The sequence below is a fragment of the Mus caroli genome, unplaced genomic scaffold (assembly GCF_978045245.1).
Source record: "Mus caroli unplaced genomic scaffold, Mus_caroli_1 scaffold_1, whole genome shotgun sequence".
In the NCBI taxonomy this organism is placed as follows: Eukaryota; Metazoa; Chordata; class Mammalia; order Rodentia; family Muridae; genus Mus; species Mus caroli.
Window position 1 is genome coordinate 40,417,625 of NW_028227256.1, and position 288,358 is coordinate 40,705,982.

General features: G+C 42.9%; 1 protein-coding gene across 2 annotated transcripts; it reads left to right on the forward strand.

Annotated features, from left to right (window-relative positions):
* The first annotated feature begins 21,546 nt into the window (after positions 1–21,546).
* Positions 21,547–149,370, forward strand: Nck2 (NCK adaptor protein 2). 2 transcript variants are annotated; one of them, XM_085836857.1, is made up of 5 exons: positions 21,547–21,825; positions 88,052–88,214; positions 112,489–112,727; positions 132,695–133,416; positions 147,986–149,370. In XM_085836857.1, the coding sequence occupies exons 3-5, from the start codon at positions 112,502–112,504 to the stop codon at positions 148,178–148,180; spliced, it is 1,143 nt and encodes a 380-aa protein (XP_085692983.1). In that variant the 5' UTR covers positions 21,547–21,825; positions 88,052–88,214; positions 112,489–112,501; the 3' UTR covers positions 148,181–149,370. The 2 variants fall into 2 exon arrangements, with proteins under 2 accessions (XP_085692983.1, XP_021017312.1); XM_021161653.3 differs by having other exon boundaries at positions 112,486–112,727; positions 147,986–149,369.
* Positions 149,371–288,358: the final 138,988 nt, after the last annotated feature.

A 288,358-nucleotide genomic window follows, 5' to 3' on the forward strand; every position in this document is an offset into this window, starting at 1 on the left:
GAGGGAGGGAGGGAGGGAGGGAGGGAGGGAGGGAGGAAAAAACTTCAGACAAGAACTGAACCAGAGACCATGGAGGAACATTGCTTACTGGCTTGATCCCTCTGTTTCTCTCAGGCTGTTTTCTTATTTTGCATAAGTAAAATCACCTGTCCAGGGATGGCACTGCCCTTGGTGGGTTGGATCGACATACAGCTGTTAGAAGAAAATTAAATGCCCCTCGGATACACCCATGAGCCAATCTGATAGAGGTAGTCCCTCAGTTGAGGTTCTTTCTTCCCGAGTGTGTCAAGTTGACAACTGAAGTTAACTAGGACAAAATCACTATGAAGATTCGTTTTCAACATGTGACTTGTGGGCTATGCATTCAGACCACAGTATATCGCCAAGCACAAAAGTTAATTATTTTAGGGAAATATAATAGAAGGGAAAGAATCCAGGATGGTAGTGATAGCCAAGCCAACCTGGGATCATTTCTTTTAAAAAATTTTTAGTGTAAAGTTTATAAACATTTAATTTAAAAATCAAATTGATGTAGTCAATTCCTTAGAAGGTGAGACTTGGGAAATGTTGTTTTTCCAACTAGTGGTAGTGTTTTTGGCTGAAAGGCACCATCCACATTTGGTTGAATGTCTCAAGGGATCCTAATCCATATCTTTGGTCCATTCCAGTTTTAGATTCTATTGCTTCATATGAGTCAAAAGATATCTTTGTTGACTTCCCTTGTATGCTACACAAAAAGCTGTAAATTTTGTCTTTTAAAACAGTGCTGTGTATATCCTAACATTTCTAGGAAAGGCCAAAAGTGGAATAAAGTTTTGCAGGGTTTAAAACCCTCCTGTAGCCGGGCGTGGTGGCACACGCCTTTAATCCCAGCACTCGGGAGGCAGAGGCAGGCAGATTTCTGAGTTTGAGGCCAGCCTGGTCTACAAAGTGAGTTCCAGGACAGCCAGGGTTATACAGAGAAATCCTGTCTCTCAAACCAACCAACAAACAAAAAACAAAAAAAACCCTCCTGTGTGACTAGCTGCGGTGGGACACACATTTAATGGTAGCACTCAAGAAGCAGATTTCTGTGAATTTGAGGCCAATCTGGTCTACCTAGACCAGTGGTTCTCAATCGTTCTAATGCTGTGACCCTTTAAGTTCCTCCTGTTGCAGTAATCCCAGACCATAAAAATTTTTGTTTGCTATTTCATAATTAACATTTGCTACTATTATGAATCATAATGTAAATATATGTATGTGCTTTCTCATTGTGTTAGGTGACCCCTGTGAGAGGGTTATGGGTCAATTGCCAAAAGGATTTTGACTCACAGGTTGAGAACCACTGACCTAGACAGTTCCAATCTAGCAAGGACTCTTTAGCAAGACCCTGTCTCAAATAAAAGAAAACAAACAAGAAAACCCAAAGAAATGAACAGCATAAAAAACATTCTGTGAGTGGGCTAAGTTCTTTCTGCAGGCTTGAGAGGAGAGGTTACTCCTGATTTTTCAGACACTTTCCCCAGCATCCCTGGTCATGTCTTCCACGTTCAAGCCAGTTGGCCACCCTAGCCCTACTCTTGGATTCCTTTAGTCTCCAAAGGTCTCATGCCTTCTTTTCTGCCTGGGGTCAAATCCCCCTCCTTTAAAGACACATGTGACTACACTTAGGGGTCATTTGGGCAGTCCAAGATAATGTCCATCTCTAGACCCTAAATCATATGTACTTATTTGTTCCCCATGAAGTAAGAGTCGCAGGTTCTAGGCAGGGGTCAGGTTGTCCATGTCCCCCATTTTATCATCCTGCTCTTCTCTGTTGTTTTATTGTGGGTGTGATGTGACCAGCTACTTAAACCCCTTTTCCCTTAAGTTGTTTCTGTCAGGACATTTTATAATAGCAGCAGAAAAGAAACTAAGACATTTGTCTCCTTGCTGGGAACAGGAAGCTATTCTAGAAAATTCCAGATACATTGGAATTGCCCAGAATTCCCTCCAATTTCTTCACTTTGTCCTGTGTGTTATTATTTTACCCTCCTTCCCACATGTTATGAATATGGGATGTTCTGTCTTCCAGAAGTTGGAGCAGAAGGGAAGGTAAGGAGTGGAGATTTTGGTTAGCATCTGTGGGAAGATTGTCCTCATCATACTGAGTGGAGAATTTAGTAAAGGAGGCATTAGCTACAAATACATCATATACTGCAGTTCAGGAATGAGTTTGATCATCAGAAAACAACACGAACTTAATTTTCTATTTTGTCAGTACTAACAGAACTTCTGTCTATCACACTGACTTAAGGGGAGTATAGCTCAATAAGTAAAAATAATACTTGTTATATTTTGTGGTTGAAAAACAGAGCCAGGTTTCTCCTTCATTCTGCCTCTGATCTGTCCTTGAGATTGGATCTTCCAGACTACATTCAAAGTGAAATGATTCATTCCAGGAATTGATAGTGGGAGACTAGGTGTTGCCTGTGTCCGGAAACAACTGAGAAGTCAGGAAAAATATGTGTGGAAGGAGCTGCTAGGAAAGGAAATCTCACATCTTTTGGCTTTGAGGGTTTGACTTCCGATCCACTGTTAACTGTTTGCAGGATAAACTTTTATTTACTGTCTTTCAGAAGGCATCCTGTGCTGTGTCGAGGGTGATTTCTAAAGCCTGGGAGGGACTACTCAGATGGAAAGGAAGGACCCAGTATCTTACTCTGATCTTCAGCCTTGGGTTTAGGGTAATAGAAGCTTGTGCACTTGAGCTAAGAATAGCCTTGCTTTTTTACTTAATGCACACAGCCTCAAAATAGCTTGGCAGAACTCCCCATTGGCATCCATGTGAAGAGAGACAGCAGCTCCAATCTCACTGAGAGTCGATTGCTCCTGCCACTCAGTCACCAAATTCTACTCAGGTCTCAGGAGAGCTGGCTGAAATCCCAATTTAACTTTTTTTTTGGGGGGGAGGGGGAGAGAGGAGTGGGGCTTTCATTTGTAATGAGTCTGAAGCACATACATATTTCAAGTGATAATGTTCATCATCCCTGTGTGGGTGATTCTTAAAAGCCTCCCCCACCCCTTTCCCCCAGAATTATGATTGTTATTTCCTTCTGTGCATTCTGCACACTGGGACCTAGTCACACATGAGACTCACTTTTTATGGCAATGAACATTTTGACACATGTATATCCGGTGCTTGGTTTGACTCCAACAAGCAGCTGTTGTTTTAATTAGCAGTGATGGCTGACAGTTGATCAAACTTCACCCAAGTGGCTTTTCTTGAAGCTGTTGCTTATAGGTAAAGTGGAGACTTGGACCTTCCAGAGATCTGGTGGGCACTTCAGTAGCCGCTGAGGGGACAGGCCTGAAAGCCAAGGCATAGCAGTTAGTCATCATGGAAACAACCCAGGCAGTGAGGTCAGTGGGGGAAAGACCCAGTGAAAAATGACCTGCTATAGCTAACTTCAGTATGGGGAAGACGATCTCTTGCCCTTTCAAGATCATTTTATATGCAGTGTGACCTGGTAAGGAACTGATAGCCAAGAGCAGGGACTGATTATAGAGGAGTTCAGCACGTCTTGTATATTACACGAGTAAACGGGGCTCATCATTTCCAGGTATGGTGAGGCATGCTAGCATCCTCCCCCTCTGCCCCCAGAAAGCACCAGACCATCCGTCAACTGCCATTGCTACCTACGCTCGACTTGAATGGCTACAAAATGCCAGCAAGACGTTTCCTCTTCCCATTTTGATAATAGGTGAGATCTATCATCTGCTCTTGCGGTTTAATCTGTTTTCTGTCGTAGACATTTATTTATCTAGTGAGTTGGAGAATAAGAGATCTAGCAGTAGCTCAGCATCTAGTGAGGAACCACTGCTGGGTCATGGCATAGCAGAGAAGACAGAGTATGCCTTCCAGGAAGAGCTACTGTAATTATCTTCATAATCCATCTATCCATCCATCCATCAGGGCTGAATCCATGTACTAGTGCACAGCCCTCCTGGCCCAGTCTTCTCCCAAAGGCCCCGTCTGCTTCCATCTCTTAACACCATCAGCATGAATCTGGGAAGGAATTTACAAACTACAGCAGCCTACCGTTTGAGTCAATGTTTTGCTATCTGCTGGATAGGGTAGGAAGTTGTATAGATCAGGAAACTTTGGATTATAGAAGCATGAGTATTCTCTATAATAATCTCCAGTAAGTGGTTTCCCAGATGATATCAGTGACCCACATCCTCCAGGGTCAAGGCCTCTTACTTGATATCCTTCCCCTCATCAGGAGTTAGACATTATAACTTGTATCTCGCAAATATGGGAAAGGTAAGTTATAGAAAATGTGTGGTTTCGTCTGAAATCATTTAACTTACCCTTCCTTTCATTGAATGAAACTCAGCTGCCATCTTAAGCTGACCCATGTAAAGGAACACTTAAGAGGAACACAGATTAATACTTGCATGACAGGCTTTTCCAGAGAACATGCAACCTCCATCCTGCCATGACAATGTATGAATACCACTAAAGTCCAATTTGGTGAGCCAGTGTAACCAAATTGAGGCTTTGAGGCTACTTATAGGAGTATGTATGGGTGAGTGGCTACTTACAGCAGCATAAATGATTCAAAGACAGCTACATCACCAAAACCCACCCCAGCATGAGTGGCAGCTCACAAAGGCTGGAAAGCTGGAGCACATTGCACAGCCTGCAGGCAGCTTTGCAGGTTGAAGAGTGTCCTTTCCTCACGGCTCAGCTCATTTTTGCATCTTCCAGGCATCTGGGCTTGTCTGAGAATCTTATAAGCTTGTCTTGTCTGAGAGTGATCTCAGAGGTCTTTAGTGTTTATTCTTGGAGAAGGGAGGGGCCTAGTGAATTTGGTTAATTGCAGGGACTTCCTAAAACTATTGAGTTGTTTGCTTCCTGTCTCAAAGAGCTTTTCTAGAGGGTGAAATGTTTCAACATGAAACAGTTAAACAATAGTAACCTGTAACCAATTGCTAATCATCAGCCCACCTGCCCAAGTGAGCTCAAGTTCATGCTCAGCACAGAGCTGGTCTCAAAGACCTATGAGGGTCTTTGGTGAAAGCCATTCCCTTCACCATGAAGCCATGAACACAGATACATTCTCATGGAGATTTGTGTCTAGAGGCCCCCCACAAGACTGTGCTTGGCATTATGGCCCATAGAAATGGAAAGGTAATGCATATATCTTGTTTTCAGAATGAAATTCTGGTGTCATTAATTACATAGCAATTTGTGCAAATGTGAGGGTATAATATCACGATCAGGAATATAGAAAATATAAAGTGTATGAAATAAGGATTCTTCAGAATCTTTTTATTTTGCAGATACTTTCATATAGCACCAGAAGACCAAAATATTATTCTAACCAGTAATTATAAATATTACTTCACTAAAAAAAATTTTGGTGGATGTCCTAATTAGCTTTAACTTTCAACTAGACACATTAAAGGTATTGGAGAAAAGATTTTTCAATTGATGGAAATTTTTGCTATGTATTCCAGGATGGCCCTGAACTTGCTCCATGGTTCACTCTGGCCTCAAACTCCTAATCCTCCTGCCTCGGACTCTTCTGTGCTGAGTCTACAAGTATGTACCACCGTACCTAGACTAACTCAGAAACTTGATAGAAAAAGAGGAAAGCACATTTTATTTAACAATATCTTCATAATGATGTTGTGCCTTACCGGATGACTGCCAAATACCTTAGCTTTAATTACCACTGGGAGGAAGATACTTTCCAAATATGTCTTTGAACAATATGAAATATATGAGCCAACTAGTTTTTAACAGTCAGATAGGGTAATCTGCAGTGTATGGCCAGAGCATAAGACATTTTGAAAGAGTCTGACTTCCTTGGCTTTACAGGTTGACACCAGAGCTTCTGTTCCAGAGCTGACATTTCATCTGTAGCTTTAATCCAAGTAACATGGGAATTTTACATTGGCAAGCTTAGTTCTTTAAAACTGTCTCTAAGACATGAAAACTTGTGGAGCCTTGCTGCGTTTATGAGTTTTTCTAAAAATTATTCTAGCACACGGTAATCATTTCATCTCGTCTGAAATAGAGATGTGGATTGTGACCTCAGTGTAACCTCCTTCAGCATTGAAAGTACAGTCTGTAAATCACGTTTACTGTGAACAGCTGAAGCCTCACAACATGAAGATGGCTCTTATGAAGTCAGTTTGCATGACATCATCCAACACTTAAAAATCATTTGTGGTTTTTATTTTCGGTACAGTAGCTCTTGCTTGTTATGCAAATGTATTGTTTGTACACATACTGGCTATACATTTTATAGGAATGGTGGTTGTGTATTTTTTTAAAGACCACAGTCACTGTATAGACAGTGCTACATTTCAGTGCAATTGTTTGTGGTGTTGTGTCCTAAGCATTGAGTTTTTCCTGCTTCTAATAGGTTTATGGTGAGAACTTTGTACAGTGATAAATATCTTTTTCCCCCCTAGGACATTTATAAAAGCAGAAGTTGGGTGTGGTAGTAAAGTCTGTAATTCTAGCAGTTGGGATCCCAAGGCAGTAAAGGTTAACCTGGATTCACAGAAATTCTGTCAAAAGAGAGAGGGAGAGAGGGGAGGAAGAGAGGGGAGGGAGGGAGGGAGGGAGAGAGAGAGAGAGAGAGAGAGAGAGAGAGAGAGAGAGAGAGAGAGAAAGAGAGAAATAATAATTAACAAAACAAGCAGTCTCTAGGTGCTTATGATCTGGGTCATTAGATTCTACTGTAGTCATGTTCCTGTTGACTAGCAAACACTGCATTGTACACTGTCTTCTCATTTCATTTGTAATACCAATGGCACAGGATCCAGTACATCTTCCCAGCATTAAATACTAACATCTCACCTGGCTTGTTAGCTACGAAGGGAACTTCCCACAATTCCATGCATGTTGTGGGGGAAGACACAAGATGATACAGCCTTTAGAGCTCACAGTGAAAGTCATGTTGGCTTCAGTTTTTGGCCGCCTGGCCTCCTGAGTCGCATAGGTAATGTGGTCATAGAATGACCCAGGTAGATTTTGTGCACCCAGAGTCTCCATCCCCACTGAGGAATTCAGAGCTCAGGGAACTTGGATATTACTATGGGCTGAAGCAAATAAGCTTGGACAGCTATTGTAGTGGAAAGAGTTCTCCTCATCACCACATTAGACAGTAAATAAAGCCTCCTTGGTCCTTTGGGAAACACTCTCTCAAGTGTTATCCAGGACTGTGTGCTGTACAGCATTTTTAGAAGACAGCCAAAGAAGTAAGGGTGCCAGTGCCTACACTCATAAAATATGCAGGATATGAGTGTTCTGCGGAGAACCATATTACGACAGGAATGGTGTCTTCTCCATTGCCCACAGCCTCGTGATGTGAATGAGTTTATAAACATCTTCTCCTTTTCACAGCACAGATTTGTCTGGAGAATCCTTGGGGATTTGCTCTAACACAAACCCTGCTCTTACAATAGAGCAGTGCTTCTCAATCTTCTTAAGGCTGTGACCCTTTAATATAGTTCCTCACGCTGTGGTCACCCCTAACCATAAAATTATTTTCATTGCTATTACAAACTGTAAATTTGCTACTGTTATGAATCATAATGCAAATTTCTGTGTTTTTGGATGGTTTTAGATAATCCCTGTGAAAGGGTTGTTTGACACTCAAAGGGGTCACAACCTACAGGTTGGGAACCACTGAAATAGAGGCACAAAGGATTTCAGTCTTTTTAGAGCATCTTATGGGGGTTCCTCCATAAGCATGACACAAGGCTTAGAGTATGAGATCATTTGAGAAAGGGATCCCAGGAAGTGTGGGCAGTGGGGAAGAGGAGAGAAATAGTCCAAGGAATGTTATCAAGCAGGTAACTACAGGAAACACCTGGACCATAACCCATAGGAGGCATCTAGAGTTACTTGAAGGTGGTTGGAGCTGGACTATTTATCAAACACTGAATCTCATCCACCCTAGCTTAAGGCAATTCTGGGAACCGCTTGAGTCCTCCCTTGTGCCTGTATTCGGGTAGACTTCGTTGGCCAGAGGCGTTTCAGGATGGTAAACATGTGGGGAATTCTGCTATATGTAGGGTTGGGCAGCAGCTGTTTTTGCTCCAGGCTCAAGACCCAGGGTCAAGGACAGCACTTCTTTGAAACTGTAGACTCTTAGACACCTTTGCATCAAGGGGAGCCCTGAAAGATGGCCAGGGTTATACACAACAGTAGTTTAAATGGTTTTGGTTTTGTTTTATTTTGGTATACACAGGAATTTACACAGATTCAGAGGCCAGCGGAGGACTGCAGCACTCTGCTTTCTAACTCTCAGCTCTCTTCCCTTGAGTTTCTTACTGAACCTGCACCAAGGCTAGTAGCGAGCAAGCTCCAGAGATCCTCCTGTATCCTACCCCCCAACACACACACACACACACACACACACACACACACACACACCACAGTGCTCTGGTTATAGGTTACAGGCGTGCATATGACCACATCCAGGATTTTATATGGTGCTAGTATCTGAATCCAAGTTGTCATGTTTAAACACAAGTGCTTTTACCACCTAAGACATTTCTCCGGGTCCTCCGATGGTTTTTAGAAATGAAATAACATTACAAAAACAGATTAAAGAATCCAGAATGAGGTAATGAAGGAGCCAAGTCAGAGAAAACCTACCTGAATATAATGAAAATCACTGGCTGAAGAAAAGAGCAGAACAGAAAGAAAACAGGGAACTGACTGCAATAAAAGAGCGGTGGGCAGTGGGGGGTCCACCAAAGGAAGGCATCAGGTCTCACAGGAGATAGATTACACACTCTGTGATGAGGTCAAAGGAGACGAAACTGAGATAGAGTGGCTCTTGGCTAAAGCATAGAACAGTGACTTCAAAGCCTCTGCATAAACAATCGTTTTTTGAAGATCGTGTTAGTGGTTGTAAGTTTAAATTTCCTATGATTTAAAACAAACAGCTACAATACGTTCAGCAGCCTGGCAAGATGAAAATGTTAGTTTTAGACACCACTATGACATTGAACATATGCATCCTAATTTTCAAAAACAGAAGTTTGGGCACGTACAAAACAACTTGTTTTGTTCCAGCTCCAACTTGGGCAATGCATTGGTGTAGGGATCCATCAAAAGGGCAAAGATGCTCACAATGGAAAGAACCTGAAAGCATTTGTGTGAACTGCTTCAGACACAGTCCACAAAAACGTGACACAAGGCTTCCCAGAGGCTCTCTGGTGATCTGTCTCCTAAACATCCTCCTACCATTCAAGTAGTCTCAGACCCAGCTGCCTTTACGTAGAGCAGGGGCATTAGAGAAGCAGAAAGCAGGGGACACAAAGAAAGTGAGGCTCTGGCTCCCCTCTCTTCCTTAAGAAGAAAGCTCTCTTTCACATTTATATTCTTACATGGTATCGTTCAAGGCTGCCCAGATCGTGACTTGGCAGGCGCAGCAGTGTTTTGGGGTGTGCAAAATCCCTCCTCTGCAAAACCAGGTGAGTGTGAATGTGTCTGTGTGAACGTTATCCCCATATAAACTTTGGATTTTGGTGTAGCTGTCTTCATTTGAGTTCTAATGCTGAGATAAGGATTTGAGCCCAGACAACAATTCATTTGGTAGGTGTTAGAAGTGTGTCCCTGGTGGTTTCAAAGTCACAGGGACAGAAACATATTAAAAGAAGGAAGAGTTTACTCTGGTTCACGGGTTTGGCTATATAGTCTATCAATAAGCAGGAAGGCATGACAGCTGGGGGTGGTCAGTCCAGGACAGCAAGCAAGGCTAAATCCTGTAGCCTTGAGCTGTTCACACTTTGGCAGGTGAGGGAACAGCTCTGGCAGAAACCGGAAGAGTTATCACCTCCAAGGCCCAAGCCAGTACTCTACTAGCTAGGTCATAGTTCTTGACATCCTGTAACTTCCCAAACTAGCTCTGCTGGCCAAGGATCAAAGCTTGAACACGTGGTGGTTCTCTGGAAAGCACTTTATACTCAGTCACACTCTTGATCAGATGTGCTTGCTGGAGCCCCAACCTCTGGTGGGACTGTAGTTGGAGACTGAACCTTTAAAGAGGTGACAACCATGAAATGGTGGCCTTAAAGACAGAATTCTACTGCAATAGGACTGATATGCAAACTCAAAGACATTCCAGGAATGTCTGTTTGCAAGAAGAGCCATATGAGGGCACAGTGGGAAGAACAGAGGCCTTGAATGGACCAAGCCTGATGGATGATACCTTGACCTGGACTTCTAGCCTCCAGAACAACACAACAATATGTTGTCAATTCCCCTTATCTGTTCTACATTGACTATCAAGTAAATAGGGGAAGAGTAATAGGTAAAGAAAAAGAAGGAATACAACCCAGAGGGCCCAGCTAGGGGCAGCTGAGACTCAGACCTGGTGGAGAACCTTCAGAGATACAGAAAATTCTTCAGAATTGCTATACAGAGCATGAGAAGGCTGAGGCTATTGTCTATAGGTGTGCTTTTAGGTTCATGGGGGCTTAACTTTCCTAGTGCCACTGCTTTCTGGGGTCCAGATAGATACCCTTTTATAGACAAGAGAAGCTTCAACAATGGTAAGCAAGGCTTGGGATGTGAGGCCATAGCATATAAGGAAAGGAGCAGTCTAGCTAATGTCACTGGCTAAGAACCCATAGGGAGAACCTGATAGGTGCTGACAGCTCCCACAGTAATCTGAATTAAGTAGCAATACTGTCTTGTTTGAAGCTACTCTGCTGTTTATAAATTAGCACAGGTTTTAGACTAGAAATTCATCAACAGCATCACATTTGTGCCCTCTGCTCTTATTGACTGGATGGGAAAGGTGATTTACTGATGTGTTCCCTGCTTATTTGTGTTATTTTGGGAATCCCTCTATAAATAACGTACACATCTTGAAGTTTCAGGGCCTAAGGCATATCATACCCCATGCATGTGTACAGCAGGTTTTGGTGAAGCCAAGTGTTGCTTTGAAGAGGAAGTGCACAGGGGCAGCCATGGTGATATCATGAGTGGCCTGATTTGCACAGTGAAGGGCCTGAGAGCCCTGGCCTCAAGTTACCTCTGCTGGACCCTGAGCTTTGATATTAGTCTCCAGTAGCTTCTGTTTTTCAGTCTCTCTCTCTGTTGAGCATTAGCAGCTGAGGTCACTCAGACATGGTTTGAGTACCCGAGGCAGTCCCAGGGCAGCAGCTGCAGGCGTCCCCTACACCCCACCTTTCCTGTCATCACTATCTCTCTCTCTCTCTCTCTCTTTCTCTCTTTAGATTTGTTTATTATATGTAAGTATACTGTAGCTGTCTTCGGACACTCTAGAAGAGGGAGTCAGATCTCGTTACAGATGGTTGTAAGCCACCATGTGGTTGCTGGGATTTGAACTCAGGACTTTTGGATGAGCAGTCAGTGTTCTTAACCACTGAGCCATCTCTCCAGCCCATCACTATATCTCTTATCAATAATTCTTAGTACTCATATGTTTGTCTCCAGATTTGACAGTTGCAGAGACCATACTGTTTCCCTGAGTGGAAGAATTGTTTTGTTTTGTTTTTTTCTGACTCAAACATAAGATGTTTCTGAACATATGTATGGTCCAATGAGAACAATGGGGGGAAAAGAACAAGAAAAAAAGCAACAAACGAACACACACACACACACACACACACACACACACACACCAGAGCTTCTCTCTAAAGGATAAGCACCCTGGTGTGGCTCAGCTGTGGTCTGAGTTTGTCTTCTCAGGTTCCTGTATTTAAGTGTAATCCCCAACTGTGGGATTGGAGGGTTAATCTGATCATGGTGCTCAGAGGCAAGGCTGTTGGACATTGATTAACATTGGCTAATCAGGGTAGAGCCATCACTGAATGCTGATGACTTTATAATAATAGGCAGAGACCAGAAGACACAGCATTTCCTCTATCTTTTTTGACATGTGATATCCCGTGACACTTTAAGATTCTGCCAGCAAAAATGTCAATGTCCCCATGGCCCCTCAACAGTGGACCAAAGCCACAAGCCAAAAGAAATCTCACGCACTCAGCCTTCTATATAAATAGCAATAAAAATAGACTACTATACATCTCTACAGCCAAAATCATCGTCTGATGTCTCAAAAGTCATTAAAACTATATCTTTTTCCTGAACCCCCTTGGAGAGGGCACTTTGGAGAGAGTTCTTTGTTTTGGTTATGATGGATACTTTACTGTCTTCTGCATTTCCTATAATTTTGTGGTTATGACCCAAATATCTTTTTAATTGTGTCACTTCTTTGGTTAAAAAACCATGGACATCCTTGACCTCCTCCAAGAGGTGCTGGGATAGAATGTTTAACCCATGGTTGGAAGTGGGTTTCTCATAAGTTATGAAGGGAAGTGTCTTCGCTTCCCCTAGCTCATGATGCTATGGGGGAAGCAGCTGCAGCAAGTATCCCCACTAAGGTATCTTCTTTCCCTTCACATTCCTGAGCCAGCACACCTTCCTGTCCTCTCACTTAGTGTCCATGTGATATCCTCATTCTATCCCAATTCCTCCCAGGAGCTTGTCCAGTATTACTCTGCCCCATGAGGGATGCTCCAATCATGACTCCTCAAAGGTACCCCTTCCTTAATCTCAGGAACTTGTGACTGTGCTACATGTTGCAAAAGGACTTTGTAGGGGTGAGTAAGGAATAAGCCTTGAGAAGGAGAATGCTGATGAATTCTCCAGGGGCCCCAGCTATAATTATATGAGTCCTGAGGGAGGATCACTGTCCAACTTATTATTCTATTGCTGTGAAGACATCCCATGACCAAGGCAGCTTATAAAAGAAAGCAGTTAATTGGGGGCTTGCTTAAAGTTTCAGAGGGTTAGTTCATAATCGTCATGCCAAGGCAGGAAGCATGGAAGCAGGCAAGCAGGCATGGTACTGGAATGATAGCTGAGAGTTCTATTTTGATCCCAGAATTGCAGATGGGTATCAGAGGACTGGGCATAGCATGGGGCTTTTGAAACCTCAAAGCCTACCCCCAGTGACACACCTCCAAGGAGGAGGCCACACATCCTTCCTAACTGGGAACCAAACAATCAAGAACAAGAGCTTAGGGGGGCTATTCTCACTCAGAGGACTGAAGTCACCTTTCCTGGCTGGAGGAGGGGAAATGATCAGAAACGCGAACCATTTGCTGACTCTGGAGATGATGGAGTCACATTAGCCAAGGAATATAGATGTTCTTCAACTTTGGGTTTCAAGCTCAGTGGTGATCTGATTAGTTCATATGTAAACATGCTGGTGTTTACACTTAACATTTGGCTGAGTGTGTGGTATATGCCCATAACCCAGACACACAGGCAGCTGAGGCAGGAAGACGATGAGCTTGAGGTCAATCTAGGCTACAGAGGCGCGTCTTTTATCTTTCATTTGTTGTTAATTTTTAAAGGGCAACCACAGCAAATAGGGAAGAAAAAAAATATTTCTAGTTGTCCTTTCTTCCTTTCCTTCTGAGAATTATTAACGTCTGCCTTTTGGTGAGGGGTCAGTGAGACACTTCAGAGACCCAAGGGGATCATCCCTGCCTCTTTAATCAGCTCACCATGTTAGAATATCATAGAGACCAGGAATCACTAGATAACAAGGCAATCTTGGTTACATGACCCCATGGAGGTTCCCAGAGTAAGGGGAACTCCAAAGGAAGAGAGTTCTTTGCATCTTGGACAGTGCTGTCTAGCCAGAGGGCCCAGACCATCAGTTATTAAATTACACAGACTTGTTCTTCAAACATGGCTCATCTCTAGTGTGAAGACTTTCAACAGATTCGACATTGATACTGTGGGCAGAGTCCTAGAAACAGCAAAGTCAAAGGCTGGCACTCCTAAAACAAACTCCCCAAGAACTTACTTGCTCTCTAATGAAGAGTAGAGCTAAGGAAGGTGCATGGCAGCCAGTGCTTTGGCTGAGATTTTATATTTTAGAAATCTTTCTTGTTAAAATATGCATGCAAGTGAGGACTAAACAGGGTTTGGCTAATTAGAACTCTTGTTCAATGGCCATTTCTCTCAAGACTTTTGGGAAAAATGCAAAAAAAAATGTGAATATTGTTAATGTTTTATTTGTTTGTTTGATTTTGGAGAAAGGGTCTTACTATGTGACCTAGGATGGCCTTGAACTTGTGTAGTCCAGCATGGCCTGGAGAGCACAATCCTCCTGCCTCAGTCTTCTGAATGCTGAGGTCACAGACATGAGCCGACATTCATGGATAGTTTTGTTATTTCTTTTAAAAAGCTTTTTTTTAGCAGATAGCTTTGATTTCACAAACATCCCACTTACTCTGCTACACACTTAGCACTGCAGAATGTGGGTGCATGTTGGAATGGTGACTCTGAGAGGCAGAGGACCCCAGTATCAGGAAAGGACCTGTCTCCCTACCATACTGTGACTTATAAGGTGATTTATCAGCTTGCAATGCATCTGTTTTTTAGAATTCAACTTATATTCCTGCTGATAGGACTTTCTAGTTAATCTTTAACTAACATGGAAATGTAATTTTGCAGAATAGCCCTTTCTAGGATGTTCTGATTAATTGAAGACTGATTGTATCTAACAGAAATGTTGCACACATGATGATCACTTGAGGTGGAATTCTAAGTGGAGATCTTAGCTTTGCTCTTCAAATTGCTCTTGTCCAAAATGAATTCTGCCCTGGTGCTAACAATTTAAAACAATGTGAAGTCTAAGCTTTTTTTTTTTTTTTTTTTTTTTTTTTTTTTTTTTTGGTTTTTCGAGACAGGGTTTCTCTGTGTAGTTCTGGCTGTCCTGGAACTCACTCTGTAGACCAGGCTGGCCTCGAACTCAGAAATCCACCTGCCTCTGCCTCCCAAGTGCTGGGATTAAAGGCGTGCACCACCACGCCTGGCTAGTCTAAGCATTTTTATTTTTTGAAGCAAGCTAGCCTTCAAGGTTTAAATCTTCATTGTAGCATTACCACCATTCTAATTTTTTTTTCCCCAAGATACACATTAGTGTGCTGAGCTCACTCAGTCCTAAGTTATATTCAACTCTGCATGGCTTCCTTGTCTCCCCCTTTAATTTATACAGTTAGATGTTTCCAGAAGCCCAGATCACATTTCATTTAGAAGTAGGAGAGTCATATTGCTCCTATGTAGGTAATGTCTCATATGAGCATGAGCTTGTTTGCATTTAATGTTTTATAGTAGTATTATTTGTTTGTTTATAGTGTTATGGCTAAAATCTGGGCCTCCTGCATGCTAGTCAAAAGCTCATCCACTGAGAGAGAGAGCTCTACACTCCAGCCAAGAGACTGGCTTTTCAGAATGTTCATTCTGCCAGTCACTGAGGAGGTGTCAGGCCTTTAACATTGTCTGTTCCCTCTTGAATCTGACGAGGAAACAGACAGAGCATGTTGGGTAAGAAATCACCACATCATCTTAAGAGCCATCAACTGTCCTTTTATACATATCCATTAGAATTTGTTCTGAAAATCTTCTGACCCCTTATACAGCCCCTTGCCAATACTTGTAACTTTTGCTCCCTTGGTAAACTCTTAGGAATGTGGAATTTCCATCTGTCAGGACAAACTGTCTTGGTCTGGGGTTGTACACAAAAATCAGCCTCTATCATTGCCCTCAGGGTGCTTAGATTCATCCAAGATGGATGGCACAATTAAAGAGGAACAAGGCTCATTACTTCAGAACACTATTTAAGGCAGCAAGAGATAATTTTCTAGCAAAAAGTCACTTGAGGGCAGGAACAGCCACTTGATCACTTCTAAGCCTCCTAGAGAGTCCTCGCTTGCAGTAAGTTGGCAATAAATTAAATTCATTAAATTGAACAGGATATGTAGGTAGATATAGAGAAACATGGGAATAGACAGCCATAGCCATAGCCATAACCATAGACACAGACATAGATAAACATAGACATAGACATAGATATAGACATAGACATAGACAGACATAGACATATTCAGACATAGACATAGACAGCCATGGACATAGATATAGACATATACAGACACAGACATAGACAGACATAGACATATAGATGTAGACATAGTCATAGACATACATAGACAGACAGACATAGATAGTCATAGACATAATGTGAGATCATACAAAGCACAGGTTGTCCTTTCCACATAAACTCCCCCAAAGTCCCCAGAGAACACCCCTTTCTTACCTCTTCTGGCTGCTCATGGTGCCAACATTCTTTTACATGCCTCACAATGCCAACTTTCTACTTTGGACACCAGCATCATCAACCTTAGAGTTAGCTACCTACCATTGGCTACTCAGGTCAGATTTGATGCCCAATTCTTGTTCTCTTTGAGTACTCACATCCAAATAGCTGCCGGAATCCTTCCTCTCAATTCTCCTATATAATTCCCTCATCCACGCCCTATACTCTATTGGAGCTGTTACCTCTCTGAATAATGTTAAGTTATCCCCACTCTAACAAATCCCTCACTCTTGGGTACATGTGCCAACAGAGTTTGCTGATATCCACTTTGTTGACTGCATCATCTCCTGATCTCACCCTGGGATCCTCATCTAGCATCCTTTACTTCACCTGCATAAGAAGATCATTCATACTCCCCCCACTACGCCACATCCCTACATACATTCCTCTTTTCAGCTGAGTCCTAAAGTCCTCCCATGAGGAACTTCTCCCTGTTTTCACCCCTCAAATTTCTACAGTTAATGTTATTCAGGGATTTCAGTTGTAAGAAGAGAAAGTGGCTCTAGCTACCATGAGTAGGATAAGTGAATTTTTTTAAGAAGGATCCCAAGTAGTATTGAGACAAGACTTAGAACCAAGCAGGTAAGCAGCTGCTGGAGGGAACTTTCCACCTCGCCCTTCCCTATCCATCTCACTACAGCAACTATTTATTTACACAACACATATATGGTATCAAGAATTGCACCTCATCTACTGATTGTTCAAAGCAAGGAAAAGAATGTGTGGTGGCTACATGCAAGCCCTGCCCCATTTTGTGTAAGATACATGAGAATCTGTGGGTTTTGGTACCCCAGTGGGTGAAGAAGAGTTCATGGAAGTAACCATTTATAAACATGAAGGGGCAATTGTACTATCTGAGTCCCGCAGAAGCTCAGTGACCTCAAGTTGCAGGCTTGTCAGCAGACCCTGAGACTCTGAAATCTGACTGGGGGGACATCCACAACATTACCTTATCAAGGTAAAGGTTTTGAATGGAGCTCTCAAAGAGGAAGGGACAGGAAAAGACAACTCTCAACTGCCTCTATACTGTAGGAAGGTAGAAACTGGTATGACTTTGTGAGGCATCTTGGGGAGTGTAGGGTGAGTGAAACAAACAACTGCATAGTGAGCAGAGTGAAACAGAAAGTTGTCATGGCACAGCTAAATGTAAGATGCCATTGGAAAATGATTCATGGGGCTAACTACCAATGGGATTTTGAAGGTTTATATTTTTCTCCTTCAATAATGGGTTACATTTTAATAGTAAAAGAATAAATATACTATTGAAGTAGAATGCAGAACTGTATATGTTTGTTTTTGATGAAACAAGCTTAAAAAAAATATCACCCATGTTAGGCCTCGTAGTGGATTGAATGGTAGGCCCATAGATCTATTTGCCTATATATAGCCTGTGTATTTGACCCTAGTTAATAAAAGGGTCTTTGTAGATGGTGTATATTAAAGATACTGAGATGGGATCATCCTGGGTTAGAGTGTATCTTGAGTCCAAGCACATGTCTTTAGAAAGAGAGAAAAGAGATTATGGTCTTGGATTGGGGACTGGCCATGTTAGCACAAGGCAGACATTGGGATGAAGTAGAAACATGTCAAAGAATGTTGGAGCCATGAGTAGCCAAGTGAGTTAAGAAAGGGGTGTTCTCTGGGGCCTTCAGGGAAAGTGTGGACTTCAGAGTGTGGAAAGAACAAAATGCACTTTTATTGTCTCATCTAATTTGTTAAGGAAGCCCCAGGACCCGGCTAATTTCCCAGCCTTCCTAGGAACAAATGCTCTAGTCTTTTGATGCAAGGGGACAGGAAGCTCTTTGATGAGACTGTAGTGGGCCAGGAGAAAGGACAGCAGAAATCAGTTTTTTGGTTTTTGTTTTTTTGTTTTTTTTTTTTGTTTTCTGAGACAGGGTTTCTCTGTGTACCCCTGGCTGTCCTGGAACTCACTTTGTAGACCAGGCTGGACTTGATCTCAGAAATCCGCCTGCCTCTGCCTCCTGAGTGCGGGGGTTAAAGGCGTGTGCCGCCACGCGTGGCAGAAAGCAGTTTTTAACAAGGTTAAGATGACACCAACACCCAGTATGAATATGAGAAAGCACACAGCACTAACTCGAAGGTGGTAGGAATGGAAGAAGAGGAGCTGGGAGGCAGGCACACACAGCTCTCTCTGCCCCAGTTTTTTTTTTTTTTTTTTTTTTTTTTTTTTTTTTTTACTCTTTCAGCTTTTGAAGATGTGAAATGGGCATTAGAGTTGATAGATGTCCAGGTTCAGTAACAATTCATGGTAAGTATTGCTGGGGCATAACATAAATATCAAGCTCCTGTAGTGGAAAAGGAAGGGAAAGCACAGTTAAATGTTTAAGGACGATGAACCACACGAATCATGCTTTGACTGGATGGAATTATGGCGTTAGGGTGCTTTATTTCTAGGATGGTGGGAGACTGGGAGGTGGGCCAAGAAGAGGTTAAGATGTACTGCAGTTTCTTCTGGGAGTTGAGGTAGATTATAGACCAGTGGTCAGTTAAGACCATCCTGGATATCAGATATTTGCATTGTGAATCATAACAGTAGGAAAATTACAGTTGCGAAGTAGAAGTGAAAATAATTTAGTGGTTGGGGGTTACCACATCATGGTACTGGGACTGACTAGGGGCACATCCATAACACTGTATTGAAGGGGCACAGCATTAGGAAAGTTGAGAACCTTATTGGTCAAGGCTAAGCCGGAGGCTATGGGATGAAGAGCTGGATTGGGAAGGAGATCCAGTGATCTAGCAGAGTAGACTAGCCTTCATTCAAGCAGTGAAGATAAACTGACTTTAAGACTATAGTTTAGCCAGGAGTGGGCATATAAAAATGACCTTTCATCTTGCAGGGACTAGGGGGACGGTTCAATGATAAAGTTCTTGACATGTAAACAGGAGGAGCAGAGTTTGGATTCCCAGTACCCACATAAATGCCTGGTAGGTATGCGACCATCAGGACATGGAGACAGGATTCTCTCCAGCAGTCTGCTTAGCTACAGTAGCCAAATAGTGGGCTATGGGGTCCAGTGAGAGCAATCAGATAGGATACCCGATATCAACATCTAGTCTTCATAAACTGTCTTAGTTTGCATTCTATTGCTGTGAAGAGAAACCATGGTAAAGCAATTCATCTCTCTCTCTCTCTCTCTCTCTCTCTCTCTCTCTCTCTCTCTTTCTCTCATCGATAGCTGTGTCTAACTAATCTATCTTGTGGTGGTTGGAATAGATTTGGCCCCACAGACTCATGTGTTTGAATGATTGGCCTACAGGGAGTGGCACTATTAGGAGGTGTGGCCTTGTTGGAGTAGGAAGTACATCACTGTGGGGGCGGGCTTGAGGTCTCCTAGTCCTCAAGTTCTGCCCAGTGTGGAATTAGTCTCCTTCTGGCTTCCTTCGGATCAAGCTGTAGAACTCTTGGCTCCCCCAGCACCATATCTGCCTGCATGCTGCCCTGCTTTGGACCATGATGACAATGGACTGAACTTCTGAAATGGTACTCCAGCCCCAATGAAGTATTTGCCCTTATAAGAGTTGCCTTGGTTATGGAGTCTCCTCACAGCAATAACACCCAAACTAAACTAAACTAAGACACCTCTCTCTCTCTCTCTCTCTCTCTCTCTCTCTCTCTGTCTCACACACACACACATACACACACACACACACACACACATACACACACACACACACACACACACACACATTGATCTATCATCTTTGGATTTAATTGGGGGCTTGCTTACAATTCCAGAGGCTTGGTCCACTGTCATCATGGTGGGGAGCTTGGTAGCAGCCAGGCATGTTGCTAGGGAAGTAGCTGAGAGCTATACTCTGATCCACTGTGCAGCAAGCACACAGACACCCAGACACACAGGTGCTGGCTAAGTTCAAAGCTTACTCCCAGTGACTCATCTCCTCCAACAAGGACATACCCTCCTAATCTAAATAGTTTACTAACTGGCCTGCAAATATATGAGCCAAGGGGAGTCCTTCTTGTTCAAATCTCCCTGGAGATCTTACACAGAATCAGTGAGAGGAGTCTGAGGCCACTTTTCAAAGCAAAAGCTTAAAAACTGTGTCCATATTGTCTTACTTATTTAGCATAAACTAATTGTAAGTAGGGCTAAACTATTGGTTAGAGTTCTGCCTTCATTGTTGTAAAGCTAGATAGTAACAAAGATGAGGTCTGTAACAAAGAACAGATGAAGCTAGCATCTCGGACTGGAAGAGACTGTTGGGTATGCTGATTTTGTACAGGATGCCTCCCAGTGCCCTCGTGTCAGGCTACGTGCCAGGTACTTAACATAGAAGGCAGGTAAACATGTGATAAAGCCGAGGAGGTTGTGAAACACCTGTGTAAGGTGACACAGTTCAGGAAGCCTACCGTCAATGCTGTGAGGACTATAGCCAAGCTTCCTCACGTTACTTATGCCTGGGAACTTCCTATAGGGAGGGAGGCAACTTTTTTTTTTTTTTTTTTGGTTACCTAGGGTGAATTGTTTCTGCCTTAATAAGGAGGAACCAAGGGCTAGGGTAGAATCTCATTAACATAAATGTGAGTCGCCCAACCTGAAAGTGGAATTCATTTGATTATCAGGGCTTCCTTTGGGGAATAAGGAGCGAAGGAGCTTGGAGAAGAAACCTCTGGATTCAGTCCTTCTCCTCGATCTAGGGTTCTAGCTTTTCAAGTTTGCTTATAGGTTAGCTACTACACAAGACTGGGAGAGCAAGGTTTCCTTCTAAAGCTTTCTCAGCCTCCTGTACTAAAGAATTCCTGGGCTCTAATAAGCTAGCTGGCCAGGACGCTGCGGAGGCAGCTGAGGTCGGGTTTCCTCTCCTCCCCCACTAGGAAGTGGTCCCGCCTGGAGGTTGGGGGTTGGGGGTATGGAGTAAAAAAGTGTCTGGATGGGAAAGTAAATAAATGCAAGGCAAATAAATAAAGAAAATGCCCACAAGCAATTACTGGGAGGAAGTGACATTTTTATGTAAGTCACTTTTCTGACAGACACCAGGCCTGTTTGGCTGAGAGTGCCGTGGGAATGCTTGGGGGGCGGGGTAGGGAGGTCGTTGTAAGGCTCCCGACGCACAGCCGGGTGCGGAGACCACCCGGTCTCCTGGGCTGCAAGTGGCACCTCCTTCTCCCTAGCAGCCCCTCCCGGGTGCCCCCAACTCCAATCTAGAGCGGGTTACGGCTTGAAGCCCCCAGGCGGCGCTTTCCCGAGGCCTGGCTGGGACTCCCAGGTGGGTCCCCCGCCCCGCGTGCGCCGGGCTGGGCCGGCCCCTGGGCGGCGTCACGGCAGCCAGGGAGGAGCGCGGGCGGGGAGCGCGCGGAGGCGGGCGCTGCGCGGGAGGGTCGCCGCCGCGGATCGCAGGCCGGTGCGCGCGGCCGAGCGGGCGGCGGCGGCGGCGACGGTGGTAGTGAGGAGGGCTCGGCGGCAGGCAGGCTCGGGGCTCCCGGGCCGGCGGGGTCCGCCGGGTCCAATTGCGTCCGCTTGGTGGCGGGAGGAGGGAGCGGTGCAGACAAAGAGCGGCATCTGGGCGGGCGCAGCGCGGCCGCCGCCCCGGGACTCGCGCTGCTGCCCTCCGGCCTCGGCGTGTACTGTGCGGCGAGGTAAGGCAATGGCGGGGGCTGCAAACTTGGGCCGGTCGGTGGAGTTGGAAGAGAGGGGCGGGCGGGCCGCGGCCGCCCGGGGAGGGCCAGGGAGCGCGTACCCCTGTGTACCCGGCCGGTGCCCTCAGCCCCGCCGCGGCCTGGCGTCCCCGGGCACCCGCACCTCGGATACACACACCTTCCTGCGAGCCCTCGCCTCCCTTAGCCTGGGGCTGGCGTGGGGGTGGGGCGCCCTCCGCGGGCGGACTCCGGGGACCAAGGACCTAAAGCCCTCGGGAACACAAGCAGCCCTGGCCTGTGCTGCGGGCGTGGGACCGAACCGTGGCCAGGTCGCCGGGCGCGCGTGCCTGGGAAGAATAGCCTGGGATCTGAGGGCCACAGCGCTAGGAAGCGGGAGGCTGCGATGGCCGGGGAGAACTTCCAGTATTTAGAACTATTCGTGATCCGGCACAAAGCTGCTGTCACGTTCCATAAAGGAGGTCCTTGCCTCGGCGCAGGGCGCTTTTGTGCCTGGTTCCTTCCAGTCCCTGCGCCTGGTCCCGCATTTCCAAGACTTAAACCTCCTCAGCCAAAGTTTTTCCCAGTTGTTCTGCCCCCTCAGCTTATTCAGGGCGATTTAAGCAAGTGGTTCTGCAAGAATTTGATGTGTGACTTTTAATGCCCCGATGGCACCTCCCTTTTGAGCGCTGTTAGCTTGGCATTGTGTGGAGAGGTTTGATTTGCAAAACGCTGTTATTTATACACAACAGCGATTCTCCCGGAAGGTGTGCGCGGGTGGTGGTTAATGGATAGCGGACGTGACTTACAGTAGTATTGTGAACAGCTTGGGGACACAGCTGGGTGCCAAGTGGAGTGGGCCCTGCCACCCTAACCCATTCAGGTTGGCCGCTTCCACCTTATTTGGCTCTTCTTATTTTGCTAACAGGTTTAAGGCCAGTCTTGCCAAGTTTGCGTCTGTGTGTGGGATGAACAGGTCCGAGTTTGGGCTGGAGGTGCACAGGCCTGCTCCTTGGTTGACCCAAAATGAAACAGCCCGTTGGCCAGTGGGCGTGGCTTGCTGGTATCCTCCCCTGGAGACTTCTCTGCTCCTCACCCAATACAGGCTTTTCTGCAGAGATTTTGAGGAGGAATGAGAATAATTTTGGGTGTGTTTCCAGCCTGGGTTTTTTTTGGTATAGTTAGCAACTGTGGTTTTTCTAGTCTAAAGGTCACTACTTTATCAGAACATCTCAACTGTGCTGTGGGCACTCCCTCCATTCACTTTTCAAGTGTTTATAGATACTGACTTAGAAACCGGACTTTCTCGTGCATGTGCCTGGTTTATGTAGTGAAGGCAGCCAGTGAACACAATGGAGAAGGTGCACTTTAGACAGATAAGGTTTTACACCTTCGGGTCTTTCCTAAGCGACCACAAGTGACAATCCTCCCTTAAGCTTTCTCACCTCCTAGTAGGTTAGTGTAGTTTTGATTGAAGAACGTAAAGGTCCCAGTGACCTGAAGCTGAAATGAGAACTTTGTGCAGCTGTAAAGCTTTGACTTACAGCATACTGCCTGTCTTGCTCACAGTTTCTTACATGTGCTTGAACAGAGCCCCAGTTTCAGGGTTGGAAGTTGCTATGTGAGCTCTGGACACTTGATAGGCGATTTGCCCACCGATGGAGAGACCGACCCCTTTAAAATGGGTCGAACTTATACAAGGTGGTTTCCAGCTCCTTGTAGTAGTCTCTCCGGTCCATTTCCAGGCTTTCAGGTTTGCTTGCTTCAGCCTTCTTCCTCCCTTTCTCTTTGATCCGGGCATATTCCTGACATCTGTCCTGTACATTGGGGTACTGAACCTTGCTGACAAACAGCAGCACCCAGGTGTTTGAGAAATGTGCTCTCATCCTTGTTAAATCTCTCCAGCTCTTTCCTTGTTGGAGCAGACTGGGTGACCCCTTGAAAACAGCCGGAGATTCACTGATTGCATAGCGACCTGTAGTCCTTTATTTGATCATTTGCATTAGCTTAATTTGCCCTGGCAAGACCGGGCTTGGCTTCTTTGTAGGGCACACATGCTTCTAACTGACTGGCTTGCAGTGTGCACTGGGGCTGACATGGTTCGTGGAAATGATTTTCTGATGTTCATAATGAGCCTTAATGACTGAAGAATTCAAGACTGCTTGTTGCAAGTGCAGAGCAGTGTAGTGAGCAGTGGTTGGGGAAACTTGTAAGCTAACATTTCTTACAAAAGGACCGGGAAGCTTCCACTAGAGATTTAGGAAATTCGTTTTCCCATTCAGAGGGACTTCAAATGTCGCTTTGGAATTGTTTCTCTTTCCTAAAAAAATGAGTTATAGAAACATTTCTCAAGGTGTTTTCAAAGGACATATGTGAGAAAACAATGACGCCATTAGTGTGCTGTTCTGTGTAAGTTAGGCAGCCTTTTAAAACAAGCTATCAGAGGTATGCAGCCATGGTGTTTTTTGTTTTTTGTTTTTTTGTTTCTTTGTTTTGTTTTTGTTTGTTTGTTTGTTTCGAGACAGGGTTTCTCTGTATAGCACTGGCTGTCCTAGAACTCACTCTGGAGACCAGGCTGGCCTCGAACTCAGAAATCTGCCTGCCTCTGCCTCCCAAGTGCTGGGATTAAAGGCGTGCAACACCACGCCCAGCAATGCATTTCTTTAGGTAATCAGAGTAGTGCAAGTTTTAAAAAGACTTTTTTAATTTTCAGCAATTCACTTTGAACAAAACACAGAACATGATGGTAAAGCCTTTTTAGAGAATCATGTCCTTGGCACCCCAGTTCCCACCCCAGTTCCCACCCTTTCTTTCCCCTGGAGTTCACTTCCACCTGAAATTCTTAGTCCTCCAGGCCATGACAGTGAAAACTGTTCTTTAGATCGACATAGCAGTACCACGTTAGGGTCACACTGGTATTTCCATCTCTGACTAGTACTTGTGAGTAGCCAAAGGTCCCTTTCCCAGATTATATGGCTGTCTTAAATTTCATCATCTTTTTGAAGGGCCATTTTTCTCCTGTATTTCACCATCTTCCATCTCAACTAAGAGGCAATGACTGTGTCCTGGGACATCCAACAGATCTTTCTTGGTGGTTTCCTTTGGACATCTGTGACCTTCTTCCTAGTCGTCTTCATTATTTCTTACCCTGGTATATAGGCTGGAAGGTGTTGATCATAGCATTTGATCCATAGTTCATGTGTGACAACACATTTCTTAGCACCTTGTTGATTTCTGACCCGTGTTACTGAGGTTGGTGATGAAATCAGAATCTTAGGCTCTGCTCAGAGTCACAACGACCGCACCACAACATTGGTCTCTAAGACTTTTGAGACAGTGAGGGAATGTGATCTGGTGGCCTTTACTTGGTAAATTCTCTTGCACGGCAAGTCATTTGTAGTTCTGCAGTGAAACCTAGAAACAAAACCCACGGAATTCCTTTATGTCCCCCTTTCCACAGCCTGAAGGTAATCCATTTTGCGCACCTGCATGGTGACTGCCCTTTGTGGAGCTAAGCGAACCCCAGCCCAGAGATCTGTGGTGGGACTGAATGGTTTTGTTCTTCTGAGACGTTTTCTTACTGTACCGCTGTCCTCAAACCTGATCCCTCTGCTGAGGCTTCTGGAGTGCTGGGATTGCAGGTGTGTGCCTAGCTGGAGTGCTGGAGTTTTTCAATAGATGAGGCTGCCCATGTCAGCCTGGTGTGATAGCTCTGGCCAGAGCTTTGGTTGTGTTGCTAGGAAGTAGTTACTGATTAGTACTCCCTTTCTACTGTCTGTATTTGGCATTTTTTTTTTTTTAAAAGAAGGTACAGGTTTACTCAGAATTTAATTGTAGGTTGAAGATCTGTAGCCTGAAAATCTGGTCTGCCAATTTCGTGACTTCATTTTTCTTTACATCCTACCGTATATGTGCCACATTTTTATTGTCTGTTCCTCTGTCGAAGGGCATTGAGGCTGTTTCCATGTTGTGAATAGGGTGGCAGTAAACATGGCTGAGCAGGTATCTGAGGGATAGGATGTGTGAGTCCTTTGGGCATGTGCCAAGGAGTGGGTCCTCTGTTAGATTTATTTTTGGTGCTTTTTGAGGACTCTCCCTAGTGATGATAGTTTGCATTCACACCAGTAGTGAATGAGGATTCCTCTTTCTGCAGCCTCACCAGCATTTGTTTTGTTGATGTAGGCCATTCTGACCACACTGAGATGAAGTCTCAAAGTGGTTTACATTTAAATTTCACTGATAGCTAAGGGTGATTAACACTTTTTGAGAAAGCATTCCCAAAATGAAGGCTTTCTGAGCACCAACACGATATGATGCCATAAATGGCATTCTCCACCCCTGACCTTGTGACAAATTGTCCAAATTCAAGCGGACTAGAAATACTGAGATTACACTCAGGTATATACTATATATGAAACGTGGATTTTTTTTTTTTTTTGACTTGGGTGTTATTTCTTTTAAGTGTGACAAATGCAGGGTCGATCGGGGTGGTAGTAAATAACAAATATATCAGCAGGATAAGCAAATAATTTGCCGAGGAGTTCCAGTCGAGGGTGACACGTGTGTGCTGCACATGCCTCAGAGGCTGACACACTTCTGGCCCCAAACCTGTTGGATGAAGAACATGCAACCTGGACTGCAATTTCTTCATTGAAGACGGTTTTGGGAAACAGACACATTGGCCAGCCAGTTGTTAAAGAAAGACCCAAACTGCCAGATGACAAGATAGGAATAAGATGTCAGTGTAATTTTGTAGTTTACAAAGTACTTTTTGCTTGTTCATGTTTAGTGTTCTGCATAGAGTGACATTTGGGTCTGACATCTGTGTGAGAAAAATGCCAGGGGTCGTGGGCTTAGGTTGAAGGCTTGTTACTCAGTGCCCTGTCACCTCTCAGAAGGCAGCAGGTGAGGGTTACTGAGTCCCAGAGCTTTGTCATAGCCCTTGGGTGTTGTCTTAGTTATAGTTTCTGTTGCTGTGACGAAACACTATGACCAAAAACAATTGGGGAGGGAAGGGCTTATTTATTTATTTACTTACTTATTTCTGGAGGCAGGGAGCTGAGTCAGAGAGCACAGAGGCTTGCTTCTGCTGGCTTGCTCAGCCTGCTCTCTTCTAGAACTCAGGGTCACCATCCCAGGGTGGCCCCACCCACAATGGACTGGGCTCTCCCACAGATGTGTACTGGCTGTGTTCCCACAGATGTGTACTGTGCTGTGTTTCAGGTATGTGCAGATATGGTTGGGGGCAGTTAACCTGTGGAGCCCTTGGAAGAGCCATTTGTGTAGGCAGGCAGGAGATATGGCAGTGACTTTGTGTCCTTGCTAAGTTTTTAGGAGCCAGAGTTGCCTGGAAGGTCCCCTAGTGTCCAGGGTATTCATCCCTGATTGGTGTGTTTTGGTCTGCTTGGTCTTCTGTAGTGGAATACTGCACTAGGTGGCTGAAACAGCAGAGTGAACTTTCTCAGCATCCTGGAAGCAGGAAGACCAAGGTTATGTTGTCTTACGTTGTCTGTCTCTCTGTTGGCCCTCTTGTCTTTAACTGGCAGCTTTGTTTTGGTTGTTTTATTTACTGCAGGTTTATAGAGTAAGGGGCCCTCTGCTGGGCCCTCATCTTCTTAGGAAGGAAGCAGTTCTATTAGATAAGGTTCCCATTCTTATTACCACCTTTAGCTGTCACCTGCCCCCACTTAAAATTTCTTTTAAAAGAAATTATATGTTTGTGAACGTGTGCGTGTCTGTGTGTAGCTGTATGCATGTGAGTGCTGGTGCCTGCAGAGGCCAGAGAGTGTGTTAGATGCCCTGAAGCTGCAGTTATCAGTTCTGAGCTGCCTGACATAGGTTCTGAGAACCAAATTTGGCCTCTGTAAGAGCAGTCTGAGCTTTTAACCAGTAAGCATCTCTCCAGCCCCAATAGGAGAATATTGCTTATTTTGGAGACGAAGGACTCACTATGTATGAATCTCTGGCTGGCCTGAAGCTCAGTGTGTAGACCATATGGCCTCAAACTCAAATCTGCCTGCCTCTGCCTTCCAAGTGCTGGGATTAAAGATGTGCACCACCATGCCCAGCTTCAACTATCTTCTTTAATGTTGTGTCTGGATACATTTGGTATTCAACATCTGGTTTTGACCAATTGCAAAACTTTTATCTTTACTAAATATATACAGTTTTTAAAAAAAAAAATGTATTTCTTAGTATAGCTTCCATACCATTAGTGCTATTGGATGTATACATAATCTTGTATAGGATGAAGATCATAGGTGATACACAAAGATCGTGTAAGGTTACAGAAGTGAAGATTTGGGAACTTCAGAGGTTCTGGAACCATGATGGGGGATGGTCTCATTGTGTCATTATTTGGGGGTTAGAGCCTCAGTGTGTGAACCTGGGGCTACAATTCCATCTGTCACAGTGTAACTGTCTTCTCAAATGGCCAGTCTTAGGACATACAGTTGCTTTCACCACCCAGGTCTGGAATCTGTTTACTTTGCTCTGAGGACAACTGCCAGGGATGGTTTCAGAATAGCTAGAAGTAAAAAGAGACTGTCAACTCCTCATGGAGTCTTGCCCTCAAGTCCCACAGCTGGTAAGAAGCACTGGCACTTTGCTTTGAGGCTTTAAGCAGAGTGATTAGAGACAAAAGGGCTTGATTTGCCGTAGTTCACTGTGAATTCTTGCCTTCACCATGTGGTTTGGCTGTGGCCACTCACTGTGGTTTGTTCCTGGTTTTTCACTATGAGGACTCTCATAAATACAGCGGAGAACACGGTGGGTTTTGCATGAGAAGAAATGCCTTTGCTGATCCCTCGTGAGAGTAAAAGTATAGGGTAGGGTCTGCTACCTCTGACAGGACTGTGGTCCTGCAAGCCAATGAGTGCTCTTCCTGGACTGTGCACGGTGTTATTTGGTGAGACACATCTTGTGCTCTGTGTGTGTTTATGACCAAGGATAGTCTACTGTTACAGGTGACCACATTGGAGAGTGGGGCTAACCTGTAACCATTCTCCATCCGTATAGGTTGGTTTGTTCATGGTTCCTTTGTTACTTCATTATTTTGGTGTTGTTCATTTGACTATCCTTTCATTCATTCATTGATACGAACCAGTTATCTTTCCTAATTATTTCTAAAATATCCAGTGTCTCAAACTATACCGTCTTCTGGCCTTGCTCTCCGGCTACTATCCTCTTCACCCATCTTCCAATCCGTCCTTGAAATTCCCTCTTGTGTCACCAATCTGGTTATCAGCCCTATTGATTCCTCCTCCAAAAGATTGCTTTCACTGACTGCTCTATTCTTTTTTTCCTTTGACTTTGACATCAAAACAGCTTCTGACGACTCCTGCCATCTGTTTTCTCTCATTCTTTGGGCCCTAACACTCAGTTGAGGCCACTTTTTGCACTTGGTGAGTCTCCACTGCTCCAGAATCCATCTCCCAAGATGTTCCAAGTCCCTGGTGTTACAGATGTGAACGTACATTCTCAATTGTTGTCTTTGTTCTCCAAAATCCACTCTCCCCTAAGCTACTGTTGTCTGTAACCACACACCCACAGCGGTTTGCTAACTCTGGTCATGAACTTCTCTTAGACACTGCTGCCCATTGGGGCTGCTCAGGGCAAGCCCTAGACTGCTGGGCTGCTGTGTAGCTGCGGTTTTGCATAGAGTGCAGCAGGATCCTGCCTCTACTTTATGGGAAGAGAGATTGTCTGCAGAAAGCCGGGTGGGTGTGTGTCTTTTAACGAAGTGTCTCCCTGTAAATTCCACTTGAAGCCATTGTTTGTCTGGCAGCACTGTCCCATTGAAATGCCATGTGAGTCACTCACCCATGTGAATGCCAGCCCCAGATGTAACTTTAAATGTTCTCAGGGCCGCATTAAAAGTGTAAAAAGAGACAAGTGCTACTGTCATGTTTTTCTTTACCCAGTGTAATAGTGAGTCTGATTTATGTATATAGTCATTACAAACATAATTAATGTGTGACTAGACTTTATTTTTTTATTTGATGAAGTCTTCAGAATCCAGCATTCAAGGTATATTTAACAGCACATATCCTTCTTGGTGCATTACAAACCTTTTAGAAATGCGCTTTTATTGTAGAGATTTAAATTATCAACATAAATAAGTTTTTACATATTTTTGATCAGTGCTAAGTACTTAATCTATATGTAGATATAGAAGCTAAAATCATGTTTTTGAGTGGTCTCTCACACTTATATACATGCATACACACCACACACACGCATACACACCACACACACACACACACACACACGACCAGACATTGTAATTACTGTTCTAAGCACATTACAGACAGTAACTCATTGAATTCTCACAAGACCTGAACACGGCACTTTCTGCCTTTATTCTGGAAAAAAAAAGGGGGCGGGGGGATTGGATTGGTTGGCTGAGATCACAGCCACCCAGTGGCTGGTCTGGAACTTCTGTTCTGACCACCTTACCCTCTAAGCCAGGCCACTATACCTTTGTTTTTTTTTTTTTTTTTTGGTTTTTCGAGACAGGGTTTCTCTGTGTAGCCCTGGCTGTCCTGGCACTCACTTTGTAGACCAGGCTGGCCTCGAACTCAGAAATCCGCCTGCCTCTGCCTCCCGAGTGCTGGGATTAAAGGCGTGCGCCACCACGCCTGGCTCACTATACCTTTGTTAAGATATGTCCAAAATGCATAAAATGGGACATAAATGTTCATGGTAGTTAAGATTTGAGAAATGATGAAAGGCAAAAAAAAAAAAAAATCATTGGTAGGGAGCGGAGCTTGGATGTAGATTCATTCTGGAAACTGCGTATCAGCTCCTTTGTGAAGGAGGCTCTGGAGGTGGGAAGGACTGAGTGCCTAAGACGGCTTCAGTGGCCTTGGAGAGGCAGCTCTGAAGAGGTACAGTGCTCTTCTGACGACTCCCCTGCACCCATCTGACACGTGGGGAGGTCTTGAGGATTTCCAGGTTGGCTTTGGCCTCTTTTCTAGTGGTAGAAGGCAGGGTTGCCTCTTAGTCTGCATCCTTGGAAGCAGCTGCTCGGACTCCCTTTGGGAACTATGGCATGGGTGAGTGTGCTCCAGACCTTTGCAGACTTGGCCTCTGGTGTTTGGAGGTTACTGGAGTCTTGCTAAGCCTTTTTCATGAGCAGTTGAAAAGTGCCTGGAGATGATACAGTCTGCCCATGTCTATCGATTTTCCTTCAAGGATATACCTCCGCTTCAGAATGTATGAATTTTGGCTGAGGATTTAAGGATGTCTGTAAGTCAACAAATATTTTAATTATATCACTTAGGAGCCTGCGTGCAGAAGCATGCTTGCTGTCTTTCCTTTCTTCCTTCTTTCTGCTGTGTCCATTTTATGGCTAATCAGTTTATATAAGCTTGTATCAAGCCTGGGTGTGTGGGGAGGGCCCGGCAGAACTGATAATAAATTGTTCTTATTATTGTGTGTGATGGAAGCCAGCTTGATGTTGGCATAAAAACCACAAGCTACGTTAGTATTTTTTAAATTAAACAACTTTTTTTTTTTTTTTAAAGCAAGAAATAAAAGGACTCAGAGAGTTATGCTGGACAGTTTCCAGAATCTTGGTAGGTTGATCAGTGAATTTAAAGAGACAAACTTAGCAGAATATAGCAAGATAGATAATAAATTGAGTCTTTTCTGCCTATTCTTTTCCCCTTTCTGTGCTTTGGGGATTTCCCTTCATTTCTTCACTCTTGTATGGTCCTCTGTTCAACCACTGGGCTTTTCTATGTGCTATATTCACCTGGGCGCACACACTACCCTTTATGTCCTTGTTCACAGTCTCCCTAGGATCTGCCTAGCTTGGCTTTATAGATTGACTCGTCTCCCTTCTGATCAGTCCTCGGCTTTGCCTGGGCAGAACTAAGGCGCGTTTGATGAACTGCCTGTGGGTCATGAGTCTTGGTGTTCTCCTCAGACTTGACTGTGCCTTGTACCTGATATACTCAGTCATCCAAAGAAAAGCTGATTCTGTCTACAGTAGAACTGGATTCTCTCTTCACGACTGTGTCTAATGGGTCAGGGGTCCATGCCTGAGGGAGAAAATATGTTTTAACATCCCGCATATTAGTGCATGCATGGCTTCCTCTTCATTTTGGGATCTGATTTGCTATCAGATTTGGATTGGGAAATAGAGACAGTTCATTTTTGCAAATCCAAATCGCTTTTTTCAAGGTTAGTGTTTTGAAAAACTTGATGGAGGCTTGAACATCCTTTACCCATGTCTATAAAACTCATTGATTTTCCTCTGAGCAACTTTCCTGTGCTGACATTTGGTAATATCTCGAGACACTTGTCATGCTTAGAGGTGCTGCAGTGGATAGTGGATACAGGCTGGCTGTTGTAATCCTGAAATACATAAGCCTATCCCCACAGCCAAGTGTTAACTAGCTCAGAATACCCCTAGTTAATCGACCTTGGCAGGAGTGAATACAATTTTCTCCACATAAGTGTTAGTTAAGTTGCTTTTAGGAGACCAATTTCATTCCTCCATTTTCATTAACATAGTGAAAGTTATACGTGTTTAGAACCCCTGAATACCACTTGTACATCTATGTCCTTAAATATGTAAAGGAGACACTTCTATGAATTTGACTCTTTGTGTGTGTGTGTGTGTGTGTGTACTAATGCCAAAGTTTGTCAGTCTGCTTATCTGTGTCCAGTCAGCATATCTGTACCACATACCTAGGAAGAGCTGATTGTTGCATTGTGACAGGTAGCTGAGCTGTGAATAAAGTCCATTGCTCTCAGAAGGCCCACTGATGTGGAGTGATAGGGGACCCTTTATCAGTTGCGTGAGCAATGGCTGATCAAAAGACATCAGTTTTCTTAGAAACTTTACACGGATGATTATCCAGAGAGATGTATTTTGCTATTACCAAAGTTCATGGGCTTGAGGGCTCAACCTGGTTTGTTTTGAGCTGGGCACATGCGTTAGTGTTTGAATGTTTGATGTCTGCTTTGTATGGTCCTTACCCTCTTCAAAGAGAGAGCACAAATACCACAAATTAGACCTTAGGAAGGAGAAGGAAAGGGAAAATTCTAATTTGGCTGTTAGTTGCTGACTCCCAGCGTCTACACAACTATGGATTAGCCAGCCTAGGCTATGATGACTGTCTGAAATTTTTTTTTCCCTTTGTAAATAGGCTCTTTCTTGATCAAGCAGGGGAAAAAAAGGACCCTAGCAATGTGGAGGAGGCTTGCCAGTTGGAGTTGCCTTGTCTTCGCAGCTGTCTGTGTTGTGTTGATTATTTCCTGTCCTGTCTTCTTCCTCTTTTGACCCAATTTCTTATCACCATTCTTCCGGTTCTGTTACTAGGATGAATACTATAGCAACACAGTGAAATTTCAGTGTTCTGAGATCTTAAATATATAGCTTATCTTTTCTCTAGTCCTATCTCCGATGGCTGAGGATCCTCTGGAAAGTTAATGGTAACTCTTGGGGAACACGAGGAACTTCGGAAGTTAGGTGGGGCTGAGCAATGTATGTATCTTTTTGTTGCCTATAGGCTATTCAGTGCCTTTTCTTCTTGGAGGGTGGGTAGAAGGAATCTTCTGCTGTGAATCGGATGTTTTGTAGATGAAGAAATTATCCTAACTGGCCGTTTGCTCCCAGCTGTGAATGGCTTTCTGGAGAGAGATCTGTAGTATCGGGATGCTTCTGGAAGCCTGCACTCCACTGTGGTTTGTCTCCTGCCTGTAAGCATCTGCCTTAGGTGGGGGGTATTTTGGCTTTTCATTATAATTTGAACTGTATTACATTATATCATTCTAAACTTGGTTAATAGGTTTATCTCAATTTGGACGTCTGAAGTCTTGATTCCTCTGGGAAGTAGAGATTCTTTGCTACTGATTTGGCTAGTTACACAATTGCATGTATCTTCTCCTAAGGCTGTTTTGCGTTTTTGTGAAAGAGGTTGCCACAGTGTTTCTTACAGGACTGCCTTTGGGGCTTTTATAGTTAGTGTGATGTAGTCCTTGATTGGTAGAACGTTTCCTTTCGGAAGCATGAATAAATGATTTAAGTGGCAGATCCAGGGCCCTGCTAGTGTATCAGATCCTCCACGGAGGTTGAGGCTGAAAGTGGGTGGATGTAGAGGTGACAAATCCTGTTATTCTAAAGACCTGTCTTGTGTGGTGGACGACTGTTGGGATTGTATTTTGAATAAGCAGCGTTCACTTAGTGAGTATTTGATCCCAACTGTGTGCCAGGGCTGTGGGAGCCAGCCAGAGATCTACCCGCAGGGAGCCTGTAAACTAGCCTAGAGATTTCTTTTATTCCACGCTCGTTTCTGACCTTTAATCACCATCTCCACATTTGCGTGAGAGGTGACACTACACAAAGTCTCTCCCACCCTCCCTAACACCAGCAGAAATGCAGTTCCAGTATTTTGGAGAAGGATAACTCTTTCCCAAGTTCCTTGGAGGTAGAGGCTAGAATGGTCACCTGAGAGGAGTTGTTCCCTGGTGTAGCCGTGTACGTTGGTGGCTGCCTCAACACACTCATCCGCTCATGTAGATATTTCAAGGACTCAGGTGAAAGACCATTTGTTTGCACACAGAAGACTCTTGGTTTGGGGTTAGCTAAACCTGTTCTTATAATGTAAACTCTGCTTGTCTGTTGCTTATTTACTTAAAAAAAAATCAGTAAAACTACTTATTGAAGGTTTTAGCTGAATATTGCATTTAGGTAGCACACATAATTTATTTCTTGTTTTGTTTGATAATGGTGTAAATGCATTAGCTCACATTTTGTTTGTTTTTATGTATGAATTGTGAGATAGGTTCTCACTGTGAGGCCCTGGCTGGCCTGGAACTCAAAGAGATCCACCTGCCTTTGCTTCCTGAGTGCTGCAGTTAAAGACATGGGCCACCTTTTAATTTAGAGAAGGTTTATTCAGTCAAATTTCTGTTTCTTGTGGAACAGTGGGTGTTGCAGATCAACCCTGTCCAGCTATGGCAAGGACTTGTTTTGTTTTCTCCTAGGTCTGACTTGGAAAGTACTTCCTTTGAAACTTAGAACTGTTTCTTACTCTAGTTTGAATGTTTCTTTTTATATCAGGGTCCTGAATTTTTGTAGGTGCAGCCTTTCAGACTGCCAGTTTCTCAGTCCAGTGCCCAAATCACAAAGGTGGTCTGTGAAACTTTTCCAGAGGCGGATAGGTGTCAGCCTTTATTTTTAAGTTTTGTTTAGCATAGGAGAACAAACCAACATTGCTTTTCAACGTAAATAGGGTCTTGGTTATTCATGCTGAAGTAGCCTTCATTTCCTTTGGCTTCAGATGACATGGATTAATGTAAAAGGGGTTTTGTGAAATACTAGAATTAATTAGTGATAGACTGTAGTTAAGGCTCCATGTTTCTCTTGAAGTTCATTTGAGAGTAAACCAAGTTTGATTTGGAGATAGGAGGTTTGCAATGGATTAAAGGGAGAACAATGTTGGAGTCCTGGTTTGGGGCCTTGAGAAAGGGAGACTTTGTATTAAGTCCTGGTTCAGTTTCATTGAAAGTCGCAAGTTTGCTTATATAGTCTATTATCATTGTATGTATTCAAGCATACACTGTTCTTTTGGATTTCAGTAATGTATAAACCTTGTTCTGTTTTATTACGCTGAGCTGTAATGTTCTCCCTCCCTCCCTCCTCCCTCCCTCCCTCCCTCCCTCCCTCGTTTTCTTTTAAGTTGAAAAGTTAGTATTAAATTGAGGAACCTAGAGCCCAGGGCCTTGAGCTTACTCCTTGAGCAGTATCCTCAGCCCCACCCCCCCTTTTTCTTGAGTATTGTGATTCACCAGGGTACAGTTTGTTGCTGTTCAAAGGCCACCATGGTATTCTGTACATATGTCTTAATTTTATATTTACATTAGCATGCCCCTCACCCTCCAATGATCTCCCGATATAGCACAAGCTAGCTGTGACTTTGTTGTATAGCCCAGGCTTGCACAGGAAATCTTCATGCTAGCTAGCCCTGTGGGCTTGAATTGCAGGTATGTACCTCCATACCCATCTGTGCATTTTAAAATACTTTCAGAAAACTGAGACATAACCAGCACCACTTTTCCTCACTTGGTTGTCTGGCATCAGTATAGGGCCCTCGTCATATATAACGATCAGTGTTGATACACGATGTTAACAAAAGCCTGGGCTATGTTTAGATTTATATAATTAGTTCCTAACATCTGTTTCTCTGTCCCAGGACCCCACATTGCTTTTAATCCTGTCATCTTCCTTTCAACTGTGTGGCGTAGCTTCCGAGGCTTGGTTCTGGTAGTTCCAAGCACCTTGGGCAGGTTTTGAGGGTTGTTTACTTTCCTCATGATGAGTTTGGGGTTCCGAGCAGAGAGGTGAAAACTCCATTCTCTTCACATCACAGGTGCCGCTGCCCTATTTCATTTTCTGTTGCTGTGCTAAAATACCCTGACAAAAACCAACTTTGGGGGGTGGTGGGAGATGAATTCTAGCTCACAATTCTAAGTCATAATTCTTCATTTTGGGAGAGTCAAGGCAGGAACTTGGAGTAGCAAGTCATATCCCCAGGAGAGCCGAGAATCAGTTCACGAGTGCTTACTGCATAGCACATTGATTTCACTGCAGTTCAGGGCCCAGTCATGAAATGGTGCTGCACTCATTCGGGATGGGAATCTCAACCCAGTTAAGGAAGATCTGCCACAGATTTGCTTACAGACCAAACTGTCTAGGCAGTCCCTCCTGAGACTCTCTGCCCAGGTGGCTTTTAGATTGTGTCACGTTGACAGTTACATACTGTCAGCATAGTTTGCAACTGTATGCTAACATCCACCACCTGGTTGGGGTACAGTTTTCTCTAATGTTGATTTTTTTTCCCCCTTCTTTCCATCTCTGGTCTTTGGGAAAAGTCAGCTTCTCTACCTGGAATGGTTGTTTCTTTCTTCTTTTAAAGATTTGTTTATTTATTTAATGTATCACCATTGCTCTCTTCAGACACACCAGAAGAGGGCATCAGACCCCATTACAGATGGTTGTAAGCCATCATGTGGTTGTTGGAAATTGAACTCAGGACCTCTGGAAGAGCCATCAGTGTTCTTAACCACTGAGTCATCTCTCCAGCCCAGAGTGGTTGCTTCTACAGTAGCTACTCGGAACTCTTCATAGGAGATGATGTTCAGCTTGCAGGAGACAATTTCAGAGGCCATAGAAGGCATGGCAACATGGCTCCTGGGCCCTGTGGTGGAGGAGGTGATAGGGTGGTTCTTCAGTGTATTTCTAGAATGTGGTTTTGGGATATGGAGAAAAATACATTCTCGGGGCCTGCTTTGGACTTAATGACTTTTTCTCCTGAGACAAATTGGTCAGAAACCTGTTGAGACGAGTTTCCCAGGTGATTCTGATCTGTATGGGAAGTTGAGGGCCTCAGCTATGGATTAGAATCTGAGCCCTTCTCCTGACTTGGCTTGTGTGGAGGCCCTGTGCTGCTCTATGCTCTGAATCCTTAAGCTCCAGGCAGGGGCTTTTATTCTCACAGCGTGTGCTGGCTAGTCTTAGGCCAGTTTGACACACAAATTGGAGTTATCCAAAAGGAGGGAATCTTAACAGAGACAAAGCTTTCATAAGATCCAGCTGTAAGACATTATTAATTAGTGATTGATGGGGAGGGCAGAGCCTATTGTGGGGGATGCTATCCCTGGGCTAGTGGTCTTATGTTCTATAACCACACACGATGAGCAAGCCAGTAAGCAGCACCTTCCATGGCCTTTGCATAATTTCCTGCTTCCAGTGTGTTCCTGTTTGAGTGCTTACTCTGTCTTCCTTCAGTGACGAGCAGTGATACAGAAGTGTAAGCCAGATAAACCCTTTCCTTCCAACTCACTCTTTAGTCACAGTGTTTCGTTGCAGCAATAGAAACCCTGAATAAGTGCCCACCCCGCCCCCTAGTTTCTACCATCTTGGTCTGGCTCTCTTTATATGAGCCTATGCCCCTTCTTTCTAGATAGCTTCACTTCTCAGTTTGATGGTTTCAGGTTTGCGGTAGAGGAAGAAATGAATGACTGTTCTGAGACCTTCTGTAGAAAGGTCTGGGCCAAGGAAGGGAGACTTAGCTAGGTCTGTCAGAAAGTTTTGTTTCAAGGGAGGGAGGGAACCTAGACCCCATGTAGATGTTCAAATAAGTCAAACCCCTAACAAACCTTTAGTTAACAAGCTTATCCAGTGGCTATGCTTGAGATAGCTTAACACCTCTCAGGCATATCCTCTGGTTGAAGTAGGCTAACAGTGACCAAAAATGGTTCTGCAACTTTGGAGTCTAGGTGGTCCTTGTGTTGGGTATTGCTATGGAGGCTCTGGGTAGGAATAGGGTGGGCACAGTGGTCCAAATCCAGTGTGGACTCCAGGTACCTCCAGATATAGAGCTAGCTGGCCAAACAATGTGTTAGTCTACCCTGAACCTGCTCTGGCTTCCCTTTCCTATCCAGCCTGCTGTCCCAGTGCTGTGGGAGGCTTTTAAGTGTGCTTTGAGCAGTAATAGGCTTAGAAGCTGGCTTGGGAAACATCTTGAAGACAATCTTTTCCTCTATTGGCTTTCTGATATGAAGTTCTAGAGCAGCCTTTGTTGTTGTTGGGTTTTGTTTATTTATTTATTTATTTATTTTTATTTGATTGTTTGTGTATTAAAATGACTAAATATAAATTCAATGATGTTTTTGAATTTGCTGTCTTTTCAATCTGTGCCTCTGTCCATTTTGGTCTGCATACACATACACACACACACACACACACAGAACAAGAGCGGGAGCGGGGGTGGGGGAGGGAGAGAGAGAGAGAGAGAGAAGAGGGGAGGCTCTTACTTTGTTTTAAATAGGATCTCACTGATTTACTAGCACAGGATTCAAACTCCTGGTCTCAAGTGATTTTCAGAAGTACTAAAATTACAGGTACATGCCACTGTATCTAGCTACATTTCTGCTGTTACTTATTTAGTTATTATTTTATTTATTTATTATTTGAAACAAGGTCTTTCTAGGCAGCTCAGGCCAGTTATGTAGCTAAGACTTGAACTCACAGAAGTCTGCCTGCCTCTGCCTCCCAAGTACTGGGATTAAAGGCATGGGCTATCTATCATACCTAGTTCTGTCTGGTGTTTTTCTTAAAGAAAGGTCAGTATTAGTTAGAGATTACAGATATGAATTTCAGTGGCTTTGTGTGGATATCACTTGACTCCATGACATTTATGGGGCTGGGGAATATTCAGGGCTGGCTTGTGGAACTGGCTGTCTTGGGCTTTCCTGTCACAAGGCTGGTGACTGGAAAGATGCCTGTGAGAGTGGGGACTGAGCCAGGGGTTTCTGCTGATTCTTCATTCAAACTGGGGAAGGCCTGGCCTGAGGGTGTAGTCTCCAGGACTTACTGGGCAAGTGTCAGATTGCAAGCTTGGCCAATACTTATGAATCATCTCGAATCTGCCTTCCCTACTTACAGCCACGGCAAATCAGGAACTCTCTTCTCTGAAAAGGGACTTATCTCTGCTTCAGCCCCCAGTTTGAGATCTAAAGGTTTGTTAAAATGGGAGTTGGAGTTGATATTGTATAGAGTTCAGAATTATTTCTTAGAGAAGACTTAGCCTGTCCACACCCGTCTGCTGATAACTTCACAGGAGTTTGTGGACTTGTGATCAAAACTATAACCAAAACCAGGCATTTTTATTCTGACCAGCTTTTAGTTCATATATAACTAGTCAAGTATGACTTTAGTGGCACAGTCCATACCCTTTGCAATGACCAGAGAAATAACAGGAATTTCCATGTGGTTCCATGGTGGCTGTATGCTGAAGGCAAAGGCAGATCCCTTGCTGCTTTCCTTTGATTTCCTGTTAGACCTGCCACTATATCTTGCTGTTGTTCATTGTGTGCATAAAGATGGCCCCGCCTGAGGTGACCTGTGACCATATCTCAAAATTAGTTTGGAATATTGAGTTAGTAACTTATGATATTAAAATTGCCTAAAACCAAAACCATTTAAAACCCAGAAGGTTCTTGAAAAAGTCTCCAGGCCTCAGTAATGTGCCTGTAGAGAAAGGGCACATGGCATAGAAAGACAGACCTGGCTGAAACAAACATAATCCTGCCTTCTGATGATGTCCTTGCCACCAGCCAGAGGCAGTCTGCCTAGGCCTTGCAGGAAAGCAGCTCAATTTTGTTACCTAACAGAACTCTTCCCAGCCTTGCAATGTGTTACCTACCTTCAGGTAGATAACATAAAATATGTTCTCCAAGGGGGGAAAAAATCTAAAAATAATTTATTTAAGTTATAAAAAGCCCCATTATTGTTTTTATAAATAAAGAATTGATTAATTCCATAGTAGGAAATTATATACTGTTTCTTGGCTAAAAACACTAATGTACATTTGTTTGGTTTAAGAGGTTATTTTATAATGTTCTGGCAGTTGGATTGGGCCTTGACAGCCTTGTGATGACGTCTAGGAACAGAAAAATGTCAGTATCTTTAGAAGATCTCATGCCTTAAGGCTTTTTGGCTCTCTGGTGTTCTGAGGCAAAGCAGCCCTTGGAGCTTTTGACCTGTGTTTAAAGAAAAATGCTGTGAAAATTCAGTGATAAGAATTGGCACACACATTGCTTGCATTGGGCTTCTGTGGGTGCAGCACTGTAAATACCAGGGGTGAGAAACTCCCTTTAGTGATGCCTCAAAGGTGCACTCCCAAGCACCATGGCCACGGCAGTCGGAGCTGATATTTACTGAGTACTTAACAGGGCTGAGCATTTCATACCTGTTGTCTAATTTGATTCTCTCTACAACCTTACAAGGCTGCTCTTGTCCTTGTTTAACAGATGAAGTGGCTGCTTTGAAGAAGCTAAGCAATTTATCCAATTGCTAGTCTTGGCAGCTTTACTCTGGAGCATTTTCCTGTGGGTGTGCTCTATTTGCACGCCTCTGCCATGGTGCTTGGCTTGGCATTGGCCACAGTCACGATTCCTAGGTGTGTTGCATGTGCATTCTCTAGATTAATGGATGGTGTGCGGTAGACATCCATTATTATTTTAGCCATGCAGTTTGAGTGGACATGCTCCCTTAGCTGTGGCTGCCCTCCTAGGGCTGCTGCTTCAGGGTTCAAGCCCAAAGCACTGTGAAGCTGCCTCAGAATCTGATAACCAATCCTGTCTGTCTGGGAAGGAAACCAGTTCTGGTTGTCTAAAGAGAAGCTGGCGGCTTTGCCAGGCAAAAAGATCTGTAGGTGCAAACAGAGCTCCAAGTATTTTATTGAGACCCAGATTCATCCCTTTTCTTTTCCTCCTTTCCTTCTTTTCTTACTTGCTTACTTATAGATTTATTTATGAGGGTCCCAGGTATGCTAGGCAAGAGCTCTACCACTGAACCACACCCCTAGCCTGAGACCTTGATTTCTGAGACACAGTTTTTTGGCACATTTTCTTTCTGTGGTATGGGTGCCTTTGAATAGTAAGGATAACATAGTAACTTTATTCTTCTTTATTGAGTGTATCTATTGTTCTAATTTTATAAATTCATGTCTTGCTAAAATGAGCAGAACAGACTCCTTAAGACAGAAGACTCCTCCCCATCTTGTAGACTTCCTGTTCTCAGCTTCATGTTTGCAGTCTCTGTATTTGTGACCACTGTGTATAAGTGTATAATCTTCTCAACACATACATCTCTCCCATTGAAGGGACTTCCTGACAACAGATGAAACACTCTTAGCCTTGGCATGTCCTTTTCTTTTAAGAGTGACTGTTGCTCTTGTTGGTAGGTTGTTCATTGGAGCCATATTTGGGGCACAGAGTTAATGGTAGAGTTGCATTATTATGCTTTTAGTCAGTGGCCAGATGAAAGACAGGCCTGGGTGTTCCTTTGTTTAGTAACTCATTTGCTACACACAAACATCACCTAATGGTGAGGGTGTGCTTGAGAAATCTGCCATGTGATTCATGTCACAAACCTAAATGGTACAGGAATACCAGACAGCCATGTTACACACCTGGAAGGTCTGTATGTATGTATGTATATGTGTGTGTGTTCATTCTCTTCTTTGTAGTCATGATGATAGCCGTACAAGATTAAATTAAGCACAAGAGAACATGAGGCAATCAGGAGACACAGTAAGCTCCATGTATTTAAGACAGCAGAGGGGTTGTAGTTTGTGTGTGTGTGTGTGTGTGTGTGTGCTATGAGCAGTCATTTATCATCAAGTATAATGTCCTGCATACAATTGCACATGCATTTACATATGTGGCACAGTCGGTTCCATCAGCATCAGTGCCAGGGTGGCTGTGACATTACCAGTCTGTAGGATGTTTTGTGTTCCAGTGTCCCCGAAGAACCACTGTAACTTACGTGATTTGTCAGTGACTGAAATTTCATTATGTGTCACATGATTGTATTTTCCGTCAGCTTGTCATGCCTGAAACAGGCAGATAGCCTACCAGAGGTACTATTTAGATTGTACGTTTTTAGAAGAAGACATGTTTTGACTGGGTGTCTTTGTAGGCATGTGTATTGGATATGGCAGGCCCAGACTCCAGACTCACAGAGCTTAGTAGTAGGCTGTGTATTTTCAGCTGCTACACGGGTACTGTTTATTACGCAGTGTCAGGTGACTAATACAGGATACCAGCGTGGCCTATTTTTATTACTTCTTGGTCAGCATTTGCTACCAAGCATGACTCTTCAAAATTGCTATTCTCATTCTCCGTGAGGTTTTTATGGTGTTTCCCCTAATTTTTTCAAGAGTGCAGAAAATTACTTTATGGGGTACCTTTTTAGCAAAAGGGTGAAGAGGAGATGTTGGAGGTGAGGGCCAGTTTGAACCAGTGGGTGTGAAATGCCGCAGCACTAGCAGCATGAGGGGCACAGAAGGTGTGCAGGCCTTCCAGCTGGGAACTGTGTGTGCTGAGGGCATGGTCCTGGAGGCACTGGAAGGTGAGGAGAGCTTGGTACCGTCTGTTTTAACTGCCTTGGATACCTTGCTCTCTGAGGGCTCTTTTCCCTTCCCAAAGCCCATCTACAGTGTGGCCTGTGCTAGGAACCCAACGATGGGCTTCTGCAGACTGTGGTTCCATCCACACATCCTGCCTCTGCTCCCTCATAGGTTTCAGGCCCTCCATTCTGTTTCTTTCTGTGATGAGGTCTGTTAGATTTATTGCTAGTTTTAATGCCTTGAGTTAGTATAATGATATGCTAGTGCCTTTGTTTTCAGGATTTTTTTTTGTTTCTGTTTTTGGGTGCATAATGTTGGTCAGACTCAGGAGTGGAGGGAAGTGTTGGTCTCAGAACCCTGCTGTCCTTTAACTCCCTCCATGTGGGTTGCACATAGGTGCACATAGGTCGCTGTGTGAGATGGATGGTGCTCAGCAGCACATGGAACCAGGGGCTGCTGCTTCTGGTGCTGAGCATAATTCCACCCACAAACCTTGTGTCTGTGTTAGAGGGCCTGCGGGGGTTTTATTCCCTCTGCGTGCTTTGCCATTGCAGGGATTCTGTGTAGGTGAAGTCCACACTCACCTACCAATGCTGAGCGGTCGTGCTCACCTTCCTCTCTCTAGAAAGAGGAAGCCCAGAGTGTTTGATTGTGGAGTCCTGTCTGTTCCTTTCATTAGATCCCTTTTACTTTAGTGGTGTCATATTTATTGTTGTTGAGCCACTGTAGGCAACCCCATTTAAAAAGTAAAGAGAAATGTATTAATGTAATTTCCCATTCAGTTGTTACCTGTAGTGCAACTGCCAGCACGGTCTGCTCGTGATGGACAATAAAAGCTTAGAAGTTGACATTGAGTTAACTCGGTAGGACTTTATTTTTTTCATTTAGCCTTGTTTCCACAATAGCTTAACTGCTGTTTTGTGGAAGGTATTTTTGTAGATGTTCTAGCTTGGTGCGCTGATAAGACACATTTAGGAATATCTCTTTCTGAATGTGTAGAACAGTGCTTGGCAAACAGCCCATGGACTAAATCTGTCCCGCTACTTTTTGTGTGATCAGCCGTATTAGAACACACCCTGGCCAGGCATGGTGGTACATAACCCTAATACTTGGAAGATGGAGGCAGAGGATCAGGGATTCAAGGCCAGCCTGGCTATGAGTCTCTGTCTCTAAGAAAGAAATACACAAAATCAAATAAGAGAAAAAGAAGACAGCCGGGATTGGTCAGTTGCACGCTGCTTGTGGCCGCTTTCGTGGTAGCATAGTCGTGGTAGTGTAGTGGGATTGAGTAATTGTGAGCTTGTGACCCACAAGGCCAACAGACTGTGTTTATTACGGTCTTTCTGGAAGAAGCCTGTTCACCCTGTACGCCGGAAGTACAGATCTGAAGTGTGACAATGCTGCCTTGGAGCCTTGCCTGCCCCTTTCTTGGCACCATAGCTCTGCACTGTTTTCTGGGGCAGGAGGAGGAGGCAACCTTCAGCAGCGGGTTTCTGAAACACTGAGTGGTTCCTGGCTCATACCCTATGTCTTAATCTGTAGACTTGCTTGTTTCTTCATGGAAAATTTGAGGTAAATTTCAAAGTATTATCCAGTAGAAACAGAGGGCAACCTGTGTGCGAGCACTACATCTGTGACCCCTGCAACCACAACTGAAAAGTAAAAGGAAGCAGACAGATTTTAGTGGTATGTGGATTAGCCCAGTAGAACCCATGTCATGCCAACATATAGTCAGTGTGTCAATTTACTACATTCCAACCCCCCCCCCACCTTTTTTTTGAAGACTGCAGCATTCCCTCTGTTGTGTGTCTTACTCTGTAGTGCGTCACAGCTGGAATAGCTACATCCTGAGGAAGCCCCCATAGTAGGCAGCCCCATCCTCTGATACCAGCTGGCTGGCCTATATAATAGTCACCCCCGATGCAGACTGCAGGACTGGTTGGTACATTCCTCCTCAGTTATGAGCACTTGGCTCAACAAGACTGCCCCTCCCCGGCCCCCTTTCGGATGCTAGCTGCAAAAGAACCGCCGCTATTTCTGACTGATCAGTTATAAGTTCCCATGCCTTCCTCTTCCTGTTCATGAATGCCATGCGACAACTGCCAGGACTCAGGAAGGGCCCAGGGTCTACCTGCAACACCACATTTTGCAGATGTCAGTTACTGCTAGTTTACTAGGGGACATGCAATTCAGGAAAGGCAGGGGACAAGGATGCACAGGGTTTGTGTGGCTGGGGCAGTAGAATTTTTTACAACCTTTCCAGTTTCCTTCAGAAAATCACCCCAAGGGGCTCATTAACCAGGGAGTCCCCAATCCAGTGTTTAAGAGTTAAGACCCAGTTACTGTCCATCTCTCCTCTGAGCAAGCAGTGGAGGCAAGACTGAAAGACCCCTGTATCATGTCCCATCATACGCACAAGCTCAGTTGTGGCCTTTTGTGGCCCAGGATCAACTATCACTCTGGAAATTTTGAGGTTTTCTGGGAGCTTTGTCTGGAAGCCAGAACACTGCCCAGAGATACTTTTTTGTATTATTTCCATGACAGGGCAGCACTAACTCAAGGCCCACCCATCCCCACCCCTTCCCCAGCTGGCAAGACCTATTTAAAACACTGCTCTGTGAGCAGCTGAGGCTTGCTTATTTTCCATTCTTCCTTGTCCTTGTCTGAGTAATTGTGAATCTCACTGCACTGGTAACTCCCCCACATCTTGGTTCTCAGGAAGCAAATGCAGGAAAATATAGTAACATTACTAGGGAATCTTTAAATGAAGCATTGTGACTGTGCTCACAATAACTTGCTGAAGAATAACTGAGCTGTGGAAGATAAGTTTCCCTGTGGGCTTTCCGAGAAATAGGCTATGTAGCTAAAGCTCTCTCCATCCTGCCCACTGTCCTTGTGGACGTTGCGCAGATCAGACTGACATGGGAGCTTGTCTCATGACCTTAGTGCTCTGGATCTGAGAGACTGCTCAGCCTCATCTAGCCAGGTTTGGTGGATAGGGTGTGTGTGTCTAGGTGCTGCCGGTAATTAACGTAGCAGAGGGTTTTGAGTTCTCAGTGATGTCTTTAGCCTCTCTTTGCCTCGTGTGGTGCTTCTGCACGGTGTTGTTTTACCCCACATGTTGGGAATAGAAGCTGGGGCCTTGAGTATACGTGGAGGAGAAAGCTCGATCACTAAGCTACACTCACTTGGCGTTTTAATGTTTATTTTTTAGGTTTTTATCTAAAGCTGCATTCAGGACTAGGAGCCAGAGCTCTGTCTCAGATCTTGCCTTCTTCAGTCAGCCTGTATCATGTAGATTGTTTCTTGATGTTGCAGTTACTTTCTCTAGGAGAGAAGGTCTGTAGATGGATAGTTACAATATGGGTAAGGTTGGGTAGAACATTTGTTTAACTTGCGTGAGGCTCTGGGGCCCAGCTGTAGTGCCACAGGACAAACCCCAGAGCAAGACAAGCAGAGCGGTGCCTTGTGCTGAGCCTTATTTAAGCCTTTTCACAGGAATAGTGTTGCAGTAGAAGAACCTCTGTGGAACTAAGTGGGGTGTCTGAGAGGTTTAAGCATTTCCTACTCTGAGCATGACTGTGTACAGGTGCTTTAAAACTGAAGAGGATGGCTGAAATGGCCTCTGAGTGTCTTAACAGCTTCAGGAAGAAGCACTCTTGGGACCTCCTCTTCAGGCGGAGGTCCTTATGAAGGATCGCACTTGCACCTGCCTTCTACTTTGCTAGTGGGTGAAATACACAGCGTGGTTGTTTCTCGGTAATTAAGAGGCTGGAAACTTACACTGTATGTGAGTGTGTTTGTGTAAATGATGGTATTTAAAATAGTGTCAGTGGAAGCAGGGGGCTTTAGAGTGCTGTAGAAGCAGAAGGTTAGTAGATCTGCTTTAGAAAGAAAGGCCAGGGGTCTGTAAAACAGTCCTGACATAACTCAGAATTAGACTGCCTGTGGTATCAGCAGGCAGTAGTGCCTGCGATGTGGAAGCAAGAGTAAATTGAGTTGTTACTACTGGTGTGTGTGTGTGTGTGTGTGTCTGTCTGTCTGTCTGTCTGTCTGTCTGGGTGGGTGAATATGCATGCCTATGTATGCCCAGGGGAGGCCAAATTCAATGTCAGACATCTTCCCAGTTTGCTCTCCACGGGGTCTCACTGATTGGCTAGACCAGCTGACCATCAAGCCCCCAGGATCCTCCCATTCATGCGGTGCTTTCTCCAACACTGGGAATTTAGGCATGCTCCATCATGCCTGGCCTGTTTTACCTGGGTGCTAGGATCTAAGTCAGCACCATCTTTGCTCAGCAAGTACTTTACCCACTGAGCCATTTTTTCCCTGGTTTGTGAATTAGTTTCCATTACTTTAAATATGGAGATGTTTAGCAGGTTGGTAAAAATATTTTCGGTCTTTTAAAGTAGTTCAGCTATTGAAGGGAGTCATTCTGAGGAGTAGCCTGGGCTTCACGCGCTGGCCTGGCCTCTGGTATGCTTCTTGACGTTCGTTATCAGATTTGCTGTTAACACTGTGATTCTGTCCTTTCATAACTGATCGTTTCTAGTAAGAAACGTGGGGCCTGGTTTGGACAGATTCTTCAAGAGTACTTTCGCTCTTATTATGCCCCTTAGGCAGAAACCAGTATTTTGTTATGACTAAAAGAAAGTTTTTTAAAGCTAATATTTATTTCTAAAAAGGAGGCAGTTCAGGTTTTCTTAGAGTCCATAAACCTTTCTAGAAAAAGCTGAACACATAGCCATTTTCTTCTGCCCAAAGTCAAAGTCTTGGTCTCAAGGCTGTCTTTCTGCTCTTGGACCCACCTGTCATATTTTTTCCCCTACAGCTGTTCCCAGAAGCCCCCAGGGCTTTGACTTCCCCTGTTCATGGGCATTCTCAGAACTACCTATCAGTTCTCCTTCCCTCAGTTCAGGCTTGTAAGATGTCTGGGAACTCCCTCACCTCCCAGTGTTGGGGAACTTTGGCTTCTAAAACCCCCCTTTTCATTCACTCCACTGGAGGCAGAGGAGAGGCATGCAGGCAGATGCTGTTAAGGATGGTGATGTGGTGGCCTGGGGAGGCTGAGTGATTCATTCTGGTATCTTCCCAGTAGCCTCTCAGAACCTCTTGGGAGTACTTGCTCTCTTTAATCCCTAGTTTGGAAACCAAAGCCTTACTTGGACTGTTGACTTTGACTTCCTCAAGACTCAGCTCCAAAGTGAGCTTGCATACTTGGTCCCAGAGGGGAACATACCCAGCTCTTGCATGCATAACACAGGACCCTCTCATCTGCCTGTGTTTTATAAGTAGAAGGCTGAGATAAAGGAAAATGTTTGTTGTGTTTCTCCCTGGGACAGTGTTCTTTATTTCACTGTAACCCTACTTAGACTTCATCTTTAGCTACAGACCATGTCTCATACCAACTCTTCCAAGAGTGACCTAATGTCTTCTGTCTGCGTTCCCTCTCACCCAGGACTGGGACTGGCCAGTGCACTGGGCAGTACTGAATCAGGGCTTGCATGTCACTCTTGGTTTAGCACACAGTCATCAGTATAGAGGAAATGCATAGGACAGTGACAAAAATATTGCCTCAGAACCTGAGACTTCCTTGCCCTCTCTGCATGCCAGACTCCTAATCCCACCTTCTGGCTTGTCCTGACTGCCTCTGCTGTCATCTCCTTGTCCCATGTGTGGGACTTCCCCTTCCTTTCAGTTATTACAAAGGCTTTCTTCTTAACACGTTTTCATTCCATCTCATTTCTTCACCAACAAATTGTTCCCTGCTCTAAGCAGATCTGCCCTCTCACCTAACTGAGGAGTTCCTGTTTTCCTCGGGCCATTGCCTCACCCAGGAGTGTTTGCTCTGCCTCACCTCTGTGTTACCCTGCACTGTACCTGGGGAGCCGCTGGGGCAGGTAACCAGTTTGAATAGAAATGCTACAGTGGTTTGGTGGCTGACCCAGTCTGAATCACCTGAGGAGCCTCAATGAGGAAATGTCTAGATTAGTGTGACTCGTGGGCTGCTGTGAAGGATTTTCTTAATTGAGTTAATTGAGGTAGGAAGAAGACACACCCTGAATGTGGGTGGTACCATTTCACGGGCTGGGCTTTGGACCGACAAAGGAAAACAAAACTGCCTCAGGTGCTTGCCTCCTGACTTCCTTCAGTTGAAGGACGAGGAGCTCTGAGCCAAATAAAACCTTCCCCCCTTAAGAAGTCAGGGTTTTTAGTCTTTCCTTTCCTTTCCTTTCCTTTCCTTTCCTTTCCTTTCCTTTCCTTTCCTTTCCTTTCCTTTCCTTTCCTTTCCTTTCCTTTCCTTTCCTTTCCTTTCCTTTCCTTTCCTTTCCACAGGAAATTAAGCTAATCACATGGTACCTGCCATATGTGGTTCTTCAAACAAGAAGTCTTTCCTTCTCCTCTGGAAAGTAGCCTATGGTATGGACCATGTCTTTGGAATCCAGATTCAGGCAGCCTCAGATGGAAAAATCTTAGGACCTGGACAGTGTAGTTAGATCTGACACAATTGCTTCCATGTGTACCTGAGATCTTTTTCTTATCATAATTCCTTAAAGGATATATTCTCATATGCTATCTACATAGCATTAATCACACTGAGTTAGGTATTGTGTGTCGGTCGGATCAAAGAGCATGTGTAAGTTCTTTACAAATACTAAGGGACTTTGTTATAAGGGACTTCGGCATTTTAGGTTTGTGCTGTGGTGGGAGAGTGTATCCTGAATCTACAGACTCCATGAAGGCACTAAAGGATATCTGTGCCTGCTCACCTCTAAAGCCACCTTTCCCAGTTAGATATATGATGAAAGAAGTGTGGCCCAAGTTTTACATGGAGTGCTGTTGAAAAAAACAATGGTTTCTAAAATCATTACTACGTAGGCTCGTTTAGAAATAAATCCACTGTCGTCTGGGTACTCATTTGGTTTTCTGAAAAACTTGGTTTTCTAGAAAATGGTTGTGACAGATTTTGAGGTGTGGGTTTACATATTTGTCTTAACATTTATTCATATGGGTGTGGCATGTGGCTTCTTCCTCGATGAGAACTTGACTCTTTCGTATGCGCTTTTCCTTTTTTCATAATTTTTGGAAATGTTAAATTGTTCTGTGTCCTGAATCGACAGAAGCAGGTTGGGATTGTGGCCACCTTTACCCCTTATCCCCCCACCTCCTTGTCCTGCTTCTGTTCATTTTGTGTTAGGTTATCTAAGCACATTCTAGACCCATATGCAGGATAACTTTTTGAAATCATCTGTAGCCAGATGCCATTTTTATGATTTAATTGCAAGTTGGTTTTGTTTGAATAGAATAATTATTTTACCCCCTATGATTTTCTTATTTTTCCTGATGTCACGTAGTTCCTTCTTTTTTCTTGTCGTCTTTTCAATTGTTTTATAGTTTACCTTAAACAGATCCTACTATCAACAAGATATCTTTTTCATGCTGCCGTCTAAGTAAGCAAATCAGCTAATTAATCAATTTGAAGATTAGTTCCCTCACCTCCTTCTCTTCTCATCCTCTCAGCTGTTATCACAGGAGCACCACACTACAGGGTCCAGGCTGTCTCAGCTATTTTGTGTGTGTGTACACAAATGCTTGTCTTCTTAATGTATAAATGAGAGCTTGAGGCCTGCTGGTTCCAGATTTCCTTTTGGTTCCTCAGAACCAGAGAATGAACAGTGCAAGACATAAAGTTGCCTAAAGCTGCTTAGAGAGGTGCTGGCTGGCTTATATTTGCCCTGCTTGGGTGTGGCACTGTCCTTTAGATGCCCACGTGGCAGGCCTGGGTTTTCCCACTTTATTGGGTAGGGTTGACATTTATCAGCTCGTACTTCCTATGCATCTCCGCAGTTCAGGTTCTAGTTTCTGTCCCACTGTGACACCTACATCTTCCTCTTTTTGCCCATATCCACAACTATCAGATATCATGAAACTATAGCAGCTTGTGGAAGGTTTGGGGTGTAGGCAGACTGACAGAACAGGATAGCTGCTTGCCAAGTGCTGCTTCTGGTGTGGTAGGTACCACCTGCCCATGGAAGGCTGCTACAGTCTGCCTTGGGTTGTCTCCTGGTCCACCCGAGGGCATTTTGGCATGGCCAGAAAAAGAAACTTGAGAATTGTCTTCTCTATTCAGCTAGTGGTGGAGCAGGCTACCCTTCTTCTTCCAGCTGGCCTAGCTGGTTCCAGCCCAGCTGCCCCAGCAGGGCCAACTTCTTCTGCTCAGGCTCTAGGGACATTTTGAAGTCATGCCACAGCAACTTTTTGAGGAATGGCACAGCCCCGGGTTTCTTTCTGTTTTGACTAAATATGAGTCATCACTTGTAGCTTCATTTCCCAGATGACCTTTGCCTCACTCCCCTGGCCTTCATTAGGAAGTAGAAGCCTTGTAGGTTATTTTGTGCAGGCAGAGTCTAATACAGGGGCTGGTTATGAAACTGTGAAGGGCTTGGGGGAAGCAAAGATCAGAAAGTAAGAGAGCCGCCTATAGCTGGAGCTCTGAACAAGGGACAGGGGATTCCCAGAACCTGCTTTCAGGCCCGTCTCACTGCTGCTGGCTCACTGGGTGCAGTTTCTGCTTGTATTCCCCTGCACAGAAACCTGCTGTTCTTGGCCATGAGTGGAGGTGGGGAAGGGAAGCAAGCTTTGTCTCTCCTGTGTCTCTTCTAAGATCACAGCAGGGCCTCTGGCAGAGCCCCTAGCCAGAATCCAGCTGACAAGGCTCTGTGAAATACAGCTTTCAGGCCCCCAGCTTCAGCCATATGGAGAATTGCCTGTGAGGTCCTGATACCAGCCCACACCTGGCACTCAGATTCTTTTAAGTGTGGGTGGACTTAATGTTCGACATCTGGTCGGAGTGGATAGATTGCCTGTCATTGTATGGGTCAGTGTAATTGTGCTATGGAAAATATGCTAATGATACAGAGAGACAAACCTGTCAAAGCTGAAAACATGGTTCTTGACAGGCCTTGCTGGCTCAGTGTCCTAGGGTTGAAGGGGTTTTCAGAAACCTGGTGAAACCATTGTCACCTAGTAACGCCATCGCTGTCTGGCTGTCCCTCTCCCATTGTATGTGGTGGCATATGGCCTCCATCTAGAGCATAGAGGCACATATATGCAACAGAAGCCAAAGCTTTCCTCATATGTTTGATAGCCTACCCTTTGGGGAGGGGCATCCCTGCACTAGCTTAATAGTTGCCACTCTGAGGCAGTCTCCTGACTGCTTCCTGGCACACACCTCCCCTGATTATTGCCAGGAACCAAGGGAAGGACCAAAGCAGTGGCCAGAAAGAGACCTACCTACTAGGCAAAGTCCAGTGGGATTTACCAACAAAACAAACGATACCCTTGTCATAGGTGATGGAGGATGCAGTGACTGTCAGTCATGGTCACCCTTATGGTGCCTCTGTGTGCCTCCCTGGGCTGGGACTTGATGAATGTGTGCATCAGCCTATGGTTTGGGAAACAAACAAAAAAGCCCAAGAGCTTCAAGAGTTTGTTCTGAGACCATATCCTTTTAAACTTAGAATTGAATTTGCCTTCAAATACCAGCTTTGAGTAATAAGACTAATTGGTACTAAGAATTGATAATAAATGTATCTGTTAGAATATCTTCTGGAGAAAAGGGGGATCTAAAAGGGTACTCTGTTAATTTAAGGATGTCTTGATCTGTTTCCTGTTGCTAATAACAGAATAATAAAAGTTTGTCCTGGCTCAAGAGCTCTAGAGTTCCCAGGGTGGTCTTGGGTAAATCAGAACATTGAATGTTAGGGTGTGTGTGTGTGTGTGTGTGTCATGTGTTCTCTGGTCTTTCTTAATGAGTTTAGAAAGTAATCAAGATTCAGTCATAGGGGCTGCAGCTGGATGACTACTCATTGTTCCTACTGATCACCTCTCAGTGATGCTAACCTCTGAACACTATGGTCAAATTAAGGGGTATCCGATCCTATACCATCTCCTCTTCTCCTCTCATCAATACCTCACAGTGAATAGATTCAGTTTTAACACAGGAGCCCTTGGGGAACATATTTAAACCATATGCAAATCATAGCAAAAGGCTGCTTCATGTTAATTTCTTTGTGGAGGTTTCAACTGCCAGAATATTGTAACTTCACCCTTTTACTTTCACAGGCTAGACTGGGCCCTTGAAGAAGGGGTTTATGTTCTATGCACCATGCTTGACCTTTTGCTAGGCACGTGGAAAAGGGAAGTTGCTTGAGCATGGTGCAGGTTGGGGAGGGGAACAGAAGTATAATTGTGTTGCATTTATAATGCAGCCTTTACCTGGGACTAGTTAGGTTAAACTGCACACTCATGCACATAGTAATTCCCTAGTAGAGATTTTGCTTTGTGGGTGCCTCTGTTTGGATTGTGGCATTCATTTCTTTGACTGTACAAAAGGTGGCACTGACTAGGGAAGGCCAGCATGAGGGTTCTCCAGGATTTGTGAAATAGCAGGTGGTCCATCCCCACTCAACTGCCACATGGCATTTCTACACATCCATTCACCCTACCATGAACAGACCCACTGGGCCTCAATGGCTTGTGTTTCTTCAATTCTTTACTTCATTTCTACTCATACATTAAATTACCCTTCTCATTTGTTTAGTTCACCCTTTTGCCTTTTATATGGTGTTATTTTAACTAAGCATATTTTATATGTATTAGAAATAAAAGCATACTTTAAGTTTCTGGTTGCAAGATAAAAGTAGAATAGTAATTATTATAGACTGTTTGAATAACCTTTAAAGTGAAAATTTCAATATTAAGGTCTTTGCTTTTTAGATACTACATTTACTTGGGTCCTAAGAGTTATAAATATTTAGATATTTTTCATATGCTCATTTCCTTATAACTTTTGTATATATTAACGGACCCAAAGGAAATACACCTTTTCTTTCAATTAGTACGTGTTAACTATTCAGAATGGTGGGCTTTTGGTTTTGGTTTTGTTTCTTTTGTTTTTCGAGACAGGGTTTCTCTGTGTAGCCCTGGCTATCCTAGAACTCACTCTGTAGACCAGGCTGGCCTGAGCTCAGAGATCCACCTGCTTCTGCCTCCCTTGTGCTGGGATTAACTTCTTGTGCCACCACGCCTGTCTCAGAATGGTGGGTTTTATTGTGACATACATGCTGTTTTACTTTGGAGTTTGGGTTTAAGTTCTGATGTCTGTCCTCATTTTTCATGGCCTCTGTCATGTTGATATGGATGTTGAATAATGTGATTTTCATAGTTTCTGTGCCTGGAAGCCATTGACCAGGGAGAAAAACAGTTGCCAGGCAGGGTGTGATCACTGACTGTCTTGTTGAGAGTTTGTCCCTCTGCAGTCCAGATGTTGGGAGTCTAGTTACAGGGAGATGGTGTTAGGAGGAGAACCTTTGGGAGGTGTTTAAAGCGTTTGGGTATGGAGTCCCAGTGAATGGAATCAACTCACCCCTTTGGCCATTGTGTTATATAATACAGAGAGAAGGTGCTGGCTTATCAATTAGGATGTGGCCACCAGACATGGACTTGTCTTGTGCTTTTAACCTCCAAACTGAGAAACAACTCAGCTTGCCAGATATGCTGTCTGGTGGCAGCCCTGATGGACAGAGAAGGCAGTGGTGTGCCCCTGATCATCAGTGGCTCTGGTACTGCTGGTGGTGGCAGAGTTGTAGTTTTGGACATGATGATGGAAATTGCCTTTGTTGGGACTTGCCAGACAAGTTAGAGAGTTACAGAAAATGGCAACTCTGCAGCTTGGTTTCTCACCAAGCTTCCGGAGTTCCCCCTTGCTCTCTGCCTAAACTGCTGGCTAAGCAAAATGGGCTTATGTCTTGGGTGTGCTTAGAACCAGCTCCTCCAAGGTGGTAGGCGGGGTTTCTTTAAGGTGATAAGTAATGGTTTGTGGAAATGGAAGGAAATGGCAATAAAGTCACTGTGCATGCTGTGGTCTGCCTTCCAGGCTGAGATGTCCTGTCTTAGCTGCCCCCAGAGCAGGCAGTTAGTGAAGTCCATTTCCTTGGCTTTCTTCTTTCTCTCTTACGTTTGAAAGTTAAAGCTGTGCTAGTCTAGGAAGCCGGATGGCATCTCCCACAGACCTGAGTTAGCAGTTGAGTTGACTCCTGCTCCACATAATGTCTTTAGAAATGTTGACGTCAACTTTAGAGATTACCTGGTGGGGACCGTCTTAGTCTGTTTACAACAATGGGATGTCCGAGGCTAAATGCTTTATTAAGAAAACAGGTCTTACTTAACCTTAACTCAGGAGGCTAAAAATGTGAGGTTGGTTGACTAGTCCTTTGTGGAGAAAACACCATGCTAGTGATAGCATGTCAGGTGATGCCCTGTGACAACTGGGAGGTTACAACAGAAAGCCAGGATTGGGAGGAGCCAGGCTTACTGAAAACAACTCAGTGTCACAGAGCTGATCTCAGACTTGATGAGAATAATGCAGTTCCTTCTGAGGGAAGCACCTTCAATCTCTTTGACCTATCACTAAAACTATCTTTTAGGCATCCCACTACCTCCCAACATCTGTTTGAGGACTAGGCTTTTCACATACCAAACCCTTAAATTTATTCAGGCATGCTGAATCCAGATGATAGTAAAGACTCTTAGCTGCTTTGAAACCAGGATCAAACGGTGATTTAATATAACGACCATATGCTAGGCGCTTGTCTGCTGACTGAGGAAGAGGGTGAGGATTGATGGTAAGATACAGTATGGATCATCCTTGCCAGAGCATGGAGTAGCAAGTGGTGGTCTATGCAGGGGTCATTGCCAGTTAAGAGCTGTTAGTGCTCCCTGTCACAGTTAGCTTGTGATGAGTGTGCCTACTCCTACTCGTTTCTGAATAATGCTTGGATCCTCTCAGCTGTTCTGCATGCTGTACTCCTGTGTGTCTGTTGTATATATAAAATAATATATATTAGTCATTCTTACTGGAGCTGATGTTATTCTGACACCATCGGTACTGATATCTGGACTTCTTAAAATTTTTATATATTTATATATTGTGTATGCATATGTGTATGTGTGCAGAGGCCAGAAGAAGGCATAAAGATTCCTCTTCTTTTGTTCTTCACCTTATTCCTTTGAGACAGAATATCTCCCTGAACCTTGAATTTAAATTTTCAGCTAGACTGATAGCCAGTGGGTCTTAGTGATTTTCCTGTCAGTGCCCCCAACCATGCTGAAGGTACAGGTGCATTTGTGACCACTGGCTGCTTCTTACACAGGTGATGAGATCCAGAAAGCACTCTTAACTAACTGTACTGAAAAGCTGCCATCCTAGGGTTCTCCATTGCTGGATTAAAACACCATGACCAAAAAAGTAGTTTGGGAAGAAAGGTTTTATTTCATCTATAACTCTCAGGTCACAGTCTATCGTTGAGGGAAGTCAAGACAGGAACTCAAGATGGAAACCTGGAAGCCGCTACTGAAGAAGAGGCTGTGGAGGAACTGTGCCTGCTAGATTGCTCCCGCAACCTTTTCAGCCTGCTTTCCTATACAACACAAGACCATCTGCCCAGGAGTGGTACTTATTTTAGCAGCAGCTTTAATTCTAAAACCTCATGGAAATCAGGGTGGGTGATTGAGTCTTAGAAGCTAGTTCATTTTGGAGTAGAATTCATCTATCTGTCAACAGCACAGAGATTAGGGGACCTTTGGGGTTTGTACCCCTCTGCATCCTGTAGGCAGTCTTTGCTTCACTTCCCCCCTGTGCTTTGCTGGTCACCTGGCCTTTGGCTTATAGGTGGGGCATTTCATGTCTGTGCTAAATGTAACCATCCTTTGAAGGACACATCATACTAGACTGGTGGCCCAACTAGTGTGCTCTGGCTGTGATGGAATGCCCATGATGGCATGTCAGTGCCCATGATGGTTTTCCTGTTGGTTGCTAGTCTGTCTGTAGTGTATCTGCTCTGAGGCAGGTAAACCTGAAGGAGATCCGCGCTGTGCAGATTGACTTGCAGGCTGAGTGTGGGGGTCAGTCTCCACCTATTAGAAGGAAAGCATTAGACACCTTTATGAATCTCTTGCTGTACCAGTACAGATAAATTCCTTTACTGAAAATAAAAATACCTCAGCTAAATGGTTAGTCTTGTCTGGATTACGTGGAATGAGAGTTGGCTGAGTCTCTTTCACTCACAGCCTTGGCTGTGGCATCCTTGGGACCTGTGGGTTCTAGACACTTCTGCAGACCTGTTACTTAAATGCCCAACATTATAAGCTGTGTTTGGACTTTAGCAAGCAATAGGAGTACATGTTCTTGTCCATGCCTGCACTCCTTACTTAGAGTTTTTGAGAAGAGCAATTATGAACCTGGTGCTTTGGAAATTGATGGGTTGAAATGGGCCATGGTTCTTAGGGAAAACACACCTTTTCTCAGACTTCTTGGGTGATGTCAGAACTGACATGCCTAGGGCCTGGATCAGGTATGCTTAAGGCATATTTAGGAGCTAAAGGATACCTTGGGAATCATTTAGGGGTTGGCTCCCCCCCCCCCCCATTTTCTGTTATAAAAGTCACATAGGTACAGACCATTAGACAGATGATCTTGTGGTAGACTGACTGATTGCTGGCCAGGCTGGGGCCAGTTTTCACACTGGTCCCAGCTTCTTCTGCTTGTGTCCCCTTCTTTGTTTACTACCTTCTTTCTCCTGATCTGACTTGGCTGGGCTTGTCTCCTCTCTCTGAAGGCATTTCTTGGTCTTTAGCTGATCCGTATATAGCATTGGGTGTGCCATGTATCCTCAACTTCTCCATCTTTGTGTGACCCCCATTTGCTATGCTTGGGCATGAAGAGTAGGTACACTGGCATATTTATCTACACAGGGTCCTTCTTATAGAATATTAGCTTCTCTTTGCATTGCCTTCCCCCTCTTTCCAGGCCTTCAGTATTCTTTGGTGGCCAGGCACACTGGTCTGGCATGAGACACATGCAGTTTGTCTGGGATCGTCCACAGCTTAACCTCAACTATTATTATTATTATTATTATCATTATTATTATACACAAAGGGTGTCAGTGCGTCTGTCCTTAATCCCTTGGCCACCACCCCCTCTTCCTCATCTTGTTTTTTTTCTTCCCATATTGGGGATTGAACCTCCGTCTTTACATATGCTAGGCAAGCACTCTGCCACTGAGCTGCTACATCCCTGACCTTGTCTTTACTTTAGGTTTTTTTGAGACAGGGTTTCTCTGTAAAGCCCTGGCTGTCCTGGAACTCACTTTGTAGACCAGGCTGGCCTCGAACTCAGAAATCCGCCTGCCTCTGCCTCCCAAGTGCTGGGATTAAAGGTGTGCGCCACCACACCCGGCTTGTCTTTACTTTTTATGTTGAGACAGTGCCTCACTTTGACTAGGATACCCTTGAATCTAGGTTCTTGTACCTGAGATCTTGAGTAGCTGGGCTTATAGGTGTGTCCCACCAGCCTTGTCAATCCCTCAGTTTCTTGGGGTTGAGCAGGCAAGGACACTGGGGTCAATCTGCTTCTCTCTAGGGGGCTCTAAGGTCGCTGTGTTAGTAATAAAGGTCGCAGTGGGATGCTTACCTCACTGCTTTTTTGTGCCTGATTCCTTGTAGCAGTGACACACTGTGACCCTCAGTGCCATTCTCTTTTCACAGGCAAGACATGAAGTTTTTGAGATTCTTACTAAGGAACAGTTTGAATAATAAAGTGTCTGGCAAGGGGAACTTGTCACCTCTTAGGCCTAGTTACAGGAGGTCTCACCTTTGACTGAGGCTTGCCTCCTAGGTCCTGCTGGGCTTGAGACTTTTAGGACAGGTGGAATCGAGGTGGGAGCCACTGGGAGTCATTGTGAGAAGTGCCCTGAGGGCCTGTGTGGGGCTCTCAGGAAGGGAGGGAGCAGGTTTGTCAGCCCCTTGCTAAGGGCAGGGAAACCTGGAACTACATAGTCTATAGATACAGAATCTTTACACATTACAGCTGTGATTAGCTTGGACAGGTGGTCTATTTATTGTTGTCACCCTTTAAATGTTGCAGTTACATTGTTCACTTTGAAATCATTGTGTGTGTGTGTGTTTTTTTTTTTTTTTTTTTTTTGTGGGAGGACATGGGTGGGTTTTAAGTAAGGGACTGGAGTATGTGGGTCTTGGAACCTTTGGGGTAGAAGTCAATTCCTTAAGTCAGTGGCTCATGGATGAAGGGTGAAATTATTTACCTTTCATGGACTATAGTGGCCTGCTGTTCACAGCATGTGGACACTGTTGGTCCCTTCTCATGTTGTGTTTAGCTTAGGACACTGGCTGGGCTGGTCCTATATGTGATATAGGACTTGTGTGGTTATACTGAGATAGTAGACGTTCTCAGGAGAGCAGATTTGTGTCCAGCCAGGGAGTTGAATATGGTCTGAGAGTGTCATTTAGAGTTTTAGGGAACTAGATGGATATTTATCTTTCTGGGGACTGAACTCATGGCCCAGATTGCCCTCCTGGGCAGTTCTCAACTCTTTGAGAAATCCTTACACTCTGCCAAGCCCAGTTTCCTTGTTAAGAAAATTGGATGAGCATCTCTGAGAAGGAAACAAGTTAAGTGCTGTGCTGTACATGCCGAGACCAGCTGCTTTCTCATTCTCAGGGCTTGGGCATAGCTGCTAGGGGTTTTGTAAGTGAAATTGACACCTGAAACTGGGAACAAGGTGAAGAAACTAAAGCTATTTTAAAAGTAGCGCGAGATGCTATTGTCATATGTTAGCCTAGAAGGGAAGCCGAGATGTGCAGGATAGGCAGCAGAGCTGGCGGAACCTCTGTGCCAGTGTGTCCCTTTGAGATGTCACAGTGTCACAGCCGCTGCCGCTGGAGGTAGGTATGCTTTACTGTTGGCTGAGTGAGAGGAAAAAGCAGAGCTAGGCAGGAAGTGATGCCTATGTTCTGGCCATTGCCATTGAGTTCATACAGAGCATGCTTGGTGTGGAGGGGAAAGAGGGGTACAGGGGCAGCTATTTCCGTCGTGGGATTGAATTCAAGTTTTAAACTTAGGCCGCAGTTGCTTTTGCTCACTGAATCATCTTTTCAGTTCCTAATGCATATTTACTTAGAGCAAGAGTAGCTGGAGCTGCAGTTGGCTAAGTAACCCCTCTGCCACCCGCATCCCCTCGTGGGGCAGACTGTACACTGTAGTCTGTACTGATGTGTAGTAGTTCCCACAGTGGGCGCAGTAGCTGGTGGGACAGCCATTATGGGTAAACAATGGTGACTTTTATTCACTTTGTTCCTTTGAGGATTATAAAATATGCAGGCATGAGGAAACTCAATAAATGCTCTGTGTAATAGCCCTGCATACATGTGCCCAGATTATCTCATGCTCCCTCCATCCCTAGGAAAAGGCTATAAATCAAATCTTCACGGTTTATTTTTTTTATTATTATTTTTTATTTTTGAAGAGGGCAACAGCAGGGTAGGCAGCTCCAGCTCATCCATGATGTCCTGTGACTCCAAGGGAATTCACCAGTGGAACTTTCCAGAAAGTGAAGCCCTTTTAACCCCCTGCCTGAGTATTACTGCCTTGTAACAGAAATGTAGATAGATTGGAGATTTGCAGGGTAACACAAAACTCCTTTTCCTGCTGCTCACGGAGAACAGTAGTTTGGGTCTGAATTAGTCAGCGTTCTCTAGAGTCACAGAACGTATGGAATGTCTCTCTATATTGAGGGAATTTATTGTGATGACTTACACTCTGTAGTCCAACTAACCCAACAATGGTCAACTGTGAATGGACACTCCAAGAATTTAGTCGTGGCTCAGTTCCAGGAGGCTGGTTGTTTTAGCTGGTCTGTAGAAGTAGGTTCCAACAGATGTGCTGGCAAGTAAATGCAAGGAGGTGAAGAAGATGTGCTGGCAAGTAAATGCAAGGAGGTGAAGAAGAGCAAATCTCCCTTCTTCCTATGGCCTTATGTAGGTCTCTAGCAGAAGGTGTGGCCCAGATTAAAGGTGTGTACCACCACACCTTGATCTGGGCCTTGCTTTGTTCCAGGCTGACCTTGAACTCAGAGATCTCCTTGCCTCAGTCCCCTGGGATTAAAGGTGTGTACTACCTTGCCTGGGCCTAAACTTTTAATGACCACTATGCTTCAAAATCTCCATGCCATGATCCAGGTCAGAAACTTGTGTCTTCCAGTCTCAAGATCAGGATCACACAGGTGAGCCCTCCAATTCCAGATTGCAGCTCATTCCAGATACAATCAGGTTGACAACCAGGAATAGCCATTACAGGATCATTTTGTTACTGTCATCTGAGCTTTATGTTAGCTTGGGGGCAGTTTCCTTCTGTGACCTGTGCCATGCTACTGATACTTGGTGTACGGTGTTTGATAGTGCTGTAAGTCCTGTTGAGTCACGAAAGCCTTGACTGCATTAGTTCTAATAGAAATTTGCCATCCTGTGTCCTGCGACAGCGAATTCTTGAGAGGAGAGTTTCAACCTGTTGAGTGGATATGTCTGGGTGATCCAGGAAGGAGGAGCGACTTGTGTATCTCTCACAGTTTGAAGCAGCCTCCGTAGGCTAATTCTGTTAGTGCCAGGAACCTTTGTGTTTCTACTGGGTGCTCAAAGCACATTGAGAAATGCCAGCCTTATCTTGCTTGCCTTTTCTTGTACTGTGGGGAAGGGTTAAGGAGCATGCAGATTGGTTTTTGGGTCTTTAGAGTGTAGATGAGTGTCTTTGCTCTTCCCACCTTTCTCCATTTACTCTGATCATCACTGTCATTTAAATCAGGTATGCTTATAGATCCCACAGTTCTGATTGCTTCCCTCAGTAGAGTCTGGAATTTCAAAAGAATGGGAAAAAGTTTGTCCTTGGAGGAACCACATATCTCCTTGCTCCGGCCTGCTGTTCAGCTGCCATTTCAGGTCCTGAGTGTTTATAAGGTGATTTTGGTGTTTGCAGAAATCATGCAACTTAAACTGCAGCCCCCGGATACATGGGTGGGGCCAGGAGCATGCGGGTGCCACCAGGATACCTTTTGAAGCAGGAAGTCATTTGTATGCAGTGTTATGGGGCTCCTGAGTTGGCCATAGTCTTTGAGTCCACTTGGAAAAAGGCAGAGTTGGATAATGATCCACATTGGGGGGAGATATTATTCCTTGAGATCTGGTGTTGGTCATGTGGGAAGACATGAAAGAAATCGCTGCCATTCAAAAGGATAGAGTTGAAACTGTCTCATTCAGAAGACAGCCAAGGGGGGTAAAAATCCCATTTACATGCTTCTTTGTGAGTTCCCAGAACCCAGATGTGCCCACAGGCTGAGCTAGACCCCAGATGTGCCCACAGGCTGGTGTTCCTCACACACGCAGGAGAGCAGCTCCTCCCAGTGAGTGGAAACCATGTTTGTTACCTGTGTCAGGTGCCTGTGAGTCAGTCCTGTGCTGCTCTACACGGGGTCATGTTTGCTTTTGTTCTTTGTAAGGATAGTCAGGGAGAACTCGACTGTACACAAATGTCACTCTAGAGCGTAGCTGGAGGCAGGGTGCCAGAACCATAATTCTTAGTAAGTGCTATGTCTTTTTATTTATCTGTTTTTATCTGGTATGCTGAAGCAAATTAATATTACAGCTGGTGTGGTGCAGTATTTTTGGTTCAGATGATTCTCTGGGGAGACATGAATTCTTAAACTGGGCTATCCTTATCCTTCCGACATTTGCCTGTAGGCATAAATATATATACACTGGAGACCTGCAAATGTGTATGTATGTGTGTCTGCTCATGCCTGTTTACCTAGTCCTCATTTGCCTTTTGCCTGATTTGCCTCTTTGAATGTCTACCCCCTCTAGTGCATTTCTCTCTGTTGGTTAGTTAATCCATTCATCCAGCCAGGCCTTTATTGATTTCTTCTTGTTTGGGGCACTGTGATTGGTGTTGGAGACAGAACAGTCAGTTATTAGCACCCAGGGCAGGAATTATGGCAATTGTAACGCTGTCTGTAAGACAGATACCACTTGTTTGAGTTTTGCAGGACCTGAGCACTAGCTGTATGTGAGTGGTCGTCTAAATACAGGCCCATTCATTCTGGGCACAGCCAGTGCCAGACCAGGATAGGTCTCTGTTGGAGCCTTTGCCTCAGCCTTAGAGCTAGCCTTGCTTGGTCTTCTCTTGGGTCCTTGTCTGTTCCTTCCTATGCATGATGCATCAAGCCAGCCCCCAGCTTAGAGCCTTGTCCATATATTCAGACACAAGAAGGAAGACAAACCACAGGGCATGGGAATTTGATCTGAAATCCTTTGGTAAAATGTTCAGAAGGTATCGGGCCAGGGAAGCTTGGCAATATGCCATGTCTGTCTCTGGTGGCTGTGGCTTGATTTCCCCTCTTGTGTGGGTCTGGAGTTCTGTTTCCTATCTCTATCACTGCCATGTTCCTCCTCTCTCTGATGGCTTGGCCTTCCCTCACACCATGTTCCTAAATTCCTTCCTCCTTCCTGCTGTTGCCCAGGTGCCTCTGACCATTTTCACCCCCCATCCTTGAGGTGTTGCCTGGTCTTGAGCACATCTTGCATCTCTGTCATCTGTGGTTCAGTCCCGTGTTTCTCTGGGAATGCCAATACCATCTTTTTAAGATGGTGAAGTGTGAGCCTCAGCAGCTCAGAGACTCCTGGTGAAAGGTGTCTCATCTGAACTCTGCCATGGTCCTGCTCTGGACACAAGGCAGCTCCACTGCTGTTCTCTGCCCTTATGCTCAGCCCTGAGTCCACTTGGTTCTTTCTTGTTATGGATGATTTTTCCTTGTCAAATTGAAAACAAAACAAAACACCAACTAGCTTACTACAGCAAAAAGCATAGACCCAGTTCTATTGAGCTTGCATTTAGAGCCTCTGCTGAATCCTTTTCCAGTGAATGCAGTGGACCAAAATGTTAGAGTCCTCAAAACTCACATGGAGGAGGTGAGTGGCTGTAGTTTTAGATGGGGCCTAATGGGCAAAAGTTAAATAAGTGAAGCTCAGATATTGAGATTAGAGCCTTTCAGAAGACATGCTAACCAGACATGGTGGTGCAAGCCTGTAATTCTGGCACTTGTGGGGCTAAGGCAAGTGGATTTTTGAGTTCTAGGCTAGTTAGAGCTATATAGCAAGAGCCTGCCTTAAACAGACAAAACATAGTGGAGAAGAGTGTTGCTCTTTGCCTCTATACCACGTGAAGACACTGGAAAAGGCCATCGTGAACCAGGATGAGATAAACTACCCGGAGCTGCCTGCAGCCTGACCTTGGACTTTCAGACTCTGTATAAACCTGAGCTATGAGTGCCATTTGTTTAAGGTCCCAGTCTGTCACTTTTTATAGAACCTTAGCGAAGGAAGTCATTGAGCCCCTCTTGATTTTTGCTGTGGTGGAGATGTCATTTTAGGGGTTGCTGTGGTACCAGTAACTTTACCCACAATGGTGTTCTGTGGACTAGAGTTCTTCACGCCAGAGAACAAAGCTCTGCTCCCTTCCCCTGATGTCACTGAGGGGGTTGGGTTGGAAGGCTAATAAGACCATCACTTTTTGTTTTAATTCTGATCTGTGTTTTATGTTGTAAGCAGACCCCTGACATATACTATTCCAGGGTCTATTGGACCAAATGGACCTGGAGTTTTCTGCTGGTTATATATTCTCCCCCTTTTCCTGTCCTCCATCTGCCACTAGGCATGACACAGCTGGGATGTACTCTTTTCTGAGGCTAGTCTTGCTTCTAGGATGCAAAAATGATGACTTTGAAAGTTTCTAAAGTTTTGCTTGCTTTCACTTGTTTATCTGAGTTACTGGAAAGGGTAGGAGTGGGAGGTTGGGAAGAGGGAGGCAATTCTTCATAATGTGTGTCTTCTAATCAGTTATGTAAATTGGAAACAAAAGCTAGGAAATCTAGACACTGTAGCTGTCATTGGTTGATTTAAAGGACACCCACCACCCTGAAACTAATTCATCCATAAAACATTCTTTGGTAGGATAAAGCCCATTGTGCAAAGTAAAGCCGAAGGCCATGGAAGGGGAGCGTTTCTGCTTCATCTTGCCAATCACAGTTGAAATGATGGCTTTCAGCCTTTGTCTGGGTAGGTTTTCCTTTTCTTCTTTCCTCTGGGTTGAGTACAGATGCTTTTCGACTTATGTTGTTGCTTCTCAGTCAGCCCATCCTCAGTTGAAGTTGACAGACTATGTAAGTTAAAAATGTACTTAACACATCTACCATATGGAATATTTAGCCTGGATTATCTTAAATGAGCTAATAATTCTTGCATCAGCACACTGTTGGACAGACCCACCTAACAGGAAGCTAGTTTTCTTGTGTTAAACATCTCATGGAATTTATTAAATTTATAATTTAAATTATAATTTAGCTACCATGTCTGAAATAATGCTGGCAACAGTGTCCCAGTTTGGGGGTGCCCCTAGGCAATGACCATTGTCCATCCTCCCTACAGAGGGTCGGATTGCACGTTGCTAGCTTAGGGAAGGATCTATATTTGAAGTTTGGTTTCCATTCAGTGCATGTTGCTTTTCTTACAGGAGTTTTTAGATCACAGCTGCACCCTGGTAACCCTAAGTGGCTGGGGGTCAGACACCATCCTTAGTAGGCCACTTGAACACATTAGAAGTAGTGAAAAAGTAGAGAAAGAGTTATTCAGTGTGGCCACATTGGTAAGAGGAACACATAGAGATAGCGATCCCCAAGTCTATCTTGAGGGCCTGATAGGAGAAGGTTTAGATAGGAATACACTTCAAGAGGTATGTGTAGTTAAGCAGTCTTTGTCAAGGTGCAGTTTTGCCCACCATTGACAGGGCAATGGAATTGACGGTGCTTGTAATTGTTACAGGGGCAGATTTTCATGAGTTTACTATTATCTCCAATCCCCTTTGACAAGTAGTGTAAGTAATAGAGATTTTAAAAATTTTCTTATGTGTCTGCATCTGGGTGCAGTGATGACATGGTACTATGTGTTACAGCCACTGGATCCTGCAGTTGGCCTGTAGAACTTACTGGTCTTCCTCAAGTGCTTCTTCCTGGGGTTTTCTGTTTCATTGTTTGTTTTCTTTCAGTGCTATTTATCCACTTCTAGTTTCACTCCTGTTCTTCATTCTTAAATAAACTTGGCCATCAGCCGTTGTAATTCAGTGCTCACTTCTTTAAATTGAAAGCCATCTGTACTAATTCTGTTGTTTATGACAAGATTATCATAGGCAGGGAAGGAAATCTTTGATTTGTTGGTTTGTGTCAGTGTGTGCCTGCTTTTTTCCAGTTATAGTCATTGTTTTAGAATTCTAAGTGGATATAGACCCTTTGTTATTTAGAATATGTTATGAATTATTATTACAATAATACTAAGAAAGAGTCTAGCTTCCTCTGAACAGTGAGAGGCTGGGCGTCTCGTAAGCATTCATGTAAGGGGGAATACTTGTTTCTTTGGATCCTAATAAGGGAACTCTTTCCAGCTGAGAAAATATTGAATCTTAATGATGGCAATGATTCTCTTGCAAGATGAAGTCCTAACGGGCAGTAAAACATGATGAGAGGCAACTGGTGGTGTGAAGCATGAGTTACTACTGGTCACAGTTTGTCTATGAGGACCCACCTTGCAATTTGGGATTTTCAAAGGTGGTTTTCTCTAAATCACACTCACCTACCTTCCTTCCTCCCTCCCTCCCTCCCTCCCTCCCTCCCTCCCTCCCTCCCTCCCTCCCTCCCTTCCTCCCTCCCTTCCTTCCTTCCTTCCTTCCTTCCTTCCTTCCTTCCTTCCTTCCTTCCTTCCTTCCCCTAGTCTGTCATCCTCCTCTTCGTTCTCCTTCTTTGAACATATACTTCTTTGTTTATTATGTGTGTGTGACCATGTACCATGTGTGCACATGACAGTCAGAGGACAGAGAGCTTGTAGCTGTCAGTTCTCTCTTTATACCATGTAGGTCCCAGGTTCCTTGGGTTGTCAGGTCTGGTGGCAGCACTTTTTGCTCATGGATTCATCTCACCAGCCCATACAGAAGGTCTTTTAAAACACCATCTGCTAACCACCTACACACATCTAGTTTTGGAAGTGGTCCCTGGTAATTTGCATTTCTGAAATCTCCCTAGGTGATGAAGGGGCTGAAAAGTCATAGTATTGCTTTCCCCTCATACACAGAAGTACAGAGTAGATCAGCAGATCTGTAACAAAATTCTACAATGAGCCCTGAGTCAAGCCTTCACCTTGGAGGAGGGGAGGATAAAAATGAGGGTGGGACAGGTATGTATGGCTCATGTATTGTCTGCTAGGGAGCAGAATCTACTTTTTTACATTCTATACATTCTGACATTCTGACCAACTCCCCTGTGTAGAATGCTGTTTCCTATTTGTAGGACTGGAAGTGTTAAAAGTTGATTTGTGAGCCCCAAATTCAGTAAACCATTTCTCCTCCCTTAAAGCTCAATGTAGACTTGAGCATGTGGGCTGTCATTTAAGGAACTGTTCTTGAGATAGACCTTGGAACACATGGCCCTAAGCCCTAAATGTGATGTCTCATTCCTCCCCTCGGGGCTCAGAGAACCTTGTAGAAGAGGCAGCTAATCCTAACCTTAACCCTGAGTATAAGAGCCAGACAGGATGGAGGACGCCAGGGCATCAAGGCCCTCTATTTCAACAGGATCAACACACATGAACTTAGTCTGAGGCAGTATGCACAGAGCCTGCATGGTCTGCACCAGATGTGGTCTTAGGGCTGAAAGGAGAAGTAGATTCAAGCTCCTATTCTTCTTTTTTTATTAGATATTTTCTTTATTTACATTTCAAATGCTATCCCCTTTCCTAGTTTCCCCTCCGAAAACCTCCCTATCCCACCCCTCCTCCGCCACTCCCGCTCCCCAACCCACCCACTCCTGCTTCCTGGCCCTGGCATTCCCCTACACTGGGGCATAGAACCTTCACAGGACCAAGGGCCTCTCTCCCCATTCATGACCGACTAGGCCATCCTCTGCTACATATGCAGCTAGAGCCATGAGTCCCACTGTGTGTTTTCTTTGGTTGGTGATTTAGTCCCAGGGAGTTCTGGGGGTACTGGTTAGTTCATATTGTTGTTCCTACTATGGGGCTGCAACCCCCTTCAGCTCCTTGGGTCCTTTCTCTAGCTCCTTCATTGGGGATCCTGTGCTCCGTCCAATGGATGGCCATGTCAGGCTCCTATTCTTAACCCAGTAGCTATCTCCAATAGTTAACAAAATAGATTCCCAAAGAAAACTTAGTTTTCTCCAAGGGAATCTCACTGGGGAAACAAATTACTCTTAATTACAGGCCAGATGCCCTGCAACAGATAGCCAACGGAAAACAAAATGAACTCAGTGGCGTCTGTGGAGGTCCCCTGTCCCATAATGCACTGTTAGGGATTTTTTTTTTTTTATGTGTATGTGTGTGTGTGTGTTCTCTAGTTTTATCCTACAGGTTCTTTGCAGACCTATTAGAGCTTCCAGGTTAGTGGGTTTTCTGTGGTATTCTTTAATGTATGAATGAGTGAATCTCTTTGTTTTTTGTGCTCATTGGGGGGCTTTTTTTCCCTTCTGTTTGTTTATCTTGTCCTATTCTGATGTCTTAGTTTCGGTCCTCTCTTATTTTACTTTATTGTTATCCCTTAGAACGCTCCATGGTTCTCAACCTTTCTAATGCTGCCACCCTTTACTTCAGTTCCTCATGTTGCGGTGACCCCCCCCCCCCCAACCATAACATCATTTTTGTTGCTGCTTCCTAACTGTAATTTTGCTTCTGCTATGAATCATAGTGTAAACATCTGATATTCAGGATGGTCTCAGGCCACCCCTGTGAAAGGGGCATTCAACCTCCCCTGGGGTCTCGACCCACAGGCTGAGAACCACTGCCTTCGAAGCTTGATTTCTAGTTTCCTAATGAGAGCGTGGAGGGGATCTAAGTAGGAGGGAGGGAGGGAGGGAGGAACTGGAAGCCAGAGGGAGGGGAAACCATAATCAAGATATATTATGTAGAAGAAAAAATACATTTTCAATAAAAGGAAAAGAAAGGGAATTTAGGCAATAAAACCATTAAAAAGGAAAGAAAGAAGGAAGAGGAAGAAAGAGAGAAAGAAGGAGAAAGAAAGAAATTGTCCCTGTCATTCAGAATTCCTTGACTGGATCACTGTGACAGACCCTTTTGGACTTCTGCAGTTTGTGTAATGGCTCTCTGCCTATCCTTAGGTCATCTTGCATGACTGATTCAGATCAGGGACTGAAGAGCACATACTCAGTATCACAGGCTGGCAGGGTTAGGCCTTGGCACTGTGAAAGCTAGAGAGCCTCTGACTGTGAACCTACTTCTCTCCGTGCACCTGAGAGGAACCCCAAAGGTAGTCTCTGCTTCCCTGAGAAGTAGGACAGGTCGTGCTCCTCCCCTGGTCGGACACACGAGTGGATCCTTATCTGTCTTCATCTCAGGGCAAACAATTAGAACACCTGTGCTCCAGCCTCCACTCTCAGCACACCCAGGGAGAAGTGTGCAGAGGTGGAGTTTGTGGTTGCTGGGCTCTGCCTCCTCCTGGAAGGCCACCAGGCAGGTGTCTTTGCCTCCAGCAGATGCCCAGAAGAAACACTTGATTGGAAATGTTGACTTCTGAGATGGGTCAGAAGAAGGTATGGCCTAGTCAGCTGGTGCCTCGCATGGCTGCCCACTTGTTCCTGTGGCCACAGGACTGGATTTTAAAAGCCACCACTTTTCAGTCTCTTTTCATCAACCCGAGATAGAAACCTCTCAGGCCATGCTTTTGGCATTGGAACTTGGTAAGAATTGGATAGTAAGAGTTTGTGGTACTTGAGGGTTTTTTTAGCCACAGCTCAGGAAGCTTTGGGGCTCTGGAAATATAAGTGGATATATACTGGCCAATGTGAGTTGGAAGAGCAGTTACTCTGGAGTGGCCTGGGCTCCACCACGTCTGCACCTTCATTTTCTTATTTGTTAAATGAAGACCTTGGAGCCGAAGCTCTTTAATCCTTCCCTTCAGGATTCAAACTCTAGTTGCATTTCTAGAGAAGCCTAAGGAAGGGATGTCAATTCCAGCTACATTGAAACGGGTTGTTCTTCTCTTATCCCAATGGTTGTCAGCCTGTGCTTCTTTTTACTTACTTGAAAGAAGGCCCGTCTGGAGTGAAGTTTCAGGTTGTTCTTTTGGGCAGGCAGGGGCAAAGGGTAGATAGTGCTTAAAAACAATCCAGAGAATGCCCCTGTCTTAGCACATCTGTACCAGCTGTTGCGGTCCTGTGGCTGTCCTCGCTTGTGCTTGGGCTGTCCTTAATATTTCTTTATTCCTGCACACAGTAGCTTGTTTTATCCCTACAGCACTAAGGCAACCTTCTCTACAGTAAGGAACTTTCTGGTTGACGTGTCATAATACAAGTGATTGGAATAGCCTGGTACTGATATAGGCTTTAATTTTCCCATTTCATAATTCAGGCAAAACTCTGACATTGTTCTTCTTACAACCTTTGAACTGTGGATGTTATTTGATCCTTATAAAACAAGACTGGATTGTTACTAGTAGTGTGCTTTTCTGGGACACTAAATGGTTGTGTATCAGCTGTGTGTACTATGAGAATAATGTCTCAGGACTTTATAGAGTAAACTCATTATTCTGTCCTTAGTGAGGGGAGTTTAGATTATGAGGCCTTGAAAAGCCTTGTCCTTGCCCTAGTAAACTGACTCTAAAAAGCCAGCTATGGTACAGTGTGCTATGACTTTGCACATACTCACCTGAGACCTTCCCCAGTGTCTTCCCAGACCCAGTCATGCCTTATGAGATTGTGGAAGCTCTAGGTTCTTGGTTTAGCCTCACCATCAGCTGTGACTGTGCTGCTCTAGGTGGGATTTTGTTCTGCTGGTCTTTAGTTATAGAAAGTAGTTTGCAGCCTGGTAGGGTTTTTTGTTTGTCTTTTTTTTTTTTTTTAAGCCCTTTAGGCTGGCTGTCACAATATATGGTGACTTTGACTGTTGTGATTTTTGGCTTATTAGTATCTCATTTAGCATTAGTTTTGAAAGCTGAATCATGGAACAAATCTCCCAGTGTCAGCAATTACCAATTATGGCTAGTATTACTTAGTTTTTCTTCTTTCTTAATCTTGTTCCATATATTAAGCCCACATGTAATTTTTAAAGGGAATTCAGATGCCAATTCATGTCATCTGTAATTATGTTGGTATTTCAGTAACAAGTTTCTTAGCTGTCCTCAGAGACGTGTGCATAGTTCAAATCAAGATGTAGAGCCCATTGATTTCAATTGAATGTCTCATTGATTTTTCAGTACAATTTTCCTTGCATGCCCAATTGATTTATTTTGAGGAATTTATTCTTTGGCTTTCCCATAGGCTGGCATTTGCTGACTAGATCTTCCTAGAGACAGTTGACCAGATCTAAAGCTGATTTGATTGGTTATCTGTCATGACTATATCTTCCAGTATGTGAGAAGGAGTGTGTGTGTGTGTGTGTGTGTGTGTGTTTTGTCTGTGCCTATATAAGTGGTCCCTGTAGATAGCCTGGGTGACAGGGCCTCCTCCATTCATGACTGATGTGTTCCTTCCGTATTTGCTACTCAGAATTGGAGGATAATGAATATCCAGACGTCTAGGAGAGTCTGTGACTTGGCCTAGAAACTTTCAGTGTGATTGTGGCTTCTCAGTGTCTCCTGACACCTGAATCATACCTGCTTTTTGGAGGACAGTCTTCCAGATTAGGATTGGTTTGACTGACTCTTGGCTTTAGGGTAGTACAAAAGTGATACACGGTCAGGAGAAACTGTACTTTGAATATTGAGAGTGAACTCTTACGGGACTCCTTGCGGAGACCCTTTTATGCACCGTGTTGAGGTGCTGGGCAGGGTGTGCTGTGGTGTTGTGGTGACTGCAATTTTAACTTCAAGTATGTGTCTTTTATAGGGGACTTACTTGCAGTAAAACCTCAAATAAAAAAAGAATCAGATACTTCTGAAGTATCTGATTCATCCACTGAGGTTGACCACTGTCCAGAGTGCCTCAGATTTGGCCAGTGAGAGCTGCAAGGTGTGGAATGGCTCTAAAGTTACCTTAGTGGCAGGTAAGAGGGGCTGAGGCCTCAGATGGAGCCCACCTCAGACAGAGACTGTAGTCCTAAAAAGAGCAATGCGTTGTAGAATTATAAAATAGAATTTGAAACCACATTGAGAATTGAGGATTGCTGTTGCCCCTGCTTGGCTATTGTGGCTAGGCCTTTTCCGCTAACAAAGGCCTTTTTTTTTTTTTTCCAATTGTTTGTTTTGAAATATATTATAAATTCATACAACATTTCTAACTCAAAATTAAAATTATAAGCTCTTAGTTTTATATTTGTATGTGCTTCCTCTTAAAAATAATAACTAGGTATGTTTACATAATTACTTCTTGTGTTGATAATTACATTTTATTTATACATAATACATATAAATGTTTCAAGTAACTATCAATGTTACTGCTAACAAGCGAGTACCAAAAATAGCTGAAAACACTTTGTCTTTAGGATTTGTCTCACTAGGGAGCATAGTCGGATTATTGTATTCCAGGTTATTCAGAATGATTTCTCTGTATTTATGCTACCAGCTCAACATATAATTTAGTTATTTCATTCTGCTTTTAGTTTTCTGACATTCACCGAGTCATTATGTTCACTGTGTGGTTCCAAAGCCAAACAAGGTGTTTTCAGAGAAGTTTCGTGTGCTCTAACAGACAGCCATCTTTATCTGTGGGATGTGCATCTATGGCTCTAGCCAACTCTGAATAGAAAATGTATGCACATTTTCTATTCTCTAGGTGTTGTACTTTAACAACTGTTTCCACAGCACGCGGGCACACAGACAGACACACACACACATTAACTCTTAAGTTAGAGAGAATTTAAACTAGAATCTAGGAAGATGTGTATAGGATGCATCCGTAGCTCTTTTTTTTTATAAGGGACTTGAGCGGCTCTGTCCCCTCTCCTGTCATCAATGTCAAGGGGGCTGATGGTTGTGAAGCTGTTGAACCTACACAGATGCACCTTACTAACCCCAGAACCATAGTGTACTTTGAGGCTCATTTTTTTGTGTGGTACATTTCATGGATTTGAACATTTTGTTTTCTAGAAAAAAATATATATGCTAATTAAGTATTTATTTCCTAATTATATATTTCCTAAATATATAGTGGTAATATACAATGTTCCTAAACATAAATATATATATTTCCTAAATTAAAAAAAAAAACCTAACACCCATCATATACTTTGCCCAAGCGAGGGTCGCAAGACATGCTCTTAATTCTGGCATATTGTAATTGAGTTAATCCTGACATTGAGCCACTGAATATGCTATTTATTCAGTTTATTTTAGAAGGGATAATTACAGCAACGTCTGTCTAAATACTTTAATCATATGCCAAGATAGTTAGAAACTACAGAATATCCCTGTCTGCTTATTTCTGTTTCTGTAATTTACATGTCATATGGTTCAGTAGTTTTCACTGGGATGATTTTAACACCCAAAGGATATTTGGCAACATCTGGGACATTTTTGATTGCCCACACTCAAAGGAGGGTGGAAGTTGCTGTTAAGTACCCTATAATGCTGGGACAGTCTCTAACACAATACCACTTGTTCCCAAGTGACAGTATGCCGAGGCTGAAAAAACCTGTCAAGTTCAACCAGGCATTTGTGGGCTTGTGTTTCTCCAGACCTATCCCTAACCCCCACTTCCTTCCTGTCTTCACTTTGCTGCTCCTTCAGCAAAACCAGACGTTTACAGCTAGGACTGTATGAAGACACCAGTCATTTAAAATGGAAAGTCATGGGAACACCAATGGTGTTCTTTGCCCAGGTTTATAAAGAGAAAAGCAATTATCACATGAGCTGTGCTGGTTTTGGAAAGCTAATTTCGGTTGGTCACTGGCCTCACAAAGACAGGCAAAGTTAGGTGCATACATCAGTTGAGGGTAGGCCCACTGTCTCATACATTGGCAGCATTGGCGGTTCTGTGGCTTCAGGGCCGATTTTGAGGTATTCTCCACTGGAATTCATTCAGCGTCACATATAAGTGCCTGTGACCTGCTCTTGTGAATACTTAGAGAGCCCTGGATTGAGGTATACATTCCCTTTCTCTCTCTGTTTCCTGTTGCCCTGCTTTTACTCTCTCATAAAACACAACCAAGCCATGACCACACTTCCACGAGTGAGAAGCCACATTGTGGACCCATTGGGTTACATTGCCTAGGTGGTAGGTATTTCACTTGGTGAGGAAATCCCGTAATATGATATTTCTTAGATCCTGTTCCCACTCTTAAGTGTCTCTACTCAATTTAATTTAAATGGAGTCAGTAGTTTAATCATGTATATAAGCATGGATGGAAGGCCTGCTGGAAAGATTGGCAATTCAGTTTAGTTGCCCAGATCATGTCTGGGCATGGTAGATATGAACAGAGTGCACGTGTCAGGGCTGGTTTGTGTGGTCATTCCGTGGAGCTGGAGGGCTTCACTGTGATGTTGAGTAATGAAGAGAAGTGTTTGGTGAGTTTAAGGCTATTCCGGAAGCTTGCTCTCCTCATCCTGTACTATGATGTAGATAAGTGAATGGGGGAGGGGAACAAAGCAAGCACATCTCATCCGTCAGCGTTTCTCTTTGACAACAGTAAGTGTAGTACAGCTTGTGTATGCAGAAGGGTCTCTATGAGTAGAGAACCTGACATTCAGGAGCATCTCACAGGCATGCCTCTCCTTTCTCCGGGTGCTGATCTTTATAGTTAGAATCAGGAAACTTTTCCCAGTAGGTTTCAGCACTCCTGTTGCAGGCTCTGTGTACCTGCCCGTGAGTCCTGTACTGCTGGTTTCCAGGGAGGCTTTCATCCTCAAAACCTGTCATTTTGAATGCATGTCCCAAGACAAGAAAAAAACAAAACTCATTCTTAAGCCTTTGCCTCTCAGTATATATTACCAACCTTTTTTAAATCTCCACATCTTCTGGCTTGTCTCACAAGAAAGAAAGATCTTTCTAGACTGTTCTGTCTGGTCAAATTCAGAATCTTAAAAAGGATCTACAACTCTTTTTAATCCCTATGTGGGGCTTTTGATGGATTTTTAAATATGACAAGATTTGGGGGATATTGCTACAATAGGGGATGCTACAATAGGGTGCTTAGTGGCAGAGCTAATGTCACAGTCCTGGTCAAGGATGGGCCCACCAGCCCATTGTGATAGTGGTACAGGGACAAAGATGGTCCCTGGACTTTCTAAGGGGAAGGAGACAATTGGAAGGCTTCTTCAGTCCTTTTTGATGGACCATGTGAGGGAAGCCAGGCAGCCATGCTTTCTTTGTTCGGCTTTTGGCGAGGCCTTTAGGAGAGGGATGCCTTAGCATGGAAGCTAGAAGTCCTTGGATTTGTGAGACTGCAAGACAGACTGCTTCATTGTGATTCCCTGCAGTGAGGCAAGCGGATGCCCAATCTTTCCCAACTACAAACAAATGAAACAAAGTGTCCTCATGTCAGCCTCCTGTAGATGAGACAAAGTGTCCACATGTCGGCCTCCTGTCTGCCTTTGTTTTTCTGCAGAAAACAGCATGCTCTTTCAACAAGAAGAAACTGCTTGTGAATCTGCTACTCAGAAATTTGGTGGTTTGGTGTGAAGTCTGCTTATTAATTTGTCATTAATGTATTGTTTCTCGAGTTTCCTAAGTGGGTGGAACTTGCAGGTTTAAGCAGTGTAACCATCTGAGCTGGGCTATGGGGACAACTGTTTTAATCTGATTCAGTCTATTTCCTAGAACACAATGATAACAAACTCATTTACAGGCGCTCTGTCTTTTTCAGAGCCAGTATTAGTCATTTTGGCCTCCAGGAGAACTGTGAGCACAGATGTCCTTAGGGTTCCAAAAGGAGTTCGAAGGGTTTATTCTCTTCCACCTACTGAAAAACATTTTATTTGAAAGAATAACATATTAATGTAAGCTACACTTTGAACTTGCTGCTCCTGGCATCAGAGTCCAAGTTCATTATTTATTACATGCAGCTCTCTGATTTCTTTTTATAAAGACTTTTGTACACCAAAGGATTTTTTATAAATGAATAGGATTACTGAATTGTATACTTCTTATTTTTTTAAAGACAGGGTCTGACTGTGTAGTCCTAGTTGTCCTGAATTTGATACATAGGTCCAGGCTGGTCTTGAATTCAAAGATCTGCCTGCCTCTGCCTCTTGAGTACCAAGATTAAAGGGATATACCACTATGCCCTGCTCCTTTGAAAAAATGACATTTTTTTAGTGCTATGTGAAGTACACTTCAAGTCAATAAATGTAACTTCAAAATTTGAAGACCAATTTAGTAGACTAAATAAAAGTCTTATTTCGAGGCTCCCAAGAGATCTGTCCATTTTAGATTTTAAAATGTTTTCATGTATTGCCTAGCTAGGAAGCCTGGGGTGAGCCCATTGATATTACAGTAATTAAATGCTCGTGGATTAATGAATCTGGATGAGAATAAGATGGCAACACACTGTGATGTTGCTCAAGTGAAGAGTGAAGCACTAACCTGCCTTGGGGAAGCCTCCTGTTTAGAAACCAGGACACTTTTATGGTAGGTAGTGTCCCAGCACACCAGTGCTGTCACCTGTTAACAGGCGATCAGCTACTTCTGTTCCAATCTATCTCAGCCTATGACTGCCCTTGGCCTGTCCGCTCTGCTATTACGCCACAAATGAGTCTGGTCTCTCCAGCCTGGGCACCATAACATTCTCATGCCTGAAGTATTTTTCCTCTTCTTTTCATTTTTTTTTTTTTTTACGTTTTTGTTTTGAAGAAGTTTAAATGTAGAAAAACATTGCTGGAATACTTGAGAGCATTCTTTTTTTTTTTTTTGGTTTTTCGAGACAGGGTTTCTCTGTGTAGCCCTGGCTGTCCTGGCACTCACTTTGTAGACCAGGCTGGCCTCGAACTCAGAAATCCGCCTGCCTCTGCCTCCCGAGTGCTGGGATTAAAGGCGTGCGCCACCACACCCGGCTACTTGAGAGCATTCTTAACTGCTCCCTTCCTGCGTTGTCAAATATCAGCACTTCCCCTAACCAAGCTCTTCTGGAGGGGATGCAGGTCATGGTCATCGTACCTCACCTCTGTCAGTTTGACCGGTGAGAGGTGATATCTCTTTTCATTCGTGTATGAATGTTTGTTCATGCATATAATCCATTCTGGTTCCATTCACCACTCCACCCTTTTGTATCCCCTGCGTACCAAGCCCTCATTCTCTCACCAAGTCATAGTGCTATCTCAGTTTGGGGGCTTAGTTTTTTGTTTGTTTTGTTTTGTTGTTTTTGAAATAGGATCCCGTTATGCAGCCCTGGCCCCGAACTTGGTAAATAAACCAGGTTGGCCTTGAATTCAGAGTTCTGCACACCTCTGGTACCCAAGTGCTCAGATTAAAGGCGTATACTACCACCAGATTTTTTTTCTTTGTTTTGTGACTCACTAAAGCATAGGTAACAATGACAGCCCCCATCCCTGACATCCCAAATCATAAATTACCAATCCCTCTCCTTGGGAAGTGGTTGGGGCTCCCGTGAGTCCCTCCGTTATCTGTGATTGAATGTTAGTAGATCCAGTCTTGTGCAGGCCTGTATTCTTGTGGATATAGGAGCCATGTCATGCCCAGAAAGCCTCAAGGTCCTCCTTCCCATCATCTGAGTCTTACATTCTTTTTCCCCCTTCTCCTATGATAGTCTCCAGTCCTTGGAAGGGGGTCATATGGGTGTTCTGTATATGTGTGTTCTATTGATGGCTGGACAGAGAGTCTTGGTGACGCTTGAGTTGATGTCTCTGTTGTGAGGCCAACCTTCCCTCAGTTGGACAGCCATGTGTTTTCGTTTTCAGCTGCCATTGTTTTCTTGGTTTGCCCACTATATTAGCAATTTGCAACCAACCTCAGATAGATGAAAAATATTAGGATCAAAAAACTGAGTCTACTGGACACATGTCCTCTGTTTTCCATACATAGTATCATTACTTATGTAGTACCATTAAATAACTGGTTTAAGTGTATGTGTGGAGAATGTGTGCACGTTACATGTAAATATGACACAGTATTTTGTACCCATCATGTAAAATTTCAATATTTGATAGTTTTGATAGCCAAGAGATTCTAAAAACAGCCTTCCACGAACACTAAGGACCAGCTGTACCATGATGACCTATAAGAAAGCAAGATAATAGAAGCCTGAAGGCCACTGAATCAATTCAGCATAGGAAAGGGAACAGTTGGTTCTCTTCAGCTCCAGTCTAGCAGGCTACCATTCATTGCTGGAAGCCATTAGTCTCTACCTGGACTCATCCTTGCTCACTTCTCCTATATTCTAAGCTGTAGAAGCAAGTGAAGGATGCCTGGGAGAAATGTAACTAGAAACTTTAAATGGCATTTTTAAAAAGAGAAGCTAAAAGCCAAGTCAAACACACTGTACAAAGGCTGTAAGGCTCCCTGGCACTCCTATGCAGAGTTTGGCAATGTCACAAGAGAGTTTCATTTGGGAACACTGATTGCAAGATGTCATTAGATGTGTCTGCACCAGTGTTTGATGGAACTCTTTTTTCTGTGTCCCCCTCTGATACACTCTGGCAGGAGGAGTTAGTGTGGTGGCCATCTGTGTAATCTGTCCCCTTTCGTCTCCAGATTTACCCCAGGGCTGTGAACACAGTTAAAGGTAACACACTCAGAAGGCAGCAGGCAGGCACCAGATTCTGACTTAGCCACCTGTTTCCATTAGCCCTGTGCAATTATCTAAGTTCTGTCCTGTGAATGGGTGGAATGAGGTGTCACATGGCTGTTAGGAGTGGAAGTAGCTATGTATGTCCATGACATCCTGGGCATGTTTCTCCTATTTAGCCTGTGAACCCTGAGGCACATAGTTCCCAAGATTGAACTTGAGTGGCAAACGGCAAGGAGGACATCTGCTTTGTCTTCAGCAGATATGTTCCAAGAAACCCAGCCCACATCTGAAACTGACTGCTGTGATCATAAAAAGAGAAAAAGATATTAAGATATGTTCTGCTGGGGTGTGGGGGGAGGGGGTGCCTCAGCAGGCCCATGCCAAGGCATCCCTTCTCCCTGAGAGATCAGCCACACGACGGTATAGTATAGAACAGAGTTTATTTAGGGCACAGGGAGTTAAGAGGGTAGCAGAGGCAGAGAAAGGCAGAGAGGAGAGAGAAGACAAGTAGAGGCTGGAAGGAAATGGGAAGACAGGGGAAGCAAGGGGGGAAGAGGCAAGAGAGAGAGGAGGGGCCAAGCAGCCCCTTTTATAGGGCCAGGTCTACCTGGCTATTGCCAGGTAACTGTGGGGAGGAGCATACAGACAGAATACCAACACTGGCTAGTACCAAACACTGTTAGACGGTGTTTTGTTTTTTTTTCTGCATGTATGCATCATACAGTAAGACTTAACTTACAAATTATGCACAGTAAGAGATTAATAGCAGTAGCTAATAGGATAGAACCTTTGTAACCTCATTCTATAATAAAATTGATCTCTCTTGAGTCAAGACAGTATTTTTACACTGTGGTTAATTGGAAGTGACTGAAACTACAGAAGTGAATTCTTGGATAATGGGCACTAGTGCACTTAGAGTTATGTATGAGAGTCCCTGAGAGACCCCAGTACCACAAACCAGGACGTATATGTATGTGATTAGCATGCAGAAGGTTGAAACTCAGCTCAGGTGTGAGAGGAAGTTCTGTCTGCCTTTGATCTGTGCTACTTGAAGTGGTAGAGCCTTTTAGAATAGAACCTTTGAATGTTAGAACCTTCTAAAGGAAGTCAGTTAAGTTATTGGGGCATACCCTTGAAGAGGACATGGGGACACAAGCTCCAAGCTCTTCCATTTTGTTTTTAGTTTTCTGATTCCATGGGGTGAGCAGCCTTGTTTCACTTCTGTTCTCATTGTGGTGTTCTGTCTTGCCTTCGCTAGTTTTATGTCAACTTGACACAAACTAGAATTGTGAAAAGAGGAAACCTTAATTGAGAAAATGTCTCCATAAGATTCTGCTGTAGAACATTTTCTTAATTAGTGATTGATGGGAAAGGCTCAACCGATTGTGGGCAGTGCCATCTCTGGGCTGGTGGTCCTGGTTTCTATAGGAAAACAGGCTGAGCAAGCCAGTGAGCAGCTCTCTGGCATGGCTTCTACGTCACCTCTTGGCTCTAGGTTTGGGCCTTGGTGGAGTTCCCATCTGACTTCCTTCAGTGACTACAATGTAGACGTGTAAGCCCAATAAACCCTTTCCTCTCCAACTAGCTTTTGGTCATGGTGTTTCAGCATAGCAATTGTAGCCCTAATTATGACAAGTTATATATCATGCAAAAACAACTGACCAAGGCCTGAGCTCTGAAGATGAACCAGAATAAACCTTTGCTTCCTTGAAGTTCCTTTTCTCAGATATTTTAACACAGTAACAGAAAGCAGACTTATACCATCTGCTGCTGCAGGACTGTGCTAAACCATCTGGATTTTTGTTGGCTGTGGGTAGGAGTGATCTTCAAAGCAGAGCATGGAGAAGGAATAGAAATTCAAGGGGAAGAGGGTTGTGTTCCTAGGAGAGCCCTTGAACTTTGGCTGTGAAATGAGTGAGTTCTCTGTTCTTCGGGGGCAGGGTGGCATCCCTGTGGTGTTGTCTGAGGGACGTTGGAGAAGAGTGCCTGGAGGGTAGAGCTTTGTAAATGTTCTCTTTTTCTCAGTGGGGGAAAAAAAAAGACAGAGTCAGAAAAGAGACAGCAGAGCATTTTCTAACAGAGTTCAACCTGGTGAATTATTGACCCTCTGTGTTTTCTGACACTCGTGCAGTGGTTTGATCTCAGAGTAGAGTCGACTAGGGATGGATACTGTGCTGGCAAGTGTTTTGTCAACTTGACACAAACTAGGGTCATTTGGGAAGAAAGGATATTAATTGAGAAAATGGCTCTGTTGGATTAACTTGTAATTAAGTCTATAGGGCATTTCCTAGTTGATGATTGATGTGGGAGGGCCCTGCCCATTGTGGGCAGGTGGTCTTGGATGGTATAAGAAAGGCTGAGCAAGCCATGAGGAGCAAGCCAGTAAGCAGTACCCTTCTGTGGCCTGTGACTCAGCGCCTGCCTCCATGTTCTTGCCCTGACATCCCTCAGTGGTGGAGTGTAACCTGAGCTGAGATAAAGCCTTTCCTCCCGAGTTTCTTAGTCATGGTGTTGTATTGCAGCAATAGGACCACTACACGCATGGCATATACTGGGTTCACTCTATGCTGTTTAATGTTTACAAGGAAGCAAGACAGTCCTTTCTCTTTATTCTCCATATCACATGAGGAAAATTTACTTTCTAACTCGGTTTTAAACTCAGTATGTGTCCTGGTATCAGATAACAGTCTCCTCTTTCTGCATCTGTGCACGTGGAGGTTGATAGCATCCGGTCTCTGGTATTTTTGTTCCATAATGCTTGTGGAGTGGAAGAGTAGTGTTAGCATGATGACACTTGGCAAACCTCATTTTTACTTGGCAAGTTAGGAAAGTTTTTCTCTGCGAAGTTCTCGGAAATGTCGTGGTTCCTTTTGTTTTAGATGTCAGTTTCTGCAGAGGAAAGATTAGATACACTTTCTTAGATTTTTATCTAAAATAATCATGTTAATATAAAATAAAGTTGTCTTCATAGGATGTTTACTGTAAGGCTGATTGATAGTTTGAATAACACAGCAGTTTTAGAAGCAACCTAAAAGTTTAATTTGTTTGTTTTTTTTTTTTTTTTTTTTAATAGACAAACTTTCTTATAGCAAATAGAATTGAGAAGCCAGGCTGTGTGTTCCTGTAATTCACTTTGACCCCTACTCTCCTGGGCTTGTTTCAGAAGGGTAGGGCAGTGTCTGTGATGTGCCTTTTCTGCATCATTTTCACTTGGCAGGCATGCAGTATGTTTGCCTTAATAAGTAAGACTTCTCATGTAGTTCTGCCAACAGGGTGACTGAGGTAGTCTCTGAGGAAACCTGCCTTTATACTTAAGTCGTAGCCTCAGCATCATATACACCTGCAGGCTGTAGACCAGGGATTTGTTTCCGGTTTGAAACCGTTTGAGTCTTCTGCATCCCATGCCTCATGCAGGCCAGCCATTCTGTTCATAGTTTGAGGTGTCTCCAGTTGGCTTTTGTTCATTTCCTCTTCTTTGCTCTAACCACTGGTGAACACTGGGACCTTTGGTCAGCAGCATGTGTGTATTCTAATTCTGTAGGTCCCAGGTAGGATTTGCTTGGGATAAAGATGGAGCAACATCCTTTTCATTGGCTTGTTGCAAGTGGAGCGTTTCTGCTTCTTGAATGCCTACTTCCAGCATTCTCCTTCCTCCTAGATATTCTGCTTTGCCAGTTCTAAGTTGGATGGCAAAGCGAAGGGGTCATTTTAATTCATTATTGGAACCTTTCCCAAATCCCTGCCCCAGGTTTTCCTGGTTTTGATTTTGTTGGGGTTTTCTTTGTTTTGTTTTGGCTTTGCTCAAACATTTTCTTGTGAGACTAATTTCAAGAATATACTTCATAAGGTTGATGAATAAAATTATGAATTCAGAGAGAGTTCAAAATCTATTCTTGAGTATGTTTTTCCAGTACGCCACATTGCTGTGTGGAGTTGGAGTTGATCATTTTATAATGTGTAAATGCAAGGATTTACATGGGATGAGGATTATCTGAGACCTGCTTGGACAAGGATGGGGTTTGGTCTGGTGCCAGGTGGTTTTTGACATGCCTGTTGGTCCTTTGTGCCTGCCTAAAAGGCTCACCACGTTGATCTCTGTGTTCTTGACTGATTTCCGTTTCAGAAGTGCTGACACAGCTAATCTGAGTATTTATGCCTATTACCACTTGAAGCTCAGTGGGTGTCTCTTTGGGGATATTCACACAGAAATGGCTTAATTGGATTTCAGCCCAGACACAGTATCTGAATGGTTCTTTATGAATTGCATTAATTGGGCTACTGCCATAGGAAGTCAACCCTGCCCCCCCACACACACACCCCACACACATACAGAGGGAGGGGGAAGGGAGGGAGGGACGGAGACAGAGACAGAGACAGAGAGATTAGAATAGAATTTAGAAGTGCTATGATTCAGTTCTTTTCATTGGCTTGTTGCTAATTTCTATAATAAATGAAATATTTTAGAATGTGGTAGCTCATCTTTGTAGGGAAGCTGAGGCTAAACAATTACTGTGCATTTGAGATCACTCTGAGCTGTATAGTGAATTCCAGGCTATTTCAGGTTAAAGAGGAACACCCTATCTCAAAAGACAGAAAATCAAGACAGGCATGCTAGAGAACAATAAATAGGCCAGGTATATTGAGCATACCTTAATCCCAGCATCAGAAGGCAGAGGCAGGTAGATCTGAGTTTGGGACTAGCCTAGTGTACATAGTGAGTTCCAGGACAGCCAGAGCCACATAGTGAGACTATGTCTCAAAGAGGGAAGAGAGATGAAGAGAATGAGAACCTGATAGGTAAATATAGTTTGTAAGTATAACTGTCCTTTGGTTGTGCTTTTGTGTTATTTTCTTAATATTTGTGTTATTTTCTAAATTCTAGGTTCATGTGGCTATTCACACCTGATTCAAGAATATAGTCTGTAATGGGGCTGAACCTTTGAAATGAAAAGATTTAGGGCCTGAAGTGACATTGCCTGCTTAAGGCCATTTGGCTATTAACAGTGCATCTTATGATGTAATTGAGAAGTGACATTTTTCTGAGTGTGGTAGGCCCAGCAGCACTGGAGAGGGTAATGTAGGACTGAGTTTGAGGTCAGGCTAAGCTATATAGTAAGTGCTGGGATAGCCTGGACTAAAGTGAGACCCTGTCTCCAAAGCAAACACAACCAGAACAGGCAGACAGCAAACAATACCAGCATCCCCCCCCCAAAAAAAACCCCAAAACAACAGCACTCCCCCCAAAACCATACACACAAAACCAAAAACCTGAAAGTTTATTGACAGGTGAACATGCCGTGGTGGGGTTCTTTCTGGAGCCACATGGACAGGAAAAGTTCTCTTCATGGTGGCTTTTCCTCTCTGGGTAGTTGTGTAAATGTTAGACCGTAGTCTATGATTTTTATGGGGATAGAAGGTGGTCTTCCAGAAGAGCCTCTTTGAATTTGTGTCTCAACAATGAGGGTTTGGTTGGAACTGAAGGCAGAGATGTTTCTGAGAGAGAGAAGACACTGCAGACACTGCGGTCTGGCATGAAAAGAAGAATGTGGGCGCTTATGCTTGGCCAATATTAGAAATATTTTAAAACAGCCAAATATAAGCACGATGTATTAAATTTTAATTCAGATATAATAATTAGAAACCTCCATGTTAAATTTTTATACCCATTAGCCTCTTAAAACTTCATTTGTTTTTTAGTTAAAATAAATTTGAATTAGAGCTACAGAACTTTTTTCTTTTTTTACTAAAGTTACCTGTTGGCACAAATCCCCATCCAGACTCGCAGGCCACCAGCTTCCTACTGTTGTATGTGTTGAGACTGCAGTGTTTGACTTTGTGCACCTGGGATTTCTCACTGAGCATAAAGTCCTCCAAGTTGTCCATGTTGTAGCGTGTGGTGATAAGCCTCCCTTTGTTGGGCTAAGTAATGTTAAACTGTGTGCACCTATTGCATGTTTTACTGCCTGTTCGTCTCTCCGTGGACACTGTTTTCTTATTTCTATTAGTCTTAAGATTTTTAAAGGCTTTGTTACTACTTAATAGTGCAAACTTGAAGGCAAGCTTTTGACACACAAGCCTGATCCAGACTGTAGCAGCTTTTGTAGCAGTGTGATGTAGAAAAAGGGTAGAGGCCCAGCAGCACTTCCTACCCTGACTTCCTAGCTCTTTTACCTGAAGGTTCAGTGCCTTAATCCTGAATTAATGAGAACCTGGGTCCTGACCAGCATAAGGCTCTGGAAATGTTCACTCCGGGATGCACAGATGTGTGGCTGGCAGGCTTCACAGGCTCCATATTTGCCTGGCTAAATTAATACATACTCTCAAATAACATGCAGGGGCTCTTACTGAAAAGGTTTGTGGGATTTCTAGCGTGATTAAATGTAGGCTATAGGGAAACTCTTAGGTTTATATAAGACAATAAAATATTCTTTGTGTGGAAAAAAAAGTATTTGACTTTTCATTCCTAGAAAAACCACAGAGTGCCAGGCACTCTAACCCTTGAACTATGGTGGCAGAATCAGGGCCGTGAGTTTGGCGCCAGTCTGGATTGCATAGTGAGCTCAAGGCCAACCTGAGCTATTTGGGGAGGCTGTCTTTTAAGAATGGTAGGAAAGGGAAGGAAGTAGTTTTGCTGTGTAGAGATAATATCAGCATATAATTTGGTATAAATGGTGTAGTGTTTCTTAGTAAGGTCATTTGGGGACATAAAATTCCGCTTTTCCAAGGTGGTGTGGGTTTTCTATAGGCATCTCCCTGAATCACTCTCTGTAGTTCTCCAGCCTCTGCAGAGGCTTATTGGCCCCTTGGTATGGTTAAAAATAGGAAAACCTGACTTTGTCAATGTATCAGGTGATTTTGTAATTTTTAGCCTTTGATTTCTTGTGCCTTTACCAAGCCTTAAAAATACAGTATGCACTTACTTCTTTCTAGAAGGACCTCTAAGCCAAGTGGAAAGAAAGAACAGAGACTTGGCCCATAGGGAAGTCTTAAGTAAAGATAGAGGTAGGGGTAGGTCGGGGCTGAATGAAGGGTGGATTGCTCCCATTTCCTAAAGCACCACAGGCAATTCTCCATGTCTAGTCATCAGTCAGAGCCAAACTGCTATCCTCAAGATAATCTCTCCCAGCTGAGGGGTCTTTAGGCATGACTGCTAACCTGCTAGAAATGTCATGTATCGAAAGATGGCCTAGTCGGCCATCAATGGAAAGAGAGGCCCATTGGACTTGCAAACTTTATATGCCCCAATATAGGGGAATGCCAGGGCCAAAAGAATGGGAATGGGTGGGTAGGGAAGTGGGGGGCGCTATGGGGGACTTTTGGGATAGCATTGGAAATGTAATTGAGGAAAATATGTAATAAAAATATTAAAAATCAAAAAAAAAAAAAAAGAATTCCAGTGGGAGAATGAGTAGAAGGCAAAAAAAAAAAAAAAAAAATGTCAGGGATTGGGGAATGTGTGGAAAACACCAGCCCGAATCCACACGGTGCAGAATGCCCTACCTCTGCCGGATGGACACCTTAGCACTGTATCACCATCATTTAAATGAAATAGAGTTAAAGTGGCTTTAGGAGACAAACCAGAAATTGTAGTTTATACTTTGTAAACATGACTTGCACCCTCACTGTAATGAATTAGCTATAAAAAGTATGCACAATGTAGGTAAATTCATATTAAGGAATTAATAGTCATTTTGATGTGGTAATAGAGTTGTATTTGGTTCTTTTGGGGTGTGCTGAGTTGTACGATTTGCTTACACTCACCTGGAGAGGTGCCTGTAGTTGTTGAGGCTGGATGACGGTGCATATGGGGATGTCTGCTGTTGCATGTGTTTAAACATGGTTGTGATATGGCAGTGGCGGGGGACACAGATACTTACAATTCATAACAGTAGCAAAATTACACTTAGGAAGTAGCAACAAAGATGATTTAGTGGTTGGGGTCACCACAACACAAGGAGCTGTTTTACAGGGCCACAGCATTAGGGAGGTAGAGAACCACTGGTTTCCAAGAAGGAAGTTAGGTCCTGTGGCCCGAGCCCTTGAAGGGATATTGGTACCCAGGCCACATTCTCCTTTCTTTACTTTCTATTCCATGTGAGGTTAGCAACTTTGTTATATCATGTATTCCTTCCATGGTGTTCTGTCTTGCCCTAGGCCCCCAAACAATGGAGCCAGCCTGCTATGGACTAAATGCTCTAAAACCCTGAGCCATAATAAATCTTTCCTCTATCAAAGTCAATTATTTTCCTTAGGTATTTTGTCGTAGCAGTAGAAAGCTGACCTACACACTCCCCAAGGGAATTAATGCTTTGTAAAATTCATGTCTGTCCTGGAAGGTGGCTAGATCCAACAGCTGCACAAGTATTCTTTAGAAAGCCTGACTTCAGACAAGTTCTCTGTCAATTAAAATATTTTTTAAAGATCTAATTTTCTTCCAGAATAGATCTGGCACTTAGAAATATAGAGGTGGTCGGTAGGGCCATGGCCAAGTCACATGTGATTTCAACAGGAGAAATAAGAACTTGAATCCAGATACCAGCACTTCATTTCATCTAACAGTAAACACCTACAGAAAGAAGACATTAAATATTCTCACTGTATTTGCTTATGGGTTTTTCCTTACAGTAAATCATACTGTTAAAACCATCCGACTCTTGAGATAGAGAATGCATAAAGAGGGATTCATTTTTAAATCAAAATTTATGAACTCGCCTTGTAACACTTCATGATAGCCCTGCTTGAATTATCACTTCCTATTTGAGTAAAATAGAATTCGTTTTTTCTGTGCGGCTTTTACCATTTTGGGGACATAATCATCCTAGGGATGAATGAATAGGTCTCCTCCAAGCGAGCTGTCAGGACAGATGCCCTCTGGGTTTGAAATGATTAAAGATGCCAATGAACTCTCGGGGGAATCTGCAGAGCGCACCAGAGTTCCCTTGAAAATGTCAGAGGAAACCAGAAGTGTTTGCCCAAGTGTGTGCACAGTGACTGCACTGCCAATTCCACAAGCAGGACGGAGTGTGGGCACCTGTATTAACTGCTTGCCTCTTAACTACCTTGTAGCTTTGAGGTGTGAGTCTCAGATTTCCTGGTATGGGCAGGTGAATGCTTAGGATTGGGGATTTGGTTGGTGGCACCTGGGCACATGGCAATGCAAGCGAGACTGTCAGTTGTAGATAAGGCTCTGTGTGGCCCTCTTCCTATGAACTTGCCTCTGCTGCCTCTGGAAGCTTTCCGTCTGTTTCTGGCAGTGTGTAATAGTAGAGAAGAGGGCTGGTGATACTTGGGAGCCTTTACCTCATTAAGATTTCTTTACCTGCTACTCGTGCAGTATGAATGTGCCTGTGGTGTGTGTGTATGTGTGTGTGTATGTGTGTTTGCACGTGCGTGTGCATGTGTGTTTCTGCCTGTGAGAGCAGGTGTCTAAGCCCAGAAGAGGATATGGAATCTCCTAGGAGTTACAGTTACAAGCAGTTGTGAGCCTCCAATATGGCTGCTGGGAACCAAACTCTGGTCCTCGGCAAGAGCAGTAAACACTTTTAACTGCTGGGTTCCAGTGTCTTTTTTCTTTTTTCTTTGGAATGGATAATTGAACTCAAACAAGCAAGCACACCTAATATGTGTTCCTTTTAATTTCTCTACAGATCTCACAGGTTCCTCTCCTATAGTGTCATCCCAGCTGTCTAAAGAGCTTGGAAGATCACTGTAGCTCTGTCACCTTCAAGGTGTCCTCAGACAGCAGAAAACCTCATCTTTTTGAAGAGTGCTACAATTTTTCCAGTCACCTCTTGTAACTGCGTGCCAAAGGTAAGCCTATACATTTCTGCATAGGAGAGGCTTGGCTGGTTTTTTTATTTCTTTGGGTTTTTTTGTTGTTTTTTGTTGTTGGTGGTGGGTTTTTTGTTTGTTTGTTTGTTTGGTTTTGGTTTGTTTGCTTGCCTTAAAAACTTAATTTGCCTAGTAGTTTTTCTTTTTTAAATTAAGATTTTTTTACTTTTTGTATATGAGTATTTTGCCTGTATGTATATCAATGACTGTAGCATATGTATGCTCTAATGTCTGTGGAGGTCAAAAGTAAGTGTCGGATGTCCTGGAACTGGACTTACAGGTGGTTGTGAGCCATAGTATGCATGCTGGGGACCAAACGTAGGCCTTTTGCAAGAGTAGCAAGTGTTCTTAACTAATGAGCCATCTCCCCAGACCCCTGCATAATAGCTATTAAATTAGTAATAACGGCAGTAGAAATGTCCCTAATTTACTGAACTCCATTAAATTTAAGCTTTTAAGGGACATAGTTCAAACACCAGGTTGTCACTGTTCCAACTTGAGAGTAGACGGTTTAGAATATTTAGGTAGAAGTAAGTATCCAGACCAGTTGACAGCTGTTTTCTATGCAGTGGGGTTCTGGAGCCTGTTCTGAGCAGAGGTTGCCTGTATGCTGGGGACCAAGAGCTTCCAGCAGGGAGGAAAGAGTAGTCTTTAGTCTCATCAAGTTCAAGTCCTGCTTGGTGCTGAGAAGATGAGTTCACATGAGTATGAAATTCAAACAAAAAGATCCCTAGGACTGTTTCACACGTTTGTATGAAAGATGTGTTCGAGCTATAATAAAAGGAAATGCTGACCTTGATTAACCTTGTGCAGCCAGGATTCTGGAGCCCCCAAAGTGATACTGGTGGACAAAGATGTGGTTGTGTAACAAGTGTATTAGAGAGAAACAGAGAGACATAGGCAGAAAGCAAGAGAGGGATACACACACACACATACACACACAGAAAGACAGACAGACAGACAGACAGACAGACAGTGTGTGTATGTATGTGTGTGTGTGTGTGTGTGTGTGTGTGTGTGTGTGTGCTGCTGGGATGGATACATGAAAAATAGGCATTCCATACCTGAACTATATCCCCAGCTCACAAGTATATCTCAGCCATGACTGGTAGCTTGAGGCCTTTGACTTTGGACGTGACGCAGCTCATCCAGTGTTCCCTCTGGCTGACAGTGAGAAACACCTTGTAAGAATGTGTATTGTCATCTGTAGAGTACCACCTCAGAATTTCAGGGATAACACCCACCCATCACCCTTCCCTTTCCCACAAATCTCATATTATTTCTGTCATTTAGATTGCTTAAGATAGTCTCGCATCTATTATTTTGGCATAATGGAGTTTGGCATAATGATTTCTGTGAATGTATTTCTTTTATTTAATATTTTTTATTAGGTATTTTCCTCATTTACATTTCCAGTGCTATCCCAAAAGTCCCCCATACCCCCCCCCATTCCCCTATCCACCCACTCCCACTTTTTGGCCCTGGCATTCCCCTGTACTGGGGCATATAAAGTTTGCAAGTCCAATGGGCCTCTCTTTCCAGTGATGGCCGACTAGGCCATTTTTGATACATATGCAGCTAGAGTCAAGGGCTCCGGGGTACTGGTTAGTTCATAATGTTGTTCCACCTATAGGGTTGCAGATCCCTTTAGTTCCTTGGGTACTTTCTCTAGCTCCTCCATTGGGGGCCCTGTGATCCATCCAATAGCTGACTGTGAGCATCCACTTCTGTGTTTGCTAGGCCCTGGCATAGTCTCACAAGAGACAGATATATCAGGGTCCTTTCAGCAAAATCTTGTTAGTGTATGCAATGGTGTCAGCGTTTGGAAGCTGATTATGGGATGGATTGTGAATGTATTTCTATGCGAGTTAGAATTCTCTTTCATTTGGTCTAAAGTGATCACTCAAACACTTTGCTATTTCACCTTGATGCTTTTTAAAACACTTGTCTAGAATCTTGTTCATGCCCTTAATTCTGCCTGGTATAATATGTGCTGTTTGCAGTGTTGCTATGCTGTATTTCATGAGGGTGTGTAGTTAATGAAGTGCCCTAGCACTTTACACTGATGTCTTTATAATTTCCTGTGGAGAGAGTGGCTCATTGTCCCAAGTATGCCGGGTGTGTGAGGTGGATTCAGAACTAGGTGCTGTCCTGGAATCCATAGCTGATGCTCAGCTCAGGCTTTAGACCTGGATTCCCAGCCTCCCCAAAGTTGTTTTCCCAACACCGCCCACAGAGAGCGCTGTTGAGCTCTCTTCCTTCACAGGGCTCCCCACCCACCTCATGACAAGCCCATGGGGGTACGGAGCATGCCCATCAAGGCAGAACTGCTTACAAAGGAAACCTCTCAAATGCCAGTGATTTAGAAATGGTCATTGAAGTGGAGCCTTATTAGATTCAAGTAATTTGTGAATGTTCACCTATCAATCCGTTTGTCAAATTTCATGGGCACATAAGCTAGAAATTAGAGCCTCTCAGATCTGGTCACCAGAATTCATTCAAAATTCACCAGGAATAGACCGGCACTGATTATGAAGAAGTTTATAATGATCAGTCAGTGAGGTGACGTTGACAGACTTAGAGCTTGCATGGAGGAGGGAGAGCGCTATGCTGGCTCCTGGCTCTCCCTCCTCCTGGACCAGCCTGCATACTCAGCAGGGTGCGTTACACCGGCCAGGCAGTGATTACAGGGGCCATGTTTATTTCATAAGGGATGAGATCTATACAGAAAGCATTTAATTTTGTGGTTTAGAGTGGTAGCCGCCGGGTAGTAAACACTGCGAGCACTGACCACATTCTAAGCCATTTTGCTGGGATTGTTTTAGCACTGTCTTTTAGTACCTTCAAAAATATAAGATATGGTTCCAGACTTCCTCATGTCCTGGCTGGCTAGGGCTGGAGCTCTTATAGGACCAGTTAGATTACACAGGTTTGTACTCTGTGTCTATAGCCAGTCTGTCTGGGCATGGAAGCACTGCCCTTTGGAAAGGAGTCTAGGAAGGCCCTGAGGATGTTACACTGGAACCAGTTTGAAGGAATGAAGGGACACATGGGTAGAGACTTAATAGTCTGCTTGGCACCGGGCAGGCCTGGTAGCCTGAGTGGGTTTGAGTGCTAGAAGGAGTGGTGTCTGGGGCTAGCCATGTGCTTTCTGGTTAGCGATCTTTTGAAGTGCCAGTAGGAAACACAATGGCTGGACAGCGTCATCAGTGTGCCAGAGGGACACCAGTGTAATGCTATCTAGAAAAGTGGTGATTGGGATGGCAGTCTTGGGTGTGTTCTCTAGTTACTGGCTACCCAAGGAATATACCACGTTTTTAGACCTACATATGGGCTGGGTGGAGGAGCATTTAGAGCGTAGTGGGATCTCAGAGCTCATTTCTAGGGCTGGCTTTTTCTGCCCATGGTCTTACTCCATTAAAGTAATGGCATAAAATTTTGGAGACCTCTGGCGTGCCCTCTAGGAGAATGGAGACCATGGAGATAGGATGCTAACATACCCTTTTCACACTCTCTCTCCTCATGATCACTCTCAGCATTTCACTTGGAAACTGAAATTGATGGAGGTGACCATTGTTTAGCGGGGTGGATGCTGTGAGACTGTCATGTGCTATGCTGAAGGGAGAGCGGCCCTCATTGGATTTCCCCAGCGTGTAGCGGCTGCTAGGATTATATTGAGATATAAATGCCAGCTGCGATGCTACCTTGATGCTACCAGAACCCCTTTCCTCCTGCACAGGTACTACAGGACAGGAGAAATTAACACACAAGCCTGCCAGTTACTCTTACATTAATACTAAGAGGAAATAAAGGAAAGTTTCACTACTTACATTCACATTATTCTTGATTTGTATAAAAGGAAAATTTCCTCCAGCTTAACATCTTATCAGTCTGTTTTGTATTATTGCAACAAAACTCCAGAGGCTGGGAGAAGGAAGCTTACTTAGCTCACAGTTGTGGGTGCTTCAGCTGTGATGACCTTGCTGGCAGAGTCCAAGGCTGTGCAGGACATCACACGCACATGTAAGAGACAGTATGTCTGTTAGTCTCTCTCCTTTTTTGTTAAAAGCCACTAGCATTCATGCATGGATCTGTACTTGGACGATGGTGTCTAATCCCAATCAGTCATCATAAGTGTCATAGATTAAATCGAAGCCTCCTTAGTACCTCACAACAGGGATTTCAACACATGAGCCCTAGAGGAACCTCAGCCCACATCCGAGCCATAGCAATCTATTTAGAAGATGTGCCTTGGATTGGATTGGTTTGTTCCTTATTTTTAGCATGGCCCTACATTTGTTGTTTTGGAGGTTGCTAATAAGTAAGTGACTTTGCCCAATGACAAGGGTTTACATAGAAAGGCTCTTTGCAGAAGAAGCTAGTTGACAAATACTTACATTTTCAGGATTCCAGCTGCTGCTGCAGGTATATAGCTGGTGTTCTCTCTTTGGCTGGAGGTCCCCACATGTCTGGAAATGACTCCTTGAGTTTCTGCAGAAACAGAAGAGGCCACGAGAGTCCAGGCCACAGTCTCTGCAGCCTGGAATGGTTGTGCAACCCTGGTAGGATTGGTATGAGGTTTGCCTTCTCTGGTGTGTCTCTGGCTTTTACTGCAGTTGAATTACCTCATTGGCTAGATGAATAGCAGTTAGTTTTTGAACCAAGATCTGCTGCTTAAAAGCTGGACTTCTTCCTCTCCTAATGTTAGTGGTTCCTGATATCTTAGAGACGACAGTGGCAACTGTGTGGCTCCCTTAAACGTGGACTCCAGCTTTGAGAGACAAAGGCCTGGGCCAGAGCTTAGTGCTCTTAGGCATCCCAGCATGAACACAGACCCAGCAGTCCTCTCCTGTATGTGTGGGTTTCGTATCAGCTGGTGTGTGCTGCCTGTTTGCTGGTCCAGTGTTTGAAAGACCTTGGGCGTCCAGATTAATTGGGACTGCTGGTCCACCTACAGGATCGACCTTCTCCTCAGCTTCTTTCAGTCTTTCCCTAATTCAACAAGAGGGGTCAGCTGCTTCTGTCCATTGGTTGGGTACAAATATCTGCATCTGACTCTTTCAGCTGCTTGTTGGGTCTTTCGAAGTGCAGTCTTGCTAGGTCCCTTTTTGTGAGCGTTCCATAGTCTCAGTAATAGTGTCAGGCCTTGGGACCTCCCTTTGAGCTGGATCCCTCTTTGGGCCTGTCACTAGACCTTCTTTTCCTCAGGCTTCTCTCCATTTCCATCCCTGTAATTCTTTCAGACAGGAACAATTATGGGTCAGAAGTTTGACTATGGGATGCTGCCCCCCTCCATTTAATGCCCTGTCTTCCTGCTGGCGGTGGGCTCTATAAGTTCCCTCTCCCTATTGTCAGGCACTTCATCTAAGGTTCTCCCTTTGAGTCCTGAGAGTCTCTCACCTGGCAGGTCTCTGGTGCATTCTGGAAGGTGCCCTCAACCTCCTACCTCCAGAGGTTTTCTATCTTTCTGCTTGTCCAGGTGGATCAAGGACCTCAACATAAAACCAGAGACACTGAATCTAATAGAGGAGAAAGTGGGGAAAAGCCTCGAATTCTTTGGCACAGGGGGAAATTTCCTAAACAGAACTCCAGTGGCTCATGCTCTAAGAGCCATTATTGTTTCCCTAATTTCTTTCTAAGCCTGTTTATCATTTGTATAAAGGAAGGCTACTGATTTATTTGAGTTAATTTTATATCTGGCCTCTTTGCTGAAGTTGTTTATCAGCTGTAGAAGTTCTCTGGTAGAATTTTTGGGGTCCTTTATTTATACTATCATATCATCTTCAAATAGGGATAACTTTATTTCTTCTTTACCAATTTGTATCCTTTTGATCTCTTTGTTGTCTTATTGTTCTCGCTAACACTTAGAGTACTATATTGAATAGATATGGGGAGAGTGGGCATCCTTGTCTTGTTCCTGATTTCAGTGGGATTGCTTTAAGTATGTCTCCATTTAATTTGGCTGTTGGTTTGCAGTAAATAGCTTTTATTATGTTTAGGTATGAGCCTTGGATTCCTGATCTCTCCAATACTTTTAACATGAAGGGGTGTTGGATTTTGTCAAATGCTTTTTCTGCATGTAAGGAGATGATCATGTGATTTTTTTTTTCCTTTGAGTTTGTTAATATAATGTATTATATTACATTAATGGATTTTCATATATTAAACCAACCTTGCATCCCTGGGATGAAGCCTACTTGATCGTGGTGAATAATGGTTTTGATGTGTTCTTGGATTTGGTTTGCAAGAATTTCATTGAGTGTTTTTGCATTATATTCATAAGCGAGATTGGTCTGAAGTTCTCTGTTTTGGTTAGGTCCTTGGGTGGTTTAGGTATCAGAGTGATTGTGGCTTCATAGAACCTGTTAGGTAGTGTTCCTTCTGTTTCTATTTTATGGAATAGCTTGAGGGAAATTGGTGTCTGGTTATCTTCGGAGGTCCGGTAGAATTCTGCACTAAATCCATCTGGCCCTGAGTGGTTTGTTTTTTTTTTTTTGGTTGGGAGGTTTTTAATGACTTCTATTTCCTTGTGTGATGTGGGCCTGTTTACCTGGTCTTGATTTAACTTTGGTATGTGGTATCTGTCTAGAAAACCAACCATTTCATCTACATTTTCCAGTTTTGTTGAGTATAGGCCTTTATAGTAGGATCTGATGATTTTTTGAGTTTCCTCTATTTCTGTTGTTATGTCTCCCTTTTCTGATTTTGTTAATTTGGATACTGTCTCTCAGTCCTTTAGTTAGTTTGGCTAGGTAGGGGTTTATCTATCTTGTTGATTCTTTCAAAGAACCATCTTTTAGTTTTGCTGATTCTTTGTATTATTTTCTTTGTTTCTATTTGGTTAATTCCTGCCCTGAGTTTGACTATTTCTTGCCTTCTCCTCCTCTTGGGTGAGTTTGCTTCTTTTTGTTCTAGAGCTCTCAGGTGTGCTGTTAAGTTGTTAGTGTAAGATCTCTCCAGTTTCTTTATCAGAGCACTTAGTGCTTTGAACTTTCCTCTTAGCACTGCTTCCATTGTGTCCCATAAGTTTGGCTATGATGTGTCAACATTTTCATTAAATTCCAGGAAGTCTTTAATTTCTTTATTTCTTCCCTGACCAAGTTATCATTGAGTAAAGAGTTGTTCAGTTTCCACATGTATGTGGGCTTTCTGTAGTTTTTGCTGTTCTTGAAGGCCAGCCTTAGGCCATGGTGATCTGATAGGATGCATGGTATTATTTCTGTCTTCTTGTATTGGTTGAGGGTTGTTTTGTGACCAATTATATGGTCACATTCAGACTTGCTATGGTGGGAGAACTGGGTTCTGATGATGCCCACGTATTTTTGCTTCTGTTGCTTCTGTTCTTGTGCTTGCCTTTCACCATCTGGATATCCCTGGTGTGTGTTGGTCTCTGTGACTGTCTGAAGTCTACCTCTTTTGTCCCTGGGTTGCTTCGCTTCTTGAGGCAGGCCGGTGGGCCTGGCTTTAGCAGACCACCTGTGGGGCCTTCCAACTGGGGGCCTTCCGCAGGGGCAGAGAAACTGCTGATCTTTTGCCCTGGCTGCACTAGATCTCCTGGGAGGCCTTCAGATTGTTGGGTCTTCAGTGGAGCAGTCAAGCAGCAGTCACGCTGTTGTCAACTGCTCTGAGTGCAGCTGATCTTCAACTACTGTAGGTACAGCGGATCCTCAACTGCTCTGAGTGCAGAGGGTCCTCTAGGATGGGTCTGGATATGGTGTCTTAACGGGAGCAGACCAACTAGGAGTGTGCCCCAGCAGCAAGGACCAGGTGGAATGGGAGTGGTATGGCAGGGGGAGAGGGGGGTTGTGGGTAATGGGTCCCAAGTCCACCAGGCTCCTAGCAGCAGCTCCTGGACTTGGGCGGGGGTGGTGTGGTGTGTAGGGGTAGGGGATTCTTACCAACTGCTCTGAGTGCAGTGGGTCCTCTAGGATGGGTTGGAAGAATGGTATTTTCTTTTTTTTTTTTTTTTTTGGTTTTTCGAGACAGGGTTTCTCTGTGTAGCCCTGGCTGTCCTGGAACTCACTTTGTAGACCAGGCTGGCCTCGAACTCAGAAATCCGCCTGCCTCTGCCTCCCGAGTGCTGGGATTAAAGGCGTGCGCCACCACGCCCGGCGGTATTTTCTTTTTTTTTTTTTAATTTCTTTTTTTTATTAGGTATTTTCTTCATTTACATTTCAAATGCTATCCCCCAAAGCCCCCTATACCCTCCCCCAACCCTGCTCACCAACCCACCCACTCCTGCTTCCTGGCCCTGGCATTCCCCTGTACTGGGGCATATGATCTTCACAAGACCAAGGGCCTCTCCTCCCATTGATGGCCGACTAGGCCATCTTCTGCTACATTTGCAACTAGAGACACAGCTCTGGGGGTACTGGTTAGTTCATAGTGTTGATCCTCCTATAGTAATGCAGACCCCTCTAGCTCCTTGGGTACTTTCTCTAGCTCTTCCATTGGGGGCCCTGTGATCCATCCAATAGATGACTGTGAGCATCTACTTCTGTATTTGCCAGGCACTGGCATAGCCTCACAAGAGACAGCTATATCAGAGTCCTGCCAGCAAAATCTGCTGGCTTATGCACTAGTGTCTGGGTTTGGTGGTTGTTTATGGGATGGATCCCCGGGTGGGGCAGTCTCTGGATGGTCCTTCCTTCTGCCTCAGCTGCAAACTTTGTCTCTGTAACTCCTTCCATAAGTATTTTGTTCCCCATTCTAAGAAGGAATGAAGTATCCACACTGTGGTCTTCCTTCTTCTTGAGTTTCATGTGTTTTTGAAATTGTATCTTAGGTATTCTAAGTTTCTGGGCTAATATCCACGTATCAGTGAGTGTATATCATGTGTGTTCTTCTGTGATTGGGTTACCTCACTCAGGATGATATCCTCCAGATATATCCATTTGCCTAAGAATTTCATAAATTCATTGTTTTTAGTAGCTGAATAGTACTCCATTGTGCAAATATACCACATTTTCTGTATCCATTCTTCTGTTGAGGGGACATCTTGGTTCTTTCCAGCTTCTGGCTATTATAAATAAGGCTGCTATGAATATAGTGGAACATGTGTCCTTATTACAAGTTAGAACATGTTCTGGGTATATGCCCAGGAGAGGTATTGCTGGATCCTCCGGTAGTACTATGTCCAATTTTCTGAGCAACCGCCGAACTGGGAGTTGAGGAGTTAGGGACAACATGGTACCTACACATGCCTGCATGCTCTCTGCTGGAGCCAAGGGAGCCTGAGTTTAAAAGCTTCTTCCTATCAGGATTAATTTTCCTTTTGACAACCCTGCCCCCTGCCCCAGTCATTAGAAAGACTTCTAGGTTCCAAGGTTTAAAATGGCTTTGAAGATGTGAATAAATCAGTGTATGTGATCATAGTTTAAGGAGAAACTTTTGGGGCATTGTGTGGATATTTGAGCAAACTATAAAAAGGTCCTTTGGATGGAAACAAAGGACAACCCTAATATTTGCTTTGGTGAAAGTCTGTGACCCTGGAGGCAGCTTCAGCTTCCTATGTAGCCACTAACATTCCGCCTTTAGGACTCTCGGTCACACCGAACAGCCCTGACAAGTCTTTCGGTGAGCTTTGAGTGTAGCCAATTGTAGGAAGTAAAGGTGATCTTCTTTTTGAAAAAACTGCGACCCTTTTTTCCTGTGTAGGCAGCAGGGTGCACAAGGCACAACACTCTGCCTGTGTGGACACCAAACCAGAGGGGATGTAGCAGTGGCCTCCTCTTAAGTACCTAGGCGGTTGGTCTGTTTCAGGGACACCAGTGGAGAGTCTCCAGGCTTGGCAGTCCTAGCAGTTTTTCTGTACCTACTCTGTTTTGTCAAGTGTGTAAGCAGCAGACCGGTCCTTCACCTTCTCCGGCTGCTCAGACAGAGGAGTGCTTGGTCCACAGAAGTTCACTTCATATGCCGTAGCCTCCCCAGCACAGGAGACATGTTGCAAGACCGCCTCTTGGACACCTGGATAGCATTGGAACTCATAAATACAGAGGCCCTGTGCGTGAAAACAAAGGTTGTTTGTTTGTTTGTTTGTTTGTTTAGTAAATGCTGATTGGGCCGTTTTCCTAGGCCACCACAAAGCACTGAGGATGAAACTTGTTCAGAACTTTCTGAGGGCAGTGGTTTGAATAAGAATGCCTCCTATAGCTTTGTGTATTTGAAGTCATGGATTAGGAAGTATGACATTGTTGGTGTGGTATGGGGTGGGGTGAGGGGTGCTTTGTGCTGGTGATCTCTCTCCTCCTCCTCCTCCTCCTCCTCCTCCTCCTTCTTCTTCTTTTTCTCTCTTTCTCTCTCTCTCTCTCTTCCCTCCCTCCCTCCCTCCCTCCCTCCCTCCCTCCCTCCCTCCCTCCCTCCCTTCCTTTCTTCCTTCCTTCCTTCCTTCCTTCCTCTCTCTTCCCTCCCTCCTTTTCTCTCTCTCTCTCTCCTTCCTTATCTGTCTCTCTTTCTTCTCCCTCCCTCTCCTTCTCTCTCTCTCTTTGCTCCAGCACCATGCCTTGTTCTGTGCCATGACAGTGGACCAAACCTCTGAAACTCTAAGCAAACCCCCCAATCAAAGAGTTTTTTTTTTTATAAGAGTTGCCTTGGTCATAGTGTCTCTTCACAGCAACACAACAGTGACAGAGACACCTCATGGCTGTCAGTTAGGTCATTTCCTCAAGACAGTAGAACAACATTGTCACCTAACCAGACCCTGCTGCCTTCACGGTTGCAGTCCTTATGACACTGTGCCCTGGTGATTAGAAGTGAAACTCTTGAGTTCGATGAGAGCCTGCTGGAGCTTTGGAGAGCCCAAAAGCTCTTTAGCAGGCTGATTCTGTGTCCTGTTTCCTCAAGAGTTTTGCTTAACAGTTTGGATATTGCTAATGAAGAGACATGTTATTTTGACTGTGTCAAGAGCAAAACCTTAACAAGGCTGATACCGAATACTTTGTCAATCAGGTGTTTTCTATGTAAAAAATTAAACTAAAAAACATCATGTACCCACATTAGATCCAAGTTTTGGTAGGTTGCATGATAAAGAGCCTGGCTTGGAACTTGTAGTTCCTCATATTTGAGCTGATCCTCACTAGTCCCCCACAGGACCACTATCCATCACAGGAAGTCCTGGGCACTGACTGTTTCTCTGAAATCATTCTTCTATCTCTTTCTTACCTTGGCACATTGTAGAGTCATTGTATACGTATACAAATTTATGCATAATGCCGTATAGGGAATGATGGTTTAAGTGCTGATCAAAATAAAGCAAGGGAGGGGTTATACTAGTGTTTCCTAGGAAATGTCCCCAGAGGCTCATTTGTAAATACTCTGTCCCTAGCTGCTGCCACTGTTGGGGGTGGTGGAAACTTGAGTCGTCAGAGTCTGGTTGCAATCACTGGAGGTGGACATTGGAAGGATGTGGCTAGTCCTCTGCCGCCTGTGTGCCATGTGATAAGGAACCTCCTCTATTCCTTATTCTGGCTGTTGTGAAACTGCTTTGCACAGGCTCATAGAGGTCAAGCGAGCACCCCACAGATGAGTGTGACCATGAGCATGTATGAGAGAAAGGTCTCTTGATGGCTGGTGGCTACAGGAAGCCATCTACACATCTTCACAGCTACAGTGAACTGACAGCGCTGCTTATACAGTCTTGCTGTTAGTGTCTTTATCTAGGTCACTTTTAACCCTTGGAAGGAATGGGTGCTGGATACAAATAGTTTTCTGCCATCCTGGGAATTTCTTGGGCATCTCTACTTACTATAGATTGGAAGCTTAAAAGGTGTTTAAAAGTTGCAGGGGTGAAAGGCCATCTCGTTTTCCCTTGTTTCAGGAGCCAGTAGTTTGGAGTCTTAAGAATTTTCAGTTTACATGACTGAGTAAGTGACTCACAGACCAGAGGAAATAAGACTGGGATAGGCGTGGAGCTCATCTCACAGTTGCTGCTCATGATTGTAATCTACAGTAAAACTAATGTTGATCAAGTAAAGAAAATGTACGCCATGTGTACTGACTACAATAATACTTCAGTTCAAGGTCCAGTCAACACACACACTCAATGTGGAATGATTGCAGAGTCTACTCTCTATTTTGACTGCTAAGTCTAACAAACAATGGCTTTGCAAATTGTGTCACTTATTGCAAATGAGGTCCTTCTTTTTATAGATCAATGGACTCTAGATCAGGAGACCCAGGCTGCGGGCTCACCTGGTTTTTGATTGGCTGTCACATCTTGAGCAGGTCACTGGCTCACATAGTTTCAATCTCCTTGTCTGTAGATTAGGCCTGACACACCCCAAGGGGCTGCTTTGGGATAAACTTGCTGCATTGTAAGCACCTAGTGAGCTTGATGTAGATCATGTTCTATGGGAACACCCATCACTCCTGCTCCTATTGGCTGCACCCTTGGGGAAGTCATGGTCAGTGAAATGTCATTTTGATAGACATCTGAGTGTGACTTCATATACTCCATATCTCTGTGGCTCGGACTCTTCCAAGCATGGGCATTATTTTATCAGATGACTAAATGAACTGACGTACCTGGAAACTCTGGCCCTTATCAAGAGTCAGGAGGCCCTGAAGTTCAAAGAGGTGCTCACGGCACTCTAACTTGTATCCCCGGAAGCTCAGTGAAGGCTGACAGAGTACGAACCCTGTTACCTGACTGCCATATATCGTTGGTGAACCAGTATTGTTGCATTACTGCTAACTGGATGTTTGGCGTCATTCAGGTTTTTAACAGACATCCAGTTTGTGTCCCAGGAGTCTATCCTGCATATCACTCTTCACCATGTCCTCGATGACTCCTGGGTGTCATACCCCATACTTATTCTGATGATTCCCATGGTTGTAAGGGGTTCAGCATTTTGCAGAAGGCCCTTTTGTTGTGTTGTCCCATGTTTTTCTGATGTTCCTATGGGGTCCTGGGAGGCTAAGTGTACACAATCAACATGGCCTCAGTGTTGGCACTGACTGTGGGGCACCTGTCGCATGTCTGCTCTGCAGCGATGCTGTCCTGCTTGAAGCCCTGCTCTGTGGAAGCAGGGCTGAATATACAGTCACACTCCCAGCAGGAGGAGGAACCTCAGTTATTCCACATCCTTCAGTTTAGGGTTTTCCCCTGTACTCATTTAATTACTTGCTACTCATTTGTTTTTTAAAATTGATTCCAGCAACTGTATATACAAGCCTGTAAGCCTGAGCCACACTGCCTAGCTTCATTTGTGTTAGTGCATTATAAATGGGATCTTGGAATAGACATTTACCACTTCTGCGGAAAGCAATGAGCCTTTCTCCTCCTCCTCCTCTTCTTCCTCTTCCTCTTCCTCTCCCTCCTCCTCCTCTTCCTCCTCCTCCTCCTTCTCCTCTTCCCCCCTCTTCCCCCTCTTCCCTCTCCTCCCTCCCTCCCTCCCCCCCCTCCCTCCCTCCCTCCCTCCCTCCCTCCCTGTGCTGCCCATCTGTTCCCTTGGCTGCTGATTGGCCATCATCACTATTGCTTCTGTGGTCATCATTGTGCATGTTCCTCGACACACTGAAAGCATCTTTACAGAGTGGGACTGGGACCTTGCAGTCTTATGCACATGCAGCTCTGTAGGATCATTCTGAGTTGTTTTTCTTCTTTTTAAGGAGTGTATTCCCTTTCTTCACTAGCAGAGCATGGGGACTGACTTCCACTAGCGGCCTTTTCTGCTTCTCCCGCTGGTGTTAACATGGACTGATATTGTGGTCTTAGGTGATGGATGGATTGAATGATGTTTTATGTGTGTTCACCATCTGTGCTGTCTATCTGCAGCAAATGTATTTTACTTGTCTTTTCTTTTGTCGTGGTCGTTTTCTCTGCATTGTAGGGGTTTTCATTATTCTAGACACCAGCCATTTGTTATATATATCACTTCTTTGCAACCATTGGTAAACAGCTATATTCAATCCTTTGATCTCTATAGCCATAATTCCTGTGTACACAGATTGTGGCTCTACCAGGTTTGCTCAGCCTGTGGCGTGATGATGGATTTGCTTTTGGAGTGTGATGGATGTGGCCCAGCTTTTAAAGAGCATGCGAGACTGGGGAGGATCAGCTGCCGTTCAGAGGACTGCACTTTGGTCCCCAGCACCCACTGTGGCTTACAGCCACCTGCAATTCCAGCTCAAGGGATTAAACACCCTTTTATGGCTGGCCTCTGTAGGTACTTACACACACACATACACACACACCACATGCATGTATAAACACACACACACACATAATTTTTTAAAAATTATTTGTAAAAAGAAATCTTTGCTTTTTATTTTTTATTTTTATTTTTGGATTGTACCATTCTGAAGCTTGAGCTTCTTGGACGACAACATTGTATCATGTTGTCAGAAGGTTAGATTCTTATGCTAGATCCTCCACTTAACTAGAATAGTCTTTGATCTTTTCCTGAACCAATAGTGGAGGCCACTCTGTAAACATCAGCATTTTTGTGTCAGAAGATCCTATGTGCTGATGGTTCTGCCAAGGCCTGAGGGCCTTTCTTAAATCATCATCCCATGGGCTATCTATAAATTGTAGCCTGGTGAAGACAAACATGTGTTTATTTTAAATGCTAGAATTTGATTAAAAGTATATAGTTTTTTTTTTTTTTTTTAAAATCAGGTAGACACTGAGTCTCAGGCTGTGCCTTGGATATTTCATTTGCTTTTCAACCTGTTCCATGATAATCACAATCAGTTGCTGGAGAACCTTGGGAACAGCCTGTGAGTTATGAGAGGGGTAGAAATGGCGAGGTGCAGCAGATCTGCAGGGCAGTGGAGGGAGAGAAAGGTGCTTAGAGTCCAGGCACAGTTTCAAGGCCAGCCCGCCTGCAGGGTTTTCTGGAACAGTGGCTGGGGAAAGAAAGGAGTCTGAGTTAGGAGGCTTCAGATTTTTGGCCTGACACTGGGTGAGTGATTGCATGCCATTTCGTTTGCCAGAATGGGAATCCCTGTGCAAACAACTCTGGGTTTTTTTTGTTGTTGTTTTTTTTGTTTGTTTGTTTTTTATTGTATTGATTTTCTTTTGTTTGAGTGAAAGAATCTGAGTGCTTTTAGACGTCCCAGATGTAAAGTGAACATTGCACATGCACATGGAGATATTCTCTAGGCAGCTGAGTGTAGCTGTCCAGCAGTCGGGATATAGAACTGGGAAACAGCATGTGATGGTATAAAGCTAAGAGCGTGGGTGGAGGAAAGACTAGGACAGAAATACAGGTGATGAAGAAGAAATAGCAAGGAAGGGAGCCTGCAGGGCCCCCTGTGTGAGAAGATGGCTTTCAGAAAGGGCTGATCGTAGTGACCACTGTAATGAAGACCACTGCATAGGAGTGAGGTATCATGGAAGGGATAAAAGCCTTTAGTAGCCTTACTGTACAGGTAGAGTTAGCAGAGTAAACGGCTTTTGGAAATGTGTTGTGGTTGTGTGGCTCTATAGGAAGGAGATGCTATGGACATGGTTTGGGGTAGGAGATACTATTTTGTACAACATAGGATGGTTCAGAAAGATACTTCAGCCAGAGGAGCTGAGACAAGTAGCTTCCATTTAGGAGGTGGACTGCCTCATAGGGGCTCAGGTAGCTTACTCTAGTAGCATAAGAGACTGAAGTGTTCCCAGACTCAGCAGTGGCCATGTATTCTTCTGATATCTCCTCACCCATTACATCAGAATACAGAAGGGCAAGTAGATCAGAGTGGGTGAGAAGAAAGGTTCTGAGTAGAGTCCTGGGCACTAGAATCAAGCTCAGAGCATAGCTCTTTACACTCTGCAGGGCTGTGACCCAGGAGCCAGCCAGAAGTAGCATCCGAGTCTGAAAGTATTGTCACCAAAAGAGGAATCTTTAATGTGTAAAGAATGTGTGTATAATAGTAGTTATAGACAGTGCTAGGCACAGTGGGAGGAGCTACACAGATTCTGTGACTCTGGGAATGAGCTTGGAGCTGCTTGTGTTGTGTTTAGAAAGCAAAACAAAACAAATACACACAGACTCAAAATTCTGGGGTGCTCTGACAGGCAAAGGCACTGGCTTCCAGAGCTCCTGGCAGCCGCAGGTGACAAGTGCTCAAGGTTCAGACCACCAGCCATATTTGTGTTGATCTGTGTGCACCACACACTGTGGTGAAGACGGGTGCTGTCCTTCCCAGCCCACCACCCAGGGCTCATAAGGAGAAGAAAATATCGTGGAAGTTCTACAGAGCTCCTGACCAGACTCCTCAAAGCACAAAGTCTGAGCATTGTCAAAGTCAGGAGGCCCCTAAGAACCCACAAAGCATCATCTAGGATCCTGGATAGGATGCAAAGATAGAAACAGGACACTGGGGAGGCACTGCCAGTCTCAGTGGTATGGATGTTGGTTCATTAATTGTAGTAAATACACTAAACTAATATCAGATATTAATTAGAAATAAAGCTATAATTTTAATTAGCATATAAAATTGAACACAAATGCTAGAAGCTGTTACTTTCTCATTCTGATTTCTTAGATTATAGGTGTCTTTCTGTAGCAGTGACAAAATACCTGAGGGCACATATAAGGGTGAAATGTTTATTTTGCAGTTTTAGGTTTTCAACCAATAGTTGTCTCTAGGCCTGTGTGAGACTGCACCTCAATGATAGAAGACTGCATTCTTTTATAAGGAAAGCTTCTCCTCAGCCCATTACATTGTGAGCCCTTGTGATCCATCCCAGGTCACCTCTGAATACTGTTGCCGTGAGACCAGGTCTTTAACATCTAAGCATTTGGGGGACTTGGAAGTAGAATTTTGCTGTTGTTCTAAAAAATAAATCCCAGGCCATAAGAGAATACTATCCTTTTAAATGACACATGCAGTTGGAATGAGCAACTACCATTCAAGTTCCAGAATTATTTGTAGATGTATGCAAGTCGGCCTGTGGTAGCTCATGTCTCCTCACCTGTACTGCATCCTTGCTGAGCAAATGGGATGAGAGCCCCTGTTCCCAGAGCCAGGTACCCACTAAGGAGTAGGTACCCTCTTTTTATAGTTCCTCTCATTCAATGAGAAACTCTAAAACATAGACAGATGCTTAGGAATGTGGTATAATCATTTAAACACACTGAGTCAGAGTGACCTTGAATATCACAAAACCTGCATCATACGGCCTGTGCATTTTATGTTGTTCTGCCTGTTTCTAAATTACAGGCATTGCGAATAATAAGGCAGTAAGGGGAATGGCCAGGTATTGTTGAGTGTAGCTGAATAGATAATGTTTATAAGATGTTTAAATGATTGAAATTGCAGCTTCTTTTATGGTTGCAAACTAAATAGCAAAGCTCAATAAACCAACCCCTAAAGTATGATGCCTACTTATTATTTGTCTTGGGGAACTTTGGAAATACATTTTTCTGAGAACTCTTGATGTGCTCTGGCGTTTCACCCAAGCTTGATCGAGCTTATGCTCACAAATGGGTATTTCTAGTTGTTTTTGTTTCTCTTGGCCCCATTATTGAGATGGCCTCCATGTGGAAGAAGGCAGAGCTCTGTCTCAGGCCTATGTTGTCCACAGTTTATATAAAATTACTATGCTGAATTAGCAGTGATTATACTAACTGGTGTCTGGAAAGCATGCAGTACACAATACCCAGACTTTCTCCTGTTGTCTAACCTGCCCAAAAGGGCACTGCAGAAAGTTAGGAAGGTGAGCAAGCTTGTGGCTAAAGTAGTCAATTATTTGTAAATAGTATTTGCTGGGTTTTGAGGCAAGGGGTATCTATTCTGTTTTCTTTGAAAAGCTTTCCAGGCAGTTGTAGGTTCTGTTGACTTGAGTTTAGTCTCAGGAATGTGAATGTAGCAGGCATTTCAGACCCACATGTTAAGGAAATTTTCTTATTCCACTGTTTCATCTTGGAGGGGAGGGGAGCGTGACCTTGACTGTAAAGATAATTAGAAGGCATCACATTGGTTACTGTGGAAGGAACCATTCACAACATCACAGGCCATCATCCAACAATTCCAGAAAACAAACCACAGAAAGAGCCCCTCTGTGATAACCCACCGAGGCAAGCTAACTTCTGCTCTGTAACATCCAGCCTGAGCCTCACTCTTGGGAGACTTTGCCTCTCTCTAATAAAATGTTAAAAACACAAATCCTGTCCCAAGTCATCACCAAGAGATCATGGCTTGCTATTTCTCCCGAAGTAATGCCACCTATTCATTTGTCAAAAGGAAATTGGATTTGGCTTTTGTTTATCAGCATCCATCTTCCCCCTGGGATTTATTTTTTAGAACAACAGCAAAATTCTACTTCCAAGTGGTACGAGCAAGCAGTGGGAATAGTAAATGAAGCTTTGGGTTTGTGGAAAGCGCCTTCTGGTGAATTTGAACCCCATATCTTCTGCTTTCTAACTCTGTGGACTTAGGTGGGTCACTGAACATCCCAAGCCCCCCTTTCATCATTTCTAAATGCATCTGTAGATAACATCTATTTCAAAAGGTTCTTGTGGACATTTGATGTGCTTATCCTTATGAAACATTGTGACACGGGTCTCAGTTGGCTGTCACCATGCACTCCTTGACCATGCAGATGGTACAGGGCACTCACCCTTCTTAGGGATATTATATATATATATTCTCTTTTATGTGTGGTGTGTTTTTCTGTTTTAGGAAGGTGGCGAGACCTTGCCTTTTGTCATAACTTAATTAACTTAGAGTTGGAACAGCCACTAGATTCCATAGTGTATCCTAGTTAGGATTAAAGTGTATTTGCTGTAATTAGTAACAGTGCTGCAAAAAGCCACCAACTGGCCTTTCTGTTCCCCCACAGGAGATCAGGGTCCTGCCAAGTGCTGTCCCATGAGTTGGCTGCTGGCAAGTCCATCTGCACACATCTTGAAGTTAATCAAGAATTTTAGTTGGTTCTATAACCCATTCATGAGTCAGTCTCTATAATGCAAATGGGCTTTTGCAGATCACGAATCAAGGACCAGGAATACTTCAATAAATTGAGAATATAGGATGCTCCTGTTTTCAAAGAAAAACTCTTCACTGAGACCAGCTTCCTGTTGCTGCAGGAGTAAATGCCCACAGTGCAAATGTCCTAAAACAGTGTCCCCTACTTCACTTGTGGTTCTCAGTTCAGAGTCCTTACAAGTCCCACTAGGTGACATTACTCGGTGTCACCAAAAGCTACACTGCTGGAGGCTCTAGGACAACTGTCTTTTCTGGTGTCTGGAGACATCTCTTGGTTACAGCATAGTATCCTTAATTCTTTCTCTGATTTTCTTGCCTCAGATTAGCAAGGATGATTGTAGCTATCCAGAGCCTGCTGGATCATCCAGGATTGTCTGCACATCTCAGGGGAAACAGTTGGTGAACTTACTTCATGTTGGTTTTGTACTCCAACAGATTTGTAGGCGCTCTTTATAGGATGCAGACACATACTCACCACATCTTGCAAAAAGCCTGTGTTGAGTGAGTTTTTGTGAGTTGATCAGTTGCAGTCTTCCACCATCTAAGGCATGATATGTTTCATAGAAAAAAATATTCCAGAGCCCTTCCATGAAGTTGTTACATAATTTGAATAATTCAATTTTTGTTGAAAATTGGCATTGGGATGGCATCTGTCTCCATTTGGCCTCAGTTTGCACCCTCCACCCCCTGTTCTCTCTGTCTTACTCACAGGCACACACTCTGGTATGTCTGTATACACATGCACACAGATGTGTTTTTCTGACATTTCAAGCCAATATCCTGCCAGTAAGAATGTTAGGCTTGCTTTGCCCTCCTGCTTGTCTATGTGTATGTTTTGAATTTTGTTTGTGAAATCCTATGTCTTCCTTCTCACATTTAGATTGGCAGTCCTCCAATAGTTAATCTTTATTAAGACCTTTTTAATCATTAAAACAAACTAAGTCAATGTTGTTATTATTCTTTTTAAAATAGTATTTTTTTCTTAGAGATTTTCATATATGTTTGGAATATAGTTACACACACCCCAGCCACCCTTTCCATCCTCCCATCCCTTCTCTGTAACTTCCAGTTTTCCTCCTTTTCTTCCTCTTGTTCTTCCTCCTCCTTGTCCTTCTCCTCCTCCTCCTCTTCACCCATGACTTCCATTTTGTATTGCCTGACCGATATGGGTGCCATAGTCCTGGTGAAGATCCTAGCTCTGTAACTACACAAACCACTCTATTTCTAATTCTCAGTCTCCTAAGAGATGCTTTCCAGAATGGTGTCTGTTCTCTGTGTTAAATGAGGGGTATCATGTGCCCATCCCATATCAGAATTTAGTGCCCATACCAGGGCTTCTTAAACATTTTCCTTTACAACCTCATGCCACTGGAGAGTAAGTTTGCATACTAATGAAATGAGCTTGTTTATTTTTCATGGAGAATTAAATCTCTACTTAGTATTTGTTTTTACATAATAAAGATCATCCTTTGATAAGGAACGTTTTTCTTTTTTTTTTTTTTTTTTTTTTTTGGTTTTTCGAGACAGGGTTTCTCTGTGTAGCCCTGGCTGTCCTGGCACTCACTTTGTAGACCAGGCTGGCCTCGAACTCAGAAATCCGCCTGCCTCTGCCTCCCGAGTGCTGGGATTAAAGGCGTGCGCCACCACGCCCGGCTTAGGAACGTTTTTCAAAGTTGATATTTTTATTTTATAATCATCAATGCTGCGTGCTCCCTGCTTAACATACATTGTACAAAATAGCAGAAGTGTACATAGGGGCCATGTCTGAAATTGTTGGAGATTCTGTTGGGATTACCAAGCCTGAGTTTTTAACACTTCTATGAAGCTCATGCTTGTACTAATTTGGAACTTCCATGGAGAGAGGACCAACAGCAGGAACCTGGTAAGGCTTCTCCCCCGTAATTAAAACCATTCTGCTACTTTAAAAACAGAAGATTTTGTATAGTCAGGAGGAATCTCAGCCTAGTCTGGAATCTGAGCTGAGGTGTTTGTGTAGTGTGTTGCACATAACAGTTTCCTGCCGGAAGCTGTGATTCATTGGGGTGAGGACCTTCTTGATTCTGAATTACTCTTTGGTTACACATTCATAAATCTTTTATTGTTGCCAAATGGGCCATGACCTTCATACTTTATGCAGTCCCTTCTATGTTTCCAACTGACAGTTTAAAAACTGATAGGAGATTTTGCCTTGGTTCTTGTTGTATTCACAGATTTGACCCAAGGGATGGGGTGAGGGCACAGGAGAAGATGGGAGGGTATCCTGGCACCTGGCCCTTTTTTGGAGGTTCTGGTATGATTGGCAGAGGAAGGGCTCCCAAGCAGTGCCAACTCCCATAAAGGAAGGAAGGAAGGATTTGTTTGGCCTCGTAGTTCAGAACAAGATAGTTCACCGTGGCGGGGAAGGAAGGGCACTGGAAGCAGCTTGGTTTGTGGCCTGACCAGGAAGGAAGGCAGGGAATACTGGGGCTCAGCTACCTTTTGCTTTTCTTTTTTTCTTCTTCTTCTTCTGTATTTAGTTCAGGATGCTAACCCATGGATTAGTGCCACCCATATTTAAAATAGATCATCCCTCAACTAAACCTCTCTGGAAACACCCTCATAAAAATACCCACTACATCCTTGTGCCTCATTAATGCCCTGAAGGTTTTCTAGTCCAGTTAGGTTGACAATTTGAACACCACAAGGCACCCAAACACAACACTTGAACTGTACCATTTTACCCCTGTCCCCAGAGGCTTAATGCAAAATGCATTCATTCTAACTTTGAAAGACTTCATACTCCTATCTCAACAGTGTTAGAAGTTCAAAGTCTTTTCCAAGACTTGAGACAAATCTTAGGGCATAACAAGGAAAGATCCCACTAAAACAAGACTGAATCCTAGCCAGAAAAACACCCAAGTCTTGCACCTCCATATCCCGCATCTGGGACATCTGGCCCCTCTGCCTCTAGTTTGGCTTCCGGCAGTGCATGTGGCTTTTTCTTGGCTACCAGCACTTGGTGCCTGCTGCATCCCTTAGCAACTGCTGCACATTTCTGGCCTCTCCAACACCCTGTTCTGTGGCTTAGCAGGAAGCTGTGTTTTTATAAGCCTTATGCTTTCAGCATGCACTGAAATAAGTGCATCCAAGTCCTCTCATAACGACTGTTGATACAGAAGGAAATTCAGTAGAGAGCTTTGGTTGGCTGGATATCAACTGATTTACATGATGATCTGCTCCTAGTTAAAATCATTTTGGAAATTATATAATTCGGCAGCAGACCTGGTATTTAAATGGAATCCCCTCTGAACCTCATTTTTATTACTATTGTTCTTGTCCTTGACTTTAAAGGAGATGCTCACTTTGATGCTTTTCGGGTCTAATCTGATAGAGAAATCAGATGTGTGTGCTACAAGCTATGGACTGGGGGGGGGGGGGGAGGGGGGAGGGGGGAGGTCCTCTGACAGCAGGTAGCTATCTGTCTCCAGCTTTGAGAAGAACTTTGAGTAAACTCTACCCTCTTGGATATTATGTGCATTATCTATGTACTTTACAAGAATTTTCATTTTCCCAAATGATTTTTTTATCTAATGTGGTAATTCATAAGTGAGAAGATACATATTATTTTTATGTGCCTGAATATGGTAGAACGTGTCATTCATGCCTCCATGGGTCAGGTGCATAGGTTTCCTGTGACTCTGAACTCATGAGGTAAGATCAGGGGAGCTCTGTCAAGAGGAGAGAAGGGTTTGGGTCAAGTATCTTGTCATTACTCCTCTATAACTGAAGGGTGTGTCCAGTCAGTAGAGGGGCTGCAAGAACACTTGTGCATTTTCTACCTGAGAAGGGTACAGTTGCTGAAGTAGGTGGTACCTGTGTGTATTGTTTTCTTTCCTATCTAGTACATCCCAGATTGACTTCATCGGATTTGTACCATTTGTTTTCATAAGCTGTATTTTGGAGCAGTTTTAATATGTATTTTGATCTATACAACACACGTGTCTTGATATATATTTGTAATTACAGTTACATGTACTTAGCATCTCTCTGCATTGCTTGCTTCTCCCCCCTCCTCTCTCTCCACTGGTCCTGTGTCTCCACAGATCTTTGCCTTTCTTAGAATGTCATATTCTTAGAATGAAATTGCTCTTCAAGAACTAGTTAGGAGACAGCAAGGCAGACTGTTCAGGGGTTCCTACCACAGAGTTCTAGAATCAGGAAGACAGAGTTCAGCTCCCCATGTGAAGATAAGTGGGAGTTTACAGCCAGGGGAGAGGAGGAATATGCTGTGGAGGATCCTGAATGAGCTCACCTAACAGGAAGCTTGCTGAAGGTCAGGTGACCAACCATCACATGCAGCATGGTGGGAGTCTAGGAACCTGCTCAGGTGTCAGGGGTGGATGATTCTTGCTAACACTGGGTGATCCAGAGATGGACACAAAAGCAATAGAGAGCAGGGTCCCAGGGACTTCAGTAAAGTTTGCTCAAAGGAGACCCCATGTCCAAATCCACCTCGCTGTCTGCCTTCAATTCTAGGAAGCGTCTGCATTTCCTCTTGCTCTTTGCCTAGCACTTAAGTAATCCACTGACAGTTGGCTTATCAGGTCACCTACTGAAGGAGATCTTTGTTTATTTCCCAGTTTGGGGAATTATGAATGAAGTGGTAAATATCTAAGTGTTGCTTTGTTTTCAAGAATAATCTTATATTTATAGGAAAGTTGTATAGTTATTTGTGCAGAAAATTAGCCCTTAGCTAATTTCTCCAGTGCTGAAATATGATATTGAATTGTCAAAACTAATTAACATGGGTACATTGCTGTTGTTTAGGCTTTGTTTACATCTCAACAGTGTTTTCACAAATTTTCTTTGTATATTTTACTATCCGTCTCAGGATACCACGTTGGCATTAGTAGTACATTAATTGAATTTGAGTTTATAGCAGTAGTTTGGGTGTGTTATATTTACTAAATATCTTCAAAATTCTCAGCATATGCTGAGAATAGGAGTGTAAGCGTGTCAGCTATAAGGGGCCAGTGTCACTTGTCAAATGAGCACTTTAATTATGAGATTATTATTTTGAGTGTTTTCCCCCCAAGTTTGCATCTAGCTTCAGTAAAATGTGCAGTGTGTTTAATGCACTGAGAGGGGCTGCAGGCTTTGATTACAAGATGTTGTTTCTCAGCAGCATTAGAGCTGATGGGTAGGTCATTCTAAGGGCAAGTGCTTCAAGGGGCTGGAAGGAGACTGGTGGCAGTTGTGGTCCTAGGAGCTGTTGTTGACAATTTTTCAGATCTGTCAGAGGAGAGGTGTTCAGGTAGCTAATGAGCATCTTTAAATGTTTTGCTGGCAGAAGGACTCCATGAAAGATGACAGAAGAAGTCATTGTCATAGCCAAGTGGGACTACACTGCCCAGCAGGACCAGGAGCTGGACATCAGGAAGAACGAGCGGTTGTGGCTGCTGGATGACTCCAAGACGTGGTGGCGGGTGAGGAATGCAGCCAACAGAACAGGCTACGTGCCTTCCAACTATGTGGAACGTAAGAACAGCCTGAAGAAGGGCTCCCTGGTGAAGAACCTCAAGGACACACTAGGTGAGTGTTCCATACCCACAGTAACACTCGGGATAGCACTGCTGCTTCAGCGTGTGTCTATTTGTATGTGCCTGTGTTTGTGTGTGTGTGTGTGCATGTGTGTGTGTGTGTGTGTGTGTATGGGGTGTGTGTGTATGTATATGTAGTGTGTGTGTGTTTTGGGGCCAAGTGTTAATGTTGATAGCCTTTTCCTTGTGTTTTATATTGAGATCAACATAAAGACTCTCCTTATCATTTTCTGGATAAGTTATACAGTTTGGGATCTTGGGTAAATCAACTCTTCTGTGTGCTATGGACCCCTACACAGTTGTCTGTCTCTTTGTAGAGGACCCTGACTTAGAATCATGACAAGTTCAGTCGTCTTTCCTGTCAGTGTACCAGCCTTTTATCTTACAAACTCCAGTGCATTGGCCTCTGTGCACACAGAAGGAGAAGGCACTTTCCCCTCGTCTTAGTTGATAGGATATTTTATTCCACAATTTCAGGCAGTTACTGTGTAGTTGTGGTGATTAGCAACATGACATCAGAAGCCTCTCAATTGGACCCCTCCATCAGCCCTGTTTGGTTATCTCGTTCTTCACAGCTGTGCCTCTGGTATATTAGTTCCTTTCTTGTCACTGTAACAAGCTGCTTGAGGTTAGGTTACTTTATAAAAAATAAGGCTTAATTTGGCTTACACTCATGGTCCAAAGTCAAGTGGCTGTGTTTGTATTGCCCTCTTGGCAGATTTTCAGTGTGGTGTAAGTACAATATGGCAAGAGACTAGGGGAGATAGAGAATTGAATGTGTGTGTTTTCTGATACTGTTCCCTCTGTAAACACCAGTATCTATGCAGTTTCCATCACCCAAAGGCCCCACCTCTAACCACTGTGGTAGGAACCAGTTTCTTCTTTCTTACAACCTCTATAGGGGATTTAATTCAGCACAAGGTAAGGAGATACATTCAAACCACATTAATCCATAGTACCTGGTCAGACAGGGTCATACCACAGTGATGGGCAACCACACCTGAGTGTGCACAGCGTGCTCATCAAGCGTGGTTACTGCTTCAGATTATCTACAAATAGAATTGGGAGGGCTCTGTGGAAGGACAACTGAACTGAGCTGACAGTTTACAATTGTTGCCTCCTCGGGTAAGTATAAAGTTGTTTATAGGCAACAATGGCAGCTTGCCTCTTGAGGTTTGTCATGGAAGTGAGCCAGTCTCCTCACCTGGGCTAAGTGTCTATAGGCTTTCTTTGTGTGTTACTGAAAGAGGATTAGTTTCATTGGAGGGGCAGGGTGAAGGGAATATGGGAAAACAGAAAACAAAATCACACTGAATGTGGTGGGTGTTGCACAGTACCCATCCTCTTCCTTGTAGAGTCCATAAAGATCAGTGCGCACTCTTTAGTGGGTGAAGCCTTCAGTCATCGGGAGGTATTTTGTGCTATGGTTGGTTTTTTTCAGAATGTGTGTGGCTAATGTAGACTCTGAGGCTGCTGGAAAAATTCCATTTGTTATTAGCATTCTAAGTCTTTTTCCACTGAACTCTCTCCCCTGTGTATTTTTTTTTTTCCTTGCTTGAGACAGTCACTGGAAAGAAATGCTGCTGTCCTATTCTTAGGACTCTTAGTTAAGTATGATAAATAAAAAAGTGTGTTGAATGGGCTGGCGCTTCAGTGTTGTTCTGAGAGTATTTGACTGATTTTCTAACCTCCTCTTAACACGCCCTCTGTAGTAATGGTGAGCATTGTTCATATATATTGCCTTAAAAAGAAAAAATCTTCAGACGTCTGTAAACCACAAAATGCACAGGACTTGGAGGTAGAATAAGTAAGCCCCCAAGCCCTCAAGTGGCTGCAGTTGACTTTCTTAGAAGGATAGATAAGGCTTCCGGTTGGAGCTCCAGCCTTATCTTTGCCCAGTGTATTCAGATTTCCCTGAGTGTGATCAGTTCCTCTTGCTTCACACCCCTAGTTACAGAGCAAACCAGCACATCTTCGCCCTGGTGCTGGGCCGGCTCCCCTGTCACTGACAGACCGCCATCCAGCCCTGCTGGAACACTTAGACTGCTAGAAAGGGCCAATTCCATTTTTGGAGAATACAGATTGTTAGAAAGTGCTTCCTTAAATAGAATCGAAATTTTACATTTCTCCAACTTCCTCCCCTTGGCTCTGACTCTGCCCTCCAGGGCCATGCCAAGCAGAACAAATCTCTTCAGTGAGTGACAGCTCTTCTGTGAACTTCTGTCTCAGTTTCAACACATAGTTCTTAGGAAACATTTGCATTAAGCATGAAAGGTTGCAAAAATACAGATAAGCTATGTTTTAGATATCCATATTTATTAATAGTTGTTGATTTTCATAGCCAAGAGGCCTTGGGATTTAGGGAGAAGTCGGCTGATTAATTTTTTTCTACATTTTATGTGTGCATGCACATACAGAATGGGGTGTACATGTGCCACAACATGTATGTGTGGGCCAGAAGACAGTCCATGGGCATCTGTTCTTTCTACCATGTAAGTCCCAGGGATTGAACTCATCAGGTCTTCAGATTTGATGGCAAGCTTCCTTATCCATGAAGCTACTTCACTGTCTTGGTTTCCATTTTTAGTACTTTGTTGTTGCGGTCTGTTCATTTGTTTTTATTACCCGTCATGATCACCTTTGCCATTGGACAAAGAGAGACCTGGTTATCTTGAGTACAGGCTTCCTGTTGAGGCAGTGCCTAGAAGAGGGGGAGGCATCTTTACCACAATCTCTCTCTATGTGCAATCTCTATGTGAAAGAAGCAATAGCTTCTTTCTCTACAGCCTGTCTTTTCCCAGTTTGTAGGCCACAGAAAGTTGAGAGTTCTTTCTGTAATTCCTCCTGTCTCCCAGATATCCCTTTTAATATAAACCCCAGAGACTAAACGTAACTGTTTGGGCTTTTCTGTGGTCTGAATAATGCCAGGGAGACTTCTTTTTAACAATGGTTTTGGCCTTAGCTTAGGCTTAATCCTCAACTATCTTTTAACTTATATTAACCCATTTATATACCCTCTCTGTTTCATACTTCCAACTTCCTCTGTGGCTTGGTGGTGAATCTTCTTGTGCCTGACTCTCTCCCAGAATTCCTTCTCAGTCAGTGTCCTACCTTCTAGTCTGCCTTTTGCTATAGGCCATTTAATCAATCAGAAAGTACCTTAGGCAAGCAAGGAGGAACAGAGACACTTCTTGACATAGTACGTATAAACATTTTATCCCTACAACTGTTTATGGCTTCCTGTTTAGTTACAGACTCTGGTGTGTGCTCAGAGTTGAGTTTTAGATTGGAAAGTGTCTCTTCTGTGTGGAGGTATCAAGACAATACTGACTTACACTGCCTATCCATTCTTGTAACTGAGTGATGTTATTCGTGTGGGCTTTATACGGCTGTGGGAATCCACCTGAATCTGAGGGCCGTGGTAGAACTCCCATAGTTCATTCCCAGTTTGAAGTAAATCACACAGGCATCACCAACAGAGCCACAGTGCTGTGAACTAAGTTTCTATCTGTGAGGAGAGGAGACGGTGGCGCAGTGGGCCTTACCTCTGCTAAACTCCGTTGGAAACTTATGTCTTGTCACACACAGTGTTTTCTTAGAGCTGCTTGAAGGCAACAGTATATTTGACAAAAACATCTCTTCAAAGTATTAACATTCTTTTCTTTTAATAATTTGTAGTTGAGTAAAACAATCTTATCTTACATTTTCTTTCTTGAGGGCAAAACATTTATCCACTGGATCTCCTTTCATGCTCTGATCCTGATCATGAACAGTCAAGAAAAAATTCCCATGAAGAATAGGGATTGTCAAGAGCTGGTTCTGCAGGCAGTGTTCTGACATATCTCTGAGCTCAGCAGCGAGTCAGCCCAGGCTACTTCTGGCCTTGACATTACAACTTGATCTGTATAACTGAATAGGCCAGACATTAGCCTTATGCTAAAATATTTTGAGATGGAGACCCCCCCCCCCCCCCCCGAGAGATAACTTTCAAAGATTTCTCTGTAAGTGCCTCAAACACAATTTTTGTTACCATTCTGATTTTAGCTAGAACCCACCACAGCCCCAAAGGACTCGAACCATGCCTGAGTGACTGTGAACAGTAGACAAGTTAAGCAGAAGCACTGTGGCCTCTGAAAGGATGAGAGGAAAGTGTGTGTGTGTGTGTGTGTGTGTGTGTGTATGTGTGTGTGTGTGTGTGAAGAAAGGCAGAGGTCAAGAGTCAGACATACCCTGATCCAGACCAGGGTGGTACATGTTTTCTTTGCTTTTACCAAGTTCCCTCTGGCAGCCCTCAGGTCCTAGGATGCTTCCCTGTCAGGGGATCCAGCCTGGTATGGGAGCCCTCTGGCAGATAAGGACCAGAGCTGTGTGAATATTAAAGTAAGTTTTACTTACAGTGAGTTCTTAGGGAATATTAAGGATTCAATGCCTCTCTTGTGGAGAGAAATTTATACTTCTCAGTGACTTTCATACTTCTGTCAGGTTTGGTTTTAAAGTTTGAGGGAACTAGTAAATGAATTTGTGTATGTAAAAGTTAAATGTTTAGTTTAACACTTGGCTTTCTTTTAACTAACCCCACCAAGACAGGAAGGACTTGCCTTGTGAGCTGCTCTGCCCTCGGCCTTACCATGTATCCCAAATGACCTTGAATTCTCAGCAGCCCAGCAGCCCTCCTTACTCAGCTTTCTAAGTGCTGAGATTATGAACATTAGCCGCATGTGGCATCTCACGTTTTTAACATTAGGACTACACAGTCTTCCAGGGCACCATATGCAGACTTCTTGTTTGGAGAAAAGTAAACTAGTTTGTGTACTGATTATCACACCTCTCTTTTGGCTGGAAGGTCCCCTGTGAGAACTGTAGGCCAGATCACAGGGCCAGGCAATTTCTTTCCTGTTAGTACCATTAGATTTTGCTTGTCTTCAAGCATACCTTTTTCCCACAAAGGATACTTAAAACTCCTTTAGTCATTTTAAGTTTTGTCAGTGAACTGGTAATTCTTAGTAGTGGGTAGGAGCCAGGTGTCTGTCACAGAGTGCCAGGGCCACTAACTGCCTGCAACACGTATCTGATGAATGAACATGGAACAGCTTTCAAGTCTCACCGCACTCTACCCTTGCCAAATCAGCTTACCCCACATACATTTTTCCTGGCAACAGTAAAGATGCCAGAATTCTGCCTAGAAAGGATTTGGGAGCTTCATAAAGCAAGAAGGGGCTCTTGAGCCAGTGGGCATGCTAATAGGCTTTTTTGACTTAACATTGAAAGACATAGGTTGTTAAGCAAAATGTGTGTAGTCAGTTGGAAACAGAAAGTTAACACTACTCCTGCCCTAAGAATGACCCTGTGTCCTCCCTAAGAACACCATATAGGAGAACCAGAGTATACTTCAGCTCTGTCGTGTTTTGCCTGCATAGAGTTGACCATCTGGATTGATTGGCAAGCCTCTCTGTGCAGTAGATTGGAAACTGTCTCTAAGTCAGCATTTATGGAATGTTGGAGAACAGTTTAGAAACAAAAATTTCTCATTCTACACATGAAAAACTAGGGCCTAATTAATCACAAATTGAGTGAGGTCCCAGGTTAGGTGATAATAATGAATAACTGTAAATTTCTCCAGTTTGATGAACACCCTTGTTTGTAGTACTGGGGTAATGGAATATGGTCTCAGCAGCTTTGTCTACAATGGGCCCTTGGAAACAGGGTTCCTGTCACTTCCTGGGTATTCTTTAGAGACCTCCCTGGGCTAAAGGCATCTCATAGTCAAGAGGATGCAGTGACATGAACCTCAGCTCTGTAGGAACATTTGCAGCAGCATAGTGACTTCAGTTTAGAATTGACCTTTGAGAGACCAGACAATATCATGAGTATGTACTGCGAGTGAATTTAAGACCTGGGAAAACTGCAGGTGCCTGTGCATTCTTCTGACTTCTCACCAAAATGACGTCCTGCTTGGTTTGGAATTTCCTGTAGTCAACCTCTCTGGGGTGAGAACAAGGAATGCCTGCTGCTTGCTTGCTGCATCTACCCAGTCTGGTTTTTAGTTCTCTCTCTCCTTCCCTCCCTTACTCCCTCCCTTCCTCTCCCCCCTGCACTCCCCACCTCTCACTCTCATTATTACAAATGTGAGGGTGTGTCCTTGGTAGGCTTCCTGCCTCTAGCTCTCAGCTCCTGTGGTTATGAGGAGACTTATCAAGTTCTCATTTAGGCATCAGAACAATAACTGCTATTGTGGTTGTAAACATTCTCCTATGACTCCAAGCATGGCTGTAACTGAGTCTGGGAGAACCTGGGAGGTGAATTCAGCAGCCTGGCTCTCATGGAAGTCAAGTGTGAGTGTGATGACTGTTGGGCATCCCTTCTAAGCCACTGTATTTCCTGCAAGTGACTTTGTGAAACAAAAACCTGGGGGGTGGGGGGGGTTAAAAAGCAGTTTATAGTAAGGATGGCAGTGTAAACTGGATGCTTTCAGTAAGGATGGCGTGATGAGATATGGTCAGATCAGACAGGGTGCCTGTTCAGATGCTACTTCATTCAGCTGTTTGAGGCTCACCTAATTGGAGTAAATGGTGGTTGTCCTCATCTAAGCCATAGCATTGTCTTTGCCTGGTCTAACGGATATTAGGACTGAATTGGGCATCTTGGCAGCCATCTCTGTTGAGTAGAAGGGAGACTCTAGAGCAGTGGTTTTCAGCCTTTCTAATAACTACAACCCTCTAATAAAGTTTCTTCTGTTGTGGTGACCCCCAACTATAAAATTATTTTCATTGCTATGCCATAACTGTAATTTCTCTATTGTTATGACTTGTAATGTAAATAGCTGATATGCGGGATATCTGATAGGGGACCCCTGTGAAAGGGTCGTTTGATCTCCAGAGGGGTCATGATCCACAGGCTGAGCCCCGCTTTTCTCAAGTCGAGTCGTAGAATACCAAGCACTTGCCACACAAATTTGAAGACCAGAATGGGTATCCTTAGTTAGTGCCCGAATAAAACAGCAGATGGGCATGAGAGCCCACTTGTAATCCCAGCACCAAGGAGATAAAGATAAGGAACCCTGGGGGCAAGCTGGCCAGCTAGACTAGTTGAATTGATGAACTGCGGGTTTCGTGAGAGACCCTGGCACTAAGTATAGTGGAGAGTAATCAAGGAAAGCAGCATCTTACTTCCACACATGTGCAAAAGAAGCAGGGCCTGGGGTCTAGACATATGGGAGGACAAAAAAACCAAGGACTGGACTGAGTCAGACCAGGCACTGGCCTCAGTGTACAGTGCAGCCTGTTCAGAGCACCATGACAGAAGGTTTAGAGGAGTCCCACTTTGCTGATAGAGGTTATATTTATATGGATGGAAGATATCCTGACCCTAGTCTTCAGGCTAGGACAACAGAGGACGGTGTCTGTTTTTAGAGGCTGGAAACAGGGTCTCAACATGACCCATGCATGACTTTCCAAGCCCTGAGATCAGTAGTGAGCATGGAGAAGCTCATTTACAGTGAAATTTACAGTGGTGCTTTCCAGACCTTTCGGCTTAACGTGGAACACAGAAGCCTCAGTCATTGATTACTCGGGGATTCTGAACCCAAAAGACCAGCGGAATGACAAAGAGAAATAGAGAGACAGGAAAAAATAGAAATAAAAGTAAATAAATAAAAGTGTGGCCTGGAGAGGAGACCTGTATGAGTTGAGTAGAGAGGGAGCGGTGTGTTTGGAAATGACAGGTGGGACACTCCTACATGACTGTTAAGTATGGGGAGCTCACGGCTTACATTTTGTTGCTGCCAGAGTAAAGTACCTCAGACTGGTTCCTTTGTAAGGAAAAGAAAATGTATTAGCTGGGACGTGGTGACACATACCTGTAATCCTGGCAGGAAGATCAGAAGTTCGAGGCCTGCCTTGGAAACATAGCCGAGTTTGAAGCCAGTTTGAGCCGCATGAGGCTCTATTTCAAAGTAGAGAAGGGGAAATGGCCTACTTGGTCAGAATTAGGACCTGAGTTTGAATCCCCAAGCCTATGTAAAATGTCAAGTGTGTTTGGATGTATACATGCGCCCCTAACTCTGGTGGGATGGGGGTGGGGTGGGGTGGAGCTGGAGCTTGTTGGCCACTAACCCAGCTCCAGGTTAAGTGAGAGACCCTGTCTGAAGAGAGCAAGGCAGAACATGGTCGAGCAAGATGCCCGCTGCCCTCCTCTGATCTCCGCATGTATACTACTGCATGTACCCAGAGTCTGCTGTTATACATAGGTCTGGAGGCTAAGCCATGGAACATAGTTGCTATGTTTCTGTGAATTTCGGGTTTTAGAGCCATTTAAATCATTTTTATTTGGTGACTACAGCAGAGACCTGATATTTCTGAGGTGCATAGTAAGTACCTCAAGCCAGCCTTTCCATCATTTTCTTTTTTTGATGGCTAACCTTCAGTCTCCAGTCCTCTTCAGTGTTTGCTTTTGTCTTTTCTGGATGTGGCTTTGGCCTGCTGACCACAGAGCTCCTGAGCTTTGAGTGCTTAAGGGGCAGCTGCTCCTTCCTATCTTTGATTGCAGCTGACTGAATAGTTAACACCAACAGACCAATGCCAGGGAGGTGTAACAAAATACCACATCCTGTTAGTTAAAAGCTGTCACAGCTTCACTCCCTGGCAGAAAGGGGCTAGAGAACTTTACAATAGCATGCAGGAGCTGATACACAGGTGTGGACTCCTTCTACAGTTGGGCATTGTGCAGTCCCTCTGAAGCCCAGCAGAAAGCTCCCACAGCAGAAAACCCAGGTCCCCAGCTGACCTCACGTGGCTTTTCAGACAATGGTCAGCAAGGACTTCACTTATTTAATCTTTGCCTCACCCATAAGAAAGAAGTGAGTACCTCATTTTTCAGAAGAATATTGAGTCTTGGAAGTTACTGTTGTGCTGAAGAACACACACAGTAAGTCATGAGGTTGAGATTCAAACCCAGTGAAGCCTGCCTGCACTCTCTGCCGTTCTTCAGTCTCTTAGGGGACCCCAGGGAGAAGGAGTGAGCTGTCTAGTTGATGCCTGTGGACAGTTCATATTGGTGACTTAGTTGCTCCCTGGCTGCACCCACGATGCTGTTTCCATTTACCCTTTGTATACATTTCAGTTAAGTTGCTTGGATGGCTCCTTGCTGCTCTCAATGGAGTTGGTGCAAAGCACATGGGCTGTCTCTGCAGGATGCCAGGTATTCGCCAGGGCATTTAATTGTCCTGCAGGCCCTTTACTTCTTGGTTCTTTAGGAATGCTTGAGGTTTTTATCCTGTGAAGGGAGATATTGATTTGTGGCAGTGCGTTTGTTGTAGAAGTCCTGGGCTTTTCTGTACTGACTGAAGTCTGCTTGCCATCTTGCCTTAGAACATGATTCCTAGCCAAGTCACTCTGTGGAACTACTTGATTAAAGATCAGGACACAGCCCAACACACCCCGGGAAAATCTATATTGTAACATTAAAGAAACAGGATCTCAATTCTGTCTCAGAGGTCCAGACTTCTCTAGAAGTCTGTCATGACTTCACCCGCTCTGTGGTGTCATTACTGTCTACCATTGTACACGTATGAGTTAAACGTAAAGCATTCTTATTTAGAATCCATTACAACTCTGTCTCCCCAGATTGTTCACAGTAAAAACAGGCTGCCACATGGATTGCTGCTGGAATACTATGGAAACTTCTATACTGTTGTGCTGCCAGACACTCAGAATAATTCATATAATTCATATTTGTTTTTGTATCTCATGCATTTCCAAGTATTTAGAACCAAAAATATAAAACAGCTTATAACAGATCAGTGGGAGGATAATTAGGAAATAGAGACAGATTTTTTTTTAAGTTAATAGGACAAAATCTAGGAGAGACCATGAGATGAGGGAGGGTTATACCTAAGAAATCCTGGAGAAGCATGTGGGGAGCCAGCAGTAGAGTGCATGAAATCCGTGTTGCTCCACCCACTAGGCTGCCGTAGCCCCTTGTGTCTTCATGGAGGACAGAAGGTCAGATTCGTTACTGTGAGTCCCTGTCTCTGTTTATAGGTTCCACACCAAAGATTCTACCAAACAGAAGCAAGTTGAAAATAATCAGGAATATTATTGTGTTTCTATGAGTGTGTATAGGTCTCTGTTCTGGTCTTTAGTCCATACAATATAGTATATCATCTACATAGCATTTGCATTATAATGGATAGTTCTTGTCTTCACTATATGGGAAGATGTGTTTAGATTCTGTTCTATGCAAATAGCCTGCTGTCTTATATAAGGGATGGGAACAGACATGGTGACCGTGGCAGATCCTGGGACTTGGCCCTGGGGACCCTAAGACGGACTGTTTTTCTGGATAACTGAAGTGTTGATTGCTTCTTACATCTTACCATGTGGCAACTTTCTAAAGAACTCCCCCTCTGAGCTAAAGAATTAATTCAAGCCATGGAACAGAGGGACATGAACTGAAAATGCCTAGGAATATGTAAATCTGTCTTACATGTTTCTGATTGTGTTTCCCCATATGGCCTGCATCTTTGTTAGCTTCTATTCATGTGTCTGAAATGGTCCTTTCCTCTACTGATGTTTACCTCGGTGGCTGAGGCACCTTAGGGCATTGCTACCTGGCACCATGCGGCTGTACTGACTGCTGAACTCCCCATACTGCTCTGAGTTCCTACTGGTTCTTGCTTTCCTCTGGCCCTGGCCTTGTGTTCACTGTTGGTGCTGTGGAGAGGGTTAAGTGGGCATCCAAAAGCTCCTGCTTAATACACAGAGAGGCCATTAAGTACAGTACAGGTGATGCTAGGCACTATGCTACCATCAGCCAAGGTGCACACATGTGTCACCTTTTGCCTAGAGAAGTGGTTCTCAACTTGCGGGCTGTCTTCCCTTGGGGGCAGGAAATCAAACAACCTTTTCATGGGGTTCACCTAAGACCATCCTGCTTGTCATATATTTACATTATGACTCACAACGGTAATTTTATGATGGGATCACCACAACATGAAGAGCTAAAGGATCCCAGCACTAGGAAGGTTGAGAACCACTGGCCTCCAGGCTGCTGTTGCTCCTCTGCTGTTTCAGAATTCACAGGTTTTCCAAATGCACTCGGGGGGTGGTGGTGGTGGTGGTGGTGTTTCCCAGCTTTGAAATTGACTTTGTAGGGCAGTTTTTACAAATTTTGAGGCCATACCAACTGTGTTTCCTCAAGGACTCTTGCATGAGTAAATGGCTGTTTGTAGGAAATTTGCTCAATTTTTTGCCTTTTGTTTCCTTTGCTATGAAAGTTGGAGCTTAGACAAAGCCAGGGGAGAAGTCCCTGTGTTGCAGCTCTGTGGAGTTGACTGTAGACCATCAGCCGCTGAGGGCTTAGGGGCAGGAGCCCAGGACTCTGGAGAACTGGGCATAGATTACCTCTGTGTGCTTCACCCAGAATTGCAAGTAGTCTGTCCAGCTACCCTTGCCTTGGGAATGGTGCCTTTATACTCCCAACACCAAAATCTTTTGTTCTGTAGGCTGAGCAGCCTGTCTTATTATTCTTGAACACTGATACTTAAGCCACTTCTGACCCTGAGGCCAGGAGGAAAGTGACATCTGCCCCTGAGTGTGGTTGTAGAAGACAAATCCATGCAGCTCAGTTGAGAAAGTCCTGTTTTTCCAGTTAATTCACCTCTAAGTCTAGCATTAACTGATCAAAATCCTTGTTTACAGCAAGCCCCTAGGCAACTGCCACTGGGTTCTTGCTGTGTGCCAGTCACTCACTACACCCAGGGCTTTACTCAACTACTTAACCCACCTGGCCCTGCCCTCCTCACCATGCATAGCTGCTGTAGATAATGACAAAGAGAACAAAAGAGGTTCTGTAGAATTCCCAAGACCAAGAGCTAGGCAGCGTGAGAACTAAATCCCAAGTGTGACTGGGGCAGTCCTGCAGGAATGGCGTTCATTTGTGTCTTCCCCATGACCATTTAGTTATTTTAATTTATAATGTTTAATTTTTGTTGACTGAGTACAGTCTTAGATAGCTAAGGTGTTTTACTGGTGGTTTGGCACCTCCAGTCATAATGGAGAGTGTCACGGGTAATCTGTGCTACATTTTAACGCATATTTTACATACTCAAAATATTCATGCTCTTGGATTGGGTACATGTGTTGAGAGATACTGAATATGTATTTTCATCAAGAATTGTAATGAGAAATTAAGTTATTTTCATTGGCATCTGTGTTAGTTTGACTTTTGCATTTTTTTAAAATCTCTCTAAATCATTTTTCCTCTTAATGTTTAAATGTTTAGTCACATTACTTATCAGCCTGCTAAGAAAAGAACATATGTGCTGGGAGTGGACATTCAAGTTCAGAACCCTGTTCATAAGGAACCGTGTGATTGCTGGGAGGGCCATTTGCCCTAACACATCTATCCCTGAACTGGATCTTCTAGGTGGAAGAGGGACTGCCTGGGCACAAAGAAGACAAGTACTGACAGCTCTCACCCAGCTCACAAATATACCCTTTCTTCCCAGCCTTACCATTCAGCTCTGAACTTGGGAGTTTTATATGGCACCCGGTAGAGTAATTCTTTATAAGGCACACACGCCTAGAAAGAAATCCCCATTAGTTTCAGAAGAAAGAGGGACTGAGTCAGGAATTAGTGCAACCCCTTATTGGCTGCACCTTCCCACCCTCACAGGCACACTGTAAGATTTTGAGCTTTCTCAAAGGGTGGGAAGGGAAAAGAGCTGTAGGACAAAGGCTCCTAGCAGTCACCAACACTGGTTTAGAAGGGCTGACATTGTATGCAATGATCATGGTGAGATAGAACAGTGGAGTTCACTAATTGAGCATGTATTTGTTTTTGATGGATCACTGAAAACCTGCAGGGAAGAAGTACATACAAGATGGCTTCCTCCCAGGGTGCTCCACTGCAGTGTTCTAATGATCTTGACAAGTCTAGGAGTTCAGCAGACTTGGGGGTAAGCCCTCACTTCTGTAAAGAGAAAAGCCCACATCGTACTTATTCCTTGGACACTGTCATTGCCCATTGTCTTAGTCAGGGTTTCTATTCCTGCACAAACATCATGACCAAGAAGCAAGTTGGGGAGGAAAGGGTTTATTCAGTTTACATTTCCAAATCACTGTTCATCACTAAAGGAAGTCAGGACTGGAACTCAGGCAGGTCAGGAGCAGGAGCTGATGCAGAGGCCATGGAGGGATGTTCTTTTCTGGCTTGCTTCCCCTGGCTTGCTCAGCTTGCTCTCTTATAGAACCAAGATTACCAGCCCAGAGATGGTCCCACCCACAAGGGGCCTTTCCCTCTTGATCACTAATTGAGAAAATGCCTTACAGCTGGATCTCATGGAGGCATTTCCTCAACTGAAGCTCCTTTCTCTGTGATAACTCCAGCTGTGTCAAGTTGACACAAAACTAGCCAGTACAACCATGTACATGCCCAGGACGTACAGGTAGAATTTGGGGGATCAATTCAGCATTGGAGAAGACATTGATTTTCATTTTTTCAAAGCTGGAGTTAATGTGGAGGAAAAGTTTCTGCCTAAGTTTCCTGCCCCACTCTCAGTCTCCTTGGATTTACACATTCTAGCTATCAGAGGATACGTACTCTCCCCTCTATAGAGCATAAATGATAGTGACTGGAGACTTGGGCTGAAATGGGATGCTTGTTATCCATGAAGAAGCAGGGAAAGTGTTGCTGTTAGTGCCTTGCCTCTGAAGTAGTTTAGAATTCAGAATTCCTTTAAGTTCCTACCGATGGTTCCCCGGGGTCAGGTAAAGAGGATTCCCTACCAGCACAACACTGAGATGGGAAGTCCAGTTGTCAAGCCTTTTGCTTTGCCCTATGTCGTTCTGCCAGCCTTTGAGGAGAACTCTGCCTCTCCCTTGTCTACTCTCCCTCTGTGGTTTTTGATGGCTTCCTCCTGCTCATGTACCCCTCCCTCCTTTGATTTGTGTCCCCTGTTCCTGCTCTCTGTGCTGAACCCAGACTTCCATATTTTGCAGCATCTCAAAGCCCATCTGCTCGTGACTCCAGATAACCTATAGTTTCTGCCAAGGACAGTCCTGGTCCTTATCTTGGTGGGCCCCTCTGCTTCCTTCAGACTTAAAAGCTACACACTCACAGGGACCTTCCTTTTTATGGTACTTGTCACCATGGTGACATTTAGTATTGAAAGCTTCTCCGAATTTTTAGTTGACTTTAATAATGGGGCCTAACTCTAATGGAGGAGATGCCCACACATTAATAGCCTCTGGTCATAACAGAATAAACAACATTTTAGCATAAATAAAAATTTTGGTTAAATTCAATGTAGGTTACAGATCTAATTAGTGGCAAAAGTTGTTGTTGGCATCTGTCCTTTGAGTCTTCACGAATGACTCTTCTGCACTGGTGTGTAATGTCCTGAGGGCCAGAGAGACATTCTTCCTGCTTGGCTTCAGGCTGCTGTGAAAAGCAAATAAGCAGAAAGAAAGGCGCTGCTTATAGAAACTTACATTGTAGCCATAGCTGACCCTCGCTCGGTGCCTTGGTGGTTATTGAGAGCAGCTATAGTCTGAGAGAATGTCCCTGAAATCTCCTGCAGCCTGTTGTCCAGGATATCATGCAGGGGTGGACAGATGTGGGAAGACATGACTCTGCCTGCACACCATTCTCTTAAGCCCACACTGATGGAGTGGTGAGTAGATAGATAGCAGGATACTACACTGGGCAATACCTTGTCTTCCTCCCACCTTTGGGGGTTATGTTATGGCTGAGGTGGCCTTTCAGATCCCGCTTCCACTACCCTGTAAACATCTGAAAAGCATTACTGGTGTAGTTGGGTATCTGTAGGACCAAAGCAACTGACCACAATTGTGCCTGGGTCCATTTTGACTTTGCCTAAAAGTGGTTTGTGTTCAGTTCCCTGTCCTGCTCCCTAAGTCATGATTGGGGTTTCTTTGATACTTTCTAAGATAGTGGCCACAATACAATGCAGTTTGACTACTCTCCACCAAGTCAGATAGCTTGCAGAACACAGGCTGCTTTGTGAAGAAAGCCTCCTGGCTGTAGATACGATCTGTCATCGATTGCTCATGAGAACTCTGGGCAGTGAAACCTAAGACCTTGTATGCTCAGAAAACAACGTGCACCACCTCGCTGGTTCATGGAGCCCATGAGCATGGTTCATGGACCATCTGTTTGCCACCTCCTGTCTCTCCCACACCCAAACTCAGGAGGCCCCAACTCGTAAGTGTTGTTTTCCAATTGCTTGTCCACAGACAGCACTTTGACAAATAAGCACCAGTGGTTTGGTAGTTTAAAGAAGGTGGGGGCAGGGAACGAAGATGAGGGAAGGCTGTTTTATTTTCTCTGGACTCTCAATTGATGTGACAAAATCAGCCGAAACCAAAGTTTAAAAAGAGAAAAATACTAAAATCAGCTTATATCACAAGGATGGATGTAGGATTCTGGGGGTGTGGTTCATGCTGTGAGGACTCTGTGTCTTTGGGAATTATTTTGCTCACCTCCACCATTCATTAAGTGCTGAATGCTACTGACATCTGCTGCCTATGGCCTTCTCTCAGGGCCCCTGGAGAGTTTGGATACCATATGTATTTCCTCTGGCTCAGCCAGCAGCGCAGGTCGAATGAGCCCTAATAACCCAGGTGGGAAATCCTTGAATATGAAAGGGTTAAGAAGTGTTGACCAGGTTAAAACTTGGAGGCAGCGTTATCTGTCTTACATGACCAACTTGTCCAAATATCCGTACATTTATTGTCATAGTTGTAACTCATAATTTAAATACCTGTGGGTTTTGATGGTCTTAAGACAATCCCCGTGAAAAGGTTGTTCAACCCCAAAGGGGATGTAAGCCACAGGCTGAGAGTCACTGCTGTAGAGGAACACAGCTTACTGACTTTCTTCCCAGGAGTGGCGTCATATCCACTGAGCTGGGCCCTCCCATATTATTCATCAAGAAAATGGCCCACAGGCCTATCTGCCCAAGGACATTGTTTTCACTTGAGGTTCTCCCCAAATTACTTTAACTTGAATGAGTTGACAAAACACTAGCCAGAACACATAGCAAATTTGGGGGTTGTCTTTTCACATATTCTGTTAAATTTTGTTAAATTATTTTAAACTTTATTCTGAAGTAACTGAGTTGATTTTTACCAGCATTACCACAAAACTAGATGCAAATCAAGTCAGCACACAGTGATGTGAAATCACTCAAAAGCCAAATATTAAATACTTCCTCGCCCTGAGAATTATCTGTGGTCACTTTCTACCTTCCTTAGTCAGATCTCATAGCCTTTAATAATAAGGGCGTTTCATAATTTTTAGTTGATCTTAATAATAACTAAATCTAATGGCAGAAATTCTTACACATTAATACCCGGTAATCCAACAGCTTAAAGTAAGGAATATTTTTTTTTGTTAAATATCGCTATGTTACAGATATGATTAGTGGCAAAATTAAGTGATTTGCCCCAGAGTTCCCAAAATTCAAGCACACTCCGTCTGAATGAGTTAGCTTGAATATATTTCAGAAGTATTAAATTTGTTTGACGTTTTCTCTTAAATCGCAGGGCTCCAGCTGGAAGATGACAGTTAGAGCATGTCTCAGAGGTGTTTGTTATAACAGCCCTTCATCGTTGGGGAAGAGGGGTGCATAAAAGATTTTGACTTTAAAATGATGAACATTAATAATGTATGACATGTTCAAACTTTTATTAGAACTCAGTCTTTATTTAATTTTATTCAGGAAAGTTAAAATGTGCCTGTTATCATCAATAAAAATGTAGCTCAGGACCAGAGAGCTAACACCTGGTGCCAAAAAATCGTCATGAAAATGGAAAAGCCTGGTCTGCGTGTAAGTCCAGCTCAGCTGTTAGCTGTTAAATCAGTGCCATCTCTCTGTTCACAAAACAAAAAATACCATCCCACAGGGTGGATGATATTACAGTACAACTTGTGGCCAGTCTTTTCTCAAGTCTCTACAGATGTGGCTTCATTAGCGGCTTGGTCACCTTCTACAGCTGGCAAACTCTACCGGCTTTGGGCAGCTTTGTGCTTGGGGAGGGTAGCTGCCTGGTGTGGGACAACTCAACTGGTCCAGTCAGATCCTCTGGATTCTGAAACCTGTGTCAACTGCATAGTGTTGGTCGTTCTTTTGCTTAGGGCTCTGTGGAGAGGAAACAGCACTGTAGCTGCTCGGGTACTGGGGGGATGAGGGGGATACAAGGCACATAGGTACTTGCCTGCAGTCACTTTGGCAGAACACAACAGGACTCAGGGCTTACTGCCTACAACAGGAGCTGGCCATGATGCTATGCCTGAGCCTTTGTGGTCTGCCTCAATTGATATATTGAAACCTCACCCCATCTACCCCTGGTCTTGGGAGGTATAAGGCCTTTGAGAGGCCTCAAAATGAAGGGTTAGGGAAACTTGTTTTCCCCTTCCTGCCTGGTGGGGACATAGGCATGTGAAACAGGAGATGGGACCTCACCTAGTCTGCTGGCTCTGTGATTTTTAAACTTCAAGCTTGCAGAATTTCAAGAGATTAATTTATGTCTGTGGTATTGTGTAGTGTCAGGTTGCTCTTCTGCTGGGTCTCTCGGGTTTAAGGGTAAATGCACAGCTTTATCTTTCTGTTGGAAGGAGTAAACCCGAGGCCTTGGAGATGGTATATACATGTTTGCTAACCTAGGCCAAATACCATAATCTTATGCTAATGGAGTTCAGAAGATTGAAGCTTTTCTCTGAATACAGATCGTCAGTTTAGGTGTTAAAATCTTGCTCCTGGGACCTAGAAAACAGCATCTTGCAAGTGTTTTGTTTAGGGATTTTATTTTTATTATTATTATTATTTATATGAAAACACTGTAGCTATATTTAGACACACCCGAAGAGGGCATCGGATCCCATTGCAGATGGTTGTGAGCCACCATGTGGTTGCTGGGAATTGAGCTCAGGACCTCTAGAAGAGTAGTCAGTGCTCTTTACTGCTGAGCCATCTCTCTGGGTATTTTTCAGTAGGATATTCTGTTCCTTCTTTGTTCTGTGTTTGTTTGTTTATGCCAAAGTGTTGCAGTTTAAACATAATTGAACAATCTGTAAATAGCCATTATTTTGCACAGTGTGATACTTTACCTGCCCCAGCACATAGCTTGCTAGCATTTGGAAAGTTTCTAATGGGCTAATTCTAGCTATTCTCGTTCCTATGACTTATGCAAAGCAAGCTGCAGCGGCCGCACACACAACTGAAAATCTCACACCCCAGGTCAGTTTTGTAAGGAATGATTTTATGATAAACATGAGATTTGGAAAGAGAAATGTGTGGTTGAACTCTCATGCAGATTGGTACAGATTCTCCAGTGTGCACTGTGTCTGCACTGGTACGAGATGGCACATACTAGGCATGTTTGTTCTGGGTGGGATTCACTGAAGCCAACAGAAAGGACCCCACTGTTGGTGCCTGCATCAGGAGTTGGTTGTTGGAACCCTAGTTATAAGGGTAAGGATTCTGGAGACAGCACTGGAAAGTACTTGTCCCTATATGTGGTGTAGATGGAGTGAGCAGACCCTCTGGTTAATAGGATTTCTGGTCTGCCATGTTTATTTATATGAGCTTGCTGTTTATGGCTTGGGTCCTTGAGAAATGGATGTGAAGGCTTGCCTCTTAAGAAAATCTTTTGATAAAATATGTCAAATTCTAGGAGAAAAGTCATACAGGTTTTCCATCACACACAATCTTCAAAGTCTTATATTTTTGGTTGTGAGCCTAGCCTTTACCAGCTGAGCCATCTAGTCAGAGACGTGGGATTAGGGAGACTCCAGGGAGTCTTTGAACATGACTGTAGCTGAGAGTCCTAGCAGTGGGGCATATGGAGCTTGAATTGGCCACCTCCTGTAGCCTAGGACCTAGCACACACACACACAGAGCAGATATGCAGCTTGGTCTTCATGTGGGTCCCCCAACAACTGTAGCAGGGGCTCTCTCTGAATCTGTTGTCTGCCTGTGGATCCCACTCCCCTAACTGGGCTACCTTGTCTGGCCTCAATGGGAGAGGATGTGCCCAGTCCTGCAGTGACTTGAGGTGTCAGGATGGGCTAGTACAGGGCAGTGTGGGGCACTCCCCCTTCTCAGAGATGAAGGGGAGGGGAAAGAGGCTATGGGAGGGCTGGGAGGAGAGGTGGGGGTCGATCGGGATGTGTGTAAAGTTAATATTAATAAAATAATGGGAAAAAAAAGAGAAAAAATAAACACTCTTCAAAGTTCTTCTGCCTGGATTTAGTATGTCAGTACATCTTTTACTCATTCATCAGTCTGTTGTAGAAAAAGAAAAAGAGTTGAGTGTTCTGTGAGCAAAGGGGCTGCAAATGGAGAAGGAAGCCAGAAGGGCCAGCTTGCAGCCAGGCACTATGGCAGCGAAATCAGAGGAGCAAAGAGAAAGGGTCTTGGGGCAAACTGTTCAGGAGGGAGGTAAGGGGATGAAGGGTAGGATACAAGCTTCTGGCCTAGATCTGGCCCATTGGAGAATTGCCACAGGTCTTTAAATTCATTTAGTCCAACTTCTCACCCAGTGCAAAAGTGCAGGCATCTTTTTCCCCGTGTCTTTCTTTACGCCTTTTTTTCAGTCCTGAGCCCCGGGCGATCACTAAAGCTGGCCATCCTTCCAGAAGGTTTTACTTTTCTCTCTTCTTGTTATCTTTGGTGTCATAGACCTACTGGCACTTGTTAATGGGTTAAAATGGAACAGACCACTTTTGGTAAGTATCAGCTTTTTAATAGCTTCATGTCTGTGCCACACAGCTGGATCATTTTCTTTTCCAGCTAGTCACCGTCGTTTGTAACCACTCTTTGTGTGTCCTACCTCACCCTGCCCCCGCTAAAAAGTTCCATACTTTGATAGTGTAGGAGTGGGCATGGTGTACAACATATGTCCAGTGCCAGCTGAACCATTTGCCATGTCTTCACAGGCCTCGGAAAGACGCGCAGGAAGCCAAGCGCTCGGGATGCTTCCCCAACGCCAAGCACTGATGCGGAGTACCCAGCCAATGGCAGCGGTGCTGACCGCATCTATGACCTCAACATCCCAGCCTTTGTCAAGTTCGCCTACGTAGCAGAACGAGAGGATGAGCTGTCCCTGGTGAAGGGCTCCCGTGTCACAGTTATGGAGAAATGCAGTGATGGCTGGTGGCGTGGCAGCTTCAACGGGCAGATCGGCTGGTTCCCCTCCAACTACGTTCTGGAGGAAGCGGACGAAGCTGCAGCTGAGGCCCCCAGCTTCCTGAGCCTACGTCGGGGCACTGCACTGAGCAATGGGCAGGGTGCACGGGTGCTGCACGTGGTGCAGACGCTGTACCCCTTTAGCTCGGTCACTGAGGAGGAGCTTAGTTTCGAGAAGGGGGAGACCATGGAGGTGATTGAGAAGCCGGAGAATGACCCTGAATGGTGGAAATGCAAAAATGCCCGAGGCCAAGTGGGCCTGGTCCCCAAAAACTACGTGGTTGTTCTCAGTGATGGGCCTGCTCTGCACCCCGCTCACACACCCCAGATCAGCTACACCGGGCCTTCAGCCAGCGGGCGCTTTGCTGGTCGGGAGTGGTACTATGGCAACGTGACACGGCACCAGGCCGAGTGTGCGCTCAATGAGCGGGGCGTCGAGGGCGACTTCCTCATTAGGGACAGCGAGTCCTCGGTAAGTGCCCAGCTGCTCCTGTGCTGGAGCCACATTGCCAGAAGAAAGCTAAATGTGCAGTTCCCTGACCTGTGAGTTCAGGGATTCCAGCCAGCCCTGGTCTGCGGATATTCAATGATGTTACAGTTCATTTGCCTCATTCTCCATTGTTAAATGTCATGTAAGTTAGGCTTAATCATGGGCATAACAAAAAGCCTTATTTCTAGGGTTCTGATCTACCACGGTTCTAGGTGTTCTTGGAACCATCTTCAGAAACAACCACATTGTGTAAGGGCTGTGACTGGTATACCATTCCCATGGCATGTTCACTGACTATACTTGAAATAGCAAAATGGTATTTGAGGGCACGTACTAGATAAATACTATGTTGACATAGAGTCAGCTGCTCCCAATTTAGCTAAATCTAGGTTGGGTAGACTGTGAAGTCCCTGTTGCTACTCCTTTTCCTGGTTGTGGGAAGATAAGAAAAGTGACTTTCAGCTCTCAGGGGTGGTCTTGGCCCAGGCTTCCCCTTTTCCAGTTTGGAGATGCGGGGCTTCCTGTTCCGTCCTGGTTCCTGCCTGTGTAGAAAACTCCTGTGCATCTGAGTGTACAGCAGGCTCTCAGCTGATAGGTGTCTGGCCTCTGACACAGCCTTGTGTTGCTGGTTTGTAAACTGCATGATCCCAAGGTGGTCTCTGCTGCAAGCTGAGCCACCGAGAAGCTCACCTCTGAAAAGCTCTTAAAGTACTTACAAGTAGAACTTAACAGAAACCTGGAGTGCTCAGGGAAGGAGGCACAGCCAGTCTCCCTCCAGCAGGTGTCTGGTTGTGGGGCACTGTGGCTCAATGGGGGCTATCTGAAAGAACCAGACAATTTCACCACAGGCAGCCTTGCTGTGTGTGCTTCCCGAGAATAACCCAGTTTGTAAATACCTTCCCAGTGACCCTCCTAAACCTGTAAGCAAGGGTTTAGTCCAGTATCTTTAAGGGTTACCAGTTCTCCCAGGCTTTGGTTTCATGTTTTACACTCACACTGTAAAAGCAGAATGTGTGGGTACTGCTCTGCTAGCTCAGTGAGCAGTCTACACAGAACTGATCTGAGAGGAGGTCACAACCCCTCACGGAGAGGGGCCACTGAAGTCTGTTCTTTATAGCAAAAGAGGCATTGAGCTAGTGGAAACCAGATCCCTGCACCGTGTCAGCAGCTTTTCAGGGCCAACCTTAGCCTTGGATATTCTTAGGCAGGTCTCTGAATGCTGACTGCCTCTGAAATCTGAATACTGAGATGTCCTGATCAAGACCAGGGTGTTCATCATTGCTGGCAAAGACTTCACATGGCATTGTTCTCACGCCATGGAGTCTCTGTGCCTGGCTGCCTTTTGGTCACATTCTGGGCCCGTGAGGACAGCACCAGAGCAGAAACAGGTCAGGCACTGGGAAATCAATTAGAATACAAAATGCCCAGTCCAGAGTGCCTTAGAGCCCAATGCTTGCATTTGGACTGGCTTCCTGGGAGAGGGCTAAGAACCACAAGGTGGAAAGCTACTGACTGGCCTCTTTATTGACAGATGGGGTTTCTAATCCAAAAAAGACCCATTCATTTTCTGTGTGCACATTAGCAGCCTTCTTCCCACTGATGGAGACATTGGTTATTTACAGTTTATTTTAACCCTTTTTGTAGACATCCTTTATTCTGCTGGGTTAAGACAGGCTTTTGTTTCTAGGGGTGCGGGGGCAAAGAATACTTTATTAGAACATGTGTGTCACTTCCAGAGACACTGATTGGGCTGCATCTGTGTGGTGCCTCTCTGCCCCTACATTCCTGGGACTGTTAAGTTGTGTATGTGTGCCAAGGGGTCCAAGTTGTGATGAAAGAATGGGCCACATTCAGGTTTACTGTTTTTCTTATCTGTTCATAGCTCCATTCCACGACAGGGAAGGACCTGTCCTGGTGGATGCATGGTGACTCCCTGCTTGTTCTTTTCCACTTCCTGCTGCCTTTCCCATGTCCTATGTCACTTCTCCTGTTCTTTTGGGATTTTTCAGGTCAGAGCCTTGTCCTCATAGCCGTTTAAACCCAGGTCACACAGAACATTAATTCGTGATCTAATTGCATATGACAGGGTTGGGATATAGAAGGTATTCCCAGAGGCATGAGTCTCTTACAGGACTGAGGCAGGTGCATTTAGGCCTGTAGCCTCCATTGGGGGGCGTGGTGGGGGGTGTATGGGAAGCCTGACTCCTGAATGTGAACAGTAGTTTAGGGGAATACATCTTCCTGATATGTATCTCAGGTGATTACAAGGTAAATGAATAAGGCTCTAGATGGTGTTCTGCACTGATAAATGCCTGCTGTTTTTCTTCCTCAAAGTATTAAAATTTACTCTTCTCCGGGGTACAAGAAAGTCTGTGTTTTTGAAGAGAGAGGTGTGCATTGCAAGTAAAAGAAGCATTGTTTCATCGGTGCCTTCCAGGCTGGGGGAGTGCTAAGCATTGCAGTTCCCTAACGACAAGCAGACCTGTTTGACTCAACCGCCCCCAGCCGCAGCACCCACCACCCTTTCTCTTCTGACTGTTTTTCTTTCTTTCTTACTCTGTTTGCTTATCTATAATGACAATTCTTCCTGAAAACTAAAAGAGGCACAGTATTTTCCCTTGTCAACCAGCACTTGTGAACTAAATCTGCCCAAAGTAGAAAATTCACAGAAGCCCTCCCTCCCCCGAATGGGCACCAGATCCTTACATGTTTGCCTACATTGATTTTATGGGAATGCTTAAGAGGCTGTACTTAAAATTAATTTCTGGCAAGAGGTGTAAGTGTCAGTGTTTTATTTTCTGGATCCCTTTCCTTGTAAAAGGCATTTGGTGCAAAGTAAAGAGACCTCCTGAAAGGTAGAAAAGGGCCTGGGTTGGGATAGAACAGCATCTGCAAGAGGGGCATGGGGAGTCCTCCCTCTGTAGACTTTTAATCCTCAGAGAGCTAATAATTCCCCTCCGGTGCATTATGTGGCGTGATAATCATTAGGTACTGATGTTTGTCACGCGTCACACTCATTTCAGGTAGAGGAAAAGTCCTTTGATAAAGAGGATTTAATATTTTATTGACCACACGTCAAAGCCAGTGGGTGCTTCATTTTCCCTTTTAAAGCCAATTAATAGGAAATAAAAACTAATGAGTTATCTTCAAATTATTATATATTTAAATTTTATTTTATGCATATGGATATTTTGCCAGGATATGTATCTTTGTACTACATGTGTAGAGTGCCCTGGGAGGCCAGAAGAGGGTGTTAGATCTAGCACTGGAATTGCCGAGGGTTGTGAACCACCATGTGGGTCCTGAGAATCAAACCTGCATCCTCTGAAAAAATCAACAGCATTCTTAACCTCTGAGTCATCGTTCCGGACCAAAATAATTTTATTTCTTCTAGAAAGATTTCTGACCATAGTTTAAGAATAAGAATAATGGGTTGTAACATTTTAAGAATTTATTTCTTATAGAAACATTTCTAGCCACCATTTCTTTGACCCATCTGTCTAGATGGGATTCCTATAATGCAGTTCAGGTCCAGATGCCCTCAGGAGCTGTGACTATAGAGATGACTGCCCTTCTATCCTCTCGGCATTTCTCAGAATGTAAGGTCTTTCTGGGTTAGCTTGGAAGACAGAAGCAGTCAAGTCAGTTCCTTAGGGTTTGCATTGTCCAGCTTCCTAGCCCATGGCTCAGCCCCTAACCAAGCTGGCATTAGGAATAAGCAGGTTACCCAGAGTAGCATCTCTCGCTGTCTTAGAGTTTCTATTGCTGAGATAAACACCATGACTGAAAGAAACTTTGGGAGGAAACAGTTTATCTAGCGTATACCTTCCATATCATAATCCATTGTTGAAGGATGTCAGGGCAGAAGCCTGAAGGCTGGAACTGGAGCAGAGGGCATGACAGAATGCTACTTCATGGCTTTCACAGCCTACTGATAACACCTGAACCACCAGCCTGGGGGTGTCACTGCCCACGGTGAACTGTGTCCTCTCACATCAGTTCACAGTTAAGAAAATGCACAACAGGCTTGCCCACAAACCAGTCTATTGGGGACACTTTTTTCACTTGAGGCTCCTTCCAAAATGACTCTAGGTTATGTTGAGTTGACCTAAAACTAGCTATTACAGTCTTGTTTTTGGAAAAAGTCATTTTGTCAGGCTTTTTGTATGGAACCAAATGATATTTTTCTAACTTTAAGCCTACCTATTCTTACTCTTTAAAATTATTTTAATCTAATATATTCTGACCATGCATTCCCCTAGCCTGAATCTTGTCCATCTCTAAACTCCATGTCTTCTTCCCCACCCCCTCAAACAGGAAATCAGAATTTTTTTTAATTTTAAAGAAAACACACACATACAAAACAAAAAAATGAGAAATCATAATGTACATCCAAAAGACCAAGACAAACAAACAAAATATGGAGACAAAAAATTTATAAAAATGCTGCTGAGTCCATTTGTTTTGTGTTGATCATCTAGTGTTGGGCATGAGGCTCACCCTCAAGGGTGGTTAATGTATACAGTTAGACTCCATTGAGAGAAAACTAATTTTTCCTTTTGAAGTGGCTGACAGTTGCAGATAACTTCTTGGTTAGAGGGTGGACCCCTATGTCCACTTTCTCTTCTCAGAGATAGGGCTACACCTAGCTTGAACATGGACAGGCCCTGCCCTTGCTGCCACAGTTTCTTAGAGATCATATATGCCTCAGTCCTGATGTGTCTGGAAGACATTCTGTCCTTAGGGTCCTCATCCCCTCTGACTCTTAATCTTCCAACCTCTTTTTCTACATAGGTGCCTAAGCAGTAAGGGGAGGCGCTTGCTGAAGACATTCTTGTTAGTACTGAGGGTCCTAAATCTCTCACTCTTAACACATTGTGCATTTGTGAGTCTGTGTATTAGTTACCATCCACTGAGAGAGGACGCTTCTTTGGCTGAGCAAGACCATCATCTGAGGGTATAGCAGTATGTCATTCTATAGCAGGGGTCATTTTATTGCTATGCTACTTGAGAACAAAAGTATTTGGTTTTCTCCTAGGCTCATAGTCTGTCCAGTCACAAGTTCTTGGCCACCTAAAGGAATAGGCAAGTATGAGTTCTGTCTCATGGAATAGGCCTCAAATTCAGTGATACAATGGTTGCTTATTCCTGTAATGTTTGTACCAGTATTGCTCCGGCATATCTGTGGGCAGGTCACTGTTGTAGATCGCAGTGTTTGTAGCTAGGTTGATGACTGCCTTTCTCCCCTGGTAGTATGCAGACTATTTTCCAGTACCATGAACCTAGTCAGTAGGTGAGAAGCCTCTAGTTAGGTTCCAACTTGACTTCTCAGTGTTCAGTATGATATGTAAATCTTTTCACCAGCAATAGGAACTTACTATTGAGTCTTAGAAGGCTATATACGTTAAAATGGGCTCTTTTTCTAAGAGCCCATTGCCTGGCTGTTTCATTCGGAAGTGAGCCAGAGCCCTCGGAGGCAGATTCCTCCTCACTGGCCTTTGATCTCTAGTACTCGCTTTCACGCCACTATGTGGGACCTGTGTAAAGGATATGATTAGTTTGAGAGGCTAGCTCTTACACAAAGACGGCTCATCGTGTACATGCACATACTCCAAACTCCAGAGTTTCTTGTCTCAAGTATCAAAGGATAATAGACCTACAGTGCTGAATCCATGTTGAACTCTGTGAGTGAAATGTAGAACTGTAGGAATGTGGAAAATAGAGAACGACCTACAACAACTTGGGAATCACGGTGTGTCTGTGAGTTGAGTCATCCAAGCCAACAGCTGTCTGGACAGTGGTGGTAAAACATGGTCATTAACCTGTAGGTGTCCTCTCAGCTACCTCAGCAGTGTGTCTAGCTCCCACAAATCACATACTCAGCTCCATCATTTCCTTCAGCTTGGCTTTTGCCTGTCCAGAGCTCAGTACAAATGTGGAGGGCACACCACACCCCTACCTTCTGCAGCACAGCATACACACCATGTTGGGAAACATAAATCTTTCCAATGCCACTCTGCCTATCTTCTGAAAAGTCTTGGCTGACCTGCAGGCTTGTCCTTCCATCCCCCTGTACACCCCTTTCCATGAGAGTTAGCCCGAGGTTATATTAGAAACATTTAACAATGTCTACCTTGCTTGGCATTGAAGCCTAAAAACCATTACTCCTCTTAGGGGGTAAGTTGATTATGTACAGTGGAAAGATTGCCCTCTGAACCTAACGGAGCTATAGGTTGCCCAGGTCATCCTGCATTTTGTTCATGTGTGGGGTTGTGCTGTACTGCTGTGTGGAGTGGGTCAAATCCCTGGCCTCTGGAGTACTGTTGCTGCTGCGGCTAAAGGGTCTGGATGCTAGCTCCTCAGGCCTGCCAGCGTGGTAAAGGGAGAGGAGGCCACCCCCTGTCAGCTAAAGCAGCTCTGCAGACTAGGAAAAAAATGTCAGGTTGACAGTTCAACCTTAAGAGTGTTCAGAAGTGTTCTCATTCAAATCCCTTAGATCTGTAGCTCCTTTTTGCAAAAAGACTTATGTAGAGTTCTTGCAAAATGGTTAGTACAGGGTAGAAATGTTTTTCATCCAAAATATGTAAAAGTATAATGGAAAGAGAAACTTAAAGCCCAGGATCAGATATGCCTTTATCACCTGACTCCCTGAAATGCCCACGTGGCTAATGTGTGAACTGTACTAAGGGGGAGCTTCGAGGCTGGCTTTTTCGCTATTTGGGTTTTGCCTGGTTTGCATTTTTTTTCTTTTTTTTTTTTTTTTTTACTTTACTGTGGCTGCAGTAGACACGAGTGTGTGTCTTACATATGGAGACTTTTGTTTGCTTCTCAGAGAAAGGATTTGTAAGAGTTTGGCTTGCCTACTGGCAATCCCACAAGCATGCTATGTAAAGTAGTCTTGATATGAAACTGTAGACATGGACTTGGAATGTGTGTCTTCAATAAAACACGTGTAGAGCAGACTCGGGACCAATGGGTGTGTGGACCAGCAAGCCCACTTGGGGTCCCTTCTGCTGTGGAAAAGTAGGAGTGGATGCTCCCTATCTCACACGTGAGAAACGACATCAATGTCCTTTGAAGAGTTCTTTCCCATTCCACAAGAGGGCTGGAGAGATGGCTCAGTGGTTAAGAGCACTGACTGCTCTTCCGGAGGTCCTGAGTTCAAATCCCAGCAACCACATGGTGGCTCACAACAATCTGTAATGAGATCTGATGCCCTTTTCTGGTGTGTCTGAAGACAGCTACTGTGTACTTACATTTAATAAATAAATCTTTAAAGAAAGAAAGAAAGAGAGGAAGAGAGGAAGAGAGAAAGAGAGAAAGAAAGAAAGAGAGAAAGAAAGAAAGAAAGAAAGAAAGAAAGAAAGAAAGAAAGAAAGAAAGAAAAAGAAAGAAAAATTCAACAAGAAAGGTTTTATGTTTAAAGGAACTCGCAGATAAAATCATCATACAGCTTGTTCAAGGCAGACACCAGGCCCAGACTACCCATCTCTGTGACCCTCCATACCATTAAGAGGGCCATCCTGAAGCCGTGGAGTGCCACTTACAGATTTATACATTCACTGTCAGTTTACTGTTGTGGACTTCGAGTCCACAGAGAATAAAGAACTGTGGTAGATTGAAACCAGAACAGTTAGCTTTATAACCACTTTCACAGTTTGGCCTTGTGCCTACATTCCGTCCACAGCATGGTGTTAATGCCATCTGCTCCACAGAGGCACAGTGGCTCCAGCAAACACATGCAGTCAGTGTCCCTAGGAATTTTGAGAGGTAGACAAAAAATGTATTTGTAGAAGAATGAGCTAGGAAGTCCAGAGACTCCTTGATGCTGGGACCATCTCTCAACTTTTTTCTGGTCCCTAAAAAAAAAACCCCGAAGTAGTCAGCAGGTGTCTCAAGTGGGCAAAATCTCTGTTTGATCTCCAAGAGGCAGCACTTGGGGGCAGTGCCTCCTCCCCATGACTTCCCATGCCCACTGTTGGTGGCTTCTGCGGCAGGAAGGGAACAGCCTCCCCACCCACTGTGGTCCTTCCGTTTCCTGGATTCCCATCAGTTTCTCAGATCTCTTGTAGATCACCACTTAACCTTTACTCTTTTTCTTTTTGTGGTAAAACGTCTTTAAAACCAAATTGGCTGTTTCAACAGTTTTTAAGTGTGCATTTCAGTCAGTGAATGCTTTTACATCATTGTGCAGCTGCTAATCTTTAGAGCTTCATTACTGTCCCAAACTGAAACTCTGTCCTCATTGGACACTGACTCCCTAGCTGCCCTCTTCCCTGAGATTCCTTTCCCACTCTGGGTTTTTATACTTAGGGGCCTCTTATAAGTGGAATTATGTTCTGGTTGTCCCTGATTTTATTTCAGTTATAATGTCTTTGGAGTTCATTTATGTTGTAGCAATATCTTAGAAATTGTCCTTCAATAATGAGTAATATTCCTTTTTCTATATCTATTCATCTGGTGATAGATTTTCAGGGTGTTTCTAGTTTTGTTTTTAATTATTAATAATGCTGCTGTGATTGTGGGTATATAAATATTTCTTTAAGTTTCTACTTGAATTCTCTTAGGTATACCCTTTGGTAGGTTTGCTGAATCAAATGGTAAACCTATTTTAATTTTATGAAACCCACAGTGATGTTTCACAAGTCCCTGCCACTAAACATTTCCTTGACAAAGCCTGATGTCCTGACAGGAGCAGCGAAGTGAGAAGTAGCATTTTTATGCCATGGAGTCTGCAGTACATATTAAATTTAGTGTGTGGCAACCATAGTGGAATCCCACATTCACCTTCCTTTCTGTACTCGGTTTCGCTTTATAAAGTTCCAGGCATGTAGCAGAATCCACTGCCGGAGCTCAGTGGCAGTACTTCTTAGACAGGTAGCATCATTGTCAGCAACAAACTTGCTAGAAGTACAGAGTACCAGGCCCCTCCTCCAGTGAATCTGATGCTGGGACTTGAAGTCCTGCCTTGTGGGGTGTATGCCCCCTGAACATATTTTATGGTAAAATTATAACTTACTCTCGTTTAAACTGGGTATAGTGGTTTACACCTATGGTCCCAGCAGTCAGGAGGCTGAGGTAGGAAGAGTTCCAAGACCAGCCTGGGCTACATGGTAGGTTCCAGATCAACCTGAGCTACAACACAACAAAGAAACAAAACATGTTCTTTAGTTCTATGCAGTAAAACACTGTGGACAGACAAAGAAGGACAATAAGTCTGTACAATAAAATATTGTGTTGGGGAAATCTATTGGGGTGGGAGGAAAGGGTAGACTTCTGCAGATCTGTTTGAAGGTGATCTTGAGAGCCCTGATAGTTTCGACAGTTTTATAGGCCGGGGGACTTTGAAGTTATTCTCTAGCTGAGAATTAGTTTTCTTTACTAAAATGAGTTCCTTTCCCACTAGTGAAATGCATGTTTGGTGTTCTGTGGGTTATGTTTAGGCCTTTATGTGGAACACAGAGCAAGTGTGACCAGCATTGATGGAAACATTTCAGTCAGTTTTGACTTAAAAAGAGGCTGCATTGGGCAGCCAGGGAAGGTGGCACACAGAAGATGTTACTCAGTAGTGCCCATTTTACCTCTCATGCATTGGGTCTTCATTTGGGGATCAGTGAACATCTTCAGACAAAGGGTATTTATTAATGAAGTAAAAAGGGGAAAAATATTTCTCAAATGAAAAAGAGGGAGGGAATGTAGGGTTTGATAAGAAACCAATAGATTGCCCTTTCTTTGAGATGCAGGGAATATCAACATAAGTGCAGATCACTGATGCTTGAGGCAGTAAGCAGAGTCTTGCTCAGGTCCATGTGGGTGGTCAAGGACATTTCTTGTCCAAAGTGGATGATAAATTTTAAGGTTAATTAAAAACTAAGTATCTCAGCAGCAAAGTTCCCTCTTTCTTTATTTCCTTACAGTCACCATGCTTAGAAAATAAATCACTTTAATACTTAGAACATTAAAGATCATTCTTGATGTTTGTGGTTTTCTATGATTGAGTTTTGAGGGAGGGAGGGAGAGAAATATTTTCCCAAGTTACCCGCTAAATTTATGGGGAGTCCAGAGGCACTTTTGAGGTTTTTAAGACACTGGGTCAAACAGGTACCTCTGTAGGAACCATCTGACTCTGTAGAAAGCACCAGTGAGCATCTTTCAGGTGTTTTTCTAAAAATACCTATACACAAAAAATTGCTGAGATGCAAGATTTAAGGAAGAGAACAGTGGAAGAGATGGTCAGAATTGGGAATCTATAAGTACTCTGAGCCCAGTGCAAGGGTGTGAAATTAAATCAGGTTCTCAGATTGGGGAGTGCGATGTTGGGGTGCTCATAATAATGAATTCTATGACCCTGTTGTCTGTAGATTCACCTGAACATGACTTCCTAAAAAGAAGAGAGGTGTGGATGAATTATACTCAGTGTTAATACTCTTGGATTCCACTAGGCAATGAAGAAAATAGAACTGTGACTTAACAAAGGAATAGGCAGAGAAAGAGATGGACAGTGCAGTCCAGCATTAGGGAATGTGAAGGAGGCCCAGTCAGAGGAACATCAACCAGATCCAGTGCTGGGAGAACTTGTGGAGCCAGGGAGGAGTCCAAATGGGAGAACAAAGAGAGGACATAGAGGCAGATGTTTCAGATTAGAGAAAGTGCAGTCTTAGCTAAGCCAAAGTGTAGTCTAGCCATAGAAAGGTTTGATGGCTACAGTGTATAGAATGGTAGAAAGAAAAATCATCCATTCTTCACTACCCCTTCCTCTGGAGTGTGGAACCTATTCAGCGGCTGACTTCTGATGACTGGAATGAAACCCAAAATGGGCAAAGATAGTCTTGAGTTCTCGCTTGGAACTCCCTATCTGGTTGAGTCAGTTGCCAAATCTCACACAGCCTTGCAGAGGGCCTTGTGTGGTTCCTGGGAAATCCTAAATTGAGACAGATGACTGCAGCCTCCACCAGTGTCTTATGTCTTGTTTTATAGATCTGGGGATGAAAGGCAGTGCTTCCCACATGCTAGGTAAGCGTCCTCCCAAGGAACTACCCACCCCGTGCTCTGTGTGTTTGAAAACCATGTATAGGTTCTCAGACAAGCTTTGTTTCAGAGTATTGGAATCACAGCACAATACCCTACTGTTTTTGAGAGGAGGTATGTGGCATCCGGCTGCTTCATCTATTTTCCTTAAGTCTGTTCATAAAAGCAGGCACAAGAGGTTCAGAACTGATAGGGAAAGACAGATGGGGTAATCGTTCTAGGTCTTGTTCCCCTGCCTGGTATTCTTTGAGGTAGATTTGTTTGGGGGTTAGGTCACGTGGTAGGAATAAATATTAACCCTTTCCAGAATGTCTTAGCTATCCCATAAGGGGACGCTCTCCACAGGGACTGGCCAGATTGAACAAGGTGGGCATCATTGAAGACTACCAGGGAAGTTGGCCGTGAGCTTCCGTTTTTGAACTGCTTTGTTCATGAATCACATTCCCATCTTTTCTGGTTACTTATATATTTATTTATTAGTGATTACACTTCTCTTGGTGACTGACTCAAGGTCTGCTGAAATTCAAGTGGCTGTAGCCTCCCACAAAGGGGACCTGGTCCTGCTGTTGATGAGTTTCGGTTTCTGGAGCAGGCTTAAAAACCTCTCTTCATAAAGTCCCCATAAAGATGACACCACATTGCTGATCTGGGGATCACTGAGTTCTTTCATCTCCAGGCAGCATGTAAAGAGGGGTTCAGAGGTACTAGCAAGGGGGCCCTCTCATTTATAATCTGACATGGGCCAAAGTAAAACATTATTTTTAAATATTTTTAAAAATGTATACTGTCAGGGTTGGGAATTTAGTTCAATGGGTTTACTCCTCAGATCTGGGAAAGAAAGGAAGGAAAGAAGGGGAGGGGGGATTGTCAGTCATGCTATATAAGGCTTATCTAAAACACAAATTAGTGTTTCAGACTCTGGTCACATCCCCAAACTATTTTATATGCAAATATTCTAATTTTAAAAACAAATCCAAAATCTAAACATTTTATTGAGAGGCAATAGGGTCCTGTAACATGAAGAGATGTCTACTGGTATCAATTGTTCATTTTCAGATTGCCTGAGGAAAGTCTTATCAATTTGAATTAACGCTCTAGACTCCTGCTTAGCATGAGTTGATCGTGTGCCCTTGACTTTAAAGTTTCACTCAAGAAGCCCATGAAATTAGAAATTCCTTTCCCGGCTGCATCATTTTACTGCTGCACTGTAGCAAGCCCTTACATGTCATGGTATCATATTAAGGATTTGATTAAAAGCAAATTTCCCTGTTCAGAAAGTCATCTTAGTTAACAAACACAAGGCATACCAGATATCTGCTACAGCCATCCGCAGTTACCACCCCTAACAATAAAGCTGTTTTGTCTTGGTTGACTAAAGAATCATCCAAGTAGCACAGTCTGGCTTGTGGCAAGCTGGCACAGGGAGGGTTCCCCATCTTAGAACAGACCTACTTCTAGAATATTAATAGTGAGGAGCTAAAATATAATCCCCCGCAACCATTGGGGGAGAGTTGAACAGCTCCTAACTTGCATGTTTCATTGTACTCAGTTCTCTGATGACTGCCTGGTGACCTTAGTGTCAGTCTGTGCAGTGTGTGCCTTTTAAGTAGCATCTGTTGTTTCACTTCCCAAGTGAAGTGGGCCTCCCAGAATACTCAGGCTAACTTGTATCCATCTGTAGCAAGCTATCTTGGTTATCAGGTCAACAGTTGGGATATCACATGGTTACATTCAAGTAACCATATTTAATATTGGCATCACAAGGCAGGAGCAGTGGTGCTGGCAATTGAAATATTCCAAAAGAAAACAAACAGCACTTTTCAGCATTACTGGGGATCTTGGGGCGTGAAAAGGTCTGTCTGTTAAAGATGATGTTCACAGGGCCAGTTGCCATGCTCACCTGTGATACCAGAGTTCCATGATCCTTTGAAAAAAAGTGTCAGGTTCTATGCCTTGCCTACCCAGGGGCTCATGCATGATCATGATGCTGAAAACCAATGCCCCAAGGCCCATCTCTTACTGGGCCTCCTCCCAGCTATCCAACTCTAGAGATAAAAATTCAAACTGCTGTCGTCGTTCCTTTCTTTAAGTAACTGTGACTGCTAGGTGACCCTGCTGCCTACTAAGTTTGAACTGCTCCAGGCTCCTATCTTGAAATGACCAAGGGCAAACATGGGCTCTGTGTCTATAGGACTTGCCCACTCTATCAGACAACCCACCGGGTTTTGTTAATTTCACATGGAGGTCCTGCTGGGAGAGAGGGCCAGCTACTGGTTCCCGATTAGCAGCAAGTTCCCAGGGATAGGAACAACAGTAGCAGACTTAGAAGGTCCTGTCATGGGTGTGGACTTACTGCTTGCTGCAGGTGAGTCCTGAGGGGCATCCCGACCCTGCCCAGGCAACTAGACTTTGAGAATAGCCTGTAGAGAATGGCCAACCAGGGGACAAAGCACAATTCAGGGACACCATGAGTGGGAGTGAGAAGGGCTGGGGTATGAGTCTCTTCCCTACCATAGGTGCCATACGTAGTGCAAGCAAGCCACTGCCACCCATAGCTGAGCCTCAGCTCGTTGGACTGTAGAGGTCTTTCCTAACTCCACCACAAGTGCTCAGACATATACGTACAGCATATGTACACTCACACATACACAAACATACAAGTGATTCACACTCCTATTCACTCTTACATACAACTGTCACAAATGCACATATTCTTTCATACACAGGAAGCACACGCCTAAGTTGTTGTCTACTCACGATCATGGAGTAACCTCCTTACCCACCTTCCTTACTGGATGTTATTTAACGTGGGTGGCTTATGCATATGTGTAGGGTGGCTTATGCATATGTGTAGGGCGTAGGTTGCCTGACACAGAGGCAGCATTTAGTGAACATCGAATCAATTGATACCTCTATTCAATAGCCTTCCTGGTGGCTTTCAGGGAATTAGCTGGATGACCAGTTTTATTTAAAACACTAGCACACCCCAAAATATACTCAATAAGTAAGGCACTGAGCTCATCACAGAATTTAGCCTTTTCTCGTGGAAATTTGTGAGAAATTTGTGCTTTGAACCACTGCAGAGCCATCTGTGGGACATCACAGACTCTTTAAAATACACCCATGTTGTCCACTCCCTTGACAGTATCTATTGTTAAAGAGCTTAAATTTTAATAGAAATCTGAAGAAACACTTCCAGTTTTCTGCCTGCATGAAAACCACTTTGAATAATTCCCAGTTTGTCAGAAATAATTTGGGGAAATGGAAATCTCAGGGTTCTTCTGTCTTGAGGTTAACCCAGCTGTCATTCTCTCTGTAATGAGTTCCTCCGTGTCAGAGACCCAGAGTGCGTTTATCCCCGAATCCATGGGAAGCAGAATTTCATTAGTGCTTGATTGTGAGCCTGAGAGCGCTGGGCTGCCAGTCTGTCTGCAGACACTGGGTGAACACGGTGCTTGTTAGGCAGACCCTGGTCTCCTCAGGTGCCTACCCTGCTGGTAACTCCCTTCTGCTTCCTCCTCAGCCCAGTGACTTCTCCGTGTCTCTCAAAGCATCAGGGAGAAACAAGCACTTCAAGGTGCAGCTGGTGGACAGCGTCTACTGCATTGGGCAGCGGCGGTTCCACAGCATGGACGAGCTTGTGGAGCACTACAAGAAGGCCCCCATCTTCACCAGCGAGCACGGGGAGAAGCTCTACCTTGTCCGAGCCCTACAGTGAAAGCAGCCATTGGCCCCCTCATGCCCTGCCCGCTGTGGGCCTCGCTGCCACCTCTGCCTCCCAGAGCCCAGCACTTCTGGCCACCTCCACCCATGTGGCCTGGATCACCTCTGTGGCCCAGTCTGTCCTTCTTTTCAGCCCTGTTGGTCAACCACGGCTACCTAGGCCCTCACAACCATGTCCCAAGCCACCACCTTCTGGGGATGAGGGTCAGAGGGAGCAAAGCTACTCACTTCTTTCCTTTCCAGCTGGAAACAGCCTGTTTGAATCCTTACACACACACATACACAGAGAGAGAAAGAGGGGGTGGAGAGAGAGACTGACTAAAAGACTGGAGCTCCTTCAGAGGGTCGCGAGGCTGTATGTAGTGAATATGTGACCTTGGCACACACTCCAAGAGCTGTGTCCACGGGTGTTTGGTGCCTCTCATCAGCATGCTGGTCCAGACCGGCAGCCTGTATCCTGGGCCTGCTTTGCTTTTCTTTCTTTGTTTCTTTTTTTTTTTTTTTAATTTTATTTTTTAATTTTATTTTATTTTGGCTCCAGGCGCTGCAGGAGTCCAAAACTGTGCGGATAGCAATACTGGAAACCCTGGGGAGATGGTGGTGAGGGAACTGCCCAGTGCCTTTGAGGCTGTACTTGCAATAAAAGAGGGTTTTGGTGAGAGTTGGTCTGCAAAAGAAGGGAGGTGGCAACGCAGAAAGAAAGGTACTCTGGTGGTGTCCCCCAGGTGTGCCATCCACATCGTGCTTTTGCCCTTGGGCTTGTTTGAATTTCACAATTATGTATTTAATTCTCAAAGTAATATGTATCTGTAGCTGGTTGTTGACACTAATAACAGATGATTAAGGAAAACAGCTGATCTCTTGGGAAGGGGAGCTACCAATACTTTATACATACACTATATATATATATATATATATAATATGTGTATATTATATATATATTATTTGCTTTACAGGGAAATTTTTCAGGGTTTACAAAAGAATATGTGATTAGTAGTAACAGAATGTTTATGAAGAAATTGCATTTTCATTTTTCTTTACATTTGAACTTCTTTATAGTTTGACTATAGAGTCTTGAGATGGCACATTCCTACAATTGAAGAAGGGGTCTTGGGATCCCCTAAACTTGCATACCCGGTTTTTTGAATATTGTAATAAAAAAAAGTATTATGACAAGGCTGTGTGTTTGTGTTTTGGGAGAGCTGACTCTCTTCTGGGGAAGGAACAGCCATAGGAGTCATGGGAAATTCCCTCTCCAAAGGAAGATGACGTGTTGGATCCTGTGCCAGCTGTTAACCCAGCACGAGAACCCGAGTTCAGATCCTTGGCACCCACAGAAAATCGGGCATTGGTCACGTGTCTAATCCTAGCACTGAACACATCCCCAGGCCTGCTGCTGAGGCATTCAAATCAGTCCATGTGCACTGGGCTCAAAAGAAAGATAGTAAGAGTGAAAGACACTTGGCCTCTGGATGCACACGAACGTGTGCACATTCACACATCACAGGCACACAAATGAGAGCTCTCAGGAACTTAGCACACTGATTTCTTGTGTTTTCCTACACCTCTTTGACTTGTAGTGGTAGTATATATGAGGCAGGGGCATGCGTTTGTGGAAGTCACCGAAGTTGGCTCTCCACTTTTATCTGGGGTCTAGGGATCAAACCCTGACCCCTTTGCTTGCTGAGCCGTCCCAGCAGCCCCTGCTGTCCACTCTGGGTTGAAATACTCAGCCTTAGGTAGCAGAACTCCAAGAGAACCCAATACATCAAACTAGAGTTTGCTCTTTGGAAATTAGTGGTTTAAAAGTATAGAGTTAAAGCCAGAGTCCTCTGGCTGTCTCCAAAACCCTTGTGTTGACTGTTCGGTCATTTACTTTCCCAAATGCAGGAATGTGTCCTATGTACCCATTTAAAAGACAAAGGCAGGCTTAAAATCAGTTCAGGCTACTCTGCATGAACAGGAACACTGATACAGGACTGTGCCTTAACAACCCCAAATTGAACAACTTGAAAGTGGCTGATCCCTGAGGTTGGGTCCCCTGATTATAGGGAACCGGCCTTCATTCAGGTGAGTGACACAGGTCATATTCCTAGACATCTGTTCTCTTCACCTGCAGAGATGACAGAAATCACTATGAACTGCCATGCCTACCTGCTGGGTGTTATGTTTTGACCTTCTGCCAGTATGTCTCTAGTGAGTGACTGCTTAGCAATTCAGGGAGAAATAAGTCACTAAAGAACTGAAGATACACTTTTAGAACTTTGGTCTTGCCACACACTGCCTTGTAAGAGTCATCTGGCTCAGGGGAAGGTGTTTCAGATGCTATGTCAGTCTGCTCACCATTTTCCTGGTTTGGTGGACTCTCATAGTAGACTTTTTTTTTTTTTTTTTTTTGGTATTTCAAGACAGGGTTTCTCTGTACAGCCCTGGCTGTCCTGGAACTCACTCTGTAGACCAGGCTGGCCTTGAACTCAGAATTCTGCCTCCCAAGTGCTGGAATTAAAAGCGTGCACCACCACTGCCCGGCCATTAGTGGACTTTCTGAGATCTCACTGGAATTGCTGTAGTGTGCTTTTTGCCTAGATGTCTTAGAACTAGTGTACCCTAGAGCCTTTGACTCTTCAAGATGGAAGAATTACTCCAGCCAACTCCAGGAGCCCCTCTGGCTTTAAAAGTCCAGGGCCATGAGGCCCCCACAGTACAATAAATGACCACCTCACCAGAGCTTGATAAACTATATCCTGAAATATTCTTGAAGCATTTCAGCTTTCACTTTTTTTTGGGGGGGGGGGGAGCTACCTGAAGATGGAACAAATGTTCAGTAGTGGAACCAGTGACTAAAAAGGAAGACTCCGTCTCCAGATTGTGCTCCTGTCATTCTGAGGATCCTGCCATTGCCCTTTTTAAGAACAGTTCCTTCAACTTGGGTTTCTGGTTCACCACCAGGTTTGCTTCACAAGGGTGTCCCAGCCACTCTAATCCTAAGGCAGGAAACATCTATGGGTTTTAGTTGGGATTGGTGCTGGGGTTGCACACAGGGTCTTGAACATGCCAAGCATACAGAGCCCATGAGCAAGACCCCCTCCACCACCATTTTGGTTCTCGGGGGCCATACCAAGATCTTTTGTACAATGTGTAGTTGACCACAGAGCTTCACCTCATTTCTCTGAAGTCTTTGTTTGTTTTTGAGACATGGTCTTGCTTTGTGTTCCAGGCTGACCTTGTAATCCTGCCTCAGCCTCCATTTTGGTTCTCGGGAGCCATACCAAGATCTTTTGTACAATGTGTAATTGACCACAGAGCTTCACCTCATTTCTCTGAAGTCTTTGTTTTTGAGACATGGTCTTGCTATGTGTTCCAGGCTGACCTTGTAATCCTCCTGCCTCAGCCTCTTAAGTGCTGCCCTCACAGGTGAGTGTATAGTCCACACCCAACTTCTCTGCATTTTTTACAAGCTCCTAGGAGATACCATTGTAAGTGGGTCAACCTTATATTTGGGTTCTGTTGTAGCCTGCTTGAAGCTTTAGGAAGATCACTTGTTCTCATGCACGCACATGCACACACTGGAGTCACTCTCAACATATCTTGGACAGCAGATACTTTAAACCGTAGCACAGCTCCCAGCCAGAAGCCTAGCCATACAAATGTACTAGTTAGTTTTATTTCAACTTGTTATAAGCTATAATCATTTGGGAAGGGAGGACCTCAATTGAGAAAAACGCCTCCACCAGATTAGCCTGTGAGCATTTTCTTGACTGATGTGGTAGGGCTTAGCTCACTGGCAATTCCATCTGTAGGCTGGTGATCTGTGTGCTATTTAAAAAAAAAAAAAAAAAAAAGAATTCTGAGCAAACCAGTAAGCAAAATTCCTCCTTAGCCTCTGCTTCAGTTCCTGACCCCAGGTTCCTGCCTTCTGCACCTACCCTGACTTTCCTACATAATGAACTACAACTGTTAGATGAAATAAACCCTTTCCTCTCCCGTTGCTTATTGTCATGGTGTTTTATCACAGCATAAGAAATCCCAGCTAAAAACTTTATATGCCCCAATATAGGGGAATGCCAGGGCCAAAAGAATGGGAATGGGTGGGTAAGGAAGTGGGGGGCACTATGGGGGACTTTTGGGATAGCATTGGAAATGTAATTGAGGAAAATATGTAATAAAAATATTAAAAATTAAAAAAAAAGAAAGAAATCCCAGCTAAAACAGTACACTCTGGAGAAGGCTACCACTTGACACTAAATGGGTGATTCCTGAAGATGGTTGTGTCTAATGATCCTGACAGCTTTTAGAAACATGGAGACTAGAGACATGGATCGATGGTTAAGAGCACTTATTCTTGGAGAGGACCAGGGTTCAGATCCTGTCACCCACATGGTAGTTCACAGCTATCAGTAACTCAGTTTTCACAGAGTCCAAGGACCTCTTCTGACAACTGAGGGCACTAGGCACATGGAGCACATGCAAGCATAATACCCAATTTAAAACACTCAAATTTTAAAATGTTTATCCAACTGCCATTATTTAAAAAAGAAAAGGAAGAGTATCTGAAATATTTTAAGGAGAGTTCTGAATAAAAAGGTAAAATTCCCATGCTTTTTTTCCCCATCCCTGCTGTAAACAAAATGAGTGAGAGTTGACCTAAAACTTCGAGTATGCTGACTGTGATCCAAGTGAACAAAGGGTGTCTCTATTCGTTTGAATTAGAATTATGTCAGAGCAAATATTTAAAAGGGTAAATAAAGAACAATGTTCTCTCAAAAGAAAACATTAGAATAACAGCAGAATAATCCCATGAGAATGGCAGGATGCCATCAGTGTCTCCAATAAGAGCAACCCAGGGTGGTTCCATGACTGCCCATCACATTTTATGCCATTTTATATGCGTTTTTTAAGAAGTTTATGGAATTGTAAAAGTTATCACTGAAATCAAAGTGTTGTAATTTACAAAATTGATTATATACTTGTTTACAAATTAAGATACATTGCTGATTTGCTTGTTTTGGGGATTGTGTACCTTCCATTAAAACAGTTCTATTGGCAAAAAAAAAAAAAAGAGAGATAATGATGGATGGATCGATGGTGGATAGATGGATGCATGCATAGATAGATAGATAGATAGATAGATAGATAGATAGATAGATAGATGATAGGATGGGTGGATGGTAGGTTACCTCTCCCAGAGGTAGGCATTAGATGATCAAAATTTGCACCCCAAGGCAGGAACCAGAGTACCAGACTGCTGGTGGATAAAGATATGAGACCTTAAAGGCTTAGTTAGTGACCTGAAGAAGGCCCAAGTCTGAAGAGCCAGTGAATTTGTATGAAGCACATATCCTCTGGTACTAAAGGACTTGCTCACTTCAGAATCCACCAAGGTATAAGCCCAAGTTATGCCCTTACCTGTGGTGTAGCTTCCAGAAAGTTGGCAAACCACCTCAGTGATCTATAGATCACTGGTGCAGCCCTAAATACCTCAGGGCATCAGTTTGATGACAGCCTTATACATCTGATGAGGCGAACTGCTTTGTATGCTTTCTATAATATGTACAGGGATTAGAACCATTGTTCAGCTTATTAAATGGTTTTAATAAAAAAGGAAAAATAAGTCTGCATACTAAATTTTACCTAATTTAAATTGTAATGGGTGGCCTGAGATTTCAGACCACATGTGCTAGTGATAATACAGAGTATGAAAATAATTTCTCCCTGGAACTCCCATCTAGTCACAGATGCCAAAAGAATTTATTTCTACAAGTGCTTTGGAATTCCCATAAAAAAGCAGCGGAGTAGTAATGAAGTCATGACACAGAAGTAATGAAACTAAAGTATTTGCCTAACCAGACTCAGTGCCCACATACGAGCCGTCTCAATCACTAATCTCATTGCAGTGTGTTGTTGTGGGTGTCACAGTCAGAAGTACAAGCTTTGCCAAGAGCTTTTGGAGCTTGTCACTATACATGGTCTGCCTGTGTGTGCTGCATGTGCCTGAAGTTGTCATTCTACAAAATCTTCAGGCTTGCTTCTCATCCTCAACCCCAGATGGAGCTTGTGGCACTGATTACAAAGTTATCTAGAAACCATGTCTAAGAAATAAGAAGTGGTTTTAGTTTACACTTTTGAATATCAGACATTCTACCATGACTGAACTATTCAGGCAAAAAATACATGAAAGAGCTGGTTTCATTTGTTTTTAAATGACATGGAACCAGATAGGTTAAATAACTAAAGATGCTCTTGTGCTATAGTGGAGAATCGTCAGATCTGCACCAGACTTGGATTACCTGATGGAACTAGAAAATAATTTTATGTATAGTCAGAATTTTTACCTAAACACTAGTTAACACAATTAACAATTTGAGATTGAAATGGCATCTATTAATAGCAGATTCCATGTTGTGGAGCACTGAACTCATAACCCAGATGATGGAGAAAAGTTAGCAGGGCCCTGCTAAGCCCGAACCTGCTTCCTTGTTCTTCTTCCTTTCCCCGTTGGTGCTTATCAGTGTTGGTGCTTATCAGTCTAGACAGATTGGATCACATGTTTGCTACAGTGATTCTCATTTACTCTGTCAACACGTACAGTTGGAATGAAATTCCACATAGTTGGGGCCATTGCTGTTGTTGTTAATTGATGTCACCTAAACAGAAAACGTTCTGTGTGATTGTTAATATTGGTAAATGAGTTGATAATGGGGAAAAAAAGAACAGTGTACTTTAAGAATCGTTGTGTCTAAGAAGGTCTGTGTTGCTCTTGACAAAGAATGTCACCACCATGGCTCAAGCAGCATAGTTGAGGTTTGTTTTGTTTGTTTCTAACAATTTCTAAACAATGTTCTATAGTGGTTACTTTTCTCATTATGACAAAATACCTACAAACTCAATGTAACAGGGCTTGAAAGACTGAGTGGATAAAGTACTGCTTGAGCAAACATGAGTAGGGGCATTCATCTCCAGCACCCATGTAACATGCTAACTGCAGGTAACCTCAGTTCCGGGGGGGAATAGATATAGACAGGTAGATCAGTGGCCTGCTGGCCAGGAAGTCTTTCCAATGGTGAGCTCCAGGTCTTGTGAGAGACCCTATCTCAGAAAGTATGACTGAGAGCCAAAGACATGGGCACCTAATGCCAACTTCTGGCCTCTGTATGCACATGCATAGATGTACTTATGTACATGCACACTCACACACCACTGTACACGCACATACACACACACACACAAGTCAACTTAAGGAAAGTGGGTCTATTTTGACTTCTACTTTGAAAGGATAGTATCCATCACGGTATGAAAGTCATAGTGGCAAGACCATGGATCACATTATACCCATAGTCAGGAATAAGAGTTCGATGCTGGTGTGCAGCTCACTCTCTCTATTTTATTCAGTCTAGGGACTCAGCTCAGGAGATGGTGCCACCCACAGGTAGGCTCAACAGTTAAGTTGCTCAAAAAACACCCTCAAAGACACACCAAAAAGAGGGTCTTTGGACTGGAGAGATGGCTCAGTGGTTAAGAGCACACTGACTGCTCTTCCAAAGGTCATGTGTTCAAATCCCAGCAACCACATGGTGGCTCACAACCATCTATAATGAGATCTGATGCCCTCTTCTGGGGTGTCTGAAGACAGCTACAGTGTACTTACATATAATAGATAAATTAATTTAAAAAAAAACAAATAAATTGTACAAGAACTTGACAATAAAAAATGACATGCCTCCCCCCACCCCTCAAGCTGGGCAGTGGTGGCACATGCCTTTAAAAAAAAAAAAAAAAAAAAAAAAAAAAAAAAAAAAAGAGGATCTTTGTGGTGATTCTAAAATCCAATCCAGTGGATGGACGTTCTAGATCAAATATTACAACTTATCAACTTGATACTCAGATACATCATTTTAAATCACAACATCCCATCCCAAGCCCCTAAGACCTCATCTTCATTTCATGATATAGAAAACGTGTATTCCATCTCTAAAAGTCCCTGTAGTCCTTAACAGTCCCAACACTTTTAACCATGAATTCCTATAAACCAAACTATATATTTCCAATATAAAATTGCACAGACTAATTCCAAATTGGGAAAGTAATAAAGGGAAAATACCACACCATGCATCTAGAATGTATGATGAAATTATCTGGGCCCCCAACAGCTTTGGACAGCCCTTCCTCATCCAGCTCATCCATGCATTGCACATGTGACATCTCTTAGGGGCCTTCCCACTGTGGACATTCATGGGTCCAGCATCTATAACATCCTGCTGTCTCCAAAGTAACTTAGATTACAACTTTCTAGCTTTATACAATGGCTTTTCAGAGTCATCTTTAAAAAGATTCCAACCCTGCCGTGTATTCCCTAGACTCAACAACTTCCTTGCTGCAAGCCTCCATAAGCTCTTTCTGCTAAGTTCTGCCACTCCAGGCACAGTTTGGCTCCCTCTATCACAGCTACAATAACCTCTGGATCTTGGCAGCTGCTCCTGGGAAAACACTTCCCTAGGCCGTTCTCCAGGAAGGAACCCTTTCACTGATGTCTCAGTTCAGTGCGCCATTCTACAAATGAATTTTTAGTTTTGAAAGTTGGGGCCTTAATGGATGTACGTTACTCAAATTTACTTTCAAAATAAATTGCTTCTACAGCAGACCTACTCTTAAGATAACATATTAACTCATTAAGCCAGAAATGGAATCATCAATTTATGAGGGCAGATGACCCCATGATCCAAACACTTTCATGCCATCTCTCAATAGCTCTCTATGGGTATTAAGTTTCACAAGAGTTTTGGTAGAGGGATTCAAATACATAGAACTTAATCATTCATGGCTAAATAATATTTTCCACCCCTAGGTTTCTGATCATTAAAGCTCCATGGATATGATAACAATTATCTTCTCAGGAAAGCAACCTGATTATTCTTAAATCTTCTTCAATGTTGTCCTAAATGTTCTTAACCCGCACCAAATGGATTACTATGCATTAAAACCAGAGTCCTCTCCCTCCTCTTCATGTTACTATGGAGTTATGACTTTCTCATTCTTTCTCAGACAGAATCTCCTCAGTGAGTGGCAGCAGTCTCCAAGGAAGGCTTTTCTTGGGTGAAGCATGTTGCTGGGAGTCATCTGGAGGAGCTAGCATGGACAGGATGTGTCTTTGTCAACATGGGCTCTTGCGAGGATACTTCATCAGGGTCATCATCTAGACTGACATAAAGACCGCACAAGTAAACATCTCCAAGTTCACAGGCCAGACTCCTCACTCCAGGAGAATATGATAAGCAGGCCAGAATGCTAAGTAGTAACACACTGACCTCCATAGGCTGAGGCCTCTCTCCTGACAGATCCTGACCATTATCAGATATGTAATTTCTGGGTTCTCTTTCTGATACCCAGTACTTGACATCACCTTGCTCACATGGTAATGTTTGATCACCATCTGACTTTGTTGGGCTCTCTCCAGTCCCTGAACTTCCTTAATGGAGGCTTCATAACTTCCCAGCAGAACGTGTGAGTTCCCTTCTTTTTTTTATTAGATATTTTCTTTATTTACATTTCAAATGTTATCCCCTTTCTTGGTTTCCCCTCTGAAAACCCCCTATCCCATCTCCCTTCTCCTGCTTACTAACCCACCCACTCCTGCTTCCCTGTCCTGGAATTACCCTACACTGGGGGCATCGAGCCTTTTCAGGACCAAGGGCCTCTCCTCCCATTGACATCCAACCATTGACGTCCAACAAGGCCATTCTCTGCTACATATGCAGCTGGAGCCATAGGTCTCTCCATGTATACTCTTTGGTTGATGGTTTAGTCCCTGGGGCTCTGGGGGTACTGGTTGGTTCATATTGTTGTTTCTCCTATGGGGCTGCAAGCTCCTTCAGCTCCTTCAGTTCCTTCAGTTCTTTCTCTAGCTCTTCCATTGGGGACCTTGTGTTCAGCCCAATGGTTGGCTGAGAGCTTCCACCTCTGTATTTGTCAGGCACTGGCAGAGCCTCTCAGGAGACAGCTATATCAGGCTCCTGACAGCAAGAACTTGTTGGCATCTACAATAGTGTCTGGGTTTGGTGACTGTATATGGGATGGATCCCCAGGTGTGGCAGTCTCTGGATGGTCTTTCCTTCAGTCTCTGCTCCACACTTTGTCTCTGTATCTTCTCCCATGGGTATTTTGTTCCCCCAATCTTAAAAGGAACGAAGTATCCACACTTTGGTCTTCCTTCTTCTTGAGCTTCATTTGGTCTGTGAATTATATCTTGGGTATTCTGAGCTTCTGGGCTATTATCCACTTATCAGCGAGTGTATACCATGTGTGTTCTTTTGTGATTGGGTTACCTCACTCAGGATAATATTTTCTAGTTCCATCAACTTGCCTAAGAATTTCATGTGTTCATTGTTTTTAATAGCTGAGTAGTATTCCACTATGTAAATGTACCACATTTTCTGTATCTATTTCTCTGTTGAGAGACATGTGGGTTCTCTCCAGGTTCTGGTCATTATAAATACGGCTGCTGTGAACATAGTGGAGCATGTGTCCTTATTACATGTTGGAGCATCTTCTGGGTGTATGCCCTTCTAAGGTAACTTCAGGCTGTAGAGCACTTCAGAATACATGACATCTATATGATGCTCCAGACAGAAGCATGTTGTCCCCAATACAGTTAGTTCTTTTCTTTCTGCTCCCACAGTTGCTGGAGTCTTTAGGCTCATCAGCTAGAAATCAAAAGTTGCTCTTCTTCCCAAGTTCCAGGAGATAACATGCCTGCACCGCCATGTGATCCTCCTAAAATATAAGTCACTCTGCTTTAAGCAAGAGAAAGTACTCCTCCCTGGTGTATCATCGATCAAGAACACTTGCCCATTGTTCTGTACCTAACTTTCTCCCTGTCCCTCCAGAACTGACTCCCAGATCCCATAGGTCATGCTGGCAGACTCCATGGTCTCTGTGCTTTTTGACCTAAGATATGGCAGCCAGTGTAGTACCTCAGGACATGACCCTTACCACTTTCTTTCTCAGCCTTGGTGACTCTTGTCACTACCAACAACTAGAAAAGCCCAAACTGAGTGTCCCATCACACCAGTGAAGGCAAATCTTTAAGTCTCCATGTAAGCTCATACTTATCTGTGAATGGATGACAGGAGATGTATGAGAGTTCCTGATCTTATGAATGAATGCAGTACAGGTAGAAGGAAGAAAATAAGGGAAAAAAAGGACATATTTTTCTGAAAGCCCATTCCCTCTACACCTTGGATTTTAATCCTAGCACACTAAAGAAACTCGTATCTCAAGAAACGGACCGGGATCAAACTAACTGGTATAAACTGGATAAGAATATGGTACGTCCATCTGGGATCTAAGCAAGACGTCTGTAGAATAGCAAGTGGGGCTCACCCAGTGTCAATGGAAATCACTGGATAAAGCTAATTGCATGTGGATCTACACCACTAATAGGTGGGATGAAGCTGGAAACATCAGTTATTCGTGCTACTGTCCTGATGTGGAGCCCTCAGGTTGAATCATAGAACTTATCTGTCTAGTGTCTTAACACTGTAGGGATTCCAGGATAGTCAAAAAAAAAAATCCTGGACAATAAAAGAACTTTAGGAAGAATCACCATCCCTGGCCTCAAGCTGTACTACAGAGCAATAGGGATAAAAACTACATGGTATTGGTACAGAAACAAACATGTTGATCAATGGAATCGAACTGAAGATCCAGAAATAAGCCCAGACACCTATGGACATTTAATTTTTGATAAAGAAGCCAAAACCAAACAATAGAAAGCTTGAAAGCATCTTCGACAAATGGTTCTAGACTAACTGTATATCTACATGTAGAAGAATAAAAATAGACACATACTTATCACCCTGCACAACACTCAAGTCCAAGTGGATCAAGTACCTCAACATAAAATCAGATACATTAAGTCTCATAGAAGAAACAGTGGGAAACACTCTCAAATGTCTTGGTACAGGAGACAATTTCCCGAACAGAACAACTGTTGTTGGCTCAAGCTCTAAGACAAACAATTGATAAATAGGACCTTATGAAACCTCAAAGCTTCTGTAAGGCAAAGGACACTGGCAATAGGCCAAATCCGCAGCCTACAGTTTAGGAAAGGATCATCACCAACCCTTCATCTGATAAAGGGCTAATATCCAAATTTTACAAAGAACTCAAGAAGTTAGACACTAACACCCAAACAGCCCAATTAAAATGTGGGATGCCAAGCAAAAAGAATTCTCAACAGAGGAATCTCAAATAGCCAATAAGGACTTAAAGAAATGCTCAGTGTCCTCAGTCATCAGGGAAATGCAAATCAAAACATCTCTCGAGGTCCCATCTTACACACATCAACATGGCTAAGATTAAAAATGCAAGAGATAGCAGATGCTGTCGAGGATGTGGAGCAAGGGGAACATGTTTTCTTCATTGCTGGTGAGACTGCAAACTTGCACTTAAAAATCAATTTGGCAGTTTCTCAGAAAACTGGAAATAATTCTACCTCAAGACCTAGCTATACCACTGATTGGAATATACCCAAAAGATACTCCAACATCCCACAAAGACACTTATTCAACTATGTTCATAGCAGCTTTATTCATAATAGCCTTCTAGAAACTGGAAACAACCTAGATGCCCCTCAACTGAAGAATGGATCAAGAAAATGTGGTACATCTACACAATAGAATACTAGTCAGCTATTAAAAACAAAGACATCATAAATTTTGCAGGCAAATGGATGGAACTTGAAAATATCATCCTGAGTGAGGTAGTCCAGTCCCAAAAGGAGATGCATGGTATGTACTCATTATAAGTGGGTATTAGCCATAAAATGCAGGTATCTAGTTATACTCCACAGATCTGAGGAAGCTAAACAAGAAGGAAAGCCCAAGCAAGGAAGCTTGAACCTCACTTATAAGGAGGAATAAAATAGTCATAAGAGGCAGATGGGGGGAAGTAACTGGGAGGAAAAGGGGATAGTGGAGGGGCTCAGGATCAGGTGTGGGGAAGCACAGAAGAGATGACTAGATGGCCATGAAAAATGAATGGAAATCTGCAACTGATGGGGGTGAGGAGGTCAGGGCCATCTCCAGGATGAGACAGAGACCTGGGATAAGGGAGGCGCCCAAAAATCATAACTGTGACTCACTCACTACATTGGGGATATGGAACCTGAAGCGGCCACCTCCTATAGCCATGTAGGAACTCCAAAGGAAAAATAGAGACATCAACCCCACAAAACTTTCAACCCAAAATCTATATTGTCTACAAGAAATATAGAGATTGGAGATAGAATAGAGGCTGCGGGAATGACCAACCAATAACTGGCCCAACTTGAGACCCATACCATGGACAAGCACCAATCCCTAACACTGTTAATGATACTCTATTATGCTTGCAGACAAGCATGTTGTCCTCTGAGAGGCTGACTTACCCAGCAGCTGACTCAGACAGACACAGACACCCACAGCCAAACAGTGGATGGAGCTTGGGGACTCTTAGGGTAGAATAGGAGAAAGGATTGTGGGGTTCTGAAGGGGATAGGAACTCCACAGCAAGATCAATGGAGCAAATAACTTGGACCCTTGGGGCTCTTAGAGTCTGAACCACCAACCAAAGAACATACATGGGCTGGACCTAGGCCTCCTTGCACATATGTAGCAGATGTCAGCTTGGTCTTCGTGTGGGTCCTAAACAACTACACTGGGGGCCTATCTCTAAAGCTGTTGCCTGTATATGGGATATGTTGTTCTAGCTGGGCTGACTTGTCTGGCCTCAGTGGGAGAGGAAGCATCTAGTCTTACAGAGTTGAAGTGCCAGGGTGGAGGGATACCAAGGGGAGTCCTACCCATTCAGAGAAGAAGGGGAGGGGGAAGGGTTGTGGGAGGGGGTAACTAGGAAGGATGCAGTGAGCAGGATGTAAAGTGAATAAGGAAAAAGTTAAAATTAAAAAAAAAAAAACCACTGTAGTGATTCAAAACCTTCCACTTTCAATCAAAGTATATAAAGACCTGAGGTCACATCTTGCAAGATGGTATTATTGAAGAGACATTGCTTTAGTAACTCAGACAAAAACCTTGGCTCTTCTCCTCTTAACACTCCATCCTTTATCTGAGCATTGTTTTAAAGTTTTTGTTTCTTAGAAAGAAGCTGGTGCCACTTCAAGCTCAGTGTCCAAACATGCTACAGGGCAGTGTACCTGTAGTGCCTGCAAGTAATAAAAACTGATCAGAAACACCGAAACTGGGAACATGCACTTAAACATTCCCCCCTGGCAGTCTGAGCTCTGACCCTAAAAGACCCTTGGCTATCCTAATCCACTACTAGTTTTTTATTTTAATATCAGGTAGGTCTCTACATGTGGCACCAATAGACAGAAAAGTCAATGTATGATAAGGGTTACACTGGGTTAAACCATTACACTGTGAGAAGACTTTTCAAATCACTCTTAGATTTCAGACTCTGGGAGTTTTGCCTGAACACCCACTGAAAATTTACAACAACTTCCTAACTATTTAAAACATTTTCTTTTCAGGTTCCAACACCCACCGAGCATTAGGCAAAGGGCAGGATCCATTTCTCCTTACTCAGCATTGTCCTTCCTCAGTCACAGGCACACAGGCTACAACCCTAGGGATTCCTTCCTGTGAACAGATTTTCACAAAGACTGCTCTCATAGCTGTTTCTCTCTGTCCCTAGAAGTCCCCTGGTTGAGTCTCTTGGCTGGAACCTAAGCTACAGCAAAGTATAGTGACACAAAAGAGCTACTGTGTGAGCTGTAAGTCAGTAGGAGGCAGTGAGGCCTAAGGCTGACTCACAAAGTGCATCTGCCTGGTTTTCTTGGGCCTGAGTGGGCAGAGCTTCCTGGGTTGCCATGGGTGGAGATCGCTGGGTACCATGGGCCTCATTCCACTGACCTGTGTCCTAACATTGAGGCATGGCTTCAAAGTCTGCCTACCGCCCCAGCTTGTATTTCTATTTGCCTTGCCTTCTTCCTACCAATGTAAAGGCTGCAAGGCCATGTACTAGACACTGTACCCTAATCCACAACAGTTCTTGAGTCAGTGTGATCAGAGCAGGACTGGTCCATAGCTTATCTTGAGTTTGAAGATATTAGAGGTATTGGTTACTGGCTATTTCCAATAATTAGTGTATTGGACAAGCTCCTTTCTGTCCTGTACAACATTTCATAAGGCATAGTTTAAACCAGACTAAGGTCCATTGGCTGGGCAGAAGTTAGGGGGCAAGGCCAATGGAGCAAGTCTAAGTAAAACTCAAGAATGAGTGAGGGTCACAGAATCTGACCTAGGTTATGGCCAGTAACCAATGCCTCTAATATCTCCATTATTGCTATGATAAAACACTAAGCAAAAACAATTTGGGGAGGAAAGGCTTTACTTCAGCATTGATGTTACAATCAGTTGTCTAGAAAAGTTAGGGAAGAAAGACTGCCATATCCAGGGATCCATCCCATAATCAGCTTCCAAACGCTGACACCATTGCATACACTAGCAAGATTTTGCTGAAAGGACCCAGATATAGCTGTCTCTTGTGAGACAATGCCGGGGCCTAGCAAACACAGAAGTGGATGCTCACAGTCAGCTATTGGACGGATCACAGGGCCCCCAATGGAGGAGCTAGAGAAAGTACCCAAGGAGCTAAAGGGAACTGCAACCCCATAGGTGAAACAACATTATGAACTAACCAGTACCCCAGAGCTCTTGACTCTAGCTGCATTTGTATCAAAAGATGGCCTAGTCAGCCATCACTGCAAAGAGAGGCCCATTGGACTTGCCAACTTTATATGCCCCAGTACAGGGGAATGCCAAGGCCAAAAAGTGGGAGTGGGTGGGTAGGGGACTGGGGGGGGGGAGTGTATTGGGGACTTTTTGGATAACATTGGAAATGTAATTGAGGAAAATACCTAATAAAAAAATTAAAAAAAAAAAAAAAAGATGGGATGGAGGATCCCAGGGATACCAATTAAAAAAAAAAAAAAAAAAAAGAAAAGTTAGGGAAGGGCAGAAAGCAATAACTTGGAGGCAGGAACTGAAGCCAAGACCATGGAGGAATGCTGCTTACTGGCTTGTTCTCCATGGCTTGCTCAACTTGCATTCTTATATAAGTGAGGATCACCTGCCCAGGGATTATCATGCAGAAAAATAAGGCAGGCTGGGGATATTTTTGAGTCTGGCAAGATTAGGAGTGAGCCACAGGCTAGTGTTTCCTGAGACCTGAACTGACCTGCACTGTCATCACAGGTCACTTGTAGACACTGGGCACATCTGAGTGAAGACATGCTTAAATGTAAATACATACCAATTTGTGAGGGAGTCATACCAAATATCAAAAGAACAAAAAATATCTCATAAGATTTTATGCTGATTACATGTTGAAAGCATAATAAATTAAATATGTTGGGCTTAGTAAAATATTAGTAAATTCATTTTACTATTTTCCATTTCACTTTCAAATGACATAATTTAATCACATTGTAATTCTGTGTGACAGTGTTGCTCTGGGCCATTTGTTTGCCTGAATACCCCAGTTCCTCCCATCTTGGTCCCCTAGTTCTGCACAATACTATACTTAGAATACAGTGAACTCAAACAATCAAATGTTATCAGACTGGAAAAGTGAGAAAACAAAGAACAAGATGATCTTACTCATAAACTTAGATTGGACAATAATGTTGAGAAATCTTCCAAAATGGAAAGAAGAATAACTACACGATTGGGTATGCAGGAACTAAAAGTCAAGTTACCAAGGATGCTTACCTTCAAGAAATGGGGATAAAAGAAGGGAAGGAAGCTGTGTAAGCTTTTGGCCCCTACAGGCCCAAAAGTTAGATCTTGTCTACCATCTTGGCAATTTGATAGGTAATGTCTAAAACTGCAAAATGGAGGAAGGTCTGTTTCCTGCTGCCCTTCGGATATTTGGCCTTGAAGTATGTTGGAAAGAAGAAAATGTTGGGGGAGGAACCGTGCAGGTTCTTGGAGATAAGTGGCATAGTCAGCCCACAATGCAGATACCTAATCCTATTCATATTACACAGTAGGTAATTCAGTACTAAAGGCATAACATGGAAAGTAAATGGTAGATAATGCTGTAAAACTATATGTTGATGAATTTGAGATGAAAGTATTTTCTATTTCACAGGAAGCATTAAGCATGGAGGAGGAAACAAGGGCAAAGGTGACCTCATTAGAGACAAGAATTACCATTCCTCCAACCAGGATGCAGAGGCAAACTTTGCTGTGCTCTGCTATTCTGGCTACTTACGAAGATGGCTTGAGCCAGGTGTTCGAATCCAGCCTTAGCAACGTAACAACACTCGGTTTCAGAAACAAACAGGAAATTGGCAGAAACTATAAAGATGGGGTAAGAACTGAAAAAAAAAAAGCTTTTAATATATTTTACTAGTAAGGGCTTTAAAAGAGAACCCAATATGCTTAATATGCAAATAAGCAAAAGGATATGTATAGCCAAGGTAACATAAATGGCCACATGAAAGAAACAGAAAACACAAAAAATTAAGTTAAATAAAATTTCTACCTTTTAATTACATACCAATCATAATGTATAATACTGGGGTTCACTGTGTATGGTTATTGGGGAATATGCTTTGTTTATTTGAGGGACTGGGTCCAGTGCCTTGCACATTCCAGTTAAGAATTCTAACACTGGGCCAGACCTCCCCGCCCCCCGGAGCTCCTGGAGACTGGACCACCAACAGAAGAGAACATATGGAGGGACCCATGGCTCTGGTCGCATATATGGCAGAACAATACTGCATATATTGTTGAAAATCAGTGGGAGGAGAGGCCCATGAGCTCGAGGGTGCGCAATGCCCCAGTGTAGGAGAATGCCAAGGCAGGAAGATGGGAGTGGGTGAGTGGGTGTGGAAGCACCTTCATAGAGGCAGGGAATGGGGATGGGACAGGGGGTTTCTGAAGGGGAGACCTGGAAAGGGGAAAACATTTGAAATATAAGTAAAGAAAATATACAATTAAAAAAAAAAAAGAATTCTAACACTGAACTAAGTCTCCAAGTCAAGAATAGAAATTGATGCAACTTCTTTCAGGAACTAATGGAAAATATCTATTACAATTTTTATTATTTTATATGATACTGATAGGTTGCCAGTATCTAAGTCTGTGCACCTTGTGTGTGTCTGGCATCTATGGAGGCCAAAGGGACACTGGATCCCATAGAACTGGAATTACAGATAGTTGTAAGCTGCTAGGTGGGTGCTGGAAATCAAATCCAAGGCCTCTGGAAGAGCCCCAGTTGAACAAACAACATTATAATAGAGCTGAAAAAATTCTACTGCTAAACACACCAGAAAATGCTATCCATAGAAAGATGATGGATAGGTAGATAGTAGGTAGATAGATGATAGATAGATAGATAGACAGACAGACAGACAGGCTGATAGATGTATATACGTATCCACAATAATATCTGACCTCTGTATCCCTGGGTTCCCACCATAGATTAAAAAGTAATTGGAAAAGATCCTGTTTGTACTAAACATGTACACATCTTTTTTTTCCTTATTATTCCCTAAACCAAACAACATAAGAAACTATTTGTAAATCACTTACATTACATTGTGGGCTAAAAGTAATCCAGAGAAACTTTAAAATGTGTAATTGAGAATATAAATACATTATATGCAAGCACCATGCCATTTTAAGTAAGGTATTTGCATACCTATGAATTTTAGTAACCACACAGGTTTACTGACCCCACTCCTTCATAGATACTGATGGTCAACTGCATACATAATCCATAATCCCATAATGTAATATATATATATATCCATATATAGTTATGAATAGAAACTATATATCAATATATAGTTACTATTATATATATATACACATATATACATACATACTTTTATGGTCTATACATAGCATAGCAAACCTATGTGAATACACAGAGACTATGAAAGACGTGTGTTCATAGTGATACTGCTTAAATTATATTTCAAAAGCTAAAAACAACTAAATGTTCACCAACAACACAGTAGTTAAGTAAAATATGGTATGATCCACAGTCATTATAAGTAACATAGCTAGCTGTGAGAATGTGCATTAATTAGCTATTGACTGAAATTTCTCAGAAAAGTTATAGGTAGTACATGGTTATTCATATGAATGTAAAGCCAAGCAGAGCAGGTTTGCATACACTAAAGTTATATATATGTAGAGATAAGCCTAATTAAAGAACACAAAAAGAATTCAAGGACTAACAGCAAAGTCAAAAGCTACCCTGAGTAAAGGAGAAGGCTCTCCATACCTGACTGGACAGGTGATGTCTCCTTTCTTAGAGTAATGTGAAAACTTAACTTATTTTTGAAAATAGTTCTCAACTGTGAGAGACAACATACAAATACGACATACATAGACTTATCTCTATCGGTATTTGCGTAGTACATTATGTTTCAAGTTGTTCGTGTATGTTCACATGTATGCAAACACAAACGGAAGCCAGAGATCAAAAAGGGTCTTTCCCTTGATTTTTGAGGCACACTCGCTCATTGGACCTGAAGTTCATATAGACGGTCTGGCCACTGAGTCCCGGGATCTTTCTGCCCCTAGGCCCACAGTGCTAGGGTTACAGGTGCAAATTGTCAAGCATGACTTTGAGGTCAGTGTTGGAGGGAGATTTGAACTCAGGTCATCACACATGCACAATTAGCACCTTGCTGACTGAGCTACCACTCCAACCCCCATTTAACATGTCTGTAAAACAAATGCCCACAAAAATACCACCCAAATCAATAAAAATACTGCAGACTCATGTCCAGCTGTGCCATATGGGCATGAACGGCAGATAACTATGTGGAGCTCAACACAAAGTCTTATACCTACTTAGATCATTAAGATTCTTTCCTGTGCTTTGGTCTATTTATTGATTTTGGTAATTTACTTGCACAGTTCCAGAGTGTAGGATTTTAAAATAACAACAGGTTGCAATGTCAAAAGTTTGGACACACGTAAGAATATTACTGGGTCCCCAGAACCCACTGCCTGTAAATTTCTTCCTGTTTGAAACAGTTCTTCCCCACGGAGAAGACCATTAGTCTCACTTAGGAAAAGCTTGTTCTGAACTCTGTCCACTGTTTCAACTCCCCTGGAAGATGCTTGAGCAGCACAGTTTGGTTTATCCTGAATTAGAGTTCTACTTAGGTGAAAATTACACTGTACTCTTTTGTACTCAGCTTTCCCTCTCCATTGTCTATTGATAAAAAAGGAAAGCAATGTTTGTGCCTCCACTTCACTCAATTTATTACCAAGTGATAAATCTATTGTATTAACAGGTAAAATGTATTTATCCTCTCTCAGTAAGTTGGTTTTTTTTGAATAGTGTATACTATTATCCAAATAGTAATGAGTTGCCTAACCCCAAGAAATTGTCTGATTAAAAAAAGAAAGAAAGAAAAACCTACTGATAAAAGAACAAAACCATAAAGTGGAAGATGCTTGCTTCATTTTGACTTCTAGTTTTAGTTTAGATATAGGAAGTGACAATGTAAGTGATGTAGCTTCCATACCCATGATCTGTGGAGCAATAGCCCTGGCTCTACTTTAGCAGACACCAGAACCTCCATAACATAGATTAATCAAAATGCTGAGCATATTCCTGGAGTGTCTGGGGGAAGCCCAGGAAATCTCACTTCTAGTGGAAATGGAATTTGGAGGGCTGCACAGCCTTTGGCAGAAGCTGACAAACTTCCTGAACTTGAAGCATCAAATAATTAATAACCAAATGATAATTTTTCAACCAGAAAGACCCTTTCAAGAATCCTGACCTGCAAGTTTGCTGGGATCAAGCAATGCTCTTCTCTCTGTAAAATGCAATCATAGCCAAGCTAAGCAGGATTTCACTGAGAGAGTGAGTTGACCTATTGCACTCCATTTCTGAAGCTGTGACTATATCATCTCAAAGGGTAATGCATGCAAAGCATGAGCTCATTTACCCTTGAGATGTCAGTAACCACTGCGTCTTCAGCTCCACATATTACAGGAAAAGCCGTTTTTGTAATCTAGAGTCCTTATTTTAATATGCTGTACTGTCATCTCAAGACATATTCAGGTCTAAGTAGACTGATGGCAGTGTAGGTCACAGATGGCCCGTAAGTCCTCCACAGTGCTTTCTCAGCAATCAGCAGTTGCAGGTGCTTTGTGATATAAAGCTACCCCATGCATGATGTGCCAGATATTAGAAATTGCATGTCAGCCACTGAAACTACCTCTGAGGCCATGGAACCTCTCCATCTGTCAAGTTGTTGTAGAAACCTTAGTGATAGAAAGTCTAATCATTAAGAACATATAACAAGGTTCTGAAGAGATGTCTAAGCCATTAAAAGCACTGGTTATTCTTCATGAGGGCCCAGGTTCAGTTCCCAGATCTCATAAGGGAGCTCACAATGATCTCTAATTCCAGGTCTAAGGGGTCAGATGCCCTCTTCTGGGCCTTCTCAAGCACCAAGGATGGATGTGTTACATAAACAAGCATGCAGACAAAACACCAGTACATATAACATAAAATGGTATTAAGAAGGAAAGGAGGAAGAAGGCAGGAGGAGGAGGAAGAAGAGGAAGAGGAGGAGAAAGAGGAGGAGGAAGAGGAGGAGGGGAGGAAGAGGAGGAGGAGGAAGAGAAACACAATGGATTGCTTAGGAGGACCAGGACCAGCAGAAGTGATATGAATGGGGCAGTGTTTGGCTCACTTGGGTTCTTGAGGCACATGCAGTTCAGGGCAGCAATTCCTTTGGTGTTTTGCAAGACTTCAGTCATCCAGCTGTGGACAGTGCACAGTCCTAGGGACATCAGGTTTGCTTATTACCTGGGACCATGCTGCCAGAGGAATGGGGGCTTGCTTCAAGTTTCAAGCCTCCAAATGGTCCACACAGCAACCACAACCAAGTTTATATGTGTCCTGCAAAACCCAACCATTGAGGGCTGGTGAAGTAAGGACCTTCACTTACTCCAGCTATCCAGCAGCCCCTAGCTTTTTTCCTGCCACCTTTCTTTGTTTCCAGCTTAGTCTATACTACTGAAAGTAGGCTGGGAAAAGGAAGGCTACAGGGGGAAAAAAAAAAGCTTTCTTTGTTGGACCTGGTAATGTAACACCAGGGGAAACAGGACACTCATTGTGTGAGTCTAACAACCTGTTTATATGCTGGAGAAAGGGCATCTGGACCAATCAGGCATTTATGTGGCTAATCACTGTGCCAGGGAAAGTGCTCCCTCCCTGGCCATGTTTGTGATTGCAAAAAGCCTGGTAAGAACTGTTCAAACAACCCTCACTGGCAGGGACTATGCCTTCAGGAGTCTGGGAGCTCAACCACAGTCTTTTGCACAGTTGTCTCTGAGCAGCATGGCTGGAGCAAGCATAAGGGTGGACTTTCTGGCTGTTAGACTGGAAGTCTTTTTTTTGCTCAAGGCAGCAAGGCAGAGTCCCAAAGCTGCTAATTAGGGAGTCAAACTGCCCCACCCCCTTGCTTCTTCACAGAAAAATGAGCATTAGGAAGAATAGTTATGATATAAACCTATAGAATCTACCATAATAAAAGTGATTCGAGGAGACTTTAACAGATATAAACAATGCTTACACCTCTAAAAGTGGAGCGTCTGTTGCTTCATCCTGGTCTGGCTCAGGAGTCAGTTGCCCATCGTAGGTGAAGTTCAGAAACTACCCAGAGCACATTCTGTCTTTTGAAACACAGGGAAGCCCTAAATAAATCCATTGATTTCACTGGCTTTTAGTTGCTTGAGTTCATCATTCCTGTTAGAAGCCATGTCCCTGAAGAGTAAAGCAGCCGACCCTTATTAGCTCTGTTGCAGGAAATGCCTCTACTGCCTGTTATATAACTGATTTCACACTCATTTGTGGAATTTGGAGATACCCTGGTATAGTTTAAGCCAAAGAACCGGTTCTTCCCTTGAACCTCTGCAAGTGTCTGTGAGCAACATTTTGGTGTTAAAGGGCCCAGAAAATCTGCACAGAGCTAACAGCTCTTTTTTGTCATCATGTGTCCTATGAAAAGCCATGAAGTTTGATCACCTGTGTGCAGGCCACTGATTAGGCCACCCATCTTTACTTCCAACACATTTCCTGTTTCCTCCATCTACCTAGTTCATTTAGCATATGAAACCTCTAAACTCCATCTTGAGGATGTTGATCTTGAGGATGTTGAAGCACCTTTCCAGTTTGCTTCCTGATAGATAAACTCTTTTGCAAAACTTGCCATTTAGGTGGATGGTGGCAAGTATAGGGTGTGGCTTGGTGTTGCCACTAGTACTCTCAAATAACCAGCCCCATGAGAAGTAAAACTTCCTATAATAAGAACAAGTCCAAGAAAATGGGACAAAATGGGAGCAGTGGGATCAAGAAACAGCAGCAGGGTGAAGATGAATCAACAAAACAAATGGAGACCAGGAAGCACAACCAATGGAGTGGACAGGAAGCCACGCTTTCTTGAGTATCCAGGAAACAGGTGAGAAAGACAGTTCAAATGGAGGAAACCATCAGTGGGGCCAAACACTCTTGAGAGTGAACCACAGCAAGAGGAAGAAAGAAGGGGTAAATGAATGAGAACCCCAACTGTGTGTGTATTTCCTTCATTCATATCTGTATGCCATATGTGTACCTGGTGCCCATAAAGGCCAGGAGAGGGCACTGGATCCCCTGGAAGCATAGATACAGGTGGTAGGTAGTAAGTGGACCCGTGAGCCCTCTAGAAGAGTAGCCAGTGCTTTTAACCTCTCAAGCACCCTTATTGGATTCTTTGTAAGAAACAATAAATACTGAAACTGCAATTGGGTATATACACTGGTCAATCAAGTTGTAACTGCAAAGGGAACACAATATTAAAGCTAAAGAACTCTGTCGCTCCCAGGCCCTCCCCTGACATGTGTGGAATAAACCTGAACAAACTCTGCCAGACCCTGACCAAGCCCTTACGTTGAAACTCCAGCTCTCTCCCCCTCACTGATGTCATTAAACCCAATTATCCATTATATATCACATATCCTGATAACCTGGGAAGGACAGTTTCTAAAATGGCCTTGTCTAGACAAGAAGCTCAGGGAGGAAGAAACAGAGATACATGTAGCCCTAGCAGTTACACTTAGTTCCTCACTCCCCATACTCCAAGTGTCTTAATTAGGGTTTCTATTGCTGCAATGAAACACCATGACCAAAAAGCAAGTTGGGGACAAAAGAGTTTATTCAGCTTATACTTATATTAATCACCAAAGGAAGTCAGGACAGGAACTCAAGCATGGCAGAAAACTAAAGCTGATACAGAGGCTATGGAAGGTGCTGCTTACTGACCTACTCCCCATGGCTTGCTCAGCCAAATTTCTTATGGAACTCAGGACCACCAGGCCAAGGTGGCACCACCCACAGTAGATTGGGCTCTCCCTCATTGTTCACTAATTGAGAAAATGCCTTACAACTAGGTATCACGGAAGCATCTCCTCTCTCATGACTCTAGCTTGTATCAAGTTGACACACAAAGTCAGCCAAGCATCCTCTTCCCCTTTCACAGATACCTATTTCCCTCAGTGTCTGTCCCTGGCTGTTTGAAATAAACAGTTCTAACTGCTAAGGTCCAACTGAACTCTTTTTTGCCTTCTGCCTCTTTAAGATGCCTCAGAAATATAATTAATAATAATAATAATAATGTGTGTGTGTGTGTGTGTGTGTGTGTGTGTGTGTGTGTAAGTTAGGAACAAACAGTCGTCGGTCTCTAAGCTGACAATGGTCCAGAAGAGATGATGGCCATAAAAAGGTCACACTCAATGCATTCAGTAAATACTATTTTTGAGCTCCTTACATTAGAAGGAAGATAATCCAAGAAGTGAATGAGGATATTACAAGGGCACTGAAATATGGAGCCCAAAAATAGGTGTTTGCCAAGATAGAGGAGGGACAGATGGCAGTAAAGTGACTTAAAGGAGCTCTTGCTATTTCATGGCACACTTCTTTGACCTCATTCTTTATCCTACTATCAATGTCTCTGTACATCAGAATTCCTGACTTCTGAGTGTTTCTAAGGTACTTTTTATAACTTCAGGCTCTAAGAGAGTCACACTCAATCCCATTAGTGCCCTACCCACAGACTGCAGAGGATATTGGGTGACTCAGCTCAGGGAATTGCTAAGTTCTGGAGCACCATTCTGACTATCGGGTGGAGTTTCACTTTATAAGCAGTGTATAGTGGTGCTAGAGAGAAAAAAAAATGGCACTTCAGAATATTTGAGAATGGTGCAAAGAAATGTGTGTTTAATCTAAAAAATTGTTGAACTAGAATTTACTAACATGTAATGACTTCCATCAGTCTCTAGCCATTAGCAATAGGGTTTAACTTATGTTACAGATAGATTTTTAAAATATGAACATAGGCTGTATGAGAAACTAACAGTGTGCACAGCAGTCGCTCAACATCTCTTCTAGCAATACATGGCTGCAATCTTCCAGTCTACTGAGGTAAGGAGCTCACTGCTTCAAGTCTCCTGAAACTAGAGTTCTTGACATCAATGAAGACCCGCCTCCTGATGTATGTGGGGACACTTCATTTAGAACCAGTCAAATGTTCAGAAAGGTACATCTTGTAATTTCTGCTCCCAACTTCAGAAGCGAGGGAATGGATCTGAGACAGACAGAATGGGACACTGGCAGGTTTCTCAGCCAACACCTTTGCTGGAAACAGGTTCTACTAGGTGACCCACAATGTGTTCTTTCAGCTTTCCTGGGGATCTCATATGCCATTTAGCATGCTATGATAAATTCTTTTGACTTAAACCAGCTGAAGCAGATTCTGTTCTCTGCAACTGAACTCCAAGGGAAAGCAACATGAGGACTGTCTGTCAGAAAACTCAGGTAGGAGCCTTGCCATCCAGCCATAACAAAGCCAGTTATTCTCACTAACCAGACGGATGAAACACCTACAGCCCATGTGTTCCTGCCTCAGCCCAGGCTCACTCCTTGAGACCTGGGAAAGGCCTGCTCTACATATGGCAGCCCAATAGCATCAACAAATGAGCAATGTGTAAATGGAGGTTGGAAATCTATTCAGGCCTCCCATTTGCTGTGTGTGAGCAGCTGAGTCTACACTGTGAGGGCTGGCAGGGACTCAACCATTCTTATCTTTCAGAAGAAGGAAAGCGGATGCTAGAAGACGCTCTTGGAATTGCAGAAGGACTCGAATTTTCACCATTGCACTAGCTCCTGCTACACACAGGACACTTCATAAATGGTGCTCAGGGTGGGGAGGAAGCGTTCCTGGTCTTGAATGTGGTTTATCAGTAATAGGAGATCCTCTACCTCCCCTCCCCTGAAGCCGATGCGCTTTGAGCCCTCTCGTGTGTAGTGAGAATTACAGGAAGGCAAAACTGGAATAGTGGATACTGTTATTATAACCAGGGGCGGAACAGCAGCCAAGAACCCTGACACAATACTTATTGCCGTTTTCCCATGAGTCAAACAAGTATAAAGACAATTTCCTAAGGACTAAATGTATCACTGATCGATGAAGTACTTCCACCATTAGGCAGCAGGCAGTGGTTAATTAGCACAGAGCAGTGGGGCAGATTACATCAAACATTTGTTGTACATCTGAAAACTCTGGAAATGAAAATGAATGGATTCAGGCTGGAACAACCCTGTTTGTGGGGGACCAGTGGCTCTGAATGACCCAGCAATTATTCATTTTCCTTTGACTTCTTTTCTGTGATGGAAAAAAAGAAAAAAGAAAAGTGATTTCAAGAAGGAAACTGCTGCGTGGAAATCTGGCAAGTTTTTCCAAGAGCTGAATTGCTCTCTTGTTTCCTGACCTGTGATGTGGGATTGTCAGCTGAAACCAGGTGACTGCAGTCTTTTGCCAGATTGACTGTGTTCAAACCTGCAAATGACAAGTCTTGACAAGGCTCTGCTCTGGGACTGGACACAGAGGGAATGCATGGTGGCTAGAAGACGCTGGGCATAATGACTCTCTGCAGGGCAAAGGTGGCACAGTAACCTTCACATTTCAAAAGGAAGGGATGGTAATTTGAAGCTACAGGTAGGTATCCTCTGCAAGATAGGTCAACAGTTAATTTAGTTGTCATGACGATGATGAAGAGGGAGGGGGGAAAAATCAGACAATGGACCCAGATCCAGACTTTTTTTTTCTTCACAGTTCCCTTACTCCTTACACCCAGGGAATACTTTGTATATCCTCAGGGGATGCTTGAAACTGGACCATCCAATCTACTCACACTGTCTCTTGATATTGATAGATAGGTGTGATTTCCTCCACATGTACACACAATACAGTATGAATACACTGGATGGTGGAATGATTCATGGCCCAGAAGGGGCGCAATAGGGCAGGTTGAGATTTTATCACACTATTCAAAATGGTATGCAATTAAAAACTTATGACTCTTAATTTTGGAACATTCCATTGAATGTTTTCAGATTGTTATTAACCAAAAGTAACGGAAGCCTCAGGTAAGGAGGGTATTGTATATGCAGACCAAGGAGAGACACACCTTGTGACTCACAGATAGATAGCTCTGTGCCTGGCACAGTGAGACCATCATGTTTGATAAGTTATTGTTTATACAAAACCTAAAGAACCAACTAAGCAAGGGGAAGATGGTGCCTGGATGACCACCAACCTCAGAGAGGTGACATTAGTTTTTGTTATCCTTTTATCTTAAAAGAGTGTTCTAGATATGGGACACTGAAGCTAACCATTGTGTCAGAGTGGTCAGCTGAGCTTATTTCTGAACTGGGGACCTGAGGAGCATCCCAGAGCTGAATGGGGTTAGGTGTGGAGAGCAGAGAAATAATGGGACCAGCTAGCAACACGCTGGCAAGATTGATAGAGACAAATGAACATCTTGGTTTCCTCCCAGCCAAACTCAGCCCTTGTTGGCTGGCAGTTTACTGCAACCAGGCTGAAGATTGGCTTTCCTATACCACCACACCCTGGCATGGCTGGAGCCTGCATATAAAATAATTCCAATGGTTATTGAGTAAGGTTCTTAATATAACACTTTATACAATCTTAAAGTCATCTGTTAGAAATTGGTTGTATAGTTCCCACCAGAGTTGAGTGAATTAGGTATTGCTATAAGATTCTTTCTATTACCCCCAGTACTTAAATTATTTAAAATTAAATACATACACACATATACATATTGTACACATATAAACATATACATATAATTTCTGGACCTCCTATAATTATATAAGCCAGAGGACAATTGTGTTTTTCTGTGGAAAAAAAATAATATCAAAGCCAGGTCAAGAACAATGGTCTTGCTCCACTGAGTATTAACAAATTCCAGTCAGTGTTATATCAAGTGCCATCAGCCAACGATGGTGAACATAATGCCAAAATGTAGAAACAACTGCTATTTCTCAGAGGGCCCAGCTTTGGTTCTCCTTAACCTTTGAGCATTTCTTTCAGAGTGGGAGAAGCCTGGGTGTATAGGCTGGAAGAGGCCCTTGGTGTGAATGCAGAAATCACAGCCACACAAACCTCCCTCATTGCATCTTCAGCAATGACAGGGGGAGGGGGTGGTGCACGGGGGTTGGGGAAGGCAGGGATCTGTCTTTAACAATATGGAATGTTACTGTTTTAGTTGCCTGTTGTGACAAATAACAAATACATAGCTAAAACCAACTTCAGGTTTACTTTGGCTTAAGATTCAAGTGGATATAGCATACTGAGACAGGGATGGTATTGCAGTATGAGCAGGAGGTGGGTCACATTGACCCCACAGCCAGAAAGGCAAGCCTAATGAGTGCTGCTTCTAAGCTCATGTTCGTCCTTTCATTCAGTATGGATTCCTTGCCCATAGAACAGTGCCACCCATGTTTAACTTGTGTACTCCCACCTCAATGCAATCTAGAAAATTCCTCCCAGTTATTACCAAATTTCCGTTGGTCACAGTCAATGCTGACCACCATGGTCACCTACAATGTTTTGCTGTTGGGGAGTCACAATATCTGCTATCAATTAAGGCTCTGAGAATTACTGCAGTGAGGGGGTGGGCTTTGGACCAGTTTTTTTGTGCTCTGAGTTTGCTAACACCAGCGGTCTCATAGATTCTTCCACAAAGACTACGTAGAAACCACCCACATAAAAGGAAAGATGTGCTTCAGTAGTCTCTGGAGACACTGCTGTGGAGTCTTTCCAGAACATTATCCTTGAGAGCCACTTTGGCAGAAATGCTTCTCACTGCAGAAACATCTCCTTGGGTGGAATGTGCTCTGAACCTGAATGGGTCTGGGACAATGGGATCTGAAGGTCCAGAGCAGAACATGATAGAAACATCAAGGAGCCTTTCCTTAAAGGCTCAGATTGAGACAAAGTTTGTCAAAATATCTCAGGTGTCTCCCCAGAGCAATGCACAGATATAGTTATATATTCCCTAAGAATCACATTTTTAAAGTAAAGAAAATTTAAAATTAATTTTAATATAGTCTTATTTCAACATAAACTCAAACCAAAGTAAATTAATGAGGTTTTTTTTCTTTTTCCTTTTTTTTTTTTTAAAGATGATGTTTCAAATAACCAGAGTGGTCTTGAACTCTGTATGTGACCGTGGTTAAGCTGAGGAGAAGGAACTTGTAGAGTCCATCTCCAGTAGAAAGACAGAGAATCAAGTAGAAGGATGGGGTTGTCATCCCACAATCAAAAACTCTGACCCAGAATTGCTCTTGTCTAAAAGAACTGCAGGCACCAAAATGGAGAAGAGCCTGAGGGGAAGGAGGTCCACTGTCAGGCCCAAATTGGGATCCAGCTCAAGGGGAGACTCAAAGGCCTGACACTATTACTGGTGTTATGGTGTGCTTACAGACAGGAGCCTAGCATAGCTGTCCTCCAAGAGGCCCAATAAGAAGCTGAGTCAGATGCAGACCCAACCAATGGACAGAAGCCAGGAACCCCTGTGGTTGAATTAGGGAAAGGCTGGAAAAAGTTGAGGAGGAGGGTGACCCCATAGGAAGACAAGCAGTCTCAACTAACCTGGACCCCCGAGATCTCTCAGACACCGAGGCACCAACCAGGCAGCATATATAAGCTCATATAAGGCCACCAACACATATACAGCAGAGGACTACCTTGTCTGGCCTCAGTGAGAGAAGATGCACCTAAACTTCGAGAGACTTGAGGCCCCAGGGAGTAGGTAGGTCTAGGGGTGGGGAGGACATCCTCTTGGAGATGGGGGAGGTGGTATGGGAGGATGAACAGTCAGAGGGCAGACCAGTCAGAGGGCAGACTAGGAGGGGAATAACAACTGTACTGTACAAAAAGATTAAATAAATTAATAATAATAATAATAATAATAATAATAATAAGAAGAAGAAGAAGAAGAGGAAGAAGAATTCCTGATCCTCATGCCTCCTTCTCCCAAGTGCTAGGATTACAAGCTTGTTTCATTACCATTTAGATACAGCCACTTTCCCTATCTTTCTGTTGAGGCTATATCTAGCTTCTTCCCTCTGCCATTTATTCCTATCATGATGTCTCCACTCACTGATGTTCTGAAACCAATAACACCCACCAACCATGCACTGACCTTCAAAACTTCAGGCAAAGTTCTGCTTTTTAATTCACCCATCTCAGGGCTCTTGCTATGGAAAGAGACCAGGACACAAGCAGCAGCTCTTAGGTTCGAACTGGAGTGTGTCTGTCTGTCCTAGTTGCTTGGTCAATTCCCCTTGTCTCATTCACATTGGGGGACAAACAATGACTTACAGAGAATAGTCTGTAAACATTACACTTTTTGTCAAACCAAAAGGAATCTAATTCTTTTCAGTGGGATAGAGGCATGTTTTGACTTGACTTAAAATTGAACAGACTAGCCGGGCAGTGGTGGCGCACGCCTTTAATCCCAGCACTTGGGAGGCAGAGGCAGGTGGATTTCTGAGTTCCAGGACAGCCTGGTCTACAGAGTGAGTTCCAGGACAGCCAGGACTGCACAGAGAAACCCTGTCTCGAAAAAAAAAACAAAAACAAAAAAAAACAAAAAACCAACCAACCAAACAAAAATTGAACAGACTCAGGCCTAAGACCTGTGTGGGTTGGAGAGCAGTGAATTCCCTTATCTACTCCTCACATGTTCATTTGAAGGCTACCATGCCCCACATCCAAGCCCCTATAGCTCAGCTAGGCAGAGCGTGATTTTTTTCCTGTGGCCCCACCCTGCTCTAGAAGGTTCTCTAACCCATATATCTCTGTTATCCATGCAGGTGGGAGCTGGTAAAGGTAGAGATCAATATGAAGTCTGTTATTGGCTTAGTTCAGGGAAGGTCCAGGAGTAGTAGGTTTGATGGAGTTCTGGATCTTCTCTTTCCTGTTTTCTACCTCACCTCCTGGATATATCCAAAATGCTGTACATATCTGGTTTAGTGGGCTTAATATCTGGCTATTGCCTTCACAGGATGATACTCATCCAGCCACTGAGAATGGACCTCCCACAACTTCCTGCCATTTTCCTCTAAGATATATAGCTCCAACACTTACCCACCCCACCCCATCTCTTATAACCTGAAATCCTAGCAGACCAAGTTTCTGTCCAACTCATTCATTTTATGCTTTTCCTTTTGAAACACGAGGGACCATGTCTGACATATCCATCCAGGTTTGCTGGTGAGAAAGGTACTCAAGCAAGGAGAAGTTATGTCTCCACTGTGCTGAGACCGGAGAGCAACACTCCAGGAGACTCTGGAAAAGAAGTCCTGGACCCACGACTTGGGATGGGTTTCCCCTGCTTTATGGTTGCGGAATGAGTCCACAGCTGATAAGACTTACAGATTGCCACGGCAAGACAGCACATCCAACCAGCCACAACAGTTCCCTATGCTTTACAGCCCATACATTTGAGCTCCCCATTGGCCAGCAAAGTCATCTCAGTCCCCACACTGAGGATGCAGGAGCTTCCCCAAACTGTGTTACTTACCATGTAAATTACCACCTATATCAGTTCCCAAGTGCTCCACACAATCCTGGGAGCCACTTGCCTCTGCCCTGTCCTCTTCCTCTTCTCCCCTGCTTTTCCTTCTCTCGCTCTCGCTCTCGCTCTCTCTCTCTCTCTCTCTCTCTCTCTCTCTCTCTCTCTCTCTCTCTCGCTCTCGCTCTCCTCTCGCTCTCGCTCTCGCTCTCTCTAATCTCAGCACTTGGGAGGCAGAGGCAGGTGGATTTCTGAGTTCAAGGCCACCCTGGTCTACAAAGTGAGTTCCAGGACAGCCAGGGCTATACAGAGAAACCCTGTCTCAAAAAACATAAAAACAAAAAAACCCAAAAAACCAAAAACCAAACAAACAAAAAACCCAAAACAAACCAAAACCCAAAAACCATTAAAAAAAAACAAAACAAAACAAAATAACAACAACAACAACAAAAACCAAATTGCCAAAAGGACAAGAAAAGGGAGAGTAAGAAAAATTCAGTGATTCCCTTTATGGTATGACAGGTTTAAAAAGTCTTTTTTTTTTTTTTTTTTTTTTTTTTTTGCAGGTTTGGAGAGATGGCTCAATGGTTGAGAACCATTACTTCTTTAGAGAAGTACCTGAATTCAGCTCCTTGCACCCACATCTCGCGGCTCACAACTGCCTATAACTTTCTCTCTAGGTGATCTTCCTTCTGCAGTCTCCCGCAGAAGTCCCCTTCCACCTAGGCTCTCTCACACAGCAAGCACAGCGGGGGTGGGGTGGAGGTGCACTCTCTGGCGGCGGTTTCTCTCAGGAGCACAGGAGGCTTGCTACTGAAGCTTGCCTCTGCGTTTTCCCTCAGAAGCCCTGCTTTCTTCAAACTCTGCTCCCCTCCCCCTGCAGCAAAGGAGGGGATTCTTTCCCCCTCCCCCCTCAGCCGCGCTGAGAGGACTCAAGGAGCCACAGGTGCCACCTTGAGTGAGACAAATGACAAAACTCCCCAGCTTCAGTTGTGCAGAGACTAGCACTTTCCCAGATAACCAGGTGCAGTTGGTGCCTGTCCTCGGAGAAAAGAGATTAGGGTCCCACGCTTAAATCATAGAAGAAAGGAGATCCCGGACAGTTATGGCCAGCCATGTAACTAGTTCCTCATAGCCCCACAAAAGACAATCTTTAGGTCAGAAGAATCCCCCTGTCAGCCTCGAGATTCTGCTCTACCAAATGGTATTGTGTCTGAGTTATGACTTACCTCAGCAGCCTTCCCTCCCCTTCACTCTAAGCATTCAAAGAATTTCTAACTACGCTGTATATAAGTGCCAAGACACCCAAGCTCATGGTTATACTCCTGACCTATGCTGTGGGAAAGTTTGTGAACCAGGTCAAGACTCATAATAAAGGATTCTTATGCAAAGTTGCAGTGGACTCCGAAGGTCTTGAGCTCTCCTGGGTTTCCTGCTGAATCGGGCATACAATCTGACACTGTTTCCTGGCACCTGCAGGCACCTGCACTTACAGGCACATACCACCACATAAACATGTAATTGAGCATAAAATAAATCTTAAAAAAAAGTCTATTGGCTAAAATGTCCAAAGTTAATGTCTGAAAAATATTTTGACAGAAATGATTGTAATTGAACTAAACTGTTTCTGAACCCCAGAAAGGAGTGTTCTCGCTCATACAGGTATGAAGGACAATCATAGAATTAGAGGACAAGAATATGGGCAAGGCCAGTGAGCAAGCCTAATGCACTGCTCATACGCACCACATGTGGCCAGACATAACTTATGGAAGAGTTTATTTTGTCTTACAGTTCCAGAGAGTTAAGGATCCACCATAGCAGGGCAGAAGCATGGTAGTAAGTGGGGCAGACACGGTGGCAAGATCAGGAAGCTTAAAGATCACATCTTTAACAGCAAGCATGAAGTAGATGGAGCAAACTGGAGATAGTGTAAGGCTTTAAACTCTCAAAGCCCATCCCCAGTGACATACTTCTTCCTGCAAGACCACACCTCCTAAACATCTTTCCAAAGCGCCACCAACTGGAGACCAAGTGTTCAAATACCCAAGCCTATGGGGGACATTTCTCATTCAGACATGATACCACCAAACACACACCAGAGCCTCCTGCTTTTGTTATATCTGTAGGGAGACTGGTTATTTTACAGAAGGAATACACACTGTAAAATACTTCCCATCTCAAAAGTTCTATGAGAATGTTCCAGGAGAGGAATGCCAAAACTACAACTCTTGAAAACAAAACAAAACTACAAGAATGCATTTTGGAGATGGATAATGTCTCATGTCATCATCAGCTCAAGACAACCTCTGATGACCAACTACACACAGGCAAGGGTCAGGTGGGCTACAGGAACAAGGGGAAAGTTTTTCACATAGTTTTTCATTCAAAGGTAACATTGAAAGATTTACGATTGTGGACGTAATTGGCCGTAGTGTGTTCAGTCTAGAATGACTAGGAAACTCAGTACTCACTATGAACACAAAAGCTGACATTGAAGTCGAAGAAACTGAATGGAAAAGGTCTACTTGGTGGCAACAAAAATGTTGACTCTTTCTTTATCCCTGAGAGTTGGAGGCATTATAGGAAAATTAAGAAAGATATTTGAAAAATAGGAATAATGGTAGTTATTCTGGGATATTTATTGAATGACTCCAGCTACCAAAAGATACACCAGGTACTCAAGAAGCAATGGTAGAAGTATGAAAAACTTCAGAGTCACCCTCATTCTACAAAACTTATAGCGGGGGATGGGAAACATCAGATGTCTCCACTGGGGAATTCCTAAGGAAGTGACTCTTGATGCTCAAGTTAGGTGGTGTCTTAGTCAGGGTTTCTATTCCTGCACAAAACATCATGAGCAAGAAGCAAGTGAGGGAGGAAAGGATTTATTCAGCTTACACTTCCACATTGCTGTTCATCACCAAAGGAAGTCAGAACTGGAACTCAAACAGGTCAAGAAGCAGGAGCTGATGCAGAGGTCATGGAGGGTTGTTACTTACTGGCTTGCTCAGCTTGTTTTCTTATAGAACCCAGGACACCAGCCCAGTGATGGCACCACCCACAATGGGCTCTCCCACCCTAGATCACTAATTGAGAAAATGCCTTACAACTGAATCTCATGGAAGCATTTCTTCAAGGGAGGCTCCTTTCTTTATGATTGTGTCAAGTTGACACACAAAACCAGCCAATACAATTGACTCCTTGTCAACTTGACACACAAACACATCACTATTAAGCCTTAATTCTTACTTTCTTATTCATTCCCAAGATCTAAATAACGTTAAAAGTCCCACAGTATTTACATATTAAAATTCCAATCCCTTTAAAATATCCAAAGCCTTTTAAAGTTCAAAGTCTTTTTACAATTAAAAGTCTCTTAATTGTGGGCTCCACTAAAATATCAGGGCACAGTCACAATTAAAAGCAAATCAAACGCTAACCATCCAGTGTCTGGGACCCACTCACAGTATTCTAGGTTCCTCCAAGGACTTGGATCACTTCTCCAGTTCTGCCCTTTGTAGCACATAGCTTGTTTTCTAGGCTCCAACTGCCCGTACTCCACTGCTGCTGCTGTTCTTGGTGGTCATCTTATGGTACTGGCATCTCCAAAACAATGCTGTCTTCCACTGTAACTGGACTGCACTTTTACAAATAGCCTCTCATAGGCTCTTTTAATGGTACTAAGCTTCAACTTCTCTGATTGACCCCTTCAGTCCTGGGCTTTCAACAGCCACTGAGGCTGCACCTTCACCAATGGCCTCTCCTGGCCTCTCACAGTGCCAATCATCATATGCTACACCTTTATGTTTTAAAACCAGTACCACCTGGGTGACTCTTACACATTACCAAGTTCAGCTGCAGCATGAGGTACAACCGTGGCTGCCTCTGGAACACAGCTTCTCTGTGCTCTCAGGAAACACTTCCCAGAAGATCTCAACTTATTAATGCTGGTCTCTTCTTCATCACTAACTCCAGTTAACCAGCATCAACAGCCCCAGTAATGCAAAGGTTCTGCTTTAGTAGTTCTGATCTCTTGTTAATCACAGCTGATTCTTCAGCCCCAGCTAACCAAAACTACAGAATCTTTACAATCAAAATAGCAATGGCCCTGATAAGAGTCTTTAATCTTCCCTCTGAAATTTCACAAGCCAGGCCTTCATCATTTGTACTGTTCTCAACATTATCTTCCAAGCTTCTACAGAACATCCCACAGAGCTCTTAACACCCAATGGCTCTTCAAACCCAAAGTTCCAAAGTCTTTCCACAGTCCTCCCCAAAACATGGTCAGGTTGTCACAGGAATACCCCACTCTGCTGGTACCAATTTGTCTTAGTCAGAGTTTCTATTCCTGTACAAAACATTATGATCAAGAAGCAAATTGGGGGAGGAAAGGATTTATTCATCTTACACTTCCTACATTGCTGTTCATCATCAAAGGAAGTCAGGACTGGAACTCAAGCAGGTCAGGAAGCAGGAGCCGATGCAGAGGCCATGAAAGGATGTTACTTACTGTCTTGCTTCCTCTGCCTTGCTTAGCTTGCTTTCTTATAGAACCCAAGTCTACTAGCCCAGGGATGGCAACACCCACAAAGGGCCCCCTGATTACTAATGCCTCTCATGGAGGCATTTCCTCAGCTGACAATCCTTTCTTTATGATAACTCCAGCTTGTTTCAAGTTGACACACAAAATCAACCAGTACAGGTGATGTGAGGACAAGTCAGTTCACTAAGTTTAGGATACTACCAGAACAATTCAAGTCTGCCAAAAGTGACACATGGTGAAAAATACACAAGGCTGGGGATTTGAAAACCCCAAGATTTGGTCTAGATACTGAGACTAGAAGAACATATCAGAAAAGGAGAAAGAGGATGTGTGCCTTTGTCTCTATTTGGCCACACCTACTGATCCTCATTCATAAGGGATATGGATGGAGGATACATTGTATACCTCTTCCAGATGACTAGTTCTACGTGAAATCAGGAACAAAAAGACTTGTAGTAAAACCTTAGGGAAAACTGGGGACCTCGGGATAAATTTCAAAATCTTCCAGTCCACTCACAGAATAGCCACAGTCCTTGCACAAAAATCACTGTGAGCTCTTGACCCCGGTCTTGACCCCAGGGTCCCTACTGCTGGGAGGAGTCTTTCCATCATTGGAACACACTGTGTTGGGATTGGAGGGAGAAAGCAAAGACAAAAGAACCCAATAAGTCCTAATGGAATGTTCTTGAAGCGTCAGAGCTGAAATGGATCTCAGGGATAACCTTGTCTGTAGCCTGTTGAATAAACATAACTTGCAGCTAAGGAAATGGAAATTGAGGACATGGGAATCCTGAAGAAAGAGGTAGTTACCACGGAGCCACCCTTCCGATGCTTTGGGCAAGCTATAAAAAACATTACTGCAGATAGACTGACACAAGTCCACAAACAGAGACAGAAAGATTAAACTCAGGGTCAAGACTGTGGGGATTGCTCATCCCTAAAAGGCTTTCTCTAATGACTTCAGGGAGGTGTAGACAGCCCACAGGAATTCAGCTGTTTTCTCCAAATCACACCTGAAAGAACAAACATTACCTCCTGGTGTGTGTGTTTGTGGAAGGAGGGGAGTCTAGTGGCCTGAAAGTCTTTGAGTGGGTTATGCTGCCTAGCTAGAGTGCTTCAAACTGGCCTGTCTCCATCTCTTTTGTGCTGAGATTGATAACCGGTGAGATCCTTCATTATTGATTTCTTGTTTTGTTTTGTTTGGTCTGGTTTGCCTTAGTAAGTGTGGCTTCTAGAGATGAAATTTAGGTCCTCATGCTTGCAGGACAAGTATTTAACTGACTGAGCTGCCTCCACTTCCCACAGATAATTCTTAAGGACTATGACCAAAGCATTGCACAGATAAATAACTCAATTAAATTAAATAGAAGCAGAAAACATTACAAAGACAATAGGACGGAAAACATTTTAGATGGTTAATGATGCAAATGCAGTATTTTCAAATGTTCCGAGGTCTCTCAGTTATCACACTAAACTTTCACTGAATTATACCAAGTAATGTTTTCTTCCTGAGATCAGTATGCACATATTTCTAACCTAAGAACAGGGATATCTAGGAGTCCACAGGAAATGGCAGTTAAATGGGTTAGTGTAACTTTTACATATACACCTGCTTCTTTGAACCAAGAACTCTTTATACTTGAATATGAACAACCCTCCCTCCCCCACCACTGTGGAGTAGCTCAGCTTTTGATATAACTTGAATTTGTTACACCTTGAAAAATAACTTTTGAAGACTTGTGGTCTGCCCTGAAGACTTCATTCACATTTGATAGGCAGTTTTTAGTCATCTGAAATAGCCTACTACCTACCAAACAGCTTTGACACCCTTCCCTATAACTGCATGATTAAGGTGTCAAAAAGTCAAGGTAGAGAAAGCAGACCTTCTTTGTCTCTACCCACTTAAACCATTGACTTAAGTACAAGGTGTGGATATAGCAAGGTAAATTCCTATGCAGCAAGTACATTCTAGGATGTCTTCCTCTAATAGAGAAGAGAAAATTCGTGTGATCAGAACAGAAGAACTCAACCATAGGATATCTGTTTGGAGGTAAAGAGTGAAGTTAGTTTCACATACTCATTTCTTGATACAGTCCTGATTGCTGCTTGAAATAAGTGCTGTTTTTGGATAATTCAACATTCACACTCTCACCATCTCCAACATACATATGCCTACCAAATACATGTACTCACATGCACACTCACATTCAAACTCATGTGGCTATCACACATTGAAACTTCTAGCACACGGCACTCAATCACACGCAGTCTTACATACTCCATAAACACACACTTCTACTTAACATACCCATACCTACATACACACTAGCACCCACAAACCAAAAGTACATGCACCTATACATACACACCCACATATACACACCCCTTCTTACATAGCATGCCCAGCTCATTTTGTAATTACCCTATCCTCTTCTTTATCTTGAATTACTTGTATGAGTAAAATATTCCCAGAAGTCCCCAAGTCTATGTAACTCAATCAGTAGCTTAGCTGAGAACTGTATTCCCAGTTTGAAGATTTTCTGAACCAGAAAGCAACTGTTGCCTTTGTCAATATACCCATCATCTTTCAAGGTTCACAGGAAGGCTCCACGTTATTATGATCCTCCCTGTTCCTGAACAGTTACTGAAATCTGCTCCTTATTCCTTCCTATGCTCTGTTACTGTACCCTGTATCCCTAATACTAATACTAATACTAATCCAAGCTAATACTCTAGTCTAAGCTTGGAAGCCAGTTTGTTCTCTGCTTCTAGTTTCCATTGGTTGACCTCTAACCTATTCTGAGCCTTGGGAATTCCATTTTCACCAGGTAGTCACCTAAGCCAATCTGTCTAATGCTTCCCATGGGGTCAGATGGATGAGAGACAGAGGCAAAGATAAAGTTCATAATTCTCACTTAGGACCACACAAACAGAAAAGAATAACATCTGAACTTTGTGACAAGTTACTGTGTCTGGACAGTGCCTTTTTCCTGAGACAGTCCAGGTTGTGGACATGAAAAAGAATCCATTTTCCTAGTAAAATGATACATCAGACAGGATTGAAGAGTTGAGTGACCCAGTCATCTGGAACAGAGAAAGAAAATTGAAAAATTAAACTGGCCTTTGAGACATGACTTGGTCTGTCTGTCCTATTGCAATGGCCTCTGTACTATTACACTGACCCAGTATTTTCCATTGCACTGGCTTCTGTGATATTAGATAGGCCTATGTATTCCACTGCACTAGCTTCTGTGACATCACATTGGCCTGTGTGTGTCTCCCATTGTACTGGGCTATGTGACATCACATTGGCCTGTGTATCCCATTGTTTTGGCTTCTGTGGTGTCACATTGACCCTTTAGCTTCTTTGGTTAAAAATGACAGGGTCCAATGTAAACAGTGAGGTTTCCCTTCTGAAGTAGTTGCCAGGTGCAATAGAGAACACCGTGATATCACTGAAATGTCCTCATGGATCGGTGGTGCCTTAGGGTAGAAACTCAACCCTAGGTTATCCAGGAGACCTCTGAGAAGAACAGCTTCCTTCCTGGTAACATATCTTTAAATATATATTGAAATCTCTGCTGCTTGGCCATCTCCTGCTGCAGTCTGTGCTGCCAAATAAAAGTTCTTAAGAATCAGACTCAGAATAAGGTAAAGTGGAGTTTTCTGCCTGAGTAGGTATATTTGAAACATTATTTTATCATCTATGACTTAAGCCTGGCATGTTTAACAATTCAAAGGCACGCACTACAATTCTTGTTCTGTTTATCACTTAGAATTCTGGCTTCTGTAACAGAACGCATCACCTGTGTGGCTTGAACAACACATTTATTTCTCACAGTTCTGGAAGCTAGAAGTATAAGCTGGAGATGCTGCTGTGTTTTATATATGGGGAAGATACATATCCTGGCTTATAGACAGCCATCTTCTCACTGTGCCCTCACATAGCATGAAGAGCAAGAAAGACCCTGGATACCTATTTTTACAGACACTAATCCCATTCATGTGTGATGTGTGCCCACTACTGTGATTTAATGACCTTCCAAAGAAACCCCCTATCCTACCTCCTCATACTACATGTCTGGGGATTTGTAACTCTCTGTCTCTCTGACTCTGTCTCTCTGTGTCTCTGTCTGTGTGTGTACCAGTAACAGAAAAGTCAGTCTTGACTGTTTTTCTTCAGGAGCTGTCTGCCTTTTTTTTTTTTTTTTTTTTTCCGGAGAGAGTTGAGTGTCCATTGACATGAAACTCACTGAGTAGGGTAGGGTGGCTGGGTTGGCTAGTCAGCACACCCCAGGAATCTATCTGCCTCTACATCCCCGCTCTGGAATTGCAGTTGCACACCACTATGCTTGATTTTTCATTATGAGTTCTGAGGATCAGAAGCAAGCTCTGTACTAACTAAGCTATTCACAGCTGTCCTGAACAGAAGCAGGAGTAGAGTCAACCAGACCCTGAAGTACTACAGAGCACAGAGCTGGAAATGTGACTCAAGCCCTTCAGAAGAATCTAGAAAACCCTGTGTAGATCCCAGACATTGGAACAAAAAGCTGTGAAGTTGAAGTTGCCTAGGAGACCCCAAGACATCAGAGATACCAGAGCCACGGGATACCTGCAGAGGAAAGCTGCAAAGAGAGTGGAACCAGCCCAAGAGAAAGAACTATGTTGCAGTCACTGTAGCTGAAAGGAGTTGGACATGAAGATAGAGTCATGAAGAAAGAGTCTAGAGTTCACCCAGTTGGTTTTTGGTCTTGCTTTCATCCAGTATTTTCTCACTATGACGTTTTGGAATGGTAACATATATTCTGTGATGTTGAAGGTATACAATCTGCTTTTTTATTTTGATTTTTATAGGAGATTACAGTAAGTAATTGAATGAATCTCAGAAAAGACTTTGAACTTTGGATTTTTAACATTGTTGAGACTGTTATAGACTATAGGACTTTTGAAGTTGGACTAAATGCATTTTGCATTATGCTATAGCTAAGTATTAAACCCCACCCCATCGAATCATGTGTTTTAACAAGCTTATGGGGCCCAGGGAGTGGAATGTGGTGGTTTGAATATGTTCTGCCCATGGAAAGTGGCACAATTAGGAGGTTCGTCTTTATCAGAGGAGGTCTATTATTGTTAGAGGAAGTGTGTCACTGTGGGGGTGGGAGTTGAGGCTCCTGAGCTCAAACTCTGCTCAGTGGGCAAGAGAGATTCAGTCTTCTTTTTACTTTAGGAACAAGATGTAGAACTCTCAGTCCCTCTGGCACCAAGCTTGCTTGGCCCCTGCCATGCTTCCTGCCATGATGACAATAGACTGAAACCCTGAACTGGTAAGCCAGCCCCAATTAAATATTGTCCTTTATAAAAGTTGCCTTGGTTGTGGTGTCTCTTCACAGCCATGATACCCTAACTAAGACAATGAGGTACGTCTCTTTTTAGCCTTTTGAAAATTGTCCATACTGATTTCCATGGGCAGATTCAGAGGCTGATGCAACCGAGACATAATAACTCAAAGGTCTTCCAGGAACTTTGTCTTCAAGGTGATCCTATACCCTGTCAAATTGAAAAGTGGCCATAATCGTCATAATTCTGAGTAGCCAAAGAAATGCTAGACAAAAATAATACTACTGGAGGTATTGCCCTACTTGATTTCAAGTTAGACTGTAGAGCATAGTAATGAAAACAGCATGGCACTGGCATAAAGCAGACATGTAGATGGATTAGGGAAAATGAATAGAGGACGCAGATACAGGTCCATGCAACTAGAACTGCCTGAATTTGGTCACAAATGCAAATGCAATAAAACATATTAGAGAAAAGATAATATCTTTAAAAAACAGGTTATGAGAAAACTGGATATCTACTTATTGTGCTACATGAAACTAAATCCTTATCTCTCTCCTAACACAAAAATCAATTCAAATGGACCAAGGACCTCAATGTGAGATCCCAAACTCTGAAACTGTTAGAAAAGAAAATTGGGAATACACTTCAAGATAAAATCAAGGTAAGGACTTTTAGAATAGGACTGCAGTCATTCAGATAAAAAGGCAACAATTGACAAATGAGATTTCATAAAATTAAAAAGCTTCTGTACCATAAAAGAAGCTGTCAATCAAATGAAGAAACCATCTAGAGCACTGGAAAAATATTTGCCAGCAACACATTTTACAAATGATTAAAACATAGAATATACATTCAGAAAAAAACTCAAACATCAAGAAAACAAATATATTCCGAAAATGGGTTATGGAACTGAATAGAAAGTTCTCAAAAGAAGAAATACAAATGGGTAATAAATATTCAAACATTGTTAGTCATTAGAAAACTGTAAATAAAAACTACATGAAGGGAGAAATGAATGTACTAGAAATCTATGTGACTATTTCTTTAAAAGTGGAAAATAGGATTACCATAAATCCCAGTTATGTCATTCCTAGGTTATAATCAAGGGACTATATCCTAAAACAGAGACACTTGAATGTCCACATTCACTCTTGCTTTATTCACAACATCCAGGAAGTTGAATTAAACTTTGACGTCTGCTAGCTGATTATTAGATAATGGAATGTAGTAGATATACATCAAAGAAAATTTTGAAATATTCAGGAAAATGGATGGAACTGGAAAACATTATACTGAATGAGGCAATGGGTCCAGAAAGACAAAATATTACCGGCTGTCCTCCGTACATGTATCCTAACATTACAGTTTTAGATTTGTTTAACTTGAAGTGGTTTAGAGGACAAGAAGCTAAAAAGGGGCCATTGGTGGTACAGTTGGAAGGACAGTAAAGCACTCCTGCCATGAAAGCATAGGACAGTAAGACTAGGGATAGAAGAGTTTAAATGAGTCTAGGAGAGATGGGGTGGTAGGGGACAAAAAAGGCTATATGAAAAACGTGATGGAAGTCTACTACATTGTAAGCTAATTGGAAAGCATAATTAAGAACAAGCAATTTGGCTCAGTGTTAAAGCACTTGCCACACAAGCCTAATGATCTGAGTTTTATCCCTAGAACTCAGTAAAGGTAGAAGGCAAGGATCAACCCTACAAAGTTGTTCTCTCACTGCTCTGTGCATGCTGCTGTGAGCACACCCACATATACACACTATAAACACACAATAATTATAAATTCTTTTTAAAAAGAAAAGGCATTTTTTGGCCATCTTACTGAAAGCAATCTACTGATTCAATGCAATCCCCATCAAAATTCCAAATCAATTCTTCATAGAGTCAGAAAGAGCAATTTTCAAATTCACTTGGAATAACAAAAAACCCAGGATAGCGAAAACTATTCTCAACAATAAAAGAACTTCTGGGGGAATCACCATCCCTGACCTCAAGCTGTATTACAGAGCAATAGTGATAAAAATTGTGTGGTATTGGTACAGAGACAGGCAGGAAGATCAATGGAATAGAATTGAAGTCCCAGAAATGAACTATACACATATTGTCACTTGATATTTGACAAAAAGGCTAAAAACCATAGAGTGGGAAAAAGACAGCATTTTCAACAAATGGTGCTGGTTCTACTGATGGTTAGCATGTAGAAGAATGCAAATCAACCCATTCATATTTCCTTATAAAAAGCTCAAGTCCAACTGGACCAAGGACCTCCGCATAAAACTAGATACACCAAAGCTTATAGAGGAGAAAGTGGGGAAGAGTCTCTAACACACAGGAACAGGGGAAAAATTCCTGAACAGAACAACAGTGGATTGTGATGTAAGATTAAGAATCAACAAATGGGGACCTCATAAAGTGGCAAAGCTTCTGTAAGGCAAGGGTCACTGTCAAGAGGACAAAAAGACAACCAACAGATTGGGAAAAGATCTTTACCAACCCTACATCTGATAGAGGGCTAATATCCAATATATACAAAGAACCCAAGAAGTTAGACTTCAGAGAATCAAATAGCCCTATTATAAATGGGGTACAGAGCTAAACAAAGAATTTTCAACTAAGGAATATTGAATGATCAAGAAGCATTTAAAGAAATGTTCCATATCCTTAGTCATCACGGAAATGCAAATCAAAACAACCCTGAGATTCTACCTCACACCAGTTAGAATGGCTAAGATCAAAAATTCAGGTGACAGCAGATGCTGGCAAGGATGTGGAGAAAGAGGAACACTCCTCCACTGCTGGTGGGATTGCAAGCTGGTACAGCCACTCTGGAAATCAGTTTGGTAGGTCCTCAGAAAATTGGACATAGTACTACCTGAGGACCCAGCTATACCACTCCTGAGCATATATACCCAGAAGATGCTCCAACATATAATAAGGACACATGCTCTACCATGTTCATAGAAGCCTTATTTATAATAGCCAGAAGCTGGAAAGAACTCAGATATCCTTCAACAGAGGAATGCATACAAAAAATGTGGTACATTTTCATAATGGAGTACTACTCAGCTATTAAAAACGATGAACTCATGAAATTCTTAGGCAAATAGAAAGAACTAGAAAATATCATCCCGAGTGAGGTAGCCCAATGGCAAAAAGATATACATAGTATGCAGTGACTGATAAGTGGATATTAACCCAAAAGCTCCAAATAACCAAGATAGAATTCACAGGCCACATGAAGCTCAAGAAGAAAGAAGACCAAAGTGTGGGTACTTTGGTCTTTCTTAGAAGGAGAACAAAATACTCACAGGAGCAAATATAGAGATAAAGTGTAGAGTAGAGACTGAATGAAAAGCCATCCAGAGACTGTCCCACCTGGGAATTCATCCCATATACAGTTACCAAACCCAGACACTATTGTGGATGCCAAGAAATGCATGCTGAAAGGAGCCTGATATAGCTGTCTCCTGAGAGGCCCTGCCAGAACCTTACAAATACTGAGGTGGATGCTCAACTGAGTGTGGGGTCCTCAATAGAGGAGTTAGAGAAAGGACTGAAGGAGTTGAAGGGGTTTGTATCCCCATAGGAAGAACAAGAAATCAACCAAGCAGAACCCCCCAGAGCTCCCAGGGACTAAACCATCAACAAAGAAATACACATGGCTCTAGCTGCATGTGTAGCAGAGGATGGCCTTGTCATGCATCAATGAGAGGAGAGGTCCTTGGTCCTATGAAGGCTCGATAGATGCCCCAGTGTAGGGGAATCAAGGGTGGGGAGGTGGGAGTGGGTGGGTAGGTGAGAGAATACCCTCATAGAAGCAGGGGGAGGAAGGATGGGATGGGGGTTTTCTGGGAGGGGGAAAACATGAAATGGGATAAAATTTGAAATGTAAATAAAGAAAATATCCAATTATAAAAAAAGACAAAAGGGCCATTTTTAAAGACTGAAAGGAAACACCCTTCACAGGAAAATAAAGCTGCTTCTGGAAATTTATTAAACCAAATTCTATGGTCATGTTTGAGACACTTCCCCGAGCTGTTGGTCAGGGAATCACCAGAGGTACACAAAAGAATGCTGGCTATTGCCACTTCTCTTGGATGCTTACCAGAACAAGATGTTAAGACTCTCTGGCTGAAGACACTACATGCTGTGGTTTCCGGATGTTGAGAAACCAAACTGAAAGAGAGCTGGAAGCTTCCTTTACACTGGCTAGTTTACATTGTGCTAGAAGGCTTCTGAAGGCTGCTAAAGGAGAAAACGCATCAACAGTATCACTCAGCTGGGAGCCATGTGTGCTACATCCTAATCTGCTAGGCAATAGTGTACAATAGTGGCATGGTTGTTATGGCAATAACCAATCACTTTCTGATTGCATTTAAGGCCTTTCCATCGGAGGGAATTGGTGCTTATTGCTGTAAACCTAATCAAAAGCCCGTGGCTTAGGAGGTCACAGTGTCTAGCAAGGAACCAACACTTCTGTTTTGTTAAATAAGCATCTCAAATTCTCTTCTAAATATTTTTTGCACACATAGTTTAATTCTGTTTTCAGCCTTAGTCAGAGAAGCTTCTGTCTGCAGTGATCAGTGTGTAATGAAGATTCACAAACTTGTGCAAGTGATGAGAGTAAGCAACTGCTGACTGCTCCACTTTAATTTACATATCTACATTACTCCATCCAAGGCCCAGGGAACATTCTGAAAGAGAAGACAGCAAGAATGTAAGAGCCAGAAAAAGGAGAGTAGTGTTAGCAAGTGACATCTTCTGGATATGACACTAAAGCCATGGATTCATAGAAGCTCTTGTTACCAGCACAAGATTGAGCCCATCAACACGGTATCGTGGGTGGGGGAGGGACTTATGAATCCCCACCCTCCCAGGCATATTAATTAATGGTTGCTGAAGGAGAAAGAGCCATCTTCCATCAGTGGTGTAGCTGCTGCTAAGCATCTGTGCTCCAGTAAATAACCCAAGTTCATGAAAGCAACCATGATTAACCCCAGTGAATCACCAAAAAGCCCCATAAAAGTAGAGGGAAGACTTACTGGGGAGAATACAAAAGTTCAGTGGGAATAGGGGAGGGACTAAACAGGTAGCGGGGCGAATGGGATCAAGTCACATTATAAACATGTAGGAAATTTTCAAGAGGAAAAATTCACAAATAGAAACAAGGTTGGGTAAGGAAGGTTGTGGAGTTATTTAATGTGGACAGAATTCTACTTAGGAAGATAGGTAAGTTCTAGATGTGGAAGGTGGTAAGTCTAGAACAGCAAGATATATGTGCTTAGTGTTACTGAACTGGGCTCTTAAAACAGTTCACAAAACTTTAAGTTCTTAAAGAGCATATGCTCTTAAATGGTAAAATAATAAGGAAGAATGCTTTCAAGATGATTTTTAAATGTTTACAAATAGCTCCTTGGTGAAATTATAGCTACCAACGTAATGTCTGACAACCTTGATGATCAACTCATTTTCTTTCATATAAATCAACTATCTCTAAAACTAAAATTGTAGAACTTATGAAACCTATTGTCAAATAAGTGGAGAAGCCTAAGTGGCTCAAAATAATGATATACATTCATGATGGTATGGGGGCAGTTTAAGGAACAAAGGCTCGGTGTGACCTTAGTGGGACACATGGCCTCTCTGGTCCTGAAGACATCACCTTGCCTCCACGGATCAGCTCCAGGGTAAGGCTTATTTTCCATCCAGCAAAATGAGTTGGATGTTAGATGCTGGTCTCCCTTGTGTGTCTGAGATGTGAAGATCCTAGGCAGTCGGCCCTAGCGGCAGCAGGTCTTTTTTTTCAGGCAGCAATGATTCTGTTCCTTGCTCTGTGTCTGTCACAATTAACCTGCTGTGCATTGCTTCCCCTGTCATCACTTTTCTAACACGCTGGCCTCTCTATCCATAAAAGATGATTTTGTTTTTGCAAGAGGAAGGTCAACATTAAGTCCATGCTGACGAGGGCTAGTTTCATGGAGACAATAGCTCATTTAGGAATTGCTTGCTTGAAACAGAAAAAGAAATATGTCAGATCTGATGCCAAGGATTTCATGCCTCAGAGCATGCCTGCATTTTCTTTCCTGTCAGGAGGGGGAAACAGATATGAATGTCTGACATTGAACAAAGGACACAATGGCTCCACTGTGCTTCCAGCGGCAACCTCTGTGTGGCTCTGTGGTTGGGATGTTCAGTGTTGCGTGGACAGGCAATAGCAGGGGTTGGGAGGCCCTCATTTTCCAGAGGAACAGCTGAGGAGAAAGAGGAGTGAAGGCTTTGTACCAGGTACATACAATGATGCCAGCTTTGGCCACCTCAAAAGATGAGCCACTTAGTGGAAAGCCATAACCTGGGGGTGGCCTCCTAAAGGGGTATACAATACATATCAAGTATTTTACTCTGTTTGGCCAAACCAATTTTGGCTTTTAGAACTTAGATATAGTAAGGGTATTAAAAAACCTCTCCCTCCCTCCCCCCCCGCCTCTTCTTCCTCTTTCCTGCTCTCCCTTTCTCCCTTCCTCCCCTCTTCCTCCCCCTCTCTGTGTTTGTGTGTGGGTGAGAGAGAGAGACTGTGTGTTTGTGAGTGTGAGTCTGAGAGAGTGTGTGTGTGTATGTGTTTGTATGTGTTCTGAGAATGCGAGTATGCATGTGTAAAATTTGTATGTGTCTGTGAGTGTGTATGTGTAAGTTGTATGTGTGTATGCTTGTGAGTGTGTGTGTGTATGCACATGCACGCAGAGTCAGGCATGCTAACTGCCAGAGTAATGCATGTATCTTCTACTGTAATGTCCACCATGCTGATTTGGTGGCTGCCACAGATACTGACTATATATGTTGGTTAGCAACAGGATGCTTGTCAGAAATGGCTCTGGACCCAATGGAAACAGAACCAGTGACTAAACTCCCAAGAATGGAGTTTGGGCTTTGAAGCCACCAGCAGTTATAGGGGGCCATGAGCAGCAAGGGCCCTAGCCTGCCATGAACCTGAAAGAGGTGCTGAGCTAGGCTTTAATACCGCCCCCCTCCCCACACACACATCTATTAGTCACTGGATGGAGAATACCCTCTGGAAGAACTATGGACTTGAACAAGGGGACTGTCTTCAGGAAAAATAGCTCCACAGAGCTGATGGCCAAGGATGATCTCTGGCAGCTGAGAGAACAAGTGTTTATTCCTTAACGAAACCATGACCTCATTACAGAGGATAAGTGACTGAGGATCGAACAGTGAGAAATCATGTGTATGTTTAGGGTGGGGAGGGGCTAATCTGTTTTCTGTTTCTATAGTGAAATACCTGTGGTCGTTAAAAAAAAAAAAGAAGTTTAATTACCTCATACTACTGAAGCTAGAAATCTAAGAGCAGTCAGCTCCATCTACTCAGCTTCTAGTTGCCTCCAACCTACATCTGTGTCACAACATGAGGAGTGGCACAATGGTGGAGGACTGTGTAGGAAAGAGGGACCATCTGATGAAACTGGAAGCCAGAGACAGAGAGGGGCCTTTCTTGAAGCACCCCACTCTTATAGGGACTAACCAATGTTCCATAAAACTACATGTATCCCTTCTGAGGGTACTGTGCCAGAGAGAGACATGTCAGTCTTCCACAAGGTCTAGATCTCAACTCTTAGTACTGCTATTCTGGGTACCAGGTTCCAGCCCTGACCCTTTGGGGAGTACACTATAGGATAAGGATTAGGAAAGGGAAGAAGTAGATATTTATATTATGCAGTATGATTGTAGGATGAACAAGGTCCTTTTAACATCTCAAGTCTTCAATTTTTTTAATCAGTAATATTACCTTTATATATTTTTAGTTAATATGAAGATCAGATATTCATAGATACCATTGATAAAATGCATGAAATTATATTTTTGTATGGTTCTCAATCAAGAAGCCTTTCTGAAAAGTGTTCAGCTCTGGAGCCTAGTAGTTGATGGTTATCAAACTCAAAATCTGGCAACCTCCTGAATAAAGATCTGACAGAACTCCTGAGCCACCTCTAGAACATCTGGAGCTGCAGGGTTTGGGTTGTAAGTGGACAATCTGCATTTTCATCAAGTTTCCAGGTAACACTGATGCTGCAAGTCTATGGATCACACTTCTACAGGGCACCACCACTTATTTTCATGACTGCTGATATAGAAAACTTTGTGTGTTCATTGACTGGGTAAGCCACTGGGTGCTCAGATATTTGAGTTATCTTATTCTTGGTGTGTTGTGGGGGATATTTTGGGATTTATTAGACAAGTTAGGTAAAGCAGCTACCCTCAGCATAGGTGAGCTTCTCCTACTCTGTGGGAGATCTGCGTGGATCAAAAGTCGATACATAAGAGAGCCCAGTGTCTCAATGGCTGTCTTCTCCTGCCTTTGGACTAAGACCAGGACTGAAACTAGCTCACTAGTTCTTCTGGGTGTCTGGTTTGCTGCCTGTGGATCTTGAGAATTTTCAGTGTCTACAATTAGATTATCTAGTCTCTTTTTATTAATCAAATAATCAATTAATTGATCAGTTGAAACAGGGTCTTAGCTCAGAATGGTCTTTATCACACATCCTCCTGCCTCAGCCTGGAATTAAAAGCTTAAAGTCATATATCTATTAGTACATATATCCTTATAATAGGATATATACAAACATATATGACAATGATTCTTTTTTTTAATTAGGTATTTTCTTTATTTACATTTCCAGTGCTATCCCAAAAGTCCCCCATACCCTCCCTCTCCCCACTCCCCTACCCACCCATTCCCACTTCTTGGCCCTGGAGTTGCCCTGTACTGAGGCATATAAAATTTGAATGACCAATGGGCCTCTCTTTCCACTGATGGCCAACTAGGCCATTTTCTGATACATATGCAGCTAGAGACACGAGCTCTGGGGGTTACTGGTTAGTTCATATTGATGTTCCCCCTATAGGGTTGCAGATCCCTTTAGCTCCTTGGGTACTTTCTCTAGCTCCTCCATTGGGGGCCCTGTGATCCGTCCAATAGCTGACTGTGAGCATCCACTTCTGATGACACTGATTCTTATAGAATAGTATTACAATCTGTATCTACTTACATGTAACATATTGTTTCCATGTTGTATGTTATTATTTATATATCATCAATAATATGTATTAGTTTATATAACACAAACATTAATGCTGCCTATAATATGTATATGCATGTATCTATCTGAGCAGCTGTTTCTCTGGAAACCCATAACTAAATAATACACCCACACATCTCAGATTAGATGCATTTAAGCCAGAAGGCACTGGGAGTGGAGTAGCCATTGGCGTTAAGTGTTAGACAGTGTGAGGAGCACAGCACTCATTGACATCTGTCCTTAGGAAGGACAGAGATTGCTTCTGAAAGGTTGTAGAAGCTGGGTTTATTCTGGGTTTAAGAGGAGTTTTGGACCATCAGCTTTAATTATTAGCCACTTGCAATCCTGGACAATGAGCTCTGTGCTATCAATGAAGAAGTGACCTGAGAGTAGAGCGGTTCTGATTCCAGGCCTGAAGAGTGATGCATGATAAGTCCAGGCTTGGCCTTTGTTGCCAGCTTTTTTTGATGTCAGATCTTGGTTTTACCAGCATTCCTTCTAAAAAGCTACTTGCTCTCCCGAGCTCTCCTTCCCACATGTGGTTTCCTCTAAACTAGCCGTGTCTGCCTCCAAACTCTTCTGAGTTGTGATGGTTCCCTAGCAGCATTGTTTTTAGACAAAACGAGCTGCTTGTCTATGAGCCAGGGATAGCCCATGGTCCCCCAGCTAATCCTATCATTCATATTTGATCCTAGTGCAGGATGATATATGAGTTTTATTAGTCCAAATTCCAAGTAAGTCAGGCCTTTGGTGCTCAGCAGTATATGTCCAGAACATGGGTGTCATGTAAGTTCAGAGGCATGATGCTCCTGAATCACACATGCTCTGGAAACATCTCATCACCACTTGCTTTCAGCCAAAAGGCTGAAAAGTGTCAAAAACATCTATTCTTGGGGGTGCTCGAGGCAGTTTATAGATAATGAGCTTCTGTCTGTTTAGAAGAAGGCACCATCTGGAGCTGAGAGCAGCCCCTGCCCCCCATCAATGAGCCCTTTTGAGATACAGTAGGGCCTTTACTTTGTCTACAAAAAGATATTTAACAAAATGCATTTCCTGGTGGTAATGGGTTATGTTCAGGGGACAATTTTGTCCAGATCAATGTATGAGTTAATTAGTGATATCCAACAGCTTACATCTCAATTCTCAGCTGAGGAAGAGGCCATATTGTCTGTCTGTATGACAAAGCAATAGAGTAGGAATTGAGGTGATGATATTTGTCTTCATTGCCATCTGGATAGACATAGGTGAGATCCAGGGAAGGACTACATGGATCTAAAGAGGAGAAGCCACAGACAGCACCAGTCTGATTTTCTGTGTAGTAACATGGTCCTTGTCTCTGTCCCCACTGCCAGCAAGCCTACATTGTACTGACCAACATGAAGCATGAGCTTAGCAGTGCTTAGCTGCTGTATGCTGTGATCTTTAGAATTTGGCTTTCATGGATTAGAACAGCTAATCCACGAAATTAGTGACATGCTCAAATTGGGAGAGGCCAATATGGAGGCACAGGAGATTTTCCTGGAAGGAGGCCCTCTTTGTATGCACTACTCATGGGAAAAACACCAGACTTCTATTACTGGTTTTCCAAACAGAAACAAGACTTAGAATGTAATGGTTGGAAATAAAATATATAAAAAACATTTTAGGACTATTTCAATTCTTGAGATTATTTAATATTTAAACTATATCTGAATTATTTCCCCAAAGGAAAGGCCAGACAGCTTTCTGCCTCTGACTGATTGACTAACTGGTTGTGAACTTGGAACCTAAGGTGTCACTCATGCTTGATAATCACTTTACCACTGATATTTATCTCTACCAACGCTACCATTCTACATGACTTCTCTCTACCTAGGCCACTAAAATTCTTGAGTCAAATAAGAAATAACTAGTTTCCTAGCAGGTTTTTAACCCACAAAAACTTTTTAAAAAATGGAATTTTGATTAAGCAACTGAGTTTGTGTAAATTCAATTTCTGAAATTTTCTCTCAAGAGAAAACCCTTCCCTTGAGACAGTGCTCTACACCCTAGACCAGTGGTTCTTACTCTTTCTAATGCTGTAACCCTTTAGTACAGTTCCTCATGTTGTACTGATCTCAAACATAAAATTATTTTAGTTACAACTCATAAATGTAATTCTGCTACTGTTATGAATTGTAATGTAAATACCTAATATGCAGGATATCTGCTATGAGACCCCTGTGAAAGGTAGTTTGACACCCCCCCCAAGGGGTCATGGCACACAGGTTGAGAAATGCTAGCCTAGTCTGAAGGAGTGACCTTGACCCCGGGAGTTTATACTAAGCTCTTCACCAAACTTCTGACATCCACTTGCTTATGTCTGCTCATTTGAGCATGATATCTGATCATTGAGAGTAAGAGCTAAGAAGTAGTTTTTAGAAGTAACAAAAGACAGTCATAAGAAAAGGAAGGAAATGTGCTAAAAGCAGGGACGCCAAAGAAAAGAGGGAGAGAAAAGGAAGGGGCAGCTGGTATTCTTGGGATGAAGCATAATCTCAGGTGTGACTATGATGCTGTTAGGGGATTCGTGGATGGAGTTTGGGGGGGATGACAAGGTCATGGGCGTGGTGCTTTTGTGAGTGGGATTATTACTTCTATAAGAAACCAAAAAAGTATAATATGGGAGGACAATATAAAAGTGCTATGAACCACAAACAGGCTTTCAGATATGGCACCTATTGACATAGATTTTTATTAGCTATTAGTTATTATTATTCTTGATTTCCAAATTCCAACTCAGAAGTCACCTCTTCTGGTGAGTAGTTTTACATAATCCAGGTCCTAGGCAAATGCTCAATTGTAAATAAAGAAACCCTTAGTAACAGGAAATCACCTTCCTGCCTTCATTCCCTCCTTCCTATCTATGGAGTGGAGTGCAGTTCTTGCTAGAACTTTGGGATCAGTTTCTCTTAGGGATTTTCTAGACAAATAAGCATGATGTTTATGAGGGGAGAGGGAGGACTGTGTCTTAGCTTTGTTTTCCCACAGAATTAGATCTTGCCTGGCAAATACAGAAGTGGATGCTCACAGTCATCCATTGGATGGAGCACAAGGTCCCGAGTGAAGGAGCCAGAGAAATACCTGGGGGAGCTGAAGGGGACTGAAGTCCCATAGAAGGAGCATCAATATGAACTAACCAGTACCCTCAGAGCTCCTTGGAACTATACCATCAATCAAAGAAAACACATGGTGGAACTTGTGGCTCTAGCTATATTTGTAGCAGAGGATGGCCTGGTCGGTCATCAATGGAAGGAGAGGCCCTTGGTCCTGTGAAGGCTCTATGCCCCATTATAGGGGAATGCCAGGACCAGGAATGGGAGTGAGTGGGTTGGGGAGCAGGGGGAGGGGGAGGGTATAGGGGATTTTCGGAGGGGAAACTAGGAAAGGGGATAACATTTAAAATGTAAATAAAGAAAATATCTAATAAAAATTAGAATTAGATCTTGAATTGGCTACGTGTTTACGTTAACACAGGGATGGGCTAGAGAAAAGGGAAAGCGGTCAGGAAAATGTCAGAGATGACCCTTACTGTTTGGCACACCTAGAAAGCAATTCCTGCAAACTCTGGACTGGAACTCATACCCATAAAACCACTTTCTTGGGAAAAGTACCCAAGGGTGTTTATTAAGCAGTTTATTAACCATTTGATAACCAGCTCAGTCCCTGCCTTCCTGAAGAATGCAGGGTGAGATCATCATCTCAGGAAAAGGGATGCAGATGCTGGCCCAAGGATGCTGAAAAAGAGGAGCATGTGGATTTTAAGAGTAGAAATGGTGGTCTCAGGGAAACTGCCTTTTGTTGGTGAGACTGTGTCCTTTCTGTTCCCTCATACACCACCATGTGGAGGCTACCTCTGCCCTTCTGCACAGCTAGGCACCACAGACTGTAGAAGTCTCTGATCTAGCCAGCATGCACTGGAAGCTAGTCAAGAACAGAGGGTCTGGATGCAGCCTGGGGTGTCTTTTCTGATTGATATAGCAATAGCGTACCAAAGCACTGTCTTAAGTGTGCCTGATAAAGTGATATGATCAGGGTAACTGGCATACCCATTACCTTAACCTTTGATTTTTTTTTCCCTCTTTTCCTTTGTTGTAAGGGCATTCAGGGGCCTGTTTCCTTGTTATTCTGAGATGTGCAATCCCTTACTGTGCACTACAGAAAGTTTCATTTATACACCAGGGCAAACAGGGGAGGGATGCAAAGCAATCCTTTGATCAAAGGCAAAGTCTTAATAGATCTTGCCTGAGAGAGCCTTTCCATAGGAGATGACCACCCTTCCACTGTGTTTTGATAATCCCTATGTTTCTGTACTACAGATGCAAATCCAAGAAGACCAGGATCCCCAACTTTCCTGGAAATGACACAGAGCATCCTCTATGATCTAGGCTTACTACCATGGGGAAAACACACATTAAGTTAGATCTTTCTGTTTTTGAGTGTTTAATGAGCACCAAAGCTCAAGTCCAACTTAGATACAAGGCTTTCTTTCTGCTCTGACACAGCCTGGAGCATGTTTTCACTTGTCAGGCAAAAGAGAAGAATCTCTGGTCTCTGGTGCACTCTGGGTCTTGGCTTGTTATCAAGATAATGAATCTGAACAAATTGGTGGGTGATACGAATTCACTGCCCTGGGAGCTGCATTAACCGAGCAAGGTTGTCAGGGACCAGTGAGTAGATACTTCTTCCTGATCTCAGAATGGCCCACTGTGCCCTTTAAGCATGGTTTCTGCTCTAGAGAGCAATTTGCTCTAATCATCCAAAAAATCAGAGCAGTGTCTTTATAATCCTTGACTGCCTGAGGACAAAGGTGCTGCAGTGTTAGTATCAGCTATAGCAACGACACTTAAACATTGATGATTGTTCTAAACTGCCTATTAAAGAGAAGAATCAATGCCATGAAATCATCTTAAATACATGCAGATTGCCAATTCCTTAGCCTCATTTCTCATTCTTGGCTTCTTTGTAGCTCTTCCCTTTGAAATGAGCTCCAGTTCCCTGTACTGGCACCCTTTGTCCAGCTTCTTTTCTGGGTAACACCCCTGCTGGATTTTGCCACTGACTTCTCTTCTAAAGGTAGGCAGGCAGGATCATCAGGGAAGATGTATACAAGGCAATGAGAAAGAGGAAGAGAGTATTGGGACTTTAAATGAAAGAAAAGGAAAGGAAGAGACAAGTGGAAGAAAGAGATCGCAGATTCCCAAAGAAAGTCCAATGTCATAGCCCATGCCTGCCTCTCCTCACATTCCACCTCCTCCAACATCCCCGTCTAGGTTGAAAATTCCTGTTTCTAGAATCCAGTTCCATTTCTCTCAGTTCTCACTGTATTTGCTTGGCCTCTCCCCTGAGGCACCTGAGACTTGCTGCCCTATTTGGAGCCTGTGGCTATTGTGGAGGCAGAAATTGTCATTTGTGTTCCTGGATGCCTGTCATGGTATGGAGCAGAACTTTCCAAAAGCTGGAACTAAGTCAGCCCGAGTGCTGAGATTTGGCAGTATCACCTTCAAAATGCAGGTGTTACAGTGTGGTAGTATTGAAGGCAAGATCTTTAGGAAGGACTAGGATTTCAGGCTACTTTTTTTTTTAAACTTAAAATATGCTTCTAATGATTATATCTCTTTCTCTCATTTTTCCCTTCAGCTCGTCCTAGGTCTCCAAAAAATTTCATTTCTTTTTTTTTTTAATTAGATTTTTCTTCATTTACATTTCAAATGCTATCCCCTTTCCTAGTTTCCTCTCTGAAAATCCCCTATCCCCTCCCCCTTTCCCCTGCTCCTCAACCCACCCACTCCTGCTTCCTGGTCCTGGCATTCCCCTGTACTGGGGTATAGAATCTTTGCAAGACCAAGGGCCTCTCCTCCTATTGATGGCCGACTAGGCCATCCTCTGTTACATATGCAGCTAGAGACATGAGCTCTGGGGGTACTGGTTAGTTCATATTGTTGTTCCTCCTATAGGGTTGCAGACCCCTTCAGCTCCTTGGGTGCTTTCTCTAGATCCTCCATTGGGGGCCCTGTATTTCATCTAATAGATGACTGTGAGCATCCACTTTTGTATTTGCCAGGCACTGGCATAGCCTCACAGGAGACAGCTATTATCAGGGTTTCAGGCTACTTCTTTCATGATCAGGTTAAAGGCACTGAGAAAGAGGCCTCAGACAACCTTGGACTGGGTTGCTCTTCAACTCTCTGTCATAGGAGGACAGAATTCATTCTCTCTTCCCCTTCCATGACCAGGCACATGAAGACACACACACACACACACACACACACACACACACACACACACACATACACACTCACTCACCTTAGTCTTGGGTTTCTTACATCCCAGGATTATAAGAAATAGATATCTATTCTTTAAGAAGTACTCAGTCCTTGGTATTTTGTTATAGCACCACAAACAAATTAAGATGCAAATCTAGAATAAATTTTGTGAAAGATAGACTAAGCTGTTAATAGATGATCATTAGTTCAGAAAGCATTGGGCACCTCTAGAAATTAAAAGTAAAAGTATGTGGGACCATTGAGATGGATCAGAGGGTAAAGAAACCTGGCAAGACAAGTAGCTTGAGTTGGATTCTCAGAAGCTACATACAGAGAACTGATAAAAACTCTAAAAAGTTTTTATCTAACCTCTACTATATGAATACTGTGGTTCATTCACGTGCATTCGAGTGGGCATATACATGCACATGTGTGCACACAGATACAGACACACACACACTGCATACAATAAATCTAAAAAATAAACACTTATGTTGGTAAGTCTTCTCTGGGACAAAATACGTGAGATAATCAGCTCAAAAGAAAGAAATGTTTATTTCTTGGTTTATCTCTTGGTTTCAAAACTCTCAGTCCATGGTTTTTTGTTTGGTTGCTTTTGAGTGAGATCACCACGCTTGCCCTTACTGTGGCTAGAATGTGGAGACGGTATTAAAAAGAAAAAAGAAAAATAATGTGGTCCCTCAATCCCACAATCCCTCTTTTGAGACCACAGCCTGAATGACCCAAGCCAAGCCTCCTAGTAGGTCCTACCTCCTAAAGATTCCACCACCTCTCAATAGTGCCACCAGGTGGATTAAGTCTTTAGCACATGGTGACACCTCAGTTTCAAACCATGCCACAGTGTCAGGATAAAATTGCTGCACCAGGCACTGGCAAATATGTTACAGAATAACAAAACTAGAGTGTCTAATGATAGAATCTCTGAGTAGCTTTGCGGAGTCAGGGTGTGCTGGATAGTTTTATGTCAACTTGACCCAGATAGAGTCATCAGATAGGAAGAAGACTCAGTTGAGAAAATACCTCCACGAAATTTGACCCTAGGGGATTGTATTAATAAAGATTGATGGGGGGCAGTTCATTGTCGGGATACCACTCCTGGTGGTAACCCTGAGTTCTAGAAGAAAGCAGGCTGAGCAAGCCATGGGAAGTCAACTGGTAAGTAGCACCCTTCCTAGCCTCTGCATCAGCTTCAGCCTCCAGGTTCTTGCCCTGCTTGACTTCTCTTCCATCACTGCTTTTGATGATGAACTGTTACATGGAACTGTGAGTGAAATAAATACTGCCCACCACAAGTTGCCTTTGGTCATGATGTTTCATCACTGCAATAATAAGCCCAACTAAGACCCTGGGCTTCAGTCAGTGAGGAGTAACATCAAAGTTAAATGTATTTTCCTAGACACATAAATTTCCTTGAACACTTCACAGTGAGGCAAATACAAAGACATGCTGGCACCAGACCTTAGTTCCAAGTTTTTGATCGTTTTTCTTAAGTTGGTTCTTTAATGCATGTTCACTGAACAGCCTTATGGATGAAGTATACAACACACAAGATGCAGGAAGTTAGCTTTTCCCAGTTTACAGGATCTACTCCAGTGAAGCTCAAGATCTTTTCAGGCCATGGAAATGTGAAGGATGCTATTTTTAAATTTTTATTTCTTTATTTGATATGTGTGTCTGTGTACCATGTATGTGCCTGGTACCTACAGAGGCCAGAAGAGTGTACTAGATCCCCTAGAACTAGAGTTACAGATAACTATCTGTAACAATCTTCTTGTGGGTGCTGGAAATTGAACTAGGGTCCTCAGAAAGAGAAAGAAGTGCATTTCATTCCAGCCAAACACCACTTCCAGGAACTCAGACTCTGGGTGTGGACCTGGGTTCCCTAGTTCTTCCTGGTTACTCTTTTCAGCCTTTTCTCTTTTTTTAGCTCTTCTCTGATCTTTTGTGATTCTATGAACCCATAGAATGCCTTTCTTTCAGGCACCCAAAGCTGCCACACTCAGCTGGGACTCAGGTACGGGACCTTAATTCTCCTTCCTGTCCTCCATGCTGGTTTCTCTAGATCCTTAGTTTACTGTAGCCTGCATGTCTGAGTCCCTCCTCCAGTCCACCTCCATTCCCTGGGGACTTGGCTTCTTGGTGCTTACCCAGGGTTTTCTTGACCTTGGACCTTCTAACTCATGATCCTTCCTTTGTGACTCCCCATTGAACTGCAGAACATATGTCTACCAAGAATCCCACAGCTACTAACTACCCTTGACTGGGATTCAGGGACTCCCTGTAACTGCTGCACCTGGATGCATATGCTGAGCAACAAAAAACAAACAATAGAACACCCATTCAACAAGAATAAAACAAGATATCTACATAAAAAACATCTCAAACATCATAACTCCAGATGCCTAGATCCTAATGCAAAAACACAAAATTCAACAACCAACACTATCATATTAGTGCCCCCAAAAGCAATTTAGCTGAGATGCAAGACAAGTACTTCAAAAATAGTAATTATTCATATGTTTAAAGGCAAGTACTTCAAAATAGCTATTATTCATATGTTTAAAGACCTTAAAGACAATGTGAATAAATGCCTAATGTAAACTGTGAAAATACAAACAGTTAAAATGACATAATGAAAACAATTAAAGATAAGAAAGTACAATTTAACAAAGAATTAGAATCACCAAAGACAACCGAAACTGAAATAAAAACATGAATTGAATAACTTCAGCAATAAACTTCACAGAGTTAGAGATATTGGAAGAAAAGATTTCAGGTTTGAAGACAAGGGAGGAGAAATAGATAGCTCAGTCAAAGAATATGTTAAATCAAAATAAACAAAAAAACAAGGAAGGATAAACTGTAGGCATCCTGGTACTGCCACCCACTGCACAGTGCCTGCCCATCAGAAGACACCTTGAGACTCTTCCCACTGTGCCCCTCTGGAGGCTTCTGGGGCCACCCTGACATCACTCAGCACTCACTTGCTATTAATTCTATTTATTGCAAAATTACAAGGCAGCTGGAATCACTCTCTGCAGGTTGGACTGGCAGGCGGTGGGGTGGGCGGGACACAGCTCTTAACATTTTCAGAGGGAAATACACAGATGTCCAAAAGTCTAAATAAATGCATTCAGAAGTTTAAAAAAATCCGGGGACAAAATATCCAGGCAATCTGGGACATTATGAAAAGATCAGATATACAGATAATAGAAATGGCAGATGACAAAGAAACCCAGACCACTGGCATAGAATATATATATTTAAATTTTTTATTACATATTCTCTTCATTTACATTTCAAATGCTATCCCCTTTCCTAGTTTCCCCTCCGAAAGTCCCCTATATCCTTCCCCCACCCTGCTCCCCAACCCACCACTCCTGCTTCCTGGCCCTGGCATTCCCCTGTACTAGGGCATATAATCTTTGCAAGACCAAGGGCCTCTCCTCCCATTGATGGCCAACTAGGCCATCTTCTGCTTCATATGCAGCTAGAGACATGAGCTCTGGGGATACTGGTTAGTTCATATTATTGTTCCTCCTATAGGGTTGCAGACCTCTTCAGCTCCTTGGGTACTTTCTCTAGCTCCTTCATTGGGGGCCCCGTGTTCCATCCAACTGATGACTGTGAACATCCACTTCTGTATTTGCCAGGCACTGGCATAGCCTCACAAGAGAGAGCTATATCAGAGTCCTGTCAGAAAAATCTTGCTGGCATATGCAATAGTGTCTGGGTTTGGTTTTTTTTTATGGGATGGATCCCCGGGTGGGGCAGTCTCTGCATGGTCCTTCCCTCTGCCTCAGCTCTGAACTTTGTCTCTGTAACTCCTTCCATGGGTATTTTACTCCCCATTCTAAGAAGGAGCAAAGTATCCACACTTTGGTCTTCCTTCTTCTTGAGTTTCATGTGTTTTGCAAATTGTATCTTGGGTATTCTAAGTTTCTGGGCTAATATCCACTTATCAGTGAGTGCATATCTAGTGACTTCTTTTATGATTGGGTTACCTCACTCAGGATGATATCCTACAGATCCATCCATTTGCCTAAGAATTTCATAAATTCATTGTTTTTAATAGCTGAGTAGTACTCCATTGTGTAAATGTACCACATTTTCTGTATCCATTCTTCTGTTGAGGGACATCTGGGTTCTTTCCAGCTTCTGGCTATTATAAATAAGGCTGCTATGAACATAGTGGAACATGTGTACTTATTACAAGTTGGAACATCTTCGGGTATATGCCCAGGAGAGGAATTGCTGGATCTTCCTGTAGTACTATGTCCAGTTTTCTGAGGAATCGCCAGACTGATTTCCAGAGTGATTGTACAAGCTTGCAATCCCACCAACAATAGAGATGTGTCCCTCTTTCTTCATATCCTTGCCAGCATCTGCTGTCACCTGAATTTTTGATCTTAGCTATTCTGACTGCTGTGAGGTGAAATCTCAGGGTTGTTTTGATTTTTATTTCCCTGGTGATTAAAGATGCTGAACATTTTTTCAGGTGCTTCTCAGCCCTTTGGTATTCCTTAGTTGAGAATTCTTTGTTTAGCTCTGTACCCCATTTTCTAATAGGGTTATTTGATTTTCTGAAGTCCATCTTCTTGAGTTCTTTGTATATATTGGAATTAGTCCCCTATCAGATTTAGGGTTGGTAAAGATCCTTTCCCAATTTGTTGGTGGCCTTTTTTGTCTTATTGACAGTGTCTTTTGCCTTACAGAAGCTTTGCAATATTATGAGGTCCTATTTGTTGATTCTCAATCTTACAGCACAAGCTGTTGTTCTGTTCAGGAATTTTTCCCCTGTGCCCATGGGTTCGAAGCTTTTCCCCACTTTCTCCTCTATAAGTTTCAGTGTCTCTGGTTTCATGTGGAGTTCCTTGATCCACTTGGACTTGAGCTTTGTACAAGGAGATAAGAATGGATCATGATAATCACCAGTTGAGCCAGCACCATTTGTTGAAAATGCTGTCTTTTTTCCATTGGATGGTTTTAGTTCCCTTGTCAAAGATCAAGTAACCATAGGTGTGTGGATTCATTTCTGGGTCTTCAATTCTATTCCATTGGTCTATCTGTTTTTCACTGTACCAGTACCATGCAGTTTTTATCACAATTGCTCTGTACTACAGCTTGAGGTCAGGGATGGTGATTCCCCCAGAGGTTCTTTTATTGTTGAGAATAGTTTTTGCTATCCTAGGTTTTTTGTTATTCCAGATGAATTTGCAAATTGCCCTTTCTAACTTTGTGAAGAACTGAGTTGGAATTTTGATGGAGATTGCACTGAATCTTAGTAGATTGCTTTCGGCAAGATAGCCATTTTTACTATATTAAACCTGAGCGTGGGAGATCTTTCCATCTTCTGAGATCTTTCTTCAATTTCTTTCTTCAGAGACTTGAAGTTCTTATCATAGAGATTTTTCACTTCCTTAGTTAGAGTCACACCAAGGTATTTTATATTATTTGTGACTATTGTGAAGGGTGTTGTTTCCCTAAATTCTTTCTCAGACTGTTTATCCTTTGTGTAGAGAAAGGCCACTGATTGGTTTGTGTTAATTTTATATCCATCTACTGCACTGAAGCTGTGTATCAGGTTTAGGAGTTCTCTGGTGGAATTTTTAGGGTCACTTATATATATACTATCATATCATCTGCAAATAGTGATATTTTGACTTCTTCCTTTCCAATTTGTATCCCCTTGACTTCCTTTTGTTGTCTAATTGCTCTGGTTAGGATTTCAAGTACTATATTGAATATGTAGGGAGAAAGTGGGCAGCCTTGTCTAGTCCCTGATTTTAGTGGGATTGCTTCAAGTTTCTCTCCATTTAGTTTGATGTTGGCTACTAGTTTGCTATATATTTCTTTTATAATGTTTAGTTATGGCCCTTGAATTCCTGATCTTTCCAAGACTTTTATCATGAATGGGTGTTGGATTTTGTCAAATGCTTTCTCAGCATCTAATGAGATGATCATGTGGTTTTTGCCTTTGAGTTTGTTTATATAGTGGATTACGTTGTATTTTAACAAAATCATAGAAGAAAATTTCTCCAATCTAAAGAATGAGATACCTGTTAAGGTACAGGAGGCATATGGAACAAAAATTAAACAGAACTAGGAAAAACCCACAACACATAATAGCCAAACACTAAATATACAGAACAAAGGATTAAAAGTTGGAAGGGAAAAATACAAAGTTACATATAAAGCCAAACACATTAGAACAGCACACCCAACTTTTAGATTCTGAAAATTCTGAAATTCTGAAAGCCTGTAAAATTTTGGATGTTCTACAAACTCTGGGAGCCCAAAGATGTCATCTCAGACTACTATTTCTAGCAAAAACAATAAATCACAAGATAGAGAAAGAAAACCATTTCCTAATAAAACATATCTAGGCATATTTTTTTTCTGCCAACCCATTTCTACAGAATGCACTATAAGAAAAACTTCGGGGCTGGTGAGATGGCTCAGTGGGTAAGAGCACCTGATTGCTCCTCCAAAGGTCCAGAGTTCAAATCCCAGCAACCACATGGTGGCTCACAACCATCCGAAACGAGACCTGGCGCCCTCTTCTGGAGTGTCTGAAGACAGCTACAGTGTACTTACATATAATAAATAAATAAATCTTTAAAAAAAAAAACGAAAGAAAGAAAAACTTCAATCTGAACAGAAGGTTAACCACACTCAAGAGGACATAAGGAATAAGTAATCCCAGGTCAGTCAAGAGATGGAGAAAACAACCCCACACCACCAGAACAACACGAGAGGAATTAGTTAAACACTGCTCATCAATACCTCTGAGTTAATGGTATCAATTTCTCAATTAAAAGACATTGAATAAAAGGCTAGATTAGAAAGATGGCTCTAGCTATCTTTCTGCTGTATCCAAGAACCATATTTCATCATCAAGAGCAGACATTACCTAAGTGTAAAAGAGTGAGAAAATATATTTCAAGTAAATTGATGCAAGAAGCAAACAAACATAGCTTGATATCTGATAAAGAAAAAAAAAACAGACATCAAAACAAAACTAATTGGAAGAACTAGGGAATGATATTACATATTCATTACATTAAAATATCTAAGAGGGTTCTATCATTCTACACATTTATGCACCAAACACAATGGCATACAAATTCATTAAAGAATCACTACTAAAGCTAAAATTCCATATTGACACTCACACAGTGATAGTGGGTGACTTTAACATTCCACTTTCACCAATAGACAGATCATTTAAACAACAGTTAAACAAAGAAACACTGGAATTACATAAGGTCATAAATCAAATGGACCTAACAGAATATTCTGCCCAAACACTAAAATATATACTTTCTTTTCTTTAGCCCATGTAACTTTCCCTAAAACAGAGATAACATCCTACATCCAATCTGACCATCATAGATTAAAGATGGGAAATAGAACTTGCCAAAAGAATACAAACTTATGGAAGAACAACTCTCTACTGATTGAAAATTAAGTCAAGATGGTAATTAATAAGAAACATTTAAACTTTTAAGAATTGAATGAAAACTTTGGAACACAAATCAGGAAGAAAGCCTACTCAATATGGTACTTGAAGTCTTAACTAGAGCAGTAAGACAGCTGAAGGAGATCAAGAGGAAATAAATAGGAAAAGAAGAAATCAAAGTATCTTTATTTTCAGATAATATACTTTTATTCAAAAAACTAAATATGCCACCAGGAAATTTCTATGGCTGAAAAATACTTTGGGCAGTACTAGGACACAAAAATTAATACACAAAACTAAGAAGCTTTTTTTTTTTTTTTTACATAAAAACAGCAAACATGCTGAGAAAGAAAGTAGGGAAACAATACCTTTCACAATAGCCTAACCAAGAATAACTCTTAACAAGCAAGTGAAAGAGTAGTAAAAACTTTAAAACATCAAAGAAAGAAATTGAGGAAACCACCTGAAGATGGAAGGATCTACTATGTTCATAAATCAGTAAGATTAATATTGTGAAAATGACTATCCTATCAAAGGCAACTTGCAGATTCAGTATAATCCCTACCAGACTTCCAGCATAATTCTTCACTGGAAATGAAAAATATTTCAATTTCATACGGAAACACAAAAAATCCAGGATAGCTAAAACAATCATGAATAATAAAAGAACTGTTGGAGGTATCACCATCCCAGATTTCAGGCTGTATTATATAGCTATAATAATAAAAAAAGAATAGGTTTGCCATAAAAACAGTCAAGTTAATTAATCAAATTAAAAACCCTGAAATGATTCTACATATCTGTGGAAATAAATATTCTACATACTTATTTTGACAAAGAAGTCAAAAATATACACTGAAAAAAGAAAGCAACTTCAACAAATGTTCCTGATCAGACCGGAAGGCTGCATGTAGAAAAATGAAAATAGCTCCATATCTATCATCCTGCATAAAATTCAATTCTAAAATTGATTAAAGACTTCATCATAAGACCAGATACCGTAAACCTGATACATGAGAAAGTGGGGTAACAGGCTTGAATTCAAAGGCACTGGAAAGAACTTTCCAAACAGTACATCAGTAACACAGGCATTAAACCCAGAAATTAATGAATGAGACCTCTCAGAGCTAAAAAGCTTCAGAACAGAAGAGGGCACTATCATTCGAGCAAAGTGGTACCCAACAATGGAAAAATCTTCACCAATTACACACCTCATAGAGGGTTACTGTCTAGATGTGTAACACAACGGAGCTTCGCCCTTATTGATTAGCATTCATGTTGCTAGAAGGTACTTTGCACACTACTGGAGAAGAATAATCATCAATATCATCCATCTACAAACCCTATAACCTACAACAAAACCTGCCTGTAAGATATACTGGTTCAATAATGGCATGAATGTTATGGAAGTAGCCAGCCAGGTTTTAAAAGTTGTATTTAAAGCCCACTCCACAAGATGTTACATATACTTGATACTTATAAAGTGGTCAAGGACATGAGACAAGGATAGGTCATGGGACTTGTGGAAACCTACTACTATTTTTATGCTAAAGGAATATAACAGTAAAGTGATTGCTTCATGATATATTGCTATACTCATAGTGTGGTCTCCCTTCCCCCACCTGCTTGAACCTTCTTGCTCAAGGGTGGAGCTTCCTGCTCATTCGTCCTGCCACGCCTACTGCTGGACCCTGCCGCTTTGTTGCTTGGAGGCACACGTGTTCCTCCTGCTACTGGACCCCGAGATTACTTGGCGGGAAATCGGGTTCCCTCCCCCTTCCTTTATAACTGAGTGTCTGAAAATAGTAAAATTGAGCTTTGATCAGCTACATTCCTTTCTCTCGCCCGCCTAGCCCTTCTTCTCTTCCAGGTTTCCAAAATGCCTTTCCAGGCTAGAACCCAGGCTGTGATCTGCTGGCCGGACACAACACATAGAATGGAACATCACTCAACTCACATCAGAGAAATCTTACAGTAGATGAGAACTAACAAAGAGATGGACAACTGAACAATGTGCAGAGAATGAGACTTCAGAGCACTCGACTCTAAGTGGAATATCTTTATCAAATTATTTCCCTTAAGGCCAAGCCCTATGTAGAAGAGTCATAAAGCTTGTAAAAGCCAGAGGTTGTTGATTAAAAGAAAACAGTGCCTTCCCGATACAACAGAACTGATACACATAAATTCACAGAAACAGTGTGTACAAGATCTGAATAGGGTTAATAAAAACAAAATTTTTATTTTGTTTTAAGTATTTTTCAGCTTAAGTATTTTTCAGCTTAATGATTCCCTCCTTCCCTCCTTCCCTCCCTCCCTCCCTCCCTCCCTCCCTTCCTTCCTTCCTTCCTTCATCTATTTTGATTTTGGATTTTCCAAAAAAGAAAAAAGCATGAAGTTAGGTGGGGAGGGAGATATAGAAGATCTGGGAAGAGTTGGGGGAGGGGAAAGAATATGATCACAATATATTATGTGAATTTTAAAAATTAATTAATTATTTTTTTACACTCCATATTTTATTCCCACCCCCCCCCATCCACCCTCTGACAGTTCCACATCCCATACCTCCTCCCCACCCCCTGTCTCCACTTGAATGTCCCCATCCCCCACCCCACCTGACCTCTAAACTCCCTGGGGCCCCAGTCTCTTGAGGATTAGGTGCATCATCTCTGAATGAACACAGATCCAGAAGTCCTCTGATGTATGTGTGCTGGGGGCCTCATATCAGCTGGTGTATGCTGTCTGTTTGGTGGTCCAGTGTTTGAGAGAACTCCGGGGTCCAGATTAGTTGAGACTGCTGTTCTTCCTACAGGATCGCCCTTCTCAGCTTCTTTCAGTCTTCCCTAATTCAATAACAGGGGTCAGCTGCTTCTGTCCATTGGTTGGTGCAAATATCTGCATCTGACTCTTTCAGCTGCTTGAGGGTCTTCCGGAGTGCGGCCATGCTGGGTCCTTTTTTGTGAGTGCTCCATAGCCTCAGTAACAGTGTCATGCCTTGAGACCTCCCCTTGATCTGGATCCCACATTGGGCTTGTCACTGGATCTTCTTTTCCTCAGGCTCCTCTCTATTTCCATCCCTGTAACTCTTTCAGACTGGAACAATTATGGGTCAGAGTTGTGACTGTGGGATGGCAATCCCCTTACTCACTTGATGACCTGTCTTCCTGCTGGAGGTGGGCTCTATAAGTTCCCTCTCCTACTGTCAGGCATTTCATCTAAGGTTCCTCCCTTTGAGTCCTAAGAGTCTCTCACCTCCCAGGTTTCTGGTGCATTCTGGAGGGTCCCCTCAACCTCCTATCTCCCGAGGTTGCCTATTTCCGTTCTTTCTGCTGGCCCTCAGGGCTTCAGTCCTTTTCCCTTACCCAATATGAGATCAAGTTCCCCTCTTCCCACCCCACTCCCTTCCCGCTTCCACTTTTCCTCCCAGGTCCCGCCCTCCCTTACCACTTGATTATGTGAAATTTTTAACTAAAAAAAATTTAAAAGAGTACAAGTGCTCTTAACTGTTGAGTTATCTCTCTAGCCACAAGAAAGGCATTTCATATCATATATCTCAGCATACTTTATGTTTTAACAAAGACTTGGATCACATATATAGACTGTTACTGTCTGTGTGAATGCTATGTTGTTAAAATGTAAAGTTTGTATAATGCAAGTTTAGGCCCCGGTCTGTTCCCCAGCATTTCTCCTGTTTTATTAAAATGAAACTTCTCATGCAACTAAAATATTGAATGGTTGGAATTTTAGCTGTTCTACAACTGGAGTTGACCCTGACTCATTTCATACTGTTAATGGCTCACAGAATGCAATGTGCTAAAATCCAAGTTTCTTATTTTAAGGTCAATTTTAATGTCATCAAGTTGAGACCATTGTTGAAAACATTTTGCTAAGATCTTATTGTAAGTTCCAATATAGCTCTGTGCTAAGAGGCTAGGGTTTGGTCTGATTAATGCAGAATAATTATTCAAAATTGTTTCAGTTTATGCACACAACATGTTGTTTATCTGTCTTGTGGTAACAAGGGCTGAGGCAAACAGCAAAGTGTGACATATTCATATTTGCTAGCCTCCATAACATGATGGTAAGACCATATTTTTGAAGACACTACATATTTATGGCATAGAACATGAAGAAATCTAGCTTGTGCTCAACTAGAAGCTTCATCCCTACTTTTCTATATATGATACTAGCAGAGAAAAGTTACCATCCACCTTACCCCATGAGCTATAATGACTAGTTTGTAAGATATGCTGACTGGTGCAATACACCCAAACAAATGCTATGGAAGTAATCACTTTTTGATTGGATTTGAGGCTCACTTTATGAGCTGGAACTGATACCTAATAATTGTTCATAAGATTAAGAACCTGATGTAGATAGGCCATGGGCCCGTGAGGAAAATCTCCCATTATTTTACTAAAAGAACATAGAAATAAAGTGACTTATAATGACATATTGCTATACCCATAGACCAATGCATCACTCAAGCCTCATCAGAGAGACTTCTTGTAGTGGATGATAATTAACACAGAGACCCAAAACTGAACAGTGTGAAGAGAACGAGAGACTCTGTATCTTTCAGTCCTAATTGCGATGCCTTGATCACACCCTTCCCTTTAAGGCCAGAGAATCTATTCTGAAGAGGAACAAAAAGATTGTAAGAGCCAGAAGTAGTAGTGGATTTTAAGGAGTTAGGATTGTCCGGGCATAATAGGGCATATGCCCATATTAACTCAGAGACTGTGTCAGCATGGGCAAGACCTGCACAAGCTCAGGCCAGACAAAATTCCAGCACTGAGAAAGGGAAGTGGATGTAAACTCCTACTCCTAGCCAAGAAGCTAATTGTAAATGATAGCTAATGGAAGAGGAAAAATCAATTTTCTTCAATGGAATGACACTGGGTTTATCAACTACACTCCAGGATAGACCCCAGACTCAAAAGTACTTGGTCAACACAAATCAGATTCAATCCTTTTAGTAGATTTTTGTTTGTTTGTTTGCTTGCTTGCCTTTGGTTTTGTTTTTAAAGCACAAAAAGAACATGAAGGATCTGGGTGGACTTAAGTTATGGGAAAAAATATAAGAAAAATATACTGTATGAAATTCATGAAAAAGGAAAAAAAAAAAAAGAAAAGTGTGACTGAATGTCACTACACTGCACGGCAGCTTAGGATCAATAGAAGAATGCTCAGAACATGACTGCTGGTACCTGCTGCTGCTTGATCTCCTTTTTGATGGCTCTTTCCCATTTGTGGGTCATGGCTACTAGGGATCACTATCATTGGTCAAAATTAAGCCAGAGTTGTGGGTTTTTTTTTTTTCACATGCAGGTAGATATGTATATTCTGCTCCTTTCCATATAATTTGAAGTTTGATGTAATGAAATCCTGTGTGGAGCCCTTGGAAGCCAATGATAACCTCAAACTATGAATAACTGTTACTTCTTATAAGTGTCAGCAAATCAGCAAGGATTGCATGATCAAAGATGGTGTCTCTCTGACAATACTGTTTTAAAATCGAAGAGGTGAGGTCAGAAATGCTTTAGATATTTAAATCCAATTAGATATTTCTTTGTTGATGTGTCAGGCTGCTCCTTGGAGCCACTTCTCCAGGACATATTGATCTTCAGAAAGCCTTCTTCCTGTGGAAATTATTCCCATGCATATGCTGTGTTTGTTTTTCTTGCTGTTATCCTGCCCACCAGTTCTTCATTCCCTGTATGCTGTAGCCTTTGCCTTCTTGGAGAGACATTAGTTTGTTTTATGATAGTAGGAAAACTATCTTATAATGTATGAAGAAAATTGATTTATTTAACTCACAGTTTGAAAGGTTGGAAGTCCCAAAGCAGGTAGGCAAGTACATTTTGTCCCTGACAAGAGTCTTATTCACAGCATCACAATGTGGCAGAGAATTGGGAAGAGAAATGGCCATATCTGAGGACAAAGAGTAGTCTCATTGAACCTGTTTTCCTGGGGTCTCATGAGAAGTCATTAATCTCTTTCATGAGCAACATGCTTGTGGTGGTTTAAATATACTTGGCCCATAGGGAATGGCATTGTTGGGAGGTGTAGCCGTGTTGGAGTAAACGTGTGAAAGTGAGGTTGGGCTTTGAGCCCCTCCTCTTAGCTGCCTGGGAGATAGTCTTCTCCCAGTTCCTTTTGGAACAAAATGTAGAACTCTCAACTCCTCCAAACCCATGTCTGCCTGGATGCTTCCATGCTTTCTGCCTTGATGATAATGGACTGAACTTCTAAACTTGCAAGCCAGCCCTGATTAAATGTTGTCCTTTATAAGAGTTGCCTTGGTCATCGTGTCTCATCACATAAATGGAAACTCTAGGAAAATGCTAGTGACTTACTCATCTCCTACCTGACACCATTGTATGCTCCATAAATCCTTGGTGAACAAACCATTTGCAACTCACAGCATAGAGTTGGTTGGTATACTTCCCTCTTGCTGCTAACTGTGTTTGTTGTTGTTTGTTTTTCACCAGTTTAATTAACATGGTAATTTTACCAAGTCCTTTGTGTGTAATGTAAATTATAACTAGGAAAAATCAACCAGAGACTTGCAACTAAGGGATTGCAGGAGCAGAGCTCAAGTTTGAGCCCAATTCCCAAACATGCCAGCTTCCCTTGCAGCTACATGTTGTCACAAACGAGTGTTTTTACTTATATGATACATTCAGAAATGCCTGTGACTGTCAGAATAAATATTACCATTTGAATAGCCATTAATTCTGTTTTCCTGGAGCATGTCCAAATTAGCTTATGTTCATGACCCATCATAAACCATGAAGATGAAACAGAATAAAAGGTAACAGAAAATGTACTTGGTAACCTATCTAGAATGCCCTGGGCTGGTTCTCACTGATCTACTTCTTTTGTTTATAAAAGAAATCAAGTGTGTGTAATGCAAAGGAATCATATACAACAATTTTCCTTTACTTGGGACAGATAAGGTTCAAGATCTGGAAGTGGGCGCCTAAATTGGCAAGTAGTACAGAATCCTGCATGGCTTGCTTTGTTCTCTGCATCATTGCCTCACTGTCACATAATTACCCTGTGCTTCCATGTTTTACTCCAGGTACTTTATTTGCACTCCTATGTACATTGTCAACTAAAACAAGGTTTCTCAGGCGCAAGTATTGCAACACTGAGATGGCTGTTGATCTGATCATTCAGGTGGGGGGCGGGGGGAAAGAAGTGACTAAGAAGTGGCTAGTATATACAGCATGGATATGCCAAAGGGATAATTTATGTTCCTAGTGAGATAGTATAGATAGCTTGAGACTTCATCATGCCACTTAACAGGCATTTTAAAAACATATGATTTGTTTGTTTCTGTAATTTTTCTTTTAATATTTTCAGATGGTAACCTTGGGTAACTGAAATTGCAGAGAACACAATGGTGTCCATGGCAGAGACTGGGTACCCATCATAAGAGCACCTTACCTGCCTCTCATTTCTTATTTAGTTGAAACCCACCATATGAAGGAGTTTGTTAGGCTTTATGTTTCTTAACTGTATCTTTAAAACTTTATATTTTACCATCATATACTCATTTTTATTTTTTTTCCATATTCAAGGTTCTTAGTACAGGTTAATGACATGAATAAGCCAGCCCCTGCCCTTTGGAACTTGCGGATTGTACTTGGGAACTGTCTACCAACATGGGATGTCATAGTTAGAAGAGATTTTTCATTAATGGGTTAGACTTGACATCTAAAAAAAGAAAACCCAAAAAACCTCCACTAGCAAACATGCCCTCCCAGACAGAAACTCGGCCCTACCTTTCCTGTTTTCACTCCTAGTTCCCATGAATACCTCTTTCCTACTAGCTGGAAAAATTCCTATAAACAACTTAAGTCACATTTTGTCAGAGGCACTCAAGAATTAGTGACTTCTGGAAAATTTTTTGTTTTTGCTAAAATCAATAGAAAAAAGATAATATGTGTTAGATAACTCACATCTATTATGAACTGTTCCTGATACTACCACACACTCATCAAGGGGGACAGTTGGAAAGAAATAGCACAAGAAATATCCCTCCTGCAGGAAGTACTGGACATCTCATATGGTTCCCACCAAGGAGTGGTCTTCACTGTGCCAAACTGAACAAGCAAAGGCTCTGCAGTCTACCAAGAACACAGGTTCTAATGACCTGTTATCACTTTTCTCTCTTCCACTTAGAATGTGAACGGCTTCAGTTCAGCAAATCAAACTTCAGCAGCCTGCCTCAACCTAGTTTACCACCCCCCTCACTTCATTCTATGTTCTCTATGACTGAAAACTCAAATTTACCACTTGCTACAGCACAGGACATATTCTACCCTCCTTGGACTTCTATCTCCATTCACTGAGCACTGACTAGTCTCTTACTTTAAGTTTAGAAATAACTCATCTCCTCTCTGTCTCTCTCTCTGTCTCTCTCTCTGTTTCTCTCTGTCTCTCTGTCTCTCTGTCTCTCTGTCTCTCTGTCTCTCTGTCTCTCTCTCTCTCTCTCTCTCTCTCTCTTTTTCTCTCTTTTTGTGTGTGTGTGTGGTAAAGTAAGATATATGTGGGTGGTGTGTATGTGCTGTGTATGTGTAAAAGCCACTGCCATTTCACCTCCTTGGAGCATCTAAATGTTGGTGATGCTCAGCATAAGCAAAGCCTTACTATTCCCTAGTCTCCTTCCCTGAGACATTATACAGCATCCTAGACTTTATATGACACCTACACTGTAATTCCCAATTTATGTCGTCAGCCTGGACTGTCTCTTCCCTGAACTGTTGCCTCATATTTCCAGTCTCTTGCTTGAACATATCCTTCTGCCATTACCCCATACCTGACTATCTTTCATATTGCACACACCACACTCCCTGCATCCAGGAATTCCCTTCCTATTTCTTTTCCTTCACTTCCTGTTTTCTCTCCATCAGAATCTTTTCTCTGTCTGTTGCTGTCCCTTCCTCCCTTCCACCACCACTCAAGCTCCCAACAGAAATTTACAATCACCTCATTGATTTCATTCCTAATCATCCTTCCACAACTTCTTCCCCAAACACGATCTACTATGAAATTACTGAAATACAAGTAATATTTCATGCCTCTCATAGCTAGTTTTATGTCAGCATGATACAAGCTAGAGTTATCTGAAAGGAGTGAACCTCAATTGAGAAGATGCCTCCATAAGATCCAGCTATAAGGGCTGGAGAGATGGCTCAGCCGTTAAAGGCTAGGCTCACAACCAAAAATATAGGACTATGTCCAGCTATAGGACATTTGACAGCCCAGCCCATTGTGGGTAGTGTCATCCTTGAGCAAGTAGTCCTGAATTCTATAAGAAAGCAGGCATAGCAAACCAGTAAGCAGCATCTTTCATGGCCTCTGCATCCGCTCCTGACTCCAGGTTCCTGCCTTGTTTTGAGTTCCTGTCCTGACTTCTTTTGATGATGAATAGCAATATGGAAGTGTGAGCCAAGTAAACCCTTTCCTTCCAATTTGCTTTTTGGTCATGATTTCATCACAGCAATGCCTAACTGACAGCCATCATCATAGTAAGCTACCCCTTGCTTTCAGAGTCAAATCTCCTGACAGCACCCCTTAGTTCCCTCACCATCTCCCCTCATTTGAACCCTGCCTACCCTTTATCCTACTTCTTTCTTCTTCTGCCCATCCTTTCCTCATCCTCCTGCCACCTGGCTTCTCTATCCATTGGATCCCCTTCCTGCATGTCCCCCTCTGCAACAGCCCCTTACTCCACTTGATTTGCTTGCTCTTATCTTCATAGCTCAGATCAAACACTCTTCTCAGAGAAGTCTCCCTGGCCCTCTGTAAAAAGGGCCAAATCCTGTACTTTCTCTCCCACAGTTCCTCATTACACTCTGGAAATGAATGTTGTTTGTTTATTTAGATGCTGGTTTCCTGCCTCCACTCATTTGAATGGAAGCTCCAGGAGGAAGAGCATCCCCACTCTCATTCATCACTATGTCTTCTGCATCCCCAATGCCAGGAGGGGCACTTGCTTGTTCATATTTTATGAATAAATAAAAAGCTCAAAGGAATATTACGTGACAGATTCAAATCACTTGCTTTCTGCCAAACTTTATATTGGTCCACTATTTATACATTATCTCTTCATATAACCCACCTCAGCATCGCTTATTAGTCTTTTTCAAGTTGTGAGAAAAGGCTCAGTTGTGAGTGACTTGCCTCTAGCCACACAGCTGGTAGGCGGGCTGAGCTGGCCTCAGTTCCAGGTCCGTTTGGATCTACTGTACCCACTGTCACAAGTTGAGAATCCTGTAGAACAATGAAGCTGCTTTAGTTTTTCTCATTATTTGACAGCAGCTGATGGCTGGAGACAAGGCCCTTCCTTAGACCTTCGGCTCACCTCTATTTCTCTAGCATCCATATCATCTCAACCAGTTCCAAAGATCCTGGGGAGATCTCCAGCAAATGGAAGGGCCATTCCTTTTCTTCTCAGTGTGCTATCTATTTCTGAGGAGCACTGGCTAATGGAGGACAGATGGACATCATATCTTAGGGGCTGCCTGAAACTTGAAAGGCAGCATTCTTTCATCTCGAGGGCTGTGCATCAAAGTGCCAAATGGTCCAGTGCTTACCAGGTGGCAGGAAAGCAAGCCTTGTGGACTGGAGCTTTCTCTTTTAGGTCAGCCTTGCTCAGCTGGATGGATGTATTTGAATGCTAAAGGAATAAAAATGGAAGAGAATGAGACACTTTGTCTCCTTTATGAGAGCCTCTGGGCAGATTATGTGAGCTTCAAATACAGACCTGCCTGCCATCCTGTTGGCTCTCTGTCCTAAACCAGTAGACTTCTGAAAGTGCATGGCAAGCGCAGAGCCCAGAGAAAGCACCAGAGTGAACACATCCATCCAGTCTCAGAAATGATGCTGGCCAGGCTTCTGGAATTCTTCCAAGGCTCTTCACTACCGTAAGCCCCTTTCCATGGCCAAAGAACTTCCTGGTCCACTCTCTGCAGTTCTGGGAGGCTGTCCTTGATGTATGAGTGCAGCTAGCTTCCTTCATTTGTATTCTCTGAGGACTGTCCTTCATGCTGCTTGAGTCGTTACAGAAATGACGATAGTGTTTCATGGTGTGGATCATTTGTTAGAGTAGTTTTGATATACTTTGGCTCAGTGTCATTTCTTTTTAGACTCAATACAAAAAGATTTATTGTTCTCTGCAGTTATCTTTTAGTAAAGGGTCCCTCCATAATCTATTTCATCCAACATGTTTAGGAACTCGTACTTCCTTGTACTCCAAGAGTCTGTTTCATGCAGGTTTGTTTGTTAAACAACTGAGACTGTGATCAAAATTTTACTATTGGAGTAGTTTGCTTTCCACTGCCAATAAACACTGTGACTAAAAGCAACTTGAGGAGGAAAGGCTTTCAGCTTCCAGGTGACAATCCATTATGAAGTGAAGTCAGGTCAGGAGCTCAAGTCAGGAATCTTGTGGCAGGAACTAAAACCGAGAACATGGAGGAATTCTGCTTACTGAAACTCTCTCACATTCATGTTCAGCTACGTCTCTTACAACCCAGACCTATCTACCCAGAGGTTGTTCCCTTTCACTTCAATTAGCAATCAGTAAAGGACCCACCCATCAGAGCAATCTGGAGACAAGTCCTCACTTGAGGTCCCCTCTTCTGAGGAGTATTGACAACTAGAATAAGCCACTATGACTAGTGTGTTTGCCAACTTTCTATTGTTGTAAGAAAATAACTTAATCATCTTAAATGGATGGAAGATGTATTTTGGTTCATGGTCTTGGAAGTTTTATCCCATGGTGATATTGACTCTATTGAGGTTGTGGAGAGACAGCATGTTATGAGAAGAGAGTGCGTGTGGGGAAGCATGGCTGTTTACCTCATTACAATTAGGAAAAAGAAGAGACCTTGTCTCAAAATCCCTTTCAAAGTCACAACCTTACTGATCTAAGGCATCCCAAAAGATTCCACCTTTTAGAGGCGCCACCACCTTCCAATAGCATTTCAGGCCTGTAGGAGCCATTTAAGTCACAAAGTATGCAACCATGGGGGGCTACATAAGGACCGTGAGCTTTTATAACTGACAAAGACAGTCATGAACTGTTATCATGGATGAATCAGTTCCAATGACATGGAATTAATAAGATTTGTTCTCCACAAATGATTCTGTAGAGCCATAAGAAAAAGTAGATATTACAAAAGTATCTCTTAGTGTGACATTTTCATTAAAAAAAAAAAAATAGACATGCAGGCTGGAGAGACAGCTCAGCAGTTAAGAGCACTAGGTGTTCTTCCAGAGGTCCTGAGTTCAATTCCCGGTAACCACATAGTAGCTCACAACCATCTGTAATGGTATCTGATGCCCTCTTCCTGTGTGCATGAAGACAGTGTGTGTGTGTGTGTGTGTGTGTGTGTGTGTGTGTGTGTGTACATATGTATAAAATAAACAAATCTTTAAAAAATAGTCATGCTGGGTTACGGACATGGCTTTTCAGGTAAATTATTTGCTGTGTAAGTCTGAGGAACTTGAGTTCAGATCCCCAGAACTCACAAAAAAAGCCAGGTGTGGCAGTGTGTGCTTCTAACAGCAGTTCTGGGGAAGACCATATAGGCCTTGTTAGTCAGATGGTCTATGTATATATTATATACATTTATATACGTTTTCAACCTGCAGGTGGTTGATGAGCATAGAAGTGTATGTGTAAGGAGCACCTGGGACAATATATATATAATCTTACAAGCCTACTGAAAGCTGTGACCTAATGTTTGATTTGCTCATAAGGAAGACATCTTGCCTTTAAGTAGGAAGTTTTGTGCTGTCATCCATTTGGCGAAGCTAGAACAAATTCAGCCCCTGCTGAAAAACAGAAGAATAAAGAGCCTCAAAGTTCAGGCTGCCAAGAAAGAGCTGAGTAGAGTTAAATAGAGGCTTCAACCTGCAGATGGTTGGTGAGCACAGAAGTGTATATCTAAGGAGCACCTGGAAGCTGTGTCCTCCTATCCCTTAGGTGGCTCAGGGAAAGAGCCAGATCTTTAACATCAGAAAGTAAGTCAGCAGGACTTCCCTTTGGAGGAAAGGCTACTACACCTAGATGACCTCTTGGCCCAATCAGAGAACTCCGAACAATAAAATAAGCTCAGTGTTCAAGTCAAGATTACCCCCGCCTCCCCGGGAAAACTCAAATAGATCTGAGAAGAGAAGGATTTTAGTGGAACTTCCCCTGCCTCACTTAGAGTATGCTCTGGTATTTGAGAGACGCTTCAATTGAAGAAGTACTTTAGTACTTTGTGTCTCCAAAAAGCAGAGAGTGCTATAACACTGACATCACCACAGTCTGGTACCTTGTCTCACAAGGAATCAGAATGGTACTTTAATAAAAATCACCAAGTGGCACACACTAAAATCTGGAAAGCCAGCCTTCATAGTAGAATCTTGGAGTTCACAGAAGTTTCATCCAGTTCCTCGAATGAGTGTTTCCTTCTCCCTAGCCCAACGCACAGTTTTATTTCTAGCTTGGCTTTTACTCTGCCCATCTTAAGTATTCTCCATGTTACCTATTGCCTTCTTTCTCCTAAATTCTACAGAGAGGTGAACAAATTGAGCAGATTTGTTCTAGCTAATTGCCTTCAATTACTTCTAGTAAGTCACTTCACTGGCCTAAACATTTCTATCACAAGTAATTTAACAATAAATATTTTTGTGCCTAGCAATGTACACACTTAGGATTTTTCTGGAAGAAAGTAATGTTCTCTTCCTTATTGGAAAATAATAATAATACACCTTGATCATAACTTTTTGAAATATGAGAACACAAATTTTTATATGTGGTATAATTATGTTGAACTACACACACATCAGACACATTGACAAGTATGCATGTGCACACATGTGAATACATGTACACACACACACACAACACACACAACACACACAACACTATAGCTAAGTGCACAGAATGCTACTGAGCAGTCTTTTGAATCTGTACCCTGGATTTGATCTGCTACCCAAATCCACCTAGAGTGTAACCACTGGGGATGCCAGGGGAGGATTGCTCAGGATTTCTCTGAACTGTTTCTAACTTGCTGTGAGTTTGTAATTATTTAAAAACAAACAATGGAATATATGACAAAGAGAAGAAATACAAATCACAAAAAGCCCATCTCTGAAGCACAAGACCCTTTTATTGTTTGGGGAAGTGTCAAATACTCCATAAATGGTCAAAAGCAATAATATTTTAAGAACTAGATGCTGTTCTGAAAGGCTCTTGAACTGTGCTGTACTGTACTGGGAACACAGCTAGGTCTGGCTTCAGTGAAGCCTCCTGGTAAACAAAGATAGTCTTGTGGGCTCAGGAGAGGTCAAGGTTGGGCTGGCTGAGATCTGGGTGCTGAGAAAGTGAACTTTGCTCATCTACTGAGGGGGGAACTTTGCTACAGTGTTTAAGAATCCTTAATCAAGTAGGTTTGGGAGAGTGACAATACCACTGTTAAGAAATGTCTCTGTATCACTTCTAACAACAAAGTGTCTCCATGTCCTTAGGGAGGCTGTGGGACATCACAAGCAATCCTGCATGATGGAATGTTAATGGGCTCAATCTTGGAAAGGATTTATGTGGATAATCACAGTATGTAAAGTTCAAGGGGGCAATGGTCATGTCACACCTAGAGGACAGCTTCCTATAAACAGTATATTACATGACTGTTTTTTATTAGGCTTTCTATTGCTGTGACAAAACAACATGACCAAAAATTAACTTATGGAGAAAGGGGTTTATTTGAGACAGGAACTCAAACAAGGCAGGAATCTGGAGGCAGGAGCTGATACAGCATACACAGAGGGATGCTGCCTATTGGTTTGCTCTTGATGGCTTGCTCAGCCCGCTCTCTTATACAACCCAGGGTCGCCAGTCCAGGGATTACTAAAGCTTTTTTTTTCTTTTTCTTCCTTTACTTACCTTACCTTTCCTTTCCTTTCCTTTCCTTTCCTTTCCTTTCTTTTCTTTTCTTCTTGTTTTGTTTTGAGACAAGGTTTTTCTGTGTGACCCTAGCTATCCTGAAACTGGCCCTTTATCAGGCTTGAATTTACGGAGATCTGCCTGCCTCTACCTCCCAAGTGCTGGGGTTAAAGGCGTGCGCCACCACATCCTGCCTTGGGAGCATTTTCTTAATTGAAGTCCCTTTTCTCAGATGACTCTAGCTTGGGTCAAGTTGATGTAAAACTTTCCAACGCAATGATATTGCTGGCTGGGCTAGGGCAGTGCTCACTTAGCACCCATCCTGTCCACATTGGAAGAGAGTAATAGGTGCATATTAACTTTCAGTAGGGTCAGTGAAAACCAAAAATAGACTCATACTGGCCCTGTTTAATTCTACCATCCAATGAGTTACAGAGAGATTTCTGCTTCTAAGCCCCTTTTCTCCCTGGCATAGGAAGAAAGGACTAGCACTGGATCCCACCATAGAGAACAAGTGTGTGTAGGACACAGAACACTGCACATGCCCTCTTTTCACTTTGGCAGAGTGGCTGTGTCTTGAGTAAGGAAGCAACCCGGAAACTCCATACCTCGGGTGTCTCACTTTCATCTTATTCGAAATACAGTCCACTGTCCTTGGAACGACCTGAGAAGGTGTCTAGGCCTCTCCCATTATCCCCTGGCCTATCTACTCTCAACTTCCGCAGGAAAAAGAGGACAGGGGCTCTGAGGTCTCCACTGAAAGAGGGTTGCTGTGAATACAGGACCAGAATACATCTATGTCCGCTCCTCAAATCTGCCTCTGACACTACAGACTCACAGCCTGGCTTGTCCTGGAGCCAGAGTATAGAAGGAAGTTGGGAGAACTCTTTTTCCTGCTGTGCTCTTTTTTTTTTTTCTCTAAACTATCACTAAGCTCAATTCAGTCACTTCTGTTCCCTACCAGTAACAATTAGTAATAATAGCCTTTCCTCAGGATCTTTGCATCAGGTACATCACAAACTTGGTGCACGGTGGCTGCCAAATAAATCCCCGTTGAGCTTCTCTCCACATCCATTCTGGTTCTCACTCGACAGGACGCAGGTCTAGGTTGGTGACTTCCACCATTTGTTTAAAATACATCATTTCATTTCCTAACATGTTTTTTTAAATGTTTGGTTTTTTTCTAAACTGTTTAGAGGAATATAGACTTATGGGGAGATAGCTGAATGTTTGGAAAACTAGCTTTTGTCCCTCAAACACCTTGGAGAGTTACAGTTACACCTGGTGACTTTTTTGGATCAGCCATTCCAAGATTTCTCTTTAAAATCTTCCAGAGTAGGCATTGCCATCTTCTGTGGGACATAAATAAGTTAATAAAAGGAGACACCAAGGCATCTGCTGCTGGAGGCAGGAATAAGTGATTTTCAGGCAGGGTTGTCCCTGTCACTTAGAGATGATTCTGGCTTTAGGTAAGTGGATTTCTTCGTGTGCACAGGAGGCTTTCACTTCCCAACTTGGATGCCAAACAGGAGGCTGTCTGTAGGAACACCTATGTGCAAAAAGTTATTACCAAGGATAGAAGAGGATGTGGATATACAGAGCTCATGAGTGGCATGAGGTTTCTAATGGACTTAGTAACACTCTTTTGCACTTATAGAGATTGGGAATCCTAGCTTCCCATGTTGCAGTGGTTTGAATGAGAATAACTCTTATAGGCTCATAGATTTGAACACTTAGTTACTAGTGAGTGGCACTGTTGAAAAGACTAGGAGGTGTGGCCTCCTGGAGGAAGAAGTTTGTCACTGGAAGTGGGCTTTGAGGTTTCCAAAGACCCATTCCAAGTCCCAGAGTGTCTCTCCCTGCAGCCTGCAGATCTGCATGTAGCTCTCAGCTACTTCTCCAGCAACGTGTCTACCCACATGCCACTGTACTCCCTGCCATGATAATGGACTTAACCTCTGAAACTGTAAGCAAGCCAACATTAAATGCTTTCCTTTGTAAGAATTGCTGTGGACATGGTGTGTCTTCATATCAATAGAACACTGACAAAGATGCATGCCGTTGATGAACACTTCTGATTCTCAGTTTTCTCATCTATAAAATAAAAACAACAATAGTGATAATAATTATTACTTTGGACGTGTATTCACAAGCTAGAGAGCACATCTGTGCATTGCCTGGCCCTGTATCTCATGCATAGACATTTATATATGAGTGTTTATCTATTCATTTGGAAGCCAAATAAAACAAAATGTAGAGATGCTACCTCAACAAACCCGTTCTAGGGAAGATGCCCCTTTATATACATAAACATTTACTTACGTCACTAGATTGGAAGTGCTATCTACTAACAATCCTGTGCCATCTGCACCTTCCCACCATCTCTTCAAGATAGTTCCCCCTGGCATTATGGTTAAGGACACTTTGGGTCCTCAGTGTCCCTCAGTAAGGAAGTAGACATTTGTTGGTCTTCTAGAGTTTGGATTCTAGTTTTCATTGACTAGACACACTGGGCTGTGCCTTGATAGTAATTAATACCCCACACCCCAATGGCTTAGTATAATATGCAGTTACTCTGAAGCAGTCAGGGAACTTTGGATTCCAAGATTTCTGTCACTCAAGAGCAGGAGACAGAGTTGGCACCCTCCTTTGAAATAACCAGCACTTTCTTAACCTTCCATGGGTGACAATCTACAAGCACCAGGCTAGGAACTTTGGGGCAAGCATGAGAATTTGGTAACCCTCATATCTCAGAGATTAGACTCTGGAAAAAGAGGAATTGTTTCTTTGGGGGGAGGGTAATGGTGATGGTGTTATTTTTGTTGTTGTTTATTTTGGTTTTATTTTTTTGCATTTTGTTTTTGTAATTTTTGTTCTTACTAAATATGCTTCCTCGTGTCCTGTGTTCCTGGCAAAGATAGAAGAGGACCTACTGCTCTGTCCTTGGCAGGCTTGCTGGGATTTACTGGGGCTTCCATGAATTGTGATTGTGGTTTCCAGGTAATGGAGTCTCTAGGGAAAATACCATCTTACCAACGGAGCACAGAAAGAACACCCAAATACAGTTATATTTATTTTGTCTTCTGTCTTTTGATTTTGTAGGTGTGGTAGTCAGTTTTACATTACTTTAACACACATCTGAGTTAATTTTTGGGAAAAAAAGACTTATTGCGGTTCATGGATTCCCAGTCTTGATCACCTGGCCCATTGCTCTTGTGCATGTTTGAAGCATCCTGTCACAGCAGGAACTCCTGGTGGAGCAACTGCTTACCCCATTATAGCTGGGAAGTGAAAGAGAAGAGGTGGGGCATGCAGTATCCTTTACCCACTTAAGATTCTTGTGTTAGTTATTTTTCTATTGCTGTGATAAAATACCATTACCAAGGAAACTATTAGAAGAAAGGGTTTGTTTGGGGCTTATGATTTTAAAGGGATAAGAAGAGTCCATCATGGGAAAATGGCAGAGATGGTGGCAGAAGATACACGCTGAGAGCTGGCATCTTTAACTGCAAGTGTGAAACAGAGTGAATTGAAAATAGCACTTGTCTTTGAAACTTCCATATCCCACCTCCACTTCCCCTAAACAGTGCTAACAACTGGGAACTAAGTATTAATGCCCAAGATTACTGTGGGGCACTTTGCATTCAAATCCCACAATTCCATTGCCTCTTGATCAACAGGGCTTAAGCTTTTCCCCCCTGAGACTGGGTTTCTCTTTATCTAGCTTTAGCTGTCCTAGAACTCCCTCTGGAGACCAGGCTGGCCTTGAACTCAGAGATCTGACTACCTCTGCCTCCCAAGTGCTGGGATTAAAGATGTATGCCACCACCTCCTAGATCTTTGGAACATGTCTTCATTTGCTTTCTATTGCTACAATAAACACTATGACCCACAGCATCTTAGGGAAGAGAAGGTTGCTTTTGGCTTACAATTTATAGTTCATCATTGAGGGAAGCCAAGGGAAGTAGGTATTCAAGTCTCCTAAGAGCTTGAAGCAAAAACTACAGGGGAAAGCTGCTCCGGGGCTTGCTTCCATGGCTTGTTCAGATTGCTTTCTTATATAACCTAGGGCTGGTTGCCCAGGGATGGCAGTGCCCTCTCACAGCAACTATTAATCAGGAAGATGCCCTACAGACATACCCACAGGCCAATCTATGGAGGCAAATCTCTGACTGGGGTTCCCTCTTCCCAGGTAAATGTAGTTTGTGTCAAGTTGACAAAGGTCACTTCAGATTCAAACTTCATTACTCAGCTTATATATACTTTTGAAATAAATATACACAAACTGGAGCCAGGCCTCCACAGTTTTTAATGATAAATTTAATTGCTAAAAATGTAATTATTTTTTAAAAAACTAATAATTTAGACATTGAAAAGGAAACATATCAACTAATTAAAATACAAACTTTGGTTACTTTCAATATTCTGAGATTTATTACCCCATCTTCATAAGGATTTACCCAGATATTCTTGTTTTCCTGTTGTTTTAATGAGGCACTCATGATTGGGACATGGCTCTGTCTCCCACTGAGCTTGTATTGTTGAACACTTGGGATAGTTAACACTGACAGTTAACTTGACTGGACTTAGACTCACCTGGCAGATACTCTAAATGTATCTATTAGCGTATTCCCAGAGGGGCTTAACTGAAGAAGAAGGATCTATCCTGAGGGTAGGTGGCACAGTCCCACGAGCTGGGGTCCTGGATTGAAGGGACAGGAGAAAGTAAGCTGGAGTGTCAGTAGTCAGCTCTCTCTGCTTCCTTACTGAGGACAGAGTAACCTGCCACCTCACACTCCTGCCGCCATATTTACTGTGATGTGCTCTCCCCTCAATCTCTAACCAAAATAAGCTGTTCCTTACATTGCCTTTCCCCACGTACATCCCAGCAATGAGAAGGCAGCTAGCTGTTGCTCATTCTGTAGATTAAAAATAGAGATTTTAAGTACCTTATTTTCTTTCCACTCCACTGCAGATTTTCTCATGCTGGAAAATACAGTCAAATGATTTAGTCTAGAGAGAAGATCATGACTGACGAAATGCAGACCAGACGTAGTCTGTCTCTCCTGTTGTTCTTCTTCCAGCCCCGGGTGTGCAAGCTGGGGCTGTTTGTATGTTACGCACGTTCTCTGCCACTGAGCTTTGTCCTTGTCCCTTCCTTTGTCTATCTTTCTCTTTTGTCCACTGGGCAAGAAGCAATGGAGAGGAGGAGCGGAGGAGAAAGAAGCTATACTTTACATTCCCTGGGTCCCTGGAAGGATGTCCCATTTGTTCCTGGAAGCATACAGATGAAGCTGTGGTCCTGCATCCAGGGTGGAGTTCATGGTCTCACTGGGCAGCTCCTTTCCCAAAAGGGAAGATGAGAAGCCATTTATGGCCCTTTTTCTGCACATTTCAGACAGAGTCCTGGCATCGTGATATAGTAATGAAAATCACAGTGGTTTTCCAATGGTGACCTTGAAATCCAGCGAAGATTAGAAAACAGCTACTCTAAGCTTCAACAAGAATTCAAGGTTTGATAATCGTTCATCCCTAATGCTGCCTGGCAGGTAATCCAGGTTTGCCGAGGTCATGGCCTGCGCCTAACCATGTAAATCATAACAAAATAAAATAAGTTACCCACTTCTTAGGACTGTAGTCAGGTCTGATGAGAGGAGGTGAGTTTGGAAGGCCTAGGATCCACCACCCATGTGAAGAGCCACCAGCTATCCAGATAGCCAATCAGGCCAACTCGTGAATAAACCTACTTCCAACTCACCATCCAGGCTGGCCATAGACACTGCTCTAATTCAAGGTATCAATAAGCCCTCTGCCAATATCTATGCAGTATCTTATACCCTGCCATGCCCTGTTCAGGCTCAGGTCTGATCATTAGGGATTTACTTGATGGAAGCTTCTGGAATCAGACTCTCATCTTAAACCCTTTTAATTTAAGTTAATTCTAATTCTCTAAATCTGAAATCTGGCAAGGCAGATTCTCCATACTGGAGACTTTCTCCCAACATGATGATCCACAAGTTTCTCTTTGCACATCCATGCTTGGATTCCATAGCCTGATCTGACACTTATCATTTCCCTCCTGGATATTTTTTAGGCATCATTAGATGGTCACCTAGTGTTGCAATTTCTTGGACTGTGGCCTGGCCTTCCTCCAGGACAAATACTCATGCTTGAGTAGATGCTGGCATTGCTACTGACCATATCCTACCAAGAGACTAAGCCTTTATCAGGCCAAGAGGCTGTTGGACTTTCCTCAGCTCACTGGTAAATGAGGAGTTGGCAGTTTCAAGGCCTCAGACTGGAACTCAGATTGCTTGACCCTTGCTTGAATACATATACAGGGTTCGAATGGGCACTATGATGGTTAATAAAGGTTGGAGTGCAGAATTCTTTGTAATTATAGAAAGAAATTTGAACTGACTCATGTGACCTTCAGGAAAGAATTAGTGAAATTTCACCAGGCACTCACACAATGGGACACCAGGCAGATGTAGAAGCTAGACAAGATGTTAACTATGCAAGCTGTGGGTAGTGGAATAGTGTTTCTAAACCCTTGGGTCTAAAAGGTGAAAGTGTTGAGTTACTGTGCACCTCGATGGGCCATTTTTTCCTTGCCCTTAAAATCCTCTCTTTGAAGTTGATACCTTTGATCTAACTATGCTTGCAGCAGGGACCTTCCTACCCTACGTCTCAAGGTCCTGAGTCCTTCAGGAAGCTCTGCTCTGGGCTTGTACTTTCTGTTCTTACAGTCCTACTTGTCTGGCCTCTTCCTCCCTGCCCTGGGCTTTTAATTACTGCTTCTATTTCACTAGGGGCTATTGGTCTGTTTAAATTTCTTAGCTGATCTTGATTTTACTCTGGTAAGTAGCATGCATTGAAAAATTCATCCATAGATTTTTTCAATTTGGATTATGAGCCTCTGGATTTCCTCAATGTCTGTTGTTATGGCCCCATTTCTACCTCTAATTTTGTTAATTTGGTTGTTCTTCTTGTTACTTTTAGTTAATTCAAAAAAAGAAATTTTCAATCTTTTTTATTTTCTCAAAGAATCAACTCTTTGTTTCATTTTGCTCGTTTGTTTCTACTTTGTTTATTTCAGCCCTACCTTTGATTATGTCTTACCATTTACTTCTTTGGGGTATGATTTCTTCTTTTTGTACTGGAGCTTTTAGGCAGGCTCTAGGTTGAGTTACTAGTATGAGATCTCTCCAATTTTTTATGTAGGCATTTAGTGCTACAAACTTTTGTCTTACAGTCTCTGATTGTGTCCCATAAACTTGGGTGTGTTGCGTATACATTTTCACTTAACTCTAAAAAGTCTAACTTCTGCCCTGACCCATTTTTTCATTTATTAGTGAAACTCACTTTCAGTTTCCATGAATTTGCAAATTTACTGTTGTTTCTGCTGTTGTTTGTATGCAGCTCTAATCTGTAGTAGTCAGATAGGATGCAGGATGTTTCAGTTTCTTTTATCTGTAGAGACTTGCTTTGTGGCCGAGTGTGTGGTCAATTTTGGAGAAACTTCCATGGGATGCTGAAAAAAAAGAGTAATATTTTGTGTTTGAGTGACATGTTCTGTAACTATCTGTTAGGTCCACTTGGTTTATAGTGTCTAGTACTAGCATTTCTCTGTTTAGTTTTTTTTTCTAGATGACCTGTCTATTGGTGAGAGTGTGAGGGTCAATGTATGATTTAAACTGTAATAGTGTTTCTTTTATGAACTTGGATGCCCTTGTCTTTGGTACATTAGATATTAAGAATTGCAATGTCCTCTTGGTGGCTTTTTCCTTTGATGTACATTTCCTTATCTCTTCTGATTAGTTTTGGTTTAAAGTCTATTTTGTCAGATATTAAAATGGCTATACAGTTTTTTCCTTAGGTTCATTTGCTTGGAATATCTTCTCCCATCCTACTTACTATTGGTGCTAAGGATACATTTCTTGGATACAGCAGAAGGATGGATGCTGATTTTCCATGAATTAATCTGAATCTTTTTATTGGGGAATTGAGACCATAGATGTTGAGGAACATCAGTTTACAGTGTTTGTTGATTCCTCTTATTTTATTCTTGTTGTGGTTGCAGTGTGTGTGTGTGTGTGTGTATACACACCTACGCACGTGTGCTCTTCCTTTATTTTAATCTGCTGGTCTGGGATTATTTATTCCTTGTGCTTTCCTTTTTTTTTAATTATTTTTATTTTATTATTTTTTTTATTATGTATTTTCCTCAATTACATTTCCAATGCTATCCCAAAAGTCCCCCATACCCTCCCCCCTACTTCCCTACCCACCCATTCCCATTTTTTGGCCCTGGCATCCCCCTGTACTGGGGCATATAAAGTTTGCGTGTCCAATGGGCCTCTCTTTCCAGTGATGGCCCACTAGGCCATCTTTTGATACATATGCAGCTAGAGTCAAGAGCTCCGGGGTACTGGTTAGTTCATAATGTTGTTCCACCTATAGGGTTGCAGGTCCCTTTAGCTCCTTGGATACTTTCTCTAGCTCCTCCATTGGGGGCCCTGTGATCCATCCAATAGCTGACTGTGAGCATCCACTTATGTGTTTGCTAGGCCCCGGCCTAGTCTCACAAGAGACAGCTATATCAGGGTCCTTTCAGCAAACGCTTGCTAGTGTTTGCAATGGTGTCAGCGTTTGGAGGCTAATTATGGGATGGATCTCTGGATATGGCAGTCTCTAGATGTTCCATCCTTTTGTCTCAGCTCCAAACTTTGTCTCTGTAACTCCTTCAATGGGTGTTTTGTTCCCATTTCTAAGAAGGGGCAAAGTGTCCACACTTTGGTCTTCACTCTTCTTCAGTTTCATGTGTTTTGCAAATTGTATCTTATATCTCGGGTATACTAAGTTTCTGGGCTAATATCCAATTATCAGTGAGTACATATCATTTGAGTTCTTTTGTGATTGTGTTACCTCACTCAGGATGATGCCCTCCAGGTCCAACAATTTGCCTAGGAATTTCATAAATTCATTCTTTTTAATAGCTGAGTAATACTCCATTGTGTAAATGTACCACATTTTTTGTATCCATTCCTCTGTTGAGGGTCATCTGGGTTCTTTCCAGCTTCTGGCTATTATAAATAGGGCTGCTATGAACATAGTGGAGCATGTGTACTTCTTACCGGTTGGGATATCTTCTGGATATATGCCCAGGAGAGGTATTGCGGGATCCTCAAGTAGTACTATGTCCAATTTTCTGAGGAACCACCAGACTGATTTTCAGAGTGGTTGTACAAGTTTGCAATCCCACCAACAATGGAGGAGTGTTCCTCTTTCTCCACATCCTCACCAGCATCTGCTGTCACCTGAATTTTTGATCTTAGCCATTCTGACTGCTGTGAGATGGAATCTCAGGGTTGTTTTGATTTGCATTTCTCTGATGATTAAGGATGTTGAACACTTTTTCAGGTGTTTCTCAGCCATTCGGTATACCTCAGGTGAGAATTCTTTGTTCAGTTCTGAGCCCCATTTTTTAATGGGGTTATTTGATTTTCTGAAGTCCACCTTCTTGAGTTCTTTATATATATATTGGATATTAGTCCCCTATCTGATTTAAGATAGGTAAAGATCCTTTCCCAATCTGTTGGTGGCCTTTTTGTCTTATTGACAGTGTCTTTTGCCTTGCAGAAGCCTTGCAGTCTCATGAGGTCCCATTTGTCAATCCTCGATCTTACAGCACAAGCCATTGCTGTTCTATTCAGGAATTTTTCCCCTGTGCCCATATATTCGAGGCTTTTTCCCACTTTCTCCTCTATAAGTTTCAGTGTCTCTGGTTTTATGTGAAGTTCCTTGATCCACTTAGATTTGACCTTAATACAAGGAGATAGGAATGGATCGATTAGCATTCTTCTACATGATAACAACCAGTTGTGCCAGCACCATTTGTTGAAAATGCTGTCTTTCTTCCACTGGATGTTTTTAGCTCCCTTGTCGAAGATCAAGTGACCATAGGTGTGTGGGTTCATTTCTGGGTCTTCAATTCTACTCCATTGGTTTACTTGTCTGTCACTAGACCAGTACCATGCAGTTTTTACGACAATTGCTCTGTAGTAAAGCTTTAGGTCAGGCATGGTGATTCCACCAGAGATTATTTTATCCTTGAGAAGAGTTTTTGTTATCCTAGGTTTTTTGTTATTCCAGATGAATTTGCAGATTGCTCTTTCTAATTCGTTGAAGAATTGAGTTGGAATTTTGATGGGGATTACATTGAGACTGTAGATTGCTTTTGGCATGATAGCCATTTTTATAATGTTGATCCTGCCAATCCATGAGCATGGGAGATCTTTCCATCTTCTGAGATCTTCTTTAATTCTTTCTTCAGAGACTTAAAGTTTTTATCATACAGATCTTTCACTTCCTTAGTTAGAGTCACGCCAAGATATTTTATATTATTTGTGACTATTGAGAAGGGTGTTGTTTCCCTAATTTCTTTCTCAGCCTGTTTATTCTTTGTGTAGAGAAAGGCCATTGATTTGTTTGAGTTAATTTTATATCCAGCTACTTCACCGAAGCTGTTTATCAGGTTTAGGAGTTTTCTGGTGGAATTTTTAGGGTCACTTATATATACTATCATATCATCTGCAAAAAGTGATATTTTGACTTCATCTTTTCCAATTTGTATCCCCTTGATCTCCTTTTGTTGTCGAATTGCTCTGGCTAGGACTTCAAGTACTATGTTGAATAGGTAGGGAGAAAGTGGGCAGCCTTGTCTAGTTCCTGATTTTAGTGGGATTGCTTCTAGCTTCTCACCATTTACTTTGATGTTGGCTACTGGTTTGCTGTAGATTGCTTTTATCATGTTTAGGTATGGGCCTTGAATTCCTGATCTTTCCAAGACTTTTATCATGAATGGCTGTTGGATCTTGTTGAATGCTTTTTCCACATCTAATGAGATGATCATGTGTTTTTTGTCTTTGAGTTTGTTTATATAATGGATTATGTTGATGGATTTCTGTATATTAAACCATCCCTGCATCCCTGGAATAAAACCTACTTGGTCAGGATGGATGATTGCTTTAGTGTGTTCTTGGATTCTGTTAGCGAGAATTTTACTGAGTATTTTTGCATCTATATTCCTAAGGGAAATTGGTCTGAAGTTCTCTTTCTTTGTTGGCTCTTTCTGTGATTTAGGTATCAGAGTAATTGTGGCTTCATAGAATGAGTTGGGTAGAGTTCCTTCTACTTCTGTTTTGTGGAATAGTTTGTGCAGAACTGGAATTAGATCTTCTTTGAAGGTCTGGTAGAACTCTGCACTAAACCCATTTGGTCCTGGGATTTTTTTGGCTGGGAGACTATTAATGACTGCTTCTATTTTTTTAGGGGATATGGGACTGTTTAGATTGTTAACTTGATCCTGATTTAACTTTGGTATCTGGTATCTGTCTAGAAATTTGTCCATTTTGTTCAGGTTTTCAAGTTTTGTTGAGTATAGCCTTTGGTAGAAGGATCTGATGGTGTTTTGGATGTCTTCAGGATCTGTTGTTATGTCTCCTTTTTCATTTCTGATTTTGTTAATTAGGATGCTTTCCCTGTGCCCTCTAGTGAGTCTGGCTAAGGGTTTATCTATCTTGTTGATTTTCTCAAAGAACCAGCTCCTCGATTGGTTGATTCTTTGAATAGTTTTTCTTGTTTCCACTTGGTTGATTTCGCCCCTGAGTTTGATTATTTCCTGCTGTCTATTCCTCTTGGGTGAATTTTCTTCCTTTTTTTCTAGAGCTTTTAGATGTGTTGTCAAGCTGCTAGTGTGTGCTTTCTCCAGTTTGTTTTTGGAGGCACTCAGAGCTATGAGTTTCCCTCTTAGAAATGCTTCCCTTGTGTCCCATAGGTTTGGGTATGTTGTGGCTTCATTTTCATTAAACTCTAAAAAGTCTTTAATTTCTTTCTTTATTCCTTCCTTGACCAAGGTATCATTGAGAAGAGTGTTGTTCAGTTTCCACATGAATGTTGGCTTTCCATTATTTATGTTGTTATTAAAGACCAGCCTTAGTCCATGGTGATCTGATAGGATGCATGGGACAATTTCAATATTTTTGTATCTGTTGAGGTCTGTTTTGTGACCATTTATATGGTCAATTTTGGAGAAAGTCCCGTGAGGGGCTGATAAGGAGGTATAACCTTTTGTTTTAGGATAAAATGTTCTGTAGATATCTGTTAAGTCCATTTGTCTCATAACTTCTGTTAGTTTCACTGTGTCCCTGTTTAGTTTCTGTTTCCAGGATCTGTCCATTGATGAAAGTGGTGTGTTGAGGTCTCCCACTATTATTGTGTGAGGTCCAAAGTGTGCTTTGAGCTTTACTAAAGTGTTTTTAATGAATGTGGCTGCCCTTGCATTTGGAGCATAAATATTCAGAATTGAGAGTTCCTCTTGGAGGATTTTACCTTTGATGAGTATGAAGTGTCCCTCCTTGTCTTTTTTGATAACTTTGGGTTGGAAGTCGATTTTATTCGATATTAGAATGGCTACTCCAGCTTGTTTCTTCAGACCATTTGCTTGGAAAATTGTTTTCCAGCCTTTCACTCTGAGGTAGTGTCTGTCTTTTTCCCTGAGATGGGTTTCCTTTTGTGTAGCCAGTCTGTTAGTCTATGTCTTTTTATTGGGGAATTGAGTCCATTGATATTAAGAGATATTAAGGAAAAGTAATTGTTGCTTCCTTTTATTTTTGTTGTTAGAGTTGGCATTCTGTTCTTGTGGCTGTCTTCCTTTTAGTTTGTTGAGGGATTGCTTTCTTGCTTTTTCTAGGGTGTGATTTCCGTCCTTTTATTGGTTTTTTTCTGTTATTATCCATTGAAGGGCTGGATTCGTGGAAAGATAATGTGTGAATTTGGTTTTGTCGTGGAATACTTTAGTTTCTCCGTCTATGGTAATTGAGAGTTTGGCCGGTTATAGTAGCCTGGGCTTGCATTTGTGTTCTCTTAGTGTCTGTTTAACATCTGTCCAGGCTCTTCTGGCTTTCATAGTCTCTGGTGAAAAGTCTGGTGTAATTCTGATAGGCCTGCCTGTATATGTTACTTGACCTTTCTCCCTTACTGCTTTTAATATTCTATCTTTATTTAGTGCATTTGTTGTTCTGATTATTATGTGTCGGGAGGAATTTCTTTTCTGGTGCAGTCTATTTGGAGTTTTGTAGGCTTCTTGTATGATCATGGGCATCTCTTTCTTTAGGTTTGGGAAGTTTTCTTCTATAATTTTGTTGAAGATATTTGCTGGCCCTTTAAGTTGAAAATCTTCATTCTCATCAACTCCTATTATCCGTAGGTTTGATTTTCTCATTGTGTCCTGGATTTCCTGGATGTTTTGAGTTAGGATCCTTTTGCGTTTTGTATTTTCTTTGATTGTTGAGCCGATGTTCTCTATGGAGTCTTCTGCACCTGAGATTCTCTCTTCCATCTCTTGTATTCTGTTGCTCATGCTCGCATCTATGGTTCCAGATTTCTTTCCTAGGGTTTCTATCTCCAGTGTTGCCTCACTTTGGGTTTTCTTTATTGTGTCTACTTCCCTTTTTATATGGTTTTGTTCATTTCCATCACCTGTTTGGATGTGTTTTCCTGTTTTTCTTTAAGGACTTCTACCTGTTTGGTTGTGTTTTCCTGTTTTTCTTTAAGTACTTGTAACTCTTTAGCAGTGCTCTCCTGTATTTCTTTAAGTGAGTTATTAAAGTCCTTCTTGATGTCCTCTACCATCATCATGAGATATGCTTTTAAATCCGGGTCTAGCTTTTCAGTTGTGTTGGGGTGCCCAGGACTAGTTGGGCTGGGAGTGCTGGGTTCTGATGATGGTGAGTTGTCTTGATTTCTGTTAGTAGGATTCTTACATTTGCCTTTTGCCATCTGGTAATCTCTGGAGCTAGTTGTTATAGTTGTCTCTGGTTAGAGCTTGTTCCTCAGGAGATTATGTTAGCCTCTATCAGCAGACATGGGAGACTAGCTCTCTCCTTAGTTTCAGTGGTCAGAGTACTCTCTGCAGGCAAGCTCTCCTCTTGAAAGGAAGGTGCCCTGTTATCTGGTGTTCGAACCAGCCTTCTGGCAGAAGTTGTGTTCCACTCACCAGAGGTCTTAAAATCCCGTGGAGGGTCCTGTGAGGACCTTGGGGGTGTCCAGAAACTCTGCGCACAAGGAACCCCGGTGCTGGAGTGGACAGAAGGGACTTGTGCCCCTGATCAGGCCGGGTTATCTGCTTCCTTAATTAATGCAGTCTCAGGTCCCGAGCAATTGGATTGGAGCAGGAGCTGTGCTCCACTCATCAGAGGTCTTAGGATCCCGTGGGGGATCCTGTGTGGGTCCTTGCGGGTGTCTGGAGGCTCCCCCCTTGTGTTTTCCTAAGTGGAGCTATCCTCTTTAGATTTTTCCCTCTAGGACTTCTGTATGGCTGGATTTATAAAAAAATATTTCTAAAATTTGGTTTTACCTTTGAACGTCTACATCTACTGTGATTGAACATTTTGCCAGGTATAGTATTTTGGGCTGGTATCTGTGGTCTTTTAGAATTCATAGACCATCTGTCTAGACCCTTCTGGCTTTTTGGAGTCTTCACTGAGTAGTCAGGTGTTATTCTAATGAGTACTCCTTTATAGGTTACTTGTTTTTTTTCCCCTCACATGTTTCTTTGTTCTCTATATTTAAGGTTTTGATTATGTACCAAGAGCAAGTTCTTTTCCCCCTTTTATTAAAAATAGATTCTTATTTCATAAATATATCCTGAATAGTTTCCACTCCATCTACTCCTTTCAATTTCTCTCTGCCTCCTTTCCATCTTGAATCCATTTCCTTTCTGTCTCTCACTAGAAAAAAACCAAGCTTCTAAGAGGTAACAGTTAAACATAACAAAATAAGATACAATAAAATTAAACAAAAACCATAACATCAAAGCTAGAAAATGCAAACCAACAGAAGTGAAAAAAAGACCCAAGAGAAGTTACTCATTCGTTCATTCACAAGCCACTAAAGAGCCACTTAGAAATACTAAATGGAAAGCTATAATATAAATGCAGAGGACTTACAGGCTTGCTGCTTCAATCTCTGTGAGTTCATATGAGCTTTGCCCAGTTGATTTAGAGAGCCTTGCTCTCCTTTAGTCCTCTGTCCCCTCTGGCTCTTACACCCTTTCTGTCTCCTCTTCCACAGGGTTCCCTGAGCTCTGAGGGGAGGGATTTGATGGAGAGGTCTCATTTAGAGCTGTGTTCCAACAACTTACTCTCTGCACGTTGTCTGGCTGTGGGTCTCTGTCTGCTGCAGGAGGAAGCTTCCCTGCTGTTGGCTGAGTTAAACACTGTTATATGAGTATAGCAGAATCATTAGAGTCATTTTATTGTTGCTTTGGTTTTTATCTCTGGGTCATTTAGTTCACAGTTACCCAAGTGGTATCAGGTATGGGGTTCCATCTGATGGAGTGAACCTTAAGTCAAATCTGATATTGGTTGGTTATTCCCACAAGTTCTATGTCTAAATATTTTGTAGGCAGACAGATTGTAGATCAAAGGTTTTGTGGCTAGACTGGTGTTACATTTCTCTTTTGGTAGCCTGCAGAGTACCTTCCTGTAACCAAAGACACTATGTCATAAGAGTGAAAGTTCCACATAGACACTAACTAGCCCTCTCCATGGTCAATGAGTTGTGTGTTGTCTTCAGCAGTGGGCTCTTGATATCAATTTGCAGAGAGCAATTTATTGTCTTGACAATGACCTGAGTTGTTAGGGAATTTCCATAGGACCCCTTTGACAGTTCAATTGAATGTAACCCAGTCCTGGCATGGCAGCTTCATTTGGTGAAAGATATCCCATCAATGATTAAAATTTTGAGGTTTTGGCACATTTTAGATTTCAGAACCATATATTACTTAGGCCATTCAACTTAAAAATACTTAAGAAGTTATCACACTAAATAAGATTTAAAATTTTTACAGCGAATCAGGAATGAGTCATGGTTTCTGATAGGCTACTGTCTGTAGAGCTTTGGGAATTCTGTCGTTTACTATCAATGATCTTGTCTCTACTGTGTGGACTGACTTTCCCAGATATGACAGGCATCCATAGAGAAAATATTACTCTAAGACACTGAGCATCTGCTCAGACTGGGGAGACTGGCATATCTGGTGCTCTGCCCCCCTAGAATGTCTGTAGTTGATGGCTTCACCTTCTCTAGAAGGAAAGACATAGGAAAAATTTATTGTTATGGTACCCAGCTTTTTGTAATAGATGATGTTGTCAGACAAAACCCATAATTCTTCTGTGCCTATTGGCCAAGAACAATTTCACATGGAAGAGGCATAGGTGACTGGATTCGTCCATTTTCTGACCCACATGATCTATTGAACAGTGCTTTTGCTTTTGAGTCACACAGAACAAAAGGAACCTCTCAAAGGACCAACCAAAAAGGCTTTATAGCTTTGTAAATAATTTATCCATGGTTCTACAGGTTGGAAAGATGCATTTTGTCATGTTGGATAGCAAAGGAATCGAGAACTCAAACTCTTTGAACTCTTCAGGAATTAGAGTGGGAGCAACGTTCTTCCATTTATTTAAGAGAATTTGTAGCAGAAAGCATGTTTGCTCTCTCTCAGTTTCTCAAGGAGTTTGACTTTCCATATACATTTCTGATGTGACTTCTCACTTTACATTCTCAAGTTCTTGATCTTATCCTGCCCCCTTCCCTGAACCTTCTCATATAGAGGATAATGAAGCCAAGCAAGTCTCCAGTTGTGAATGAGGATGTGATACGTAGAAAGAGAACACAAGCCCTGACCACCAAGTCCTTTCTCCTCCTCGTATCTTCCACCTTTCCTCATAGGTCCATCATCTTGGCCAGTTCATCCATTTTGAATGCATGATCTCATCTGTTTCCATCTTTTGCTGATAAGTTCTCAAGTTTTAGACTATCAGCCCCCACTAACTCTGAAACAAATTTCCATTTTTCTTGGCCCCATTATGACTAGGATTAGGTTGTTTTTGCATCCATCATGAAATACCACTGCTGCTCATAGAAGCATCCATGGCAACTGGGTGTGTGGGGGGAGGGAGGTCACAAACAATTTAGCAGCAAAAAAGGGTGTTTCAATATTAATTGATCAATAAAATGTATGATGAATCTGAGGTGTTTCTGACAGATCTGGCCTGAGACACATACAACTTCACTGTAACCTTGAGTAAGAACACACTTCATATACCCTCTGCACTGCACATTATTACTATCATATGCAATACCAACAAATGCTTTCTGAGATATCTTGATTCAAAACTGCTGAATGCCATGAACTGAAGTGTTCTTCCTGTAATTTAAGTTTTCTGCTCTTATAGAAATATAATGCATTAATTGTAGAAAGCAATAGTGTTGACATTTGGCCCTGGCTCTTTCTACCAGCCCCATGCTCTCAGAAATAAGACTCAGACTCAAGTATATTTAAAAATACCTTTATCATACAGCTAGGCTTTCATCTGATTAGATCATAACTTAAAATATCCCATTTATTCTACCCTACATTCTGCCATATGGCTGGTTACCTGTGCTCAGGTACCATGTGTCTGTCTGGTCACATCTTTCTGACAAATCTCCTTACCGTCTCTCCCAGAATTCTTTTTCCTCCTGATGTTCCACCTTCTATTTTCTGCCTAAGCCACAGGCCATCAGCCTTTTTATTGACAGGTGATGTATCCATGCAGATGCTTTTTCTACATAATGGCTTTAACTATCTTCCTACTGCCATTCTTCAGTACATATTAGGATTATATTGTGATAGAAGGTTTGACTTAAAATACTGTTGTTTGAGTTGTTGACTTGAGTTTCAAAACTGTAATGAGTTTTGACTTAGAATTAGGATAGAATTTCCAACAATTTTTGAAATTGTACTGTATTTATATGAAACATCATACTCAGAATTGGCAATTATACAATTAAAATGTTGATCAGTTTTAAAAAATATTGGAGAGGGTTTTACCCCATCAAACATTCCATCAACATGTTACTCTTTATATAAAAGTAAACATCACATTGATCTCATTAGTATGCAAATTTGTTTTCATCCTAAAGGAGTAAATTTTCATGTATTCCAAAGGGTAGAGGAATTTTAATTTGGAATATACCTGCTCTGGCAAGAGATCACATTCTAAGACTTTCTACGTCTGTGAGATCCAACTGGCATATACACATGTCTTTAAATCACAGGAGACAGAGGCAAGATCTTTCAGTTCAAGGCCAGCCTGCTATAGAACAGTTTCAGGTAAAGAAGAGTTTAGGTTCAGGCATGATGGTACTTACCTTTAATCCCAGCACTCAGGAGACGGAGACATGAGTTCTAGTCAGTTTTGTTCAGTCAGTTTGTGGAATTCAGAGGCAGTTTTACTGGGAGAGTTTTAGAGAGAGAGGTTAAAGAGAGAACAAGCTAGACACAGGTAAAGACATCAAGAGCGGGAGAATGAGAAGAAACCAAAACATTAGGACAGATTGCTAGAGTTAGTTTGAGGCCAAGCAGTGCAATTTAATGAGAAATGGAAAGAAGCCAGTTTGAATTAGTCAGCATGGAGAGGAGATTTGAGAGAGAACAACTGAATTGACCAGCCAGCCAGAGCTCAGAAAGAGCTAGAAAGGATGAGTTTATTCAGCAGTAAGTCTCTAGAATGAAACCATTCTAGGCCTAGATAAGATTGTATGGAGGCTACAAGCTTACAGGACTAGGCCTAGGTTAGCAGACAGAGGTAATAAGCCTCAAAGACAACAGTTATTACAGGAGAATAAAAGTTACATTTATAACAAAGGATTGCTTTAAAGTATATTTTTTATGATTTATTACCAACAAGTGTTTTCTTTGCATACCTATTTTACATACCTATCTATTCAATGTGAGTGGAAAAATTTTGAGAAGTCCAGGTCTAGATGTTCTATATTTCCCAATGGAATGAAAATACCATGCAAAAGTTACAATTATACTTTGTTTAGGAGAGAATGAGAGAAAAGTTGATGTTCCTTCCAACTAGAATTAGAGACAGCATTCTGGGTCGTTGTTGGTTTGCTTAACCTGTACATGTTGAAAGCACAGATTTGTAAGGCCAGCTGTTTTCCCATATCCCAGATTCAATGGTTTCTGTACTGACAGTTGATTCACCATTGCACCTGCATACAGCAAGGTGTTCAACTCACTTGTTCACAGGATGTTCTTGTTACAAGTTTTGAAGGTCCCCTCTCTGGGGCTGAAACCATTGTATCAGATTCTGCACACCTTGAGGTCTCATACAGAAGGAGAGGCACTTTGGGGAGGCACAAAGCAGCTAGGGTAACTGGCAATTGGGAGGGCAAGCAGACAGGGTAATATGAGTTTCTCAGATGCAAATAAGGCAGCCAGGGGGAAGGGCTAGGGGTGCTGCATAGGAGAGTCTCAATTAGTTGTTGGCTAGTAGAGGATTCCATTTTCTAGAAAGCATTTTAAATCTCTCAGAGTGGAAGGAGAAACCATTTCCTAAGTGGGTCACAAAAGATGTGTGTGTAGGGATTTTCTCTGAAAATTTAGCCAGGGCTCTGAGAGAGAAGAGAGGGATCCTGAGAGGGATTTGATCACCAGTTGTTATGGGCTATCAAGGGAAGTGTTACTGATGGACAACGTTTGAGCCCCAGTGTGGCCTCCATATGGGTGGTGCAAGGCCTTTTGCTGTGTATGGAAATGGGTGTGCCTTTGGTGCAGGCTGGTGAGTGGCAGTGCACGCTGGCATGGTTATGAGGTTTGTAAAGGATAGCATCAGCTTTAGCAATGTATCAGGAGCCTGCAGAGAAGAGTAGCAGCCTGCTCCCTGCTGAGGGAAATGTATACTTAATATAGTCTGGAAAATACATAAGGTAAGCCAGTGACACTAAGCCAAAATACTCCCTGGGGCTGGAAACTTAATCCTCAACATCTGCACCCAGGGCTCTGGCTACCACAGGTTAGTGCTGCTATGTAGCATTCCAGAGCCAGGGAAATGGGTTAACTAGGAGATCATATAGATAAATTTCAAAGGCAAGAGGATTCCGAACTTTAATTAGTGAACAGAGAGAAGCAGAACAAAACACAAGGCAAACATACAGAATTCATTTTGTTATTTAAAAAAGCCTCGACTTTTAGACTTCCCAGGGCCAAATCAACATTTGGGCAAGAGATTTGCACTAATGCTGCCTTGGCTTCCCGTGCAGGGGTTGGGGGTGGGAGTGGGGGTGGGGGGTGGGGGTGGGAGTAAGCTATCAGCCCAGCTCAGCAGGAGGGTACAGAGTTTCCTACAAGAAATCTGGATGAAATACTTCTCTTTCTCTCTCTCTCTCTCTCTCTCTCTCTCTCTCTCTCTCTCTCTCTCTCTCTCTCTCTCTCTCTCTCTCCCCTCTCTCTCTCTCTCTCTCTCTCTCCCTCTCTCTCTCTCTCATTCTCTTTCTTTCTTTCTTTTCATTCTTCCTTCCTTCCTCCCTCCCTCCCTCCTTTCTTTTCTTTTCTTTTCTTTTTTTTTTTTTTTTTTTTTTTGGTTTTTGTGAAACAGTGTTTCCTTGGGTAGGCCTGGTTGTCCTGAAATTCACTCTGTAGTCCAGGTTGGCCTGGAACTGACCCATCTGCCTCTGCCTCCCAAGTGCTGAGGTTAAAGGCCATCATGCCAGAGAGGCTAAGTAACAAAGGTGACTGCATGAATCTCACTGGGAGGGGGAAATAGAAGAGTTTTAATGGGTGAGCTCAGAGCAGATGAGGCTGGGAACAGGAGGGATGAGGTGAGGAGAAGATGGAAAGGCAGAGGAGTACTGGGAGAGACAACTGGAATTGGGGGAGGAACAATTCTGGAAGAAAGTAGAAGGTTAGTACAATCGGAACTCCCAGGAATTTATGAGGGGGACCCTAGTAATGGGGAATACAGAGCCTGAACTGGCCCTTTTCTGTTACCAGACAAGACTTACACTGGAGTCACCAACTCAGCCACAGAATCTTTGACCTACAATTTTTCCTGCCTACAAGATGTGCTGGGGTAAAGGTGGCAGAGGAATTGTGGGAGTGGCCAAACAGTGACAGATCCAGTTTGAAACCCATGCCTTGAGAGGGAGTACATCGCTGACAATGCCTGGAGGACCAGCAACAAGAGGCTGGATATCCTGGAGATATATAGTATAACCTAAAGATATTATGCTATACTTGTAGACAGGGCCGTAGCATAATCTTCATCAGAGAGGCTTCATCCAGCAACTAATGGAAACAGATACAGAAACCCACAGCCAAACATTAGGCAGAGCTCAGGGAATCTTGCAGAAGAAGGGGAGAAGGGAGCCAGAAGGGTTGAGGATACCATAAGAACATGGTCCACAAAACCAACTAACTAAGGCTTATAGGGCTCAAAGAAACTGAACTGACAAACCAAGGAGCCTACATGGGTCTGACCAGACTCTGCATATATGCGATGGTTGTGTAGCCTGGTCTTCTTGTAGGACTCGTAAAAGTAAAAGAGGAAGTCTCTTTTGCCTACTTTGGGACCCTTTTCTTCTATTGGGTTGCCTTGTCCAGCCTTAATAGAAGGAGAGGTGCCTAGTCTTACTGCAACTTATATGCCATGTTTGGTTGCTATCTATGGGAGGTCTTCCCTTTTCTGGTGGGAAACTGAGGAGAAATGGATCTTGAGGAGAGAGGAGGTGAGGGGAAGGGACTGGGAGGAGAGAAGGGAAAACTGTGCTTGGCATGTAATATATGAGAGAATAAATTTAAAAATTAAAAAAAGAAATATATGTAGCACATCTACATCCTCACTGTTTTATTTTTAACACGGTCCTAGAGTCACATAATCCTTACAACCTGTTTTTGGATATTTTTATTAGTATATAAAAAAATTCCTGTCTCCTTATTTAGCAGCCACTCTTCGTCTTGCTCCCCAGTTATCCCTTAGTCGTCCTCACCCATCCCTCTTCCTGTCTCAGTCCCAACAACCAGTCATCTGCTTTCTGTCTCCATGAGTTTTTCTGTTTCACATTAATGAAATGGTGAATTTATTGTGTTTTCTAATGGACCATCATGTTGTTTTAGTTCTTTATATATTTTGGGTGAGTAATCCTTTATCACACGTATAGCAGGTGAAAACTCTATCCCATTCTCTAGACTTCTTCTTTACCCAGTTTATTGTTTCTTTAACTATGCAGAAGCTTTTTAATTTTATGAAGTCCCTCTTGCCAATTTTTGGCCTTAGTTCTTGGGCAGATGGAATCCTGTGTCTGCTCCTACACTTATCTTGTAGGGCACTGTCTGTTTTCTTCTAGAAGTTTCAGTGTTTTGGGTTTCATGTTTGCATCTTTGATCCACTAGAGTTAGTTTTCTGCAAGAAGATAGATAGGGGTCTAATTTCATTCTCCTGCGTATGGACATCCGATTTTCCCAGAACCATTTGTGAAAGATTATTTCTGTTCTCTAGAATGTATTTTTGGCATCTTTGTCAAATACTTAATGGTTAGAGGTATGTGTGCTCATGTTTGGATCTTCAGTTGTGTTCACTGGCCTACATGACTATTTTTGTGCAGTACCATATTGTCTTCTCTTAAAAATTGTATTTTTTAAAAAAAATTTTCACTTATTCTGTGCGGTACCTTTCTACTTTCTCAATGATATTTACTAGAACACAAAGGATGAGAAAACATCCAATCTGTGCACTTTTTCTTTTTCTAGTCACTTTTCTGATGTCACAGAAGGGTTTGCCCTCAGATTCACAGTGGTTAGTCTGCATGGTTTGGGATTTTTTTGAGGGGGGCATGAGTTTTATAGTATTAACCTTTATATTAGGCTAATGATCCACCGTGAGTCAGCTTTTATATATTAAGTGAAGGTCTGGTTCCACATATCTCAATGGAACCATCTCTGCTGTAAATCAGAAGAACATAAGCTCAAAATGTGTTTCTAGAGATTTGTGGGTTTTTTGTTTGTTTGTTTGTTTTTTACTATACTTAGCTATATGTCAGCTGAACACATAGAGTAAGTTACACTTGTGTTGTGACAGCTTCCACATATCTGTGACTCCTCCTCTTTCATTTCTTTTCAAAACTGTTTCAGTCATAAAGGGTCTCTAGAGTTTCCATTTCACTTTAGGAACAGCTTGGCAATTCCTGTATAAATGGGACAGCTCAGATTAGCAGAGAATGCATACAAACTATAGCTCAGTTGGGTGACATTTGTGCTAGTCAATTTTTCCATCAGTGACAAATGCCCATATAAACATCACAAACAGGAAAAGTATATGTTGTGTCCTGATTTTGGAGGTGAAACCTCTGTGGTAGCCAAGTGGCATATCATGGAGTATATGAGATGTCAAAGCTGCTCACCTAATGGTAGCTGAGGATAGAGGGTAACAGTCAGCTTGGCGTCCCATATCCTGTTCATGGGCAATCCCTAAAAGACCTAAGTTTCTTCCAGTATCCTCTACTTTCTAAAGTCTCCACCAACTCCCAGTAGCATCACAGGCTGGACCTGAGCATTTAGCATCTAGCCCGTGAATGGTGTGTGTGTGTGTGTGTGTGTGTGTGTGTGTGTGTGTGTAAGTGTGTGTGTACATGTGTACCTGTGTGTTTGTGCGTGTTTGTGTGTGTGTGTCCATGTTGGGGGTTATTAACAAAACATAACACTATTTTAACACTATTAAGACTTACAGAATAGGCAGTGGTAGAGGATTTGCACTCTAACCCATAAGTATAAGATCGATAGTCTTCTATTTAATGAATTCCTTTAATAAACTTGTTTAACAACCTTTCATAATTTCAATGCACATATGTGACCCCTTTTTAGCTGTATACTTAATTTATTATTTTCTTGTTGTTGTAAATGTTATTGTTTTCTTAACTCTATCCTTGTACTCTTTTTTTTTTTGATTTTAAATATTTTTATTACATATTTTCCTCAATTACATTTCCAATGCTATCCCAAAAGTCCCCCATAGCGCCCCCCACTTCCCTACCCACACATTCCCATTCTTTTGGCCCTGGCATTCCCCTATATTGGGGCATATAAAGTTTGCAAGTCCAATGGGCCTCTCTTTCCAGTGATGGCCGACTAGGCCATCTTTCAATACATATGCAGCTAGAGACAAGAGCTCCGGGGTTCTGGTTAGTACATCATGTTGTTCCAACAATAGGGTTGCAGATCCCTTTAGCTCCTTGGGTACTTTCTCTAGCTTCTCCATTGGGAGCCCTGTGATACATCCAATAGCTGACTGTGAACATCCACTCCTGTGTTTGCTAGGCCCCGGCATCGTCTCACAAGAGACAGCTATATTTGGGTCCTTTCAGCAAAATCTTGCTAGTGTATGCAATGGTGTCAGCGTTTAGAAGCTGATTATGGGATGGATCCCTGGATACAGCAGTCTCTAAATGGTCCATCCTTTCATCACAGCTACGAACTTTGTCTCTGTAACTCCTTCCCTGGGTGTTTTGTTCCCAATTCTAAGAAGGTGCACAGTGTCCACACTTTGGTCTACATTCTTCTTGAGTTTCATGCGTTTAGCAAATTGTATCTTATATCTTGGGTATCCTAAGTTTTGAGCTAATATCCACTTATCAGTGAATACATATTGTGTGAGTTCTTTGTGATTGTGTTACTTCACTCAAGATGATGCCCTCCAGGTCCATCCATTTGGCTAGGAATTTCATAAATTCATTCTTTTTAATAGCTGAGTAGTACTCCATTGTGTAAATGTACCATAATTTCTGTATCCATTCCTCTGTTGAGGGACATCTGGGTTCTTTCCAGCTTCTGGCTATTATAAATAGGGCTGCTATGAACATAGTGGAGCATGTGTCCTTTTTACCGGTTGGGACATCTTCTGGATATATGCCCAGGAGAGGTATTGCTGGAACCTCCGGTAGTACTATGTCCAATTTTCTGAGGAACTGCCAGACTGATTTCCAGAGTGGTTGTAAAAGCTTGCAATCCCACCAACAATGGAGGAGTGTTCCTCTTTCTCCACATCCTCGCCAGCATCTGCTGTCACCTGAATTTTTGATCTTAGCCATTCTGACTGGTGTGAGGTGGAATCTCAGGGTTGTTTTGACTTGCATTTCCCTGATGATTAAGGATGTTGAACATTTTTTCAGGTGCTTCTCTGCCATTCGGTATTCCTCAGGTGAGAATTCTTTGTTCAGTTCTGAGCCCCATTTTTTAATGGGGTTATTTGACTTTCTGGAGTCCACCTTCTTGAGTTCTTTATATATATTGGATATTAGTCCCTTATCTGATTTAGGATAGGTGAAGATCCTTTCCCAATTTGTTGGTGGTTTTTTTGTCTTATTGATGGTGTCTTTAGCCTTGCAGAAGCTTTGTAGTTTCATGAGGTCCCACTTGTCAATTCTCGATCTTACAGCACAAGCCATTACTGTTCTATTCAGGAATTTTTCCCCTGTGCCCATATCTTCAAGGCTTTTCCCCACTTTCTCCTCTATAAGTTTCAGTGTCTCTGGTTTTATGTGAAGTTCCTTGATCCACTTAGACTTGACCTTAGTACAGGGAGATAGGAATGGATCTATTCGCATTCTTCTACATGTTAACAACCAGTTGTGCCAGCACCATTTGTTGAAAATGCTGTCTTTCTTCCACTGGATGTTTTTAGCTCCCTTGTCGAAGATCAAGTGACCGTAGGTGTGTGGGTTCATTTCTGGGTCTTCAATTCTATTCCATTGGTCTATTTGTCTGTCACTATACCAGTACCATGCAGTTTTTATCACAATTGCTCTGTAGTAGAGCTTTAGGTCCGGCATGGTGATTCCACCAGAGGTTCTTTTATCCTTGAGAAGAGTTTTTGCTATCCTAGGTTTTTTGTTATTCCAGATGAATTTGCAGATTGCACTTTCTAATTCGTTGAAGAATTGATTTGGAATTTTGATGGGGATTGCATTGAATCTGTAGATTGCTTTTGGCAAGATAGCCATTTTTACAATGTTGATCCTGCCAATCCATGAGCATGGGAGATCTTTCCATCTTCTGAGATCTTCTTTAATTTCTTTCTTCAGAGACTTAAAGTTTTTATCATACAGATCTTTCACTTCCTTAGTTAGAGTCACGCCAAGATATTTTATATTATTTGTGACTATTGAGAAGGGTGTTGTTTCCCTAATTTCTTTCTCAGCCTGTTTATTCTTTGTGTAGAGAAAGGCCATTGATTTGTTTGAGTTAATTTTATATCCAGCTACTTCACCGAAGCTGTTTATCAGGCTTAGGAGTTCTCTGGTGGAATTTTTAGGGTCACTTATATATACTATCATATCATCGGCAAAGAGTGATATTTTGACCTCATCTTTTCCAATTTGTATCCCTTTGATCTCCTTTTGTTGTCGAATTGCTCTGGCTAGGACTTCAAGTACAATGTTGAATAGGTATGGAGAAAGTGGACAGCCTTGTCTAGTCCCTGATTTTAGAGGGATTGCTTCAAGCTTCTCACCATTTACTTTGATGTTGGCTACTGGTTTGCTGTAGATTGCTTTTATCATGTTTAGGTATGGGCCTTGAATTCCTGATCTTTCCAAGACTTTTATCATGAATGGGTGTTGGATCTTGTCAAATGCTTTTTCCGCATCTAACGAGATGACCATGTGGTTTTTGTCTTTGAGTTTGTTTATATACTGGATTACGTTGATGGATTTTCGTATATTGAACCATCCCTGCATCCCTGGGATGAAACCTACTTGGTCAGGATGGATGATTGTTTTGATGTGTTCTTGGATTCGGTTAGCAAGAACTTTATTGAGGATTTTTGCATCAATATTCATAAGGGATATTGGTCTGAAGTTTTCTATCTTTGTTGGGTCTTTTTGTGGTTTAGGTATCAGAGTAATTGTGGCTTCATAGAATGAGTTGGGTAGAGAACCTTCTGTTTCTATTTTGTGGAATAGTTTGTGAAGAACTGGGATTAGATCTTCTTTGAAGGTCTGATAGAACTCTGCACTAAACCCATCTGGTCCTGGGCTTTTTTTAGTTGGGAGACTATTAATGACTGCTTCTATTTCTCTGGGGGATATAGGGCTGTTTAGATCATTAATCTGATCTTGGTTCAACTTTGGTACCTGGTAACTGTCTAGGAACTTCTCCATTTCATCCAGGTTCTCCAGTTTTGTTGAGTATAACCTTTGGTAGAAGGATCTGATGGTGTTTTGGATGTCTTCAGGATCTGTTGTTATGTCTCCTTTTTCATTTCTGATTTTGTTAATTAGGATGCTTTCCCTGTGCCCTCTAGTGAGTCTGGCTAAGGGTTTATCTATCTTGTTGATTTTCTCAAAGAACCAGCTCCTTGATTGGTTGATTCTTTGAATAGTTCTTCTTGTTTCCACTTGGTTGATTTCGCCCCTGAGTTTGATTATTTCCTGCCATCTACTCCTCTTGGGTGAATTTGCTTCCTTTTGTTCTAGTGCTTTTAGGTATGTTGTCAAGCTGCTAATGTGTGCTCTCTCTAGTTTCCTTTTGGAGGCACTCAGAGCTATGAGTTTTCCTCTTAGAAATGCTTTCATTGCGTCCCATAAGTTTGGGTATGTTGTGGCTTCATTTTCATTGAACTCTAAAAAGTCCTTAATTTCTTTCTTTATTCCTTCCTTGACCAAGGTATCATTGAGAAGAGTGTTGTTCAGTTTCCATGTGAATGTTGGCTTTCTATTATTTATTTTGTTATTGAAGATCAGCTTTAGTCCATGGTGATCTGATAGGATGCATGGGACAATTTCAATATTTTTGTATCTGTTGAGGCCTGTTTTGTGACCAATTATGTGGTCAATTTTGGAGAAGTTCCCATGAGGTGCTGAGAAGAAGGTATATCCTTTTGTTTTAGGATAGAATGTTCTGTAGATATCTGCCAGATCCATTTGATTCATAATTTCTCTTAGTTTCCCTGTGTCCCTGTTTAGTTTCTGTTTCCATGATCTGTCCATTGGTGAAAGTGGTGTGTTGAAGTCTCCCACTATTATTGTATGAGGTGCAATGTGTGCTTTGAGATTTACTAAAGTTTCTTTAATGAATGTGGCTGCCTTTGTATTTGGAGCATAGATATTCAGGATTGATAGTTCCTCTTGGAGGATTTTACCTTTGATGAGTATGAAGTGTCCCTCCCTGTCTTTTTTAATGACTTTGGGTTGGAAGTCAATCTTATCAGATATTAGAATGGCTACTCCAGCTTGTTTCTTCATACCATTTGCTTGGAAAATTGTTTTCCAGCCTTTCATTCTGAGGTAGTGTCTATCTTTTTCTCTGAGATGAGTTTCCTGTAAGCAGCAAAATGTTGGGTCTTGTTTGTGTAGCCAGTTTGTTAGTCTATGTCTTTTTATCGGGGAGTTGAGTCCATTGATATTAAGAGATATTAAGGAAAAGTAATTGTTGTTTCCTGTTATTTTTGTTGTTAAAGTTGGCATTCTGTTCTTGTGGCTGTCTTCTTTTAGGTTTGTTGAGGGATTACCTTTTTGTTGTTTCTAGGGCGTGGTTCCTGTCCTTGTATTGGTTTTTTTCTGTTATTATCATTTGAAGGGCTGGATTCGTGGAGAGATAATGTGTGAATTTGGTTTTGTCGTGGAATACTTTGGTTTCTCCATCTATGTTAATTGAGAGTTTGGCTGGGTATAGTAGCCTGGGCTGGAATTTGTGTTCTTTTAGTGTCTGTATAACATCCGTCCAGGATCTTCTGGCTTTCATAGTCTCTGGTGAAAAATCTGGTGTAATTCTGATAGGCTTGCCTTTATATGTTACTTGGCCTTTTTCTCTTACTGCTTTTAGTATTCTATCTTTATTTAGAGCATTTGTTGTTCTGATTATTATGTGTCGGGAGGTATTTCTTTTCTGGTCCAGTCTATTTGGAGTTCTGTAGGCTTCTTGTATGTTCATGGGCATCTCTTTCTTTAGATTTGGGAAGTTTTCTTCTATAATTTTGTTGAAGATGTTTGCTGGTCCTTTGAGTTGAAAATCTTCATTCTCATCCACTCCTATTATCCGTAGGTTTGGTCTTCTCATTGTGTCCTGTATTTCTTGGATGTTTTGAGTTAGGATCTTTTTGCATTTTACATTTTCCTTGATTGTTGTGCCGATGTTCTCTATGGAATCTTCTGCACCTGAGATTCTCTCTTCCATCTCTTGTATTCTGTTGCTGATGCTCGTATCTATGGTTCCAGATTTCTTTCCTAGGGTTTCTATCTCCAGTGTTGCCTCATTTTGGGTTTTCTTTATTGTGTCTACTTCCCTTTTTAGGTCTAGTATGGTTTTGTTCATTTCCATCATCTGTTTGGATGTGTTTTCCTGTTTTTCATTAAGGACTTCTACCTGTTTGATTATGTTATCCTGTTTTTCTTTAATGATTTGTAACTCTTTAGCAGTGTTCTCCTGCAATTCTTTAAGGGATTTTTGTGCTTCCTCTTTAATGTCTTCTACCTGTTTACCAGTGTTCCTTTGTATTTCTTTAAGTGTGTTATTAAAGTCCTTCTTGAAGTCCTCTACCATCATCAGGAGATATGCTTTTAGATCCGTGTCTAGCTTTTCCGGTGTGTTGGGGTGCCCTGGACTGGGCGAAGTGGGGGTGCTGGGTTCTGATGATGGTGAGTGGTCTTGGTTTCTGTTAGTAAGATTATTACGTTTACCTTTCGCCATCTGGTAATCTCTGGGGTTAGTTGTTTTCATTGTCACTGTTTAAAGATTGGAGCAGAAGCTGTGTTCCACTCACCAGCAGTCTCAAAGTCCTGTGGCGGGGGTCGTGGGTAGCTGGTGGTACCCCGGTGCTGGTCCAGCCGGAAGAGGCCTGTGGTCCTACTCAGGCCAGTTTTCTGCTTCCCTAACTAATGCAGTCTCTGGTCCTGCGCACAATTGGATTGGAGCAGAAGCTGTGCTCCACTCACCAGAAGTCTTAAGATCCTGTGGTGGGTGTTGTGGGTAGCTGGCGAGTGTCAGCCGACTCTGCGCCCTAGCTACCCCGGTGCTTTTCTGACAGGAAGAGGCTTGTGGCCCTACGTAGGCCGGATTTCTGCCTCCCCAACCAAAGCAGTCTCAGGTCCCGCGTGATTGGACTGGAGCAGAAGCTGTGTTCCACTCACCAGCAGTCTCAAAATCCTGTGGCGGGGGTCGTGGGTAGCTGGTGGGTGTCAGCCGACCCTGCACTCTAGCTACCCCTGTGCTGATCCGGCCGGATGAGGCCTGTGGCCCTACTCAGGCCGGTTTCTGCTTCCCTAACTAATGCAGTCTCAGTTCCCGCGCAATTGGATTGGAGCAGAAGCTGTGTTCCACTCACCAGAAGTCTTAAGATCCTGTGGCGGGTGTTGTGGGTAGCTGGCGAGTGTCAGCAGACCCTGCGCCCTAGCTACCCCGGTGCTTTTCTGACCGGAAGAGGCTTGTGGACCTATGTAGGCCGGATTTCTCCCTCCCCAACCAGAGCAGTCTCAGTTCCCGCGTGATTGGACTGGAGCAGAAGCTGTGTTCCACTCACCAGCAGTCTCAAAATCCTGTGGCGGGGGTCGTGGGTAGCTGGCGGGTGTCAGGCGACCCTGCACTCTAGCTACCCTCGTGCTGATCCGGCCGGATGAGGCCTGTGGCCCTACTCAGGCCGGTTTCTGCTTCCCTAACTAATGCAGTCTCAGGTCCCGCGCAATTGGATTGGAGCAAAAGCTGTGTTCCACTCACCAGAAGTCTTAAGATCCTGTGGCGGGTGTTGTGGGTAGCTGGCGAGTGTCAGCAGACCCTGCGCCCTAGCTACCCCGGTGCTTTTCTGACCGGAAGAGGCTTGTGGACCTATGTAGGCCGGATTTCTCCCTCCCCAACCAGAGCAGTCTCAGTTCCCGCGTGATTGGACTGGAGCAGAAGCTGTGTTCCACTCACCAGCAGTCTCAAAATCCTGTGGCGGGGGTCGTGGGTAGCTGGCGGGTGTCAGGCGACCCTGCGCTCTAGCTACCCTCGTGCTGATCCGGCCGGATGAGGCCTGTGGCCCTACTCAGGCCGGTTTCTGCTTCCCTAACTAATGCAGTCTCAGGTCCCGCGCAATTGGATTGGAGCAGAAGCTGTGTTCCACTCACCAGAAGTCTTAAGATCCTGTGGCGGGTGTTGTGGGTAGCTGGCGAGTGTCAGCCGACCCTGCGCCCTTGCTGCCCCGGTGTTTTTCTCTATCCTTGTACTCTTAATTGCTAGTGAATAGAAATAGAATTGATCTATGTGCATTCATCTTGTAATCCAAAGCCTTATTAAATTATCATTCACCATATGTATGATGTTGTCTGTGGATTTTTAGAGATGCTCTTTATCCATTTTAGATGATTTTCTTCCACTGTGGGTTTGGTGAGTGTCTTAGTCAGGGTTTCTATTCCTGCACAAACATCATGACCAAGAAGCAAATTCGGGAGGAAAGGGTTTATTCGGCTTACACTTCCATGCTGCTGTTCATCACCAAAGGAAGTCAGGACTGGAACTCAAGCAGGTCAGAAAGCAGGAGCTGATGCAGAGGCCATGGAGGGATGTTCTTTACTGGCTTGCCTCCCCTGGCTTGCTCAGCCTACTCTCTTATAGAACCCAAGACTACCAGCCCAGGAATGGTCCCACCCACAAGGGGCCTTTCCCCCTTGATTACTAATTGAGAAAATGCCTTACAGTTGGATCTCATGGAGGCATTTCCTCAACTGAAGCTCCTTTCTCTGTGATAACTCCAGCTGTGTCAAGTTGATACAAAAATAGCCAGTACAATTGACCCCTTGTCAACTTGACACACAAACACATCACTAGTAAGCCTCAACCCTTACATTCTTATTCATCCCCAAGATCTAAATAACTTTAAAAGTCCCACAGTCTTTACATATTCTTAAAATTTCAATCTCTTTAAAATATCCATCTCTTTTAAAATCCAAAGTCTTTTTACAATTAAAAGTCTCTTAACTGTGGGCTCCACTAAAACAGTTTCTTCCTTCAAGAGGGAAAATATCAGGGCACAGTCACAATCAAAGCAAAAATCAATCTCCAACTGTCCAATGTCTGGGATCCAACTCACCATCTTCTGGGCTCCTCCAAGGGCTTGGGTCACTTCTCCAGCCATGCCCTTTGTAGCACACAAGTCGTCCTCTGGGCTCCAGATGCCTGTACTCCACTGCTGCTGCTGCTCTTGGTGGTCATCTCATGGTACTGGCATCTCCAAAACACTGCATGACCCCTTCAGTCCTGGGCCTTCAATTACAACTGAGGCTGCACCTTCACCAATGGCCTTCCATGGCCTCTCACAGTGCTTAGCCTCAGCTGCTCTGCATGACCCCTTCATGCCTTCAAAACCAGTACCACCTGGGTGACCCTTACACATTACCAAGTCCCGCTGCAGAAGGAGTACAACCTTGCCTATCTCTGGAACACAGCCTCTTTGTGCTTTCAGAAAACACTTCCCAGAAGATGTCACCTCAACGATGCTGGTCTCTTCTTTTTTTTTTTTTTTTTTTTTTTTGGTTTTTCGAGACAGGGTTTCTCTTTATAGCTCTGGCTGTCCTGGAGCTCACTTTGTAGACCAGGCTGGCCTCGAACTCAGAAATCCGCCTGCCTCTGCCTCCCGAGTGCTGGGATTAAAGGCGTGCGCCACCACGCCCGGCTTTGCTGGTCTCTTCTTAATCACCATCAATTTCTTAGCTCCAGCTAACCAGCATCAATAGTCCCAGTAATGCAAAGTTTTTGCTTTAGTAGTTCTGGTATCTTGTTACTCACAGCTGATTCTTCAGCCCCAGCTAACCAGAACTACAAAATCTTCACAATAAAAACAGCAATGGCCCTGAAGAGAGTCTTTAATTTTCCCTCTGAAATTTCACAAAACAGGCCTCCATCTTCTGCACTGTTCTCAGCATTATCTTCCAAGCTCCTACACAACATCTGACAGAGCTCTTAACAACGAATGGATCTTCAAGCCCAAAGTTCCAAAGTCCTTCCACAGTCCTCCCCAAAACATGGTCAGGTTGTCACAGGAATACCCCACTCTGCTGGTACCAATTTGTCTTAGTCAGGGTTTCTATTCCTGCACAAACATCATGACCAAGAAGCAAATTGGGGAGGAAAGGGTTTATTCGGCTTACACTTCCATGCTGCTGTTCATCACCAAAGGAAGTCAAGACTGGAACTCAAGCAGGTCAGAAAGCAGGAGCTGATGCAGAGGCCATGGAGGGATGTTCTTTACTGGCTTGCCTCCCCTGGCTTGCTCAGCCTACTCTCTTATAGAACCCAAGACTACCAGCCCAGGGATGGTCCCACCCACAAGGGGCCTTTTCCCCTTGATTACTAATTGAGAAAATGCCTTACAGTTGGATCTCATGGAGGCATTTCCTCAACTGAAGCTCCTTTCTCTGTGATAACTCCAGCTGTGTCAAGTTGACACAAAAATAGCCAGTACACTGAGTGATTTTTATGATGAGTGAAAGTTAGATTTTTTTTTAAGATTTTTTTTTTATTGTATGTATGTGAATACACCGTTGCTGTCTTCAGATACACCAAAAGAGGGCATCAGATCCCATTACAGATGACTGTGAGCCACCATGTGGTTGCTGGGAATTGAACTCAGGACTTCTGGAAGAGCAGTCAGTGCTCTTAACCTCTGCACCATCTCTCCAGCCCTGAAAGTTAGATCTTGCCAGATTTTTTTTTTCTGAATTAATTGCGATCTTTAGTTTATCAGTTCCATTCTTTTCAAATGTTAAGCTAACTATGAATTGCTGAAACAAACTCCATTTAGTTAAGATACATGATCCTTTCCAGATGCTGTGTGTATACCCACAGGGAACAGGAATGATAATTGTCCTTCCCTTTAGATCTCCATCTGGTTTTGGTCTGATGTAATACTGGCACCATAAAACAGCTGGGGAAGTTTTCCTCCTTCATCTTCAAGAAAATGTCTACTGCCCCTGGAAATTTACTCATGGTTCAGGAGTTATTTAAAATCATGTTATTTATATCACAAGTATCTGGGAACAGGTATGAGAAGACTCCTTTCACTGCAGACTTATTAAGAGTTTTTTATTTATTTCTGATCTAGCTTTGGAGGACATACTCTGCCTTAATTCTCCAAATTTCTTGAACTTTCGTATGGCCTATCACCTCATCTACTTTCTAGCATATCCTGTGTACATCTGACAAGAGTTTTCATCTATTGGCCCACAGATGGCTGCATACATGTTATTTAGGTCAGTTGGGTCTAAGGTATTGTCAAGTCTTTATTATTGTTCTCTAGTCTTTACTTAACTCTTCTCTTGATTACTAAGAAAGTAGTTTGTAATCTAATCATAAATGTTGAATTATTTCTTTATCCCAGTTAATTTAAGTTTCCAACTTGATTTTTTATGTGGATGGATATTTTGGCTGCATGTGTATGTGCACCATATGCAGGCCTGGTTCCCAGAGAAGCCAGAAGAGGGCATCAGATCCCCTGGAACTGGAGTTACAGATAGGTGTGAGCTGCCTTGTGGATAATAGGAATTGAACTGGGATCCTGTAGAAGAGCAGACAGTGACCTTAACCACTGAAACATCTCCCTAGCTCCTCATTTGGAATTAATATAATTCCAGGCTTTGTTGCTGCAGGAACACTTCTTACTGCTGTCTCTTCTTGCTGCTATAAATGGAATCATATTAACTCATCTCGTAAATATTCCTCTTTGATTCTAATAGTACTTTTCTTAACTTCACCTTTGTTTTATATCAATATAGCCTCTTCTTAAGGACAGTAAATATATCATATGGACCCTTTCTTGCAATGTTTATCTTTGATCAGAGTGTTTAGTCTATGTACACTTAGTGACTCAGTGATGGAACTGAGTTTAATCCAACACTTCTTGTTAACTTTCTATACATTTAATTTTCTTTTGTTGCTCTTTTAGTTTAAGCATTTTATGTGTGTAAGCATCTACACTGCCAGCATTTTCACCCCAACCCCAACCGCCCCACTGTTATCCCTTGCTTGGTCTCATCCATAGCCTGGGAACCTGGGCTCCTTCCCAACTCTACTCCACCAATCTCAACCAGTTCTGCCCATCCCCCCTGCATGTACCTTGTTCTTCTCTGAACCCACCTTGCACCACTACACTCTCTTGCCCCACAAAGAACACTTTTTTGCCCCCATTCCTAGCTGAAGAACCTAGATTCCTCTCCAACTCTACTACACCCATCCCAACCAGCTCCACTCATCCCCACTGCACATACCTGGTCCCTTCTGTAGGCAGAACCAGATTAGCACAACCAAATACATGCATTCCCATTACCCTAGGACCACCCCTTCTGAAGGAGGGGCATTAACCCACACCAGCAGCTCAACTCACCCTCAAGACTCACCTAGAGACCAGATATGCTAATAACTCATACACTTGACAAGTTTGGCTAATAGAAAATAAAGCTTCAAACAACCACTCAACAAAAGATAAATAAGGCTACTATACCCAAATCAGCAACAACAACCTAACTCCTGATGCCTAGGTCTCTTCACACAAACATGGAGAACGAAAACAACAAGACTCCACAAAAATTTAGCACCACATAGTACTAACCCCTGAAAAAGGCATCTTAGATGTTGTGTTACTAATTTCAAAATGGCAATTTTAACAAACATGGTCAAAGAACTTAGAATATGAATAACTGCTGCAATGAAGACTGTGAAGGTATACAGACTAAATACGTTATATGTATACAATAACAATTAGTGAAAAAAGAGGTCATGATTTTGAAGAAAAGTGGGGAGGGGTGTATGGGAAGGTTTTGAGGGAGGAAAGGGGAGGGGAAAATGTTGCAATTACATTATGATCTCAGAAATAAAAGACTATAAAAACATAAAATGTTGAATGAAATAATATAAACAATTCAAGATATGAAAGCAATTTAATAAGGAGATAGAATCTTTAAAATAAAGTCAAATTGAAATAATATTGGAAATTTAAAATTCAAGAATTTTTTTTAAAAAGGAAAGAAAAAAAGCCAGGATGCATTTGTCATCCCAGTACTCCTGTGGTGAGATAGGAGATGGAGACAGGAGAATTGCTCAAGGGCAGGCTAACCTGCACAGTGTTAAGAGTCAGCTGACTCCATTTTCCCTTCCTTTCCTAGTCTTCATTTCATTTATTTCCCACTCTGTATTGATTCTTGTGATCTACTATATTTAAATTTGGCTTTCATTTGTCTAGAATGTGCATCATTAGCTTATTTATTTGAAAACTTAGCCCTACCCCATTCCCCCATTGGTGTACTTAACTAGAGTATTCTTCTGGACTTACCTTGGCTGTGTTTCAGATATTCTGGGAGGTTGTATTCTCATTTCTATTTGATTCAAGGAATGTTTAAGTTTCCTCCCTAGGTTTTTTTTTTTTTTTAATTATTCACTCTTCATCCAAATGTGTATTGTTCAGTCTCCACATATTTGTGTAGTTTCTTTTGCAATTGAGTTATGGTTTTATCCCATTGTGGTCTGATATGATATTAAGGATAATCTCAAAACCATCTTATGTCAATATTCACATATTATGTAAGCATAATATGTGAATGATTTTAGATGAGGCTGCATGCTGAGAAGAATATGTATTATCTTTATATATTGGATAAGATATTTTGTAGCTATCTATGAAATACAGTTGGTATGTGATATATTCAGTTATGAGTTTCTTTGCTAAGTTTTAGCTTGAAAGACACAAAAATAAGAGAGCCAGGCAGAGGTGTAATATTCCTTTAATCCCAGCACTCAGGAGGCAGAGGCTGGTAGATCTCTGAGTTCAAGGCCAGCCTCATCTACAGAGAGAGTTCCAAGACAGCCAGGGCTACCCAGAGAAACCCTCTTTCAAAGAAGAAAGAGGAGGAGGAACAGGAGTGAAGAAAGAGGAGCAGCAGGAAGAAGGTGAAATGCTGCAGCTTATCTAGCACTCTTACTGTGTCAGGAGCGGTGTGAGCCTTCTATGCCTCTTAGTATTTGTTTTCTGAAGGAAGGAGGCTCAAGATTCAGTACAGAAATATTTACAATTGTTGCAATGTCTGGATAAATTTGCCTTTTATTAATTTACTGTGGGTTTCTTTTCCTCTTCTGCTACACTATGTCGGCTCTCTGCTGGCAGGTCCAGGCGAGAGGAGAGAACCTGGTCCAGCCAAGTCTCTCTGGGGCTGAGTGAGATGGTGTCAACGGCCCAAAACAAAGACAGCCAGGCTGGGAGTCTTGTCAAAGCGGGAACTCACTTTAGAAAACTAGGCCCTTGCTTATATAGAGAAGGCAATGAGGTGGGGATGAGATGACGTATGGGGTGGTGTGAGATAGCGAGGGGTGTGGGGTGATCTCACGGGGCCTGTAAGAAATGGACACATCAGCAGTAGCTAGGCAGAGGTGGTCTCATTCAGGTCGGTAGGTTGTGCTGAGGAGAATGACAGGTCTGGAAAATCGAGCCAGGCTCAGGTTTGTCCTCAAGGCCCAAACCAAGGCCAAATAGGGCCCAACAACACCAGCTTATTAATAGCATCCCTTAGCTTGGTAAGTTGATTTGAAAAGTCGTCTTTTCTGGAAATATTCTTTTGAAATCTTGTAAAGCATGTTTCTTGGAACCAACACAAAGTTAGATCTTGTTTTTCAAGCCAGCCAACCTGTAATTGATGAATTGATGCCATTATTGAGAGGGGTTTATTATTCACTACAATTTTATTGGTGGCTGTTTCTGAATGGTTGGATGATTGGTAGGTCCCCACCTATGCTCCACACTACTAGTATTGGGAATTTTCTGATTTGCTGTGTTGGACATGATGAATGCCTGTTGTTTTTAACAAAGTCTCAATTGTTCAATTTTACCAAAGACAACTTAGGAGACAAATGTTAAAGTGAAAGCCTCCTAGCTTAGAGAGGCAGAGAAAGTACCCAGCTGACCTTCTTCCACAGCCTATGTTGCACAGGAAGTTTTTCTTCTCAACCCCCCCCCCCACAAAACCCAAAACAACAACAACAAAAAACACTTCAAACTAAATGTCCCACTCTTCTATTTCCTATGCATCACTCTATCCATCCTCCTGACTCCCTCTTACTTTGTATGTTTTTCCCTATGTTCACTCCCTGTCAACTGGTTACTTGCTCTGCCTCTTGACCTATGGTTGACTTTATGTAATCCTGTTTACAATAAACAGAAAGCTCTTGGATCAAAGGTGTGTGCTAGTGCTGAGCCACACCATAACCAGAAACATGTTTTTCCAGTAAATAGCACAATATCAGGGCTCACAGAGTAATATCCTGCAATATTCCCCCTTTTATCTAAATAAAAAGGACAGATCTTAACTATAACACAATAAAACTATTTACAATAATGAAACTATTTCTGCCAAGCTTTCTACAATGTCCAGCTTAGCTGTTTTTGGAAGTTTTAGGTTTAAGTATTTTTGAGCTCAGAGTTCTGTAGAATGTTCATCTTACTCTCATATGAATGTAATAATTTGAATGTCCTGAGCAAGTTTGTAGTCCAAAGCTGATCTTTAGGTGGTATTTGTAAGCTTAGTGGCAATTCTGGCTAAGTAGAACACAGCAATCAATTCAAAGGTGTCCACCATTTGTGCAGAACCTTGAAGCAGAAGAGGTATGAAGCAGTGTTGCCCAGTGATTAGCATTCCCACAGTCCAGGTAGATTCATAGCTCCAGGACCCCATCATCTTCTTGGAGACCTCAAAGGTCACTATTAGGTTACTTAACACTTTAAATGCCATATTCAGCAGTTCTCAGAAAGATTTGAGGACCAGAAGCTATTAAGCACACCCAGGGAATACAAACTTTGCTCCTAGTTACGTTGCTTCCGACTCAAACCTAAAAATATGTTCAGGAAGCTGAATGAAGCTTATTTCTATAATTAATATTCTGTATGATATTAGTATTATGACAGAAGGTTTATATATACATAATAATCTTGTAAATTTTGTGATAATATTTATACCTTAAGAAAAAAATTTTAAGAGTCAAATGAAAACTGTGAGGGATGTGGAATTCAACACAGTGAAGGAAAAGGTGGGATGGAGAATGAGGCTCCACAGGCTCCTGTGACTCCTTGAAGAGTCTTGATCTGTTGTACATGGCATTAGATGGCTTCTGGAACACTGGTGTGAAGGTGGCTGCTTTCCCCATCTTCAAGTAAGTTCTCACAGATGACAATGTCCCCCACCCCCACCCCCACCCCTAGTAACTTCATCAGGTAGAGCTACTGTTGGGACATGGTGATGATGTGGTGAGATATAATTGACGAAGGATTTAGGGGCTTGGGATTGGCTCGAACACTGTATGTAAGCTTAAGTGCTGCGCAATAAATTCAGATCTGCTCCCTGATGCTGGTCTCCATAGTCCGATTTCCTGGGATTTGTCATATGACTCTCTCACCTCTCACCACCCCCCATTCTCAGTCTTGTTCCCATTAAAAGGACAACATAAGCCCCATTTAAGGACCAGGCCTGATTTTGAAAAGAGGGTCATAGGCACCAGCTGCAGGAACAGACCATAAGTTCCAGAAACTAGGCCATAAAGCATCAGCTCCAGGAACAGACCATAAAATCCAGAACAAGATCATAAAACCTCCTCCCAAAGAACAGCCCAGGGATAACCACAAGAATGGGAATATATCTTATCCCAGTATGGGTCATCTTTGATGGGAAGTCCTATCTCATCCTGTAGTTCATGACATAGGAATGCAGACCACTGACCATCTGGCACAAGCCAATCTGAAGCCGATCTTTGCACCTCCCCAGAATCCACCAATGAAATTTTAGATTATTGCTCTCTAAATATAGACGAACTAACATAGTAGCCAACCAAAGTTATACTAATGCCTCTGCTTTGGCCCCTGCTAATCCTTCTACAGCGTTTCCCTGGGTACCTATAAGAAGTGCCTTAGTCTGGGTTGCCATTTTTGGACAATGGTTGATCCCCACATGCTGGATGTTTCTGCTTCATCCATCAGAATAAACGCTCTTTGTCTTTGTATACTATCTGAATCTGGGGTCTCCCTTCAACAATTTTGAACACTTACACCATAGAAAACCAAAGATGATGAGATTTAGTGGCACTAGAATAGTCCCTTATTTTATTTTCCTTTGTCTCATACCAAGTGGCTCTTCTAATCTGACAGAGATGTATGGGTTTAGAGGAGAGAGCCATGCTCCAACCCCAAAGCCAGCTTTTATTTTTAATTGAACTGGGACTATATAAAGACCATTTGCCACTTATGTCTGCAGTGGACAGCAGAGACAAGGTGGAGATGGGTGATATCACTTAGCCAATTGATCTTTTTCGTGGGACATTCCCTCTTGATGACCCATCCTTCTGCAGAGGTTTCATTTGTCAAGTGGTCTCCAGATTCCTTGGATGCTTTTATTCTCCTGGAAAGATAAAAACAAGACTCTGCCCCAACTCTATCTTTGCGCGGGGGGGGGGTGGTCCTTTTTTGGCAAGTTATCTCTTTCCTAGGGCAAAATGTTTTTTGGCAACAGTAAAAGTATAATTTTTCAATTGAAATAAGAAATATTCTTCTGAAATTTTGAAACTAAAATATACTTAGTATGTGTGGCTGAATATGCATATATTCTCTCCCTCTCTCTCTCTCTCTCTCTCTGTGTGTGTGTTATAAGTCTTTCTAAGGCTTGTATCTTATCAATCCACTTTTCATATTTGCCACAAAACACTATCACTATTAAGGATAAAGTGTGAATTCCTATGAATAGGAATCCCAATATGAATCCTAATCCTTTCAAATCATGCCATTCCTGATGACCACACAGTTTAAAATATGAGCTTATGGGGGCCTCTCTTATTGAAACCACTAGTCAGCCCAATTCTCACTAAAATTATACAGACTGACCTGAGGACAAGGTTTGTGGGTAAGACCTAGTTGAGAGTAATACCAGCTGCTACCTTCTTTATCCCCACCTGAACCCAGGACTTTAACAGTGTCAGAGAGATTCCTCCCCAACAAGAGGTCCCCCCCAGAGTGTCTATTGTGGCAGCAATGCTAACGTTTTGCTATTAGTCCCCTGTTATCAACCTGCCACTTTGCCAGCAAAATTGTGGAGTTGGAGTGGGAGAATGGAGGCAGCTGTGGGTCACAAGACCACACCTTAGTTCATGGTTCTCATACTTTTATCAAGCATGTGTATTAAATATTTTTGACTTTTAGCACCCTGTGATTGTTATTTAAGACAACCTTGCTGAGTTTCATGTGTGTTTTCCCAGACATGAATCACTGACATTTTCTGTAGTCCCTGAGTCAGAACCTCTGTAAATAAAAGTGTTTTATGAATCATCAAGTGGGCAATGAGGAGGTCAATATTCCCAACACTCTTTGCTGATGTCTACAATCTTCTCAATCTTCTTAACCTGTCTCCTCTTTCTTTCTTTCTTTCTTTCTTTCTTTCTTTCTTTCTTTCTTTCTTTCTTTCTTTCTTTCTTTCTTTCTTTCTTCCTTCCTTCCTTCCTTCCTTCCTTCCTTCCTTCCTTCCTTCCTTCCTTCCTTTCTTTCTTTCTTTCTTTCTTTCTTTCTTTCTTTCTTTCTCTCTCTCTCTCTCTCTCTCTCTCTCTCTTTCTTTCTTTCTTTCTTTCTTTTTTAAGATTTATTTGTTTTTATTTATATGAGCACACTGTAGCTGTCTTCAGACACACCAGAAGAGGGCCTCAAATCCTATTACAGATGGCTGTGAGTCATCATGTGGGTGCTGGGAATTGAACTCAAGACTTCTGGAAGAGCAGTCAGTGCTCTTAACCACTAAGCCATCTCTTTAGCTCCTCCTCCTCTTTCTACTTCTTTTTAACACCCCACATAGTATGTCTCAGAGTTTAATGTAGAGAAGACTATTATAAGGAGATTGGTAAATTGCAGATTCATGGCTGCTCACATGATACAAAAAAATCTGGTTGCATAGATTTAGAGTGCACATGTATGACCGAGGACCAATCTTAGACCTTTGTCCTGTATTGTGTGACTGCCTCTTGAGTTCCCAGGACACAGCAGGTCTTTCATTTCCTCCAGTCTAAACTAGACCATGAGGTTGGGGAGAGAGACACATGTTTTCTTTATAGTGGAGGTAATGGGAAGCTGGAAGACAGAGAACAAGATGCTATGAGTTTGTTTGGGGTGAAAAACAGAAGTTCTCTGAAAGTTATGAGCCCTCGTTTCCTCCTGTCCCTTACTAACTTTGACATTTGCATGAAGCTCAAATTCTGGCTTTCTGCGGGCTCCTCTGCCCCCACCTTACCTGAAAGTGTCCCCTTACCAGAGGGTTTAATTTGTTGATAACATGATAGTCAGCTTGACAGTAGGCAATTAGGATGCCACAAAGAGGCAATTATCATTTTAGGTGAGAAAATAAACAGCCACACAGATGATGGCTTGAAATCTTTACAGTGATCTTAATATAGTTTTTCCCTTAAAAAATTTCCTATGAGGAAAAAGACTGAATTTAGATAAAGAACCTACAAGGTGACAGCAAGTGCCCACTCTAGTCACTGAGCAAATATTGGCATATATGCCCCAAATCTTTCCTTCACAAGTCTAGAGTATGATCTCCCAACCTTTCCTGTCCACTTGGTGCAGTATATTGAACCCCATGGATGTCCGTCTATCTGCTGGTCTTCCGTGTTCTTTCAAAAAGGTGAACAGATGTCAGGTGGTTTAGAATGTTTTCATAAGGCAGCACCGTCACTCAGAGGAAAAGTCCTCTCATTTATACAACAATTTAACACCTCAAATAGGAGAGTAAATGGCCACACCTGTAACTTTACCATCCAGAGAAAACCACGGCATCTTGGCTCTAGTCTCTGTTTTTCAGTGTGTTGGGAGGGTTGTTATTTGCGTTGTCATAGAGTTGGATCAGAGCCTTTGCAGCCCCAACAAGCTACACTCTACATCTGAGCACAATAGAAAAATTAAGCAGACAAGTAACAGTGAAGTCCACAGAAAGGAGAGTTGCCCACTGTGGGCACACTATAAAGAATAACAATAGGATTAGTAACCTCAAAAACAACTCTGATGTCCTGATGAAAGCACTCAAGGATCATATATCTGAATGCTTTGTCCCTGGACAAATTGCTGCAACAATTTGGTAAGAATTGTGAGATGTGGCCTTTTGGAGGAGGTACGTCTTTGGAAGTAGGCTTTGAGGTTTCAAAAGTCCAAACCAGACCAGATCCCTGCCCACTGCTTCCAACTAGTGGGTCATGAAGTGAGCTTTTGGGTATGGCTCCAGTGCCATGCCTGCAAGCCTGCTGCCATGCTCCCCGCTATGATGGTTATAGATTTACCCTCAGAAGCAAGCTCCCAATTTAATGTTTCTTTTCTAAGTTGCCTTGGTCATAATATCTTCATAGCAATAGAAAGGTAACTAAGACATCAGGATAATGACAAGGCATGGTTTGTTTTACGCAATTGAAACCACAAAACACACACTGTAATCTGCCATTTGTCTGACTACATTGTTGAGAAACATTGCATTGCAGTATATATGTTTTACATAAAGAGGTCTCCAGCCTTAGTACAGAGTGCTCTAGACAGTGTGTTTTCACTTCCTTTGTAAGAGTTAATTCATTATTTTTAACTTTCTCAAGTTTTATTGAGGAATAGCTGAGAAATAAAATTATACATATATTTGTATAAATATATGTAAGTTATACATATATGTGTACAAAATTTGGTTGTACACTGATTGATACAATAAAGCTAATTAGCATAGTTATCACCTAACACAGTCACTCCTGTGCACTAATGCCAGAGTCCTGCTGCCCCCTGAGACAAGAACAACACGGGCACCAAGGCAGGTACACACAGCAGCTTCTTTACTTGGAGCTTTTTCCCTTACAGCTCTCTCCCCAGCAGCTTCTTCCCCTTACTCCTCTTGCAGCAAGCTCGATACTTCCATACATCATGGTGCTGACCTCATCTCGCTCCACCCCACCTCATTCAATCAGAATCACACATGCTCCAGGCATGAGCTCAGGTCGATCACAAATAGGCTGACAGATCCAGATCGTGAGGAATGCTCATGCAGTTTAACTGCACATGCTCAGGCATGGCAGTAAATGCGGGGGGGGGGAGGGGCTCACGGGGCCTGGCAATGGGCCAGGGCGCCTTTTTGGCCCATGTGGCTGCACCTGCTTCCCGCATCTCCCCCTTTTTGTTTTATTAGTAGCTCTGGGATCAACATCTGTCTTAGGTTGCCCTCATCCGTCCCACATCCTTACCTGTCATGGGAGTGACTGACTCACTTTCGCCATCCTGTCTTAGGTTGGTATGCACACGTGAGGGTCTTACCCATCATTGATTACTAATACAGCATGTTGAGCCAACATTGAGGGGATGTTCCTGCTTCCAAGGCTGCCATAGCCTGCACTAAGGCTCATTTATCAGCCCTGTGCCGCCTTTGCATATGTGCCATCCACCAAAGCATTCCTCCACATACAACAGTCAGCAGGAATGCCCAAAAGGCCATCCCTCCCCAATTTTTTAAGAACCCCACAGTTCCCTGAATGATCTCCAGCCATTGCTTTGCAGTTGCAATCTCCACACGGGTGTTGTTCACAGCAACAATCGTTGCTCGCAATTCCTTCATCTTTGTGTCGAGATCATGACTCCAATTTCCTAGCAGCATCGCACCAATTGCACGCAACAGATTTGCAGCTCTGGAAAAATTCTGATACTGAACAGAGGTTACACACATTCCTGACATATGAGTAATACAGGAAGCAAATACTAACTTCTCCAAAATATCCATCTGTTCCTGCAACCAATCCACTCTTTGGTTAACCATAAGGATACCAGCTTTCAAATTTGTATTCCAGTGGAGCCGAAGCCCTGATTTTCTCTTTTCAGTCCCCTTGAAGGGAAGCTAGCATGGTGACTAGGCAAAAGCAAAATTCTCCAGGGGAAATGGCAGACACCCCTCTGAGGGAGGAAACCATGATCTTAACCTCTCCCTCATAGTCAGGATCAATGACACCAGGATGGATAATTAATCTCTTAATGGCTGCTGAACTACGTCCTACTAAGAGGCCAACTGTGTTTTTAGGCAAAGGACCTTTAAAGTCTGAAGCAATCATTAACATGTCTATATTCCAGGCTGCATTGGGGAGTCTAGTGGCAGCATTAGCCATAGCCTGCTCAACGGCATGCTCAATATAAGCAGCCTTCCATGTTAAATAACCTCCTCCTGAAAGAACGGCCTTGCAGAGGTTCTGCCAATCAAAAGGCGTCATACAGTACTGCTGTAGGGACTCAACCTGAGTTATGGTAAAGGCAGCCTGGACCCCATAAGTTGAAACTGACTCCTTCAATCTTTGTGCAACCTTCCAATCCAGGGGTTCATGATACCGTTGCTCCTGTTAGTCCTGAAATACTGGGAAGACTCCTGCAATGGTGGGCACATTTTTCCAGACTTTTGCATGAAGACTATGCTTTCCCCTTTTGTCTCCCTCATCTTTATAGGGGGGAGGAGAAGGCAATGGAGGGACTGATGGTTCGGGCAGCCTACTGCACCTCAAACTCCAGTGGGACAGCCGACTACAGACGTCACTGTCGCTATCAGTCCCATTGCTGTCACTAGTAGACCCTTCAGAGCTAGATTCCTTCTTCTCTTTCTTATCTTTGGTTTGTTGTCTAAGCTATTTAGGTTTTTGGTGGCTAGCCTGAGAAGCAATCTCCTTAGCCTCCTCAAGCACTGCCGCTCCTTCCTCTATTTCAGCATTGTACTTTCCACAGGCGTCCCTCAAGCACGCCCTGACCAAGTTCCAGAAGGCTAATATTTTTACTTTCATTTTAGTCGCAGCTGAACCCATATTGTTTAAATTCCCTCCATCTCTATATCTGAGATCCTTAGTGCTCCGTCTCCTTTTTTTCCGGGGAACCTATCAGGCCTATGCTTCCTTTAGTTCTTGCTGAAATTCCCTTTGTCTCTATTCCTGAGAACCTTAGTGCTCTGTCCCTTTTTTTTCTGAGGAACCTATCAGGCTTATACTTTCTTTACTTCTTGCTGAAATTCCTTTCGTCTCTATTCCTGAGAACCTTAGTGCTCCGTCCCCTTTTTTCCGGGGAACCTGTCAGACCTATGCTTTCTTTACCTACTGCTGCTTACCAAAATTTCCCCATCTGAAATTCCCTTCATCTCTATATCTGAGATCCTTAGTGCTTCGTCCCTTTTTTCCCAGGAACCTGACAGGCTGGTGCTTTCTTTAATTCCCTTCTTCTCTATTCCTGAGAAACTTAATGCTCTGTCCCCTTTTTTTCCGGGGAACCTGTCTAATTTTCTCCTTCATGAAGAGAGATAATCACTTCTTCATAAAATACTGCTTACCAAAATTTTCCTACCACTGCTTACCAAAATTTTCCTACTGCTGCTCTTACCAAAATTTCCCTACCGCTGCTTACTTAAAATTTCTAAGGCCTGTACCTTCTTTACTTACCATTGCCAACCAAAGCAATGAATTCCCCATACAGGCCACCACTTGTCGCCATCCTTGCCGCCTCTGAGACAAGAATGACACGGACACCAAGGTGGGTTCACTCAGCAGCTTCTTTACTTGCAGCTTCTTCAGTTACAGCTCTCTCCCCCAGCAGCTTCTTCTTCTTCTTCCTCTTGCAGCAAGGGCTATACTCCTCTACTCATGGTGCTGACCTCATCTCGCTCCATCCCACCTCCTCCAATCAGAATCACACATTTTCCAGGCATGAGCTCAGGTCAGTCACAGATAGGCTGACAGATCCGGATCACACGCATGCAGTTTCACTGCGCATGCTTGGGCAAGGCAGTAAACAAGTGGGGCTCACGGGGCCTGGCAATGGGCCAGAGCGCCATCGTGGCCCATGCAGCCACACCTGCTTCCCGAACACTAAGAGTGGTCATCTTGTAGCATATGTAGTACAATGCTATGTTCACCTTGCTGAGCAATGGGTTTATGGAGCTCATTTATCTTAGAACTTCAACTTTGAACAATCAGTCCCCTCCTCTCCCCCTGACTTCCTGATCCTGGTAACCACCCTTCTACTCTCTGGTGTTGGTATTTCATTTCTACAGATTCTATGCAAAAGTGAGGCCATGTGGTATCTGTATTACAGGGACTAGGTGGCTCACTTAGCATAATGTCCTCCAGGTTCATCCATGTCACAACTGAGGGAATTTCCTCCACTACAAGACTGAATAATATCTCTTGAGTATGAGTCACATTTTCTTTATCTATGTGTCCATCAGCAGACACTTAGGTTGTTTCTCTGTCTTGACTGTTGTGAACAGCACTGCAATAAACACACAGAGCAGGTGAGACGTGCCTGAGAATGGTGTTAGACTCAAATCTATCATCATTAGTGCACTTGGTGGTCATGCAGGTAATTACTGGGACTTGGGTCAAGGACAGAATGAATATAGCCTCTAGAGAAAACAGTGATGTGATGTGTCCTGTGACACAGACCAGCAGCCCCAACTCTGAACTCTATTCCCCAGATCCCAGGAATCTGGCTCCTGTTCTGCTGGCTACTCTTTGTACTAACACACACTAACTGCATTGTGGGGATAAGGGAGGAAGTGGTGGGCCCTTGGTCTGCTGCAGAAGGTGGAAATGAGAGAAGGAAGGAAATTTATGCCACCATTGTTTGGCAAGGCCAACTGGTCCCCATTTAAATGCTTCTGAAAGAAGGAAGAGACTGAAATTCCTTATGCCTGACTTTTGGCAGCTGCACCAATGTGCAACATCCAGGAGTTAGAAGTCCCTTTCTCTTTCACATAGCTGTGTATATGGCTACTTGGGAGCCTCTGCCAGCCCTAAAACATATGCTAATCTCAAGCCACAGGTGAGTTCTTCAGCTGGTCTATTTTGTATATATTCAACACAGGAGGGAGAAAAGATCCAGGGAGGGGAATGCTCCATTCCTCTAAGGGTTAGCCCCAGAGTCCTACTTTATAGCTTGTTCTCCAAAATGAAGTCATATAGTGGACATACTCACCCCCAAATTAGAATGGGAAATGCATCCTTAGGTTTTCCATCAAGTGACCAGCTGAAGGATGCTCTCTGGAGGAAACAGCACACATCTTCTCTCTTCTCAGTACACCCTCCTCTTCCATTCTTTTGATGTTCTCTCTGTCCTCTGAGTTCTCACACGAACCATTTCAGTATAGTTCCTTGTTCTGGACAGATTTGCTCTATTTCATACAACATGGTTTCACTCTTTAATTTTCTTCACATGCAGAAGATGTTACTCAGGGCCTTACACAATGCCAGATATTACAGGTATACAGCCAAGGCTGGTCTTGAACTCACAATCTTTCTCTCATCTTCTACCAGTGCTGGGCTTACAGGTGTGTGCCACCACACCAAGGCTACCTCATAACTTCCATCTTGGCAATTATGCCATGCTTTTATTTGAGCTTTTGTGTGATTTTCTATATAGCCCTGAGGGTTTTTTGTTTGTTGTTGGTTTTGGTTGCTTACTTACTTTTCTTCAGTTCTCAGTGTTGGGAGGCACTCAGACAATTGTTGCTGGCTTAAATGAATGCTATACTATGACAATAAGCAAAGATTTTTGGGAAACAGGCTGAGTACAAACCAACATCTGTGACTTTCTCTTCCCCGAGGTAGCGACTCTGTCTCAGCTTTTGTTCAAGGTGTTTGTTCTACAGCTATAGCTATAACCATTTTAGCTCCAGAATTCCTTCAGGCAGCCAGACTTTCAGAGATTAATACTATTATGTTTTCAGATGTGAATATATGTACTTGCCTGAGGGATATTTGCCTCTGGTATTAGTGACTGATTCTTCTAAATTAATTAGCTGTCAAGCAGACATTTCAACCTCAAGTTTTGTATTGTGGAGCCATAAGGGAATTGTTTTTAATATTTCTTTTATTCGCTAGAGGCAGAAGTATTCTGCACTGATTTTTCAAGCCTTCAATGGAAGCCTGCTCTACATTTGGGCAGTTTCTCCCATGTGCATGGTTCCTCTTTTCTACTAACCCATAGATTTGTGTATTTAACCTTAATATCTGGCAGAGGACTGTGGAAAGGGAAGCATGCCTTCAGACAGATTTTTGTGCCAACCAAAATCCCATCTTAAGACACAGGAGTAGAATCAGTGTGGGTTTGGAACCAGCCAACAGCTAATCTGTGATTCTAGTTACACCGCTAGCAAAATGGGAACTTGGGAAAGCCACTGAACCTCTTTAATCTCTCAGCCCTCCATAAAGTTAAGCAATAATATCTACCAGAATACAAACAAATCGCTCTGATCTTTCCAGTTACCACCCTAAATTATGAACATGGAATCTGAGCTCCAGCTCGGTCATGCCTTCATCAACCCTGGCAGATTCTGTAATTTAGGAATCACTCTCCTTTACAAAGTTGAACTCAGTTTAAGGGCATACCTCAATGTTCTCTCTGATCTCAACTTTTCTCCATTCTAAATTAGACCTGAGTCTCTAGGGCTCAGTGCAGGGATCAGGGCCCACTTCCTTTTTTTCTTCATAGTCTAAGAAGAGGAAAACATGGCCTGGCCTGCCACTTTGATGGGATGGATAAAGTACTGTTCTGCTCCATGTAGCTAGCAAAGGCTTTAGCATTCCCTACCCTTGGATCTAACACCTGCCCAGCTCGCCTTCCACTTCCTCCCCAGGTGAGCATCCCATGATTTCGTCACCACCAATGGAGTCTTCCTCCAGTGTCCTTGCTGTCCATACCGTTTGTCCTCCAATCCTGGGTCCCTGGTGTTTTTCTCAACTCTCTCTCTCTCTCTCTCTCTCTCTCTCTCTCTCTCTCTCTCTCTCTCTCTCTCTCTCCCTTTTTCCTCCCTCCCTCTCCTTCCCTCTCCCTTTGAAATTCATCTCTGCTCTATAATATGAGGGGATATCTTTAGTATGATTCAAAATCCATATTTCAATATGGAGAAACAATAATAATATATTTGATGATACACATTCTTTTGAGAAATAAAATTTTTCCATAACAAGAAACTTGTAGGTGAAGAAAGTAGAAGGGGGCAGGGCAGTAGCAAATATCAGCAGTCAGAGCCTAGGCAACACATCAAAAACTCTACCAGTGCTCTAGTATCCACTGTAAAATGGTCTAGTAAATATATATAGCCCAGCACATAGTCCTTTATGCTTTAATTATTGCTACATTACTTAAAAGACCTAATGTAAACTCTAGGCAAATAGTTGTTCTACTGTACTGTTCAGGGATTGATGCCAAGAAATAAAAAATATTGTATTTTGGTATATTTTTTTCTGAATATTTTTAGATAGCTGTCCATAGTTGAAGCCACAGATGCAGAATCTCTGGACTTGGGCTGCTTCTTGTGTGTTATTTGGCAAACATGACCTCTTTACATAAGAGTCTTTACATAATGGAAAAAGATTTGTGAAGAGTTAGAAGTCAGAAATCCTAGGCTTGGAGCTGAAGTTGGTCTCTTTCTAACCAGGTCCCAGCAATGCCTACGGGTTAGTTTTAGAGTTGTAACTGAAGCCTGTGATTTCCCTGTTCTCCTGAGAACCTGGAGGAATCCTGATGGGCTTAGTGGACCCTTGCCAGGATTGAAGGAACTTTCATGTGTCACATTTTATATTAAATGCTGTCAATACCAGTAGGTGTGTTAGTTAGACACTCTGAGCAGGAGTTGCATGTTAATTTTACTAAAACTCCTTGCAAGGCAATTTTAAAGATATCTAGATCTATTGTTAAACTTCTCCTGGAGACAGGAGTGTTTAGAATAGGACTTGTTTTACAGACAGCGTGTTTGCACAGTACTAATCCGCAAGTAAAGAACATTTGCACCAAATGAGATTTCCGTTGTTTTGAATCCCGTTCTTAATAGTGTCTACTTTCTTTCCTCTCTCAAAGGATCTGTGCACTGCTGAGGTTGGAGAGCCATGGCTGGAAGATATGGGGCCACCCTCCCTCAGCCCAGCAAGGCTTAATTGCAGCAGCAGCCTTTCAGGTTCTCCACTGAATCTGGAGCTGGAAAACTGCCTTGGGGAGTCCTGCCAGGGCCCTGGGCCAATGGAAACAGCACTCCCTGTCACAGGCACTGGAGTGTGCAAAGCAGGCAAAAAGAAAGTCAGAGGCTTTGTTTGGCTTCCCAAGAGAGACAGGGGTCCTGCACTCAACTCAGTAACTGAGTGGCTACTGGCCAGCTGCCTTTGGAAAGTAAGTGAGCCATTTCAGCATGGCCCTTTGTGATTCAGGACTGAGTTACAGGGACTGGAAATTAAAGCTATAAGTGGAGCCTCAGACCACAGGGAGTAGGGTCCGTGGGCCTGCCAGCTTCCTGGCACAGTGCCCAAATGCTTGCAGTACTTGATAAAACTCACTAACATTTAGTCGAGAGCAGTAAAATGTGAATAAGATGGAGATGAATGCTCCATAGGGGCAGGGAGAAATCCAGGAGCAGATGGTGTGATAGGAACCAATCTGATTCAAGGCAGCAGTGCAGAGTGAGCTCTTGACAACTGCCCTGTGGCTAGGGTGGAGTCTCCTGAAGAGGGAGGAAAGGAGGGAATCTGCCACACCTCACCATGGCAGGGGACTTCTTTAGCAGGTCTTAGGGATGAAGCCACTACATTCATGCTGTTCAAAGCACTGCTAGTTAGTCAACATCCATTCAAAGCACTTTAAAAGGTCACTTTCTCCTCCTCCTTCTCCCTCCTCTCCCTCCTTCATCCCCTATCTCCTTCTCTTTATTCTCTTGCTGTTTTCCTCATCAGCTCCTTCTGCAGGAGAAGAAACAGGATCACTTACAAGGGAAAAAAATAACCATATTCCACCAGACGGTCACTTCACAGCAGGCTTCACATCCCAGAGTGAGCACAGAACTATGCAGCAGTAGACAGAACAGTTTTAAAAGATGTTTAGAAGCTGAACAGCCTGGTAGCTGCACAGACCCTAACAGCAAACATGCCCTGGCAGGCTGGTGATTGGTTTTGTTTTTGTTTTGTTTTGCTTTTTTAAAGGATTACTTATATTAAAGAAGACAATAAAAAGAGTAAGGTACCATTTTGGTGGCTTTAACAAAATTCCAATGTGGAAAAGTAATACCAAATTGTAAATTCCATAGAGAGCAGATTTTGTGGTGGAAAACACATGCAGAGAGAGAGAATGAGAGAGAGAGAGAGAGAGAGAGAGAGAGAGAGAGAGAGAGAGAGAGAGAGAGAGAGAGAGAGAGAAATGGAACTGTTGTTTGACCTTGAATACCTGGGTTTGGTTCCTGTCTCAGTCACAACCTTAGCAACTGCATCCATCTCTGAACACTTACCTTTCCCACACAGATCTTCCCTTTTTCATACCCACACCAGCCACTTTGCCAAAGAGTCCTTGATTTTTCTGATGGTGAGCGACTCTTCAAATGCACCCTGTGTAGGGGGTTGCTCCTTGCAGTTGAGAGTGTTTACTGTTCTTGCAGAAAAATTCACTCTCCAGAACCCACATGGGATAGCTCACAACTGCCCATAGCGGCAGCTGCAGGGGACCTGAAACCTTCCTCTGGCCTCTAAGATCTTCATTCATGAACACACACCCACAGCAGATACATACAACTTTTAAAAATTATAGTTTCATTTGGAGACCTTCCTTTCAAACCTATAGGGCACTATGGCATTCTGACTGCCTTTCTGTCACTGTCTTGCTGTCCCCACTTTGCACCTCCATTCTCACTCATTTGCTATATTCTATGAAGGGTTCAAAGAATTTCAAAATCATTTTATAAACACTGCAAAAAAAAAAAAAAAAAAAAACTAAGACCAAGATTTATATGAAGGTCTTTTGCCTCTTAGAACTCCAAGTCCTCTTAAGTACCAGTTGGAGGCTTGTGCTGCAGTTACTCACCTTGGTTATTTTCTGTGTACTTGTGTAGAGATAATCTCTTGTACACCAAGTAAAAGCACTCTCCTGGCTGATTGGCCAATGAGCTGAGGCAGTGTTAGAAAGTGGGAAATTACCGGGCAGTGGTGGCACATGCCAAGAAAGAAAGAAAGAAAGAAAGAAAGAAAGAAAGAAAGAAAGAAAGAAAGAAAGAAAGAAAGGAAGGAAGGAAGGAAGGAAGGAAGGAAGGAAGGAAGGAAGGAAGAAAGAAAGAAAGAAAGAAAGAAAGAAAGAAAGAAAGAAAGAAAGAAAGGAAGGAAGGAAGGAAGAAGAAAGGAAGAAAGGAAGAAAGGAAGAAAGGAAGAAAGGAAGAAAGGAAGAAAGGAAGAAAGGAAGAAGAAAGGAAGAAAGAGGAAGAAAGGAAGAAAGGAAGAAAAAGGAAGAAAGGAAGAAAAAGGAAGAAAGGAAGAAAAAGGAAGAAAGGAAGAAAGAAAGAAAGAAAGAAAGAAAGAAAGAAAGAAAGAAAGAAAGAAAGAAAGAAAGAAAAGAAAGAGATTGTTCAATTCTATCTCAATAATATGAAGGTGAGGTGTCTCCTTCAAGAATGCCTCAGACTAAGGCTCTTTCTCTCTTCTCAGGCAGTCATTTCATGTAACTGTCACCTCTATGCTTTAGAACCCACAAAGAAAACCCTGTGCAATAATCTGGGGTCCTTGAGTGCTCCTTCACTCATGTGGCCTGCTATCCCTCTTGGCAGTATTTTTCGGATCTATGACTTCCTTGTTACTTCACAATTCGTGTGTACCTATCCAGTTCCTAGATTAAGGTGTGAATAACCTGGACACACCTGATATAGACACTGACCACCAGTAGCATGTTCATTTATAAATACTGACAACTACAAATTCTTATATTTGCATTTTGTGTCAATTTTGTCTAAAAAACTATAGGCAAATTTTGTCCTAAAATAAGTGGCTTAAGCTGTGAACAGTGGACACAAAATATTAGATAGAATTTCTGTAGAGAAGAGCTCTTCACAGAACAGAAGCCCAGAGAGGTCATATGGATTGGCAAAAGCACATTAAGGAAGACTGGATTCTGGTCCTGAGGCATAAGTCATGTTCCTGTTTATCTACAGCTTGCAATAGTTTTCCCTAACGAGTTTTTCTCTTTTAAAATTGTGTGCAGTGTGTGTGTGTGTGTGTGTGTGTGTGTGTGTGTGTGTGTGTGTGTGTGTGCACATGTGAGTACAGGTACCTAAAGAGTCTAGAAGAAGGTGTCAAATGCCCTGGAACTGCAGTTTCAGGAGGTTGTGAGCTGCCAAGTCTAGGTGCTAGGAAGCAAACCGCACTGCAGATTTGGAAGAGGTCAACTACGCGTGTAGCAAGTCAATACAGACAAGCAAATATCAATTGAACATGAGATGTCCATGTCCCCAAACTCCTTCAGAGGCCCCAGCTGAACCTTTCCTTGCAATCATTCATCTTCACCCTCTTCCAAAGTGTCCCCTGGTCACTAGTCTAGCTCCTTCCATGCACTTTTTCCATTGTAGAAGCAAAGTTAAGTTTCTCTCATTGTCTCGGGTGGGCACTTGAACTGCATCTTTGCTTCCTGACCCCGTACCAACACCTCCTTCTCTGAGGAGCTCACCACCCTTAGGGGCTCTCCAGAACAGCTTGTGCTATAAGGCTGGGGAAATAAGTGCCAGATATGTGAGCAGAAGTTTGGACCCACAGTCCCTCTTTCTTCTTGTGTAGCATTTTGAAGGTCATGTGAAATGACTGCCTGAGAAGAGAAAAAGAGCCTTAGTTTGAGGTATTCTTGAAAGAGATGCCTAACCTTCATTTTATTGAGATAGAATTGAACAATCTCTTTCAGATGGTGAAATACTCATAGGTTGTTTGCAGCCATGTTCAGCTTCCTTGGAAAGTACATGTGGTGGTTTGAATGAAAATGCCCCCATAGGCTCATAGGGAGTACCTAACCCTGTTGGGAAGTGTGGTCTTTTTGAAGTGGATGTAGCCTTTGTTGGAGGAAGTGTGTCATGAGGGGAAGTTTGGGGTTTAAGAAGCACAAGCCAGGGCCAATATTACTCTCTATTCCATAGGTAGAATTTTCATCTACCTCTCCAGCACCATGTCTGCCTGTGTGCCACCATGCTTCCTACCATGACAATAATGGATGAGACCACTGAACTGTAAGCCAGCCCAAATGATATGTCTTCCTTTGTCATGGTCCTGGTGTCTCATCATAGCAATAAAACTCTAAGACATACACTAATGGGGGGGGGGGAGAAAAGGAAAGAAAAAGAAAATTCACATAACTTCCAGAGATCCATGGAGGTTTTTACATTGTCTATGAAGCACTGAAACATTTTGTCATATAAAACATGGTATTTTGAATTAGCTATTAAAGAAGCCCTGAAGGTATAAAAGTTCAGAGTAGGATAGCCTTGAAAGGCATTTTTCTACTTCCACATCTCCCTGGTGACTCTTCATCTTCTGTCGCCTCTGCTCCTTAGAAAGACTTGCTACAAATCATGCATAACTTGGTACCATGTTAAAGCATGTGGTATTGTTTCCTTAGCCTTGCATTGTTATTCTAGTCTCTTAGGGGGGAGCATAAAAGGTTTGGCTCTGAGGTTCAGCCCTCTTGGGAGAAAATTTAAGAACTGAAATGCTTTCCTTGCCGCAGAAGATGCTCAGATGACCTACCTGTGGTAAACTTGCATTACATATGAATCTATTACAAAGTAAAGGGAACAAGTCCTAAATGAATGACTTTCATGTATCCTTAAAGTTCATCTCCCCAGTCTCTTAACCCTTACCATATGGCGTTGCCTTTCACAGTGGTGCTGACAATAGGTAACCCATGGTCTGATTCAACTCTCTTCTAGCAATAAGAAATTATCAATATGTGACCCAGCCTGCCATTTGAGAGAAGATTGAGCCACATTTTATTTTTGTGCCTAAGTCCAATTATTTGTAATCCATTAGCCAGGCTTACTATTATTAGTCTTAAAGTTTAATGCTCTGCTTGTGGCTCAATTCACAACTCTCACTCCTGATTTGCATATCCAGAAAGATGTGTTCTGAAATGTTTCACAGACACTGTCAGAAACTTTTATCTGTCCAGAATGTATGAAGGTTTCTTGTCTATTTATATAGCAGCCATTTACCAAGTGCTCACATTGTAGTATATATTATACTCATCCAGAGTTGGTCAACCTTTTAAAATTGTGACATGTTGTCATCTATGAAGTTCATACTTGATACACACACACACACACACACACACACACACACACACACACACACACACCATAATGTCTTAGTGGTAAGTTTCTGGTTTAATTTGGGCCAAGTTCATAGCTATCCTGGGACACATATGTATCACATGCTGTACTAAGAGTTTTGAGCAATGGTGGAGTCTAGTGTTCACAGAATCCTGAAACTAGTTCCAGAAGAATATTAGGGTGTGACTGTTCTTTTCTCCATATGAACATATATATATATATATATTATAAAGTTAAATTTATATATTAGTCATAGTAAAAAGTTAGCAACAACTGATAATTAGTCATAACAATTAAACAATATACCATGATAATAGTTGTTTTTAACATTATTTCTGGAATTTTCTATTTAATATTTTTAGTTGACAGTTGACTACAGATAAATGAGAAAGACTTCTGTATATCATTTCTCAACGTTTATTTTTCCTTTCATCTTAATTTGTTTTAGGGTTTTACTGATGTGAGCAGATACCAGGTCCAAGGCATCTCTTACAAGGATACTATTTAATTGCGGCTGGTTTAAAGGTTCAAAAGTTCAGTCCATTATCATCAAGATAGGAGCATGGCAGCATCCAGGCAGACATGATGCAAGAGATGCTGAGAGTTCAACATCTTGTTCTGAAGGCAAACAAGAGACTGGCTTTCAGGCAGGTAGGACGAAGGTCTTAAAGCCCAAGCCCACAGTGACACACTTCCTCCAACAAAGCCACACCTACTCCAGCAAGGCCATACCTCCGAATAGTACCACTCCTTGGGCCAAGCATAGTCAAACCACCACATCATCTACCATTGAAATTTCATTTTTTTCTGTTATGTCATGAGTCTATTAGATGACTCAACTTCTGCTTTGAAATGAAGCACCTTATTGGAAAATCAAAGACCCATCCTGGAGAGTCATAGAGTAAGTCAAACTTTTCTTCATACTATAATGGGCCATCAGGCCTTACCACAATTGACTCCATGATACAATTACCATTCAGGCCATAAATCTTATCGTGTAGATATTATAACTCACCAAAACAAAGACTTAATCCATCAAAGTCCATAGTTCTTGTAAAGTCTCTAAATGTATTAACCTTGCTTTCCAGCTTTGATAGTTTTGCTTCTGACTAACAATTGCTAACTGAAGTATGTTCACCCAGTATATGATTTTTATGCTTAAAGTCTATCCTGGGAAAGGCTTGGGGGCTACACTGCAACCCTGAACAGCTGGTATAGTTGCTGGCCGGCCAGCTAATAAAAACTTTCTATTGGCTTAATCAAGTGTTTGAGTAGACTGTGGTGGATACCCCCACAACAGTGCCAGTCCTGTCAAATATACTAGGGCAACAGCTATACATCCCCGTGGTCTTTCCTGTAAAGGATACACAGAAGGAATATCTTCAATCATAATGAGAGGCTTTTGGGTTCTTCTCTGTTGTGGAAAGGCCTCTCAGGACCTTTCTGATTGGCTAATAGCCTCACTGAAATTCCTGATGTGCCCAGCTAGAGAATGAAGAAGAGTAGGTTAATCTTGAGGTTTCCTGTGCCTAACCAAGTATGTCTGAACTCAGCCTTCCAAGAAATGACAAAGACTCACCCATGTTATGGTTTTTAGATGAAAAACATCCCACATAGTCTTGGGCATTTGAACACTTGGCTTTTAGTTGTATTGCTATTTGTAAAAGTGTAAGAGTTGTGACATTTCTGGAAGAAGTATGTCTCTAGGGAAGGTCTTCAGAGCTTAAGGCCACATTCCACATCTAGTTTGTCCTTCCTGCTTGTGGTTAAAGATGTATGCTCTCACTCTAAGAAGTTAAATTAGAAGGAAGGCCCAAGTGAGGATGCTTCAATTCTACTTAGACTTGGGGGGATGGGGACAAAATAATCGTGGGAGAGGGAAGGAAGGAGAGATGTGGGTAGAAGAGGGGAGGGGGAGAAAAAACAGGGGTAGGATCAGGTATGTGGGAGACAGGAGAGAGGCCCAGAGAGGTCAGGAAAATGAATGGAAATATGCAGCTGCTAGGGGTAGGGGGTAGGGGAAACCTCTAGAAAGTTTCAAAGATCTGGGATGGGAGAGGCTCCCAGGACTCAATGTGGGTGACCTTAGTCAAAATGCCCAACAGTTGGGAATATGGAATCTGAAGAACACCTCCAGTAGTCAGACAGAAGCCCTAGTAGAGGGATGAGGGCACTAACCCACTGTCAAAACTTGTCGACCCAAAATTGTTCCTGTCTAAAAGAAATCCAGGGACAAAAATGGAGCAGAATGAATGGCCAACCAGTGTCCAGACCAACTTGGGATCCATCCCATGTCCAGGCACCAAACCCTGACACTATTACTGATGCTATGTTGTGCTTGCAGTCAGGAGCCTGGCATGGTTGTCCTCTGAGAGGCTCTACCAGCAGCTGCTTGAGACAGATGCAGATACTCACAGCCAACCATTGGACTGAGGTCAGGGACCTCTATGGAAGAGTTAGGTGAAGGATTGAAGGAATTGAAGGGGATGACAACCCCATAGGAAGACTAACAGTGTCAACTCATCTGGACCCCTGGGAGCTCCCAGAGTTGGAGCCACCAACCAAAGAGCATACACAGGCTGGTCTGAGTCCTCTGGCTCATATATAGCAGAAGGCTGCTTTATCTGGCCTCAGTGGGAGAGGATTCAAATAATCCTGTAGAGAAGTGATGCCCCAGGGTGGTGGGATTCCTCGGGGTGGGGTGGGGCTAGAAGCAAAGGTTGGGGGGGGGAAGAAGTCTGCAAGCAGGGACTGGGAGGGGATAACATTTGGGATGTAAATAAATAAAATAATTAATTAATTAATGAAGATGTATGCTCTCAGCTTCTCCTGCCACCTGCCCACTGCTTGTTGTTATTCTTCTCCACCATGATGGACCCTTAGCCCTCTGGAACTATAAGCCCAAATAAACTCTTCTTTCTATAAGTTGCCTTTGCTGCATGATTTTATTACAGCAACACAAAATAACAAATGCAGAAGCTGGAACCACAGAGTTGCTATCGGTGTGAAGAAGAACCTAACCATGTTGTTTTGTCCAGGATCATGGACAGCTTTGGAACTTTGAACTAGGAAAGCAGTTGGAAATAGTTGTCAGTGACGGATCCATTTTATACTTCTAATTCAGGATTCTATAAGCCATTTACATTTTCAAAAACTAAAATGAAAAAAGTTTTAAACAATCCTAAAATCAGATGCATGAGTAACTGGCGCTGCTTTTATAAAGTGAACAACGCAAGGATGCAGGTACAGCCATCTGCAACCTCGAGTTTCCCACTTGTCCACTTTGTTCCCAGAAATAATGACTCTGAGACTTAATAGTTCATGGATAAATGTCTAGGCTAAAATCTTTGCTTGTTCCCCAACTAGCTTATAGCTTAACTGCCCATTTATTCTATTTTAAGTCATGCCACAAGGCAGGTCACCTGGTCCCCAGTCTCATGAACCATCTTCTTCTGTGTCTGGGGTGAGTCTCCTTCACACCTGACTCTCTTCCCAGAATCCTCTCTCTCTCTCTCTCTCTCTCTCTCTCTCTCTCTCTCTCTCTCTCTCTCTCTCTCTCTCTCTCTCCCACTTTTTTGGGGTTTTTTTTTGTTTTTTATTTTTGTTTTTGTTTTTGTTTTTTTTTTTTTTTGAGACAGGGTTTCTCTGTGCAGTCCTGGCTGTCTTGGAACTCACTCTGTAGACCAGGCTGGTCTCGAACTCAGAAACCCACCTGCCTCTGCCTCCCAAGTGCTGGGATTACAGGAATGTGCCACCACTGCCCGGCCAAACATTCTCTTTCATAGAGTGAAATTACTGATATCTATAGGTTGTTTGAGGCCATATTCAGCTTACTTGGAAAGCACATTGTTTGGAATGAGTTATGTGTGCAGCCTGAAATAGGTGGGTGTCTTAGGTTGCTAGATTCATTGTTAGAAGAGGAGACTGTACATAGACCTGCAAATAGGGGGCCTAGATATTTTGTTAGAAGGAGAGTGTGTATACACACTACCTGCAGGTGGGGACTAGGCTGACAAGCACAGTAATGGATAAAAAGTCTGGATATAACCTATGTCAGATGGATTCCCAAGTTGCTAAGTGATTTTCTGTGCTTGCTTACCTTAACCACACACACAAGCACCAGTTTGATCATGTTAGGAAATGTAGACATTTCCTACATCTAGAAAATTCCTTTTGTTCAACTACTCCCAAACATGGCACCACAGTTTAACTTTGTCTTATCTAGAACTGTGCAAAACAGAATCATAGAATGTACACACCAGGCTTCTTTTACATCCAGAGGCATCCGGACATCCACGGCTTAGCTCTTACTGTTTCTGTTCTCCATGACCTACTACAGTACACAATTACTCAATGGGAATGATGAGAAATAAGCAAATCATTAGTTATAAACTAAACACTATTCTGGGTGGTTTGAGGAAATTTTTGAGGTCCATCCCTCCTGGAAAATGAGCTGCCCCTTTATGCAGAATACTCATATTGCCTAACAAATCAATGGT

Excerpts from the sequence above, each read along its gene's own strand:
- Nck2 (XM_085836857.1), top strand. The coding sequence starts at position 112,502 with ATGACAGAAGAAGTCATTGTCATAGCCAAGTGGGACTACACTGCCCAG. Across the intron at positions 112,728-132,694 it reads GAACCTCAAGGACACACTAG|GCCTCGGAAAGACGCGCAGG; the intron begins GTGAGTGTTCCA and ends ATGTCTTCACAG. Across the intron at positions 133,417-147,985 it reads TTAGGGACAGCGAGTCCTCG|CCCAGTGACTTCTCCGTGTC; the intron begins GTAAGTGCCCAG and ends CTTCCTCCTCAG.